At 36.1% G+C, this 288358-nt stretch overlaps 1 protein-coding gene across 1 annotated transcript; it reads right to left on the minus strand.

The window, feature by feature from the left end:
• Positions 1-14465: 14465 nt before the first annotated feature.
• TUSC3 (tumor suppressor candidate 3) lies at positions 14466-232942 on the minus strand. Its single transcript, XM_022571105.2, has 10 exons — positions 232630-232942; positions 173322-173491; positions 156933-157050; positions 152380-152520; positions 148318-148458; positions 128023-128112; positions 71813-71876; positions 60663-60737; positions 56818-56908; positions 14466-43770 (listed from the first exon to the last, which is right to left on the minus strand). Exons 1-10 carry the CDS (start codon positions 232765-232767, stop codon positions 43755-43757), a joined length of 1044 nt encoding a protein of 347 aa, XP_022426813.2. The 5' UTR covers positions 232768-232942; the 3' UTR covers positions 14466-43754.
• Between the last annotated feature and the right edge of the window lie 55416 nt (positions 232943-288358).

The following is a 288358-nucleotide window of genomic DNA, read 5'->3' on the forward strand; positions in this document are numbered from 1 at the left end:
AACAGGAGAAAAGACAGCCTGAATGGGTAGACACAGAAGCTGGGGGCCTAGGGAATATCTCTTGTGATAGCTTCTAATTCCTCAGTGAGATAAGCAGCAGGGGCCTCAGCAGAGAGTAAGAAAAGGACGTATCGGGGATTTGAAGACACAGTAGGTATAAAATGGAATAGGGAAAGGTCATACGATTGCAGTAATGTCAAGGGCCCCATAGAGGGCTGTGATCATGAATTTCAAATGAGATGCCTACGCATGGTCATGTCTTGCTCCAGGCTAAATTCAGCTGTAGGTACAGATGTGAAGTAATCTAGTCATCGTTCTTACCTCAACTTCAATGTTACTTCCTCAGAGAAGTCTCTCTTCCCCACTCGATATTGTCCACTCAGTGATGTCAGCCTATTTGAATTTTCTGCATAGCATGTGCCCCTGTGTCTTTTTCTTGTTGATTTAGTTGCCTGGATGTTACCTATTTCTCATAGGAAAATGTGAAAGCAGACACATTTTCTTCCTCATTCACTGCCAAGTATTAAACATTACTTGGTATATATTGTGTTCAATAAATATTGAATAAACGGTCACTTGCTATAAAGGCGTGCGTGTGTGTGCATTAGAGGTTGGCTAATAGCAGACCCACTTGTTTTCTGAATCATAAGTCCAAGCTGGAACGTAGACATCTAGTCCATGAACCACAACTCTCCCCATCCAAACACGATTGATAACACAAATGGAAAACCTCTATAGCTTTCAAGAAAGGAAAGTCTTGGACAGCACAGTTCAGTATTTAATATTTTCATTCAGTAGGTGAGTTTTCATACTAGAAAACAAGAGGCTATGAAGGTTGGCCACATAGGTGATGCCATAGAACCAGATTTGTTGTTTAAAGTAGTTTATAGAGTGGTAGAGCAGTGTGGATGGATCTTACCGTGAAGGTAAGAAAAAAACATAGCTAAAGAAGACCCATGACTTTGTCAAGAGGTCAAACTAGTAAATTTTTTAGACTGTGAATGGTGGGGCTTAAATGAACTTCCTTGATTTATTACCTTCATTTTTTTTTTTTGGTATGTGTAGGACAAGAGGAAAGGGAATGGTGGTGTATTTCAGCATTAGCAATGGTGTGAAAGTTATTGGGAGAAAATTAGGCCTAATGTAAAGGGGAAAAAATTTCTAACAGAGCTGGTCAACAGCGGAACGGTATTTCTCAAAATACTGGGCTTCCCGGTCCTGTTATCCAAACACGAACCAGATGAGGTGATCTTATCCAGGTTTACAGTTCAATCCTTGCCAGGTATTCAGGTGGGCAGATCTGTGTATATATATTAATGTAAAAACAACTCAAAAAGTATGTTCTACCACTTTATACATAAATGACAGGATTACCACTGCTCACCATTACATATAATCATACATTTAAAGGCAAATTTGTGTGTGTGTATGTACATGTGTGTAACAAAGAAAGGGCTAGTTACCCAGTTCGCATGTTTTTATCATTAAATTAGCATCTATACTAGCAAATGGACAAAGAAAAGGGCAGATGGATTTGGTGAAGGTAGTTCTTCTGGTGATTCTCATAAAGTACTGGGTTGGGGGAAGGTTGTGGATCTTTCTTCTAAGATAAAAGCACTGTTCTTTGCATCCCCGCTTCCATCACCTTGATTTTAGTTCATATTTTTGCCTTGAGTATTGTAGCTTCCTCCATGCCTGCCCCAACCTAATCGATTCTCCACATGGTAGTTAAAGAGCTGTTTCTAAAATACACATCTAACTGTGCTACTCCCCTGCTTAAGAACCTCCAGTGATGTTCCAACAGACTCGGTATCAAGTCCTTCCGAAAGGCTTTCAGGCTCCCTCATGATATGAGCACTACAGATGTCTCCACTCATATCCCTGGTCCCTCCTCTTCTCACCCATGAGATCTCCTCTATGTTCAACTAATTTCATATCCTCAAGTATACCTTGATTCTCCTCAGGTTTGGGTTTCTTCCAGGAGTTCTCATTTATGTGCCTTGCCTGGAAAACTCCCACCATCCTTCAGGAATCACAAGGCATTTCACCAGCACCTCTGCCCTTCTACATGTTGGGTGTCCTTCTCGTGTACTCACGTAGGCCTATAATTTTCTTTTTCATTGCCATCTGCTTTTCTTTTTCCTTGTCATTTTTAAGCTCATCGAGAGCAGGGACTGTATTTGTCACGTTCCTTATTGTAGCCTCGATGTCTGTCTAGCATAGGCTCATGGTAAATGTGCAGTGTACCTTTGTTGAATGAATGCATTTTTGCTCATTGTAATAGATTTGAAATTGATTGTTTTAATTATATATCTAATATATGATACTGTCACAGGTGATCTTTATTTTCGTTTTGTTAGGATGATTTGCATTTTCAGAATGTTTTTAATTCATAAAATTTCATGGCTTCATTATGTTAATGGCCTTAATTAGGCATCTGCATGAGGTTCTCTATCAGCAAACTTGTGAGCTGTCTCTTAAGACTGGCTGATAAATCAAATGAGTCTACAATTAAAAGGCAAACATAACATTACCGAAGTGGATAGGTTTAGACAATAGGAAACACTGTGCGTGGAAGTGGTATTTTCTGTTCCTTCCTTGTGCAGAGATCTAAGGCTTGGCTGTTCTTGGTCATATGATCATATAGGGTACCAGGTCCATTTTACAGTGTGTTAAATACTGCAGACAACCACTGAGACACAGGTACTTTCCTCCTCTGAGCCAGTGACACGAGGCACCTCAGTGGAATCCATGGTGGCAGGTATGAGTGACACAGAAAACACAAAGAGGTTTTTTGCTGAACACTCGGGGAAGATGGAGGTGATGCTATTCTTAGTTCCGGGAGTGCTTGAATGACACCAATTCTGTTTCCTTGAAATGGCAGGAGCTTTATTAGACAAGCATATGTGAAGCTAAGCCTGAGGGTAGGAATTCCTGGCAGCTGAGGAAAAGAGGAGGCTTGGTTTGCCAATGCCATCTACTTAATTTTCCTAATAATCTAACACCTTCCAGTGAGACTCATCTCGTCTCCCCAAGTAGCTGAAAATTGTAGAAACACCCAACAACAACTTCTTTCAGGCCTCTCACTTTCTTGTAGGAGACTGACTTTCTAACTTACCTATTTGCTTTAAAATGAGGATGCCTATCTCTCAGCGTTTCCTGGGTGCCTACAGCATTCTTGGCACACTCTGAAATCAATTTAATTAAACAACAGGCATCTGAGAGAAATGAACCTTTGACCTGCTAGAAACGTCAGTGAAGATTACTATCCGTTTCCAGATAGGCGGCCTGGGTAAGAGCTGATTTGCTTTTAACCAGCTTTAAAATTTAACTCCTAGGTAAGCATTTGCCTCCCCACAAGAGTGGAAGGAGGCCTGATGTAAAGTCATCATGATTTAGGTTAGGGTCTAGTTTATTTGGATTTAGTGGAATTAGTTTAGACTAAGTTCTTTCAAATCAGAATTTTCTCCCACGTATTCTCGGCTGGTTTTCAAAGGTCCCTGCAGCCATGGCCTGTTCAAGCCCTGATCATCCCGTGAAGGCAGGTACTGGGTAGGGCAGAAGGGGACAGGTCAGACGGTTCAGGGGAGTTTAGAAGCGTTCTCCTGGAACGTACGTACCCCTCCTGAGTTACGCTTTATAAAAGAGAGAAAAGGAACATTCGCGGAACAGTGATTTACCTGTTGTGACTATATAACTCCATTCATCTCTCTGAATGGTAAATGGTGACCTTCCTTAACAAATGCTAGGGCTTATGAGTAAAATTCAACCTTAATTCAACCAAGCATTAATTCTTGGAAGAATGAGAAGGAATTATATGAACTGTGTTTTTAGTATTAAACCTGGGAAGTGGGTTCTATTTTCAGACACTCTCAGTCCGGGATAAAGGGGAATGACCAGTCTAGTGAGCGACACTTTTTGGTCAGATTGATTTTTGTTGTGTGTTAAGATCCAATACAGGAAGCAGCTCTTACGAGGTGAAAGCGTCAAATTCTAATATTTTGGAAATACATATTACAGGAGAAAGAGGGGATTGGTTATAGTGAGAAAACTACACAGCAGCCACTGATACTGGCCTCCTCATTCTAAGAAGGGTTTTCATTGGCAGCAGAAAATCCTTTAATGTATTTTCTCGACAGTTTTACAAGACTTTGACCCCAATACAACAGCAAATATAATCAATGACAAATATATAATCTGGCAGGATTTCACACAGACCAAATCACCATCTACTTTGTCCATTGCCTTTCATATTTCTTGCCTAGCTTCATTGTCAAGGATTGGTTCTAATCCATTATTGACCAGTGCATTGATGTTTCATTATTCTATAATTAGTGTGTATGATGCTGATAATGAAAACAACTTGCTTATCTTACTTTTAAAACCATGTTGAAAAAATATCTCAGAATTTAACATTACCTGAATTAATAATTTCTAAGGTAATTTATTTTTCTGAGACATAGCTGATAGCCTGATTTTACCTCAGGAAAATAATAAATTAAGCCACAGAAGGATGAAATAAAAATTACATGAGATCTGAAATATCTGGAGAATGCCAAAGTTCTAAATCTTGAGATGCAGTGTGGTGGGGTGACTGGATAAAAAGACAAGCAAAACATAAGAATGCAGCAAATAACAAGAGACCAAAATCCATTAAGCTTCGTGACTCCCCTTACACCTTCTCTGAATTCCATACCATATCATTCTACCCTAGTCTAATCTCTAACTGGTTTCTAGTATATTTTGAGTGTATTTATATGTGTTTGTGTGTGTGAAGGCTAGTCTGTTCATGATATATCATGCTTTTTTCTCTATTTATAAATCAACAAAAGAAAGAAGTTTTTACTCTTGGAAATCCTTGTGATGAAACAGGAATCACCTATTTTCTTATCATCCTTCTGAATATCTTCCATCCATTTTTAACTTCTACATTCTATTATCTTTCATCTTAAAGACCTTAAAATATTTTTCCCTAAAAGTGGTCCGCACAGGGACATAGTATGCCTTTAAGATAAATGTTTCCAATTCATAAACATTTTGGGGGTAACATTTAGTAACTTACTCTTTCATTAAGATAGTGTCATAAGGTCTGAGTAAGTTTTGTTTCCAAAGATAGTTCACTTTTATCAGGGCCTACATTGGCTCTTGATAAAACCTGGCTCAAAAATATGATATGCATGAAGAAACATTTCAGACACGGTATGAAAACAGATGTTTTCAATTTAGGATATAAATGAGACATTATAAATAGTATGAGAATAACTTGAAGTACCAGATAAATGTGCTGGGTAAATACCAGCCAGGAGTTTTAAAATAGAACAGTATCATTTTTCCGAAAAAGTTTCAGGAGTCCAGCAGAGCTAGACTGTGTGCTGTCCTCTCATCCCATTTAATAATGCATTAAAAATTTTTGGAAGCTTATTCTGAATCATACGAGAAAGCAAGTTTAGAGCTAGAAGGGACCTTCACTATTACCCAATGAAATCTTCCCTTTTACAGATTAGATCAATGGCTTCTCAGATGTCTATCTGATTTTTTTTCCAAGGTCACATGTGTCTGGTTACGATAGAAATATGATTTAAGTTTTTTAACCTCTAGTCTAGAGTTGAATTGGTGGTGGTGGATTTTTTTATTATTACTATTCTAAAAGACACTGTCCAGTAAATCACACTTAGCATTTTGGAATTATCTTTATAGGTTCTTTTTGCATAGATGCTTTGTTATTTCTGTTTACTTGGTTGTAATAATTATGCACATATAATTTTTTATTTTAATCCTTTTTCATCTAAGCAGAGTTTTTGAACGTACTTCACACCTTTGTATCTTTATGAGGTTTTCTCTTTTTTTAATGAAAATCTATTTCTATAAGCATTGTAAAAGTAATATGAATGTGCATTGAAAAAAATCAGGTAGGATACCCACCAAACTATCAACAAGGGCTACCTAATGAAGGGGAGTAGTAAGCAGGAGAGGATTTCACTCCTCACTACAAGTTGCTCTGCGTTGACGGGACTCTACATGAGAATTTAGTACATTTGCAAAGAGAAAGATAGCTAGGTAAACACATAAAAATTATTCTCCTTATAACAATTTCAGCCAATTCAAAAATGGACGCAACTAACCATTATCAACTACCTGGTAGGTATACACCTTCCCAAACCTTTGAAAAATATATTTAGGTGGAATACTTCAGTTATTACTTTAGAGTAGCAAAAGAATTTGGCAAAAACCCATTCAGACAATGAATAGTATTAAAAAATGTAAAATTTCTCTTACTCTCCTTCCCCTCTCAACCTTCACCCTGTGTCCCAAGTATCATTCCCATTAAAATCCTTTAATCATTGCCTGTTGAATTTTTTTTTTTTCCTGATTACCACCATGTTTCTAAACGAGTTTATTTTCTAGTTATTGATTGGTCATCTTGAGGTAGTATCAAGAGAAAAGCTCCCCCACTTCTGAACTGTCTCTGCTCTTGTTAATCTAGTAAGATCCTGACAACTTTCTGTCTTGCTGAAATCAATTTTTAAACATTTCTCTGCTGTCGGTGATGTCATTTCTGGTTATCAAGCCTGTTTCAGATTTATTTTTTTCTGCGTGTAACGAAGCGTCGGGTCTTTTGAGAGGTGCGGAAGACACGTGCTTAATCCACCATCACAAGCTGGAGTACAATATTCATTTTTTAAACCATAACCATTTTATCGTACAAAAAGCTTATTAGTGCTGGTGGGCAATGTAATTACAGAAATAATTAATACAGAAATAATTATGTGTTAATTAAAATACGTATACTAATTTTTTAAAAGCTCAGGAGTATGTAAAGAATTAACACTCAATTACCACTGAAATTAGATTGTAATTCATGTAGTAACATTAAATATTTTAGCTACTGGTTTTGGAAATTAGATCTTTACTAGATTAACACAGCATTATCCCTTTTTTGGAATGGTATAAAATAGTGCTAATTTGGTGTGAGGTAGTAAAATGAAGAGAATTCAAGGAACGTTGAGGGTTTGGGGTCCCTCCCCCCGCCCCATGGGCAGATGGTGGTGGTGATAGTTGTTATTGTTGTCTTTAGAAAATCCAAATTTACCCTCTAAAAATAATGTTCCTTAGTTGTTTCATGTTCTCTCCTTAGAAGGTAGAAACTATGCTCTTTGTAATGTTAATCACAACAAACATTAACTAAAATTGAAATATTGTAACTCTTTACATTTTTCTATGGAAATAGTACTAGATAAGTTTATTAGTCAGTATTTTCTTTCATCTTGGTTATGCCACTTGAGAACGCAGCTTTCTTTGACAGTAGGATAAAAATGAGTATAATTAAAGGGAAATTCCATAAAATGGTAATTTTAATTAAACGCTTCTGCTTGTGTAATATTTGGGGTAGAGGAATGGTTGAAGTTTACAGTAAAAATGCCAAGCAGCATTAGTGTCATAAGCAAAATTCTATATTTGAATTAGAAAAACTCCTTATAAAAATTCAGATCCTCATATTTTAGTATCAACTTTTCACCTGTTCTTTTATTCTAATACTAGAATGCCAAAAAAGATGTAGACAATAAAACTGAACAACCTGAATTCTAGGAGTTCTAACTAATTTAGTCATTAAATGTTGAAGTACCTACTGTATGCCAGGCACATGAGATTTACTGGGTATATACTACAATGAGAAGTAAAAGTATCTGTAGAGAGAGTTAGGGATGAACAGTAGTGTATAGATTAGGGAGCCATTTATCAGGGACTAGGTGACTGACTGGATGTGGCCGCCCCGTCTGCTTTTATACCTGGCAAGTGGTGATATTTAGTGAGATATAATCACAAGGGCTCACAGATTAATATATATTTTTTAAATATTTCAAGGTATTTTGTATACTTAATATATACAATATTTATATTAACACATATCCTTTTATTTAGAAGAGTATCATGTGTCAGGATGTTTACTTTCTTGTTAAGCCATGGAGATTATTTTGGGTTTTACATTGAATTTTTGCCGTATACTAATTTTGAAGTCAATAATTTAGGTGCCTTTTAGAAACAGCATCTGCTAGATCTATTGAAGCACCTTAAAACAGAGGAATTACTACTCTGTAGATCAGTGAACTATAACAGAACTTTGTTCAAAGAGTTTCTGTAATAAAATGTCTTACTCAGTTGCAGCAACAAACCCAGGATCTAAAAGTCACTGTGTCTTTATTTCTTATCCTTCATAGTCATGGCTTTGTTTCTTTCCAAACACATGATCTCTTCCTTGACTGCACTCTCACATTTATTCTATTTGTCTCTCTGAGGCATTGTTAAAATTCGCTTTGGGTATGTTGCCTTGCACTCAGATGACAGTTGAAGACTGTGTGAATGGGATGCAGGAGAACACCATCTTTTCCTTTCAGTAAAACTCAGTGTCATCGGGTCTTCACCAGAGTACTGCTTGCTTTAGCTCTATGTGCCTGTGGCCTTTGACACTTGGCTCTTTTAGTCCCCAATACACCTGAGCCAAAATAATTCAAGGGCTGATTTTGAGAGACTGTGGTCTAAAAAGTAGTTCTATAAAAATTGGTATTTTGTGGTATGATTGAAGTAATCCTTTTACCATTAAATAGTATTGTGACCTTGAGCATCTTAAAAAAAAAACTAAGTAAAAAACATATCATAAAGAGAACAAAAAATCCTAATTCCATTACTCTGTGACAATTATTTAACATTTTCATCTATTTTCTTTTGCATATGTGCATATGGACAACTCTCGTTAAATCCTTTAAAGAAATTCTTAAATATTAATCGAAGCAAATGCTCTATTATCCTTTATATTAAAAATAATTATAATTTTAGTTGGAATTAGGAATAACTAACTTCTCTATATTGCCTACTCTTCCTAGCCAGGAACAAGGGCTCTCCATTTATTCTCCTATAATTTCTCCTTATAAAGGACCCACATAATTCTGTTTAGGATCAATTCCAAGTGTTCTTTTAAATTTTAATTTGGCATGGATAAGTTTCTTTTACTGAAGTATGGTTGATGTACAATATTATGTAAGTTACAGGTATACAATTTAGTGATTCACAATTTTTAAAGTTTATACTCCATTTATAGGTATTATAAAATATTGGCTATTTACCCAGTATATCCTTGCAGGTTACTTTTTTTTGCATTTTTGAATTTTATTTTATTTTTTTATACAGCAGGTTCTTATTAGTCATCAGTTTTATACACATCAGTGTATACATGTCAATCCCAGTCTCCCAATTCATCACACACACACACCCCCCAGCGGCTTTCCACCCTTGGTGTCCATATGTTTGTTCTCTACATCTGTCTCTATTTGTGCCCTGCAACCTGGTTCATCTGTACCATTTTTCTAGGTTCCACATACATGCGTTAATATACGATATTTGTTTTTCTCTTTCTGACTTACTTCCCTCTGTATGAGAGTCTCTAGATCCATCCATGTCTCAACAAATGACCGAATTTCATTCCTTTTTATGGCTGAGTAATACTCCATTGCATATAGGCACCACATCTTCTTTATCCATTCATCTGTCAATGGACATTTACGTTGCTTCCATGACCTGGCTATTGTAAATAGTGCTGCAATGAACATTGGGGTGCGTGTGTCTTTTTGAATTATGGTTTTCTCAGGGTATATGCCCAGTAGTGGAATTGCTGGGTTATGTGGTAGTATTTTTAGTTTTTTAAGGAACCTCCATACTGTTCTCCATAGTGGCTGTATCAATTTACATTCCCACCAACAGTGCAAGAGGGTTCCCTTTTCTCCACACCCTCTCCAGCATTTGTTGTTTGTAGATGATGTTCTGATGATGCCCATTCTAACTGGTGTGAGGTGATACCTCATTGTAGTTTTGACTTGCAGTTCTCTAATAATTAGTGATGTTGAGCAGCTTTTCATGCGCTTCTTGGCCATCTGTATGTCTTTTGTGGAGAAATGTCTATTTAGGTCTTCTGCCCATTTTTGGATTGGGTTGTTTGTTTTTTTAATATTGAGCTGCATGAGCTGTTTATATATTTTGGAGATTAATCCTTTGTCCGTTGATTGGTTTGCGAATATTTTCTCCAATTCTGAGGGTTGTCTTTTCGTCTTGTTTGAGGTTTCCGTTGCTTTGCAAAAGCTTTTAAGTTTCATTAGGTCCCACTTGTTTATTTTTGTTTTTATTTCCGTTACTCTAGGAGGTGGATCAAAAAATACCTTGCTGTGATTTCTGTCAAAGAGTGTTCTTCCTATGTTTCCTCTAAGAGTTTTATAGTGTCCAGTTTTACATTTTGGTCTCTAGTCCATTTTGAGTTTATTTTCAGTATAGTGTTAGGGAGTGTTCTAATTTCATTCTTTTACATGTAGCTGTCCAGTTTTCCCAGCACCACTTATTGAAGAGACTGTCTTTTCTCCATTGTATAACCTTGCCTCTTTTGCCATAGATTAGTTGACCATAGGTGTGTGGGTTTATCTCTGGGCTTTCTATTCTACTCCATTGATCTATATTTCTGTTTTTGTGCCAGTACCATATTGTCTTGATGACTGTAGCTTTGTAGTACAGTCTGAAGTCAGGGAGTCTGATTCCTCTAGCACCATTTTTGTCCCTCAAGACTGCTTTGGCTCTTCAGGGTCTTTTGTGTCTCCATACAGATTTTAAGATTTTGTTCTAGTTCTGTAAAAAAATGCCATTGGTAACTTGATAGGTATTGCATTGAATCTGTAGATTGCTTTGGGTAGTATAGTCATTTTCACAATATTGATTCTTCCAATCCAAGACTATGGTATATCTCTCCATCTGTTGGTATCATCTTTAATTTCTTTCATCAGTGTCTTATAGTTTTCTGCATACAGGTCTTTTGTCTCCCTAAGTAGGTTTAATCCTAGGTATTTTATTCTTTTTGTTGCAGTGGTAAATGGAAGTGTTTCCTTAATTTCTCTTTCAGATTTTTCATCATTAGTGTATAGGAATGCAAGAGATTTCTGTGCATTAATTTTGAATCCTGCAACTTTAGCGAGTTCATTGATTAGCTCTAGTAGTTTTCTGGTAGCATCTTTAGGATTCTCTGTAAACAGTGACAGTTTTACTTTTTCTTTTCCAATTTGTATTCCTTTTATTTCTTTTTATTCTCTTATTTCCATTGCTACGACTTCCAAAACTATGTTGAATAATAGTGGTGAGAGTGGACATCCTTGTCTTCTTCCTGACGTTAGAGGAAATGCTTTCAATTTTTCACTGTTGAAAATGATATTCTCTGTGGGTTTGTTGATATGGCCTTTATTATGTTGAGGTAGGTTCCCTTTATGCCCACTTTCTGGAGAGTTTTTATCCTAAATGTGTGTTGAATTTTCTCAAAAGCTTTTTCTGCATCTCTTGAGATGATCATATGGTTTTTATTCTTCAGTTTGTTAATATGGTGTATCACACTGATTGATTTGCATATATTGAAGAATCCTTGCATCCCTGGGATAGATTCCACTTGATCGTGGTGTATGATCCTTTTAATGTGTTGTTGGATTCTGTGTGCTAGTATTTTGTTGAGGATTTTTGCATCTATATTCATCAGTGATATTGGTCTGTAATTTTCTTTTTTGTAGTATCTTTGTCTGGTTTTGGTATCAGGGTGATGGTGTCCTTATAGAATGAGTTTGGGAGTGTTCCTTCCTCTGCAATTTTTTGGAAGAGTTTGAGAAGGATGAGTGTTAGCTCTTCTCTAAATGTTTGATAGAATTCACCTGTGAAGCCATCTGGTCCTGGGCTTTTGTTTGTTGGAAGATTTTTAATCACAGTTTCAATTTCATTACTTGTGATTGGTCTGTTCATATTTTCTATTTCTTCCTGGTTCAGTCTTGGAAGGTTATACCTTTCTAAGAATTTGTCCATTTCTTCCAGGTTGTCCATTTTATTGGCATAGAGTTGCTTGTAGTAGTCTCTTAGGATGCTTTGTATTTCTGTGGTGTCTGTTGTAACTTCTCCTTTTTTGTTCCTAATTTTATTGATTTGAGTCCTCTCCCTGTTTTTCTTGATGATGAGTCTGGCTAATGGTTTATCAATTTTGTTTATCTTCTTGAAGAACCAGCTTTGTTTTATTGATCTGTGCTATCGTTTTCTATGTTTGTATTTCATTTATTTCTGCTCTGATCTTTATGATTTCTTCTACTGACTTTGGGTTTTGTTTGTTCTTCTTTCTCTCATTCCTTTAGGTGTAAGGTTAGATTGTTTATTTGAGATTTTTCTTGTTTCTTGAGGTAGGCTTGTATTGCTATAAACTTCCCTCTTAAAACTGCTTTTGCTGCATCCCATAGGTTTTGGATCATCGTGTTTTTGTTGTCATTTGTCTCTAGGTATTTTTTATATTTTATTTTTTAAAATTTATTTATTTTTGGCTGTGGTGGGTCTTCCTTGCTGCACATGGGCTTTCTCTAGTTGCGGTGAGTGGGGGCTACTCTTCGTTTTGGTGCGTGGGCTTCTCATTGCTGTGGCTTCTCTTGTTCTGGAGCATGGGCTCTCCGTGCGTGGGCTTCAGTAGGTGTGGCACGTGGGCTCAGAAGTTGTGGCTCACAGGCTGTAGAGCACAGGCTCTGTAGTTGTGGCGCATGGGCTTAGTTGCTCTTTAGCTTGTGGGATCTTCCTGGACCAGGGATCGAACCCGTGTCCCCTGCATTGGAAGGCAGATTCTTAACCACTGTGCCACCAGGGAAGTCCTCTAGGTATTTTTAAATTTCCTCTTCGGTTTCTTCAGTGATCTCTTGGATATTTAGTAACATATTGTTTAGCCTCCATGTGTTTGTGTTTTTTACGTTTTTTTCCCCTGTAATTTCTAATTTCATAGCGTTTTGGTCAGAAAAGATGCCTGATAGGATTTCTGTTTTCTTAACTTTACCAAGGCTTGATTTGTGACCCAAGATGTGATCTGTCCTGGAGAATGTTCCATGCGCACTTGAGGAGAAAGTGTAATCTGCTGTTTTTGGATGCAGTGTCCTCTAAATATCAATTAAATCTATCTGGTCTATTGTGTCATTTAAAGCTTGTGTTTTCTTATTAATTTTCTGTTTGGATGATCTGTCCATTGGTGTAAATGAGTTGTTAAAGTCCCCCACTATTATTGTGTTACTGTCGATTTCCTCTTTTAGAGCCATTAGCAGTTGCCTTATGTATTGAGGTGCTCCTATGTTGGGTGTGTATATATTTATAATTGTTATATCTTCTTCTTGGATTGATCCTTTGATCATTATATATTGTCCTTCCTTGTCTCTTATAACATTCTTTATTTCAAAGTCTATTTTGTCTGATGTGAGTATTGCTACTCCAGCTTTCTTTTGATTTCCATTTGCATGGAATATCTTTTTCCATCCCCTCACTTTCAGTCTGTATGTCTCCCTAGGTCTGAAGTGGGTCTCTTGTAAACAGCATACATATGGGTCTTGTTTTTGTATCCATTCAGCGAGCCTGTGTCTTTTGGTTGGAGAATTTAAACCATTCACAGTTGAGGTAATTATTGATATGTATGTTCCTATTACTATTTTCTTAATTGTTATGGTTTTGTTTTTGTAGGTCCTTTTCTTTTCTTGTGTTTCCCACTTAGAGAAGTTCCTTTTGCATTTGTTGTAGAGCTGGTTTGGTGGTGCTGAATTCTCTTAGCTTTTGCTTGTGTGTAAAGGTTTTAATTTCTCCATTGAATCTGAATGAGATATTTGCCAGGTAGAGTAATCTTGGTTGTAGATTCTTCCCTTTCATCACTTTAAATATATCATGCCACTCCCTTCTGGTTTGCAGAGTTTCTGCCGAAAGATCAACTGTTAACCTTATGGGAGTTCCCTTGTATGTTATTTGTCATTTTTCCCTTGCTGCTTTCAGTAATTTTTCTTTGTCTTTAATTTTTGCCAATTTGATTACTATGTGCCTCGGCATGTTTCTCCTTGGATTTATCCTGCCTGGGACCCTCTGTGCTTCCTGCACTTGGATGGCTATTTCCTTTCCCATGTTAGGGACTTTTTTGTCTATAATCTCTTAAAATATTTTCTCAGGTCCTTTCTCTCTCTTCTTCTTCTTCTGAGACCCCTATAATGTGAATGTTGTTGCATTTAATATTGTCCCAGAGGTCTCTTAGGCTGTCTTCATTGCTTTTCATGTCTTTTTCTGTATTCTGTTCTGTGGCAGTGAATTCCACCATTCTGTCTTCCAGGTCACTTATCCGTTCTTCTGCCTCAGTTATTCTGCTATTGATTCCTTCCAGTGTATTTTTCATTTCAGTTATTGTATTGTTCATCTCTGTTTGTTCTTTAATTCTTCTAGATCTTTGTTAAACATTTCTTGCATCTTCTCGATCTTTGCCTCCATTCTTTTCCTCAGGTCCTGGATCATGTTCACTATCATTATTCTGAATTCTTTTTCTGAAAGGTTGCCCATCTCTACTTCATTTAGTTGTTTTTCTGTGATTTTATCTTGTTCCTTCATCTGGTATATAGCCCTCTGCCTTTTCATCTTGTGTGTTTTTCTGTCAATGTGGTTTTTGTTCCACAGGCTGCAGGATTTTAGTTCTTCTTGCTTCTGCTGTGTGCCCTCTGGTGGATGAGGGTATCTAAGAGGCGTGTGCAAGTTTCCTGATGGGAGGGACTGGTGGTGGGAAGAGCTGGCTGTTGCTCTGGTGGGCATAGCTCCATAAAATTTTAATCCGCTTGTCTGCTGATGGGTGGGGCTGCGTTCCTTCCCTATTGGTTGTTTGGCCTGAGGCGACCCAACACTGGAGCCTATGGGCTCTTTGGTGGGGCTAATGGTGGACTCTGGGAGGGCTCACGCCAAGGAGTATCTCCCAGAACTTCTGCTGCCAGTGTCCTTGTCCTCATAGTGAGCCACAGCTGCCCCCCCCCCCGCCTCTGCAGGAGACGTCCAACACTAGCAGGTGGGTCTGGTTCAGTCTCCTGTGGGGTCACTGCTTCTTCCCCTGGGTCCCAATGTGTGCACTACTTTGTGTGTGCCCTCCAGTAGTGGAGTCTCTATTTCCCCCAGTTCTGTCGGAATCCTGCAGTCAAATCCCACTAGCCTTCAAAATCTGATTCTCTAGGAATTCCTCCTCCCATTGCCAGACCCCCAGGTTGGGAAGCCTGACTTGGGGCTCAGAACCTTCACTCCATTGGGTGGACTTCTGTGGTATAAGTGTTCTCCAGTTTGTGAGTCACCCACCCAGCAGTTATGGGAATTGATTTCATTGTGATTCCATGCCTCCTACTGTCTCATTGTGGCTTCTCCTTTGTCTTTGGATGTGGGGTATCCAAAAAATCATTGCCAAGACCTATGTCAAGCAATTTTTTCCCCCCACTGTTTGCATCTAGGAGTTTTTGTAATCATGTTTTATGATTAAGCCTCTGATGTATTTTGAGTTAAATTTGTGGGTGATGTAAGCTAAGGGTCCACTTTCATTCTTTTGCATGTGTTTACAAGTTGTTCCAGCACTTGTTGAAGAGACTGTACTTTTCCTATTGGATGTTCTTGGATCCCTTGTCAAATATTATTTGAATCTAAGTTCTGGGCTGTCTTCTGTTCCATTGTTCTATGTGTCTGTTTTTATGCCACTACCATACTGTCTTAATTGCTGTAGTTTTGTAGTATAGTTTGAAATCAGGAAGTATGATGCCTCCAGCTTTGTTCTTCTTTGTCAGGATTGCTTTGTCTTTTCAGGGTCTTTTGTGGTTACATACAAATCTTAGGATTGCTTTTTCTATTTCTGTGAAGAATGCCATTGGAATTTTGATTGAACGTAATCCCTATCTATGGATGGCTTTGCATAATGTGAACATGTAACAATATTAAATCTTCCAGTCCATGAACACAAAATGTCTTTTAATTTGTGTGTATCTTCTTCATTTTTTTCAGCAGAGCCTTGTAGTTTTTGTTAGTATACAGATTTGTCACTTACTTTGTTAAATTTATTCCTGGGCAGTTTATTATTTTGATGCTGTTGTGAAATGTGATAGTTTTCTTTATTTCCTTTTCAGGTGTGTTGATAGCATATAGAAATACAAATAATTTCTGCAGGTTGATATTTATATCCCGCAGTTTTACTGAATTGTTGATTTAGTTCCAATAGTTTTTGGTTGAGTCTTTGAGATTTTCTATATAAATAAATCATATCATTTGCCAACAAAGATAATTTTACTTCTTCCTTTTTGATGTGGATGTCTTTTCTTTTTCTTGCCTGATAGCTCTGGCTCAGACTTCCAGTACTATGTTGAATAAGAGTGATAAGAGTGTACATCCTTATCTTTTTCCTGATCTTAGAGGAAAAGCTTTCAATTTTTCACCATTAAGTATAATGTTAGCTGTGGGTTTATTTTATATGGAGTTTATATGTTCAGGTATGTTCTCTCTATATCTCATTTGTAGAGGGTTTTTATAACAAAAAATGTAGTTTGTGAAATGCTCTTTCTGTATCTATTGAAATGATTTATGTGATATTTGTCTTAGTGTAGTGTATCACAATTAATAATTTGCATATTTTGAACTATCCTTGCATCTCAGAGATGAAACTCACTTGATGATGGTGTATGATCCTTTTAATGTACTGTTGAATTCAGTTTACTCATTTTTTATTGAGAATTTTTGCCTATATATCCATCAGGGATGTTAGTCTGTAATTTTTTTTTCTCATAGTTTCCTTATATGGTTTTCATATGAGAGTAATACTGGTCTCATAAAATGACTTTTGAATTCTTCCCTCCTCTTCAGTTTTTTGGAGGAGTGGGAGAAGAATTGGCATTAATTATTTTAAAGCTTGGTAGAATTCATCCATGAAACCATTTGGTCCTGGTGTTTTCTCTCTTGGGAGTTTTTTTTTTTTACTTCTTTGATTTCTTTGACCCACTGGTTGTAAGTAACATGTTTAATCTTCACACTTTTGCGTTTTTCTTCCCATTTTTTTCTTGTGAGTTATTTGCACTTTCATACTTATTGTGGTTGAAGAAGATGCTTGATATGATTTTATTCTTCTTGAATTTGTTGAGACTTGTTTGGTAACCTAGCTTGTGATCTGTTCTGGAGAATGTACTGTGTAAACTTGAAGAATGTATTCTGATGCTTTTGGATGACGTGTACTGTATATGTCTATTAAGTCAGTCTGATCTAATGAGTCATTTAAATCTGATAACTTATTTTCTGTTTGGATGATCTATCCATTGGTATAAGTGAGGTGTTAATGTTTCCTACTATTGTAGTGCTTTCAGTTTCTCATTTTAAGTCCATTAATATTTGCTTCATTTTTCTTGGTGGTCTTCTGTTGGATAAATATACATTTATAGATATGATATCTTCTTGCTGAATTGATCGCTTCATAATTATGTAATACCTTCTTTCCCCTTTATGATTATGTAATGCTGTCTTTGTCTTTTGTTAAAGAATCTGTTTTAAAGTTTATTTTGTCTGACATGAATATTACTACCTTAGCTTTATTTTTATTTGCATGGCGTATCTTTTCCCATCTCTTCACTTTCAGTCTGTGTGTGTCTTTATCTCTGAAGTGAATCTCTTGTAGGCAGCATATAGATGGGTTTTGCTTTTTATCCATTTAGCCACCCTATGGCTTTTGATTTGAGTATTTAGTTGATTTACATTTAAAGTGATTATTGATGGGTATGTAGCTTTTGGCCATTTTGTTACTTGTTTTCTGTTTTTTTTCAGTTCTTCTCTGTTCTTTCAGTCTCTTTCCTTGTGATTTGAGTTTTCTTTAGTGTTATAGTTGGGTTTCTTTCTTTTTGTTTATTGTATTTCTATTATAGGTTTTGGCTTGGTTACAATGAGGGGTGTGTATATATGTATTATGTACATACATATAATCTACCTGTTTGAAACAGTTATTTAAGTTCAAACACATTCTAAAAGCGCTACATTTTTTACTAACTTCCTCACACACCCATTTTGTTTGTGTCATATTTTACATCTTTATTTGTATCCCTTAACTGTTGACTGTAGTTCTAGTTGATATTTACAATTTTCATTTTTTAACCTGTGTACCAGCTTAAGTGATTGATCCACTGTCTTTACTATATATTTACCTTTACCAGTGAGATTTTTTCCTTCACCTGTTAAAGCCTTTTCCTTTTCACTTAAAGAACACCCTTTAACATTTCTTGTAAGGCCAGTTTGATGGTGATGAACTCTTTTAGTTCTTCTTTGTCTGGGAAATTCAATATCTCCTTCAATTCTGAATGATAACTTTGCCAGTAGTGTATACTTGGTTGTGGGTTTTTCCTTTGAGCACTTTAAATATATAACGTCACTGTCTCTGGTTTGTAAAATTTCTGCTGAAAAATCAGCTGCTGGCCTTATGGGTGTTCCCTTATATGTGACTCTTTGTGTTTTGCTGTCTTTAAAATTCTCTCTTTATCTTTCACTTTTGCCATTTTAACTATGATATGTCTTATCATAGATCTCTTTGGGTTCATCTTGTTTGGGACTCTGGCTTCCTGGACTTGGTATATTTTCTTCGGTTAGGGAAAGTTTAACCATTATCTCATCAAATATGTTTTCTGCCCTTTCCTCTCTTCTCCTTCTGGGACCCCTATAATGCAAACATTAGTACACTTGATGTTATCCCACAGATCATTTAAACTATCATTAAAGAGAAAAACAAACCTTTACTTTTGCTATTCTGATGGAGTGATTTCCACTATTTTATCTTCCAGTTTGCGAATGTGTTCTTCTGTATCACCTAATCTGCTATTAATGCTTTCTAGTGTATTTCTCGTTTCACTTACTCTATTATTCATCTATGACTGGTTCTTTCTTATATTTTCAAGTTCTTTGTTAGAGTTCTCCCTGTGTTCCTCTATTCTTTTTCTAAGCTCAATGAGTATTTTTATGACAATTTTTTGAATTATTTTATCAAGCAAATTACTTACCTCTATTTCATTGGGTTTTTTTCCTGAGGTTTTATCTTGTTTATTTTGTTTGTAACATATACCTCTGACTTCTCATTTTGTTTGACATTTTCCTTTGTCTCTATTAAATTAAGCAAAGCAGTTACCTATCCCACTCTTGAACGCATGTCTTTGTGTGGGAGCATCCTTATATAGTCTCCATGTGCCCAGTAGCTTTGGTGAGAGAGCTGGATCTAAAGTGAGCATGGGCTGCATCTTTCCCCAGGGTGTGCTGGTGGCCACCACCTTGGTCAAGTGTAGGCTGGATCCACAGGGGCTAGAGCCAGAACCTGTTGCCAGTCAGAGCTTCTCCTTTGATATGATGGTGATCATTGCCCTATTGAGGGTAGTGACAAGGCAACAATCAGGAACAAGCAGCAGCTTCTCCCCAGTGCAAAAGCAGTCTTCACCTTGTCCTGAGTGAACTCCTCTTCTCCCTGGCACAATGGTAGTTACTGCCTTGGCCAAGGCCCAGAGCCAGGGCCCAAGGAGCTGGAGCCAGAACCCAGTGCAGGTTGGGGGTGCACTGGGGTAGTCCTGGCAGGCCAACCAGAGAACCAGGCAGTTTTTAATCTGCTACCTCTGTGCTAAAACTGGGAGCAAGCAAGTCTGTGTGTGTACTCAAGAGCAGAATCTCAGTTTCCTGCAATCCTCCTGTAAGTCTCACTGGTTTTCAAACCAACCAAGGAGGCTTGTCTCTCCAGTGCTGGACCTCAGGGCTGGGGTGCCCAACGTGGAGCTTGAACCCCTTGGTCTTTAGGGAGGATCCCTGAGGCTGTGATATTCTCCTCTTCTTCCAGATCACCCACTGGGGATGTGGGTCTCAACTATATTACTTTTGCTCTCCTACCAGACTCCGTGTGGTTCTCTCTTTATAACCTTGGTTGTAGAAGAGCTGTTCTGCTAGTCTTTATGTTGATTTTAATGAGACTCAATATATGTATAGTTGTAGTTTTGATGTTTGTTGAGGGAGGTGAGCTCAGCGTCTTCCTACTCTACCATCTTTATCCCACCCCTCTTAATGAGTTTTAAGAGTTTTTCATGTATTCTAGGTACAGGTCCTTTATCAGATACATGCTTTGCAAAGACTTTTTTTCTGGTCTATGACTTATGTTTTCACTCTCTAAAGTATCTTTTGAAGAGTAGACATTATTTTTCTGTTTTATTTTTATTAATACTAAGAAAAATCTTTATTTTTTTATTGAATTATAGTTGATTTACAATGTTTTAGTTTCTGGTATACAGTGGAGTGATTCAGTTATATACTATATATCTATATCTACACATATATATTCTTTTTCAGATTCTTTTCCATTATAGGTTATTAAGATATTGAATATAGTTCCCTGTGCTATACAGTAGGACCTTGTTGTTTTATCTGTTTTATACATAGCAGTGTGTATCTGCTAATTCCAAACTCCTAATTTATTCCTCCCCCTCCTTTCCCCTTTGGTAACCATAAGTTTGTTTTCTATGTCTGTGAGTCTGTTTGTGTTTTGTAAGTAAGTTCATTTGTATCATATTTTAGATTCCACACATAAGTGAAATCATATGATATTTGTCTTTGTCTGACTTACTTCACTAGGTCCATCCATGTTGCTGAAAATGGCATTATTTCATTCGTTTTTATGGCTGAATAGTATTTTATTGTGTTGATGGACGTTTAGGTTGCTAGCATGTCTTGGCTCTTGCATATACTGCTGCTATGAAAGTTGGGGCACATGTAATTTTTGAATTAGTTTTCTCTGGATATATGTCCAGGAGTGGGATTGCTAGATCATATGATAGTTCTATTTTTAGTTTTTTGAAGAACCTCCATACCATTCTCCATAGTGGCTACACCAATTTACATTGCCACCAACAGTGTAGGAGGGTTCCCTTTTCTCCACACCTTCTCCAGCATTTATTGTTTGTGGACATTTTAATGATGGCCGTTCTGACTGTGTGAGGTGATACCTCTTTGTAGTTTTGATTTGCATATCTCTGATAATTAACGATGTTGAGCATCTTTTCATGTACCTATTGGCCATCCATATGTTTTCTTTGGAGAAATGTCAGTGTAGGTTTTCTGCCCACTTTTTTGATTGGGTGGTTTGTTTTTTCGTTATTGAGTTGTATGAAGTCTTTGTATATTTTGGAAATTAAGTCTTTGTCAGTTGCATTGTTTGCAAATATTTTATGCCAGTCTGTAAATTCTTTTCATTTTGTTTATGATTTCCTAGACATTAATTTTAAATGAAGTCCAAGTTATTAATTTGGTTTTTTACAGATCATACTTAGTGCAATATCTATGAAATTGTTGTTTGACCCAAAATTACAAAGATTTTTTCCTAAAAGAGTTATATTTTAGGTTTTAAATTTAGGCCTGTGATCCACTTTAAGTTAACTTTGATCCATACTTCACACCTTACATATAAATTAATTTTTAGACGTATGGATATCCAGTTGTTCAACATTTGCTGAGACTATCCTTTCTCCACTCTGTTGCCTTTGCAATTTTGTCAAACATCAGCTGTCCATATCTGTGGCCCTAATTATAGACTCCATTCTGTTCTGTTGATACATATCTTTGTCCAAATGTGTCACTATTTTGATTACTGTAGTTTTATATTAAGTGTTAGAATCAATATCATTCTTTTTTTTTCTTAAAGTTGTTTTGGCTATTTTAGGTCCTTTGCATTTTTATACCAATTTTGTAATTAGCTCGTCAATTTCTACCAAAAAAATAGCCTCCTGGAATTCTGATTCAGATTGCATTGAATTTATAGATATCTGGGGAGAAATGACATCTTAACAATATTGAGTCTTCCAATCTGTGAATGCAGTGTATCTCTTTAGATTTTCTTTAATTTCTCTCAGCAACATTTTAGGGTTTTTAGTGTAAAAATCTTGAATTCCTTTCACAAGATATATTCATAAGTATTTCATGTTTTGATAGTATTGTAAATGGCCTTCTGCCTCATTTCTGATGTCTTTTTTAAATTATATGTAGAAGTACAACTGATTTTGGTATATCGGTCTTGCATTCTATGACTCTGTTAAGCTCATTAGTTCTAATAACTTTTTTGCGGTAAATTTTCTGGATTTCTACCTAGGCAATTATATGACCTTTGGAGATAGTTTCATTTAATCCTTTCTAATCTGAATGCCTTTTTATTTCATTTTCTCACCTAATGGTATTGGTTAAGACCTCTCTCTAGTGTATTATTGAAGATAAATGGTGGGAAAGACCATTCTTGTTTGTTTCTGATCTTACCAGGAAAGCATTAAAACTTTAACTGTAAGTATGACATTGACTGTATGGTTTCCATAGATACTCTTGACCAGGTTGAGGAGGTTCTCTTCAGCCTAGTTTGGTGAGAGTTCTAATCAGAAGTAGGTGTGATTTTTTTTTCCCTAGTGATCTTGAATTTACAGATGTTAAAACATACAATGATTTTTTTTAAATAATTTTTTTTAAGATTTTTTTTGATGTGGACCATTTTTATAAAGTCTTTATTGAATTTGTTACAATATTGCTTCTGTATTGTTTTGTTCTTTTGGCCACAGGGCATGTGGGATCTTAGCTCCCTGACCAGGGATCGAACCCACACCTCCTGCACTGGAAGGTGAAGTTTCAACCACTGGACTGCCAGGCAAGTCCCATATACAATGACTTTTATGTCTTTCAAAAATCATTATCTTCTTTTAAAATATTGAATTTAAAAAATAAGGTTTTTTAATACCATTTTATCTAACCCTGGGAGTTGAGCACTTTTTACCACTCCTCCTCTTCTTAGTCATTACCAATGTGAGTTGTAGGGATAATGTATTAAGATTGTGATAATTAAAATTTTAATGTACTTACTGAAATTTTAAATGTATTAAGGATTTTTAAAAATCAATTGGTTTACTTATTTACAACAATGTTCACACAACTTTTTACATTTCACTGGTATCAATATTTATTGATCTCTTGTTCCTTTTTGTTCAAGTTCTTATATTTGATTAATCATATGGTTGAATAAAGAATATTTTTTGAGTAATTTTTCCATGAAAATAATAGGCAATACATTTTGCCCTCACAGAGAAATTAAAACTGTCATACAATTAGATAGGCATAGAATTTAGGGTAACTACATGTTCCTTAAAACTCTAGAGTGATACTAGTTCAATTTCATCTCAATGTTATCAGGTCTTAAAATTCTTTGCAGTTATCTGTTCATTTTAATTAGTTTTCTTTTCAGACTATAGAATTCCACCCCCCATGTTTGTCTTAAAATTAGTGATTTCTTGAGGATATATCTTGGGATTAATTTCTTCTATTAGCTTATTCTGTAACATGTTAAATCATTTAGCCTTCAAACTCAGATTATTTATTTAAAGTCCTTTTTTTTTTTGGCTGCATTGGGTCTTTGCTGTATGTGGGCTTTCTCTAGTTGTGGTGAGCAGGGGCTGCTCTTTGCGGTGTGTGGGCTGTAGGCGCGCGGGCTTCAGTAATTGTGGCACATGGGCTTAGTAGTTGTGGTTTGCAGGCTCTAGAGTGCAGGCTCAGTAGTTGTGGCACACGGGCTTAGTTGCTCCATGGCATGTGGGATCTTCCCGGACCAGGGCTCAAACCCGTGTCCCCTGCATTGGCAGGCAGACTCTTAACCACTGCGCCACCAGGGAAGGCCCAGCTTATTTATTCAGTACAGGAAAGCTTTCTTCTATGATATATTTGATTACTACTTCAATTTCAGTTATGATAATCTTCCTTAAGAGCGTCTATTATTTTTTGACTGAATATTCATTTCTTTTTATGTCTTTGCTCACTGTTTTAGTGTCTTCATTCACCTTGGGAACTCTTACAGTCTCAAATTTTTCTCTACCACACTGAGTTAATTTCCTACAGATTTGCCTCTATTAATCTCTTTAATTTAGTTTATAATTGTTTTTTTCAATTTTTTTCCTACATAGTCTCACCACTGCCATCTCCTTTTGATCCTATACTCTATCTTAATCATGTCCCCTTTCATCTTAGTTTACACTGCTATGGACATGATCCTTTTTGTTGTCTGCATCTTATTGAAAATACAAATCAGCTTTCATTTTTCTATTTTTATTCAATTTACTAGTGAACATATTGGACAGTATAGCATCAAAATTCAATTAATAAATTGACTAAGTTGAAATTTGTGCAGCTCTTTAGACAAATTACTTGAGTATGTCAAGGATCTAGCTAGTGTCAGAGTGTAATCTACAACAATATCATGAAAGTTTTTACTACCACTCTTAAATTCCAGAAGATCCATCGGCATGTCACTGAAATAATGAATCCCCTATTCAAGAATCTGCACCACTACTTCCATTCTTTATGCCTCTAATCTGTCTAGGGGATGCTGAGATTCCAGGTTCAGAGTAGTTTATACCTGCTGGTGTACAAAGAAGAGTGGCAAAAGGCCAAGATTGATGGAAATATATGGAAGGCAAAGATACTTCTTCTATCTCTTGAAACTCTTCCAGAAATGTTCCTTCCCAACACCTGAGAGAAATTCTTGGACCCATAGAGACTATGAATTCCAAAGCAAAGATGGTGCTCACTAGACACTCACATTCAAGTATAAACAGGAATAGGAGACAAAAGACAGAGCATTCTAACAATTTTTAGCATCTGGAAAGCAAACTTTATTAAGGAAAATTGATTGCACATGGATTAGAAAAGACTGGAAGGGAATTTAATAATTAGAAAGAAATGATGTATTCTCCCTTGCCGTTGAGAACAAGGGTAAATGAAATTGGCTTAGAGAATAAAATGTCTTGTTTAAATATTACAACATACTTTTTTATGTGTGGCTTTTATTACATCTTTCAAATATAAAAGTGACTCTTCTGAATATCTTTAAAAATAGATGATAGTTGTGTGTGTTTGGAATTGCTTATCTAAAGGTGAGTAATAATACTTTATATAAACTACTACTCCCAATGTTTCAATATGGCCTTTTCACTTTTTTGTGATAGTATACTTCTTAATGGACGGTTTTTCCTTGTAAATTTGATGTAATAGTTCTTTCTGTGTAACAGAAGCTATTCTTAGGCTCCATATTATTAAATTTCTACTGATTTAATAATAGAAATCAAGGTTCTTTATTGGCAGTACATTTTCTAATTACAGGGTTTTGCTAGGGTTGCTACCCTATTCTTCTCCATCCTTTTCACACTCCAAGGATATAGCCTTTATCCAAGGTCCTGGTTTCTCACGCTGGAGACATATGCGTTTTTTCCTTGATCCCATGGATCATGGTATTTCTTTATGGAAAATCGCAAATAGTATATACCATTACTCTTTTTCTACAAGTATTATGGAAAAAAGATAATACTAAGGGTGGACTACTCCTAGTAACTTCCCAGGATGCACATGAGCATAACTGAAACGGAATATCCCAACCCCAGCCCTAATCCTGAAACATTATTAAAGTTAGCTTTTTGGAGAGGTAATATTCTAGAGCCCTGGGGGTTTAAGATTCAAATAGAAGTAATGTAAACTCAGAAAAACAAAACTTTTAAATGCCTCATTCTGTATTCATTGTTTGATATCTAACAACCCAAAGCAGAATAACATGCATAAGAAGTTTCTTGCTGGGCTTCCCTGGGGGCACAGAGGTTGAGAGTCCACCTGCTGATGCAGGGGACACGGGTTCGTGCCCTGGTGCGGGAAGATCCCACATGCCACGGAGCGGCTGGGCCCGTGAGCCATGGCCGCGGAGCCTGTGCTCCACAACAGTGAGAGGCCTGCGTACCGCCAAAATAAAATTTCTTGCTATAACTTGCATTCCCAGATAATCACCTTTCTGAGGCCACTTATAGCCCCCTTTCTATAAGATGAAGGTATATTTTGGGAAAAGTACTTTTGGAAATACACACATCTCTTATTTAGTATAAAAATCTAGGTAAATAATGATTTTTTAGGTGAATGGCATAAGGTACGTTTTATACTGTGCTCAGTGTGGTAACGATAAATGTTCGTAGCAGAATAAAAGAGAAAAGATGGTTGAACTTATAAAATCTTTGTTCATAGTTTTCTTCTTTGAGTCAGACCTGCATTTAGTCCCTTGGTGTAGTAGATAATTAGTCAGTAACATCTAATACAATATTAGAGCCCAAATATTTCTGCCTTATCTTTTTGTCTGTTATTCCCACAACCCTAAAAAGACACCATTGAGGAAGATGGTTTGCTACTGGCAACACTTTCTCTTTCTCACTTAAGGTTGTTACCTTAGTGCTAATTATAGTTTCCAGAATGAATACAGTAAACCGACTTGTTATGGAAATCAGTAGCTTTGGTACCTGAGCAGTGACTCTTAACTGGGTGGGAGCAAGAGTTTTGTTAGCCACATGTTTTTGCCTGATTGTATTGGGCTCTGAATCTCCGAAGTGAGCACACATTGGGATTGGTGGGTGAAGGAGAAGGAAATGGTGTTCTTCAGATGCTCTTTTTGTTTGAGATTTAAGCACAGACTCCTTGCTGATCATTTCTAATCTGGTCCATCTACACTGAAGTTAGGTGAATTCCTTCAAGAAACTGACAAAACTGTACATCAGTAGCTTTACTTTTTCAGAACTTTCATGAATTTACACTTCCTGTGTCCCTATATATGTGTGTGTGTGATACTTTAAAAGGGAATTTCAGAGAGAAGAAAAGAGGATGAATTGGGAACAGTTAGCCAGTAGGCATCACAGCCCATCAATCTTGGAGCATTTATTTTCCTCTGTGCTGTAGGCAACTATCAATACAGAATCTGTAGTTATACTTGCCTTATCAACTATAAGAAGCTGTAAGCCTCAAATAAGATAATATATGTGCAAAAATTTCAAAGAGTTAGAGGTGCCATATAAAAAGTTAGTATTATTTATTTATTTATTATAAATGTATTTATTTATTTTTGGCTGTGTTAAGTCTTCATTGCTGCACACGGGCTTTTTCTAGTTGCAGCGAGTGGGGGTTACTCTTCATTGTGGTGCGTGGGCTTCTCATTACGGTGGCTTCTCCTGTTGCAGAGCACAGGCTCTAGGTGCGTGGGCTTCAGTAGTTGCAGCATGTGGGCTCAGTAGTTGTGGCCCACGGCCTTATTTGCTCCAAGGCATGTGGGATCTTCACGGACCAGGGCTCGAACCCGTGTCCCCTGTATTGGCAGGCAGATTCTTAGCCACCATGCCACCAGGGAAGTCCCCAAAGTTAGTATTACTTATATACTTTGAATCTGCTCGAGTTGTGGGACTCTGTGTTTCCTCCTTGATCCACTAACATCTAGCACAGCACAAGACTGAATTTAGATATTCAAGCTTATATTTAAGCAGCATACGTAGAGATGTAAGATCTTCTACCCATTAATTTTTGTGCCCTGTCACCAAGATAGGATAAAATTAAATCTCCCTTCATAAGTAATGAGGATTGAAGTAAAGGGAATAGGGGCTGTGGGAAAGCCATAGAGGCAAGTTATGCCTTTTTTCATGTTGGGAACAGCTTGGTAACCCCTCTCATCCCCCAATAAGGGTGTGATGGTAATCCTGTTACCTTGATTTTTTTCACATAATAAAGGTTTAATCTCACAGAGAGTTATAGAATTCTTTTGGAAGACGTCACTTTAAATGATTATAATATCCAAAGAAGGCCTTAAAATAATGTATTTTGCAATGGTAGCGTGTAAGACCATTAAGAAGAAATATTTAAATGATAATATAGCTCATTGCCAATTAGAGACAATAGGAATGTGGCAAAAAGTACTACTAATAGGCCCCCGAAGAATGTTAAAAATGGATTTGAATATCTAGCACAGTGACACTAAATGTTAAAATTTCTTAAACACCAAATACTGATAATACAGAGAAGGTTAAGAAGCTGCATTGAACCTTGCAAATATGAATACATGGGCAAATAACAAATCTAAATCCATGCGTTTTGAGTTAGGACTGAAATTTGAAAACAGTATATTAACACATCAAGTATTGCATAGATGCTTCAGAAATAGTATTCCCTAAGTACCAAGCAACAGCCTTCTCTCCCAGAGGAATGGCAAGCCACGTGCTCACTTTCAGGAATTCGTCCTTTCATAAAGAAATCTAAAAACATGTGCTAAATATAGAAGTGCCTTCTTCCTTAGGGGTCATAGAAAAAAGTGTAGCTACATGATCATAGGTGAAAATGAGGCACCAGAAATTAAAAAGCTTTATGAGAACTTTCAAAAGCTTCTCTTTATGAGAATGAATTTTTTTCATAATCAGCTGAAAAGATGCTGATATAAAAGCAATCACCAGTGAAGATATTCTTCAAGGCTACTGTCCCTTGCATAGTGATACACTAAATGTGTTGTACAATACAGAAACTACCAGGCATTTGAAAAGCAGTGAATTAGACAGGCACATCTTTTCTATATCTAAAAATGGTATAGTAGAATTTCAGAAGAATTAAAGAAAAAGAATTGAAAAACAATCTCACACCCCTCCCCACCATTTAACTTGATTTCCTTTTTCTAACATTGGTTTGATTATCTTGTTTTCTGCCCATTTTTCTCATGTTTTCCACACTGATCAACCTCTTTACCCCTATACAAAGGCACAATACAACAGGGAAACAAAGGCACATTCAGAAGCAATGCCTCTTTTGTATAAAAGAATTTTGCCTTTTTACCATTAAGGATATTTTATTTATATATACATATGTGTATATTTGTAAATCTACCTTTTTGGTCATTATGTACCTAATTTAGACTCTGAAAGTCCAGGTGATGGGACCATGTCTTCTTGAATAGCACTGGTTTTAGGTTGCCAAAAAAAATTCTTTTTAAATAGTTACATGTGTAATTTCTTTGTGGTGGTAAGAAAAAAACCCATAAAATTTACCATTTTAACCATTTTAATGAGTATATCCAGTGTATTAATTACATCACAATGTTGTTCAACAATCACCACTATCTAGTTCCAGAGTATTTGTCACCCCAAAAGAAAACCCTAAACCCATTATGTAGTCATGCCCCATGTTTCTCCTGCCCCCTGGCTTCTGGCTACCACTAATCTGCTCTCTATCTCTATAGATTTTTCTATTGTTGGCATTTCGTATAAATGGAATTGGCTTTTTGTGTCTGGATCCTTTCACTTAACATAATGTTTTCAAGGTTCACATGTTTTAGCGTGTATCAGCAATTCATTCCTTTTTATGGCTGAGTAATGTTTCATTGCATGGATACACGCATTTTGTTTATTCGTTCATTAGCTAATGGCCATTTGGGTTGTTCCATCTGTTGACAATTATAAATAGTGCAGCTATGTAACTTCGTGTACATATTTTTGTTTGAACATCTGTTTTCAGTTCTTTGGGGTATATACTTAGGAGTGGAATTGCTGGGTCATATGGTAATTATATGTTTAATTCATTGAGAAACCATTAAATTGTTTCCAAAGCAGCTTATTCATTTGACATTCACACTAATAATGTGTGAATGTGCACTCCCACTTTTCCACATGCTTGCTAACACTTGTTCATTTTCTTTTTAAATTGCAGCCTTTCTGGTGGGTGTGAAATGGTATCTCATTTTGACTTTGATTTAGCATTTGCCAAATAACTAATGACATTGAGCATCTTTTCATGTGTTTGTTGGCTGGTTTTGTATCTTTGTCCTAATGTTTACTCAAGTCTTTGCCTATTGTATTAGATTCTTAGGGCTCTTGAAACAAAGTACCACAAACTGGATGGCAAAAAATGACAGAAATTCATGGCCTCCATGTTCTGGAGGTTAGAAGTCTAAAATGAAGGTGTTGGCAGGGCCATGTTTCCCCCAAAATCTTCAGGGGAATCTATCCTTGTCTCTTCGTAGCTTCTGGTGGTTTGCTGGCAATGCTTAGCATTCTTTGACTTGTAGCTGCATCCTGCCAATCCTCCATATAGGAATTCTCCCTTTGTCTGTCTTCACATAGTTGCCTTTGTCTAAGGACACCAGTCTTACTGTATTAGGGGTCCACCCTATTACAGTATGACTTCATATTAACAAATTACATCTGCAGAAACTCTATTTCCAAACCAGCCCTTCCAAGGTACTGTTCTTAGGACTTTCATTTATCTTTCTTGGGTGGAACACAGTTCAGCCCACAACATCCATTTTTATTTGGGACTTTATCTTTTTGTTATTGTAATGTTCTTTATTCTAGATATTAGATCCTTATTAGATTTGATATGCAGATGTTTTCTCCAATTCTGTGGATTGTGTCTTCACTCCCTTGAAAATGTCTTTTTTGCACAAAAGTTTTTAATTTTGCTGAAGTCCAATTTATTTTTCTTGCTTGTGTTTTTGGTGTCATATCCAAGAAACCATTGCCAAATCTAAGATCATGAAGATTTAATGCCTATGCTTTCTTCTAAGAGTTTCAAGTTTTAGCTCTTATATTTAGGTCTTTGATCCATTTTGAGTTAGTTTTTTGTAAATGGCATGAGGTAAGTGTCCAACTTCATTCTTTTGCTTGTGGGAATCCAGCTGTCCCATTATCACTTCTTGAAGAGACTATTCTTTCTTCATTGAAAGATTTTGGCACCCTTGTCAAAAGTTAAAAGAACAGAGACTAGAGTTATATTTTGGGGCTCTCAATTTTATTCTGTTCATCTGCATGTTTATCCTTATGCCAGTGCCTATTTGGGGGACCTTGTAGTTGTCAGTACCGATATTTCCATTACTGAAGCATTGAAGTATGTTTCAAAATTGGGACATGTGAGTCTTCCAACTTTGTTCCTCTTTTTCAACATTGTTTTGGCTATTGAGGGCCCCTTGCAATTCCATGTGAATTTTGGAATCAGCTTGCTTATTTTTGCAAAAAGGCCACTGGACTTTAATAGGGATTGTATTAAATCTGCAGATTGCTTTGGAGAATATTGCTGTCTTAACAATATTGTTTTCCAATATATGAGCACAGAATGTTTTTCCATTATTTAGGTCTTCTTTAATTTGTTGCAGTAAAGTTTTATATTTTTAGGTCCTTGATTAAAATTTATTCGAAAGTATCTTACTCTCCTTGATACTACCTTAAATGGAACTTTTATTAATTTCCATTTCAGATTGTTCATTGTTAATGTATAGAAATACAGCTGATTTTTGCATGTTGATCATGTATCCTGTAGCTCTGAAATCATTTACTTTTAAAACATTCTTTATACTTTTAATATATAAAGATCATGTCATCTGTTAATAGTTTTATGTCTTCATTTCAAATTTTGTTGTCTCATTTCTTTTTCTTGCTGAATTGTTCTGGCTAGAACATCTAGTACAGTGTTGAATAGAAGCGGTGAAAGGGGGTATTCTCATGTTCCTTAAGGGGAAAGCTTTAAGTCTTTAATTATTCAGTATGATGCTACTGTATATTTTTCACAAATGTCCTTTATCAAGCTGAAGAAGTTCTCTTCTAACTTGTAGTATGTTGAGACTTTTTAAGAATGAAAGTGTATTGAATTTTGCCAAATGATTTTTCTTCATCAACTAATAATACTGTGTAGCTTTCCTGCCTTCACTCTAGTAATGTAGTCTATTACACTGAATTTTTTTTATCAGTTAAACCACCTTTACATTGCTGGAATAAACCCCACTTGGTCATGCTGTATAAAACTTTTAATATGCTGTTGGATTAGATTTGCTAATATTTTGTTGAGGATTTCTGCATGCAGTCATAAGGGATACTGGTCTATAATTATATTATAGTGTCTTTTCCTGGTTTTAGTATCAGAGTAAATGCTGGCCACATAAAATTAATTAGGAAGTATTCCATTATCCATTTTTTGGGGAAGAGTTTAAGAAGGATTAGTGTTCATTCTTCTTCATTGGTGAATTCTACCAAATGTTTGAAGCCATCTGGTATTGCGTTTTTATTTATTGGGAGCTTTTTAAAAACTGATTTGATTTTCTTGTTATAGGTTTGTTCAGATTTTCTGTTACCTTCTTGATTCAGTTTTGGTAGTTATGTTTCTACAAATTTATCTATATCATTTAGGTTATCTAATTTGTAGTTGTACAGTTGTTTATAGTACTCTATAATTTCTGTAGGGTGTTAATGTTCCCAATTTCATTTCTGATTTTAGTAATTAGAATTTTTTTTTTTATACTTAGTCTGAAAAGGTCATCAAAATTGACAAACCTTTAGCTAAAGAATCAAGCTTTGGTTTCCTTGACTTTTTCAATTGTTTCTCTATTTTGTTTGTTTCTCCTCTAGATTTTTTTATTTCCTTCCTTCTCCTACATTTGGACTTAGATTGCTCTTCTTTCTCTAGTTCCTTAAGATGTAAAGTTATGATACTGATTTGAGATTTTAAAAAATATAGGCATTATCGCTATAAATATTCCTCTGAGTATCGTTTTCACTGCATCCCATAAGTTTTGGCGTAAAGTGTCTTTTTCTTCTTTTCAACTCCAGGTATTCTCTAATTTCCCTTGTAATATTTTTTTCCTTTGACCCATTGGTTGCTTAACAGTGTGCTGTTTAATTCCACATAGAGTTGACCCTTGAACAATGTAGGTTTGAACTGCACAAATCGACTTATACACAGATTTTTCCATAGTAAATAGTGAACAGTACTACATGGCCTGTGGTTGGTTGAATCCATGGATGTAGAGGAACCATAGATACAGAGAGCTAACTATAAGTTATATGCAGATTAACACTGCCTTGTTTAAGTGTCAACTGTACTTGTGAGTTTTCTAGTTTTCCTTCTATTACTGAATTTTTGTGGGTTTGTTTTTTTTAGTTTCATTCCATTGTGGTTGGAGAAGATACTTTGTATTATTTTGATATTTTAAAAGTTACTGAGACTTTCTAAAATAGTCTGTACTGGAGAATGTTAACATGTGAACTGGTGAAGAATGTGTATCATGCTGGTATTGGTGGAGTGTTGTATATATGTTAGAATTCACTGGCTTATAGCATTGTTTTTGTCCTCTATTTGCCTTTTTCTCTTTGGTCACCATTTGCATGGAATATCTCTTTCCACGTATTCATTTTAGTGTATTTGTGTCTTTGGATATAAAGTGAGTTTCTTATAGACAGTATATAGTTGGATATATTTTTTTAAATATTAAATACATTTTATGGACAAAGGTATACATGAATGAACATTTTTATGTCTCTCAAACCTTTCTGAATATATTGGGTTATATATATAAACTTGGTGCCTCTACGTAGAAGAATATTAGATATCAGTCTCAGAAAAGTACTTTTCTGCATGTACCATACCTTATTTTTTAAAAAAATAAGGTAACATTGGTTTGTAACATTATATAATGTACACAGGAAACATATATATCAACTTCTATATACACTGCACTGTGGTTACCACCAAAAGTTTAGTTTCCATCCATCACCATACAGTTGACCCCATTTCACCCTCCCTCACCCTGCTCCCTCTTTTCCTCTGGGAAGTATTAATCTGTTCTCTGTATCTATGTGTTTGTTTTGTTTATACATTTATTTTTTATATTCCACATATGAGTGAAATTGTATGGTATTTGCCTTACTCTGTTGGACTTATTTCACTTAGCATAATAGTCTCAAGCTCCATGTCATAAATGTCAAGATTTTATGCTTTTTATGGTTGATTAGTATTCTCTTGTATATAGGCATGTATATATGTGTGTATACACACACAAACACACACACACATACACATCTTTATCCATTCATCCATCAGTGGGTACTTGGATTGTGTCCATATCTTTCCATATTTTGGCTGTTGTAAATAATGCTGCAATGAACATAGAGGTGCATATATCTTTTCAAGTTAGTGGTTTTGTATCTTTGGATAAGTTGAATACCTCAGTTGAATACCTCAGTTGAATACAAAGTTGAATACCTCAATCATATAGTAGTTCTATTCTTTTTTGAGGGACCTCCATAATGTTTTCCATAGCAGCTGCACCAATTTACATTCCCACTAACATTATGTTTATGAGGGTTCCCTTTTCTCCACGTTCTTGCCAACACTTGTTATTTCTTGCGTTTTTGATAATAGCCACTCTGATGGGGGTGTGGTCATATCTCATTGTGGTTCTGATTTGCATTTTCCTAAAAATTAGTGCTGAACATCTTTTCATGTGACTGTTAGCCATCTGTGTCTTTGGAAAAATGTTTATTCAGATCTTCTGCCCATTTTTTGGATTGAATTGTTTGTTTTTGTTATGAGTTCTTTATATATTTGGAATATTAACTCCTTATCAGATATGACTTGCAAATATCTTCTCTCATTTGGTAGATCTTTTAATTTTGTTGATGATTTCCTTTACTGTGCAGAAGTTTTTAATTTGATGTAGTCCATTTATTTATTTTTGCTTTTGCTTCCCTTGCCTGAGGAGACATATCCAGAAAGATATTGCTGAGACCTAAGTCAAAGAGCATACTGCCTATGTTTTCTTCTAGGAATTTTATATGGTTTTAGGTCTTATATTCACCTTTAATCCATTTTGAGTTAATTTTTGTGTATGGTACAAAAAATGTATTTTCCTTCTTTTTCATGTGGCTGTCCAGTTTTTCAACACCATTTATTGAAGAGGTAATCCTTTCTACACTGTATGTTCTTTGTTCCTCTGTTGTAAATTAATTGTCCTGCTGTATGTCTGGGCTTATTTCTGAGCTCTCAATTCTGTTCCATTGATCTTTATGTCTGTTGTTTTTTTTTTTGCTAATACCATGCTGTGTTGATTGCTATAGCTTTGTAGTATAATTTGCAATCAGGGAGTGTGATATCTCCAGCTTTCTTTTTTCTCAGAATTCCTTTAGCTATTCAAGTTCTTTTGTGGTTCCATACAAATTTTAGGATTTTTTGTTTTAAATCTGTAAAAAAACTGTCATTGGGATTTTGATAGCAATTTCACAGAATTTGTAGATTGCTTCAGGTAATATGGTCATTTTAGTAATGTTAATTCTTCCAATCCATGAACACAAGATATTTTCCTGCTTCTTTGTGTCTTCAGTTTCTTTCAACAGTGTCTTAGAGTTTTTAGTGGACAGGTCTTTTAGCACCTTTGTCCAATTTATTTTATTCTTTTTTGCTGTGACTGTAAATTGGATTGTTTTCTTAGTTTCTCTTCCAGTGAGTTCATTTTAGTGTATAGAAGAGCAACATCTTTTTGTATATTGAATTTTATACCCTGAAACTTTGTATCCTTTTATTATTTTTATTGGTTTTTTGGTGGAGTCTTTATGGTTTTCTATATATAAGATCATGTCATCTTTAGTGACAATTATACTACTTTCTTTCCAATTTCAATGTTTATTTCTCTGTCTTGCCTAATTGGCCTGGCTAGTACTTCCAATACTATGTTGAGTAAGAGGGCAAGAGTGGGCATCCTTGTCTTGTCCCTGATCTTAGAGGGAGAGCTTTCAGTTTTTCACTGTTGAGTGTGATAGCTGTGGGTTTGTCATACATGGCCTTTATTATGTTTAGGTATTCTTCTATACCTGTTGTGAGTCTTTTAACCATGAATAAGTGTTGAATCTTGTCAAAAGCTTTTTCTGCATTACTGAGATGATCATACGGTTTTGTTTCATTTTGTGGTATATCATGTTGGTTGATTTGCAAATGTTGAACCATTCTTACATCACTGGAATAAATCCCACTTGATCATGGTGTATGATCTTTAAAATTTATTGTTGTGTTTTGTTTGCTAATTTCTTTTGAGTATTTTTGCATCGGTGTTGATGTCTGTGTTGTCCTTGTTTGGTTTTGGTACAAGGTAATGTTGGCCTTGTAAGATGAGTAGGAAGCATTCCCTCCTTTTCAATTTTTTGAAAACATTTGAGAAGGATAGGTAGTAAATCTTCTTTGAATGTTTGCTAGAATTCACCTGTGAAGCTGTCTGATCTTGGACTTTAATGTTTGGGGAGGTTTTTGATTACTCTTTCAATCTTGTTACTAGTATTGGTCTAGTCAGGTTTTCTATTCCTTCTTGATTTAGTTTTGGAAGTTTGTATGATTCTAAGAATTTATCCATTTCTTCCAGGTTGTCCAATTTGTTGGTGTATAGTTCATAGTATTCCTCATAATCTTTCATGTTACTTTTTTATCCACTATAATTTCTCCTCTACCATTTCTGATTTTTATTTATCTGAGCCTTCTCTCATTTTTTTCTTAGTGAGTCTAGCTAAAACTTTGTCAATTTTATCTTTTCAAAGAACCAGCACTTAGTTTCACTGATCTTTTATATTATATGTTTAGGCTCTGTTTCATTCTTTTCTGCTCTGATCTTTATTTCCTTCTTTTAGTAACTCTGGGCTTTTTGTTGTTGTTGTTCTTTTTCTAGTTCCTTTATGTGTAAGGTTAGATTGTTGAGATCTTCTTGTTTCATGAGGTATGTCTGTATAGCTATAAACTTCCCTCTTAGTGCCACTTATGCTGTATCTCATAGATTTTGGTACCACATTTTCATTTTCACTTGTCTTCCAGTACTTTTTAAATTCTGCTTTGATTTCTTTGAGCCCATAGTTGTTCAGTAGCATATTGTTCAGTTTCCACAGATTTGTGATTTTTTCCCAGCTTTCTTTACGCAGTTGATTTCTAGTTTTATTGGAAAAGATGCTTGATATAATTTCAATCATATTAAATTTATTGAGACTTGTTTTGTGTCTCAACATATGGTCTATCCTTGAATGTTCCATGTGCACTTGAGAAGAATGTGTTCTACTGCAGAATGGACAGAATGTTGTGTATAAGTCTATTAAGTCAATCTGGTCTAATGTATCATTTAAGGCCACTGTTTCCTTCTTGACTTTCTGTCTGTATCATCTGTCCATTGATTTAAGTAGGGTGTCAAATTCCCCTACTATTATTTTGTTGCTGCCAAGGTCTCCTTTAAGACTGCTAATAATTGCTTTATATATTTTGATGCTCCTATGTTAGGTGCATATATGGTAATAAATGCTACATTTTCTTGATAAATTGTCCCTTTTATCATTATATAATGTCCATCTTTGTCTATTGTTACCTTTTTTGGCTTGAAGTCTATCTTGTCTGATATGAGTATGGCTACACCTGCTTTCTTTTGGCTGCTATTTGTTTGAAGGATCATCTTCCATCCTTTCACTTTGAGCCAATGTTTGTCTTTAGAGCTGAGATTATTCTCGTAGAGGCAGCTTATAGTTGGGTCTAATTTTTTTTTTAATCCATAAAGACACCCTGTGTCTTTTGATTGGCAAGTTCAACTCATGTACATTTAGGGTGATTACTGATAAATGAGGACTTAGTACTGTCATTTTACTTTTTATTTTATGGTTGCTCTAAAACTCCATTGTTTTTCATTGTGTTTCTGCCATTTTAGTTTGGTGGTTTTCTGTTTTTTGTCAGTTTCTTCTTTTTTAATACGTTGTGCCTCTGCTCTAAGTGTGTTTTGTGGTTATTAAGAGGTTTGTATAAAATGATAAACTAGTCCTTTGTCTGCTGATAGCATCTTCATTTGCCTATACGACTTCAGTCCTTTTCTTCCCCTTATGTTTTTGTTTCAAACGATCCCTTTTTATTTTGTGAGTTTGTTACCAAATTGAAGTAGCTATGGTTATTTTTATAGCTTTTTTCTTTAATTTTTATGCTATAATTGTTTAACAACCTGTCCTGATACAGAGTTTCAATTTTCAGAATCTGTCCATCCATGACTTTACTCAAAGTTTTATGTACTTTTGCCTTTTCATTTCAGGTAGAACTGCTTTCAATACTTCTTTATAGGGCAGGTCTAGTGGAGATTAACTCCTTCAGCTTTTGTTCATCTGGGAAATCCTCTATTTCCCCTTCACATCTGAAGGATAACTTTGCTGGACAGAGTATTATTGGCTGACGGGTTTTTCTTCTGATACTTCAAGTCTGTCATTCCATTCTCTCCTGGCCTGTAGAGTTTCTGCTGGGAAATCAGCTGATAGCCTAATGGGGATTCCTTCATAGGTTACTGTCTTTTTTTCTCGTGCTGTTTAAAAAATTTTTTCTATGCCATTGACTTTTGCCAGTTGTATTGTGTATCAGAGAAGGTCTTTTTTTGTGTTGAGATAATGAGGTGTTCTCTTAGCTTCATGGATTTTATATACAGTTACTTCCCAGGATTGGGAAGTTATCAGCAAATATTTCCTTAACTCTCTGTGCCCTTCTTCTCCCTCTCTTTTCCTTCTGGGATATCCATTATTCTCATTTTGTCTTTACTAATAGAGTCAAATAGTTTATACAAAACTTCAGTTTTTAAAAAAATACTCTCTTGTTCTACCTGAATCATTTCTGGAGTTCTTAGATCAGACCTTGCAAAAGAGAAAATTAGCACACTCAAATTTTCAATGCTTTCAAATATGTTCTTCATCTCATTTATTGAGTTCTTCAGCTCCAGAATTTATGATTGGTTCTTCTTTTTAGAGTTTCAATCTCTTTGGTAAAGTGTTCCTTCTGTTAATCTGATTCTTGAGCTTACTGAACTGCCTTTCTTACTTTTTTTGTAGCTTGTTTCTTCATGATAGCTATTTTAAATTCTCTCCGGTTGCAGTGTTCTGTGACTTGAAGTTTGGTTTCTGGAGATTTGTCATTTTATTTTTGTGACTGTTACCATGGTTTTTCATGGTGCTTGATGAGTTGTTCCTCTGCCGGCACATTTTGAAGTAGCAAATACCTTTCTTCTTTAGGTAAAGCTTGTCTTTTACTTTGATTCTAACAATTTAACACGTTGGTAGTTAGAGGCCTTTCTTTGTTTTCCAGTAGGTGGCCCTATAGCACAAGTTACTTGTTTCTTTTACCTGGTCTGCCTCTGGCTATATTTGAGAATCAGTACTTTTTACTTCATGGTGTCTGACAGGTCTCTTAGGTCTCATAGGCATTGCCCATTTTTCCTTCGTTCTTTTTGTTTTGTTTTTGTTCCTCAGACTGGATCATTTCAATTGATGTAGTTTCAAGTTCACTGATTCTTACATTTGTCTTTTCTGCTGTTGATTCCCTCTAATGAATTTTTCAATTCATTTATGGCATTTTTTAGCTTCAGAGTTTGTATTTGATTCCTTTTATAATTTCTATTTCTTTATTGATAGTCTCTATTTGAGACATTGTTTCAAATAGTTTCATTTAGTTGTTTATGGTTTTATTTACCTCTTTGAGTATATTAAAGACAGTTATAGTCTTTATCTAGTAAGTCCAATGTTTGTGCTTCCTCAGGGATAGTTTCTGCTAATTTTTTTCTTTCCTGTGAACAGACTATGTTTTCTTGTTGTATGCTTTTATTTTTTGAAACTGGTCATTCTTAATACTACAATATGGCAATTCTGGAAATTGAATTCTGCTCCCTCTTCAGAGTTTTTGTTGCTCATTGTGGGTTGTAGTTGTTTGGTGACTTTTCAAAATTGTTTTTGTAAAAACTTTATTCTTTATCATGTGTGGCCTATGAAGTTTCTATTTCATGAGCTTAGTGGTCAGATAGTGGTGTGACAGCTTTCCTTAAATGCCTAGAGACGAAAAGAAATAAAAGGAAACAAAAGAAAATACTATCCTGGTCTTTGCAGATGGACTCTGTGTTGTGGTGCCCCTTCAACACTTACCTAGGGTGTTTACAGTTCTGCTTTAGCCTTCACTTCCTGCTTGGGCTTGGGTGTAAAGATCAGCAAGAGGTAAAAGCTTAAGGTCTTTCCAGATTTTCTATGAGGATGCATCCTGCCCTGCGTTATTGGCAGGTCCTTTTAGATTCCTTAGAATATGTGGGTGCTTTTCAAAGCCCTTATTCCCCAAAGTATGTCACTCTCCAGTTTTCCTCCCAGGCATTCAGCTCTGTGTCTGTTGTCTGTTTGTCCCAGCTATTATCTTTTGCCCAGGCAGCAGCATGTTCATTTACCTTCAGAGTTTTAGAGAAACGCCCTCTGTGTGTATCCTTTTTGCTACCCTGAGTAACTTCTGAGTTGGGTGAAACAAAGGCAAGACCCTTGCATCAGTTCTCCCAGGACCCTCCAGACAGGTCGAAACAAACACTGTTCTTTGGGAACAAGGTCTGTTCTGTTTCCTTCAGAACCAGGCACCCACACTAGGAACACAGGCTGCCATTTTTAAGATGCTGACTGAGGAGGAGGGTGGAGGAAGAGTAAGATGAAATGCCATTAAGCTATCCTCCTGGGTTTCAGTTGTTGTTTTATGTTTGTTGTTTTAGCATTTATTTGGTTTCTGTAAGCCTTTAACTATTTCCCAGACTTTGAACAAAACTGATTTCTATCAGTTTTTGCCAGTTTTTTTAGTGTTTCTATGGAGGGGGTAGGTCCCTAGGGTTCTTCATTCTGCCATTTTTGTTGACATATATGCGTATTTTTAATGGAAGTAATGCACCAACATTTGGGTGAATGTGACATGATTTTCCTATTATAGTCTGAATATGTGATCTTTATTAAAACTTTGTGTACTTACACTCTAGTTAAGATATAAACATTTGCATATATTTCAGAAATATAAGTAGATAAAGAGTATGGAAAATTAAAAAAATGACAGATGCTCATGAATTATCTAAGGAAATTTAGGGGCTTATATGTACATACTTATACCCTTTGAGTGTAACTAGCTACTATGCTCATCCTTTCCCACTATTAGAAAAACTACTATTAGATTATTGGTCAGACCCAGTATAGCTTACTGCTGGTGTATGAAAAGCATCTTGTTTTAATGTTTTAAACTTAATGTTCCTCAGAGTCCACGGAGTTCATTAAGTTTCTGAGAGGCCACTCAGATGTTTTGTCCCTAGATGCTACAGCTAATGTGTTTGCCCCTGTCACCAGTCCTTCTTAAAACATGATGTTTAACGTCTTTGGTATGTCATGCCTTATTTAGAATAACCACTCCCTTCATGTACCATTAAAGAGGTTCTCATGATAGCAAGAAAGGGAATACTTGGCAAGCTCTTTGGTTACAAGATCTCATCTCCCCAAATTACCATGCTTGCTGAATTTTAACTGACAAGGATATTACTTCATGTGCTAAAAAAAAAAAAAAAAAAATTACAGTAAACACACAACACTATTGGGCTTACTCTTATGAATATCTAATGCAAGGAAGAGTGTGCTAAGGAAAATGGAACACTTTATTCATCAGATGTTATTATAGATGAAATTTTTATATTAAGATTTAAATGGATTTTTACACCTTTAGATGGAATTTTATATTAAGATTTTTCTCTCCAACTGAGTAGGAAAGTTAATTCCTCTTATTCTAACTGGAGATCGTTAAGCATATAATACATTTTTTTTTTTGTGGTACACGGGCCTCTCACTGTTGTGGCCTCTCCCGTTGCAGAGCACAGGCTCCGGACGCACAGGCTCAGCAGCCATGGCTCACAGGCCTAGCCGTTCCGCGGCATGTGGGATCTTCCTGGACCGGGGCACAAACCCGTGTCCACTGCATCGGCAGGCGGACTCTCAACCACTGCGCCACCAGGGAAGCCCCCATATAATACATTTTTAAGGGAGTCTTGCATGCAGTGAATCTAGCTGAAGTGACATTGGAGGATATAACAGCACATACAAATTAATTTTTCAATTTAAAATATTTGGGAAAGGTAAAGATAATGTATTTTGTATGTGATTTTCCACATGCTACATTCTGAAAGCAAACTACATTTGAGCCACTCTCTGTAGCACTTTCCAGTAACAACTTATTTTAAGGCAGATTTTTCCCTTTCCCTAAAGTAATAATTGTCTATAGAGAAGCCACATCTTTTTAAACTGAAATTCTGAAAAAAAATTGTTTTCATAGTTGGCATATTTTTAATATTTGGAGAAAATTACGGAATATAGGCTAGAATTTTTTTTTTTTTTTACTAATCTGAGATAGGGAAGTTTTCCTTACCTCAGTCACAGTGTCTGAGAACTCTCTGTGGTCATGATTAAACATTATTAGGCTTTATACAGAGAGATTAGATGTTTGTTGTTAATAAGAATTTTGAGCTTGAAGGGGACAAACATAAGTAACTGTAATTAATAAACATTTACTCGACGTAAAACTTGGCCTCAAGCTCCAATTTTGATGTTTGAACTGAATAAACTTTAGAAAACAGAAAAGTACTAAATGGATTAAGATTTATAGGTCAAATGCTACCTAGATGTAGACATTAAACAAATTATTATGATCACTTACGGCTTTTCCATAAATGCCACTGCAATACTGAATTTATCAATCTGTGAACAGGAACTAGGGGAATGAATGTGATTTTTAATAATAGATTTTGGGAATATGTAATAATGTTAACATAGTGCAGAATTTCATAATTTTTGCTGAATATAATTGTGTTTTGAAAACATACCTTTCTTCCTGCTAGCACACATACTGCCCTGGGATTTAACTTCATATACCCTTGCAGGCTTTTATATTTCCCATTCTTTGCTGAAGTTCATAGATACAAAATGGGTAGGGTCACTGGATATATACGTGGGTCCTGGTTTGAGACTACATAGGTGGAACTCTCAACTAACAAAGTTCACCATGGTTATTACTAAGCTCTTAATGAAAATTAGATAACAAAGCCTAAAAAAAAAGTTTATTGAGCTGACTAAATAACTGTGTTTCTAAATCCCTCTTTAGGAAGCACCACAGAAAATAGAAATTCAGGTTTGAGAGTTTGAAAGCCCAGTTACAAGCTCTGTTTTTTCTTTGTGGCTTTCAACTTCCAGTACTTAAATAAGTCAGATAAAATTTACATTTCCTGTCTAAATTCCTGTCTAATTTACAGGGTTGATGTGAAGAAAAAAAATACCGTAACATATGGGAAAGTGCTTTATAAACTAAAATGCAATATACAAACATAATAATGGTTACACTCCTATATTTGATTTTCAAGAAAGCATCATTGAGTCCCTCATATTAGGATAACTAATCTATATCTAGGTCTGGGAATAAGGTTTTGATGGCATGCTTCTTCCATATAACACAAGGGCAAAATGTCCATAGTGGGTTAGTTTTGTGGTTGTAAGTCTGGATTCTTGGGTGACACTTCTAAAGTTGGAGAAGAATTAATTCCTAGTTGTGGTGTGTTGCTTTCGTTGCCTGATGCCTTGAGGCATGTTGATTTAGTCATGTTGGCTTTACATTTTTATTCTGGGAAGGACCTCCATGCCCCAGGGTAGGTATCTGAGTAGTATTCATCCAGCTCCCTGTCCTACTTCCTTTACCTAATTATGATGAATAAGAACAAAACGCGGGCTTCCCTGGTGGCGCAGTGGTTGGGAGTCCGCCTGCCGATGCAGGGGACGCGGGTTCGTGCCCCGGTCCGGGGGGATCCCACGTGCCGTGGAGCAGCTGGGCCCGAGAGCCATGGCCGCTGAGCCTGCGCGTCCGGAGCCTGTGCTCCGCAACGGGAGATGCCACGGCACTGAGAGGCCCACGTACTGCAAACAAAACAAAACAAAAAACAAAACAAAAAAGAACAAAACGCTATTTGTAACCATACATGTCCTTTATACTGAAACTGCAGAAAGTATAATTTTTCAGTACATGACATATTTTCATGCATACATCTATGTCTGTGCAATCCCAAGAATTAAGATACATTTCGTAGTTTTCCTTTACTAACATTGTGGTTTTCTTTCCTAGTGAGTGAACAGTTTAAAAGCATGAATTCATAACTGCATTGTCATTTATTTCAACCTCTTGCATACAGTGAATATAATGTGCTGGAAAAACACTTCGATGATGCCTTTGTTCTTTCCATATTAAATTTAACCATCCATGTCTATGAATTAAGTTTACTAGGAAAACTCACGTTTAAAAAAACTGTACAGGAAACAGCTGGATTATCACAATCAGCAAGGAAATGAACTCAAGAATTTGAACTAGTATGTCAGGAACACTTTGTCTTCATGGTAAACATTCCTTTATGCAAATCCCACTCGGCTTCATTTAATTAAAAAGCTGAAAAAGAAAGAAAATTCTGGGCTGAAAATAAAGAAAACACCAAGTGCTTTTTATCCCATTCTAAATTAGTACATGTAAATATAAAATAAAAATGTCACAGTTACATTATTTCACCTCATTCTAATTTTTATATCAGGGCAATTTCTCTGAACTAGTTCCTGTAATGGGATCAGGCTTGTGGTAAGAATAGGTCAGGGGTGGAAGCAGTTGTTCATAAGAACTTGAACTTGTGGTGTTTAAGTTTGAGTAACTTCTTCTTTTTTTTTAAATAGTTGATTAACAATGTGTTAGTTTCAGGTGTACAGCAAGGTGGTTCAATTACATATACAGCTATCTCTTCTTTTTCAAATTCTTTTCCCATTTAGGTTATTACAGAATATTGAGCAGAGTTCCCTGTGCTATACAGTAGATCCTTGTTGGTTATCTATTTTAAATATAGCAGTGTGTACATGTCAGTCCTAATCTCCCAATGGGTAACTTCTGTGAGCCGTGCTCATTGTTAGCTAGACCATTGGTTAAATCGGCATTTAAACTGACAACGTAGGGGAACAAAAGGGAATGGATTGAAACACATATTTGGAGTGGGCCGTTTCAACGTCCTAAACAAAATATTTTTTTCTGGTTATTTAATTTATAATGCATTTCTTAAAATAACTAAAGACTTTTGAGGATTTTATAGTTTCATTATATTGAACAGCCAAAAAAGAATATATTACAAATCATAATAAAAATATCATCAGATTCTGATGAAACAACACAAGTATGTATTTCTGTATGTACATATAGAAACACAAGTAAAAAGTAACTATTTTTCCTTTCTTAACTTCCCTAAGCAAAACTTTAACCTATGAAAAGAAATTTATTTAAGTTTGTAAAATCGTGAGTCAATTTAAATAACATTCTTCAAGCTTTTGTTGGTTATTTGTACCTTTCTGCTAACAGGTAGCAACTTTTTCTTCTAAAGTCTTGACAACACAACTTTAGGACAACCAGAGATAAACCAATTCTTAACTAAATATTAAAAAAATACATTAATGGTTACTATAGTTGAAAAGCCATGTAGTTGGGAAAAAGTTCAAACTAGTAAGTTTAATACTTGAACATTTAAATTATAATATCCTAGGCATACGTTACTTCATCTTTCTGAACCTCGGTTTCCTCATTAGTGAAAAGAACGGTTGTTTTGGATGATTTCTAAAGTTCTTTCCAGTGCTAATATTTTATAATCCTGGTGATACTATATGCTAAAATTAAATATATGTATTATAAAACATTACATGAAACATTTAAACATATTTTAAATATATGTTATCTATAATGGTTTACATTATATAATAAAGTAATTATGCAATACAAACTAAACTTTTTATTACTCTGTATCTGTTTCTGAGGAATTACTAAATTACAAGACAGAAATCATTGTGCTGATATCTAGGTGCAACTAGACATTGCTTCTAGTTTTTGAGATAACAAGTTATGACTTAAGTACTGCAAGGGTAACCAATGCCATGAAGAGTCAGAAGTAAAATTCCTCAGAACATTAAGATACAGATGCTATTCAGTCCACATAATCCTTAACAACACTGATGGCAAAGCAGGTATATATGTCATGTGTAGATGAACACTTCGGATTTCTCTGTCCTCAATTAAAAGACTGCCCTGAAGATAAAGCTGACTGAAGAATAAGGGTTAATGAAAAAAGAAAACCTGATCACAAAATATTTAAAACTATAAGTTGAAAAACTTATAACTTAAAAGAAACCTGAGAATTTATAGTTTCCTTTTTTTTTGTGAAAAATAGTCCGCACATTTCCAGCGATGGAATACTAAAGATCACCTTTTAGCACTGCTAAAAGTATTACCATCATAAAAGCAAGAATAGTAATATGACCTTTATGGTCATTTTATACTTGCTAAGTTTCTGGTGCTGGAAAGGTTAAAAAGGTTCTACAACTTTTTATATGTTGCTACATTCACAGGGTAAAAGGAACTTTGTATTTTCTTAATATTGAAATAGACTGAGAATCCTTAGTTACCAAGGTATCTGTTTACGCCAGGGTGTTTTCCAAACTGAAATATTTTTAGAAAACTGTTAAAGTAATCTTTTTTTATATATTATTATGAAATGAGAAATATATATTTAATTTTGAACTAATCATTCTATTAATTGTACTAAAATAAAAGTTTAATCTAGCAGAGTACTACCTAATTTATATTTAAAATAATCTTTTTCATAAAGAGTTATAAGCATTTGTTCAAGACACTGGAAATAGCTGAGGCACAAAAGTGTCAAATATTTTGTTAAAATGTTTCTTAGAAAAGTATGAACTATTATTCTCCAGGTAATCATTCAATAGTTCATGTTTGGTTTTATTTTTTTATTATATAAATGTCCAAGTTGTATTCCAGTATGAATGTTTTATACTGATTTCATCACTCAAGAAATAAGTTCCCTCATTTCTATGTATCAGGGTCTGACATACTTTTTGCTCTTCTCACATTTACCTGTCTAATGTTGATGTATCATCTAATGGTTCTCATAGATTCATGCTTCTAATACTGTTTGGATATTAACTTTCCTAATAAGGCTTATTATAAAACATACAATCCTTTTGTATCATACTTAAAAACGGTTGAATGCTAAAAACTGAATATATTCCTCTTATTTGGAATGTATTTTTTCAGTGTTGCAGTCTGTTTCCTCAGAGGGAGAAGCTGCCTTGGGTACCACAATCAACTTCTGTCTGGACTTCTGTCCACCTGCTGTCATGAATGAATCTCATGACAATTCATGGTAGTCTATACATGGTAGTCTATACAGTCTATAACACTGACTACCGTGGCTGGCTTATTCTCAAGTGAATACATGCCTGGTCAACCCTAACTCAGGTAGCAGTATAAGATGGATGCTACTTGGCAAGGGTATTGACCTGTACCCAGGAAGAACAGGTAGAGGCCAGGACCAGCAAATATGCCCCAGAAGCTCCCCTTCTCCTAGGCTAAAGGGATGCAAATATTCCCTTCTAGTGTGTAACTTTATTATTACTTAAAGTACATCAGGGATGCCGAGGGGCCTTGTATATACAAAGTCAAAGCATTTCTCCCTTTAAATCTGGCTCTCTGCTAATGCTCCCTCACAAGAGCAAATATTCAGGATTTAGATAAAAATGCAGTCCCTGACTTGCTGGGGAGTGATATTCCAAAAGTTCATAAACAAGCTTATTATTTGAAATCAAGTTTTTCTAGAGAAAGATTATTTAAAGTAGTAACTATTTCCTCAAATTCAGGGCCCCCAGAAGTCAGCTTCAGTCAGTATTCAACAGCACTTACTGATCATCTACTGTGTAGAAGAATATTATGAATAGAAGGGTGTTGCAAGAAAAGGAATGATTGAAAGTCATGGCCGTTACGTTTCTTCTCTAGAGGAGAGAGACCTGGATACAATAAAGTATAACACAGTGACGCACTTGATAAGATGGCAAAGAACAATTTAAACAAGCAAACAAAGGAAAAAACTGGGAACAAGTGAAATGAAGGGATAACAACCTAAGCGAAAGGAGCTGATGGAGGAAAGGCAAATTATGAGAACAGATTCCATGTGCGCCTTACGGCTAAACCAGGAGTCAGCACACTGTGAATAAACCATGCGGGCCGTAGGTCTCTCTCGGAACAACTAAACTAAGCTGCTCTAGGGCAAAAGCAGCCTAAGACGAGGCATAAACAAATGAATCTGGCTGTGTGCCAATAAAACTCTATTCATGGACACTGAACTTTGAATTTTATATAATTGTCACATCACAATATTCCCTTTTTTCCAGTGATTTAAACCTTTCTTAGTTTACATGGCACACAAAAATTGGCAGTGGGCTAGATTTGGCCCAAAGGCAGTAGTTGCTAACCCTGCTCTAAACCACAAGGTACAGTGAAGACTGTGCTGTAAGATGAAACAGGTGGAGCCAAACTTTAATATAACCCTTCCCTACATTCAAAATGTATACAAGTCAAACTGCTGACATCCCAACTTGAGTGCTGGGATTATAAAAAATTTTATTCAGTTTCTTGATATTTTCTAGAAGGAACATGTATTAACTTTTCCTTCTTTCTGGTTAGCCATCAATGGATTTTGATGAAGCAGCAGCATAATCTGTGCATATCTTAAAAGATTCTGCATTATTCTCGAGTAAGTGATGGCTTATCGATGATACGACTAAACACGGAGATAAATTAGGAGGCTGGGTGATATTCTGAAAAAGATACTAGGTATATAAATTAAGACAGCAGCAGTGGGAATAGCAAGTGTTGGAGACCAAACCGACTCCAAGGTTTCTATCTTGTATGATTGAGAATAACAGTGTTGTAGGGAAAATGGGCAGGGCAGGAGACACAGGTTTGGAGCAGAGAAGAGCTTGGCTTTGGGGTTGAGGGTGAGGTGTTAATGTGGTATTAAGGTCTGTTTCTAGATCTCAGGAGAAAGATCAGGATTTAACATGTATATTGGGGAGTGAGAAGTAATCTAAAAGGAAAAAGGAAGGTCCAAGCGTGCTATGTTACAAAATCCAGGGCATAGCCTGTCCAAGAGGAGCTAGTTAACTAAAGTCCTAGAAAGGTTACGCGGGTTGCAGAATGAGAAGACATATCTGGATTTGGTTATTGGGTGGCTACTGGAGACCCATATGACATGTAATATGTAATATTTGTTCCTTTTCTCTTCCTGTGAAATATCTGAACAGGCACCAAATAGTGGTTTGCATTTTGTTTTGACTTCTCTTAATTAATTTATCTGTTCCCCAGTGTTTTAAAAAACCAGAATGTATGCGGTGATCTTGAATGAATGAATTCTGTCCAGCTGGGAGCAGGTTAAGTTCTCTACCAAGATCTTCAGCTGGACAGAATTTTCTTGTCTAATGTTCTCACTTCCTGTTCTCAAACTGGGAAAGAAGTCAGACCTCATGGTTACGTAATGGCACTTGGTCGCACAGAAATCACTTGTGTGGATAAGGGGCAGCTGCTCTGATTTCATCTTGGAGCCAAAGAAGTGAGCTCACTCCTGTTCCCCTGGCCTTGTAGCTAGTAGAACTTAATGAGTCACTGTTCTCAGGATTTTCTAACCTTTATATTCACAAGTGTTCTAAGGGGATGCGAGGGAGAAGTAGTTATGGCTGTCAGCCAGGCCTCTTCAGCCAAAAGCCCTGGGGCTCTCTTCTTTGTAACAGAAAATTACCAAATCCAGAAAAGTCTTCAGGTCTGAAGTACACGATCTAAAATAAAGCCCTAAAGAAATTCAGGACTTTATTAGGAGTTGGGAAAGGGATCTTTGGGAATGGAAACCTTTCTATTGATATACCTACAGTTACACCCGGTGAGAGCTGTCAAGTTGAACGACTGCTGAGGCCTCTTCTCTACAGCCTACACAGCGGGGCACTTTGGAAGAGTGTGGATAACATTGTTATTATAACTAGGTGTGGTCAGAGACGTGGATGCTAGGTCTGGGGGGAAAAGACCAATAAAGCTAGTATGTGGAGTAAGGTGGGGGGACACGTGAACAACAGAACTTCTAGATCACAGGAGCTTCCTACTCTTTCCCTCCTTTCGGGGGTTGCTGAGTGGTGGAGTTTCTGCCGGTGTAAGAAAGTTGTGTTTGCACAATGGAAATAACCCTCTAGAGCTTCCTTTGCTGTGTGTGTCTCTGCTCAGACCATGTGTTCTGAGGTTTGAGGGACTGCAGTGCGAAATCAAAAAACCTGGACTCTGAGTGTTCTATAAAAATCGCTTTGGATTTATATGCAGGTTCCTGGTATCTATTTCTGCAATATCAAATATTGATTAAAAAATCAGTCCGTGTTTAGAAGACTTGTATTTTCTTATTCTGGATATTAAAGCTTATATTGTTTGTTAGTGGAAAAGGCATTTGACTATACTTTTCCTCAGCAGAATTAAACATATTTCTGTCAACTGTTCTGCTTTCCTCCCTCAAGTAATAAAACAGAAGTAGCCAAATCGAATTAAATTTTGTTTGAAGTGGTGGGCATACGCATGCATACGAATATTATTGTTTAAAAAAACATACTGTGTTTGTCAGTGGTTAAGTCCATGGGTCAAAGTCTATTGCTGGAAAACTTCATCTGAGGGCTTGTCCCTGTAGCAGCTAAGCACAGCAGCGTAAGGCTGGGACACGAGCTCTCATAGTTCTAAGTTATCTTGCATTTGTAAAACAATAGTTGGCCACAACTTGTCTTACTTATGAGATAAATATTATGGTTGTTATCCAAAAGATGAGGAAAACTGAGGCTCAGAGAAGATGAAAACACTTGCCTGCGGTTACAGTTTTAAAGTGCCATGGTCCAAATCACATCTTCTCACTCAAAGTCCAGATCACTTTCCAATACACCACAGTGAAATACAACAATATGGAGAAAATAGTCCTTAAGATTCGATTTCCATTTGTACAATAGTATTACAAAGATTTAGCACTGTATTCTTTATGTAGATAAGATAGGACACACACAGAAGTGCCGCTATAGCACTCCAGCTCTTCTCTGAACCACCTCTAAGTCTTTGGTCCTTTACGTCATTCTTCAAAGCTGGAACTCAGCATCAGAAAGGCAATCCCAGTGAAATTCTTATCAATGATACATATTGTGGATTGATCACCACACCATTTCTGTGTTTTATTTTTGTACGGCTCAAGATTGTGTTTTATATTTTCCCTACAAATGAAAGATCTACATCTAAGTAAGATGTAGAAAGGAAAGTGATATTGTTACATAGTGTACGTCCTGGGATTTTTTGCCTTGCTGTGCTTGTTCACTAGCATACTTTTCTCAAAATTCATTAGGAATATCTTTCATGTCTACCTATTATTCTGTACTTTCCCTTACTGAATGTCAATCCTTTTTTTGGTTATTCATCATCTCTCAAAGTAACCAAAGCCATCATGAATTATAAGTATCTTGTTAAGACAATGGAGTAGTTTCTATGTCCATTGTAAGCTTAATTAATACACATTTTTATATTTACTTTTGATGCCAGCCAGCTCAGGATCATTTTGAGGTTGCAATAAGTATCTTTAGAGCCCAGGTGTCTGGAATAATGTTTACACACTCCACACACCCCTCTGGGTGTGTGGAACAACCTGACAACTCCATGGCGTATCATGTGATGTGAATTCCACCTTCTGGAGTTGTGCACTATGGCAAACCAATACTCTCCTCTCCATTATGTTTCTATCTTAATGGTTCCTGTTGCAGTTAGGTAAGGAATAAATACAAAATGTTTTTGAATAAACATATTCAATTAACAAGTATATGATGAGCACCTACTATGTGCACAACACTTTGGAGATATAAAAAAGGCATTTCCAAGGACCTTCTCTAAAATACCTTACGATACTCTAGAATGAAAAGAACTGCAACACACAAAAGTTACATATGAATACTTAATGAAAAATGAAATGTGGTAAGGTGCTACTGAATAACCAAGTGCTGAAATGGCTAGTACAGGCAAGAGGTAGGTTAAGTAATTACTTCTGAGAACCCACTACCTTTCAGGCACTACAAATTGATTATATAATTTATCCGCTCAAAATTCTCAGATAGGTATTAATTATTATGCCAAGTTTACAGATGAAGAAACAAACTTAACAAAGCTGTTATCCAGCCCCATAAAAACACTACTTTTAGAGGTGATGAAAAATGAGACTCAAAAGTTAAGTAACTCCAAGTCCCAAAGTTCGTGAAGAGAGAATGGAAGATTCAAACTTGGATCCGCGTGACTGCAGAGCCAGAGTTCTTATAACATACAAAATTATATACTGAATTTGAACTCAGATCTTGTGATTCTAAACATTATTTTTCCATTATACCATACCTCTCAAAGACAACCAAAGATTCGTAAACAGGAAACAAAATGATAGAATTACTAGAGAATGTTTCATGCTGTTTTCCTACTAAAACAGACTTGATATGTCAAATAGTTTTATAGAAATTTTTTGAAGAAAACTTTGAATCAGTGTGTCAGTGGAAAACAGTGGGAAAGTAATTACCCATAATGGAAGACTCTCATGTATGACCACTAGCATTTTACTCTTCTTAGAAAATGGAATAAGCCCTAAAGTTAACCTTTATTTAATACACAAGATGAATTCAGTGCTATCACTGGAATAAAATTCCTTCTTTTTCTGAACTATGGCTCAGATGGTAATTACATCAAATTCTTAATAATCTTTGATATTTCACTGATAATTTCAAGGGTTTCGAGAGACCAATTAAGTTCATCAAAAGGTTCAGGGAAAATCTGTTCTTCATCAACTGAATCATGCAAATAAAAAACAACAGTTGCCAATCCCAAACTCCCTAACAACAACAACAAAAAGACAAAAAATAATTGTAAATCACTATATTGTACACCTGTAACTTACATTGTACATCAACTACACATCAAAAAGAAAGGGAAAAAAAAACTCAAAACAACAACAAAAAACCCCAAAACAACAGTTGCTTAATCTTTAGCGTAAAAAAATCCTGCTTAGGAAAAATTAAATATAAATGTGTAAAATCTTTATATCAGAACTAATGAGAATAATTAGCATCAAAGAGTTATTGAGTAATTAATACTATGTGCCATTTACTAAGTACCAGGCAATGTGCTAAGTGATTTACATCATATAATCTTTACAAATGTCAACGTATGTAAACATTTCCCATTTACAAATGAGAAAACCAAGGTTTAGAAAAGTTACTTAACTTTCCCAAAGTCACTGAGCTAGTAACAGGTAGATCAGGGATTTAAATGAGGGAAGTTTGCTTATTGAAACTTAAAGATGATCTGGGAGAATTTAGTGATGGCATGAAACATGTTGATACTGTGGGGAAAAAACCCTTAAGACTAAAATGTGGGGAAGATTTAAGGAAATAGAGTAAACATGTAACAGACTTTTATCCCTTTCAGCAAGTATATAGACCAAAAACAAAAAAAAAAATAGCAGTGTGAAGTACTCAGAAAATAGGAAGCGCATGAATGTTTAAGGTTTTGTGAGGTTTAAAATTAAAATAAAAATGAAAAGCAAAAAGATCATTCCTTATAGAAGAAATTAAAGGTTGTATATCAGACAATTCAAAATTGTGAGGAAATAAAAAATTAGTTTTAAAATAATTCTGGACATAGTTCTGTGCATCAGAGGCATTTCTTGGTACAAAAGTTATAATTCACAAACCTAAAACACAGATACCAAAGGCTGGGGCATTACACCCAGGAGAGTACTTTGGCATTGGAGCCAAAGCCCCTGGCTAAAGGTGTTTTTCAGTTAGTAGATGGTGTTATGTTTAAATATGCATTTTCAGTAAAGGACATCTCTTGTCTTATCCAAAGTACTGGTATCATCTAAAGTAGGCAGAAGTGGGAGGTTTTTCCATTCTTTTTGAAGAAAACTGTTTATTTGTCCTGGCAGCTCATCTCAAAGTCAAGGAAATGGTCTTGGTTGAGAAAGTTATTATTATTATTTTTTTTGCAAGCCTACTTCAATGTATGTCTGGCACAAAGGATTGGATTGATTTAGCTCTTGGTCACCAGGGTTTATGATTCATTATACTAGGCACTAGCTCTCATTGAAGATGGGCATCCACAATGTCTTTTCAGAAGTACCCAGGCCAAGACATACCTCTGGAATATGGAATACCTTTCCTCTTGCTATAACGATGGTGTCGAGTATCTCATTTTCTCATTCCCTACAAACTACTTTTATCCGATAGGAGCAAGATTTGGTTTGTTTTTTTATTTATCAAATACTATAATGCTGGTGCCACAGACACGTGCTTCTGGGAATGCAAAGTGCTCCTTCAGAATGTGGTACTATGTTCATAACTGACCAAGCCTCTCCCATAGGATAATTCAGTGGGAAATCGTCTCTTTTTCTTTTTTTATTAACATGTCATCTTTCAACTATTCCCAGAATTATTTCTCTTGTCCTTTCTTTCATTTATTCCCTCTCTCACTCTGGCTTTTGCTATCACCTTTGCTTTCTCTCCAGTGAACTAGTTGGACAGAAACTGTTTTCACTATACTGCCAGGTTTTTAGAACTTAGCTGAGGATTTATCCAAATCTCTGGTGTATATACTCTCTCCAGTCCTTTTGGCAACACTTGCTCTTGATGTTAATCATCTATTTATTATCATAATCATTCGCAAGAGAACTGATAAAATTTCTGAGAAAAAACCTTATTCTGAAGGAAAATGATGCAGTGGATTAAAAACAAACCCCAAAGCAATACCTACCATTACTAAAGTAACTCTGGCATATATGCACGTGTTAGACTAATAAGAGAATAAATCTTTTCAGATGCAAAGTTGGTATTTTTTCTCATAATGCTCCCCTCTACCATATTTTGTTAGCTCAGAGGGATGCTGTAAATGTAATGAAGGGAACACATATAACCTATTCTATCAACCTGACAAGGCAAGAGAATTTGATGATGAATGATTGGAGAGCTATGAAGTAGGAGGGCTAGAAGGATTTATGGAAGCTTGATGAACAATGCATCACTATATCCATGGAAAAGGTAGAATGCAGGAAAGCAGATACAAACAGAAGTTCTTAAGAGGCTGAAGAGAAATATTAGAAAGCTTTGAAGGGATATGGGAAGAGATGAATAAACTAAGAGAATGATTTAAAGTGGGCCGTGGAAGAGCTGGAACAGCGCAGCAAACAGTGGAGTCTGCAACAGTGGAGGCCAAAGCCAGGATCCTGCCTTCACGTCTCTGTAATGACATGTCACAGTCTTTCAGTGCACTGGGTTTCCCAGGCTTTTTTGCTGAGCTCTGTTCTGAGTCTGTTTCTTGGCAGCTCCTCTTAGGGGTTTTCATCTAAACTATGTCAAATTTCATATTCACAAACCACTCTTGGGCGTGATTTCCATCTGACTCCTTACATCTCCACTTCCAGCCCCGTGAGGCCAGCTAACGGCAAGCCCAGTCCTTGTTTAGCCTGGTGGGCCCTTGGAAAGGGAGTGTGACTGTGACACAATAAGAATGGTTGATGCCACACTCATAAAGAAATAAGCATATACTCTGGTTCAGAAATGCTCACTATGAATATCTAGGGTGAGGCCTGGAATATGTATTTTGAAAAGCTTCCCAGGTGATTTACATGTCCACTCCTGGTAAAGAATCAGAGGATTAGAGATTTATACTACTAAATGACAATTACTTTTTGGGAAAAAAGGACAAACTTAAACTCTTCATATCATAACAAAATAGTTCTGTCAAATGTAACATTATTCTATGGAACGAGAAAAACAACTTTACTTGTTCTAACATAGCAATATAATGACTAGGAAAATATAGATAGGGGATGATATTCTTGTTAGATTTTGATGCTCTGATGTATAAGGAAAGCTGGAATTTGCTCTTTACCTTCCCCTATTTTCTGACCGTCAACTAAATAGGTTTTAAGAATCGCACAACATTCCTTACTATACTTCACCTTTTATTAAAGTAGACACCTTTTATGGACACTGTAAATGCTGTAGGCTGAAATGAGTTAATTTAACTGTTTTTGACACCCTGAATAAAAACTTAAGAAAAATAGAAATACTCTTCTACAAATTCCATCAACAGAAAACATGCAAGTCAAACTAAGACTCCAGTCATACAGAACCGTGATTCTCAACCGTAGGGCAGGGGGGAAAAAGAACATAAACTTCATCTTTCCTGGGCGTTACTTAATCTGAGATTTGATTAGTCTGACTTCACATTTTCAAAACCAAAATTAGATAGCCAATGTCAAGAATAAAATCAAGAAACTGGAGGCTTTAATTGCCTTTCTTATTACTCTTCTTGCCCTCAGAACTAATGTTTTTTAAAAATTCACTTACGCTGCAGGCAGGATTAAAGGTAGATGGCCTCACAGCTCAGATCTGATACTCACATTTCTTCCACTCCTTTAGTACATTTATTTTTAATGGGTGTGAGAAGAAGAGATTGGAAATGTGCCTCTGTCTGTATGAGAAAACAGAGAGGTAGGGCTGAAGCGTCTTACTCTTCATTGTAAGCCCATAATCAGATCTCTGTCACGGGAATAGTTCTGTGCCCCAGAAAAAGCTATACATTGCTGCCATCACCTATGTAGAAACATCCTCTTAATATAATTGCTCAGTTCACATGCAAAAGGGATGTAAGGTATGAGATTTTATTTTCTATCAATATATCATTAGTTCTACTATCTCAACAGAAAAGAGTTTTCAAAATCTGAGAAATACAGAACCTTTACTTATTAATTAGAGAGAAGGAAGGGTTATTAGAAGGACTCCCCAGAGAAAGAGAAAGTGGAATATTTATTCCTCTGAGAGAAGCTGAGGGAGGAATGTGGTCAAGAAATGAATCTGCCTAATTCATGACCTGGACAACTCTAATCTGGCACATCAGCTGTATTTTGCTTTAGTGAAAAGTATAGTTTGGTTATAATAACACCATTTTGGAATGAATTTTCAACATCTTTTCATCCCCAATTATGAAAATATGTTGGTAAAAATCTTAGGAGATATTCATTATATAACTTCCAGTGACCAGACATTATTTTATCATTTAATTTTCCCTTTCAAGTTTGCTTTTATTGGAAAAAAAGCTAAAACTTTGCAGAATTCAAAAGATGCAATTTACTGGACACTGAATGGTAGCTTTTATGAGAAAAAAATTTTGCAAATGAAGTAAAAATCATGATGGACAGGCAAACCAAGACAAGAAGAAATTTTGATAAATTCCACAAAATTTAAAACATTTTGTTATCTGTTTATGTACATATGTAATATGCATATAACATGTATCTCTAAAATAAAACTATGCTATGCTAGGCAGCAGGAACCATGCCTTATATCTCCTTCATATGGTCTATGCAGAACACATGGCAGGTGCTCAAAAACTTGCTTAACAGAGTTTAAAGTCACTTGGCAAATAAGTTAGCTACTTTATATTAATCCTTAAATATAACCAATGAAATTCTATTTATTCTATTAGTTAAAAATGAAAACAGTCACATTAGTATAATGATATTACCTGTAAGGGTAGCCGTGGTACTTGGAACGAAATATTGAAAGTAGAAAACTGAAGAAGAAGACCACCAGGCCTAATCCCACTAGACAAATGACTAGAAAGAGACAGAAAACTCCATTGGTCTAGACACACACAACCCAAATGTTTATATTTTTTAAATGCATTCAGTTAATCACAGTATACTTACATGTAACAGTTCATGGCACACACAGGTACAACAAACCAGATAATCATTATTTTCCACATTCTTCTCAATGAAAATGTACTATTTGGGGTATGAAAACAACAAAAGTGATCTAAGTCTTCTGGTGGTTTTCTTCTCTTACAGAATTCCTACAAGTACTAAAATGCCCCCAGAGGGATCAAAACAAAACACAACAAAACATGTGATAAACCGCAAACAAGATTATCAGCCCCTGCATTGTGAAGTACTGGCTATATTAGCAGAGACATTTGCATTATTAGGATGTGCAATATAATTTTATTTTCAGATGCCATGGAATGTTTACAGAGAAATGTAATTTTAGGTTATTGGCTAGATTATTGCCTCAGTAAAAGCCTGTTCCTTACAAATAACAGTTCGTCCCAGCGCACTGAAGGCTAGGAACAAAAGCTTGGGGAGTGAGAAAATGCGAACTCTGTGACAGTCAAAGCAGGAGGGAATCCCCCTACTGTCTGTTTGTTTTACAAAGGAACACACGGTGTATTTTACAGAAGAATGTGCTTAGGCTGTGGTCTAGGTTTTCAGTGTCACTTTGTCTAAGGCAAGTTGACAACAGGGAAATTTCTTTTCCTTTCTGTTATGGTTAGGAAGATTTTACTCTAAAGTAGATGACTAATCAAATATATATAATATACATAATAAAAATGTATGCAAATACATATATTGGATTTTAATTAAATAAGATACATTGCTATTAGTAAAATAAACAAAACATAAATGCTTAAAAATCTGAGCCAATTAAATGCAGGTATGTTTAGAATAAAAGAAAACAGGTATATTTAGAGAAATAGAAATTTATTTAAATCTGTTCTGTAAATAAGTAGAAATTAGTTCTCTTAATAAGAAATAGCTAACCGTTTCTTAAGAATAAAACATTTGTGCGATACTTGTATCCTTTCGTTAGTTTCAGGGAATTCTTTAAAAACACTGAAATATCTAATATAATTAATTATAAAAGAAAGGGGAAGACAAAAGAGATTAAACACACTAAGACAGACGGAAACAAGGAAGATTAAACGGTTCTATATGCTGCTATAGTGATGAAATACGATTTTTAAATTATTCTAGCATATAAATTAGACCAGGTTTAATTACAATCCTGGAAATCAGGGAGTAGATAAGGTATGGCATTGTTGAAACATGGTCTAGAAATCTGTCAGTTTTCTTTCAACTCTGTAGGATACCATTCTCTCAGTTTTGAGAACAAATTGCGAAAAGTCCTAAGTGCTTAATAGCATTGAGCTGCAGCCTCTGTGGCATTTCATTTCAGGTAACACTCATGAAGGTGAACTTCAAATGAATATTGGCAGAAAGCAAAGCAAAAACAGTTGCTGAATACCGCAGAAATGAAAAACACCTTTTTTTCCTTAGATTGTGGAATGTCCAAGTATGACAGACACTAGCCACTAGACATAGCAACTGTGCTTACAATAATCTTAGTAAACCCAGAATTAATGACATGATGCTTTACTTTCTACTTCCTACATTTGGCATTACCAAATACTTCTTCCTTTCCTCTGTCTTTTTCTCCAGAAGCTGAGTAAAACACTTTTTCACTCCCTTTGCCGCTTTCGGTAGCCTCATCTGATTGTGTTTGATGGGAAATAAGCCTCAAAACGTGATCAAGTAAGACAGGGTATATTACTTGATTCTATGCAGTGGAACAAAATGATGCTACTCAAGTACTCGCACGTGGGGGAGAGGACCCGAGACAGGAGTCAGTAATGACCCAACAAACCACTGCAGCCCATACGAGATAACATACTTGTGAGAAGAAAATGCTGTGACGACACAGACGCATTCTGACCTGGGCAATAATAATCACAGTACTTGTATTATATCAAAAATAAAAATCAGGGCTTCCCTGGTGGCGCAGTGGTTGAGAGTCCGCCTGCCAATGCAGGGAACGCGGGCTCGTGCTCCGGTCTGGGAAGATCCCACATGCCGCGGAGCGGCTGGGCCCGTGAGCCATGGCCGCTGAGCCTGCGCGTCCGGAGCCTGTGCTCCGCAACGGGAGAGGCCACAACAGTGAGAGGCCCGTGTACCGCAAAAAAAAAAAAAAATAAAAAAAATAAAAATCACACTGGAGTCAAAAGGGATAATTTAAAAAATATATTTCCCATTCTCCACCCCTTCTGTCTGTCTCTCGCCCCCCCACGCACACACACGCACACACACACACTCTCACACACACACACACAGACACACAAATAAACTGGCAGTGGGTGGGGGCTGGAGTGATTATTTATATATGTATAATTATAGACCTGCAATTAAAAAATTACATATTTCTTACTATTTTAATATGAAGGATACATGATAAATATATAAACACATAAGAATTTGTCCTTATAAATATTACTTGCCAGTCCCAAGAACGTCACATTCTTTATTCAAAACATAAATCATAAAATGATGTTCTGAGCAATGATTAACTAAAGAAAGTAATGCGTTCATCGCTTGTGTAGTTTCTTTCTAACAGTGTATAGATGGCATCATGGGAAAACAGAGGGTAGACTAAAGTGTCTGTTACATCCAAAACATTTCAACACTTAAGATACCTAAGAATTATATTTAGAAATCACTATGACTGATTTACATACATGTCACCATAACTAAAATTCCCATAAAAAATAAGTCTGGATTTTATTTTAAACTTCTTAATAAATAATGAGTCTTTTCCAGATGCCTGTGTTCCTCACACATACAATCTGGGTTTTAAAAAGGGTTCAGAAATGCAAAGCATATTGAGAAAAATCTTAATTATAGGTTTCTGGAAGCATAACCGTAAGCTCACATGGGGACTTTATATTAATTAAAGAAAGATCTGTGGCGGGAAATACTGAATGTAAGGCTGTCTGTCCTTTCCTAACCTCTGCTCCTCAGGGCAGAAGATTTTTCCCATGTGTTTTTTCCCTTTTCCTGACAAAAATATGTTACTTTATAAACATGTATTCTTTTTCTACAACTCCCTTCGAGGAACAGTTCTGTCAAAGGATAAAATGTAGTCACCTTGTTAAGACATAGTGCTGGAACTTGGTAGAGTTGTAAATCTTGGAATAAAAATGGAAAAGGCAAAGACACTGGAAAACATGGTATCACGAAATGCCCTCTTTCTAAATGTTGCTAAAAGGAGGTTTTGGAGGTAATCGGAAGTATAGTATTTCAGGGTACAAGACCTATGCAAAAACTTCTCTCTCTGAGTCAGTTCTTGAATGCATACCTGATTCTTGTGGCACAGGGAAACATATCATTAGCCAGTAAAACCTCTGAAGACTCTGCCCACAGAATTTTCCACCTCTTCCTGTAGGGTGGACATGACTACAGAGACTACAGCTTCAGCAGAGATGCGTCAGAGCACCCCAACCAAGGGTGAATAAGAGCTCTTCTTTATATCCATTTCCACAGAAAATCACCCAGTCCCATTTTGGAAGAAATGTATTTTTAAGTATTTGCCACACACACATCCAAGAAACAGAAAAAAGTAAGGAACACCACAACTGTCTTCAACCCAGACCATTTCTTTGGAAGTTCATTTACAAAGGACTTTTATCTATTTCCCATTTGATTTAAATGAAGCTTAAGACTAAAACAAACTTAGAAAAATACCAACACAGAGACTTACTCCGTCTTTTTCCAACATCGCCTTTGGATGTTGCCGCTTCATTTAGAAGAACCATCCCCATGGTGATAGCAGCATCTATAGTAGTTGTCAAGGAAACAGTAGAAATAGATGCAAATAAAATCTATTAATTTTTCTGGATCTGAACACAATGTGTTCTGTCCCAGAATGATTAAATTACAAACGCACACAGAGGTAAATGCAATTTATTCTCTTTATATAACATAAGATTACTGCTCTTTGTGTATTTAAATATGCCTTAATTTTTAGACTGTATAACCTGAAACTTTGAGATTTTAAAGGTCTAATTCTAAATGCCCTTAAATTCCAGAACTTTCATAGTGCATATGAATTATAAACTCTCAAAACCAATGATATTTCACATTATACATAAAGGTATACACCAGTTACAATTAGAATGACAATTTATTGGCAATCATAGAAAATTAGAATATATTCAGCATGGGTCCAACCAACCAACCTCTGTTGGACGCATAATGCATCCAAGAGAAAAAGCCACTACCAGCCCCATGCAATACCATCTCCCTGCCCGACACACATGTATACCACTAAACTTTTAGGAAATCCACAATAACACAGTTTGAAAACCTCTGAAATTTAGATAATTACTAAGTTCTTTGTGTTTCAATCATGTCGTCATGGCCTGAAAGGACAAGGTAACAGAATGAATGTTTTGCACTAGCAGTATGTTAGTTTGTGGACTTTAAGGATTCATTATTCTTAAGGTGTTTTGGACAATTTACTGATATAAACTCCCTCGAGTCCAGAGTCATAGGAGGTTGTCAATAATGATCGAAAAATTAAAAGCTTGTACCACTCAAACGGCTGATACACAGGGAATTTCGACTGCCTAACTTAGTTCTCTGGAGCAGACTGATAGGACTGATGTAGATCCTTAATAAGGAATTAAATTAGGGTTCTCCTTTCATCTTTTTTTGCCAACACCCTTTTATATTCATGTAAAATGCTAATCTATACATTTATGTACATATTTGATCTACTGAAAATTCATAGAGTTCTGGATTATTTTAACTATCACAGAAACATTTTTTATAAATATTCAAAATATAAATGACACTTAAAAATGATTTTATATAGATAATATAAACGAAACAAATATTTCTTTTATGACACCATCTGCTCAGTAGCTTCCAGAATTCCTTTATAAAACTGGGGAAAATCACACTATTTTTATTTCTGGGGAAAACAAGTTTTAAAAATTAAATGCTTTAAAATTTTAATGAGAGTAAAGCCATATATTCAATATTCTCAGGGTAAAACAATACATGAACACCCATGTGTACATAATATATGTGTGTGTGTATTATTAGTACACATAGACATAAATATGCACTTAGCGAGATTTTATTAAGCAAATTATATTTTATTGGATATTAACTATGGTCACTCAAGTGTAACATATCCCTGTTAATATATCTTCATATGTGTTATTTTTACTACTGTCTCTCTGTAAATTGCTGCATTATTATGATGTAAACTATGTGACCTACATGCTGCTCATCTGATTGCTTTTGAACTTCGCACAAATTCAAACAATGTTGTTACAAAAGTGTAAGATTTTCATAAGAGTGTACCACGTTATTGCCTCATCTTACTGATGGGCATTTGTTTCCAAATGTTTGCTATTTCAAATACTCCTACAAAGACTGTCTTTTTACATGTACACGTGTAATATTTTTCTAGGGTCTACACCTAGAGGTAGAGTTTTTCAGAGGCTGATATGTGTATTTTCAAATTTACTAGGTATGATCATATTCTGTAAAACAAGTAGTGTTAAGAGTTTCCATTTTTCTTAACGTTGCCGAAGAAACGTTATGTTGGTATTGCTGAACTATTGATTTTATCAAATTGTTGAGTGGGGATCTGTATCAATAGTGAGTCTGAGTATCTTTTGATATGTTAATTCTTTTCTGTTTAATCTTTTGTATAGTGCTTATTTGTCCATTTTTCTATAAGCATACTTGCCTTTTCTTATTAACTTAGAAAATGCTTCACTTTTTTCTGGATATGAATTGATTGAAGTGTTGCATATAGATTCTTCTACTTGTCTTCTAAATTTTTTAGTTATGCAGAAGGTTTGCGTTTTAGTATGGTCAAAATTATTATTCTTTTATGAGCTTTGGTTATTGTTTCTTGCTTATGAAATTAATTCCTACCCCTAAGTCTTAGAAATATTCTCTATCTTTTCTTAATTGAAATATACAATATTATGTTAGTTTCAGGTATACAACATAGTGTCTGGACATTTAAATACACTAGGAAATGACTGCCACCAGTAAATCTAGTAACTATCCCCTCCGTACAAAATTACTACAATATTATCAACCATACTCCTTATGTTGTGTATTACATCCCCATGACTGTTTTTAAAACTGTAAGCTTGTACCTCCTAATCTCCTTCACCTGTTTTGCCCAACCCATCACCCACCTGCCCTCTGGCAACCACCCTGTTCTCTGTATCTATGAGTCTGTTTTTGATTTGTTCTGTTTTGTTCATTTGTTTTTTAGATTCCGCATACAAATGAGATCATAAGGTATTTGTCTTTCTCTGACTTATTTCACTTAGTGTGATACTCTTCAGATCCATCCATGTTGTTGCAAATGGCAAGATTTCTTTTTATTTAATGGTTGAGTAATATGTCATTGTGTATATATACATATATATATGCACATATATATATGGTGTGTGTGTATACACACACATACACACACACACCATATCTTCTTTATCCATTCATCCATTGATGGTCACTTTGGTTGCTTCCATGTCTTGCTTATTGTAAATAATGCTACAATGAACACAGGTGCATATATATTTCAGAATTAGTGTTTTTGTTTTCTTCAGGTAAATAAAATATCCAGAAGTAAAATTGCTGAATCATATGCTGGTTCTATTTTTAATTTTTTTGAGGCACTTCCATACTGTTTTCCATAGTGGCTGTGCCAAATTAGATTCCCACCAACAGTGCACAAGGGTTCTGTTTTCTCCACATCCTCGCCAACACTTATTTATTAACTTCTTGATGATAGCCATTCTGATGGGTGTGAGGTGGTATCTTATTGTGGATTTTATTTGCGGTTTCTTGATGATTAGCGATGTAGAGCATCTTTTCATGTGTCTGTTGGCCATCATATGTCTTCCTTAGAAAAGAGGAAGTCCTCTTCAAGTCCTCTGCCCATTTTTTAATTAGGTTGTTTGCTTTTTGATACTGAGTTGTATGAGTTCTTTGTTTATTATGATATTAACCCCTTATTGGATATGTGATTTGTAAATATCTTCTCCCATTCAGTAGGCTACCTTTTCATTTTGTTGATGGTTTTTTTCAATGTGCAAAAGATTTTTAGTTTGATGTAGTCCCACTTGTTTGCTTTTGTTTCCCTTGCCTGAGGAGACAGATCCAAAAAATTAACACTAAGACCTATGTCAAAGAGCATACTCCCTATGTTTTCTTCTAGGAGTATTATAGTTTCAGGTTTTTAATCCATTTTGAATCTATTTTTGTATATTGTGTGAAAAAGTGGTCCAGTTTCATTTTTAGCATGTAGCTGTCCAGTTTTCCCAACACCATTTATTAAAGGGGTAGTCTTTTCCCCATTGTATATTCTTGCCTCCTTTGTAGATTAACTGACCATAAGTGCACAGGTTTATTTCTGGGCTCTCTGTTCCACTGATCTATGTGTCCGTTTTTGTGCTCATACCATACTGTTTTTATGATATTACCATAGCTTTTTAATATAGTTTGAAATCAGGGAGCATGATACCTCCAGCTTTGTCATTCTTTCTCAAGGTCGCTTTGGCTAATCAGGGTCTTTTGCAGTTCCATGCAAATTTTAGGATTATTTGTTCTAGTTCTGTGAAAAAATGCCATTAGTATTTTGAAAGGAATTGCACTGAATCTGTAGATTGCCTTAGATAGTATGGACTTTCTAATACATCGTTAAAGTCAGTCAGGTAATGCCATTCTTCTCCTCAGAGCACTCTAATAGCTTTCCATCTCACTCTGAGTAAGATCTAAAGACCTCAAAATGACACCAAGGCTGTACCTGATTTATATCCTGACCCACTTCCTATACTTCTCTGCCCTTGATTGCGCTGACTTATGCCCTTGGTATTCCGCCAACAAGAGGAACCCCTCTGCCTCAGGATCTTTGCAACTGCTACCCCACTGCTTGAATACTCTTTCCCCCCAATGTCCATGTAACTCACTCCCTCACTTCCTTTAGGTTTTTGCTCCAATGACATCAGAGAAGCCTCCCTTGAACTCTGTACTTTTTCCTGCTTTGTTTTTCTCTATTAACATTGTTTTTTAAAGAAATTTTAGATTCCGTATCTTTTTTATTTACTTATTGTCTCTGTCCTGTCACTACATATGTTAGCCCCCAAAGGGTAGGAACTTTGTTTTGTTCACTATCTTACCCAGTACCAACTACTCTTTGAACTACTCTTTGATGTAGATACTGGAAGATCATTATTATCCTCGGTTTACAAATAAGGAAACTGAAGCCACCAGAGAGGTCCAAATAACTTGTGCAAAGCCACAAAGCTAGTGTCTAAAAGTTGGAAACCAAAAGAACATAGAAGGAATTAAGTAAGGATGATGAGAGGGTTAGATGAAAATAATGAGGGAGAAGCAAAGGAACAAAATAGCTAAATCTATTTTAACATAATGTGTAAGCATAAAATTTTATGTCAAGTGAAAATGTTCAAAAACAATATAATCTCATCTCCTTAAAAATAAATAAGAGAAATGCAGGGAAAGAAAGATAATAAAAAGTTGAAAGCAACTGTCTTGGGGTAATGAGGTTGTTGTGGGTTTTTGTTTTCTACTATTCATATTCTACATAGCAGTAGTTTGCAAACTTTTTATCTAAAGGGCCAGAAAGTAAATATTTTGGACTATGCAAGCTGTATGGTGTATTGTTACTACTCAATTCTGCTATTGTAGTGCAAAGTAATCACAGACGATACACAAATGAAAAGGTGTGGCTGTGTTCCAATAAAACTTTATTTATAAAAATAGTAGACAGGGGCTTCCCTGGTGGCGCAGTAGTTGAGAGTCCGCCTGCCAATGCAGGGGACACGGGTTCGTGCCCCGGTCCGGGAAGATCCCACATGCCGCGGAGCGGCTAGGCCCGTGAGCCATGGCTGCTGAGCCTGTGCGTCCGGAGCCTGTTCTCCGTATCGGGAGAGGCCACAACAGTGAGAGGCCTCCGTACCGCAAAGAAAAAAAAAAAAAAAAGACAGGCTGGATTTGGCCCTTGCTGGTCCTAGTTTGCCAACCCTTGCTATAGAGGATCTAAAAGACCATGCCAAAGATACTATAAACTATTATGTCTGAGAGGAAGTTAGCTTTGCTCTTATGTGAAAATAAAGAAATGAAAAACTTAGTAAACCCTTGTGTTATGATCTTGAAGTAGGAATTTTAAAGCAAAGGGATTACTAGATACAGGTGTTATGTACAACTCCAAGATAAAATATTTTATTAGAAAGCAGCAGGGTCAGGAACCAAGTGTGAGTCTGTACTCAGAATGTTTCCCGCAAAAGTGAGTTTTCTAGGCTTTAACAAGGAATGAGCTGTGAACCTACTTTAAACTTGATGGCTGTAATTAAGATACATGAATTAAACTAAAATGGCTTTAAACTTGCCAACCCCTCCTCTTTTATTTAAAGATACTTTTAAACTTAAGGACTTTGAGTATTGAGAATTATTTAGCTTAAATTCTACTGTATCACTGAAAACAGTTTTGGCTAAAAGAGAGCCTACATAATACTTATCATTTCGGGGAAAAAATCACATTGGTAATATAAACATTCTTAGATAAAGGACTGATTTATAGACAGAGGAATAAGCTTGAAGATTATCTGTCAGAGTTAATGTGTAGGTCTTCCTTCATTGGGTGGAAGGCTGAATGACTAACGAAAGGTCCTACAAATCTCTAAGAGATTCTGTGTCTGACTCTGGAATAACAGATGCTTTTCTGTCATTAAACTGATGGGTGTAACCATTTGACTATGCTTATAAAGAGTCTCAACATTAAAAGAGAATAAAAGAGATGTAAATATACACTAGATAAATTATAATGTTCCTGAGACTTTTTCTATTGCTCTGAGATTGTTAATGCCTATGCCTACACACACACACACACACACACACACACACACACACACACGCCCTTGTTCTACTTCATGTATTACTGTGCACATTTGCATTGATTAATATCATAGCAATATACACTCAACTACTGTGTACTCCCCAGTTTCTCTCTTTATCCTGTCAATCACCTTCTTACCACGAAAAAAGTCAAAATATTGATATGATCCTACATAAAACAGAAGTTGCTGTTTGTGTAAATTATATACAAAACCCAGAGGCAATGAGCGTCCTACTGAACTGGTGACACATACATTTGCATTACATTATAATCCAATCTCAATTGCACATGATGTTGGGTTTACTGTTGCTCCTAGGAAGAGAATCAGGATTGTCAATTTAAAGATAAATGCAAACAAATGCTGAAAAAAGTCAGCACATCATAGAAGACTTGGTCTTCTATCTAAATCTAAAATATCAACTTGCATCCGTCACTAATTTTCTTCTACAGTATGTTTCTCCTTGGATATAACACATTAAAATAAAAGAAATATTTGCTATCATAGATTGAAAACAAATCAGAGTAAAATCATACTCTTTCATAATAAATGGAAAACAAATATTTTTCTCATAGGAAAAGCAAATATGAACCATGTAAGAATACATGTTTTTAAATATTTTAAAACTGTTATTATTGCTAGTAAAACCTTTGCCTTTTATTTCAGAACTTTTACTTCTAATTGACACTAATCTCATGTCATCTTCTTGAGATTACAGAACTTAGAGGATATGCAGAATTAAGGGACAGGTCAGAATTTGTATACTTGACAGTAAAGCCAATCCTGGAACTCATTCATGTGTCTTGTTTCACCTAGCACATATGACGTATCTTGGTGATTGAAATTTCTTAGCAAGGTACGGGAAGATATTCATTATCCAGCCAACTAACCTTTCATCAATCTGCCCTTCACAGTTTGAGAATACTCTCTCATTTTATGTTTTTGTACCTGTTGCACCTTCCACTGGAATATTCTCGCTCACTCATTCTCCACGTGGGGAGAAACCCTTTTTCTGCTGTATCAAAACCCAGCTGAAAAGTCCGTTCAACTTCTGCAGGCATCAAGTTGCTCCTTCCAAGCACTGATTATAGGATCTGGCATACCAGATTAAAATTATTTCTCTATCAGTCTACCTTCTTGCAAACAGCAAATACCTTATATTTTCATTACATAACTAAATTAAAAATTAAAAAAATATTTTACTTGGAAAAATATAAAGGATTATATGAGTTAGTCTTAGTTCGTATATTCCTTATTAAAACGTCATAACATTTTTTTATTCCTTTTTAAAATAGTTTTCTCTCAAAGACTACTTAGGACTGTTCTCCCCCCCCCCATAAGGTACTGAAATAAAACACTACTAAAAGGGAGAAAAATCTTACTTTTACTAAATGTGAATCAGTAACCTATGATAGCAAATGAATCCATCTGTTGTTTCTTAGGTTTCTTTTCAATAAAATTTTGTATATAGCAATTGCATCTAATGATCTCGCTTACTAAATTAGGAAGAGAAAACCAAAAGGCATAAATGTTCTCTAAACAAAAAGCAACCACCTGGAATTTACCTTTTTTGTTGTTGTTGTTTAAAGAGAAAAAATATACATGCAAATTACAAAAAAATTACATGATAAGTTTAAACAATATCGGTAGACTCTGCCAAAGAAAAGTAAAATCATAAAGTATATATAAAAAAAGAAATTATTAGATACTGGCTTCTACTAAACTTTTACTGATAATTTTAATGAGTCCACTATTTTGAAAGACATTTTCTCTTTTCATAGATATCTGTAAATAAAAATAACAGGAGCGATAAGGCAACAAATAGTTACTAGTAGCAGAAAGAAAATAGGGGCTTTTAATTCTGTGTATTACTGTTAAAGCAATTATACTCCAATAAGGATGTTAAAAAAAAAATCTACATCGAAGACTTCATAATGTTTGTGAAATTTCTTTGCATCCTAAATCTCAGCTTGATGTCAGTGAGCCAGGAAATGAAACTTTGGGGAATTCCTGCCATACAATGAAATGATGGTCTCAACACACCTTTTCATTCCTTTTGCTAGGTACTCCTGATGTATTTATAGGCTGTTTGGAATAAAGTATACTGCTAAAATGCCACATCATGGATTGAAATCAGATAGAAAAGAAAAAAAAAAGTCCATATAAATAAGAACCAAAAAGTTACCTCCAGTACATATTCCCCCTTTTCTGGAGGTTCTCTTCTGTGGTTTCAGTTACCCACAGTCCGAAAACATCATATGGAGAATTCCAAAATAATTCGTAAGTTTTAAATTGAGATTTAAATGTCATTCTGAGTAGCATGATGCAATCTCACACCTTCCTGCCCTGTCCCACCCGGATGTCAATCATCCCTTTGTCCAGAGTATCCACGCTGCATTCACTACCCATTCGTCACTTAGTAGCCATCTTGTTACCAGATAAACTGTCGTGGGATCACAGTGCTTGTGTTCAAGTGACCCTTTTTACTTAATAATGGCCTCAAAGCACAAGAGTAGTGATGCTGGCAGTTTGGATATTCTCTTACTGTGCCTGATGTATAAATTAACCTTTATCATAGGTATGTATGTATAGGAAAAAATATAGTATATGTAGGGTTCGGTACTATCCACAGTTTCAGGCATCCACTGGGGGTGGTCTTGGAACGTATTTCCTATGGACTTGTGGGGGGATTACTGTACTGTGTTTTAACACAAATGTGTTTTACTTCATAAATTAACTTATATAATTAAAAGATAAATTAAGAGCAAATATGGCATTACCCTTAATTTTTTTAATAAGGATGAGATGTTCCTAGAAATGTATTTGCAAATATTTTATTTTCTCACCTAAATTCCCTCTAAATGTGCAGAAAGTATTAATCTCTTATCCTATGAAAGCTGGAAAAGAGAAACCACGTAGTTAACTTATCAAGATCACAAAATTTGAGAATGGAATTGGAAATACCTACATTTAAGTAAACAATCTGAGACAGACTAGAGCAAAAAATACTCATCATAGTATCTTCTTAATTGTGAAGCCACAAAGCACATAGGTAATTAAGTAAATGCAAGGAATGGGTTACAGATATGCACAGTTCCATGAAATGCACTCAAGTATGAGAAGCCAAGGATGAAAGGAATAAAAATGTTGAGAACTGATACAGAGGAAGAAGATGGTCGATGTTGTTTGGTGAGTTTCAAAAAGATAGTGTTTAGTTCCCCTCTAATAGAAAATGGAGTCTTAAAATCTCATTTAAAGCTTCATTTCCAAGGTCAGATCTTCCAAATGTATCATTTTACTATCTTGTTAATTACACATGATTAATGGGCTCAGTGAATCACACTCCAGAAAAATTAATCCATTATGTTCCCAGTATAACCTTCAGAGTTCTGATAAATACCATAGGACTATGTTTTTGTTTTGTTTGTTTTGTTTCTGGTCATCTACGCCTTTGCCAAATGTTAAAACAATCAACCAGTAAATGTTTATGTATGGTATCTATGACCAGCAAAGTTTTGAGTGAGAAAGATGGGAAAAAATACAACAGGAAAAACCAAAGCCTTTAGTGAGTGCTAGATGGTTTCTTTGTGCTAGCTATCTCATATTCCACAGAGAAGTGCCGTGTGGTTAGTTTACTAAACCTGGTTTTACAAATGAGGAAGTTTGTGAGTTTCTTGAGAATTGGGAGTGCTTTTAAGACCCTCCCACTCCTTTCCTCCACTATAATTAATACAAGTCTCAGTGTATCCTGGCACCTGATGCACTGTCCAGAACATATTATGCAAGTAAAAGAGAACTAAAGGTGGCATATACATATTTGCTAGGTGGATTAAAGAGTGCACTGTTATAGCACAACAAAGTAATAAAATACAAAGCTTTAATGCTATTAAAAGATAGTCTTTTCCACCCAGAATAAAATTTAAAACTTCAAGATGTCATGACTGACACTTATTCATGAAATCCTATAAATAATAATACAATAATATATATAAAACCTGTACAACCGGTAGACTATTAAAAACAAAACAAAACAATTCTAATCCTAGTTCTTCCTCCAACCTAAGGCAAGTCCATTAAATCTTGTGGGTTTTAGTTTTCCTAGCTATAAAATAAAGTTTTGGCCTAGGTGAGTCCTAAGAATCCTTAAAGGTTTAAATAGTTATGGTTACATCAAATACTGGAAAATTTGGTCTAGACTGCTTCATTTGAATATGAATCTCAGTAACCAGGAGAGTAATCAAATTTTATAAATGACACTATAAGGCACACTCTAAATCCCGATAATGACTCAACACTTTCAACACTAAATTTAACATACAAATATTTCCACAGGACTCACACAAATGTCAGCGTTCCCCCAAAGTACAGTCTTTTGCCCCAAAAGTAACCTTACTTCATTCTAGTAATATTTAGTTTTTAGACATGAACCTTACCTCTTTCCTATCCTGCTATCTTCTTTACCCTTCTACCTCTAAACCATAAATTGTACTGTTATCTGATTCATAACATTTAGTCTGCCATGTTCCAAAAAGATGTCGAATTATCCTAAATCTCCCTCTTCTCACTTACTATAATATTTAAGGGAACCAGTACTAAGATAATTTTTTTATCCTGCTTTTTATATCATAGGACACTTTTTTCTCCCCATTAAGATCCTAAAGGGGAAAACCATACAAACGTCACAAAAAACTCTAGCCAGAGATAATCAATGCAGAGCAAAAGCTATTCTTCATAATTCAGTAGTCAGTTAAAAAAAAAGAGAGAAAATTAGTCTGTTAATGATTCAGAATTTAAAAAATTACAATGCAAGAAAAAATAATCAGCATAGGAATTAGAAAATTAGTCAAATGGTAAAGTTTAAAATTTAATGTCTTGAAAGTCTTGATATTAGAAAAAAATCAATTTGATAGCATGCAGCTTTGCTTTGTCCTTTTCAGTCCATCTGTGTTTTAAAGGATACTTAGTAGCAGAATAATGTGTGACTCTGCCACGAATTGAGCCTGGCTGCTCCCATGGATGTAGCTCTATAAAACAAGACAAAGAAGCGAAAATTACAATCCGGGCAAAAGCAGATGTTGGGTAGATTTTTTTCTTTGTATTGTATGTTTTATGCCTTGAAGATAAACAATGGATGAATCTATAAATTAAGCCTTTATTTATAGTTTTTGAATAAAATAATTATTAGTTATTTTTGAATACAGTAATTATAGTTAACTAGAAATAACAGATGAAAATGTTGCTGGCTGATGTAACTGTAAACTGTAGGAAGCAACCTAACATCAGAAGTAAACTTAATATAATTTGTTAAAAGGTTTTACCACAAACACATATGCACAATGTAATGATTCTTCCAGAGTTACTGTAAAATGTACTTAATATAAGCATAAGGTACAAATTAGAGCAACTAAGTCTAATGACTCTCCATCCTTCAAAGTAAGTAGAAAATGACCTATCAAAAGTTATATGACTCTTTTCCACATTATCAAAGTTTTAAAAATAAGGAGATAGCTTTATCAATGCATTCATTTTATTAGAGAATTTCAACTGATTTTTTTCAAAATATAATTACTATAATCGTTTAACCCCATTGAGAAATGTACAGTGTCCTATACCTAGTAAGAACTCTATTAGTTGATACCAGTCAGTTATAGAAATTTGACAAAAATCTCCATCCAGGGTATTTTGCTGATTCCCACAGTATTTCTGCTTTAATGGAAAGAGTATTTAACTAGGAGTCAGAAAGTTATTCCATCTTGTCCTCAACCCTGGGCATGTCACCAAATCTCTCAGATATTCAATATCCCCTCATCCAGAAAACTAGGAACTGGATTAGATGATTCCTACGATCTTGTGGAAGCATATACAGTCTTGTGTATATTGTCATCAATTCTGTCTTGGTATTTCCGTGCAAAGGCTACTCTTGATACTCTGATCTAAACTGTCTTTGTTTCCATCTCTAATTTCTTAGTCATTTGTAGTGCAGCTGCCCCATCCAAAGTTGTGTCTGGATATATTTTTAAATCACAGCTTCAAGCAAACTGACTAAAAAATAGCCGTTTCTGGTTTATTCACATTATAGCTTCTGAGGAATCCTATTATGTGTGTTTTCTTTTTATTCTATTAAATATTTACCAATCAATGACAGTAGTGTAGCAAGACAAATAAAATACTATAAGCCATGTGCTTGACACTACTTCATCTGATTAGAAACTAAGATCTTCAGAACTAAGAAATGAAGGTTTTATTATTCTAATAACTGTAACAGCATAGATAATAACAAATACAACCATACCAAGTGCTAATAACAACTACCATTTATCAAGCACTCATTGTGTTTAACACAAGCTCTACATGCAATATCATTTAATTCTAATAACTGTAACAAAGTAGGTATGCTTTGGCATAAGTTCCTTACAAGAAAAAAAAAAAGTGCTCACACCAATCCCAGAGAGATGTGATTCTGAATTCTGATCACTGAAAAAAATGTAACTTATTTAAAAAGAAGCATTTATGACACCAAGAAAATGGCAAATGAAGACTAAGGTTTGATAATGCCTGCTGTCACCCAAATGACAGTTTCAGTTCAAGGTCAAATCCACAAAAGCACTTTTGGTCCCTTCTTTCATTTTTAAAGTACATGATTACAGAATGAACCAAGAGCTTGTCAACAGCTAAAGGAAATGCTGTTGTGATTATAATTTACCATCTACATGAATTCTTTCTGTCCAGTCTTTTCATGCAGTTTGACTCAAATTAGTTATGAAATTTTATTTGCTCATTTTCTTTCCCCCTTCTTGCATACGTCATGAAAAATTACCTGTGTGAATCCTTTCAGCTTTTTTCAGTCCCTTATTTACTATCTCCCAGTACAAGAAGAGCAGACACTTGAAATTTAAGAAAATATTTAAGTGATAATCTCTCACTCGGCTAGCATATGACTCTCATTCTTTGCAACAGAAGTACTGCAATAGCAAAAAGAAGAAAACATGATGATTTATTATCAACATAAAATCAGAATGTAGGATGAAAATCCTGTATTTTCTTTGGCAACACTTCCAAGAAGTCAAAAGAGTTCCCTCATTGCTCTTAAATAAACTTATGTCTTTAAGTTTAAGTAATTAATTCTCATCCCTCCCACACACACACAAAAAAACACTTCTAAATAACAAATGGGTTAAAGAAGAAATCTCAAGAGACATTTAAAAATATTTCGACTAAATGAAAATGAAAAACAACTTATCAAAATTGTGGAATGTAATGAAAACAGTGCTTGGGGGATATTCATAGCATTGAATGCATATATTAGAAAAGAAGAAAGAGCTGAAATCAGTAATCTAAGTTTCCACCCATAGAATGTACACCAGCAAGAGTGAACTCTAAGGTAAACTATACACTTTGTGTGCTTATGATGTGTCAGTGTAGGTTTGTCCTTGGTAAAAAAACAAACAAACAAACAAAAAAAACAAAACCATTTTGGTGAGTGATATTGATAATGGGAGAGACTATAAATGTGTGAGGTCAGGGGATATATAAGCAATCTCAGTACCTTCCTCTCAATTTTGTTGTAAACCTAAAACTGATCTTAAAAACATAAAGTCTTTTTAAAAAGAAAGAAAAAAAAGTTAATCTTGCCTATTTAAGATTTGCCAGTAGAAGAGCCACTGCTTTCCTGATCAAAGCCTATAGACAATGAGGGATCCGTTTTCTATATATGATAGAATCAATCCTTTTTTTTTTTAACCATGTAACTCTAAATAAAGAAGATACTATTTTAAGATATATTAGTTAGTAGGAATGCAGTAATGACACCCTAGGCCTGAGTCTCCTTGGTATGCCCAGGTACCCAGAACTAAAATGAAATCATCTTTATTATTTCCTTCTCAGTTTCTTTCTGAGAATACTAACATCCAGGAAGAGATTCTTTTGAACTATTAAGACATACTATCTTATTTATTTAGTGTTAAATTTAATAGAAGTACTTAAAGGCATTCTGTGATCTTCCCACTGTATGACACTATAATCTTGCTTAAGATGGAACCAATTACTTGAGTCTTATAGTAAAAACAAAGTGTGAGAGCAGGCAGGTAGGCAGATGGGCAGGCAGGTGGGCTTCTGCTGGCAAATGGAAGTATCCGGGTCACCTGCTGGTGCACAAAACGAGTGGAAATCCCGAGGTACTTAGCACTCTGACATCCTAATAAAAGAGTTCTCCATTTCTTGACAGTTACATATTCCTAGCCCTTTCCTTAGGGGTCCTCTTTTTATTCATCAAACTACATAAACTTCTCTGAGGTAGCACTAGTTCTTGCTAGGCTGCTACACCAAATGGCAGATGTGATATAGATCATACAATAGCTAGGCGAAGTCCTCCTGGATTTACCTAAGAGATATAAATAGGTATTATCTATATCCTGGTGGCCAAGAATGCCACTGTGTTTGATTTCCCCAGGCTAGGAAGGGTATGATTGGTCTTAATCAAACCCTTCTCTACAAAAAGTTGTCAGCCCTGCTAGTACAGTGAAGAAATGGCTGTCTTTATGAGCTTGACCTGAATTACAGTGCCAATAAGACTGGTAGTTCACATATTGTAAAGGGGGGAGGGGAGGGGGAGAAAAAGTAACGAAACAGAACACCAAGAACAAAAAGCTCCAATCGACACTAAGGAAATCCTCAGCAGAATATGCTGAAATAGTTCATTATAATTGGCCCTCCCTAGAAGGTCAGCCAATGAGAACACAGAGTGCAGAGCTGGAAGACTGCAGATACTACAAAACAACCCTAAGCCCCAGACACTAGTAAGACAGCTACTGGGGATAAACTATGTTTGGAGAAGCACCTTTTCTTTTTGAACAAAACTGATAATATGACTGATGAGAGAGCTTCTCATATTCACTGTGCTTTCAAAATGTTGAGAGGTAAAAAATGTGACAATGCAGTAAGACTAAGTTTCTTCCAAGTGTACGGCAAAAACTTAAAAGGCCCTATGACTCAGCTTCTAAGCAATTTTAGTAATTAATATTTTCCTGAGAACACATTTCTAGCCTTATTATAGATTTTCTTTTATTCACTAATGAAAGAAAATTTGAAATGCACAGTATAATTACTCATAGAATTTTTTTGGTAACTAAAGTAGTAAGTTCAAAATGAAAAGTTATGTTATATTCTTCATTTAAAATCCAACAGAACAGCTTTTGATGTGAGATGAACTGAATATGTAAATCTACAATGCAAAAGTTTTGGTAACTCTGTCATATCAGATATATATGAAAAGTATAATTTAAAAAAAATATGTGGGCTTTTTTCCTTTTTATCTTTGGGAAAAAAATCAACCATCAAGGAACATTACTATTCTCATGTCATTATTGTAAATGTAATCTAAAATTCAAGAACAATAACAAAACAACTAATGTAGCTTAAAATTTACATGATTCTGTGTTAAAAATAAAATCACTCATTTCATATCACTGAATATTTTGCATCATCTGTGATTGGTGTAAGAAATGCATCAGGAACAGAGTTTCTCTTTTGCCCTATTCTAGCTTTGCAAATAAATGTTTTTCCCCAGGAAAGCCATTTAACCTCTCTTTAATTCATTTCCCTGGTACAGATCATTTTTTGTTACTTATGGGGCTACTAGGTGATAAAAAGATGGTATTATCAAGAAAAATCTATAAAATGCATTTAAACAAAAAATAAACAAGAAAAGGACCACTGTCTTTTGAAGCATAGTCTCTTATATTTTTCCTCTTTTTTGGCTTATCTGTGAAAATGGACATTCACATTTTCACTCTTAGTGCTCCATGATAATCTTTGATAATCCTATATATGGAAGCATCTTCACATGGATGAAAGTACCCTGGGTGGCTAGGCAATTTTTCCTTAATTATGAATCTTTTAGCATATCTATTAGATCATCCTTTGATCACTGTTTGTACTTGGTACTTTTTCCTGTCACTGCCTCACTGATTGAAACATGAGTAAAACACTGCTCAGTCTGGGTCCCAGTCATGCTGGACTACCTGCTATGACAGTTTTTCTAGTCCAATTCTTCGGATAGCTTTAGTCCTTGAAACTTCTCTTATATTGTCTTAAGAATGATACTCGCTCTAAAGTTCACCTAATGCCAACTGCTTTAAAAGTCCAGTGTCATCCATTTTCTCCGAATGTCCAGGATCACTGCATTCTGATGAGCAAGCCTGGAAAATCTCTGCCTCTATGTCTTTGACATCAGAGACTTTATCTTGACATTTGATGTGAAATATAGCACAATGGTATGATAAATGAAACCTGTCTAAAAAATGAAAATGATGCTGATAAGGATTCAGAGATTAGATCCATATAACACTGTTGACAGTACCACGGCTCTGCAGGCCTTGAGATTGGCTTTAACTAATGATGGATGCAACTGGTTGAGCCTGCTCATCTGGCAAATGAGACATCAAATTCTTGGTGTGATTCCCTATTTCTTTAAGCTTAATATTTCAAGGCTTCAGAGTAATGGCATTCATCTGTATATTTAATCATTGTATACTAACAATGTGAATCCAGGTATATGAGAAGTATTTTGCATGTAGAGGCTAATATACAACTTCTGGTTCTTCCATAAAAACTTTATAGCACCAAACACAGCGATCATCTTCAACAGAAGTACCACAGTGATGGTTGGGAACTCTGGCTAGAAACCAGGCTGCTAGCGGTGTGAGATGGGGCGTGTTACTTAACCGACCTGTGGTTCAGTTTCCGTATCAGTAAAGCAAGGATGCTATAATAATTTAAAGCTTTAGAAAAGTATGACATGAAGTAAGCCTTCATTAAGTGTTGGCTGTTGTTATATTTATTTATTCAACTGGTATTTATTGAATGTCTAATATGTGATAGGTACGTTTTTAGGCACTTGAGATAAGAGTGAACAGAGCAAATATCCCTGGCCTCATGGGGTTTACAGTCTAGTGTTTGTGCACACGTGTGTGTTGGGGAGAGAGCCAGAGAAAGACAAAAAAACAACATAAGTACATAATACACATATGTATATATAAATAATATAAAATTAATTGTATACAGTATTAGTGATAGTGATTTTGAGGGAAGCACAACACACACCAGGCAAAGGGAAATCATGGCTGGCGCAAAGGCCTTAAGGTAGAAATGTGTTCAGGGACCAGAAAGGTCAGTGTATTGGTGAGGCCTTAGATTTTACTCTGAGTCACATGGGAAGCCTTAATAGGTAAGTTTTGAGCAGAAGAGTAACGTGAGCTATGCTGAGAATAGAGTATAATGGAGCAAGGATAAAAGCAAAGAGATGAGATGGAGGTTACTACAGTAATCCAGACAGAAGATGCTGGTAGTGTAAAGCAGGTTGATGGTAGGTGATAACAAGTGATCTGACCCTGGATATATTTTGAAGGAAGAACAACAGCATTTCTTGTTTGCTGTGTGTTCTTACGCAAAAGGAGATCAAAACTTTATAACAGATATAATGTATAGTAAAAATTTAGTTATTTCAAAGTTCAAATTCATAGTAAATATATATATTCCAGTATTTATACTAATATATAGAACATTTACATTCAATTGGTAATACATGAATCTAAAACAAAATCTAGGTATTCATGGGTTTATTAAAATAAAGGGGTCATTAAAAATGGTAACATGTACTTTAATTAGTAAGGACTCTATAATTGAAATACAGAAAAGTTACATTATTTGTCCATGACGTTCTATTCTCTTTTCACATTTTCTCCTTTGGATGATTCATACTCTTAAATTCAATAGCTCTTTTGTATGAAAGACTCCTTCTCAGACAGGTCTATAGTGTCACATTTTATGGAGTAACTACTAATTGGATATATCTACTTGAATATCCCACTTGAATGTCCTAACACTCTAAAACCAAAATTTTTTCAAACAAATGTCAGTATTCTCCACACAAAATAAATTATCTTTGCCAGACTTGCTAGACTTCTATGCTCCTGTCAATAATGCAACCATTCTTCTAATGACCAAGTTTCAACTTTAGCATTTATGTCTGCATCAATCATAGAGCCAGTGAACACTTCCTATTCTACATTTGCCATTTTTCTGTTACCTTGACACAACTGATTGTGTCTGAATGTTTATTATATCATGCTTGGATTACAGATGCTCTAATCTTTACACTCCAATCTCTCACTTCTAGCTAAATCTTCAAAAATCACCACTTTCATCAGTCTACTGCCCACAAAGCTTTGAAAATTTAAAATTGCTTAGAGGCCAAAGCCCTTGGCAATTAAGTCAAACACTTTTGAATCAACCAATTAAGAAATCAAGCCAGCAACTGTCTACTCAGTACTTAAAAGAGATACTGTATTCCATAAAATGAGAAAACAAGTAAATATAAAATGTGGTGTTTTTGCTCAAAAGGAAACACAGTAACATTTGCATAAAGAGATCTCTAACCATATAGATAAAATGAGGGCAGTGTACTTAAAACACTCTAGAATTAGTAGACCAAGATTTGAGTCTGGGCTTGAGTTGCCTCCTTTGTAAATGGGGATAATAATAGAATCTTTCTTACTGAGGACTGCTATAGGATTGAACAGATCAGAAGTTAATAAAATTAGCTACTAAATTACATGGTATTTAGTAAGGACTATAATTTTGGCTATCAGTTTAGCTATGTGTTCAGTGAATTCTAGAGAAATATAAAAGGTGAAAATTACTGTAGGGTGAAATGGAAGGAAAAGACTCCAAAGATGGTTAACTGTAAACAGGGTATTTCGATGGAGATTATGTTGAGGTAAATTAGGAACACTGGGAGAGGATTTTAATCAGGTAGACTGTGACAAGGAAATTAACAGAGGATGGGAAGGAGTTTAATCTTACTGGGAAGGGGTATGGAGGTAGACATGATTGGGATGCCACATTAAGTCCATTTATTCTCACACTATATCTATTAAAAAAGATTACACCTCAGTGAAAAAAAAAATTATGGCCCCCAAACATCTTATCCTCATTTTCACCTCTATATGGGTTCTTAAGGCTGTTCCATTTTTTTTTTTCCCTGACCCATATCAAGAAATGATCTTTATTCTTACTGGATAACCAAAATTCAGCGTGATTTAATGCCAACTCAAATTCTACCTCTTGTAATAAAATTTAATAATTAATTAATAAACAGCTAATGCTCGTAAACTATTATAATACTTACTGTCTATAACATTTAATCTGTATCTTAATCACATATGGATTTAGAATGTTAGGATTCTGGACTTAAAACTCACATGAATAACACTGTATCAGGAAAAAGGATATATCATTTATAGAATACAGAATATTTATTTTTAAAAAAGAGAACAGGCTTCAAACACTTGCTTCTACATATTTTAAAGCAATTTAAATACAAAACGTATTTAAACCCTAAAGTGAAATGTAAAATGATTTTAGAACTCTGTATATGTAGTGTAATTCAGGAATTTTTAAAAAATCTAGAGCATCTATTAATAACTCCATATTTTTTAACATCTTAGATGAAGCTAACATATGAAGTTAAATTCCTCAAAATAGCATAAAGAACAGTTAAACTCTGGACATTTTATATATAAATCTTAGAGAAACAGTGATGTTTTAAACAGCTATGTAGCATGAATGTTATTTAAAATTAATAAAATCAGAGTTTACTCTTTTCAGATTGAGACTGAGCTCATTAAATAATGATTTTATTTTTAGTAAGCAGTTTTTTGCCAATAAAATTTTTAACAAGTAAATATTGATATTTGGTGGCTATCAGTATGTACTATAAGCATATAATTTAAAAAATCATATTTCTCCAGATATTTCAAAAGTGTATTCCATCATTAGTAATTAATGTATTACAAATGTACTTGTGTATTAGTATTACAAGGGAGTATTTGTATACACTTAATGAATTTTTTACATATAAATTGGTTTTGTTGTATATAATTCCATTTTAAAAACATTGGCTTTTTCTTTATAGATTTTAAAAATCTTACATGAGAGCTTGCAAATATCAAAATGTGAACTTACCTTCACATATTGAGAGTTTGTGACACTATAAATATATACATTATGTAAAGACTAAAGCTTCTTCTAACTGTGCTTTCTCTCTTTTTTTTAAAACTGGCTAATTCATAAGAAATTCTTCAGATTTGTTCTTAATCAGAAATACACAATAGGGGGAAAAAGGCACTCACAAATTTTGTATTTGGATATTTAAGGCCAGTCAAAACTCATCTTATAGATTTAAGACTTTTGCACTTTTCTGTCAATTCTAAAGAGGTATATTTTCAAAGAAACATTATCTGGAAAAAACAAGCAGAAACAAATGAGAGTCTTTCCATCGTATCTGTAATAAAATTCTTCCATGAGTTTTTCACTTATAATCAGGAAGTACTTTTTTTCAAAAACAGCCAGCACTGCTGGGAGAAATTTGAAATGACTTTTTACAAACACAAATTATACACACACACACACACACACACACACATATATATTTTTTTTTGTACAAGTGGACATGTGTGGAAAAGCTTAGAAAAGCAACTGGAAAGATCTGCACAAAATTGTAAACCACTGTTAACTGTGGAACAAATTTTACAAGTTGAGAGAGGAGTATTAAAAAAGGAGGCTTACATATTTTCTTTTACATAGTTCTGTATTATTTGAATCTTTTACAACGTTTACAAAAATATTTGTGGATTATTTGGGGAACAATATGTTCTTTTAAAGAAAGGCAACATTTTTACTCTTGTCATCAAGTAGTTTATAATATTCTAGAACAGTAAGAATTGCTTGCAAATGCTGTGGACGTGTCCATCTGATTTAACAATGTGGAAAGCCCTGGTGAACTTGGTGTGATTTTGAGGGGAGTGATGGGTGTACAGGAGCCAGACAGAAGGATGCTGGGAGTGACCAGAAACGAAGTGAGTTCATGGGCACAGACAACCTAAGAGAATAGAAGAAACTGAATTCAATGATACTAATTTCAAGTTTGAGAGCTTGGTTTTGGGAAACGTTACAAGTTTTGATGAGGTTTCAAGTAAATAGTTCCCAAATGAGCAGTTTAAGTGGAATGAATAGGTAGGTTATAGATTTAAAGAGAAAAAAATGATCATATGAGGCCAGTGTGCTAAAAGAATCGACAGCGTGGGTGTTCTGAACAAAGGGACTGAAAAAAAAAATTATCATGTCTGAAGGCAGAAGAATGAATTAGATAACCTCTGAAGTCTTTTAAGACCCTCTAATCTTACTTTTCAATGAAGTTACTACGTGGTTGTCTTCTATATTGTAAAAAGTATTTTCCAAAAAGAATATCAATGACACAAAGAATATTCAATCCTAAGAAATAAAAATATAACATCATTTACATAAGTGCTACAAACCAACTTACTGGGATTTTTTTCCTCTTGAAAATATTAAAAAAAATCAAGGGCTGCACAGTTCTAATTTATCCTACTTAATTGGAATTAATATATCATCTGGTGGCTATTGCAATGTTTTTTTTTTTAACAAATCAAAACAACACGTATTCATAAAGTTAGTTTCTTATTTATGGTTTCCTTTCAGTTCCTAAAAATATAGTGAAAACCTGACTATCAAACTGGGGGGAGAAGGAAGGTATAAATTTAAAAACAAATTCTCAAATAGAATAACTCTGTCAAGTAAAATTTCAAAAGCAGAAAACCTACTCAGTAAAAGATAAAATATATTGGCAATTAGCATCATCTTCAGGGATATAAACAATCAAGGTACTATTGTCCACTTAAAGATATTTTCTTGAACAAACTAAACAAAACTCAGTCAAAACTGTTTACAGTTTTAATCTGCTTAGTAAACCAGGTCTGCACCATACAGTAGTGTACTTATCTAAAGATAATGTTAAATGATCACAAACTCTAAAATTGAGTCCTTTTTTTAGTGAAGTATAGTTGACTTACAATACTGTGTTAGTTTCAGGTATACAGCATAATGATTCAGGGTTTTTGCAGATTATATTCCATTATAGGTTATTAAAAGATATTGGGTATAATTCCTTGTGCTATACAGTAAATCCTTGTTGCTTATCTATTTTATGTAGTTTGTATATATGAATTCCATATATATTGAGCCCTTAATTAATGCTTAAAGCAATTAAAAATATATGTACCTTTCTTTTCTTTAAAATGTAGTAAGCTATTTTATAAGATAACCTTTTCGTTCAGAAAAAAATAAATTATCAATGGCAAAATGCTTTGAAATTTTTATCCTTTCAATCTTCCAAATAAGGTTTGAGAAAAAAAAAAGCAGAATCTTCTATGCCTAGTGGACTAATTCTGGAACCCTACAATAGAAGGGGGAGACTCCCAAAATATGATCTTAGGGCTTAAGGAGTTCAACACCGAGGAGAAACTTACAAGAATTCTTCAGAAGAAAATTTTTATGAATTTTTATTATGAAGGGGATAGCTGGTACGGAGGGAAGATGACAAGAAAACAAAGGGAGGGAGAAGAAAAAGGAGGAAGTACCTTGGGGAATAATGCTTGTTACATCTGCATGACCAGGAGCAGGCCTGGACTGAGGCAGAAGTTCTGAAACTTCCTGTACATAAAACACAGGAAACCCTTGACGGGTGGATTGAGGTGGATTAACTAGTGAATAAGTGGAACAGCTTCTGGAGTGCAGGCTACACTATATTTCCTGATCTGGTGCTGGTTATGTAGGTGTGTTCTCTTCATGAAAATTAAGCCACACACTTATGATCTGTGCACTTCCTTAAATTTATGTAATGTTTCTATTTAAAAAATCTCAGATGAACAAATAAGTAAATAAATTGGGAATCTTGCTACAAGGTACATTTCTGGATACCATTTTCTGGAATCTGCATTTTAACAAGTACCCTGGGGGTCTATGCAGCCATTCCAGCACATAACTGGAAAAACAATAGCTGAGAGGTTCAAAAGTAATTTCTTCATCCTCTCAGCAACTGCTTTCTCCAGCCACAGGCATTTCTGGGTATTCAACAAACCTGCTGATTTGAAACCCTTCTACTCTAGTTGGCCAGGAAGCAGCTGGATTACTGACTATAGACTTGAGGTCAGAACTCATTTCCATCCTTACTCTTTACTTATCTAGGCTTAAGATGCACCTGGCCCTGTACTAGATACCACAAAAATGAGAAAATCATAGTTTCTGCCTTCAAGAAGTTTATAATCTAGTTTAAATAACTATACATTACCTAACATACAAAACAAGCAAAAAATTAAGTGGCATAAGTAGCAGCAAACAAAGCACTATAAAAGTAAGAGGAAGGATGGAGAAGCAAACAAGTCCTCTTGGAAGATGGCATCAAAACTAGATAAAACCTAAAGTAAAATGTCCACAGACAAGAGAAAAAAGAGGAAATGCTCCTGAAAGGGCAGGTGGGGAGCACTATGGTAAGGACAGCGTGGACTGGATATGGGCTACTGGGAAGAAAGTAGTTAAAGTTGAGGCTAGAAATGCAGGCAGTCCCTACCTTTAGAGGGGTCTTGGATAAAATGCAGAAATAACTATGCCTAATTTTAATTTCATAGGAATAAGAAGGTCACAGAGGACTTTTGAACAGGAAGGAGACGTGATTGTAAGTCACTTCAGGAAGCTGAATCCGCAAGCCAGATTTAACGTACCGCAACAAGATGAAGGTAAATCAACATGCTGTATCACGGTGACTGTAAATCAAGGCTACACAGAGAGATCTAGGTTCTCTTTCTGCTCTACTTGATCAAGCCACTTAACCTCTCTGAGTCAGTTTCCACTTGTAATTAGGGGATAATAGTGACTACTTCATATAAGGGTACTGTATACACTGAAGGAGGTAACATGTAAAGTTCCTAACATTAGAGGTAGTTCGTCATTGTGGTCCTCGTCGTCATCCACTTTTTCACATCACTCAAGTTTTTCCTGTGCTCTTAGATATGGTATTTTTAGATGGCTCACATGAGTTTGCCTGGAGCTAAATTCTGATGAGGAAAATAAAGGGTAAGGTGGAAGGGGGTAAAGTGAAGAAGGTATAAAAATACATGCAAGAAGTTCAGTATGCCAAAGAACTAAGATATATGTGAAATAGCCAAAAATACAACTTTTCTAGTAGTACTTGTTCTCATACTTGGATTTGGGTAAAAGCTTCCAGATTGGCTTGGATCCCTCTAATAAAATAACAGCACTGTACATGGCTGTCAAGATAATACAACTAAAAGAAAACGTGTTTTCCCTCCCCCCGCCCCCCCCCCCCAGTGGTAACCAATCTGCCTACCTGATGTTCCAAGACAGCTTATGTTGGTTTTACATATCCTAGATTTTTACGTATGCCTTTCCAAATTTAACACAGTCTAGTATTTGGTTGCCCTCTCTTTTCTAGTCAGGCTATCCATCCTCTTTTGAACCAACTTAAATATGACTTACCAAATCTAAATTCAGTACCACTTTCTTTTTTTAAAAATTTTTATTTATTTATTTATACAGCAGGTTCTTATTAGTCATCTATTTTATACATATTAGTGTATATATGTCAATCCCAATCTCCCAATTCATCCCCCCCCGTATCACTTTCTAAATGAGGCTTCTTATAGCACTCAACATGACATAGATCCTTTTCTAATCTTAAACTCTATAGTATGTTTAAGTCAGAATTACTAAGTTTATACCTGATTATATGTTGATTTGAATTATTTTCTGCTTCACTTTTATTAGTCTCATGACTCCAAATGTCTGGTAAAGTTCTTGAAACAGGACCATGGTTGTGCATATTTATCTCCAAAATACCTAGGATAATGTTAGAAAGTGTTCCTAAAAAACTGCTGATTGGGACTTCCCTGGAGGTCCAGTGGTTGGGACTTCGCCTTCCAGTGCAGGGGTTTGGGTTTGATCCCTGGTCAGGGGGCTGGGAGCCCACATGCCTCCAGGCCAGGAAACCAAAACAGAGAGCAGAAGCAATGTTGTAACAAATTCAATAAAGACTTTAAAAATGGTCCACATCCAAAAAAAAAAAAAAAAGTTAAAAAAACCTGATTGACTGCTCAATGAAATTCTCCACCTAAAAATTTAATGTTATATCTTTCCTCCCGCATGAACATTCTTAGTTATGTCATAGGCTATCAACTTGCCTCCCAAGCCAATCTCAAAATCACCCCAGTCCTGTCTTCTTAATTCTACTCATTTTACCAGGTATAAAGTTCTGTCATTACCAGTCTAGAGTCACTACCACACTTTTTGTTCAGGAACCCACCATCTGTTACCTCAGTCTTCAAACTAGTCTTCCAGCCAACAGTTTTACATATCACTTGCCCAAAAAATACAAATCTACCCCTGGCCACTCAAAGACTTACAGGTTTCTAGCAGCCAAATGCCTACAGAAGACTGTCTAAACATCTTAGTGTAGCACACAAGGCTTTTCCAAATCTGTACCAAATCAAATTTCTTAGAATCACCTGAACAGTACTCAAAATTCACTCCATTTACTCTAAATTGATTACCCTGAGCCACCTAATAACTTTTCATGCCTCTGTGCCTTCAGGCATTTTATTATTGTACTTTGCCCACTGTAGTGGGTTGAATAGTGTCCCCACACAATTCGTGGCCACCCAGAAACTCACCACATGACCTTATTTGGAAATAGTGTCCTTGAAGATGTAATTGGCTAGGACTGGGATCGCACTGGATTAGGGTGGGCCCTAAATCCAAAAAGAGTATCCTTGTAAGAGACAGAGAAACAGAAGGAGGTGATGTGAAGGTGAAGACAGAGATTGAAGTGATGCCTCCACAAGTCATGGAAGGCCAAGACTTGCCAGGAATCACCAGAAGCAAGGAGTGGCATGGGATGGTTTATCTCTCAGAAACTCCAGAAGGGAACCAACTTTGCCAATATCTTGGTTGCAGACTTTTGGTCTCCTTAACTGTGAGAGAACAAATTTCTGTTGTTTTAAGCTACCCAGTTTGTTGTACTTTGTTATGGCAGTTCTAGAAAATGAATTCACTCAGTTATCCACTTGTTGAAATCCTACTTTAAACTTAAAAGATCTGGGCTCTTTCATTTCTCTCTCCTCATCTCCTATAGATTCATCCAAGCAGTACGCTGTTGCTCCATCTTTGCTCCCACAGAAATATATTGAAGCTTATGTCTGTCACTGAGTTGCATGGCTGTTGTCTATTTACGTCATTTCCCCTGTGGCTCTGGGAGCATATCGAGATTGATTTCCAGTATTTAGTGGTGCTTGACATAATAGAAACTTTATGCTAACTTTAGCAACTTTATAGGTTGCTAAAAGTATAGGTTTTAAGAAGTAACGTAAGCCCTACAACTTACAAATTTTATATTGTATTCAATACTGTCATTACAATGCTTATTACAGAAGTTCAGGGTAGAAAAAGCCTAACACCTTAAACCTAATTTCAGATTTTTTAACATGTAAATATAAAGCTTTTGAGAATAGCTTGGCAAAAGCATTTTTCAGCTGTATATGCATTTACATTAACCTATTATCTAGGTTCAGTTACTCTGTGCACACACTGTGAAAGTAGCTGAATCTCAGAAAATAACACCATCCTATATAAAATTAGGTTAGTCTGACAGACTTTTAGTGTAATAGTAAACAGTGGTGCTAAAGCTTTCAGAGACATAACCTGAAAACAAAATTAGTATGCAGAAAAAATATGGAGTCTAAAATTCACGAAATATACTTCTCTTATAGTTCACAAATGAGGAATTATAATTCATACGATTCAATGATCAGGACTAGCGTTTTTCTAGTTATCACTGTTTAACGTTTGGACGGCTGAATCAATTTCGTGACTTCATCTACGGTTTAATTTCCCAAATTTAAAAGCACAAAAGAGTGGAATAAAGAGTAGAATAAAGATGACGACAATATATGTTTCTCTAGAAGTACTTTAGTTTCATGAAATGTTGAAATGGCTGTACAGTGCAAGGGTGTTCAGAAGATGTTCATGAACAGATTTTTGCACAATCAAGGGTTCAATGTGGTTTGTGTTGCATCCACGCAAAAGGCGTAATTATTTTACTGCCAAGTTATGAAATATTTATCATTGTATTAACATCTATCATATTGCAAACCACATTTTATAATATAAGCAATGTAAAATTGCTTACACTGTAGAAACAATGGTAATAGTGATATCTTTTCTCCACTCCTGCAAACACAATTGCAGAACGGAAGCTTCTTCTACTGACATTTAAAACGCTTTTTAAGTATTCACATGATTCTGATATCTGTTTGATAAGTACAATGTCATGAAGAAAGTTTGAAGAATAATTTCTTTATAAGCTTACTTGGGAACTAGTATTTTATTACCTAATTAAATGTTTTTGTTAGAATATATATCATGAGGAATCTTTGTTCCATTTCCTGAGGAAAAAGCACCCCAAAATAGAATGCTGTTCATAAGAAATAACATTTTCTTCTTTTCATTTGCTTCCTTAACTGATCTATTGATAAAATAAATGCAAAGAATAATACACTAAGTTCTAAAACGAAAATAAGCAGCAGATATACAATTATGCATCAAAAGATACCATAAATATATGGTATAAGGTATATACAGGGTATCTTTTTAAAATTTTTATTTTATACTGGAGTATAGTTCATTAACAATGTTGTGTTTCAGGTGTACAGCAAAGTGATTCAATTACACATATATATGTATCTATTCTTTCACATTTTTTTCCCATTTAGGTTATTACAGAATATTGAGCAAAATTTCCTATGTTATACAGTAGGTCCTGGTTGGTTATCTATTTTAAATATAGTAGTGTGTATATGTCAATCTCAAACTCCCAATTTATCCCTCCCCATCACCTTTCCCCTTTGGTAACTGTTAACTTTTTTTTCCGAAGTCTGAGAGTCTGTTTCTGTTTTGAAAATAAGTTCATTTGTGTCTTTTTTTTTTTTTTTTAGATTCCACACATAAGCCATATCATGCTATTTGTCTTTCTCTGTCTGACTTGAAGTTCACTTAGTATGATAATCCCCTGGTCCATCCATGTTGCTGCAAATGGCATTATTTCATTCTTTTTAATGGCTGAGTAATATTCCACAGTATATATGTACCACATCTTCTTTATCCATTCCTGTCTATGGACATTTAGCGTGCTTCCATTTCTTGGCTATTGTAAACAGTGCTGCAGTGAACACTGGGGTTCATGTATCCTTTCAAACCATGGTTTTCTCCAGATATATGCCCAGGAGTAGGATTTCTGAACCATATGGTAGCTCTACTTTTAGTCTTTTAAGGAACCTCCATACTGTTCTTCATAGTGGTTGTACCAATTTACATTCCCACCAACAGTGTAGGAGGATTCCCTTTTCTCCACACGCTCTCCAGTATTTATTGTTTGTAGACATTTTGATGATGCGATTCTGACTGGTGTGGTAATATCTCATTGTAGTTTTGATCTGCATTTCTCTAGTAATTAGCAACGTTGAGCATCTTTTCCATGTGCCTTTTGGCCATCTGTATGTCTTCTTTGTAGGAATCTCTGTTTAGGTCTTCTGCCCATTTTTGAATTTTTTTTTTTTTTTTTTTTTGGAGATTAATCCCTAGTTGGTCACATCATTTGCAAATATTTGCTCCCATTCTGTGGGGTTGTCTTTTCATTTTGTTTATGGTTTCCTTTGCTGTGCAAAAGCTTTTAAGTTTAATTAGGTCCCATTTATTTATTTTTGTTTTTATTTCCATTATTCTGGGACATGGATTGAAAAAGATATTGGTGTGATTTATGTCAAAGAGTGTTCTTCCTATGTTTTCCTCTAAGAGTTTTATAGTATCAGGTCTTACATTCAGGTCTTTAATCCATTTTGAGTTTACTGTTGTGTATGGTGTTAAAGAATGTAGTTTCATTTTTTTACATGTAGCTGTCCAGTTTTCCCAGCACCATTTACTGAAGAGACTGTCTTTTCTCCATTGTATAGTCTTGCCTCCTTTGTCATAGATTAATTGACCATAGATGCATGGGTTTATTTCTGGGCTTTCTATCCTTTTCCACTGATCTATATTTCTGTTTTTGTGCCAGTACCATACTGTTTTGATGAATGTAGCTTTGTAGTATGCTCTGAACTCAGGGAGTCTGATTCCTCCAACTCCGTTTTTCTTTTTTAATATTCCTTTGGCTATTCAGGGTCTTTTCTGTTTCCATTCAAATTTTAAGATTCTTTTGTTCTAGATCTGCAAAACATTGCCATTGGTAATTTGATAGGGATTGCACTGAATCTGTAGATTGCCTTGGGTAGTACAGTCATTTTGACAGTATTGATTCTTCTGATCCAAGAACATGGTATATTGTGCCATCTGTTTGCATCATCTTTGATTTCTTTCATTAGTGTCTTATAGATTTTGGAGTACAGGTCTTTTGCCTCCCTAGGTAGGTTTATTCCTAGGTATTTTATTCTTTTTGATATGATGGTAAATGGGATTGTTTCCTTAATTTCTCTTTCTGATCTTTTGTTGTTAGTGTATAGAAATGCAACAGATTTTGGTGTATTAATTTTGTATTCTGAAACTTTACTGAATTCATTGATGAGTTCTGGTAGTTTTCTGGTAGCATCTATATTTTCTGTGTGTAGTATCATGTCATCTGCAGTGACAGTTTAACTTCTTTTCCAGTTTGGATTCCTTTTATTTCTTTTTCTTCTCTGATTGCTGTAGCTAGGACTTCCAAAACTATGTTGAATAAAAGTGGCTAGAGTGGACATCCTTGTCTTGTTCCTGATCTTAGAGGAAATGCTTTCGGTTTTTCACCACTGAGAATGATGTTTGCTGTGGGTCTGTCATATATGGTCTTTATTATGTTGAAGTATGTTCCCTCTATGCCCACTTTCTGGAGAGTTTTCATAAATTGGTGTTGAATTTTGTCAAAAGCTTTTTCTGCATCTATTGAGATGATCATATGGTTTTTATTCTTTAATTTGTTAATATGGTGTATCACATTAATTGATTTGCGTATACTGAAGAATCCTTGCATCCCTGGGATAAATCCCACTTGATCATGGTGTATGATCCTTTTAATGTGTTGTTGGATTCTGTTTGCTGGTATTTTGTTGAGGACTTTTGCATCTATGTTCATCAGTGATATTGGTCTGTAATTTTCTTTTTTTGTGATATCTTTGTCTGGTTTTGGTATGAGGGTGATGGTGGCCTCACAGAATGAGCTTGGGAGTATTCCTTCCTCTGCAACTTTTTGGAAGAGTTTGAGAAGGATGGGTGTTAGCTCTTCTCTAAAAGTTGGATAGAATTCACCTGTGAAGCCATCTGGTCCTGGACTTCTGTCTACTGGAAGATTTTTAATTGCAGTTTCAATGTCATTACTTGTGATTGGTCTGTATATTTTCTATTTCTCCCTGGTTCAGTCTTGGAAGGTTGTACCTTTCTTAGAATTTGTGCATTTCTTCCAGGTTGTCCATTTTATTAGCATATAGTTGCTTGTAATAGTCTCATGATCCTTTATATTCCTATGGTGTCAGTTCTAACTTCTCCTTTATCATTTCTAATTTTATTGATTTTAGCCCTCTCCCTTTTCTTGATGAGTCTGGCTAAAGGTTTATCAATTTTGTTTATCTTTAAAAAAAAAAAACAGCTTTAGTTTCATTGGTCTTTTCTATTGTTTTCTTTGTCTCTTTCATTTATTTCTGCTCTGATCCTTATGATTTCTTTCCTTCTACTAACTGGATTTTCTTTGTTCTTTCTCTAGTTGCTTTAAGTGTAAGGTTAGGTTGTTTGCTTGAGATTTTTCTTATTTCCTGAGGTAAGATTGTATTGCTGTAAGTTTCCCTCTTAGAACTGCTTTTGCTGCTTCCCATAGGTTTTGGATCATTTTCATTTCTCTCTAGGTATTTTTTGATTTCCTCTTTGATTTCTTCAGTGATCCATTGGTTGTTTAGTAGAATACTGTTTAGCCTCCATGTGTGTGTTTTTTATAGTTTTTTTTCTTGCAGTTGACTTCTAATCTCATAGCACTGGGGTCAGAAAAAAAGCCTGATATGATTTCAATTTCCATACATTTACTGAGGCTTGCTTTGTGGTCCAGCATGTGATCAATCCTGGAGAATGTTCCATGTGCACTTGAAAAGAATGTGTATTCTGCTTCTTTTGGATGGAATACTCTATAAATGTCAAATAAGTCCACAGGAGACCCTCCAATAGAAGCAGGTAGTTCTGGCCCAAGCTCTTATGAGGTCACTGCTTTTTCCCTTGGGTCCTGGTGCACACAGGATGTTGTGTGTGCTCTCCAAGAGTGGAGTTTCTGTTTCCCTCAGCCCTGTGAAATTCCTTCAATCAAACCCCACTGGACTTCAAAGCCAGATTCTCTGGGGGCTCCTCCTCCCATTGTCAGACCCCCCAGGCTGGGCAGCCTGATGTGGGGCTCAGAACTTTCACTCCAGTGGGAGACTGTCTGTGATATAATTATCTTCCAGTTTGTGAGTCACCCACCTGGTGGGTATCAGACTTGATTTTATTGCGATTGCGTCCCTCCTACTGTCTCGTTGTGACTTCTTTGTCTTTAGATGTAGGATATATTTTTAGTAGGTTCCAGCATTTTTTGTCAATGGTTGTTTAGCAGTTAGTTGTGATTTTGGTGGGGTTTTTTGTAAGAAGAGGTGAGTTCATGTCCTTCTACTCCGCCATCTTGTCTTTATCAGCTATGTGGTATCTTTTAATAGTCATCCCTGCTGTCCTGAAAATTCAGAGGCACACTGTGTACTCCTATGCTCAGTCAGGGGAATTGAGACAATAGGCGGGTAATGCTCCTGTCTCTAGATGAGAATCCAGTTCAATTAGGTACAAAAGATAACTATTTCTGTTAGACTCAGTACTGAAATCTGGGAGAGATTCAACCATGTACAATATGAGCATCTGAAAAAAGTGTACTTAATTGTCATCTAAAATTTAAGTTAACGACATTTAAGAAAACAGATAGTAGGCAATGGAATGCCTTGAATTTCATCTCTATTGAGTCACAGCACGGAGATTCAAGCTTTATGAGTAAGAAAGGGCATATGGAGTTTTACCTCATTATTAATAAGATGTGGAACATGACAGAGGGGATGACAGCAATAAGAGAAGCTATCATATCTAAGAAATATGACTGACTGAACATGACCCACCTGCCATCACCACTGGAGTGAAGCAATACTACACAGAAGAGGCATGAAGACCTTGTTTTTCCTAATCTATCACACGGTCATGCTCAAGGAGGTTAGAGTGCAGTCTTCTGAGAAGGATTTATCAGAACAAGCTATCAACACTTGAAGGCAGTTTGGCAGTTCTATGATATTACCCCAAGAAACGGTTACATGAAGACTTTATTCAAAGTTTATGTAAATTAATATATATGGCAGTAGTGTTAGGTGATCAAATCTAATGTAACAAATATTCATCTTGATTTCTAAAACTAGTTTCACAAAAATGAATAAATTCTGGATTACTTTTCTACAACCATTTAAGACGACTTCTTGCTTAAATATTAATGTTTAGAATATTTAAACATTTATAGTTTGCTTTTGTTCAAAGTAAATCTTTTGTTTTTTAAAACATATTCACCACTATGAAGCTCTACTCACCATAAAAGCCAAAGAAAATATTCCAGCAATATTGCTTTTTATCATCAAAATACTGTCTCTGCCCTCCTTCTTTGGAATAATTATTTTGATGATTATGGCTCTAATCCCTGCCTCTAAGAAGTAATGCATGATTCTGAGAAAGTCATGCAACCAGGGCATTTTAAATGATCTCTGGAGGGATGGGTCATGAAAATATAAAGATGTAAATAATACACTAATGAAATAAAGCCATAAACTATGAGCTGCCAACTTGCTATGTGGCTTTGGGCAGATTATTTAATGTCTTTGGTTCCCAGATTCTTACCTAAAATTTAAATGACTGGAGTAAGGATCCTTCCCATTACAGAATTCTATGGTAAAAGAGTTAAATCACATAGGAACAAACAATGTTCATTCTCTCTATTCCTAAGCATCATAAATCTGCAAAAGAAAAAGAGAAGGATGGAGGATGAGAGGAAAAGGGACAGATTGGGATAGAGGGTGAGTGCGGTAAGAAAAAGGAAGGAGCAAAGGGGAAGAGGAAGGAAAGGAAAGGAAATGTCCTCTAGCTGGCATTCACGCCTACCTTGGTACTGTTCTTAGAGTGTTTCTGAACGAAGCCACACCATTTGTGACGGCGAAATTCTGATTGTTAGTGTCCTACACACTGCAGAACATTTTGCTTCTCTGATCCCTAGTCACTGTGAAACCAAAAATACCACCCGATACTTCCAAAGTGCACTTCTGTGTGGGGAAGGAGGACACATTTCTGCATGTGTCTTGTGGAGGACCAATATTAGAATCCACTTTATTAGTAGCCCTAAAGTGAATGAAAACCAAGAACCGGTAAAGCTGCATGGCTGTCTTTTCAAAAAGAGTGATTCTTTTAAAATATCAGTTCATCTCACTCCTCTGCTTAATATCCTCCAGTGGCTTCCACCCCAGTTAGATGGAAGTCCAAAGTCCTCGCCATGGCTCACATATCCCTACAAGGGTACGTACAAGGTCTGCGAGCCAACCCACACCACCAGCCCTACCCCTGCTGTCACGCCAACCTCAGCCATCATGCTCTCTTTCACTCTCATCACTATAACTGCACTGGCTTCCTCGCTAGTCCAGAGAAATGTTAAACATGTTTCCACCCCAGGGCCTTTATATTTGCCGTTCCTCCTTCCGGGTATTAGTATAAATCACTTTCTCACTTCCTTCAGGTCTCTGCTTAAATGAACCCTTTTCAGACAGGCCTTCTCAGAACGTTATGTAAAAAAGCATTCCCCCACCCTCCTATTGCTTGGCTTTATTTTTCTCAAACGGCTTATTACCACCTGACACATTTGCTTTTTACTCTCTGTTTCCCCCAGCTAAGTGGGAAGCTTTTAGAGGTCAGGAGCTTCATCTGTTTTGTTCGCCCCTTAACTGTGATGAGTAGCCAAGATCACTTAGCAGCCTGACTAGAACAGTATTAGTAGACACTCTTTAAACTTCTGTTGAATGAATAAACAAGTGAACAAATGAGGCTGCCAAAAACTTATTTTCAGTATCACTAATATAAAATACACAATGTTAAAAACAAGACTGAAACTTCAAACTCTCCAAGTCAAGTGCAACCCACAGTATGCGAAATTTGAAGAAATTCCCATTTAAAATAGATCAGAAAAAGAATGAGTAGTGTAGGGTAGTTGGAATACATTATTTATTTTAACCTCTATTTCCATTGTACTATATCCTGTAATTAATTAGGCTCCAGTCACATATCTCTTTAAAGTTTACAGCTATACTAGTGACCCCTGCTATTTCTTCTACAAAGTCCTTGAATTCAAAAAGAGTTTAGAAAGATGCTTCCTTCCCTAATAACAGCAAGCCAAGCAAGGAGAATGACATTTTGCCATCATTTGGGGAAGCAACAAGCAAGAATCTCAGCAGTTCCACCCAGTACTAGGGTCGGAATGGAGCAAAAATAACAACAGCATCAGTGCTCCTGCCTTTGCACAGCTGTTTTCAAAGAAGGACTAGCAGAGTCAGATGTGTGGTATCTCTCCCTGCCTAAGAGTTAATCACCGAAGAACAGAGATTTCTTTAAAAATATAAGAAAACCAAATACCGTCTATTCGTTTGGGCTTCTACTGACAATGCTTTCTAATCTCTCTTTCTCAAACCACTGACTCTTTGAGGGGGCATTCCTTCAGAAATACAACTAGATTTTCTCTTTCAACTTGCAGAAGCATGGTTTCTTCTTACACCAACTCATTACAAAAACATACATTCACTTTTAGATGGTACAGATCTGAAGCAAAGAGTAGCTATTCTCTTTTCAGTTAGTAACTAGGGACAGTGTACTTCCAAGTATCATGCACATAAACAGGTAGTTTCAACTCATCTCTCTGGAAACCCATGACCTGTCATCCTCAACTGTCCCTAGTAATGGTGAAACCAAATGAGCCATGAGTTTAAGTGTGATGAAGCTGTTAGAAAGCTCTGAGAAAGTTAGTTTTGTTTTTGTTGTTGTTCTTTAAGTATGTAAGTCTGGTACCCAGAAATAAATACTTCTCCTCCTCCCTGTTCAGAACATATCTAAAGAATAATATGCAAACTTGAACACTGCAGTTAAGAGCAGCACTGACAAACGAGAGTAAAACAGAGGACGGTAATTAGGACAGTGAGGACTTACAATCTGCCCCATGGTAACAGCTGAAGGAACTGGGAATAGGTTGCCTAGAAAAGAGTCCAGAATGATAATCCACCTCACATTTGTTCAGCTGATATATAGAACTTAGAAGGCACTTATTCTATGAGATTTCAGCAGGTGGGGCGGTGAGTACTAGTATTAGGCATTTCAAAGGAGCAGTCTTCAAACCAATATAAGAAATACCTTCCCAACAAATAAAGCTAAAATTGGCTGTCTCATGAGAAAGCTAAGTTCCCTCTCATCTAAATTGTTTAAAATGAGGCTCAAAAACTATGATTTAATATGGATCTTATAAAAGGGATTCTTACTCAGAGGATCCTGGCCTTGATAAACTTCTAGAATCCCTTCCATCTATAATATCTATAAAAAGTCTGAAAATTAAATGCCAAACTGAAAAGTCTACAAAAAAAAAAAGCCCCACCAGCCCCTGAAAACAAAATCTCTTTATTTTTACTCCAAATATACCATATTGATTCCTTATCTAATGGTTCTTCCGGTCTCATCACATCACTGTTACTGTGGTTGCAGCCTTAATAACTTGAAATTCATCAGCAAACTTTTAACTTATCCCTGAGAACTGAGACCATCTGCGTCAACATGACTTAGTAGTTTGTTCAAAGAAATCTTCGCCTGGCAAAGATAAGACTATAGATCAAAAAAACAACCTCACTGTTTGCTTCAGGTAGTTCTTACAGATCAATTTATCAGAGACAATAGTCTGCACACCTGAACGAACAGATTAAAGATTTTCACCTCTAATTAATGCACAGAAATCTCTTGCATTCCTATACACTAATGATGAAAAATCTGAAAGAGAAATTAAGAAAACACTCCCATTTACCATTGCAACAAAAAGAATAAAATACCTAGGAATAAACCTACCTAAGGAGACGAAAGACCTGTATTCAGAAAACTATAAGACACTGATGAAGGAAATTAAAGATGATACAAACAGATGAAGGGGATATACCATGTTCTTGGATTGGAAGAATCAACACCATGAAAATGACTATACTACCCAAAGCAATCTACAGATTCAATGCAATCCCTATCAAACTACCAATGGCATTTTTCACAGAACTAGAACAAAAAATTTCACAATTTGTATGGAAACACAAAAGACCCCGAATAGCCAAAGCAATCCTGAGAAAGAAAAACGGAGCTGGGGGAATCAGGCTCCCTGACTTTAGACTATACTACAAAGCTACAGTAATAAAGACAGTATGGAACTGGCACAAAAACAGAAATATACATCAGTGGAACAGGATAGAAAGCCCAGAGATAAACCCATGCACGTATGATCTCCTTATCTTTGATAAAGGAAGCAAGAATATACAATGGAAAAAAGACAGCCTCTTCAATAAGTGGTGCTGGGAAAACTGGACAGCTACATGTAAAAGAATGAAATTAGAACACTTCCTAACACCATACACAAAAATAAATTCCAAATGGATTAAAGACCTAAATGTAAGGCCAGGCACTATAAAACTCTTAGAGGAAAACATAGGCAGAACACTCTATGGCATAAATCACAGCAAGATCCTTTTTGACCCATCTCCTAGAGAAATGGAAATAAAAACAAAAACAAATGGGAGCTAATGAAACTTAAAAGCTTTTGCATAGCAAAGGAAACCATAAACAAGAGAAAAAGACAACCCTTAGAATGGGATAAAATATTTGCAAATGAAGCAACTGACAAAGGATTAACCTCCAAAATTTACAAGCAGCTCATGCAGCTCAATATCCAAAAACCAAATAATCAAATCCAAAAATGGGCAGAAGACCTAAATAGACATTTCTCCAAAGAAGATATACAGATTGCCAACAAACACATGAAAGAATGCTCAACATCACTAATCATTAGAGAAACGCAAATCAAAACTACAATGAGGTATCACCTCACACGGGTCAGAATGGCCATCATCAAAAAACCTACAAACAATAAATGCTGGAGGGGGGGGACCTTGAAGATGGCGGAAGAGTAAGACGCGGAGATCGCCTTCCTCCCCACGGATACACCAGAAATACATCTACACGTGGAACAACTCCTACAGAACACCTACTGAAGGCTGGCAGAAGACCTCAGACCTCCCAAAAGGCAAGAAACTCCCCACGTACCTGGGTAGGGCAAAAGAAAAAAAGAAAAAACAGAGACAAAAGAATAAGGACGGCACCTGCGCCAGTGGGAGGGAGCTGTGAAGGAGGAAAAGTTTCCACACACTAGGAAGCCCCTCCGCGGGCGGAGACTGCGGGAGGCGGAGGGGGGGGCTTTGGGACCGAGGAGTAGTGCACAGCGACGGGTGCGGAGGGCAAAGCGGGGAGATTCCCTCACAGAGGATCGGTGCCGACCGGCACTCACCAGCCCGAGAGGCTTGTCTGCTCACCCGCCGGGGCGGGCGGGGCTGCGAGCTGAAGCTCGGGTTTCGGTTTTGGACGGAGCGCAGGGAGAGGACTGGGGTTGGCGGCTTGAACATAGCCTGAAGGGGTTAGTGCACCACGACTAGCCGGGAGGGAGTTCGGGGAAAAGCCTGCACCTGCCGAAGAGGCAAGAGACTTTTTCTTCCCTCTTTGTTTCCTGGTGCGCGAGGAGAGGGGTTTAAGAGCGCTGCTTAAAGGAACTCCAGAGACGGGCGCGAGCCGCGGCTAAAAGCGCGAACCCCAGAGACGGGCGCGAGCCGCGGCAAAAAGCGCGAACCCCAGAGACGGGCGCGAGCCGTGGCTAAAAGCGCGGACCCCAGAGACGGGCGCGAGCCGCGGCAAAAAGCGCGAACCCCAGAGACGGGCGCGAGCCGCGGCTGAAAGCGCGGACCCCAGAGACGGGCGGGAGACGTTAAGGCTGCTGCTGCCGCCACCAAGGGGCCTGTGTGCGAGCACAGGTCACTCTCCACACCCCTCTTCTGCGGAGCCTGTGCAGCCCGCCACTGCCAGGTTCCCGGGAACCAGGGACAACTTCCCCGGGAGAACGCACGGCGGGCCTCAGGCTGGTGCAACGTCACGCCGGCCTCTGCCGCAACGTCACGCCGCCTCTGACGCCGCAGGCCCGCCCCGCACGCAGTGCCCCTCCTTCCCCCCCCCACCCCCGGCCTGAGTGAGCCTGAGCCCCCGAATCAACGGCTCCTTTAACCCCGTCCTGTCTGAGCAAAAAACAGACGCCCTCCAGCGACCTACACGCAGAGGCAGGGCCAAATCCAAAGCTGAGCTCCTGTGAGCTGTGAGAACAAAGAAGAGAAAGGGAAATCTTTCCCAGCAGCCTCAGAAGCAGAGGATTAAAGCTCCACAATCAACTTGATATACCCTGCATCTGTGGAATACCTGAATAGACAAGGAATGATCCCAAATTGAAGAGGTGGAATTTAGGAGCGAGATCTATGATTTTTTTCCCTTCTCCTCTTTTTGTGAATGTGTACGTGTATGCTTATGTGTGACATCTTGTCTGTATACTCTTGCTTCCACCATTTGTCCTAGGGCTCTATCCGTCCATGGTTTTTAAAAAAAAAAAATTTTTTTTTCTCAATAATTAATTTTAATTGTAACAACTTTATTATACTTTACCGTCGTTCCTTCTTTCTTTCTTTCTTTCCGTCCTTCCCTCCTTTAGACAACGAATCACCCCAAATTGAGGAGGTGGTCTCTGAGAGCAAGATTTATGATTTTTCCCCCTTTACCTCTTTTTGTGAAGGTGTATGTGTATGCTTCTGTATAAGATTTTCTCTGTATAGCTTTGCTTCCAACATTTGTCCTAAGGTTCTATCCGTCCCTCTTTTTTTTTTTTTTTTTCTAAATATTTTTTAATTCAATAACTATATTATACTTTATTTTATTTTTACTGTATCTTCTTTCTTTCTGTCTTTTTTCCTTCTTTCCCTCCTTCCTTCCTTCCTTCCTTCCTCCCTCCCTCCCTCCTTTCTTTCCTTCTTTGCTTCTTTCTTCCTTCCTTCCTTTCCTCCTTTCCTTCTTTCTTTCCTCATACTTCTACTAATTCTCTCTACTTTTTCTCCCTTTTATTCTGAGCCGTGTGGATGAAAGGCTCTTGGTGCTCCAGCCAGGAGTCAGGGCTCTGCCTCTGAGGTAGGAGAGCCAACTTCAGGACACTGGTCAACAAGAGACCTCCCAGCTCCACATAATATTAAACGGTGGAAATCTCCCAGTGACCTCCATCTTAACACCAGCACCCAGCTTCACTCAACGACCAGCAAGCCACAGTGCTAGACAACCTATGCCAAACAACTAGCAAAACAGGAACACAACCCCACCCATTAGCAGAGAGGCTGCCTAAAATCATAATAAGGCCACAGACACCCCAAAACACACCACCAGACGTGAACCTGCCCACTAGAGAGACAAGATCCAGCCTCATCCACCACAACACAGGCACTAGTCCCCTCCACCAGGAAGCCTACACAACCCACTGAAACAACCTTAGCCACTGGAGACAGACATCAAAAACAACGGGAACTACGAACGTGCAGCCTGCAAAAAGGAGACCCCAAACACAGTAAGATAAGCAAAATGAGAAGACAGAAAAACACACAGCAGATGAAGGAGCAAGATAAAAATGCACCAGACCTAACAAATGAAGAGGAAATAGGCAGTCTACCTGAAAAAGAATTCAGAATAATGATAGTAAGGATGATCCGAAATCTTGGAAGTAGAATGGACAAAATGCAAGAAGCAGTTAACAAGGACCTAGAAGAAATAAAGATGAAACAAGCAATGATGAACAACGCAATAAATGAAATTAAAAGTACTCTAGATGGGATCAATAACAGAATAACTGAGGCAGAAGAACGGATAAGTGACCTGGAAGATAAAATAGTGGAAATAACTACTGCAGAGCAGAATAAAGAAAAAAGAATGAAAAGAACTGAGGACAGTCTCAGAGACCTCTGGGACAACATTAAACGCACCAACATTCGAATTATAGGGGTTCCAGAAGAAGAAGAGAAAAAGAAAGGGACTGAGAAAATATTTGAAGAGATTATAGTTGAAAACTTCCCTAATATGGGAAAGGAAATAGTTAATCAAGTCCAGGAAGCACAGAGAGTCCCATACAGGATAAATACAAGGAGAAATACGCCAAGACACATATTAATCAAACTGTCAAAAATTAAATACAAAGAAAGCATATTAAAAGCAGCAAGGGAAAAACAGCAAATAACACACAAGGGAATCCCCATAAGGTTAACAGCTGATCTCTCAGCAGAAACCCTACAAGCCAGAAGGGAGTGGCAGGACATACTGAAAGTGATGAAGGAGAAAAACCTGCAACCAAGGCTACTCTACCCAGCAAGGATCTCATTCAGATTTGATGGAGAAATTAAAACCTTTACAGACAAGCAAAAGCTGAGAGAGTTTAGCACCACCAAACCAGCTTTACAGCAAATGCTAAAGGAACTTCTCTAGACAAGGAACACAAGAGAAGGAAAAGACCTATAATAACGAACCCAAAACAATATAGAAAATGGGAATAGGAACATACATATCGATAATTACCTTAAATGTAAATGGACTAAATGCTCCCACCAAAAGACACAGATTGGCTGAATGGATACAAAAACAAGACCCTTATATATGCTGTCTACAAGAGACCCACTTCAGACCTAGAGACACATACAGACTGAAAATAAGGGGATGGAAAAAGATATTCCATGCAAATGGAAACCAAAAGAAAGCTGGAGTAGCAATTCTCATATCAGACAAAATAGACTTTAAAATAAGGACTATTACAAGAGACAAAGAAGGACACTACATAATGATAAAGGGATCGATCCAAGAAGAAGATATAACAATTGTAAATATTTATGCACCCAACATAGGAGCACCTCAATACATAAGGCAAATACTAACAGCCATAAAAGGGGAGATTGACAGTAACACATTCATAGTAGGGGACTTTAACACCCCACTTTCACCCATGGACAGATCATCCAAAATGAAAATAAATAAGGAAACACAAGCTTTAAATGATACATTAAACAAGATGGACTTAATTGATATTTATAGGACACTCCATCCAAAAACAACAGAATACACATTTTTCTCAAGCGCTCATGGAACATTCTCCAGGATAGACCATATCTTGGGTCACAAATCAAGCCTTGGTAAATTTAAGAAAATTGAAATTGTATCAAGTATCTTTTCTGACCACAACGCCATGAGACTAGATATCAATTACAGGAAAAGATCTGTAAAAAATACAAACACATGGAAGCTAAACAATACACTACTTAATAATGAAGTGATCACTGAAGAAATCAAAGAGGAAATAAAAAAATACCTAGAAACAAATGACAATGGAGACACAACGACCCAAAACCTATGGGATGCAGCAAAAGCAGTTCTAAGGGGGAAGTTTATAGCAATACAAGCCCACCTTAAGAAGCAGGAAACATCTCGAATAAACAACCTAACCTTGCACCTCAAGCAATTAGAGAAAGAAGAACAAAAAAACCCCAAAGCTAGCAGAAGGAAAGAAATCATAAAAATCAGATCAGAAATAAATGAAAAAGAAATGAAGGAAACGATAGCAAAGATCAATAAAACTAAAAGCTGGTTCTTTGAGAAGATAAACAAAATAGATAAACCACTAGCCAGACTCATCAAGAAAAAAAGGGAGAAGACTCAAATCAATAGAATTAGAAATGAAAAAGGAGAAGTAACAACTGACACTGCAGAAATAAAAAAAATCATAAGAGATTACTACAAGCAACTCTATGCCAATAAAATGGACAATCTGGAAGAAATGGACAAATTCTTAGAAATGCACAACCTGCCAAGACTGAATCAGGAAGAAATAGAAAATATGAACAGACCAATCACAAGCACTGAAATTGAAACTGTCATTAAAAATCTTCCAACAAACAAAAGCCCAGGACCAGATGGCTTCACAGGTGAATTCTATCAAACGTTTAGAGAAGAGCTAACACCTATCCTTCTCAAACTCTTCCAAAATATAGCAGAGGGAGGAACACTCCCAAATTCCTTCTACGAGGCCACCATCACCTTGATACCAAAACCAGACAAGGATGTCACAAAGAAAGAAAACTACAGGCCAATATCACTGATGAACATAGATGCAAAAATCCTCAACAAAATACTAGCAAACAGAATCCAACAGCACATTAAAAGGATCATACACCATGATCAAGTGGGGTTTATTCCAGGAATGCAAGGATTCTTCAATATACGCAAATCTATCAATGTGATAAACCATATTAACAAATTGAAAGAGAAAAACCATATGATCATCTCAATAGATGCAGAGAAAGCTTTTGACAAAATTCAACACCCATTTATGCTAAAAACCCTGCAGAAAGTAGGCATAGAGGGAACTTTCCTCAACATAATAAAGGCCATATATGACAAGCCCACAGCAAACATCATCCTCAATGGTGAAAAACTGAAAGCATTTCCACTAAGATCAGGAACAAGACAAGGTTGCCCACTCTCACCACTCTTATTCAACATAGTTTTGGAAGTTTTAGCCACAGCAATCAGAGAAGAAAAGGAAATAAAAGGAATCCAAATTGGAAAAGAAGAAGTAAAGCTGTCACTGTTTGCAGATGACATGATACTATACATAGAGAATCCTAAAGATGCTACCAGAAAACTACTAGAGCTAATCAATGAATTTGGTAAAGTAGCAGGATACAAAGTTAATGCACAGAAATCTCTGGCATTCCTATATACTAATGATGAAAAATCTGAAAGTGAAATCAAGAAAACACTCCCATTTACCATTGCAACAAAAAGAATAAAATATCTAGGAATAAACCTACCTAAGGAGACGAAAGACCTGTATGCAGAAAATTATAAGACACTGATGAAAGAAATTAAAGATGATACAAATAGATGGAGAGATATACCATGTTCTTGGATGGGAAGAATCAACATTGTGAAAATGACTCTACTACCCAAAGCAATCTACAGATTCAATGCAATCCCTATCAAACTACCACTGGCATTTTTCACAGAACTAGAACAAAAAATTTCACAATTTGTATGGAAACACAAAAGACCCCGAATAGCCAAAGCAATCTTGAGAACGAAAAAAGGAGCTGGAGGAATCAGGCTCCCTGACTTCAGACTATACTACAAAGCTACAGTAATCAAGACAGTATGGTACTGGCACAAAAACAGAAATATAGATCAATGGAACAGGATAGAAAGCCCAGCGATAAACCCACGCACATATGGACACCTTATCTTTGATAAAGGTGGCAGGAAGGTACAGTGGAGAAAGGACAGCCTCTTCAATAAATGGTGCTGGGAAAACTGGACAGGTACATGTAAAAGTATGAGATTAGATCACTCCCTAACACCATACACAAAAATAAGCTCAAAATGGATTAAAGACCTAAATGTAAGGCCAGAAACTATCAAACTCTTAGAGGAAAACATAGGCAGAACACTCTATGACATAAATCACAGCAAGATCCTTTCTGACCCACCTCCTAGAGTAATGGAAATAAAAACAAAAATAAACAAATGGGACCTAATGAAACTTCAAAGCTTTTGCACAGCAAAGGAAACCATAATCAAGACCAAAAGACAACCCTCAGAATGGGAGAAAATATTTGCAAATGAAGCAACTGACAAAGGTTTAATCTCCAAAATTTACAAGCAGCTCATGCAGCTCAATAACAAAAAAACAAACAACCCAATCCAAAAATGGGCAGAAGACCTAAATAGACATTTCTCCAAAGAAGATATACAGAATGCCAACAAACACATGAAAGAATGCTCAACATCATTAATCATTAGAGAAATGCAAATCAAAACTACAATGAGATATCATCTCACACCAGTCAGAATGGCCATCATCAAAAAATCTAGAAACAATAAATGCTGGAGAGGGTGTGGAGAAAAGGGAACACTCTTGCACTGCTGGTGGGAATGTGAATTGGTTCAGCCACTATGGAGAACAGTATGGAGGTTCCTTAAAAAACTACAAATAGAATTACCATATGACCCAGCAATCCCACTACTGGGCATATACCCTGAGGAAACCAAAACTCAAAAAGAGTCATGTACCAAAATGTTCATTGCAGCTCTATTTACAATAGCCCGGAGATGGAAACAACCTAAGCGCCCATCATCGGAGGAATGGATAAAGAAGATGTGGCACATATATACAATGGAATATTACTCAGCCATAAAAAGAAACGAAATTGAGCTATTTGTAATGAGGTGGATAGACCTAGAGTCTGTCATACAGAGTGAAGTAAGTCAGAAAGAAAAAGACAAATACCGTATGCTAACGCATATATATGGAATTTAAGGGGAAAAAAAAATGTCATGAAGAACCTAGGGGTAAGACAGGAATAAAGACGCAGACCTACTGGAGAACGGACTTCAGGATATGGGGAGGGGGAAGGGTGAGCTTTGACAGGGTGAGAGAGAGTCATGGACATATACACACTAACAAACGTAGTAAGGTAGATAGCTAGGGGGAAGCAGCCGCAAGGCACAGGGATATTAGCTCGGTGCTTTGTGACAGCCTGGAGGGGTGGGATAGGGAGAGTGGGAGGGAGGGAGACGCAAGAGGGAAGACATATGGGAACATATGTATATGTATAACTGATTCACTTTGTTATAAAGCAGAAACTAACACACAATTGTAAAGCAATTATACCCCAATAAAGGTGTTTAAAAAAAAAAAAAAAAAATAAATGCTGGAGAGGGTGTGGAGGAAAGGGAACCCTCTTGCACTGTTGGTGGGAATGTAAATTGATACAGCCACTATGGAAAACAGTATGGAGGTTCCTTAAAAAACTAAAAATAGAACTACCATACGACCCAGCAATCCCACTCCTGGGCATATACCCTGAGAAAACCGTAATTCAAAAAGAGTCATGTACCACAATGTTCACTGCAGCACTATTTACAATAGCCAGGACATGGAAGCAACCTAAGTGTCCATCGACAGATGAATGGATAAAGAAGATGTGGCACCTATATACAGTGGAATATTACTCAGCCATAAAAAGAAATGAAATTGAGTTATTTGTAGTGAAGTGGGTGGACCTAGAGTCTGTCATACAGAGTGAAGTGAGTCAGAGAAAAACACTGTGTGCTAGCATATATATATGGAATGTAAAAAAAAAAGGTTCTGAAGAACCTAGGGGCAGGACAGGAATAAAGACGCAGATATAGAGGAAAGACTTGAGGACATGGGGAGGGGGAAGGGTAAGCTGGGACGAACTGAGAGCATAGCATTGACATATATACACTACCGAATGTAAAACAGATAGCTAGTGGGAAGTAGCCGCATAGCACAGGGAGATCAGCTCGGTGCTTTGTGACCACCTAGAGGGGTGGGATAGGGAGAGTGGGAGTGAGACGTAAGAGGGAGGGGATATGGGGATATATGTATATGTAGAGCTGATTCACTTTGTTATACAGCAGAAACAGAACATTGTAAAGCAATTATAATCCAATAAAGATGTTAAAAAATTTAAAAAAAAGACTTTCACCTCTAGGTGTCCAGGTAACCTATTCTGTAAACATTTTGGTTAATTCAAATCAGCCACCTGCCTGGAAAAGCCCACCCTAAACCATTTGAGTTCATATCGCAAGATCCTATAAATAGCCTACTTCTATTTCCTACTTCTGAGATACTGCAAAGGGATTCTTACTGTAGCAAGTTCTAATACATTTAGCTTTGCTTTATTTAAACGGTTGTCTGATGACACTGTGGGGGGTTATACATCTCCACGCACCAACCACCCCTTCACCCCCAAAACACCTACTGTACAACTAACTTCCTTCTTAAAACATTACTTTTTAAAAAACTATTTATTTATTTAGGCTGCGTTGGGTCTTTGTTGCTGTGTGCAGGCTTTCTCTAGTTGCATTGAGCGGGGGTCTACTCTTAAGTTACAGTGCACGGGCTTCTCATTGCGGTGGCTTCTCTTGTTGCAGAGCACAGGCTCTAGGTGCACAGGCTTCAGTAGTTGCCGCACGCGGGCTCAGTAGTTGTGGCTCACAGGCTCTAGAGAGCAGGCTCAGTAGTTGTGGCACACGGGCTTAGTTGCTCTGCGGCATGTGGGATCTTCCCGGACCAGGGCTCGAACCCGTGTCCCCTGCACTGGCAGGCGGATTCTTAACCACTGTGCCACCAGGGAAGTCCCTAAAACATTACTTTTAATATATTGTTCTATGGCTTAAAAATTTTAATAGTAAAACTATATATACACACACACACACACACAGACACTCATAAATCATCTTCAAACTCAAAAACACTGTTAAGTAAAACTATATATATTACAGATATATACTCTGTAATTTTTTTCTTAAATTTTTAAGCACAGGCAAATTAATCTATGGCAATGGAAATCAGAACAGTGGCATCCTATGAGGGAGTGGGGTCTAAATGGAAGCAGGCCTGAAGAAACCCATGGGGGGGACACCAATAGTCTATATTTTGATTGTTACAGGAATCTATACATGTATGAAAGCTTATCAAGTTGTACATTTAAGATCTGTATATTACCTTGTACACTTTACTTCCATAAAAAATTTGTAAAAGTCAATTTTAAAACCTGTGGTTATGGACAAGATGGAATGGACGTATTTCTCCTCATTCCTCGTGCTAACTACTGCCCCAAACCCTGGATGTTATTTATATATAAAACAAACATAAGAAGACTCTGAAAGGTAGGGAGAAGAACACATACAGGCTAGGGACCTCAGGAACCAAAGAACAATACAAGTTCCTTGGGGTTTCTGTGTACTTCTTACGTCCTGGAGTGGATGATACTGGAGAAGCCGGGAAGCCAGAAACATTAATGGCCCAGACAGAAAAGCCTGCTCTTTCTAGCCAAAAAAAAAAAAAAAAAAAAACAGGAAAGGGGCAGCCTCACACTGCAAAATCATTTAGACAGACATTCTCACGCCATGTCACACCACTCTTTCTGCACATCCTCCCATGATTTCCTACTGCTCTTATGATTAAGAACAAATTACCACAAGGCTTTTAAGGTCCTCCATGATACAGCATCAAGGTATCTTTATAGTCTCAGTTCTCAACATTCACAGACACTAATCACATCAAATTACTTTCTCTTCTCTGAATAAGGCATATGGCCTTTGTTCACTCTGTCCTATCTTGAATATATTTTCCACTTGCCCTTTAACTGACAGAATTTTATTTTTCCTACAGTACTCAGCCTGAGGGGAAAGGTCTGTCATTCCTTCTTACTCTCTGCTCACATATCACTTTGCCTTTATCATGATTATAGCTCTTGTCACACTGTATACAAAATGGACTCTATGTTTTCCTGCATCCTTGACTAAACTGTGAAACTCGAGAATGCAAGAATTAAGCCCAGAATATTGTTACAGTGCCAGAGCAACAGAGAGTGAAAAGCACACAGCAGTTATTTGTTGAACTGAACTGAAATGACTGAAATGTAAACATTTCTGTGGTATCGCATGATAGCTTCAACTTTTTCTGGCTCAGTGCCACTGGTTTCCTAGACTTCGAGTTTACTTGGATCTGAGTGGATTTGGATATTTAAAATACCATCACCTAGGCTTACTGCTGTCACTGCAATCTTGTCCTTTTTTTTTGATCTCAGGAACATGCAAAGGACAAGGTATTCGATTTCTACTACTGATAATGGATTCTATTAAATTGCACACTATAAGTAGATTGTGATGTAGAATACCCTTTATGCTGACCCAAATCCTGCTTATAAAGAATGTACTGGGATGATCTTTTACATGGGCTCTGTTGTTTGTGTAACTCTTGCTTCTATGCTATTTGTTGCAAGGACAGCCACTTGGTAAAGAAAAAACAAAAACCAAACACCTATTTTATAAGTTCTATTTCCCCTCTAAGTGCTTTATAAAACACAGAATTAGCTTTTCCTACTGCGTTAGTTACTGCCTAATACAAAGTCTATAGTCTGAAAACCGCACTAAATCTAACAAGCTACAAAGTATTCCAATGATGTGTCACACTAGTCCAAGAGACGGAAAAAAGCCATGCATTATCACTATCTAAAATTCATTAGAAAATCCAACCATAATTAATAAGGAAGTAAGTTTCATTCTGAATTTAATCTTCTTTCTGGAGTAAGTAGCACTTTAAGTATTTTCTCTGCAGTATTTTTTCCAGCTTTACTGAGATATTAATTGACATATAACACTGTATAAGTTTTAAGATGTTCAACCTGTTGATTTGATACACTTATATTGCAAAATGACTAACACTATAGCATTAGCTAATAACTCCATCACATCACATAATTACCATTGCTTCTCTGTGGTGAAAACATTTAAGATCTACTTTCTTCGCAGTATTTAATTATATAATACGGTATTGTTAACTACGTTCATTTCACTCTGCTGTAAATGATATCCCCAGGATATAAGATGTTCTTATAAGGTAGACATATAAGATACATACCTTATAACTGAAAGTTTATAACCTTTGACCAATATCTCCGTATTTCTCCCACCTTCAACCCCTGGTAACCACCACTCCACTCTGTTTCTCTAGGTTTGGCTTTTTTAGACTCCACATATGTTATACCATACTGTATCTGTCTTTATCTGTCTGGCTTTCTGCACTAAGCATTGTACCCTCAAGGTTAATTCAAGTTTGCAAAAGTGGCAGGATGTTCTCACGGTGGAATGCTATTCCATTTTATATATATACATGTATATATATATCACATTTTACTTATCCATTCATCCACTGACATACATGCAGGTTGTTTCCCTATCTAGGCTTTTGCAGATGTATACCCAGAAGTGACGTTGTTGGATCCTACGGTAGTTCTGTTTTTCATTTTTTGAGGAAACCCCATACTGTTTTCCATAGTGGCTGCACCAATTTACATCCCCACCGAAAATACACAAGGATGCCTTTTTCTCCACATACCTCGCCGACAACTTACCACTTTTATTTCTGATGATAGCTATTCTGACAGGTGTGAGGTAATATCTCATCGTGGTTTTGATTTGCATTCCCCTGATGAGCAGTCATACTGAGCCATCTGTTCACGTACCTTTAGGTCATTTGCATGCCTTCTTTGGAAAAATGTCTATTCAGTTCCTCTGCTCATTTTTTAATCAGGTTGTTTATGTTTTTGCTGTTAAGTTGTATGAATTCTTTATACATTTTGGATAGCAACCCCTTATTGGATATAGAATGTGCAAATATTTTTCCCATTCTGTAGGTTGTCTTTCCATTTTGTTGATGATTTCTTTTGCTGTACAGAAACTCTTTAGTTTGATGTAGTCCTACTTACTCTGCTTTTGTTTCTTGTGATTTTGGTATTACATCCAGAAAATCATTGCAAAGATCCTTGTCAAGGATCTTTTCCCCAGTGTTTATTCTAGGAGTTTCATGGTTTCAGGCCTTAGGTTTAAGTCTTTAATCTGCTTCAAGTTAATTTTTGTGAGTGGTGTAAGAAAGGGGTCCAATTTCATTGTTTTGCCTGTGCTTATCTAGTTTTTCCAACAGCATTTATTGAAGAGAATATCTGTTCCCCCCTGAGTATCCTTGGGTCCTTTGTCAAATGTTAGCTGACCATATTTGCAAGGTTTTATTTATGGGCTCTCAAATTCTATTGATCTATGTGTCTATTTTTATGCTAGTATCATACTGGCATAAAATTACTATAGCTCTGTAGTATAGTGTGAAATCAGGAAGTGTGACGTCTCCTGTTTTGTTTTCCTTTCTCAGAATTGCTTTGGCTATTCAGGGTCTTTCACAGTTCCACATAAATTTTAGGATTTTTCTATTTTGTGAAAAATGCCATTGGAATTTTAAAAGGTATTGCATTGACTCTATAGATGGCTTTGGATAGTATGGACATTATAATATTAATTCTTCTAGTCCGTGGCTATGGAATACCTTTCTATTTATCATGCTTTCTTCAATTTCTTTCATCAGCATCTTCAGTTTTCAGTATACAGTGTATATATATCTTTCATTTCTTTGGTTAAATTTATTCACAAATTTTTTTGATAGTATTGTTAATAGGATTGTTTTTTTTCTTTCTTATTTTATTGTGAATATATAGAAATGCAACTGGTTTTTATATGTTGATTTTCTATCCTGCAGTTATACTGAATTTGTTGATTAGTTATAACAGTTTTTTGGCAGAGTCATTAGTATTTTCTATACATTTTCTGTACATTTTCATACCATTGGCGAAGAGTTTTACTTCCTCCTTTCTGATTTGGATGCTTTTATATTTCCCTTTCTTGACTGATTACTCTGGCTAGGCCTTCCAGTACTACACTGAACAGGAGTGATGAGAGTGGGCACCCTCGTCTTGCTCCTGATCTTAGAGAAGAAGCTTTGAATATCTCACTGTTGAGTGTGATATTGGTTATTAGTCATATGTGACCTTTTCCAGGTTTTTTCCTGTTATTGATTAATAGTTTCACAGCACTGTAGTCAGAAAAGATACTTGGTATGATTTCAATATTCTTAAATTTGCAAAGACTAGTTTTGTGACGTACCATACGGTCTCTCCTGGAGAATGTTCCATGTGTGCTTGACAAGAATGTGTATTCTGCTGTTGGAGGGAATGTTCTATATATGTCTGTTAGGTCCATTTGGTCTAATGTATGGCTCATGCCCAATGTTCCCTTCTTGATTTTCTGTCTGGATGATCTATCCACTGTTGAAAGTGGGGTACTGAAGTCCCCTACTATTACTGTACTTTTGTGTACTTCTTCCTTCAGATCTGTTTACTAATATACTTCTTCAAATATTAGTAAACTTAACGATCCCCTTATCATTATATTGATATAAAGACCTTCTTGTCTCTTGTTACTGTTTTTGGCTTAAAGTCTATTTTGTCTGATATAACTACCCCTGTTCTCTTTTGCCTTCTAATTTCATGCTATACCTTTTATCCATCCCTTCATGCTTAGCCTGTGTCCTTAAAGCTAAAGTGCATCTTTTGTAGGCTGCACATAGTTGGTGTTTTATTTTAACCATGCAGCCACTCGATGCTTTTTGATTATTCAATACATTTATATTAAAAATAATTATTGATAGTAAGGACTCACTAATGTCATCTTCCTGTTTTCTGGCTGTTTTGTTGTTTCTTTGTTCTTTTCTTTGTCTTGCTGCCTTCCTTTGTGAATTGATGATTTTCCATATCATATGCTTTGATTCCCTTCTCTTTATCTTTTATAAATCTACTGTAGGTTTTTGCTTTCTGGTTACCATGAGGCTTATATAAAACATTATATATATATAAGTGTTTTACACTGGTGACAATTTTACTTTGATCACATACAAAAACTCTAATCTTTTACTCCCCCTTTTGTTTTTGATGTCACATTTACATCTTTTTATATTATTTATACATTAACAAATTGTTAAAGCTATAGCTTTTTTTTTTCTGGTACACGGGCCTCTCACTGTTGTGGCCTCTCCCGTTGTGGAGCACAGGCTCCGGACGCGCAGGCTCAGCGGCCATGGCTCACAGGCCCAGCTGCTCCGTGGCATGTGGGATCCTCCCGGACCGGGGCACAAACCCGTGTCCCCTGCATCGGCAGGCGGACTCAACCACTGCGCCACCAGGGAAGCCTGTTATGGCTATTTTTTTTTTTTTCGGTACATGGGCCTCTCACTGTTGTGGCCTTTCCCGTTGCGGGGCACAGGCTCTGGACATGCAGGCTCAGCGGCCATGGCTCACGGGCGCAGCCGCTCCGCGGCATGTGGGATCTTCGCGGACCGGGGCACGAACCCGTGTCCCCTGCATCGGCAAGCGGACTCTCAACCACTGCGCCACCAGGAAAGCCCTATAGCTATTTTAATACTCTTGTCCTTTAACCTTTATACTAAAGTATCTAACACATCACCATATTACAGTGTTATTCTGAATCTGACTATACGTTTACTTTTACCAATATGTTGTACATTTTCATACGTTTCATGTTACTTTTGGCGAAGCTTGATGAACTCCTCTCAGTATTTCTGTAAGGTAGGTCTAGGGATGATCAATGCCCTGAATTGTTTATTAGGAAAAGTCTTTATCTTGCCTTCATTTATGAAAAACAACTTTGGGTGAAGTATTCTTGTTTGGCAGTTTCTTCTGCACTTTGAATGTGTCACTCCTTTCTCTCCTGGACTGCAAGGTCTTTGGTGAAATCTCTGATAGTCTTCTGGGGCTTACCATGTATAAGAAAAATTTTTTCTTACTACTTTTAAAATTCTTTGTCTCCGATTTCAGATAGTTTTGTTACAGTGCATCTTAGAGAAGATCTTTTAAATTGAAATTTTGAGTTTACCTATTAGCTGTAGAACTTGGAAGTCTGAATATCTCCCTATATTTGGGAAGTTCTAAGCCATTCTTTCTTTTTTTTTTTTTTTTTGGCCACGCTGCGTGGCTTGTGAGAGCTTAGTTCCCCAACCAGGGAACCTGAACCTGGACCCTCAGCAGTGAAAGCATGCAGTCGTTACCACTGGACTGCCAGGGAATTCCCTATTATTTCTTTAAATAAGCTTTCTATCCCTTTCTTCTCCTTCTGGGACTTCAGTGATGCATACATCATTTCTCTTCATGGTGTTATGTCAGTCCCATAAGTTCTTTATTCCTTTTCATTCTTTTTTCTTTTTGTTCCTCTGACTTGATAATGAAAATTGATGTGTCTTCTAGCTCACTGATTCTTGTTTGGTCAAGTCTACATTTGAAGCTCTCTACTGAATTCTTCAGCATTGTATTCTTCAGCTCCAACCTTTCTGTTTGGTTCTACTTAATGTTTTCTATCTCATTGTTGAACTTCTCGTTTTGTCCTTGTATCATTTTCCTGGTATTGTTAAATTATTTACCTGTGTTCTCGTATAGCTCTTTGAGCATCTTTAGAGCAATTATTCTGAATTATTTGTTGGCAATTCCTGGATCTCTATTTCTCTGGGGCCAGTTACAAGAGGTTTACTGTATTCTTTGGTGGGGCCATGTTTCCCTGATTCTTTGTGATCCCTGTAGACTTGCATAGGTGTCTAAGTATTTTAAGAAGCAGTCACCCTTTCAGGCTTTATGAACTAACTTTGATAAGGGAAGCTTCTCACCTGTGGGTGGGGCATAATAAAGCATGCTGTCATCCTGGGTCTAGTGGTCCAGACCACCAGGCGCAGGGCATGTGGTGGCACCAGGTATGCATGTGTGTGCGCACATGTGTGTGTGTGTGTCTGTGGTGGGACTCAGGCATAATACCGCTTCTGCTCAGGTTGCCGGACATGGCGCGGGGTTAGCAGGGAATCTAGACTTGCATCTTGCATGACAGAGCCCTGAACTAACAGCCACCATGGCTCCCAGGTTCCTGTGAAGGTGGGGAGGGACTCAGACGTCTGGTGTCTTACACTTGTGCAGAGGCAGAGGACTGTGATGGCTGCTGGTGCAGTTCTGGAGCTACAGCAGGGGTGGGGAGGAACTCAGGTGGCTCGTGTCAGCAAACATAAATACCTGTGGAGTGAAAGATGGCAAAACTTGCTGGGAGTCCCTGGTGGCTGTGCTGGCCATTGGCTTCATCAGTGGCAAAAGCTGCTGAGTCTGTCCTCAGAGCAGGCCTCTGCGAAATGCAATTATGAGCACTGCATATGTGCTAATAATAGTCCCTGCTTGTCCTCCTTGATCCTAGTTGGCTCTGTAAGTCTCAGCTTTGTTGGTGTGGGTGGTGTGAAGCTGAAGTTGCAGAAGGCCCCAAAAGGATGAAGAAGCTGTTTGCTCACCCCACTCTTCCTTTTTAGGCACGGGGAATGCTTTCTAGCTAGGAAGTTCCTTCCTGGTGCTGAACAATGCCAGCATGGGGGTGGGATGATGCAGGCAAAACAAAGCTGTTTTCCTTCTCTTATCATGAGATTATTTGCAGGGGTTTTGTTCCACTGTGTGGCTAAAACTTCCTAAGTGGACTTTCTAGGTTTTTATTTGTGGATAGCAGTCCAATAATTGATTTTTATGAGACGCATGGGGGACTGGGAGCCTAGGATCTCCTATGTTGCTATTAGCGCTTTTAAGTCATTAATTATCTCAGATCATATTACCCCTATTAATGCTAGATTTTATGATAGACTTTGATTACTGACAGCTGGAGACTTAAACACCAAGCAACTTGGATTTTTTTTAATAGCGTTAATGAAATAGAAAAAAACGGGAGCTATTAAGGTTTGAAACTTTTCAGAACCGTGGTGAATGTAGGAAGTGTTTGGAAAAATATACAAAGAAAAAACTTTCTCTAAGATGAGGATGTCTTGGGACTTCCCTGGCCTTCCAATGGTTAAGACTTCACCTTCCAATGCAGGGGGTGTGGGTTCGATCCCTGGTCGGGGAGCTAAGATCCCACATGCCTTGTGGCCAAAAAACCAAAAACATAAAACAGAAGCAATACTGTAACAAATTCAATAAAGACTTTAAAAATGGTCCACATCAAAAAAAAAACAACTTTAAAATGAGAATGTCTTTACTAATGACTTAATAATCAGTAATGAAGTGTAGATAACTCAGGAGTTATTATAGTTAAATGATTGCTAGTTATATTTACAGTGTCTTTTAATAAACCTGTTAGTTTTTAAAAATACGTTGAAGATGATCCATTCTTTCAGAACTTAATATATTAACCAATAAGCTAATTTATTGGTTATTACAGGAATAATGGTTTCTAGTCAACAAAACTAAAATATAAACACTATAAGAATATCATGAAGACATAACACGACAACAGATTTTTGTGAGATTTGATGTAGGACACAGTAATTTTGTTTCTTGGCAGAAATAAAATGTGGCTTTTCAGAGTAATTGCTTCTTTGGGAGAGAATTAAAGCATCTTTGCATTATTAACACAGCAGCTCTGCTAGTACATCCATTATAAAACTCATTTTAGGCATGAGGCTTATTTAGAATATTATAAATTCAACAGTTTTTTTTTTAACATTACACTCAGAGATAAAAGAAAAGATTAGAAGTTATAGTAGAGGCAAGCAATATTTAAAAATTGTTTTAAAACATTTTATGGTATAGATTTTGTATTTCAATACACAGTTCGGGATAAACCCAAATCAGACAAGTCCAAACTTTTCAAATACATTAAACTTTAGTAAGGTAAGAAATAAACAATTACAACCTGTGTAAGTAAATTATTAATAGACTATTAGATATAATTGTATAGCTAGAAATAATTTTGTAAGTAGTCATTTCTATACTGTATATGGTCAATGGTCTCCTAGTTAGTGAGCAGAACAAAATTAATTTAAAGCACTTATTTTCTCCGATTAACCTAAGAACAAGAAAATAAAAAACAAAAACTTTGACACTTTATAAATAGCTAGGAGAACACACACAGCATTATTAGCCCAAATACAGAATAAAATGTACATAATTGATCAGGTTTGATCATTTTGTGTGTATGTTCTTTGGCTCGTTTATTCATTAATTCAACAAGTCTGTATAAGTCTTATAAAGAGAATTACACAGAGAATTATACAGATAAGTAATATTCTCATTCTGTGGCCAAGGTAATTTCATTTTATTAGTGGAGATGATTATGCAAAAACTATATAAGACTGAGAAAAATGAATACGACAAAGAACTACCACGGCCATTCAGAATTGGAGAACTTTATATTCATCCAGGAGCATAAAGAAATGACTTCATGCAAAAAAGCAGCCCTTTTTTGGATGAGAGAGGAAGAGGGTTTTACAAGTACAGAAAAGGAGGAATGTCATCCCACAATTATAATACTTACAATAAAAGGAAATGTATTATGTGTACATTGTTAACAAGAATTAACAGAAAATAAAATACCTGACTCATTTTTCTACCTGAGTCCTATTCTAATACATCCTTTAGGCTATTTTTATTATTTAGCTAAAATGACACCAAAAGTTTAATAATATTTAGGGGGAGGGAAGAAATGAGTAAGAGAGAATGTACGGAAAGGGAGAGAGAACGACATCTACTGTTCAAAATATTCAGCATGACTCCTCCAAGATAATGGGACATTTCTCCAATGCAGACCTATTGTTTCTTCCCCTTGAGGTTATTAATTATTCATAAACTATAGCATAATTTGGTCTATAGCATGAGCAAATCACACTGGCATTTTTTTTTAATATAAGAGGGACACAGTATATTTGATTCTCTGTTTTGATAAATATATGTGACACATATGATGTGGTGTTTAAGGCTTTATGGGGAAAAAAGGTTACTTAAGTATACGGCAGCCCTAAAACTTATTTTAATGTAACCTAATACGTAAATTTTACACAAATTTTCTCATGGCTCCTAATCTTTATATCTAAAGGTGATGTGATAATATGAATATTGAAATAATTTTTGAATGCTAATTTCATCCAAGTTTATAAAAAATTTATTTAAATCATTGATTAGCATTTTAAAGAATCAAAACATAATGATGTTGGAAAATACGCAATGAATAAATATTCTGAGTTACTGAAATTTACATGGTCTTATTTTGAAGTTGTGGAGATATACCTCTAAAATGCTTTTTTTAAATTAGAATGTATATGCTTATTATGTTTAATATAATTGACTCAATTTTATTCATAGTATGAGAATAATTTCCTTGGTTTATAATGACCATAGGGGTCTATTTAGTCCATTATTCTTTGCAATGTACTCAATAATTTACCAAAATTGGAAAAAAGTTATTTGCTAACTGGTTTGTATTATTTATCCCTTTCTCTGTGGGCAGGTCAATTCTTCGTGCCTTTGCTTTTTTACTATTTTCTCTGAAATCACATTTACTCTGGATTCTCAGAATGTTTAACTGTATTAGATTAAATTTGACATCGTAAAACACATTCTCATTTTGTAGTATTATAATCCCTTTGGGTATGTGCTTCAAGGTTTTAATTACAAAGTACAAACAAAGCTCAGGAGGGAAGCCGCTGTTTTTCAGACATAGTTAACATTTTTGAAAGGCTGAAAATATAACTTGAGTTCCTATTTGCAAAGAAAGATTTATTCATCTATTCAGCTTTATTTTTATTTAATATCTGCCATGTGTGAAATGTTTTGATAGGTGGGAAGGATACAAATTACATGGTCCTTCTTAATTAATTGCCAGGGTTGTTAGTAGCTAAACAGTTGAAAGGAAGTAAAGGAGCAGTTTGGGTTGGCTTCAGAATTGGTAAAGGTCAGTGAGTTTAGGATCAAGAGTGCATACTGTGATGATGAAAGTCAAAACCACGTCTGGAGAGGGCAGAGAGAAGCAGCAACAGATGCTAGAGATAAAGGCAAAGAGTCTTACCAGTGGCCAACTAGACACAAAAAATTTAAAAATCAAAAAGAATAAAAAGATAAGGCAAAGCTTGCCAAGAGAGAAGACGCAAGGCCATAGCAACTAGAGCAACCGTGGTACTGAGGCAAACTTTTAAAACAGTTCAGTTTCTAATACCACACAATGCAATAATAAGCAGAGTTTTAATGACCAAGACTTTGGGCAAACCCAGATCATACTGCATCTCTCTACTAGTCTATCAGCTCCATGATATAGCTGTACTACTAGGGCAGATACAGTACCTGGTATTGAATGGGCTCTCAACAAACATTTATTGGATGGAAAAATAAAGGAATGAATAAATGAAAAGGCAGACTCTCAATTCCAAACTCTACCATAAAATTTTTGCATACCTTTACCAATTATTATTCTCTTTCTGTTTTTTTTTTTGTTTAAAATTTTTTGTTATATGTTGACATTCTCTTTGCTGGTGGTATGAAGATTATAATAAAACTCCTGAATATCCTAAATAAAATAATTGTATTTAGTTTAAATAAGCCTATACAATTTTCCACTTAGGACTAAAATATGTCCCGCAAAGAGCTAGTATATGCAAAATCCCTGAGGCATAAGAGTGTACAGCACTGGAGAAAGTGTAAGACTATTATGGCTACCTGAGACAAGTGCTACATTAACGATAAATTCTCGATTAAGCAGCATGCATTTTTGCAACAAAATGCTTTTGCATGTGCATGTAGAACACAGCTCTTAGCTACATTCACAACTGAAGTATAATGCAGTGAAAATTTTTGGATTATATATGGTAAACCCATAGCAACTCTCAGGCAGCAGCTAAAAGCCAAATCTTAAAAAAGAGGACAATATATTTATTTAGTTGGGAGTTATAATCTAAGCACAAGTTTATTTAACTGAATGCATCTCATTCAAGATGTTTTTTTTTAATGACAGAAAATGTCTTTATGTCCCATGTAATCATACAGTTATATAGATTCCCTTTAGCTACACAATAATGACTGTTTTTGTGATGACTTTCACGCCGTGAAGTAGACCATTAGTACTTGACTTGTGCCATTACACAGCAACTTAACAGTAACAAACAAACTTGCAAATCAGCAGAGTAACATACTGCCTGCACTATTAATTTTCTTTATATTGTCTATATTCATTTACATTTAAGTTCAGTGTGGTGAAACTTACTCTGGTAACATCTGTAGATCCTTGTAGGCATGTGTTATTTCACAATTAATATGTGAAAATGTGAACAGTCACTGATATTACAAATATATATAAATTTTTAAAGCTAATAGCTAAGTAAAGACCCAACAACATACTCCACAGTCTTTTAAGCTTGTCTGATCCAATTAGCTCAGTTCAGAGAGAAAATTGAACTACTGAAGCTAGAATCAGAAGTTCAGAGCTAACACAGGCCCACTATATATCAATTCTGTTGATGGCCACAAACTATCCACTACTCAAACCAGTGTTGATCCTAAGGTGAATGAGGAGTGGGGATGGATAGCTGAGAGGACTGGAATGTATACCCCTTCCCGAAAATACAATTCAAAACACAGGCCCCGTTGACAGAGCATCAGTAACAAACCTTCTATAAAGGAGCAAATAATCTGTTCACCTATATAAGAATTGTTAAAATGTACAACAGGATAAAACAATTTCTGACAGATATTCTTAAATAAATATGTTTTTATAATTTTCCCTACAGGATTATCTACAACACAAATATGATATTGACTTAAAAAATTATTCACAATTGGTGAGACATTTTGACTACTTGTTGCTATTGTTTTCAGAGCGTGGTATCTTAACACCATTTGAAAAGTATGTTTCTTCATGATTTTTTTCCTCTGTTTTGGAATCTACTGACAGACAAAGAATAAACTCTTAGCATATTATGAGAAGCTGTAGTAGACACATCTACGAGGGCACTGCCCGTGCACCAGCCTGAAATCCACCAGTGCAGGGAAAGTAACGCCTTCCCCAGAGAAATAGCACTCCACGAATGACAGATGAGAGCTGGTATATAAATATCAATACCTTAGTTTCCCTCACCACTGGGGTGGGAAAATCCCTGTATGTGTTCCACACCAGCTCCCAGAGATCCCCAAGCAGTATTAAGCTTCAGTGGCCCACAGCGCTCATGGGCTGGATACGGCATCTTTTTTGACTGCCTTCCCTTCCTGAACTCAGTTTCCCGTTCCTTTCTCACATATGCGTCACCTCCAGCATGAGCTACTTTCATCTGAATTGTTGTCTCTGGGTCTGTTCTGGGAGGGACCCAGACTAAGACAGGAGTGTTTTCAACTTTTAAAAGCGCTTATACATCTATGATTATATTTTATCATCTCACAAACTACAAGGTAAGAAAAGCAGTATCAGTCCCTGTTTTCTTATATTAAATGAGTCTAAGTAACTTCCACCCCTAGCGACACAACTGCTAAGAGGCAGAGCTTGGGAAGAACTCAAGCCCGTTCTCTTCCCATCTGTTTCTCTGCCTGTATACTTCAGGACAAGGCATAAACATGACTCCGTGGGCCTAAGAGTCATTTTTACTCTCTCTTATGTAAACATCTCTTTGTAAGCATATATAAAATGTCCAAGATTAAATAGCGTTTACTAAGATAAAGCAAACAATTATACCCAAAACATTTTCACATCAGTTATATTTAGTGATGGTGTTCCATATATACAATCCTCCCAAACATTAAACCACAGGTCAGTGTGATCCGAAGCACTCACTGGTTGCTTCAATTAAAAAAAATTTTTTTTTAAGAAAGTCATCCTTTGGGTATAAATGCTAGATGGGATGGCCTTCTTGGCTACAAAATATATAAGAAAACAAAATTATATTTAAGATTCTCTGGGGCTTCTCATTTTCAACTCTGATGTTTGAGCCTCGTGCTTCCTTGCTGTGAGCAGTGTCCTCTGCACTGCAGGATGCTTAGCGGCATCCCTGGCTCCACCACTAGTTGCCAGTCGAGGGCAGCTGCCCCCACCGTTGTGACAACCAAAACGGTATCCAGAAACTACCAAATGTCCTCTGGGGGTGCCGGGAGGAGGGGGGCGGGGAGCCACATTCATCCCTCTTGGTATGATACGCGTTTCACAGCCCAAACATCCCTTCACTACTCCATGAGACAGCCAGTCTATAAGGGCAGTAAGGGTTAATGTGGTGTGGGGACAGAAACCACTTATACCTACCTTGAAATTTTACAAATGAGGAAAAGTTGAAGTCCTGGTAACATTTATCTAACGTTATAGGGTTCCAAAGTTAGCACGAGTGGAAGAAGTTAACAATGGGTGTGAAGCTTATGCTTCTGAAACATGACTTAATGCTGTTTGACAGAAAGAACCATGGCTTTTCATGTTTGGGGCCAACAAAGGAATCTGTTATCAGCTTGTCTTTCCCACTAGTAGCTCAATATAGCCCTGACAGCATGAGGCAGAACATGAAACCTCTGGTAAGATGAGAGGACGACATGGGAAGTAAAACAATGTTTCTGGGGAATAAGTAGAATAAATGTAAGCATACTGATGGCAACTTAAACAGAACTCTGAGGAAGTTCACAAGCACAAAGAAACTATATGCCAATGTCCACTGCAATAAATTCAGATGTTAACAGAAGTTCTCCCATGCTTTGGGATTTGGGTTTAGTTAGCTCTACTTTGTAATTCTGTTTTTGGCTTTGCATTTTGATGAATCCCTATCAGTATTTAACAAGAAGGAAGGCAGAGGTGTATCATACCACCATCTTAACCCTGAAAAATCTCTCTTCACTTCTGTTTCACTGTCACCTTTTTATAGCATCATCTTAGGAATGTACATAGACCCATCCCCTTTGTTAAACTGTGAGTATGTAGGTTTAAATCTATGGTATTTGCTTGATGCAAGAAAGGCTAGTCAATTCTCAGTGGCCTTTTAATCTCTCTGTTTATATTTTGAATGACTAGCCTAGCTTTTAATGTTCTGCATCTCATACTTCTCATAACTTTACAGCTTAATGCAACAACATTCTCTGTAATCTATTACCTATAGGGAGACAGTTTACTTAACTACATGGTGTGTTCTTTCTCCTTGACATGAAACTACAAGGGGTTGCATTTATTGATACCTATTTTTTATAATTTTCTAAATTTCCATAGTGAGCATTTATTAATTTTATGATCAGAAAGTAAACTTTAAATCAAAAGTTGAAAGAGGAAGTCAAAGTATCATATTTTAAAGAATAATGAGAGGAACCAGATAATAGAAAAATACAGCCTGGAAGCTAATGCCACATTCTAGGATTACACCTGGCCACGTATATCTTTAAGCCTCTAGGGTCTTATTAGGTCTTAGTCACTTTATTTAAAAGGACTATGTTTGTCAAGGTTATGGAGGTTTCATGACATTTCACCCATATTTAATTTAATTAGTCAATCTCCCTGCAGAAAATAGTAGGTATCATTTCAGATTCATAGATTGCTCAGGGCCCTCAGACTCAGAATTTCTGTCAAAAATTTGAAATAGATGTTAGCATCAAGATCCAAACATTAACCACTGTTACTAACAACATTTATGTCTAAACTTTAAATATGTATTTTAAATATTTAGTCTAATTATTATCAACTTAGTCTTCGAATGACTCTCGATCATGTTACAAGATCCACCATTCTAATTCTGGCTTCTACTACTTGGACTATTATTTTTCCTCATTTGTAAAATACCTGCTCTCTGACCTCACAGTATTATGCTTAAAAGGTATAAAACTAGATGTTACAACGCCAAATCCATTAAAAACTCCCATATACAGGAAAAACAGCAAATTAGGCAATTTAAAAAGTTTGACACAAAAGAACTCACCACCATCCAGAATTCTATTTAGAAACCAACTTCAGAAAAACCGGGGGGTGGGGGGGGGCGGGGGAACAACCCAACTATTTCTGGAAACCATACAGACCTTCATAGTACAATTTTAAAGTATTTACAAAGTTAAGTTCACTTTAACATTGAAATACTTCTTCATAAACAATTTTAATACAAATTTCTTAAATCATCTAACATAAATCAAACAGTTGAAGCCAAACATATTTTAAAAATTAATTTAGAAAAAATGAACAAAAATTAGAATTCATTTAGCTGATATTTATGTGTAATAGCTACCTAAAAATGTCTTTAAAATGTAAATGGTTATTCAATTATGTTACAAATATGAAAACCGCAGTAAACTTACTGTTTCATATACCTTACTCCACTAAATGTGCATTGGTCGTAAGAATTAATGCCAAATATAAAAGTCCTTTATAAATATTCATAAGATACTCACTTTGTCATTTTATTCCATACCACTGAAAGAGATAAATAGCCTAATTATAGTTATTCTCAAAAACACAAATCCTACATGGTAATTTCTTTTTAGAAATACAGGTTAAAATATGAAGAAATTACCAAAGAAGGATAGTGCTGATTTTCAAGTTATATCTTGAAATTTAAACACATCTATTATAAAGAAAACCATTCACTATTATTATTCTAATGGACAGTCATTGTTTAAAGTATAATTCTGTACCAGTAACCACTTGATTTTATAAAGCAAAGTTAATCTTCTATTTTGTTCCAGTAATATGAAAACACATTATTATGCAAATCAATTCATTAAAACAAAAACAATTTTCTGTTTCAGTGTATGTTGACATTATGCATATTAAAAAGCAGGAAGGGAAGTTTTGCTAAAATACGTTAAAATGCAAAACAAGAAAAGAGCTATATACTAACTGGCAACATTCTCCTGTCCCTTTAACCTGCTTTTGTGTATACTGCTTAGTAAGTAACATCTTAGTAATTAACAGATCAGTCCAAAACCATATCCACATCTCTGGCCAAGAGCGCACTCAAGCAATTGATTGTGCAGCAAGAAGCTCCTAGATTTCCAAGACTTTCGTGATTTTTTTCCTTCAATCCTAATACTTTATTCAAATATAAGAAAAAATGTTTTTATAAAATATGAGGGTGAAGAGTTTGGGACAAAATTCATTTCGTGAAGAGTTTGGGACAAAATTCATTTCTTTAAACAACCTGGTTATAGGTTTCAGTCTCATCATTTCTGTAACTTTTGATTAAGGTGCTGAAAAGCTAAAATACGTACCCTGAAAACTAGATGCACGTATGAAGGAAAAGTTTTTTTCTTTTAAAAGTATAGAAAATTCTGTTTTCTTAATGTGTTCCTCTGGGCCATCACAGTACCTTTTTCCTAAGGGCCATGCCAATCTCTACTTACAAAATAGTAATACAACAATGTGGAGGGGGCAAACAAAACATTTTCTAAATCAATAGAGAAAATTTCTTTCCAATCTAATCTAAACATTAAATTAAGTGTTCCTGTCACATTAAGGTTACTAACTGGTTTATACGGAATTAACAGTGACATGTTGATCCTTTTATCATTCAGACTAGTGACAAAAAATAAATGGAAAGAATTAAGATAATACAATTCAAGAAACCAAAATCTCCTAGTGTGAGTCTTTATAATCATTTAATAGAACATTCATTGAGGAACAGCTGTATGTAAGTGTAAAGATGAAAAATAGCTTAAAAGAAACTCCCTATGTTAAGAATTTGACTAATACATAAAATATTAAAAAAATATTATTATAAAGGAATGCAGAGATACATAAATGGGCTAACTACATATTTATAAATGTGTAAAGGGAAGAAGAATTTCTAACGTAATTAAGGAATGCATTTCAGAGGGTTGGCAAATTAGGTGGTATTTGAAGGATGGGCATGATTTGATAGAAATTCCAGGAATGGAAGCAGCAAAATAAAGCATATATTTAGGGGACAAGGGACAGTACAAATACACTAACACTGAGTTTCTCTGCAAAGGAGTAGAGGTCTTAGGCTGGAAAGGAAAATTACAATGGGCAAGTAATGGACAGTCACTTAGGATTTCCAATTTAACTGATAACTCTGGTCCACACATATTAATATTATCAATATAGTCAAAGTATGCTTTAGGAATATTCACCTAGTGGCCTAAAATACTCACTTGTGAAGTCTAGTGCCTAGCATATATTCAGTGAGCAATAGATGGCATCCACGTTGTCACTGTTACTGTAGTCAGTGCAAATTTTTTTGGCGCTTACTCCAGTAAACGACGTGTGAGGGGGTTAGAGTCTCATGATTTAGCCAAGTAATGGCTGAAATGGTAAGAAGATTACAGTGAGAATGAAGAGTGACAGAATACAACACTTTAAAATATGCCACTTTGGCCTAAGAATTATTTTAAGCTGAAGGCACTGAGAAGAAGCAGATACTAGAAAAGTTCTCTGCCTTCTCCAATCTGCCTAAAAGCAGGACATAAATTCACAACGGTGTCCCTCCTCCTTTCTCTACCAGCAAGGACATAGGTAGAGACAATCTACAGGTGGAGACAATCCTTGGAGACAACTTTAGATCCTTATCAATGGAGAAGGCAACCGCAAACTTAAATCTGCACACTACACCTCACTTTTGCTTATCTTACTTTTCCTGGTCACTTCCACAACTGGCTTTCCCTCAATACCTTTCTTTCTGTCTGTAACTGAAGATGGCACTTAAGCCTGAGCTCTAAGCCACCTCTGAGAGTTATTCATTTTTCCCTATCTCCCATGTATACATGAGGTACACATGTTAACCACTTTGTTTGTTTTTCTCTCGTCATTCTGTCTTTTGTTACAGGGGCCTCAGCCAAAGACTCAGAACAGTAGAGGGAAAATTATATTTTCTTCCCCTACATAAGCTAAAACATTTCACAAGAATGTTGATGAATTTTTCATATACTTTAACAAATGTATTTAAGCAAATAATAAAAAGCAATGCTTAATATGTTTATTTGCCTAAGAAATGTTATAAGAATATTAAAAGGCAGTAATAAAAATTTTATCAATTTCCAAAATTTACACTTTTAAGTATCATTAACACAATAGTGATCAAATCTTTGTATCAGGCCCTCTTTATGAAATAGGAACATATCAGGGACCAAAGTGGATAAAAAGCCATGCTGTCAAGTGCTTATACCCTACTGGGGTCCTGGCAAAAGACAAACAAAAGTAACACAAAATAAGTAAATTATATAACGTGTTATAAGTGCTATGGAGAAGAAATTTAAAAAGGAAAGGAAGACAGTGAGTATGGGTATTGGGGAAGAGGATGAGAGAAAAGGACTACACTTTTAAATAGGATGGTCAGGAAGACTTGAAGATAAGGGGACAATTTATTGCTTGATAATTACTTCCAATTATTTTTTCTGTAAAATTAATTTTGAATATTAGACATTCAAATCACTTTTCTAATTAGTGACAGATTTAAAAAATACAGAGTACACATAACAAAAGACATGTCTGATTTACTATAGCATCTGATTATCCAGAGTCTAACTTTGACTCCATATTCTTGACACCTATAGAAGAAATCTGAAAATGTTGACAAAAATATGAGACCAAAATGGTTATTATATAGTATCAGTGACTGTAACTAGCAACTAGCCCTTAAAATCTAATTGAGCCACCAGGGTACATACAGTAAGTAAAGTGAACTATACCCCTATATTACAGTTCCACAAAGAAGTTCAAAGAAAGCCACAAACAATTTAGGAAGAAGAAATAACTTGTTAGCTTTTTTAATATTAAAGATATTTGAAGTACTGTAAGCAATGAAGAACAAACCTCATAAGCTTACATTATACATTTATATTTATAGAGAAATTATAACATGATTGGCCATGGGATAACTTTATTCCGTTCAGAGCCACAATATTCAGAAATTAAGAATTTATTACCATTTTAGGTGTGATTCTGGCACTGTGGTTATGATTTTTTAAGAAGCCTCATCTTTTAGAGGTACCTACTGAAATACTTATGTTTGAAATGAAATGATATTGGGCAGTTATTTCAAAAGAATCCAACAGCGGTAAAGAGAACTGGATGGGAGAATAGATGAAACAAGATTGGCTATGAACTGGTAATTAAGTTTGGTGATGAGTGCACGAGGGGTGTCATTATATTCTTCCCTCAAAATCTGTATAAAGAAAAAGCTAGAGAAAAAAGGCACATTTTAAAACAGTAATCTTCACCAACCTAATACTAAGCCTCAAAGACAGTATTCTGCCAAGTTGATCTATGACAATATTTCCCACCCACCAAAAGGAAAGGGAAGGCAGCAAAACAGTAGCAGTTACTAATGTAAATTTTGCTACTGATTTAACTACACACCAATTTCACTTTCAATTTTCTGGCAAACAGTTCCTGACATCCTAATACAATGGCTTCAGGGTTCTTAATGATCTTCTGAGCTAAATTAAATTTATCATTGCTGGGACACTCGCTACAGACTGTTCCTATTTCCTCTTTTGGCATTACATATTATTGCCATAGCAGTCTGCAAAGTTGAAAAAATAATTTATGTGTATATATTTGATAAGTAGGTACACTGAATTTTTTTTAATCCACGCTAAAGCAGTCCTCACCCTAAAAAAAAATATATATGTGCATGTTGTGTGTATGTACATGGTGAAGGTAGTAAATGAGAAGAGAAAGAACATATATTTCAATTTACAAATAGAATCCTTTCTTACTAAATGCTAAACAGAATTTCGGATTCCTATGTAAACAGGATTAAAGTTCATAATACTGATGCACAGAACATGCACTTACCACCTGTCCATTGTGCGGGTTTTTATGAGCATATGGTGGTCCACGGATATGATTCCACATCTGGCCAGAAGTCATAGCAAAGACTATACACTGAAAAAACAGGGTACAATATTATAACATGGAAACTGAAAAATAAGAGAATACTGCATTCTTTAAAAAAAAATGCTCATGAAACTATCTTTCAAATATCATGTAACAGCTCATCCATTAAAATCATTTTCATTTACTAACTATGGGACTTTCGGTAAGTTACTTTTCTTCTGCTTCTCAGATTTGATATCTATAAACTGGGGATACCAACTACGCTGATGACATACATTAATGGGTAAATAAATAAAGTGGGTAACATATGTAAAGCATCTGGCATGGTGACTGATAATCTGATATGTCCTAACTAGAGCTAGTCAAAAGTACAGGTAAAACATGATGTTTTAGATATAGCCAGGAATAATTCACAGAAGCCATATTCCTGCTAGATCTAGCAAAAAAGGCTGCATTTGGAAAACTAATCTTAAAGATCCAAGACATTACAGAGATGGTGGGGGAGGAAACAGTATGAACCAGAGGTCACAGTCAATCACTATAACTTATATGTAAGCATGTTTTGTTTAAATCATACATGCTTAAATTTACAAACATGGACATCTTTAGACTGAAATATGTCTTCAGGTTAAAACACTTCCTACTGTCTCAGAACTTGCCCAGCTCACTCTTTATTTGAACTGCCCACCTCTGGTAGGTAGCTATATCAACAAAGATTCAAGGTCAGAATGAGCAATGTGTGACTGGGGATCTAAACATACAAGATTTGCACAATTTTTAAAGGAGAAACGAGGATACAAAAGGGGAAAAGTAGGATGAGGCAAATTAATGGAGGATTTTTAAACCCAGAGAATAAATCTGAACTCTGTTTCATAACTTCTTGGGAACCACAATATTTCAAAAGAAAATAAAAATGATATAACAGGATTATAGAGATTAATCTGAATCCTTTCCACACTTTCTTGAGAATAACTCTGAAATAAACTGAAACTTCTTAAAAGTCAGATTTGACTTGTACATAGTCTTTGCATAGATTGAGGTATTTCCGGAAAGTCAAGATTTTACAAAATATTTGCACTTTAAACTTAGAAGGGACATTAGAATTTAGGCCCGAAGTGAAAAAGAGAATGATGCACCACCTAAAAAGTCATTTAAAAATGTGAAACTGTTATGTGAGAAAAATAAATTGTATATCTAATTTATAGGAGTATCATGTCAGTGATTTAGAGAATATATTAAAGTTGATTATTCTGTAGATAGATTATAATATAGTAGTGTGAAAGGCAGAGTATATTTTAAAATCCAGGGAAAGATATATCTAGTGAATAAACACATTTATAGTATAAGCAAGTGACATTTTTGTTTTTAGTAGATGCTCAGTAATACTAGATTTCTATCATTTTGGGGACCTAACCCTCATAGTCACTAAATCAGCACTGAAACTGTATGTATTTCTGGTTTTACTTTTACCTGTCTGCCTATTCCTTCTCTGCCTTCTACTGCTGCACTTGATATTGCTATTTCCAACTATGGTGGAAAAATAATGCATGATCAAGTCTGTATTTTAGAAGGACGGTACTAGTCACAGTATGGAGAATAGACTGGAGAAAAGTATAACTTGAGGCAGAGAAATCAGTTTGGAGGCTGATGCATAAAAACGCTTGAGAGACTATAGTGGCCAATTCCATGGTAGTGACAGAATTGAGAGATCTGGACAAACAGGAGAAATATTTAAGAGATGGAATCAATAGACTTTGGTGAATGATTGATCTGATAGAAAATAGTCAAAATTAACCTCTGGGTTTCTGATTTGAGCAACAGTGTGTAGTTAGTGGTGACACCCAATGAGATACAGAATAAGGCAGAAGCATGTTAAGGGTGAAAGGGAAGAAGGTAACAAAGATTTGGAGCTCCCTCTGTTTTAATTATTATTTTTTTACAGTAGGTCCTTGTTTGTTATCTGTTTTAAAAATAGCAGTGTGTACATGTCAATCCCAAATTCCCAATCTATCCCCCCCACTCTTCCCCCCTGGTAACCATAAGTTTTTTTTGAAGTCTGCGAGTCGGTTTCTGTTTTGAAAATAAGTTCATTTGTGTCATTTTTTTTTAACATTCTGCACATAAGCAATACTATATGATATTTGTCTTTATCTGTCTGACTTACTTAGTATGATAATCTCCAGGTCCACCCATGTTGCTGCAAATGGCATTATTTCATTCTTTTTAATGGCTGAGTGATATTCCACTGTATATATGTACCACATCTTCTTTATCCATTCCTATGTTGATGGACATTTAAGTTGCTTCCACATCTTGGCTATTGTAAACAGTGATGCAATGAACATTGGGTGCATGTATCCTTTTGAACCATGTTTTTCTCTAGATATATGTCCAGCAGTGGGATTACTGGGTCACATGGTAGCTCTATTTTTAGTTTTTTAAGGAACCTCCCTACTGTTCTCCATAGTGGCTGTACCAATTTACATTCCCACCAGCAGTGCAAGAGGGTTCCCTTTTCTCCACACCCTCTCCAGCATTTATTGTTTGTAGACTTTTTGATGATGGCCATTCTTACTGCTGTGAGGTGATATCTCACTGTAGTTTTGATTTGCATTTCTCTAATGATTAGTGATGTTGAGCAGTTTTTCATGTGCCTCTTGGCCATCTGTATGTCTTCTTTGGAGAAATGTCTATTTAGGTCTTCTGCCCATTTTTTGATTGGGTTGTTTGCTTTTTGGATATTGAGTCACGTGAGCTGTTTGTAAATTTTGGAGACTAATCCCTTTTTGGTTGCATCGTTTGTGAATATTTACTCCCATTCTGTGGGTTGTCTTTTCGTTTTGTGGTTTCTTTGCTATGCAAAAGCTTTTGAGTTTAATTAGCTCCCATTTTTTATTTTTGTTTTTATTTCCATTACTCTAGGAGGTGGATCCAAAAAGATATTGCTGCAATTGATGTTGAAGAGTGTTCTGCCTATGGTTTCCTCTTATAGTATCCAGTCTTACATTTAGGTCTTTAATCCATTTTGAGATTTTTTTTGTGTATGGTGTTAAAGAATGTTCTAGTTTCATTTTTTACATGTAGCTGTCTGGTTTTCCCAGCACCATTTATTGAAGAGACTGTCTTTTCTCATTGTATAGTCTTGCCTCCTTGTTGTAGATTAACTGGCCATAGGTACATGGGTTTATTTCTGGGCTTTCTATCCTGTTCCACTGATCTATATTTCTGTTTTGTGCCAGTACCATACTGTTTTGATGACTGTAGCTTTGTAGTATAGTCTGAAGTCAGGAAGCCTGATTCCTCCAGCTCCGATTTTCTTTCTCAAGATTGCTTTGGCTATCAGGGTCTTTTGTGTCTCCATACAAATTTTAAGATTTTTTTTTTTTTTTATCTAGTTCTGTGAAAAATGCCTTTGGTAATTGGATAGGGATTGCATCAAATCTGCAGATTGCCTTGGGGAGTTCATTTTTAAATGGGTTAACTCTAATGTACTTTCAAAACATCCATTTCAAAACATCTTTGGAGAGTGAGATGTCTAAGAGACATTTACATATATATCTAATGACAGAGGTGTAGGGAAGAAAAACTACAGATCTGGGAATTGTCAGCACACAGTTGTTCACTGAAGTCATGGGAATGGATAAAATTGCTCAAGAAGAGTAAATAGGGTGAGAAAAATAGAAGGCCTAGAGGGCTAGAACACTGATGAATACTTGTAAGTTCATAAACTCATAGACAGGAGCCTGCAAAGGAACCTGGGACACAGAAGTAGGAAGAAAATGAAGGTAGGAGATATAGTGTTGAAGGTAGGAGATATAGTGTAACAGAAGCCAAGGATAGAATTTTGAAAAAGAAGAACGTGGTGGTCAAAAATGGTCAAACGCTGGGGAATGATCAAATACAAAACAACCTGAAAAGACTTATTTTTTCTTGACTATTCATTTGAGACACTGAAATACTTAAAAACTATAACAGTTAAAAAGAAGTTAAAAGACAGTAGTATCTATCGAATGACCTGCAACGCTCTTAAGATCCACCACTGGTATGTTTAACGTACTTTGCCCAGCAGTATATCATAGTAGTTAAGGATGGAGGCTCTTAAATTAGAACACTTGAGTTTCAGATCTGTCTTGAGCACTTGGAGAAGTTCATCATTCTGGGCCTATAACATTAGGAGTATATTAGCATCAACCTTTTTAAGCTATGGAGGTTTAGTAAGTTATTATTATCCCAATGCCCTCCACAACCTGGTCCCACATTCCTAAATAGCACCGTGCCCCACACTCCTTAACTGGCTCTCTATGCTTCATTCAGGTCACTCTTCTTGCTCCACCCCCTCCATCCAGGAAGCAGTGCCTACGTTTACATCTTGTTAATGCCGTACCTGCCTAGGACTCCTACCTAACCAACCTCTCTACACTTGGGGTCTATGTATGGTTCTCTCTGAAGCCATTCCAGTTTAATTTACTCATTTGACAATTATTAACTGAGCATACCAAGTATTTACTGGATACTAGGAATATAGCAATGAATAAGATAAAGATAGTCCCTGCCCTTCAGTGAAAATCCTAAATAAGTGACATGTGCTCTGAGTCATAAGAAATATGTAGGTATTTCTCATTCATTCATTCAACATTTATATACTGAGAACCCACTATATATTCAAGAACTGTTTCAGAAGCCAAGAATAAAACAATGAACAAAAATATAAGGGGGGAAACTCCCCTCTTGGAGCTTACATTCTATAGGGAGAAAACAGACAGTAAAAAATTAAATCATATGAGAGACAATGATAAATGAACTGAGGAAAAGTAAAGCAGTGAAGGTGGAAAGAATTCATGAAAGAAGGGGTTGCAATACTAATGAGTGGTTGGGAGGGGCCTCTCCAAGGCAGTGGCATTTTCAGCAGAGATCTGATGATGTCTAAAAGCCATGTAAATACTTGGGGAAAGAGGAAAGAGCCAGTGAACCAGGCTCTACTGAAGGACAATGTCTGGCATCTTTTAGAAAGAGTAAAGAAGCCAAGACGACTGAAGGACAGTTGATGAGGAGAAATGGATAAATGGATATGGTTGGTGAAGTAGTACAGGGCCAGATCCCAGAGCCTCCTGGGTTGGAATTTTGAAAATTAACCGTATGGTGGGTAAAGATGGAAGCTGGGATATAGTTAAAAGGCTACTGCAATAAGTGGATTAAGAAATAATTAGAGCTCAAACAAGGGTGGTAGGTATGGTGAGAAATCCTTGGAATCTGGACATATTTGGAAGGAAGAGTCAACAGGATTTTCTGAAAGATTAGATGTGGGGTATGGCAGGGAAGAAGTGGTAAAGGAAGACTATGAGGTTTTTGACTTGAACATGAGAAGTCAAATGCTATGGGAGAATTAGGTCTGGGGCCTGAGATGGGGAGTCTGTCCTGTACCTGTTCATTTGGAGACACCCAGTAGACTTCCAGGTAGAGGTGCAGCATGAGCTAGATGGATTTATCAGTCTGGAGTTTACAGGGAAGATCTGGCCCCAAGATAAAATTTAGGACTCAATAATAGTTAGACAGTATTTAACCTTTAAAGCTGGACACCAATTAAGTAAATATAAATAGAGATGACCAAGATCTGAACCCCCTGTTAACACCAAAATAAGTGCAGAAGATAAAAAATGAATGAGCAAAGATGATTAAGAAGTAGCAGTCAAAGAAGTAAGGAAAATCACGAGTGTGGCCTCCTGGAAGACAAGTGATTCTGGATGAAGACATCAGTTCTGTAGATACAGAGAGAGCAGTAATATGAAGACCCAGAACTAAAAATTGAATTTATCTCCCTGGAAAATATTTGTGCCCTTGACTAGAGCATTTTCAATGGAACAGTGAGGCAAAAGCCTTATGAAAAAATAAGGAAACAATGTAGACAACTGTTTCAAGGAGTTTTGCTCTAAGAGGGATCAGGTAAATAGAACAATATCTGGAAGGGAAAATGGTGTCACGTCCCTTTAGGATGAATAAGGAGATGTTTGCACTGCTAACGAGAATGATTCAGTAATAAAAGAAAAAATTAGGATGACAAAGAAAGAGGGGAGAATTGTTGGAAAACTGTCATTGAATACATGAGATGTGATAAGATCTAGTACACAAGTGGGGGTGTTACTCTTAGATAAGAGCAGAAAAGGTTCAAGTAATACAGCAGTACACAGACTCCAAGGGGCTGTGCATAGAATGCAGTGGCAGAAGGAGATCTGGGTACTTAAATGGGATAAAAGCAAATCTTCATTTTCACTATCTTCTAATATACCATTTCCTTCAACTATGAATGTAGTTGACAGATCACAATAGTTTTAGCAGCACCTGTGATTTTCGTTAGTGAGGGAAATGCAAATATCTTCATACTATAACATTTTCATATAACAGTAACTATCTCAAAATATTGTTTATATTCAGACTACTTGAAAACTATGGTAGTTATTAGATCCACATGAGGTCTGGTGATTTAATGCATTAATAGGAAATATATATATTCCAATATTATAAATTTTACTTACACATAAGAGAAAATGCTCAAATTTTAAAATGAGATGTTAAAATTAAATAGCAATAGCTACACTATCTATGGTTTGTTACAGAAGTTTTAAAAAATTCATCTTAATACATGATTTATTCAAAATTCCAAGAAATGGTTCAATAAAAGAAAAGCTGGCTTAAACATGGTGTTTAAACATGAGTCATTTCAAGTAGTGACAGACGTATTTACAGTATTTATTTATAATTACAGAGCTGTGGCACTTCTCACAACATACTAAACAAACATAAACTTCTAAAATGCAAAACGGCCCAGATTTATAGAAACTCTTTTTCTAAGTAAGTATAATTGATATTTCCTGTTTTGATTTTAACAACTGAAATGTCCAGTACTTCACTGCTCTCATTAGTTTGGAAATTTAAATTTTTGTAATTAACTTAACTAGAATTTTATTTATCTATTTACTAAAATATTCATGCAGAAAAGGACATGATTCATAAGGGTACATACAGTTCAATGAACTTTACATGAGCATACCCTTGTAACCAACACTGAGATCAGGAAGTGGAATACTGTTAGAAAAACAGGTGTCCACTGATGCCTCTTCCTAATCATTACCTGCATAACCCTCCAAAGGGGTAAGGATATTTTTTTGAAAATGCTGCATCACAGAGTATGTGTATACCAGGCTTTTGTGGACTAACCAAACATTTCTCAGAACTTTCAACCAAATTTACACTCCAACTAGCAGTGTTTCAGAGTTCTGGTCCATTCACATCCATACCAACAACTGGCATTATCTCTGCATGTGTGTGTGTGTATGTTCATCTTGGCTATCCTGGTAGAGGTGTGGCAGGCCATACTATAGTTTTTTGTTGTTGTTGTTGTTGGCTGCACTGGATCTTCGTTGCTGTGCATGGGCTTTCTCTAGTTGTAGCGAGCAGGGGCTCCTCGTTGTGGTGTGTGGCTTCTCACTGCGGTGGCCTCTTGTTGCAGAGCACGAGCTCTCTAGGCATGCGGGCTTCAGTAGTTGCAGCTCGCAGGCTCTAGAGCACAAGCTTAGTAGTTGTGGCGCACGGGCTTAGTTGCTCTGTGGCATGTGGGATCTTCCCAGACCAGGGCTTGAATCCGTGTCCCCTGCAATAGGCAGGCGGATTCTTAACCACTGTGCCACCAGGGAAGCCCTATACTGCAGTTTTATTTCAGAATATCCAGATGATTAACAAAGTTGAATATGTTTTCATATGTTTACTGAAATTTGAACGTTTTGGTAAAGTACCCAGCAAGTCTTTACTCCTCTTCAAAATTTGATTATCTGACTTTTGCTTATTGTTTTCTAAAAGTTCTTTATATATATAAAATAAGTAAGTATACACATAGCAAATAATCTTTACCAAGCTTGTGACTTGCCTTCCTTTTCATTTTCTTAATGGTATCTTTTGGCAAACAGAAGTTCTTAATTCACTGAAGTTCAATTTACCAGTTATTTCTTCCATTATGGTCTGTTTCAAGAAATCTTTGCCAATCCAGCAATCATAAAGATAAATACCTATGTTTTCTTCTAAAAGTGTTAATGTTTATGTTTCACACTGAGATGCACAACACACTGAGATTCACAATTCACCTTTTATTTTATCTGAGCTGTAACTGACATACATTATATTAGTTTCAGGTGTACAACATAATGGTTTGATATCTGTATATATGGGGAAATGATGACCACAGTAAGTCTAGTTTAACATCTGTCATCATACATATTTATAGACTATCTTTCTTGTGATGAGAACATTTAAGATCTATTCTCTTAACAACTTTGAAATATGCAGTACAGTACTGACTATAGTTGCCATGTTGTACATTACATCCCCAATAGTCATTTACTTTATAACTGAAGTTTGTACCTTTTGACACCCTGTGCCCATTTCACTTACTTGCACCACGCACCCCCTCTTCTCTGGTTTTGTTGGGGTTTTTTTTGGGGGGGGGTTGCTCTTTTTGTTTTTGTCTTAGATTCCACATGTAAGCCTTTCTTCACTTGGTATTGGGTTGGCCAAAAAATTCGTTTGATTTTAAGTACACATTCTTCAGTTTCACCAAGAACTTTACTGAACAACGTATTCACTAACAGAACGAACTTTCTGGCCAACCCAATATAATAATGCCTTCAAGGTCCACTTATGTTGTCACAAATGGCAAGATTTAATTTTTTAATGGTTGAATAATATTCATTGTATTTACCACAATGTCTTTATCCATTCATTGATGGACACTTAGACTGTTTCCATATCTTGGCTATTGTAAATAATGCTGCAATGAACATGGAGGTACATATATATTAGTTTTTTTGTTTTCTTCTGATAAATATCTAGAAGAATTGCTAGATCATATAGTAGTTCTACTTTAATTTTTTAAGGAACCTCCATATGCTATTCCACAGTGGCTATACCAATTTACATTCTCACCAGTAGTGCATGAGGGTTCCCTTTTCTCCACATCTTCTCCAACACTTGTTATTTCTTGACATTTTAATAATAGCTATTCTTACAGGTGTGAAGTGACATTTCATGGTGGTTTTTATTTGCATTTCTCTGATGATCAGTAATACTGAGGATCTTTTCACATGTACCTGCACCATCTGTAACTCTTTAGAAAAATGTCTATTCAGATCCTCTGCCTATTTTTTAATTGACTTGTTTGTTGTTTTTACTACTGAGTTGTATGAGTTCTTTATATATCCTGGATATCAACCCCTTATCAAATACATGATTTGCAAATAGTTTCTTCCATTCAGGTTGCCTTTTCATTTTGTCGACCTTTGCTATGCAGAAGCTTTTTAGTTTGATGTAGTCCCACTTGTTTATTTTTGCTTGTTTTGCCTTGGTTTTTGATGTCAAATACAAAAACTTGTCACCAAGAACAACATCAAAGAGCTTACCACCTAGGTTTTCTCCTGGGAGTTTTATCGTTTCAGGTCTTACATTCAACTCTTTTATCCATTTTGAGTTAATTTCTGTGTACAGGGTAAGGGTAGGGGTCAAGTTTTATTCCTTTGCATGTGGCTGTCCAGTTTTCCCAATACCATTTATTGAAGAGACTGTCCTTCCCCAATGTATATTCTTGGCTACTTTGTCATAAATTAATTGACCACATATGTGTGTGTTTATTTCAGGGCTCTCTATTCTGTTCCATTGATCTGTATGTCCATTTTTATTCCAACACCATTATATTTTGATTACTACAGCTTTGTAATAAAGTTTGAAATCAGGGAGCATGATGCCTCCAACTTTGTTTTTAAGATTGATTTTGCTATTCAGGGTCTTTTATGGATCCATACAAACTTTAGGATTTCTTCTATTTCTGTGAATTTTGATAGGGATGGCACTGAATTTGTACATTGCTTTGGGTAGTATAATATTTGGTAGTTATGGCACTGAATTTGTACATTGCTTTGGGTAGTATAATATTTGGTAGTTAATGTTAACAATACTAGTTCTTCCAGTCCATGAGCATGATATAACTTTCCATTTATTTGTATCATCTTCAATTTCTTTCATCAATATCTTAATAGGTTTTGGTGTACAGTTCTCTCAACTCCTTGGTTAAACTTATTCCTAGGTATTTTATTCTTTTTGATGAATTGTAAATGGAATTGGTTTTTTAATTTCTCTTTCTGATAGTTTGATATTAGTATATGGAAATGCCACATAGTTCTATATATTAGTATATGGAAATGCCACATAGTTCTATATATTGATTTTTTTTAGCCTGCAACTTTATTGAATTCATTTACTAATTGTAGTAGTTTTTTGGTGGAGTCTTCAGGGTTTTCTATATACAGTATTATGTTATCTGAAAATAGTGATGGTTTTACTTCTTCCTTTCTGATTTGGATGTCCTTTATTTCTTTTTCTTGCTTAATTGCTCTGACTAGGACTTTGAATATGTCAAATAAAAGTGGTGAGAGTGGACATCCTTGCTTTCTTCCTGATCTTGAGGAAAAGCATTCAGCTTTTCACCACTGAGTACCATGTCAGCTGTGGGCTTGTCATGTAGGGCCTTTATTATGTTCCCTCTATTGAGAAATCTTATGATAAATGGAGTATAGAAGCTAGGTGGTCACTCCATGTACTGGATCTTCACATTGAGGCTTACTGGTGACTTTATAATAAGCAAAAAACTCAGACAACCACATTCAAATGCAAAAAAAAAAAAGGCAGGTCCATCTATCTATGAGTAATTTTAAAATGTTCTTCGAGTTTAGTGAGAACATTATCTATCCTCCTGAAGGAAAAATTAAGAAAAATATACCCTAAGAAGATATTAATTCATTATATTGTTGCCATACTCCTGACCCAAACAAAAATACACAGAAATAACGGACATACCTATCTTCAAGTGGGCAAATGATTCAATTGCCTGATGGGAAAAACTTTTTATTCAAACAAATATTATCGTACCTTTATTACATATCATAAAGTACATAATTTTATTCAAGAAAAATTTGAAAGAAAAAGGAGCTTATTCCACTCTATTTGAAGTCAGAGCTGCCCTGACTTCAGAGCACTCACAAAACAATACATTTCTACTGATACACCATAATGTATAGACACCAAAGAACCTTTCAGGAATTGTGAAAATTGTGTAATAATATATATTAGTTTTTCATAAAACTAACCTAATTAAACTGATATAATTTCTTTGAGACAGAAGAAACATTAAGGTATGTGAATCATCCTATAATGCAGAGCATCAGTGTTAAAAGGCAGAAAACAGCTTCTATCCTACTGAGATTTACTGTAATAATAAGGTTTGGGTTATTAGACCTTTTAAATGATGTTTTATCTTTCATGGTTTTACTCGCAGATTCTTAGGATGTTTTTCTTTGTGTTTTTAATGAATGTAACTACTCCTCACACTCATATTTCTGGTTTGAAATGACAGCCATCTCTGAAGAGCATTAGCCTTCCATGAAGCTCTGCATTTAAGGGCTACAAAACATAACATTTTAACTCATTTTGATATTCCTAGTCAACATTTCTTCCTGAAGACCATAAACTATATATCTATCCTACACTCCCTGAAGTTATGTACTGGTGTAGTTCAATACTTTACTCAACCATTCTGCTTTAAACTCACCATGAAGCACGTACTGTGTATGCTTATTGTCCACCATCCTCCATCTTTAGGGGGTGGAGGAAGTTTGGAAAGCCAAGTTAAACCAAAACAGAACCAATGTATATTCAGCTCCATAAGCAATCATCAGTACCTATTAAATAGTAGTTAACAAGCACTTTTCCCCTTAGGAAGCATGAGACCAGGAAGTACTTACAAATACTCCTTTACCTATTTTTTTTTTTTTAAACTCAAAAACAGGAAGCTCCAATATCTATGTATGTTTCAACATTTCCATATGTTACCTCCCCTGTGCAATTGCAAGCTTTGTCTCTATCCTACGCCCTAAAGCACTATGAATAGCCTTCTCTCCCCAGTATACACTTCATTCTTAATCCTGTGAGTCATAAACAATAATATGAATATGATAATGAAAAAGAAAAAAATTACCAGCCACAGAATACAGTCTAAGTAATCCCAGAAGTACTTCTGCACAGGTTCAGTGGTAAGACACAACTGCTAATTGTAGGTAGACTTGTTCTTTACTAAGAAGTGAGCATGTGGCTAGAAATTCTCTACCGAATTGTTTTTCCTTTTGCATATAAATTTTTTCATTACAGAAGTGGTCTGCTATTGTATAGTTCATTACTATTTTTATTTTAGGAGCTTTCATTTTACTGTGCAATCCAAGGCTTTCATCAGAGTTTCTACAAATCAGATGACAAGACTTTGCCAAAAATTATTTTAAAATATATTCTCATTTCCAAAGGAAAATGGGATATTGGTTGCTTTTAATAGACAGATGTTTAAGAATCTGAATAAATGGTTCAGCATTTTGGATAGCCTCTTAACTTTGTAAGGATATCCCAAGAATAGGATTTAAAAAAAGACTGGAATTGAACAAATCCAGTTTTTCTTTATAAACAAACAAAAATCAAGTTTGGGGTGGTAATGGTGACTATCAGACAGAAAATGGTAAAGGAGATTCAAATTATTTATCTGACCTCATTGTTTAAGTGACTTGAATTGTTTAAGTGACTTGAATAGTTTCATAAGCCATGAGCAGATAAAGCAGATAAGAAAAAAAACCCACAAATGAACATTTTATATCCAGAGTAGTTTTCAAATGTATTGTTTGAAAACATGTCTGTTCTCTGCATCCTGTTACTGACTTCTGAAAGGCTGCCACTGGGGAGCAGATATACCTGCCCAGATTTCCTTCTCAAGTATGTGTTTGTGAATGTTAGAATATCTTCTGTTATGCCAAGCACATTAGCTTTCAAGGATTCAAAGAAGAAAAACAAATCTGCATGATGTAGCAGAGGTGCAAGAAAATTGATTGTTGGAGTACTAACAACATTTATGCATCACATAAATGTTCTTAGGCATTTATTTACAGTCCTAATGGCTCACTGCATGCCCAGATTTAGAGAACCCAGCACTGTGAAAAGAATACAGAACTTGAAGTCAGACACACACACAGAATCAAATCCCAGTTAACCATTTTCTAGCTGTGTGAGCTTCTGCAAATTGAGTTTACTGAATCTTAGTTTCCTTGTTTGAGGATAATACAAATTCCTTTTCATAGTTATTATAGGGAATAAGCATATAAAACATACCCCAAAAGAAGGAAGCGATGCAGTAAACGGTAATGCCTGTTATTACTAACTTTCAACAATAATTCTGGGGCTCTTCTCAAGGAGAGAGAATAATAAAGGCATGCTAACGTCATCTGAGTCCACTTCAGCCACAGGATTACATCTTAAGTAGACAGTTTTTTAGTAGACTGAAACAGTGACAAAATTTGGTATATTGATGTTGAAATACTAAAGGAGTTTTAACTTTCCAACAACACTTTGAAAGAAGTGCTGTATTTTTACCAAGAAACTGGGTAGTTTTACTAAATGAAGCAACCTGAGCAAAACCGAAAACGCTTTGAAACTTAATGACTATGGTGACTAAGATCATCCATAGTATCCAGTTATACTAAACAGAGTATAAACTAATTAATCTCTTTTAACTCAATTATCAAAAAGTGAGAAAATATTAAGACACTTTCCTTGAAAACTCTTATCTTCCTTACTCTAAAAGATCCAAACTTCAAATTTGTACTTCTCTATCTACCACCAGGCCACAGAGGTTCTCTGTGAATTTCTAGACTCTAGCTAGTATTGCAGATGATGGGTGCTGTAAGGGGATTTGCTTGGGCTGCTTATTAGTCTATCCTATCACATCCAACTCAGTCATAAGCACCACTGATTCTTGGTTGAGAAGAAAAATGGAAGGATGAAAGGCTATTGCAAGAAGGCAAAAGGAACAAACTGACGCTTAGCATATACATTTGTATGCATATATATTAAAGTTTCCTCTTTTGTTACTTTTATTTTTAAGTACCATTACTTTTCTTCTTCCTATTGGGAAAGAGACTATATTTTCAATTATCTATTGAAATTGTTTACTAATGACTTTTGGGGACTGACTTTGAATTCAGAAAACTGTTCAACTCTAGTATTAATTTCATTATTGGTTCTCCATAAATTGTGATGAAATTTCCATATGGACAATCATACCATAGGGAAATCATATCTTAGGTAAATCTCTTTTTTTACACTTTTTTGTTCCCTGTATTTCTTTTTCTGTTCTTAGGCTTTGACTAAGACCACTAGTAAAAAAGACCACTAGTAAAATGATGAAAAGCAGGTGATTGTAGGCATCATTTTAAGTTATCACTACTAAAATATTGGCTAGAGATTTTAAGATACCCTTAACCTAATTAAGAAAGTTCACTTTCTTAATTCATCATGAATTAGCTAAATTTGGTTGGTAACACATTTTCAAAAAACTTTTTGCTTCTATGTTCATAAGCAGCATTTGCCATATACCATGGCATACCCTGAAGGTGGTGAAAGTAAGCCTTTGTGACAGCTACTGGCACGTGCAGAAAGCCAGTCAACTCTGCAGGACAAACTAGAGCATTCAGCAACACCCTAGGCAAAGTGAGCAAATGGGAGGCTATCAGCACCCAACCTAGCTTTACAAGATTGAGAGAAAGGATACAATCTTGAGTATGCCCACAAGACGGAACAGGCTTATCCACAGAAAAGATCCGAGAAAGCCTCAGAGTCCCTAACGTGACTGAAGAAAGGAATTTCTCTCCCAAAGCCACCTAATTTTGGAAGAGGTACACTTCTTCAAATATGAAGAAAGCAATGCAAGACTTCAATTTCAAGGAACATGACACCATCAAAGGAGTACAATTTTCCAGTGACCAACTAATAAAGAATTCAAAATAGTTGTTTTAAGGAAGCTCAGTCAATGAGCTACAAGAAAACACACAAAGATAATTCCATAAAATCAGGAAAATGATACATGAACAAAATGAGAAGTTTAACAGAGAGATAGGAATCAAATAGAAATTTGATTTCTATTTAAAAGAACCAAATAGAAATTTGGGAGCTGAAGAATATAACAAATAAAATGAAAAAATGCCATAGAGAATATCAACATCAGATTGGATCAAGTGGAAGAAAGAATCTGTAAAGATCACTTGAAATTATCCAGTCAGGGGGAACAGAGAAAAGAGTGACAAAAACCTACATAAACTATGGGATATCTCTAAAAGGAAATATCTGTGCATTACTGGAGTCCCAGGGGAAAAGAAGAAAGGGGCAGAAAGTTTAGGAAATAATGCCTGAGGAAAAGAACCCCCAAAACAGAAATCTGAATTTTCACAATTAGGAAACAAATACAACTGTCACTGAACAATATATTTTTAAAAATACGTATACATATGGATAATTTACATAAAATATGGATAATTTACATAAAGGTCTTTATAAACATAGGAAAAAGTCAAAGGATTGCTTTGCTTATTAGAGGTTATCCCTAGGGAATGTCCCTTCCTGATGTAATTAAAATTGAGGGGAAAAAAAAGATAGTTTTTAACAGCAGTAACTTATTTTCAAAACTACTCTCTCTAAGCATATTTGCTAAACACAATCACGTGAAAAATCGTGCCCTAATTTATTTTCTCCACTTTGCAAAATACTGTTCTCCCAGCATAGTACCACCAAATTTCAACCCTAAATCATCTTCTCCATGATACACCCCCTTAAGACTATCAGTGTATTTCTCAGCAGAAACCTTGCAAGCCAGGAGACAGTGGAAAGAAGCATTAAAAATGCTACAAGAAAAAGAAAATGCCCACCAAGAGAACTTTACCTGGCAAAGTTGTCCTTCAGGGATGAAGGATAGATAAAAACTTTCCCAGACAAACAAAAGGTAAGAAGTTCATCACCAATCGATTTGCCTTACAAGAAATACTGAAAAACATTCTTCATGCTAAACACACTGGTAAAGGCAAGTATATAGTCAAATTCAGAATACTCTAAAACTGTAATATGGTACTAGAAAACAGTTAATAAGATAACATTAGTAAGTCCTTATCTATCAAAAGTTACTTTAAATATAAATGGATTAATTTATCCAAACAAAAGGCACAGAGTGAACAAATGGATAAAAAAGAAAGACATAACTATATGCTGCCCTCAAGAATCTCACTTCAGCTTCAAGGAGACAAATACTTTCAAAAAAGGGGATGGAAAAAGATATTTCACACAAGTGGAAACCAAAAGAAAAAACAGAGTAGCTATGCACTCATCAAACAAAATAGACATGAAGGAAAAAATGATTGCAAGTGACAAGGTAAATGAATAAAATGAAAGAGGAGACATTAAACTCAAACTACAGAAATACAAAGGATTATAAGAGACTACTATGAACAACTGTATGCCAACAAATTGGATAACCTAGAAGAAACAGATAAATCCTTGAAACACAAACCTATCAAGACTGAATCATGAAGAAATAGAAAATTTGAACAGACCTATAACAAGTAAGGAGATTGAATCAATAATTAATGACCTCCTAACAAAGAAAAGCCCAAGACCAGATGGTTTCCCTGGAAAATACTACCACATATTTAAAGAAGAATTAATACCAATCCTTTTCAAACTCTTCCAAAAAATTAAAGAGGGAACACTCCCCAACTCATTGTATGAGGCCAGTATTACACCAATACGAAAAGATAAAGCTACAGATCAATATCCCTGCTGAATATACATGAAAAATTCTCAACAAAATACAGTAAACCAAATTCAACAGCACAGTAAAAGAATCATACACCATTAAAAATTAGGATTTATCCCTGGGATGTAAAGACGATTCAACATCTGCAAATCAATCAATGAGATACATCAATTAACAAAATGAATAAAACTCACATGATCATTGATGTTGATACAGAAAAACCATTTGACAAAATTCCACATCCTTTCATGATAAAAACTCAATAAATTGGGTATAGAAAGAATGTACAACAACATGATAAAAGCCAGATACAATAAGCTCCCAACTAATATCATGTTCAACTGTGATAGGCTGGAAGCTTTCCCTCTAAGATCAGGAACAAGAAAGGGTGTCCTATCATCAATCTTATTCAACATAGTACTAAAGTACTATCTAGAGCAATTAGGCAAGAAAAAGCAATAGTGGATATTCAAATCAGAAAAGAAGTGAAACTGTGTTTGCAGATGATATGATCTTCCTAAAGACTGCACCAAAAAAGGGTTTGAACTAATCACTGATTTCTTCATTAAAGTTGCAGGATTCAAAATCAACATACAAGGACTTCCCTGGTGGTGCAGTGGTTAAGAATCTGCCTGCCAATGCAGGGGACACAGGTTTGAGCCCTGGTCCAGGGAGATCCCACATGCCGTGGAGCAACTAAGCCCCTGTGCCACTGCTGGGCCCGTGTGCCATGACTACCGAAGCCCATGCGCCTAGAGCCCATGCTCCACAACAGAGAAGCCACTGCAATGAGAAGCCTGCGCACCGCAACAAGGATTAGCGAAGAAAGCCCACACACAGCAATGAAGACCCAACACAGCCAAATAACAAAACAAAATCAGCATACAGAACTCAGTTGCATTTCTACACTAATAATAAATTATCCAAAAAAGAAATTTAAAAATCCCATTTACAACAGCATCAAAAACAGTTAAATTCTATTCCTAAGCATTTTATTAAGGAGGTGAAAGATCTGTACATGACATTCATGAAAGAAATTAAAGAAAACAAATGGGAAGTATCTTGTGTCCAACTATAGATATCCCACTACCTAGATTGGAAGAATTAATATTGTTAATATGTCCACACTACCCAAAGCCATCTATAGATTCAATGCAATCACTATCAAAATTCCAATGGCATTTTTCACAGAAATAGAAAAAACAATACAAAAATTCATATGGAACCACAAAATGATCCCAGATAGCCAAAGCAATCCTAAGAAAAAAAGAAAGTGGGAAGCATCACATTTCCTGAAATCAAACTATATAACATAGCTACAGTAATCAAAACAGTAGGGTACCACCATAAAAATCACATAAACCAATGGAATAGAATTGAGAGCTCACAAATAACTAATGTATATGCCATCAATAAATATTTGACAAGAAAGCAAAGAATGTACATCATGGAAAGGGAAAGGACAGTCCCCTCAATAAACAGTGCTGGGAAAAGTGAATATTCACATACAAAATAATGTGAATAACTACTTCCTATCTTATACCACTCACAAAAATCAACTCAAAATGGATTCAAGATTTAAATATAAGACCTGAAACTGTAAAACTCCTAGAAGAAATATAGGGAAAAAGCTCCCTGACATTAGTCTTCACAGCAGTATTTTGAATATGACACCAAAAGCTTTTCATTTTGTTGATGAGCTTTATAGATTCCCTTTACTGCTACTTGAGCCAGAACCACAGATATCTTCTAGATATCTTTGCTCCACATGGCTCACTTTCAACTTTCAAGCTGAACTGAGTTTAAGTCAAGAAAAACCAAAATAGTAAACAAAAAATTATCAACCCTCAACATCTTCTAATTAGATGTCATTTTGAAAGCTGATGTTCTTACCTGATCTACCTGCTGACACTTTTTAAAAACATCAAATACTTGGGCCTTGCATTCTCTCCAGGTTTTATAGTTATATCACCAGGAGGAAAAGGTTGGCATATGTATAATGCCATCTTACCTATAAACAGAGTGTCATTTTTTAAAACCATGATTTCTGTCTTATAACTGAGTAGCAATAATCCTTTACATATTCTGTGTGACAGCACATAGTCTGCTATTGCATTTTGGTCCAAACTGACAATATCTATCCTTTGAGGTACTAAATCTGTTTATATTTAAAGTACATAAGTATATTGATCTATGACTGATATGATGGTATTTAGGTCTGTCATTTTCTAAATTGTACTGGGTTTCTTGTGTTTTACTCCTCTGTTCCTCCTTTCATTCCTCCTTTGTGTTATATATTTTTAGTATTCCATTTTAATCACTATCTTAGCTTTCCAGCTAATCTCTTTGTATTATGTTTTCAATTGTTCCTCTGAGGGTTACAATATGTATCTTAAACTCATCCTAGTCAAGTTAAAGTTGATACTGAACAACATCAGGTAAAATATAGGAACTTTTCAACAACATAGCTCAATTTATCCTTTAACATGCTACTGTCATGCACACACAACAAACCCACCAATCCATCAATGCAGTGTTATATTTTGCTTTAAACAGTCATATGTCTTTAAAATATAAAAAGCAAAGAGAAAAATATTAACCCACTATAATTAGGAAAGCTCCATTTTCTAGTAAGAATTTAAGTCTGTTTGCATAATATAGATATTACGCTACCATTTATATTATTTTACACCAATATTTTTAATTAGTATAACTATTAAATATCAGATATATCACTGAATATATTTTATTTATATACTGTTCACATTTCCATTTTATTAGCTAATTATTTTTTTTAAATTTAGCACAATCATAAAGGGAAGAAAAATCCTTTTAGTACAAACTGAAATAGGATCACGTTCACCTGGATTCTCCTAATAGTATCCTAACCAGGTTTCCTGATCCCAGACATACCCTTCAATTGATTGCCCACTGCTACCAAAGTGATCATTCTAAAACATAAATGATGTCACACACTCTAGGAAGCCTGTGATGACCTTCGTCACTCAAGATTAGGTGACCTTCCTATGATATTTTGTGCTTACCTCCATCACAGCATGTGTAACATTACACTGTATTTGTCTTCTGATTAGCTTGTATCCCCACGATGAATTACGTACAGGTAGGGTCTATGTCTTACCTTTATACCTCCAGTACCTAATAAACATCAGGAACATAGCAGAGACACAAGAAAAGAGGTGCTGGATAAAAACAACGGAATGAGTACATTTCCAATTGCTTCAGTTTGTAAGAGTCTCCAAACTACTAATTCTTAGTATATTTCTAAATGTATTCAACATACATTCATTTGGCACTTGTAATATGCCAAGTACACAGGGAAAGACATTACATTTTAAAAGTGAAATGTAGAAGGAAGATAGCACAGTCTAGACTAACTGAACTTAAATTATATCACCTTCAGTCCTAAAAAGTTAATTCCTCTCATCCAGACTTGATTTCCATTATAGTAATAATCTGGCTCATTTTGTTAATATTATACAACTTATACCATTACACAAAGAAATGGGGTAAATGTGTTAACATACCAGAGATACCATGGCCCAACCAGTCTTGTTATAGATGAACTCCAAGTTGTTCCTTCTTAAATACAGCAAACCACCCACAAGTGACACTAACAAGGCCAAAGCAATGGTGCCAGAGTAGTTGGGTGGTCTGAAGACACGAATCTGCAAGAATACAATGAAAGAAAGTTAAAGAAAAATATTAATCTTTTTCGCTGAACCATATTCTAGTCCTTCCAGTCTTTTAACACAAATAATTCAGAAAGGTGTCACCTTACTTTTCATACCTGGAAATAACATTCCTTTTGCTCTTTATGAGTCAAAAAATACATGCCTTAAAACATCATGGCTATGTAACACGACTTGCTTTTAAGGTGCTTTTAGGTGAATACAGTTAAATATATGCAAAACCTACTTATATTCATCCCAGAGCTGTTCTGGTTCACCCATGGAACATGGAATCATCTGGTAAAAAGTAGAGGTGAGATGGGGGGTATATAATACTTGTATTATTTCAAATTGGAACTTTTTAAAAGGTTTTTTTTAATAGCTTTATTGAGCTATAATCCATATACCATACAATCCACCCTTTGAAAGTGCACGATCCAATTTTTTTTTTTAGCATATTCACAGGTATGTGCAACCATCACCACTTCAAAAGGAAATCCCATACCCTTTAGCATTCACTCCCTTATTCCTCTCACCCTCCAACCTTAAGCAACCACTAATAAATCTACTGTCTGTCTCTATACATTTCCCTATTCTGGAATTTCATATAGTATGTAGTCTTTTGTAACTGGCTTCTTTCACTTAGCATCATCTTTTCAAGGCTCATCCTTGTTGGAAAATGTGCCACTGCTTCATTCCGTTTTATGGCTGAATATTCCATTGTATGGATATCACATTCTGTTTATCCATTAATCACTTAATCAGTTGATGGGTATTTGGGTTGTTTCCACCTTGTGGCTATTATGAATAATGCTGCTATAAACACTCTTGTACCCGTTCTTGTGTAGGTGTATGTTTTCATTTCTCTCAGGTATATACCTAGGAGTGGGATTGCTGGGTCACATAGAAACTCTATGTTTAATGGTTTGAGGAATTGTCAAACTGTTTACCAAAGTGGCTGCACTATTTTGCATTCCCACCAGTGGTGTATGTGGGTTCGTATTTCTCCACTTACTTGCCAATGCTTATGACATCATTTCTGCCAATGCTTATGACATCATTTCTTGATTCTAGCCACCCTAGTGGGTGTGAAGTGGTATCTCACTGTGGGTTTGATTTGCATTTTGCTGATAACTAATGATGTTGAGCATCTTTTTTGTACTTACTGGCCACTTGTATACTTTCCTTGAAGAAATGTCTATTCACATCCTTTGTCCACTTTTTAATTGGGTGGCCTTTTTATCGGTTATTAAGAGTCCTACATATATACTAGATACAAGTCCCTTATAAGAAAAATGATTTGCAAACACTTCTCCCATTCTTGGGTTGTCTTCTCAGTTTTTGATGGTGACTATCAAAGCACACAGACTACTTTTTTTAAAGTAGCTGTAACTGAAAATCATAAACACAATTTCACAGATCTTGGTTCCAGTAACATTCCCCATGAGAGGAAACCAAGGCTCCTAGGAGAGATGGCTAACTGAGCACTGGGTAGAATAGATGTGTAGATACAAGATGATCCTGAGACATATTATGTCAGAAAGTAAGAAAGTGTTTAAAAGAAAATGATGGAGACATGTTACAAGGACAGGGAAGCCAGCATGAAGGGACACCCACTAGTCAAATCTAGAACAATTTTGGCACCAAAACATTTAGGCACAGTAATAACTTACAAACCACTGGAGGAAAAAAAAAAGCAATTCATGAGTCTGTACCAATGAATGAGTAAGTGATAAAGAGGGGAGGACTCTTGCTTACAGTAGAATGCTATGAGCCAACTAGAAATATGGACAAAGTGCTAGAACTGGAACATCATCATTTTGCAACCATCATGATAAAATCTGGATCAGGCAAGGTTCATCAATGGATGCTAAATATTGACAAAATTTTGATGAGGAGTAAGATATTTGCATGATCTTAAGGTGTCTCCACATAGATAGCTTACTAATTAGAAAGTGGCGGGGGGAGAATAGTAATTACATAGTGGAGAAATGAAAGACACCATGATAAGATGTTCAAAATTAACATCACCAGTGAGGGACAGAGGGCATCATGGGCTATACATGTAGTTAGAACAAAACATGACCTCTGTGGTATTGTGGTCAAGAATGCATTAGCAGAATCCAGTCAAAAAAAAAAAAACATCAGGCAAATCAAATAAGGATCATTCAGTTCAAAAAGTGCGAGAGGATTATATTCTTCAAGATGTCAAAGTTTTAGATAAGTTATGGAAATGTTCCAGGTTAAACAAGGCTAAAGGACAAGTAAATGTAATACCTAACTCTAGACTGGATCTTGTACTGAAGGTGGGAAAATATTATTAAAGGATAGTATTAGGTCAACTGACAAAGCTAGAATATATACCATAGCTCAAATAGAAATATTATACCAATGTAAATCTGTGAAGGTGATAACCGTACCATCTTCATGTATTTCTTAGGAGATGCAATTCACCTTAAAATGGTTCAGAAAAAGACTGTGTGTGGGTGTGTAAGTATGTGTGGAGAGACAGGGTGAGGGAGAGGTAAGAGGATAAGAATGGCAAAGCAAAAGTTGTAAAAAGTCAACACTATGTGAATCCTGATAAAGGGTATACACTGGAACTATTTATACTATTTTCATCTGTGGAACTTTTTAATTTGAAATTATTTATAAATAGATCCACATTTGTAAAAAAATATATATCTACTAACAATGCGTAAGTATGATAACAGGTTAGAATCATTTCTGATTAAAATTTAGTATTTCTTATAAAGAATTAATAGTACTTTTCCATATTACCTTTAATATTTTGTACCAAATAAATGATACATTGTAGAGCTGAATATCTGCCAAAACATTTCCAAAAAACTGATGAGTTAGGAAGTAAGTTTAGCCACTGAAATATCATTAATACCTATATTATTTTATTTACGATGACGGTAGTATAATATGAGAGACGTCTTTCTCAACTGAGAATAAATGTGTTTACACCCTATGGTAAAAAATCAATGCTTCTGAATTACTTCTAAGGTAAATATAATTTTAAAGTAGCTGGTTATAATTGTTCACTGTAGAACATTCTGGTGACATTAAGCGCTCCACACAGACATGAACTATCATCAACATTTTTGTTCATTTACTTGCTGAATAAACTGTCTATACATCTACACTCATATTTATGCTTTACTGAGTCATACTATAAATACTATCTTTCTAACCTACTTTTTCACTTGTTATACCTTAAGCTTCTTTCTACATCAGATATTCTTGCAAACCACTGTCTAGACTCTGGCACATTTAATTAGTCTCTTATTTTTACACATTTGATTTCTTTACGATTTTTTCCATTAAAATGAACATTTAAAATTTTTTTCCTATGGTTAAGAATTTAAATCATTCCTGATTATATCCTTAAGTTAAATTCCTTAAAGTGGAGTTATTAAGTTAAATTCCATAAAATAAAGACATGACACATACCATTAGAATAGTTACACCAATTTATAGTCCCAAGCACAGTATATGTCAGTGGCATTTTCTCACATGGCTCATGAAAAAGTGGGTATTATCCCATTTTTATTTGCTCAAAGGATAGTTAAAAATTATACATCTGGCTTTTTAATTAGAATTTCTTTGATTACTAAGACCGCTGAGCAACAGTCAGTATATTTTTTAGACTGTGAAATTACTTTGTGCCTAACTTACGTATTCTTTAATGGTTCCCTGATATTTTAAGAGCCATTATTTTAAAAACCATTTAAATTCACCTAACTCAAAGTTTAACTTACAGCTATCAGATGCAGTTTTCTTGAAGCAAGGAGAAATGTTCCATAGAGAAATTGAAAAAAACAAAAAAAAAATCCTGTGGCCTTATTACAATGTTCTACCAAACCACACTAATTAGCCTGTTATTAAAACTGGTAGGAAATATGAACATACATGAACATCAGTTCTGTCAGCAATCCACTTTGCTAGTTGCTCAGCTGCAAATCCAATTCTTTGAAGGTCAAAAGTATCAGCTCTCTTGGGTCTGCCTTTTGGAGGAAAATGCATAAATGTAGGAGCAGAGTTCATGTTGAGCTGTAAAACACGAGATAAAACATACTAAATACAATATCCCACCAATCTTCATATATCCTTCATCTGACATTTTATGGGGTTTTTTCCTGCATGAATTCTGGAAAGATAGTGTTTATTATGAAAATCCAAGTGGCTTTCCAGAGCTTAACTACTGTTTTCTTTCCAGAGCTTAACTACTGTTTTTAGTCATCTTACTATATTGTTGAATAGAAAAGAACTTAGGGATTAGGCCAAGCTTGCCGAACCTTCACATTTAACATACATCATTCACGTTCTCAGTTGCATCATCTATTTCATCGGCCATTTCCATCTTTATTTTCTAGAATTCTACAACTAAAGAATGAAATGATTCAAAGTGCAAAATCGAAACGCTGTAATTTGGTGGTACATGGACTGTTTTCACTTCTTAAGCAGTTATTAAAGAAAAAGGACCGGCATTTGATGAAAGATATAAATATATCATGTAATTAATTTCAAGTATATTGACTTCTTTGTTAAAACTTTAAAGACTTTTGTTCAACTCCTCCATTATTTCAACTGTCTCAAAATGGTTATATCTCATAACTATTTTCTAAAGGCAAGCTCCATTTGAAAAGTATACTGAATAAAACACTACTCTAGTATAAACAATATCATATCTAAAAACAAATATGAGGTTAATTTGCATTGAGGAGTAAACTGCAAAACATACATACAGATTAAACCCTTGCTGCCCAAGAATTATGAAAAATGTTTCAAATAAAAGGCAAAGAGATTTTTGGCCCTGACTTCCAATATATAGTTCAGAATTCCCCAATAATGAGAATGAAAAGCAAATTGAAGTAACAACAAACATCAGATCATGCTTGCTGTCATCAAGGTAAAGATACAGCAGTACCAGCTGTGGGCCTGCATGTTACGGACATTTAGCAATTTTTATTAAATTGAACAGAACACAGTCACCAATTCCTCTCTTCCCTGTGATATCTCCCCCTCCACATTTTGTTCATGTGTTTCCTGACAGATGCACAAGAGATAGCTACAGCCAATATGTAAATGTAAGATTCAAGGGAGAGGAAGTCCCTGCATTAGAACAATCAGAAACTCCACGCTAGGACACTTCACATCCTAGAATTTTAGAGTTAAAAAAATACAATTCAAAGCTTTCACCTTAATTAAAATGTACAAATTCCCAAGGCTACACAAAGCAGGGTACAACACACTCCTGACTGCTAGTGCAGAGCACCTTCTAACACATCATTAACTTGTTGGCCTGCTGTCAGACACTTTAGCCTCAGCCATCACACGGGAATCACATATAATTTACTTTCCAAACAAGTCTCCAACAAGCCAGAGATTGTCAAATTTCTTCACTTGTTCTTAATATCATATCCAGACGACACCACAGCGACAGTGCTTTAAAACATCAGTTTAGAGAGAGTACTTCAACAAAATGCGATTCAGTACTTAGCAAGAAAGAAAACATACGCATTAAGAACCTTTTAGTAGTTCCCAAGTAAAACAAAATATACACTTCGCTATTTTTGTAGATTATAATTCCCCATAAAAATCATTAGCAGCTATAACTTTTATGCAATGCTGCATTTTAAAATGAAAACTCTTATTGCTAAGCCAGGGGCTAGGTTTTGGAAAAACAAAGCAGTGCTGTGTTTGGAATTCTGCTGATTCAAAATTAACCTGAGGAAATTTTTCAATTAAAAACAATCTTGACTTTACTCTTTTTTCTTTCTTAATAAATTTATTTATTTATTTATTTATTTAGGCTGTGTTGGGTCCTCATTTCTGTGCGAGGGCTTTCTCTAGTTGCGGCGAGCAGGGGCCACTCTTCATCGCGGTGCGCAGGCCTCTCACTGTTGCAGCCTCTCTTGTTGCAGAGCACAGGCTCCAGATGCGCAGGCTCAGTAGCTGTGGCTCATGGGCCCAGTTGCTCCGTGGCATGTGGGATCCTCCCAGACCAGGGCTCAAACCCGTGTCCCCTGCATTAGCAGGCAGACTCTCAACCACTGCGCCACCAGGGAAGCCCTTGACTTCAACTCTTACATCTATGCCAAAGTTTAAAAAAATGTTTAAAGCATATAAAAGAACTCAACAATTATATCTAACAGTATATCTATATGTTTATATACTGGCAGCCTATATAGTCAGTACCTAGCACAAAGGAAGGATTACTTTGTCCCATAATTTTGTTTAGTTTTCTTTAATTCGAATTAGCTACCAACATTTTAAAGATAGAGAAATTTCATATAAAAATTCATTATTTGGGTCTCTACTTGAAAAACAGATCTAGCTCCACTAGCATGCATTTCTTCACTAGAGAGAGAGCTGAGCTGCATCTCCCTCACTGGGTCGGCTGGTCCTGTCCAGTCCACTGTAGCCCCACCCATGCCAGTGAAACCAACGGTCAGCTGCATGGCATTCTGCTGATTTTATTTCTTACAGCAGTTAGGAAAAAAGTGAAATTTGAGTGTTTCCATTAAATATTTATTTTTTAAAAAAAGACCAAGAAAGATTTTGTTCTAATAAAGATAGGAGGGAACATATTTAATTATTCAAGTGAAGAACTAATGTTTTTAATATACTAAGTATGTACATAAACAAAGATCCCATAATGAAACTAAACTCATGTAACTGGTTTCCCTCATTCAGCTTCCACGCCTGGCCAGGGTAGATGTTTGGGCTTGAAGCCTCTGCTCTAGCAATCAGACTGGACCTGGGTGACTGTTTTCTAAGATGGCAGAGAGGATTCATGTATATACTGAGTGAACATATATATTCATGTATATACCAAATGCTATATATATAGCACTACCATCTGATGATCTCTAAGGCCAAGTCTCCTGAGATTCTACACAGACGTATAAATTACATGAAAAAATATTTGGATGTTATAGTACTGTAATTTACCTTTACGAGGTTATTTGAAATTACACATTTATGTTTATGTGTTTTTCTTTATTTTTATATTATTAGCTCCCTAGTCTATAAGCTCCTTATGGGGAAGAACTATGTATGTTTTTCTCACCAATTCAATAATACTTCCTGAATAGACGGACAAAAGGCAACATGCCCAAAAGGTAAAATAAATTTGTAAGAAAAAATAAATGAAGAATACTAATAGGAAAGCCCAAGAGTAAAGGGTATTGAAGGCAAAAGGAGAGAATTTATTCTATTCAACTAGAAACTGTCAAAGAAGAATGAATTATCAATCTGGAAGCAAGTAAGCAGAAACACTCACTAATGGACGATTTACAATTAGCTTGAGTCTTTACAGAACTACATACTTTTTCATGACGTGGTAAAGAACTGCACCAGAGTGTCACATGTGAGAAAAATAAAATAGACCAAGATACCCAAACTAATCAATGCTGGGTATGGCACTAAGTTTTACATTTGAAAGGCATGATCAAGTAGTGATAAATACAAGAAATTAATAACTGCAGGGTAACAGCAGGGATCAAGAAGCCAGACAGCTGAGCTCAAATTCTATCACCATTTTATTTTATTATCTCCATATACTAACTCTGTAACCTTGCACAAGTGATGTTAACCTCTCCATACCTTAATTTCCTCATCTATGAAATAGAGATAAAAACAACATATTTCGGGCTTCCCTGGTGGCGCAGTGGTTGAGGGTCCGCCTGCCGATGCAGGGGACACGGGTTCGTGCCCCGGTCCGGGAAGATCCCACATGCCACGGAGTGGCTGGGCCCGTGAGCCATGGCTGCTGAGCCTGTGCGTCCAGAGCCTGTGCTCCACAACGGGAGAGGCCACAACAGTGAGAGGCCCGCGTACCGCAAAACAACAAAACAAAAAACAAAAAAACATATTTCTCTTTGGATTGTTATGACGCTAAATGAAAGAAAACACATGAAGTACTTAGAAGAGTCCTTGGACTTATAAGGACTCAATGTTAGCGATGATGATGTAATCGCGACAAATTCCAATAGGACTGGTATCCTTATAGGAAGCAGGACGTGAGTCCCATTGGGTGAGGGTCCCATCCTTATGACCTCATATAACTTTAATTACCCCCTTAAAGGCCTTATATCCCCCCAAAGCAGCATAAAGGTTAAGTAAAACTTACACTGAATCTTATATAAAATTTCACAAATTTATGCAAAATACCACCCAAACCACATACAATATATCAAAATAAGGCTAATGCATGTAAACTGCCACTGTATGCTGAAAAAACATACTTCCTCTATAATGGAAAAGTCAAAATGTGTTGATTCACTAATGGCAAAAACTACGTACTGATAAAGGTAACATTGACTGTAATTATTGTAATCATATCACATAATTAATAACTACTCATTGCATGAACTGAATTGTATTTTTATCTGGCAAACAGAGATGCGGCAATCTTAACTAACTCTATTAAATATGTTATTAAAATAAGACTCTTTTACCTGCTGAAAAACATCTGTTCCCTCATCGTAGTCCACCATACTGAAGAAGAGTTTGTTACAAAAAGCAGAGGAATAGCGCCACGAGTTAGCCAGTATTTGATATTCTTCGTTAGCTTGCCTGATAAGGATAATGGGACAGAGTAGAAACATTATCAGTATTGGAACATTAACAAAGCTATTAATAAAACAGGTAATTCTGGGACAAGAGTTGGTCTGTTTTAGTATGAACTGCAAGCTAAGAGTAGATTTTATAGTTTAAACGGAGGTAAAAAAAATAGAATATTCCATGACGTAAAAATTATACAGAATTCAAACTTTATCATTCGTGAATAAAGGGTTACTGCATCACAGCCACACTGATTCCTTTACTTACTGCTATGTTTGCTATTACACTACATAAGGGCAGAGTGGAGGAGTTCTAATAGAAAGCGTGTGGGCAAAAAAGCCCATCCTGACCCTTTAAATAAGAAGCCCGACAACTCTTATTACAGGGGATAAAATCATTTTGTGCCGTCTCCTATACATATAACTTAAATCTTCTGATGATTTTTAGTAACAGGCATAGAGCAATTTTTAAGAATTTTGGAATTCACTTTAATGGAGAAATAAAAATCATGGATATATGTTTTAAAACTGTAAATACAGTTGTACTGCACCTTTATATATTCCATCTATCTAAAAATGCATTTACATTCACACCTAAAAGTAAGCAAAAATTTGAGTAGCTAAACCAAATGCCACAAACAAGCTCTTCTCTAAGAGCATATTTACTCCTATTTTGAATTTGTTTCTATTGGACATTTTGTTGATATGCCAGGTACTAAAGCTCTATATTTAGGTGAAGGCAGGGAGTGGAAATAAAGAAACGGTGTTGCTAGAAGGATGTAGGTATAGTCATGGAAAAAGAAGCAACAGTGATTGCTAAAACTTTAATTTTAAAAAGAGGGGAGGGGGCTTCTTCCATACGGTTGACTATTCACAGGAGATCTGGGGAGTCTCTCCCAAAAGAAGTATAGATATAAAAAGGTATAACCCCACAGTCACAAAGAGACTCGGAGTGGAGTCAGCAGCAGATAAACGAGTTCAAGAACTATCTGGAAAACATAAGGCTAGTGGAAAAGTTTTGATGGAGGAAGTTACAATCCCAGAGAAGACTGCAGTACAAGGAGAAGCTAGGAGAAATACTGGATTAGAAGCAGCAGAGATGCTGGCTCTGAGATTTCATCTTGCTAACGAGCTAGCCTATTACTGTTTCATGGATGCTGGCAGAAGCCATGAGACTCCTGGGTTAGAGGCCTTATGGACTTTATTCTTCGTGTTTGTTTGCATCAGTTCCCCATGCCCCCAAGTTCATGGGGTAGCACAAAAGGCCCTTCCTGAATACCTGCACACACAGTTCACTGTGTTACAGGACAGCCATGCTGAGTTTGGAGGACTTACTGTTTTTATAGCACATGATGATAAACCCCATGCTTTGTTCAGTGAAACAAATAATGTCACTCCTTAAGGCTTGTCACCGCACACACAACCCTTGGCATTCTTGGCATGCCCAGCAAGAACATGCAGGATCATCAAAGCCCATGGCAGGATGATCATACTGTTGCTTTTGCCAACAGTATTCACAAAAAAATAACAATGCCATATAAAAAAAAAAAAAAAAGAGCAAGGAAAGTAAAAGAGCGAGCACTTATAAATAGAAAATATGATTTCTCAAATGAAACACCAATATTAGTAGATAGAGTTAAATAAAATTCAAAGAACAAAATGGACACAGGTGGACAATATTGGTGGGAGGAAGGAGAGAGGTACCTAGGCATATAATCCAATAAGCCCAATCTTCACATAGAAGGAGCCCCAAAAAGAGAAGAGACAAAGGAAATTTTCTGGAAACACAGTACAATTAAAGGAGACTAGGTATTCAAATTAAAATTACTTCCCAGGTTCTGAATAAGAGGAATAAGAAAAGACCAACATATTGTGATATTTTACAACACTAGAGGCTGGCAGATAACAGAATAATGCCTTCAGAGTTTTGAGGGCGTGTTATTTTCAATCTAGAATTGTATATCAAGCCAAACGATTAAGTTTGAAATAAACACGTTTGAAAAAATGTAAGTCATATGAAATTACCTTAGGCTATAATTGACAGAAATGGTAAAAATGAGAGTGTGATAGAAGAACTGTAAGGAAGGTAAAAGGGCAACTAGAAATATGATGCAGTAGGCAAGGTGGAAGATGTGTAAGAAAGCTGTGATCCAACTACGAAGCTATGAAATACAAATCAGGACAGGAATTTACTTGGACTTCAAGATGAAGAGAACCGATTGTAAGCAACTATTACAATTAGAAAGAGTGGCACGATGCCCAGACTATCATTAAGGCACGTGTGGTCCTGCGACAGGAAAAGCAACAACAAAATGAATCTAAAAGGCAAGGTCCAAAGAAGAAGAAAATTAAAATGTATCATAATCTTGATTGCTAGGTGATGGGTAAAGGCAGTCATTTTGAACATTTTCTTTTGCGTCAGGGAGGGGGTCATAAACAACAGCACTGTGGAAAAGGAACCATAATAAAAACCTACTACTTTGCAATTGATGCTATTTCTGTAGAAACAATAAGTCAACCTACAGACAGAGCACAGATGTAATGATGGTTACAGTACAGAATGTAAGAGCTATCAACTATGACAATACAGGATTGGTAGGTAAAAGGGAGGAAGAAGGTGTACTTGCTAATCTTCGACTTAGGGAATCAAGAGATATCACTTACACTTATGAACAAGAAATAGAAGAGTGCTACTTACTGTTTAATAAAAACTATAAAAATGGTAAGGGGTGAGATGAGTTAAATCCTCACCTATTAGAGCCAGAAATGTAAAGATCAGGTCTACTGCATGAAATATATAAGACTAACACTTAGAGGTATGAAAAAAACACCAGAAGAAAAAAACACAAAGGAATAACAGTGATTGCCTGTGGCTAAGTCTGCAAATAAGTGAGTGCAAGGGCTAGGGACATTCTAGGCCCTTTTTTATTAACAAGGAGCACATAACAGTGCTATGATTAAAATATATTTAAGTGGGCTAAATATGAACAAGGCTATAATCTGAGCTCACTTAGCATAAAGACCTTAAGGGCACGTTTTAAGACAGCACAGTACAAAAACCGACCACTGTAAAGATCAGCCTGAGACTGCACTGTGCTCCCTAGGCAGAAAATTATATTGTATACATTCTGAATCTGTTCAAATGAAATAATTACAAACTTTCAAAACTTTGGTGGTTAAATAAGATTTAACCTGAGCACCTAATAGCAAGAAGTGAGCTAATCTCCAAGGTCTCTGCTTTCATGGAGTTGACGTTTTAGTGAGGAGACATATAATAAACAACCAAATAAACAAATGAAAATCATTAAAAGGTAAGATATACACTGAGAAAAAAAATTACATGGAATTGTATTACAGAAAACAATGGAGGATCTACTCAGATGACGCGGTCATAAAAGGTTTCTCAGATGAAGCGACACTAATGCTCAAATCCCAAGGGTGAGAAAAAGCCATCGCTGAAAAGAGCTGGAGAACGGACATTTCGGAGAGCAGGAACAGCAAGCACGAGGGCTGGGAAGGGAAAGACTTCAAGGTACTGGAGAGATGAAGCTGTGATGTAAATGGGAACATACTCTCTGTCTCCTGGAGGGATACACGCGGATTACATGGTTCACACCCTCCCCTCATCTATTTAAAACAGTGCCTCACGGCTCCTCTTCGAACCCTAAATAAAAGCAGTTAGGACCAATATGAGCCCTAAAATCTGAGTTGATTTTTGTCATATGGAATATAATGTTACATCATTGATTTTCAAAGAAAAAATGTACAGTAGTGTCACACGGTGAATTGGCACTGATGATTAAGTAGATCTGAACATCTCTGTACTAATGAACCTTAAGAGACCGGTGCGGCCTTAAAAAAAATCGTTAAAACGATAGCATAACAATTAAGAAAGCAGTTTATTTTTACACAAAAGGACATCTTACACAAAAGCACATTTTAACTTTTAAAATGAAACTTAGGGAAATGGCACATCTGCAAAAACTGGCATTCTTATGATAATGATGCTCTGAGAAATGAAAATGCTTCATTTTGAAAAATACACAGGAAAAATACTATCAAATTTTAGTATTCAACATCTGAGTATAGTATCTTATGGAATGACATAAGACTGGGATAATCTTGAACTTTTTTCCCTTATAATGTTATAACCTACCCCAGACCTATTAGAATCTACTAAGTATACATTCATTCACTCATTAATTCACTCCACAAATATATATTAGTGCCAACAATGTGTCAGGTAATGAAGGACTGAATAATAAGTTCAAGGGCCCTGACTTCAAGGAGAATACACTCTAGTGAGAAACTGATGCCTCACACAAGTATACACAAAATGTCAGATAGCTGGAAATACTCTGAAGAAAATAAAGCGAGAAAATGTGATAAGTCGTATTGAGGGGTCAAAGAGGATGAATTCATTTTGCCTTCAAACTCTGTTTTCTACACCATCCACTTCCTCAGTTTAATTTCCTAGTAATCAACTGTGGGTTCTATCCTCTGTTCCAAAGTCCTAAAGAGTTCCCCACTGCCTATATAACGAAGACCATGGGCAGAAGAGAAAACAAGAGCCTCTATCCCCTGGCCACAATTTACATCTACAGTCTGTATCCACAGGAACATACCACATGCTCAAAGGGTCTCTCCGTTTTGTGACACCCTGTGTTCATTCTTTAAGCTTTAAATCATTAAATCCTCTGCTTCAAATGTCCTCCCTTCTTTCAAAAGCTTGCTCAAAAATGCCCCTCCCTCAGAAGCCACTTCAATTCTCTATAATACTTCGGGCAACTGTCAGAAATGGAAATTCTCAGCTGCCGTGCAGCGCTGTTTATTTTATGCATATACTGTTCTGCTTATGCGTACTATGTTTATGCAGTGATTGTCCAGAATAGGTATTTAATAAAGGTTTGATGATGAATAATATACTTTCCTAAAGAGTCAATATATTACATATACCCTAAAACTAAATAATACTAACTTAGAGATTTTGAATTCTGGACAGTCTGACTAAAAGCCCACTTAGTCAGATTTATGTCACAGGTTAATGTCTCTTTTAAGGCCAATTTGCTTCACGGTATCGGTGGTCTTAGGAAGAAAAAAAGAAACACCTTAAATCTTTGTACCATCACAAATATATGCTATTTGTCAAAGGAATAGTGGTCTTGATTTGAAAGATTATAAGGACTAAATCATCTCCTAACATCATGTTCCTAAATCAATTTCATATGAAATATAAAATCTAGATCTTAATCATCAGTGATGTTTATTCAGCGTTTTAACATATGCTACAATAATAAAAAAGTATACCTCACAGTCTCCGCCTTTAAGAAGCTTGTCAGAGAACAGAATAGACACACACTAACACACAAGTAAGATACATATATTGAAAAAAGAATGCAGATTGTAGCTGCTATACAGCATATAGAAGAGAATGGGATCACAGTGGATTGAGCAGCTGGACAAAGTGTGAATGTGAAAATATTCAGAAAAGAATGGAAGGACTAAAATTATAATAATCAAGGAAGGACAGGAAGAGAATATGAAGGCAACAGAAGCAGTATAAACAAAGACTACCCAGTCTGAAATGTATATTATGTAGTCAAATAACAGAACTAAGTTTCATGTTAGAAAATAAGGAAAGAATAGACTGGAAGCTCTCTTCCAGGAGAAAGATAAATACGATCTTGACTTTATTCTGTAAATAGTGAACTACTACAAGTGTTTTGAAAGAAGTAGATTATGCAAAATACTAATTAAGAAAGCTGTATCTGGCAACAGTGTGCATAATGTATTAGAGGAGGAGAAAATAAATGTTTGTAAACCACTCAGAACATTACTATACTGGTCTAGTTGGGAAAATATATGCGGCTATTAAAATACTATATAAATGAAGATATGACCTATTTCTTCCATATTCTCCTTTAGAATCTAGAGCACCAAAGCAACAAGCAAAATTTTCTACACATCTTGCTTCTAGTTAGGAATCTATCTGTTGGCATAAAGAATTCCAGGGGAGCTAAGCAAATTACATTTTTTCAACACAAATACAATACTCAGAGAAAATTTACTACTGACAAGGTAAATGGGGGCTTTCTTCTGTTGAAGGTAATTTAGTAGCAATAGGACTAGAGACCAGATCTGTTTGTCACTAGAAATAATTCAATAAGCCTGAGAAAAACATATTTCAATGTTGATGATATCTATTTAGGGTAAAAAAGATTGGTAGAAGGAATATGCCCCAATAACATAAACCCTGTTCTCTAAACTTAACTCCATTATCTCTTATCTCTCCATATTCCAACTTCTTCAAGCTTAACAGGGGATAGAAGAAGCCTAACTAATGACAAAGAAAGTGACTGGCTTCTTGCATATGTTTGTGTCAGCTTAGACCAATGAGCAAAGGTGTCATTAATGCTTATTAGAACCCTTCAGACTTCACTGCCATCTGAAATTGAAAGCCGAAAACCACAAATGCTCCTAGCACTTAAATAAGCACATTTCCAACACTGTTAGCTAAAAAAGTACTTTCTGTTTTAATAGTTCATAGGAACATTAGAGACGTAACTTTATGAATGGGAGGAACACTGTAAATTTTCCTAATCTATTAACATGCAGCCTGAAGAGGGCAGTCAAGTTGCAGCAAAGCATCCAGGAGGGCCTAAGCAGTAACTGCAGGGCACAGTTCTGGGAAAACTCTTCTATTAAATCTTCTCAATTTTTTATTATGGAAACAAGAAAAAAATCAATCCAAATGCTATAGCAGTTTATAATCCTTTTTAAAGGGTTATGCAAAATTAAAAAGGATTATTAACTCATCCATAGTTGTATATATTTAATATAGCTCCCATGATGAATGTAGTTTTTATCTTTTATGCCCTTGAAGGGATTTTTTAAGAAATATGGTTTCTCTTTTTTTTTTTTCCGGTACGCGGGCCTCTCACTGTTGTGGCCTCTCCCGCCGCAGAGCACAGGCTCCGGACGCGCAGGCCCAGCGGCCATGGCTCACGGGCCCAGCCGCTCCGCGGCATGTGGGATCCTCCCGGACCGGGGCACGAACCCACGTCCCCTGCATCGGCGGGCGGACTCTCAAACACTGCGCCACCAGGGAAGCCCTATAGTTTCTCTTTTTAATGTTAATCAAACTTCCTATAAAATAAGATTCATATTAAAATCTCTATGTATGCCTTTTATTTATATTTTTATGATAAATTATATATAGATATAACTATATATTGCATGGATATTCCAAAGTGTATCTTCATAAAACCTCAAATTATTCAAGCTCTATAGATAGTGATATATAGAGAGAGATCTGGTGTGAGTGGAACCATCCATTACTTACGGTTCTGATACCCTGAAGAGAAAAAAACTGGTAAACAACACCCTGCACAAAGATTTCAGCAGTGATTTCTCTCTGGTTGTGCTACAAATATTCAGGACCCTACTGAATATACTGAAATATATTAAATAGACCCAATGCCTCTGAAGAGCTGAAGAATCCACAGTTAACTACCACTTTGTAACTGGCTCTGTATAATTCACTACTTGCCAGATAAAGATATTGTGTCCATTACGCCTATGTTTTCTGAGCATCTATTTTTTTCTTTGGAAAACAATTCTAACGTGAACATGCGATTCCAACGCATATATTACAGCAAAAATGTATTACAGCAAAAATGTATAAGAGATATTAAACTGTATATAACATGCATAGTAGCAACTCAGTTTATGAGTCAGCAGAATTTTTGTTCTCTTAAGAAAAATGGTAATACTAACATACAAAAAAGCTTAACAGGTTGTATGCTAAGAAAACTGACACATAGCTAAAAGAAGAAAGGAACTGTGCAGAAATTAGGAAATCTAGTTCATGATTTGTTTTCAGAGATCATACTGGTGGGGTGTAATTTTAAACTATTTTATATGCACTGAAAGGGAGAGCAAATGAGCAAATACACCAGTATTGCTGGGATCCAGGTTTTCATTTTGGAGAAAGGAGATAAAACTATGGAATAGGGAAAATAGAGGAAAAACCCTACAGTGTTAGCTTGGAATAGGAGATATCTAGTTAAAGTCATAATTTATATATGTATGTATGTATGTGGTGTAGGTACACACATACACACATCCTAGCTCTATCTACTAAAAAAAGCTGCAAGCAATGATACTGTCCCAGCCGCAAACAGTATAACTTGCCCAGTTCTTGCTTTCTAAATATCATTTCCTACCAAAAAACTGATTCACTTTGTTATAAAGCAGAAACTAACACACCATTGTAAAGCAATTATACCCCAATAAAGATGTAAAAAAAAAAAATGCTTCTTGCAGTTCCATGACAGGGAAAATATATAAAGTAGGCTTGGAATATTTTGTTGAGCCAGAAAGCAAAGACTAACAGAGGCATGTAAATGACACAGGAGTTGGTTTCCACTGATCAAATTTAGGGCAACTTGAACACTGAAGAATAATCACAGAAACAGATTAGTAAATAAAAAAAAGAATCTTTGCATTGAGATACTCAGAAGGGCAGATGGAGGAAAGAAAAGCTCTCATTTATAAAAGAATACTAACTAATTAATGTTAAAGCAATGACAGAATGTTTAAAAATCACTCCTTCACAATCATCAATGTAATATCAAATTCAGGCAGAGATGATCAATGGATGTTACAATCACTGGGTAAAAAAGTGCCAAGAAACAGGATAGTCACATTATCTCAAAGTGTCCCCCCTCTTAACCCATTCACCTTCCAAACACTTCCAAACCCAAACACTTACTACAAGGGAAAGATATACTTGTACAACAGAAAGATGTAATGATCACCGCCTCTATCGAGTGATCGATCTCATCACTGGTGTTTGAAAGAACTAAAATTATGTGCCTCCTGATAGGATGCAATAAGAAGTACACAAATAACTGCTATAGTACTTTTAAAAGAAGCAGATTATGTCATTGAATTAATGCCATTTCACTTAAAAGTAATAATGGTATTCTGATTAGGTAAGAATGTCTTATTAAAATATGCAAACTGAAATATTTAGCAGTGATATTTCATGATGTCCACAAGTTAAAAGTATATTTGCTGGTATGTGACTCATTTTTTACTTAAAAGACTGTGAACAAAGAAGAACAAAGAGCATCTCTCATCACCCACCTCCACAGGGGTTAAGTCGCAACCATTGCAGTCACCCACAGACAGTGTACCAAGAGGAGATCAGGATGAAAAACAGGTGAGGCGCCCTGTGCTTTGGATAAACAGGCCCTTAGATAGTTAGACACATATCTCAGGAAGAATTTCAATGACCCGAGCGAGATTCTTGCATCTTCCCAGACATAGCAAAGCACTAAATCATTAACATACACCTGTTCTTTGGAATTATCAGTGATCTTTTACCAAGATGTGTGTCATTGCTTTTACCAAGACTGCATGTTATTTCCAAGCCAAAAAAATTTGTAAACTGGCCCCTCCCCTACCTCTTCAGAGCAGTTTCCTCAGGACTAACTGAGTGGCTGTCTCCCAGGCTATATATCGTCCCCAGTAAGACCCTGAATAAAATGTAAACTCACAACTCTTATGTGTCTTTCTTTAAGGCAATGAGCATAATCAAATGTGGCAAAATGTAATAATTAGTGAAATCTTGGTAAAGTGTAGACTGGTGTCTTTGTACTACTGTTTCAATTTTCTGTAGGTTTGAAATTATAAGATGGGTGACTAAATCTGGACTTTATATACAAATAATATAGAAAATGGAGCTCAGAGAATGCTACAGTGTCACATAGATAATGAAAGTTCACTGAAAACATCCATTTATTCATTGTAAAAGAGTTGGGATTATCCAATCTGAGGAAGACACACCTAGGAGGAAATTTAATACAGTGAACTTAAATCACATCCCTTCGACCTAAAAAAATAATTAAACTAGACAGCGTTCAGCAATAACCCTAAAACATCATTTATATTAAACTGGTCATGGATTTAGTCAAGTCTGAAACAGTCCTCACGTATTAGCCAAGCCAGGCAAAGAATGTGTGAATGGCATGAGAGTTTGCCAGTCTTTGACAAAGAAGTGGAATACTTTGTCCAGGTAGCCAGACATATTAGAAAAACTTAAGAATTAAGGCCATAGAGAAATATTATCCAAGGACTAAAGGAAATGATAAGGGTTGTAATCCCAAAACCATTTAGAAAGCACTTACCAGTGCATTAAGAGATGGACACGGTAATTTTATCTACAAACGATTCTCACATTATGTGCTCACTTTAGAATTGAATCTCCTAAGAGATATGACTTCACTGTAATGAAACAAAAGGCTGATGAGCTCTTCCACATGGTCTTGGCCAGCTATCTCCAACTCACCAGCCCTTGCTATGAAATGCTAATCTGAACGAAAGCTTTTCATGATCTAATGAGTTTAAGGAGTGCTGGCTGATGGATCCCTGCACTAAAAGATTAATAATCTTAGTTGGGAATGCAAAATGCAAATTACAGTTCACAGGGTAGAAACAATAATGAATATGTACACTTAAGGAAAGCATTAAACTTACTAGCTCTGGAGTCACAAATCCCAACCCTGACAGGTATTAGCTCTGTGACTTTGGGTAAATTATATAACCTCTCAGCTTTGATGTTGTCATCTAAAACATGGATTTTTCTCAGTCCTACCTTTTAGAGTAGTGAGAATGACATGAGATATTATATATATAAATGACCTAACACAGGACTGCCCAAATAGTTTACACATAATAAACAATCATTTTATTTAGTTAGAGAAGAAAAGATGTTAGCCAGTTAATATCTAATATATCAATGTAATAATTTATTCTCCCTCCTCTTTAAAATACCTTTGTAATTACTAATCATTTTTTCATTTATTTGAAGTCCAACAATATATTAACTTCCAATACATTACCAAGCTTTGACTGTATGTGCACCCTGCTTGACTCTACATGTACTTTTTGATTTTCCTTCATCTGGATGTTTTTTCTTACATCTATTGAATGACAGTAATAACCTTAGAAGAGGTTATATTGTTCTTAGAATTTTTAGCGAATTCTGGTAGAGATAAGTAACTTTGTGGTAGAATACATCTAAAAGATTTAGCAATTATGGGGAATATTCCTTACAGTACAATTAGATAAAGGAAGTTTGGAGTTAACACTTACGGGAGGTGAGAATTATACTGAGTAGTCTTAATTTAACAACTTTATTTGGCCAAGGAGTTTGATGTGTGCACTGAGGAAGGTGAGAATTGAATTCTGAGATTTGTGAAGAAACTGGCTTTGTGAAAGAAGAGCAGAATGATTTGCTAAGAGGGCTTACAAGGAAGCCAATAGCTCATTCATCAGCCATTCAGCAAAGAAAAGCAACTGGAGAATCCTTAAGTGTGTCAGCTCTAGAAGAAAATTTCACTTTTTCTTAAAGAAAAGAAAAAAGCAGAAAAAGTCTCACAAAGGAAAGCACTAATCTTTTAAACTTATAGCTACGAACATTTCAATGACTCTACAGAATTATAAAAAAATTACAGCAGTATTATAGAAATGGTCCCAAATTACACTGACACAGAAGGACCCAGGAGAATTCAAGTTTTTAAACAAAAATGACTGCTGATGATAGAGTGCCTTTCTCAATGAATCTACAACTCCCTCTGAGGCACTTAATTTATAATACAGAATATAATTTGAACACTTTTTCTTGAAAATTTTTCTTGAAACTCCTCTTTACCTTTCCATCTTGGCTGTCCCCTTGAGATCTCTTTCATTCACTCTGCTCATATGGGTCACATTCGGTACTCTCTTGGCTCAATGACAGTAGATCTCAGACCACTTTTCAATCACAATTATTTAACAGATCCTCCTTTTAAATTTATATTACTCTATAATGTAAATCTATCAACCTCATCCAATAAACTCCAAGACATCCCTCTTTCAGCTCACTTAATATTTTTCCTCTCCAGTTCCATTAAAATCCTGAGTTATTTTGACATACATGTTTATAATCTAGATGTGAGCCCAGCCTTATCATTCCTAAAGCTTCTCTATTATATCCACAATCATCTACATTATACTTCAGCAATTTACTCATTTATTTAATCAACCCTTTACAACTTCCTAATTTTCAACCCCGTCCTCCTTTCACACAAAACCTCTCCTTCAATCTTGTGAAAATCTAGCTTAATTGTATCACACCTAGTTTATCAGCTGTCCCCTGGCTTCTTTGACCCCCTAACCAATTTTTAACCCCCAGTTACACATTTCAGATATACTCTCACTAGCATTCTCAGAATATGTGCCAATTAATCCACTTCGTAGAATAGAGCAAACAGGTTAATCCCTATGGAGGGTGTTCTTGCTCCTAAATTGCTGAGTATTGGGGAAGAAATCATTTAATTCTAGAGATTCTTCACTAAAAATCTGAGTATTCTAGTTTCATAAAGGATCCTTGTCAATGCTATATGGTCATCCAAATAACTAATAAGTCTTCATCCATTCCCATTGTTCCTCAACGAAATTAAATTTTAAAAAGCTGTGAATCATGAACCTGCTTCTTAGCTTCCCTGTCTCTATACTGGCTGCACACTAGAATTACCTAGAGCATGTTTTTTAAAATGTCACTGTGTTGACCTCCCCCCCAACAAAGAAAACCAATTAAACCAGAATGTCTAGGTATGGGAAGCACATATCTGCTCTACACTTTTTATTTGCCTCTAAACGTTCATGGGCTCTTCCTTTCTCCTCTAACAACTTCACCATCATCTTGATCCATGAATTAACTTTTCCTAATAACTTCAATCTTTTTTTCTTGTAAATCTAAAACTACTCTAAAATTTAAAAGTTTATTACAAAAAAGGCTGTAATAAACAAGTAAATAAAGGTTATTTTGAGCTAAGCATCATTAAAAAATTGAGAGTCCATATTTAACCATTTAACAACATAATGCATTAAGTAAACTATTACTTAAAGGATATACCATTTAACAGTATGCTGTGGTTTATGTTATCAAAATATATACAATTATATGTAACTGTAAAATAAATACTTGGATAATAAAGTCTAGGTTACAGTTGCAAAAAATATAATTATTAAATAGATTTCTTCATAACAGTGGTGAATACAGGAAATCAATATATTCAACTTTTAGAAGCAAAGAAATGATCTCCCTAAAATATATAAGGTATTGTAGGATGCCAGAGGACAGTATATTTTTGTGGAATCTGAACTGTTACACCAAATGCCAACTAAGATGGTATTTTTGCCTCAGAAGGGCTTTTCAGCACCCCTTAGATAAACATAAACATACCCTGTCCTTAATGCTAACCTAATTCTGACAAATGTTAATGTCCACTTAAGTACTGGTCCTCAAATTGATAGAAGGTGAACTCAGAATCATCTGAAATGGTGTTTTTCAAAATATTTTGCTTTTCATCTTTTCTACCCACTTTGAGCTATGTCCCAACGTATACTCATTATTAGACTGTGATAAAATCTTTCATGAAAATTTCAAAATACTGAAATTACCTTTCTGCAAGCTAGTCTGAGAGAAATTGGTTTATTTTTTTCATTGGCCCATGTTACTAATAATTTTGGTTTCCACTAAAGTTCAAAATGGTTTAGAAATCTGAAGTCTACAGATGATTATACAATGTGAAGAGTCTGAATGTGGAGCTACAAGTGTTTGTTCTTGAAAAGAGAAAGTGTTCAGCCAAGAAGAAACAGAAAACCTGAATTGTCCTTAACAATTGAGGAAATGGAATACGTAGTTTAAAATCTCCAGGTCAAGAAGATTTCACTGGAGAATTCTATCAAACATTTAAAGAAGAATTAACATAATTTCTAAAACTGTGTAATTTCACAGATCACTTCCAGAAAATAAATGAGATGGGAACATTTCCCAATACATTTTATGAGGTATCAGCGTGATACCAAAATTGGACAAAGACAGTATAAATAATGAAAAATATAGATCAATATCTGACATGAACTTAGATATAAAATACTTCAACAAAATATTAGCAAATAGAATTCAGCAATACATAAAAAGAATATAATACAATCAAATGGGATTTATTCCAAAATGCAAAGCTGATTCAGCGATTGAAAATCCATCAATGTAATCTACCATATCAACAACCTAAAGAAGAAAGAACCTATCAATTGACTCCCCCAAATCTGACAAAATGCAACACCCATTCATGACAAAAGGGCTCAGTAAACTAGTTGCTCAACCTGATAGAGAACATCTACAAAACTCTTACACCTAGTATCATACTTAGTGATGAAAGACTGAATCCTTTCTCCCAAAGATCAAATCAACAGTAAAACATAAAACTATAAAACTTTCTGAAAAACACAGAAGAGAAGGGCTTCCCTAGTGGTGCAGTGGTTGAGAGTCCGCCTGCCGACGCAGGGGACACAGGTTCGTGCCCTGGTCCGGGAAGATCCCACATGCCGCAGAGCGGCTGGGCCTGTGAGCCATGCGCGTCCGGAGCCTGTGCTCCGCAATGGGAGAGGCCACAACAGTGAGAGGCCCGCATATCGCAAAAAAAAAACCCAAAAAACAAAAAACAAAACAACAACAACAATAAAAAACACAGAAGAGAAAAAAATAGAACTTTGTGATCTAGGGCTAGGCAAAGAGTTCAATTTGACAACAAAAGTAAGATCAGTAAAAGGGGAAACTGATAAACTGGACTCACTAAATTAAAATCTGCAAAAGACCTTGTTATGAGAATGAAAACGCAAACCATAGACTAGGAGAAAATATTTAAAAACCACATATCTGACAAAGGACTAGTATCTACAATATATAAAGAACTCTCAAAATTCAGTAAAAAAAAATTCAATTAGAAATAGGCAAAAGACATGAAAGATATTTCACTAAAGAGGTGATACACAGATGACAAAAAAGCAAACGAAAAGATGTTCAACACCATTACACTAGGGAAATGCAAAATAAAACCACAAATTAAAATTATATACCCACGGAATGGCTAAAATAAAACAATGACAACACTGATGCTGGTGAGGATATGGAAAAACTAGGTCCTTCACACAGAAATGGTGGGACTGTAAAATGATACAGCCACTCCAGAAAACATTTTAGCAGTTTCTGATAAAGCTAAACATGCAACTACCATTGCAATTCAGCCACCGGACTCTCTGGCCATTTATCTCAGAGAAGTGAAAACTTAAGTTCACACAAAGCCTGTACAAGAATGTTCATAACAGTTGTATTTTTAATAGCCAAAAACTGGAAACAATTCAGGTGTCTTTTAACAGATGGATGGTTAAACAAACTGCAGTACATCCATACCATAGGATATTACTCAGTAATGAAAAGAATGAAGTACTGACAAATACAACAACTTGGATGGATTTTGAAGGAGTTATGATAAGTAAAAAAAAGCCAAAGCCAAAAGGACATATACTATATGATTCCACTTACATAACAGTCTTTAAATTATGAAATTACAGACATAGAGAATAAATTCAGGAGGTGGGGAGATGGGGTGGGTATGGCTAGAAAGGGCAACAGGAGGGATTCTTACTGTGATGGAACTGTTCTGTATCAATACCAATATCCTGTTTGTGAAACTGTGCTACAGTTTTACAAGATGTTAGCATTGGTGGGGGGGGGTGTCACTGAGTAAAAGGTATATAGGATTTCTCTGTATCATTTTCTAGAATTGCATGTGAAACTACAATTATCTCAAACAAGCACTGTTGTATATATATTATATTTATATTTGTCCAAAACTTTCTTTGGTATGTTCCCACTGAAAATTATTTCATTCACTTCAAATCATATCATAGGAAGAAATTTCTATATCATAGGAAGAAATTTCTCATCATTAGAGGTACTGAAAAGTAAACAGACTTCCTTGAGTACGGCCTCTTGATTAAACTATTTGATCAGAGTATGTTTAAGGGGGCTACTTCATTGCCCCTTCATTGCCCTTCATTGCCCCTAATATATATGTAGGTGACCTACAAGGCAATATTTGAACCAAATTCTATAACATATGTACCTTTATACAGGACATAAAGATAAAAAAATCTGTTTTATGATTACATGTGGATTGGTTAAGTAAATATTTTATACAATATAAAAATATTAGCCTATCAAAGTCATTTCCTAGAAAACAATGACTTTGAGCTTACATTTAAATGCACTTATAGTTGATTACAACATTGAACAAATGTTTAATTCTATTATATACTTTTATCTTAGCTCTAACAAACATATAATCATACAATAATAGTTTTTAATTTTTTAAATGCATACATTACCTGCACACAGAACACTGCCGCTGAGGTTGAAGAGCAGTGAACATAACAATCATAGAATAGTTTCGAGGTGGTGTCTTTATAAATTTTCGGAATTTGTCACCATTCATTCGGAAGATTGAGCGCCTGGAGCTCCATTCCATCAACTGTTCTACTTTCTCAGCTAAAAGATTCTGCAATAAACATAGGAATTTAAATTTACACAGGGTTAAAATTCTTCAGTTTGTACTTCAAGTAAAAAGAATTACATGGGATTATATTTTACCTAAAATTCATTTCTGCTAAAAGTTCTTGTTTTGGTGAACACAGTCATTGTTAACTGACCATATATGCATAAAATATTTCATCTATTTTTCCTAACAATTGTAAAAGTTTATAAAAATAGACATCAAAAGTAAAATAGACTTTCACTTCCAGAAAGATGGAATAGATATGCTTTTCCCTAACCCCCCACTAAAGACAGCTAAAAACTCTGGTCATATGAAAGACAAGCATAAGAAGGCTCTGAAAAGTGGGAAGAAGAAGGAAGGCTGGCTGGTGACCCCAAAATGAAGAGACCGTGGTGGTGAGTACCCTGAGTTTTGTTTCAGCCTCACCCATCCCAGACTGGTAGCCAGAGACATTGGCAATCCAAGAACACCAATGGACACAAACAAATAAAAACCCCAAGAAAAGCCTGCTCTCTTTACCCAAAGGACAAAAAAGGGAGACCTAGTAAGACAAAAACTAACTGCTCTGGTCTAGCCAAACACCACAGACGAAACACTGCCCTTCCACCACCTCCCTCGCTAGCAAGGGTGGAATGGGGAGCCTCAACCCAACTCTCAATTTCCCTCCAAGCATCAACATGCAAACAGCTTGGAGGGATCTCACAAAGACGAAACTGAGCGAAAGACACGTATGCACAAAAGAGCACTGCGTGATTCTACTTATAGTAAGATCAAAAACAGGAAAAAAATCTATTGTGCTAAAAGTCAGGATAGTGGCTTACTGCAGCAGGAACTGGGATGGTGGGAGGCGTAGTGAGGCGAGACGGTACCATGGAGCTGGGGGCTAGGAAGATTCTCTTCCAGGGTGGGGTGACAGTGAAAGTAACACTCTAGCCTCTGTACAGAACGCTCTTAATCTTTAGATTGTCCATTTTACCTGAAAAAGTCTGAGAAGTAAAAAACTCTACAGGGTTGTATTCCTATAAGAAATTTGTTAGCGTTGGAAAATCAAGAAAGAATGAGTGGTCGGAAGAGAAGGGCTTCAACTGTGCCATTTAAGAAGGACTAAGGACCTAGGCACAGACGAAATCTTAATTGATGAGACGTATGACACCTGAGCACACCAAGCACAGTCTAAGAGTCCTGTACGAAAAGAAAAAGGGCTGCGCTCTGGTCACTACACACGAAAGCTTGGCCAAGACACTTCACCTCTCAGAACCTAGGGACTCATCGATTAACGTCTGACCTTCCAATACATACCTAGATGATTTACTGAGAGATGATAGATAAAAACCTTTGTAAATTATAAAGTACTATAAAATACAAGGCAGTATTGGTAGAAGTATTGTTTTCACTATTGTTAGATAACAAAGGGTGATTTTACCACTATAATCCTATATGTAGTCTACAATTCTTTTCCTGTCAAATTTCCTACATATTCTGAATATACATCAAAACACATGAGAACCACAGTTTTAATTCTGGCTATTACTGGAGAACTTGTGAAGAACATTATATTCAGATTAAATATTAGATGACAAAAAATAAGAAATAAATGGTCTAGGAAGGTAGGTTTTTAGGGCATCATGGTTGATTCAAACTTTCAAGAGCATTTGTTGTAAAGAAGGTTAAGTTAATTCTCAAAGGAAAATGTTACACGGTGATGGAGTAGAAATATTCAGTAAGGAACAGAAATCTGATTAATGTGAATTCATGCTTTTAAAATCTACTAAGAAAGAATCACAGGTTGAGCTACAGTCCACAAATAGGGTTTATTCTATGTTGCATTTCTCTGTGACAGGCATGTGATTTTCTTTAAGGAGAAGGTTGGGTGCATCTGTTCCTTCAAAGTATTTCCTTTTTCAGGGCCATTTGTACCCCTCTTTGTTGGGAATTTTTCTTCATGCTACAGTTTCCCTTACCCAAGACTACCTTTAAGACTTCCCCACCTTCTCTGTCTGTGTGTCCCTTTTGGTCTCTTGAAGAGAGTGATGCTCATGAGTCTCTCTTCCCACTGGAGAATAAAACCTGAAACAAAATCATGCCCAAGGGAATTCTGTGTAGTGAAGGGAGCATGGAAACATCCATAATATGGAACATAGCGAAACCTTTAAAAATTGAAAAGGCACCGTATGTTCATTTTAAAAATAGAACTTAATGGCTCAAGTTTAAATGATGATTCTGTATTTGCATGCAGTGTGACTTGACCAAATAATTTCTCTGAATCTCATCTTCATCTATAAAATTGAAATAATATCTCACAAATTGGTAAAATTAAATGAGTTAATGTATGGAAAACTCCTAGCACAGCATCCAGAAAAGTACAGGCACTCAAATTCTGTTCCCTTCTCCTCGGGTTAATTTCTATCAGCAACCTCAATCAGGTTGCTAAAAGAATAACTACAGAGGGAGTGTTTTTTTTAATCTTATTAGTACTTTAATCTCAAGAGTTACCAAATGTTCTCTGAGTACTTAGTACATAGCAAACATTGTGCTAAATTTCTAAACATGCATTGTGGATTACTAAATACATGACCAGCACTATGCTAAGTTTATGGAAAATGAAAGTACAACAGATCCTACTCTCAAGGCTTTACAGCAAATAAGCTCTAGCTTTAAAAAATATACGTTGCTTATATTGATGTGTTACGGCTGTGGCTCTGCTGTTAAATGGCTTAGTGACAACTCAGGAAAGGATGGCACACAAGATCTTATTTCTGTGAACACTAACTGACTGGTAGCAGCTAATTTAAATTCAGTACAAAGCACAGTTTTGAAATCCACACTGATACTATCAGTAAAGAGGGTGTGAGCCGTTGAGTTTTGTCTGCTGCTGGCACAAGGCTGGGAAATAGAGACACAGATGCCATACATCTACCATTTCTAAAAGGAAAAAGAAATCTAAAATTTAGAATCTTCAAGGAAGAAACCCTGTCTTTACCTGTTACCTTGTAAAAATCATGGGCCAGCAGGTCCCACATATTAATGAAGGTAAGATACTCAGTCACACTAACTATAGGTGCCCAGCCCTCTATTTTTATCTTAATGTTTTTATAAAAACTGAATTGTAAGGCAATTCACTATTAATAAACTGGCATAATCGACATATGCCAGTCCCCAACATATGACATTACTCAATTTTTTCTCAATTCATGTTTTTTTAACCAATTCATAACAAAAATATAAAGAAATGGTACATTTCACTAAACAACATGTAGTGAAATTGTTCATTCCAAAGTGAAGCTTAAACAGGAAAAAAAAAATCTCACTAATGCTTTTATACCCATATTTTTTTCCAGCATTTTATCCCTAGGTAAATTTTAATGATGACCAGATGCACCAAAACAAAGATATGTATGTGGTCTCTTGTCTTAAAAAAACATCTGCCAGAGGGATAGCTATTCGTGTGTCTGTTCTAGTCACCTACGTAGTATTTACACCTACCTAGTATTTGTTCAGGTGCCATATACACTACTATGTATAATATAGATAGCTAATGAAAACCTGCTGTACGGCACAGGGAACTATAAAAAAAGAAAAAGACAAGTATTAGGATATAATGTACAACATAATATAATTAACACTGCTGTATGTTCTATATGTAAATTATTAAGAGAGTAAATCCTAAGAGTTCTCATCACAAGGAAAAAAACTTTTTTTTCTTTTATCTTGTATCTATACGTGATGATGGATGTTCACTAGATTTACTGTGGTAATCATTTCATGACGCACATAAGTCAAATCATGCTGTGCACCTTAAACTTATACAGTGCCATGTGTAAATTATATCTCAATAAAAACGGAAGGAAAAAATAGCCACACTAACTTGCTTACAATAATTCACAGGACATAAATTTGGAATGAGAATAAGAAGTACATGTTGAAGGTATCTCTTAGTGACACACAGAAACTTCATGACCCTTCTGTCCTTCCTTGTATTTTATAGAAAGTCTCTGAGAGGAAAAGAGAGCTGTACTTTTCACAACTTGAATATCCAAGAGGTTCAATCAAAGCCCACTGACAAGGCAAAGAGAAGCAGCCAGATGCATATTTTTGCATTTGGGAGGAAAGTTAGCTTCAATTTCTACAATTATTTGATCCCCAAAATCCTTACTCATTTTCTTAATATCATGCCATTCTTCTCAGATTTGAATAAAATATAAGGGGCAATGAATGCTTCCAGAAATCAAAATATCAGAGATTATACCACCCCATGTATTGATAATTACAAAGTGTTCACTAAAGATCACCAACAGCCTTAAGGGCACTCAGCCTTAAGACCTCAATGAGCTACACAATAAATAGGACAAATACACCATTTTTATCAAAAATAAAAAATGCATACAGTACACATGCCATAAAGAGAGCAAAGATTCAAACAAAGGGTTAGTTAAGAACTTGGCAAATCATCGTACCTCTGCAGGAAATGTAATCTACACTCTACAGGAAAACCTCAACTATCATTACTTCAAAGGTGAAAAAGTGAGAGATTCAAAAATACATTAATCATACTGAGAGTTCCTTGATGTATTTAATATCAAGCTCTTTAAAAGTAAAGAAAGAAATACTGGAAAACCCCAGACCAATTCTTCCTCAGTGTAGCTCCTAAAGAGAACCTGGCTGTGTAACTACAGAAAAGGGAACCCAGCCGGCTACCTAAGGCCAATACCAGCGCAGCTACAAGTTTATATGGGGGAGAGTGTTACATAAGTTTTTAAGTCCAACATGTTAAAGGCAGTATCTAATTCAATTCAGAGCTGAATGAGAAATGTAGAAATAAAGTTATTGGTGAAAATATTTTTTCAAACGTTCATGCTTTTGTAGAAAGGATAGAACTTCAATTGATGGTGCTACAATATTCAATTAAGTGAACTTTTTCTAGAGACTCAGTAAAAATATTTCCAGTGACACTCTTTTAAAAGTAGTGACTTTATTAACCTGAACTCTCCCCAGAAAATTTCCCTAGGAAAAGATCCACATTTCCATGATTTTGTATCCTTCAAAGCATCCTGAGAATGGCTAGCTCCTGATTGGCCCTGAAGCTCCCTCTACATACACTGTGTATCTACTGAATGGAATCTGTAAAATTTTTAAGCTATAAACTAAGAATCTATAATTTATTATTCCTATTCAAATGTAACTTTAAAAAAAAGGATTTCTAACTTCAGTTTATCATAGATTCTTTGCTCTACTTTTTCACTGCTTCGAAAGTGCAGAGCATTATAAAAGAAGCAACTGTTTCCTGAACTTGCATATTTATAGTATATATAATTGACATAACCATAAGAACTTAAAAATTACTGTGGTCAAATTTAAAATTAATAATTCAAGAATTTAATATCAATTTTAATTATTCTAGGATTTCCTAATTCACAAAAATAGAAGTAGTGCATTTACATAAACACATGAATATGAATTCTACAATGAAAAATATCAAAATGTTTTGTTCCATGAAAAACTTATCCCATGGCAGTAATAAATTTTAAGATTCCTAATGTTAAATGCCATTATACCTTAATTTTATTAGAGAAAACACACAGAGACTATCACACGGTGTTTTGAAATATTTTGTATTTGATACTAGTAGTAATAACAACACTAGATTAATGAATGTATGGAATTATATAAATTCAGGTATACTAGGAAATACATCTCATCCCCAAAAAGTAAGGCCCTACACAAAAACATTGACACAAAATAATAAATTATTATCAGTGTGATGTAATCACACCTTAAAAAATAATTCCAAAGGAAAAAATCTGAACATAGTTATGTGATTAACATCAATAAAAATAAAAAAGCCAGGAAATAAAGAGCATATTAAAACAATGAAATATTAGGGACTAGAATAATATATATGTGGTCTGTAACTAGTGAAAAAATTCTATTATAACATTAAGTGGAAAGACAGAAGGCAAAGTTTATACTAACTATAACTAAATAACTACTATCTACAGATAAATAAATCAAAGTCATGTAAATAGTCAAAAACTGTCTTTTTTAGAATTGGGAGTTATTCTGTTTTATTTTTTGCTATAAAGTGAACACAGTTTGCTTTTTGGTTTTTTTTTGGTTTGGGAGGAGGTTTTCTTAAATTCACGTGGGTTGTCTTTGTGACTTTTTCACTGTAAAACTGCTGAAGTACAATACTCTCCTGTCAAGAGACAACATCATTAGAAATGGGGACCATGATGTTTTCACTTGAAGGATCAAAATATGAAGTCATTTTAACATGGCACAATCATGACAAGGGCTAAATGAGCATCCCATTTTTATTCCACTATTGCATTAGTTTCTGAGACCTTCTTTCCTGAACTCCTTCATATCCTCCTGTTAGACATTTATTCTTGTATAAATATCCCACTGTAAAACAGGTACCAGATACAAAGAATAAGAGTAGCTGTATGAGCAGAGAAGAAAATCAACTTGAGGCTGTATATAGCCATCGGGCCTTACTGCCTCGAGAGCAAAGATCCAGGCAGGATGGTCACTACCAGCATCAACAAGTATAGCAGATACCCTATTATAATAATGCATTATATCATAAAATAATCTGCTCTGTTCTAGAAGTGGTTGTATACAACTCTTCACTATTAAGAGCAACATACTATGTGTTACAGCTGAAGAAAAGTTTTATTATAAGAATAAGGAAAAATAAAAACATTATTCCATAAATTGCAAAATGAAGAGACGAATTTTTTCAGCAGGTTTATTCTTGAGTCATATAAATTTTTGATAGTAAAATTTGTGATGGTAAAATTATTAAATCCAAATAAAATTAAATAGAATCCAACAGAAAGCAAGCCAAGAGGAAATCAAAGCTTCTAATGTACTTTAAAGCTTTCCAATACCTTTTTTATTAACCTAAGTAGAATTTCGTCTACCAAATTACTTACAAATGGCAGGAGCAAGCCAAGTTTTTGGATAGAACAAAAGATCGGGTTTGGTTATTTCATATAAACAGTATACTATCAAAATTATCACAGCTACCTACTAACCGAAGTCTGTATTATCAGCAAAGACCCCAAAACTGGGGGCATTAAAACCTCCAAAGAAACTAATTACATGGGGCTTTACGTAGAAAACACTGAGTAGTATTAGAAACGATATTCTAACCTCACACCATGCCTCGCTTTCCAGATAAGGGATACCTCTACTATTGTTCCATTTATCCCTATTATTATAGGGATAATAAAAGAACAATAGCATATTGAAATATATTATTTATTAAAAGTATAAAAATAATGTAAGGTAACAAAGCAAGTAAAAAAATTAATGAATTCAGTACAAATTAGACCCAGTCACAGAGGTGGGGGGACTACTTGAGGATAAAATCCAACCAAGAGATACATCAAAATAAAGAACTCAGGAAAGAAGAAGCTATGGATAAAATCCAACCAGAGGTGACTCAAAATGAAGAACTCAGGAAATAAACTATGGTAAAAGACTAAATGTTGACTATAGTGTTTAATTTACTAAATACAAATACACTTAAGTATAAAACTAAGAATAATAAACAACTCCAGCAGCTATTGTTATAGAGAGTCTGATCATCTTCATTTGCCTAGGAGCACCCAAGCTGTACTCGCTGTCCCTGTGTAATCATGAATAGTACCTCCTTTCTCTCTCACAAATATCCTTGTCTGGATAAGTTATATGGTTGCTCAAGATTTATAACACTTGCATTACGTTCCAAAATTAAAGTAATTTATCAAATATTTGGAGACAGGAAAGGGAATTTGGGAAGGAATGTAAGAGTACAAAGTTTCTACATCTTCTATAACACATAGTTAATCAATACAGACTTTAAAACACAGTAGTATTTAAAATAGTAGTTAATCTACGCATGTAGAAGCAAAGAAGGATACTTACTTCTGCAACTTACTTTAAAAAGATGGATGATAAATGATAGGATTGGACACATGATAAAGCAAGCACAGTAAAATGCTGATTGTAAAATCTGGGTGGTGGGTATTTTTGAGTATTCACTGTAAAATTCTTTCAACTTTTATAAAGGTTTAAAAATACTCATAATGTTGGAGGAAAATGAAATTCATCCAACATTAATGACAGTTGTTTTTAGGTGGTTAAATTGTTTTGTGAAATTTTTTTGCTCTCATCTGTGAACATTTCTATTTTGCCTTTTGTTACAGGGTATTATTTTACACATGTCATTTTATAACCACAATGCTAGTTTTTTAAATAGTTGCCTATTATCAGCTACTTATCAGTTTCTACCACTAAAGTATTAAAATAAACCCCAGAACTTAAAGCCCAGAACTGTGTCTCATTCATCGTGTCCCCCGTGCCCAGCCTGGTGCCTGCCTCATAGACAAATACTTGTATAACTTAAGTAATGGAACAATTTACTGGAAATGCAGAAACAGAATTAACATAGCTCTCTCATGGCTAACATAGTTGTTGGTCCAGACACTCTTTCTCCATCCCCTTGTGGCAGGAGAATTACTCTTTTAAAAACATTTGCTATTATAATCAGAGACAGCAACCCAAGATGAAAGCTGATCACTAAGACTTGGAAGTGGTATGTACACAAGGTCCCATATGTTTAGTGGTAATATTCATTTGGTAAAAATACTATAAAAACATTCTGTTTCCACTTCGCATAAGAATATGTTATATTAAAAACACCACTGTAAAATATTAAGGTAAACAATATGGACATACACTGGTACAATCTTTCATGGTCACACTAATAATACATACAAAATTTTAATGTATGTATGTACCATTCAGTACAGCAATACATTTTCTAGGGATTTATGTTAAAGAAAGAATCAGACAAGGCACACGTGTTTATTCAAAAGGATACTCACTGCAGCACTGTTTATAATTGCAAATATTTGGAAATAATGTGTGGCCATAAAAAGGAGATTGGTTAGATCATAATATGGTATGAAATGGAACATATTATAGTCATTAACAAGATGAGACAAACTTACTAAAAGGATAGTCACAACTTACCTTTAAGTAAATCCAAAAGGATTACTTACCACAACACTACGTAAAGAACTATTTCATATTTTAAAAATAAACGTGTGCTATTCACTCATTAACTTATTTTACATATATGCTAAATATCTTAAAGGATATATAGTGAATTGATAATGGTTTATTTCTAGAGGTGAAGATTACAGGGGTATATTTATTCTACTTTATTAGTTTCTATGTTATTTGAAATGCTTACCTGTATTACTTTATAAACAATAAAACAACAGTTATTGCCAATTGGAAAGAGACAGTGAAAGAGATATCCAAAAAAGAATAGTTAAAAGACAAGAAATTCTGATTTCTCTAGGAAGAAATGTGCAACACAGCCAGGGACTGCCTCGGTTACCCTGTGCATCTTTGCAGTTCCTTACTAACCTTCCTATCTATGGACTGAGTCCATGCTCTTGGAAGCTCTGTTCACTTCACTTCAATCTAATCCTTACTTTTTGGTCAGGTTGGTATTTGAGAAAATGAAGACGTTTCATTATATTCTAACTTGTGCAGTTACCATTACATTCATCCTTATTGACGAACACCTTAGTTCATTTCAGTGAAAATGGCCTGGAGTATTTATCAAAAGTTCTTCTTCAATAACCAGGATTTTATGTATCTCTTTACTAAGAAAGTGAAGAAAGCAATCCCAGATATTTCACATCTAATTTAGTGAACCATTAGAGAGAAGAGATACAAGAAACCAATATAAGCCCAACAAATAAAACCATTTTCCTGGGTCTAGAAAGATAAAATTTTGAGCTTTTCTGGTGATAAACATGCCAGAAATGGACAAATTCAGGGCTATTAAGTTATTGCAGAGTAACACAGTCCTAACCACATTAACTGAGTTTCCATTCTGCTACCATAAACATCAACTGCTATTTAAAGGCTTACTTTTACAATCTAAATAGAAAAGCAAAAACCAAACAAATACTTGCATTAGTCACAAAATATCAATAGTACAATTATGTACAGGAATAAGCTATATGCACCTGAAGCAAATGAAAGAAGTTAATCCCCTTTCAACTAATCTGTCTCTGTACCACTTTTTGTTATTACAATGTTTATTTATACACTATAATAAAATATTTCATCATAATCATTATTTTAAAATGTTTGAGAACTGTTTTAATTCTGAAAAGTACAAAGAATAACAAAGCAAACACCTATGCACCCGCAATCTGTAACTGATTATTACTGAGTAAGTTTGAGATTTTTTTTTAACATAAACATTTAAAACATTGCAGGTATATCTGAACTCTTTATCCCATCTTATTCTCCTCTCTCCCATTTAGGCAAAAGTATTATTTCTTTTAAACCTATCTTTATTATCTACAGAGACACACACAAAAACAGGTACATGAAATCATCAGCAATATGCGATATAGTTTTATATGTTTTTTAAATTAGCATAATATTTTCTAATTTCATACTGAAACTTTTAAGTCGAAGTTTTGTTTTAAAAACCTATGCCTGTTGACCCATACAGGTGTAATCTATTTATTTCCATTGCTGGAGAGCATTTATAAGAAGTCTAACCATTTATAAGATTTTTAAAAATTCTTATCAACAATGAACACCGTTCATGGTTTATAAACGCTCTCTGCAAGAGTTCTTAAACTGGGTCTCCACTGCTTCCATGATTAGAATTCAGGGAAACCATGAACTTGGAAAGGACGGAAAACATATCTTCATTTTCACAAATCTCTAACTAAAATTTACGATTTCAATTATAAATAGAGACAACAAACACCACAGAATTAACAGTATCTGTGACTTTGTAACCAATAAAAATCAGGAATGTTTTCCTCTTTCATTCTGCTTGTTGCTGATAGCTCTAGATATTGTTTATACTCCTCAGTACTTTGAACTCAGTTATAAGACCTGTCATTAGATTCTTGTTATAAAATGACTTCACAAAAAACCAAACATTATTGAATCACATTTATATTTTGATAACAGTATTTCAGTGAGGTTATTATCTTTTGTATGTCTATGTATTTTATTCATTTAAAAATTATCCTGCAAAGAAGTGCATAGACTTTACCAGACTGTCAAATTCACCCACAGCACATAAAAAAGTTAGTAACCAATCGTAAGGCATTGCCAAATGGCTTATCCAAACTAATTATGCCAATTTAGACTCCCACCGACAATGTATAAGTTCCTATTTTCCCACATCTTTATCAACGCTACAGCTGTCAGACTTCTAAAAATTTCTTCCAGGCTGGTAAGTAACAAATAGCATCTCAATATTCTTGTAGTTTTCATATCCCTCATGATCAATGATATTATATGCATTTTAATATTTTAATATGTTTACTAACCACTCAGGTTTCCTCTACGAACTGCCTGTGTGTGTGTATTGTTGCAAAGATGAGGCAATTTGCAGGAGACCACAGTGACAGCTACTTGTGCTGACTGACTGCAAACTCTACACTGCGTATCAGAGACGCTGCATCACCTCCTCATTCCACCACGGGAAACTGCCTTTAATAAGCTCAACAATACTTTTAACAAGTGAGTGTAAAATGTGAAGCTGTAAAAACTACAATCCATTTGACAAATTGTGGGGAGATAAAACCTAGTAAATATTTTTCATTATATCTGTATTAAAGTTCATTTAATGGAGATTTTTTCCAGAGAAATCAAATTTTATCATGTATTCCACACAGACTCCACAGGAAATAAGTCATCCTGTGTAAACAGCAGGCAACAAAACAATAAAATTACTAGTAAATGAAGTCCCATATAATCCAAGTTGTTATGTAAAAGTAAATACTGATACTGCATTTCAGTTAATTCTGGAAACTAAAAAACAAACCACAATAAAAATAACCTGTCACTGAATAAATCTTACAAAGTATATGCAAGCAAAGCAAATATATTCATAAAAACTGGTATGAAGCAAGCCACAAAATGCAATTCCTATAAGGTTACAGGTAGTCACAGTGCATGTAGAAAAACAAATTTTTCAGAGAGAAAAACTGGCCCAAAGCATACATCAATGTAATAAATTGAAAGAATTCCAACATTATGTTCACACGTGTATTAAAATCAAATGTTTCAGTTAGTATAATGTGTATCACAGTTGAAAAAATATAAATGAATCCTAAAAGAAATTCACACTTTAATGACTGGAACTAGAAATATTAGTATGTTTTTATCTTCAAATCTAGAAAAATCATTCCCAAGGTCTCAAAAGCCATCATTCCTTCAGAAATGCAGGCATTCTCTTCATCAGGAGCCTTAACTCCATTAGAACCATCACCACTACCTTCAAAATACCACTCTGCACCCCTCTACTTCCTTCATAAAGTCTCCTCAGACTTAGCTTGAAGCTAACATTAAAGCAATGCCCCCCACTGCTACAGAACCACAGGTTTTATAAGTGGACAACAATAAATTTAAAGAGAAAGTATTGAATTTAAATCTAAATTGTTACAGAAGCAACCCAAGTTCTAGTTCTGATAAGTTGTGCGCCCTGTGGCTTATTTTTTAAAAAAACAAAAAATTCTCCATAGAATGGGACCTCAGCCTCACTCTAAAGTGTTGGGTTACCAGGCTCCACCACTAGGGGGGAGTATCACCACTATGGGCTTTCTTGCTCAACGGGCTAGCATCTCTCCCCAGATCCCTTCAATCTACTAACCTCTTTAAGCACTTAGACCTTCCACCCCCACTATGAGTATACATTGGTCAGAGAATAGTTTGGGGAAACATTTGTGTGTTTTTTTTTGGGGGGGGATGGGGGGTAATACATTTTATACACTTACAAATATAGACAGCCACTATAATTAATGAATAAATACAAATACTGCTTATTAAAATAGTCCTCTGAAATAGATTAAGACCTCATCCTCATAAGAATATTTCAGTTAATGAACCCACTTTAGGCCTGCTACCCATGGATACCATGGGAACAAATCCACTAATGACCTCCTGCAAAGTTAACCTATAATTTCGAATTCTGTAGTGTTACAGACCTGTAATTTTAATTACTTCTCTTGATTTCAGTAAACCTGTTTTTCCTGCTGAAATGGGGAAAAAAAAGGTATTTCCACTAAACACATAAGGTATTTAACACAGTGCCACACACATAAACTCTCAATATGAATAATTATTAAGAAATTCAGATTAGTCATTTCTATTGTTGTGAAGCAATTTCACACTGATATTCCATTTATCTAATCTACCAGGGACACAATTCCTTTATTAGCAAGTTCAACAATGCTAACAAACACAAAAAAATTTCAGAATCTGTAATATATAGCAGGTAGCTGAACCCTCATTGAGAAGGTTCAAGAATGTGATTTCAGTTCTCAAATAGCAAACCAATATCCCATACCTCATATCTCACAACTGTTGCTGAGTCACCTCCTCAAATATTCATGTATGTTTTTATCCCTCTCTCCTAACTGCCCATCCAATTCGTTTTAAAATAATCCATTAAGATAAAACAAACAGAAATAAAATTATACCTTCTATATGTCTAACAAACTTAAGAGTAAGAAAAATGATAAAAATTAAGGAAAACAAATTTATACACAAAATAAACTATAAGAATCATTATCCACCTCTAATTGTCCTTAAAGTTAATTATTAATAACATTCTTTTTATATTCTCTAAGGCTACCTAAATCCTAATCAAACTTGCTTATCCTTAAATACAAGGATTTTTTCCCCAATTCCATCATTCAGCATTTTTCTTAAATACTATTACTACAGCAATATTATTTTCTTTTACTTTCATTGCAGATGTCAGTGTTCCCCTCCCGCATTGCCAGTTAAACGTTCTTCCATGGACTAACTATAGTTTTCTCTTTTTTTTAATTTAATTTTTATTTCATTTTAAAGTATAGTTGATTTTTTAAATTTTTATTTATTTATTTATTTAACATCTTTATTGGAGTATAATTGCTTTACAATGGTGTGTTAGTTTCTGCTATATAACAAAGTGAATCAGCTATACACACACATATGTCCCCATATCTCCTCCCTCTTGCGTCTCCCTCCCACCCTCCCTATCCCACCCCTCTAGGTGGTCACAAAGCACTGAGCTGATCTCCCTGTGCTATGTGGCTGCTTCCCACTAGCTATCTATTCTACATTTGGTAGTGTATATATGTCCATGCCACTCTCTCACTTTGTCCCAGCTTAACTATAGTTTTCTAATATCAAATATATTTAGACAACAAGTTAGAATTTTATAGCTCAAATGCTTAACAAAACAATTTTTAAAACAAACACATTTGCAAGATGTATACATCCTGCATAGATGTGTGAAATCTTGTCCTACCGTGCTAAAATTATACATCTTTAAGAGGAAAGTCGGGACAGGGGACACAGGTTTGAGCCCTGGTCCGGGAAGATCCCACATGCCGCCGAGCAAGTAAGCCGGTGCGCCACAACTATTGAGCCCGCATGCTGCAACTACTGAAGCCTGCGCACCTAGAGCCCGTGCTCCACAACAAGAGAAGCCACTGCAATGAGAAGCCCGTGCACCGCAACAAAGACCCAACGCAGCCAAAAAAAAAACCAAAAAAACAAAAAAACCCGACTTCCCTGGTGACATAGTGGTTAAGAATCCGCCTGCCAATGCAGGGGACACGGGTTCAAGCCCTGGTCCAGGAAGATCCCACAAAAAGAAAAAAAAGTCATAACAAAAAGAAAAAAAAAGTCATAAAAAAATTGGAAAATACTGATTATTTCATCTAACATGATGAGATGCCCTAAATCCTACAGCATAGATTAAATATCAAATCAACAGTATAATCTTGAATTATATTTGTGTACTGGTTAAAAGTATTTTACTTGAAATTAAATGACTTTGAAAACCCTGCAAAGCTATTTCAAAATATGGAAATAAAAGAGGATGGAAAATCTACTTCAGTACTTTTACTTATGGTCCAACGTGCAATGGAACAAAATGTTAGTCTTGATTAACTATAAAATAGGGCAAAATTTATAACAGAATATCACATCTCTAGGTTGTAATAAACGTAAAGGTCATCTAACTCAATCAAAATTTCAGTAAAAAAAGGAATATTATCATGAACCTGAAACACATACAAGCAAGAAAAGCCAAAAGAAAAACTTTTTAATTAGTATTTGGAGGGTTGGGGGGAGGGGATGAGGTTTTGATTACAATAACAAGAATTACATAAAGTCTCAATTTATATTATACTCTCTGAATCCCCTCTTCAACCAGAAACTCTTGAAGTTTGGAAATAGCTAGATGCTCACAGCAATTAATTATCTTAAACGGAGAAAAACCAACAACCCTATATGAAAACTACTTCGAAACTATCAACGATGGGCCACAGCGTTTCATGCTCACATGTGTGTGTGTGTGTACATATATACATACATAAATGTTGATCAATAAACATTATTGAAATTATATATTATTACTGAAAAACAATGTTCAGTATCAACTAAAGGTTTTCCCCCCTATTACCAAATTAAAATGTCAATTGCTTTAAAAATCTAGGTCATACTTATTTCTGACAAATGATAAAGTATGAAATAGATGGCAAGAAGTTAGGATTTAGACATAAACTTTCAATACATGTCCTTAATTCCAATGTCAGATATCCGGTCTTCATTTTCCAAGAACACATTCATGAAAGTTTTTCTAACTGCTATCAGTGTAATTTCAATGTTCAATTTTATAAGGCTTGATCATCTAAAGAAATAATTAGCAGACAATTTTATTTAACTCAGAATTCACTGTGCTAAAGAGAATAAAGAAAAAAAGAAACATGAATTTATCCAGTAATATCAAGCATAGTGACGAACTGAAACTAGTCAGGAACCCAGCACCTAATTGGCTCAAGAACAGTACAGAGTTTACCTTCAAAAAAGTTATCCAGATTATACACAGACAAACCAAATGATATTGGTTCAGATCTCTTAGGCTCCAAGGGCCCCTGAGCCCCCGATATCAGTACAGACAACTCCTGGGCTGGATGAGAGAGACTTAAATTACCACCACTAAAATCTGCAGCAAATCTCTATTATTGAGTTAGCTCCTCTTCCCACTGTCATAATTCTGACCTTGAGCAAGGTGCTACCTCAACTCCGTATGTCACTTTTCATTATGTTTCGCACCTCTTCCTACTGTGCTACCCCTGGTGATATTCTCAGGCAACAATTCTTTCTTCTGCTGAACTGAACCGAACTGATGCAGTTTCTCCTAGCCTTCCACAACTAATTATTTACTTTCAACTGCTGCTAACTGAGCAAGCTTTTAACTGGACTATCAGCCTTGTCGCCTACTGCACAGTCTCCATCACAACCTGTAGGCCAATTCACTATGTTAAATTTAAAACTATCTTCTATTACTTGAAGTGATAATTGAGTATAATTAGAAGATATTTATTTCATGAAACATTCAGGGACAGGAGAAAAAGGTTTATGAATAATAAAACTATGTTCAATCCCAATCATAAAACTATATCCACTCATTTGAAGTAATGTAAATCCTCCCAATGCCCACACCCTATATCGCACTTTCAAAATCTCTTTACAAGTCAATGAAATTTGGGATTTTATAGGGGAAATAGAACTATAACTGATGTATGAAGATATTAGCATAACAGAATACATAAAATTAAGGTTACAATTTATAGGGCATATTAATTGAAGTGTCAATACTTTTTTAGCAAAACTCTTAAAAACATGGTATATTATTATTCTTTCTGTAAGCAATTATGCAAATAAAATCAACTTCTAAAAAGGCATCTATTTTAGAAACTTCATCTCATTATTACAGATAGATTATATGCTCCCAATTAGAACATGTGACTATAAAATGGAAAGGAATACTTAGGTATTTAAATGCCTTTTGTAAACTCCTTCTGAGAAAAGAAATGTTATATTACCATAGGTGAGAGATTAGAAAACTGTAGAACTAAGTCTAGAGAGTACTATCATCCTAGAGCTACTTTACACAGAACTTAAATTCTAAAGATCCTGAGGAATATATTAAAGATATACACTTGAAGCCTTTAATATCCAATTGGTCAAATTACAGTCATTCACTAAAATCACTAACTCTTTAAAGCATACCTTGAACTTATAACTGTCATTTTAATTCTTACAGCAAAGATAGGTAAAGTACAACTTGTAAGGATAAAAGAATTTAAGTCTACTTTGATTTCCATACACATACTAGAAAAGACCTCTACTTATTTTTAATAACTTTAGGGAAATATAAAGCTAAAATGAGTACTACACTGTATTGCACTCAGCTTAAAAATGACCAGCTGCCTTAAAAGTTTTCTCTTATCAACCTCACCATGCTTTTCAAAAAGCAATAACAAATGGAATACTTCCATCTCTGGCCAAGATAAGCCAACAGGGACTGTATTTACCCACCTACCTGAAACAAATCAAAGGCAAACACATATATGAAACAACAGTTTCTAAGACACTGGACATCAAGAAATAAGACAGTGATACTTATGGGACAGGAAGCAAACAAGGTGAGCCCTATGACTATTCTACCACACTGCCTTGAAAGAGATCCAAGGCTGAGGCACATAGGTGGAGCTCAGGTGACTCCCTGACTTACGGAGAAGGAGCTGCAAGTGCAGGTAACCAAGGCAGCTAGAATCGCAGACTAGAGTGCTAAAGAGAGCTGCAAAGAGAGAACCCTGGAGATCTACAGGTGCCCCCCCCCCCGGCTAAGTATTCAGCTGAGGGCTGATCAAAACTTGCATGTGAGGAAATTACCTGGAAAAAAGATCTATCTGAAAGGATAATGAAAACAGTATGCCGCACTCACAAGGGCCCAGAATAGTGCCTATTCCCACCAACCACAGCGAGAAGCTCCTAATTCACAAGGCACTGGGTGGGGTCACAGAGGGTCTTGTCTTAGTAGTGAGGAATAATTATCCCTAAACTGAATGTGCTGTTCTGGTATTGCCTAATAAAACTTATAATCAAGATCCATAAGGATCAAAAACACTTGCATCCCAGAACAAAGCTCAATGATACTGATAGGAATACCAAAAAAACAGCAACCAATAAGGTAAAATTTTAAATGTCTAGAATCCAATCAAATATTTCTAGGCATGCAAAAAAGCAGGAAAATACATTCTATAATTGGGAGAGAAATTAATCAAAACTGACCCAGAACTGACACAGATGTTAAAATTAGCACAAAAGCACATTACACTGTATTCAACATGCTCAAAATGTTAGACGTGAAAGACCCAAACTGAACTTCTAGAGATGAAAACTACAATATCTGAGATGCAAAATACAACGGGTGGGATTAATGGCAGATTACACATGCAGAAGAACATTACTGAACTTAAAGATGAAACAATAAAACTATCTAAAATGAAACAGAGAAAAGAAAATAACAAAGATTACACAGAAAATCAGTGAGATGTGGGGCAACTTTAAGTGGCCCAATAACTGTATAATAATAGTTTTAAGGATAAAAATATTTTTGAAGAAATAAATGGCTGAAATTTCCCAAGATTTGATGAAATCATGCATTCTAAGAAGTGCAAGATCACGTATGCACATATAAGAAGTGCAACGAATCCCAAACACAAGAAACCAAGAAAATTACACCAAAGCACAGGACAAATTTCTCAAAACCAGTATCAGAGAGAAAATCCTAAAAATAGCCAGAGAAAAAGAAAGGCACACTAGATACAGAGGCACAAAGATAAGGATGACAGCAGATTTCTGTTTGGAAATAATGCCAGTGAGAAAACAGCAGAGTGACATCTCTAAAGTACTGACACAATATATATAATCATCCAAAATGTTTCTTATATATAGATCTTATAATAAATCCCAAAGTCTTTGTGCCAAATTTCCCAAATCAGGAAATTTTATGGCTCTAAAATGAAGCTCACTATTAAAAAAATGTTTTCAGGTTTGTTGCCCTTCATCCCTCAAACTTATCTTTAACATGTTAGTCAATAGACACACATCAACTCTGATTCTGAAGTAAATACCATTAGCACAAAAATAGCATGTTAACATTCATACCTTTCAAGAATAACGTATCACTAAAGTGTGACCCGGCATACCAGCATAGCTATTTAGGGCTTTGATTTCTTGAGTTTCTCTTACCTGAGTACATGAAAGGACTGAAAATAAACAAATGCCTTGATTTTGGGGAATTTAAAAAGGGCTTTCTCATGTCGGGAAACCTGGATTCAGAACATTATATTAAAATATATGTACATGTAACCAATGATTATTGTATTTTCATAAGTCACTTTAACAAAAGTTCTTCAGCGAGTGCCTTCAATGGATACAATACTATACTATGCCAAATTCTGGAAGTTAAAAAATTAGATACAGTTTCTGGCCTCAAGAATCATACAAGTTGGGGTGAAAAAAACATACATGTACAAAACATCTCATAACATAGTACTATTAGCACATGACAAAGTTAGTGATATTGAATAATGAAAAGAAGAAGATCAATATTGGCTATAGTAGTAAGAGACAACTTCACAGAGTAGTTTAATGCTTTCACTACGTCTTCAGAATTGGTAACATTTTGACTAATGGAGAAGAAAAGAAAAAGAGACAGTCATTAAAAGGCAAGGATGAGAACAGAAAAGGAGGGAGTAAATAATGATAACCAGTAGTGCACAGGGCATAAAGAATAAAAGGATGAAAAGGATCTTGGGTACAGAAAGAAGAAAACCAATGAAAAGCAACAGAGTGACTTCAATACAATGGTGGAAACTGAGGAAAGACTGCAAGAAGTTAGGAAGGTATGGATAGTAGAGCTATGGTAAAAAAAAAAAAATATATATATATATATCTAACCATTGGAATTGTAACTGTATTATTAAATTAACCTTTGGGAACAACATGTGGCAAATCATAACTCAAGTGGTTTTTGGTTTTAAACAAATAATGAAACTCAAAGAGCAGATGATAATGTATACATAACTATTAATAACTGTAGAAAATATGTCTATGGAAGTATACAATAATGCTCTGACCATGCTACTGGCCTGGTGAAAATGTAGTTTACAGCATTTTAATAAGTGATAAACATTGTTTAAAAGCACATTAATACATAATGAAGAGTTTCTGTTAATATTATCTATAGGCTAATAAATCCCCAAATGTCCATATCTCCGAGTCTGACCTTTCCTCAAACTCCAAACTCATAAATATTGAGACATATTAAAAGTTGAGCTTATTTCAGCAAAACTCAATTTGTTTTTCTCATATTGAGTTGTATGAGCTGTCTATATACTTTGGATATTAACCCCTTAAAGGTCACACCATTTGAAAATATTTTCTCTCATTTCAGAAGGTTATCTTTTCATTTTGTCGATGGTTTCCTTTGCTATACAAACGCTTTAAATTAAGTCTCATATGTTTATTTTTGCTTCTGTTTCCTTGCTACAATTTATGTTGAAGAGTGTTCTATGTTTTCTTTTAGGAGTTTTACGGTTTCTGGTCTTACATTTAGGTCTTTAATCCATATTGAGTTTATTTTTTTTAATTTGGTATGAGAAAACGTTCTCATTTCATTCTCTCATATGTAGCTGTCCAGTTTTCCCATCACCACGAAAAGCAACTTTCTAAAACCTCACTGTCAGTTAATGGCAAAGCCATTTTTCAAGCTCAGGCTTCTTAAACAAAATCCAAGATTCTGTCCTGCCTCTATCATTGCCACCATAAAAATAACAAATTCTTCTTCAGCCAAATCAAATTTTATTAAAAATGTTTAATTTCAGTTCTCTCAGAATACACATGCAACTAATTCAAAGGGCAAAATTTACTACTCTTTTTAATTTGATATCAGGATAAACACTAATAACGGTGGGGGGAAAAAATCTCAAGCTTCTTCATTTGATGAATCAATAATAAGACGTATCTTCGCAGAGGAGAAAGCAACAGAATAATCTAGAAGTATTTTGGAAGTGGTGAGGGTATGTAACTTTTCATACCCCTAATTTACTACCAAAAGACATACAGAAATCAGCCACATATAGTCAAGGAGTAGAGGTCCCCAAAAGAGTGAGTGTGGGACTGTTTCCCATATCAGTATCACCATAACAGCTGAAGAAGCAAAATATCAAAATCTAAAGAAAACAGCTGTGAAAAATAACAAAGAAAACTACCATTGGGGTGAAGGAAAACTGACAAAATTTTTTAAACTACCACCTGGAAGGTAGGTAGCTCTCATTTTCTATCCCATCTAGTACACATAGTTCATATACTAAATTAGTAATTACATAACAAAGTTCTCAAGATTTAGAGAACCACATCTACAAGAACCTGAACTGATAAGTAATAAAACATTTTTGTATAAATTGAAAAGAAAATCCAGGATGACTAATTTTAAAATTCAAATATCCATGAATGTCATCTATCATCTACTTTATGATGACACAATAATATGTGGCTGCCTAAGTATTAAGTCAGAGGCTTTTAACAGAACATTAATAGACTGGGGTCTAATCCAGACTTTAAACGCTAATCAGAAATTAGAGATACATTGCAAAGTGAAAGCTATCCCACCAACAAGAGCAAGTTTACCTTAACGAAGGTTTAAGTTTATTAGTTCTTTCCTATTCCTTACTAGAGACAGTGAGATTTTATACTCATTTGCTTCAACATGGAAGTTTCCCCCCAGCTTTTCCACAAGAGGCTCCAGAATCAGAAGAATCTGAATCATTCCTCGGCTCAACCATGAACTAACAGTGGAACAGTAACTACATTACTTAAGTTCTCTAAGGCTATTTGCCTCATTTGTAAGATGATAATAATGATGATGGTGATAAGTGACCTAACAAGAGGCAAATACTCACATCTGTATTTTTTCTTTTGAGCTAAATTCAAATTTACACGTATTGTCCAAGTGATCTAAGGCTGCGAGCTTGGCATTATACACAGAATCTGAATAGGACCTAATAAATATAGGTTGTAATAACATTAAGCTTACTGAACCAGCATACTACTTATGAATCTCAATGAAACAGCAGGCTTATTTTCTATCTCATGGTAAATGTAATATTAATTTAAAATTTAATTTTTAATTACCCACTTTAATCTTATGTTAAATTAACTCTGCTCCATACTACACTCTTCCCTCCTAAACTTCATCCTATATTTCTAATTGATCAGTCTACTAAAATCAGCCCACATTCCCATCATGTCCTATTCTATTCTCTCAAGTTCTTCTCAAACTTTAAGATGCATAAGGTGCTCAGGATCTTGTTAAAATGCAGATTCTGAAAATGTCTGGAATGTGAGCCTCAGATGCTACAGTTAAGCTCCCAGGTGAAGCTGATGTTGCTAATCCATGCGGCACACTTTATTTATTTATTTTTTTACATCATTCTTGGAGTATAATTGCTTTACAATGGTGTGTTAGTTTCTGCCCCATAACAAAGTGAATCAGTTATACATATACATATATTCCCATCTCTTCCCTCTTGCGTCTCCCTCCCTCCCACCCTCCCTATCCCACCCCTCCAGGCGGTCACAAAGCACAGAGCTGATCTCCCTGTGTTATGCGGCTGCTTCCCACTAGCTATCTATTTTACGTTTGGTAGTGTATATATGTCCATGCCACTCTCTCGCTTTGTCACAGCTTACCCTTCCCCCTCCCCGTATCCTCAAGTAATTCTCTAGTAGGTCTGTGTATTTATTCCTATCAAAAAATCTAGAAACAATAAATGCTGGAGAGGGTGTGGAGAAAAGGGAACACTCTTGCACTGCTGGTGGGAATGTGAATTGGTACAGCCACTATGGAGAACAGTATGGAGGTTCCTTAAAAAACTACAAATAGAACTACCATATGACCCAGCAATCCCACTACTGGGCATATACCCTGAGAAAACCATAATTCAAAAAGAGTCATGTACCAAAATATTCATTGCAGCTCTATTTACAATAGCCCGGAGATGGAAACAACCTAAGTGTCCATCATCGGATGAATGGATAAAGAAGATGTGGCATGTATATACAATGGAATATTACTCAGCCATAAAAAGAAACGAAATTGAGCTATTTGTAGTGAGGTGGATGGACCTAGAGTCTGTCATACAGAGTGAAGTAAGTCAGAAAGAGAAAGACAAATACCGTATGCTAACACATATATATGGAATTTAAGAAAAAAAATGTCATGAAGAACCATGTGGCACACTTTAAAAGCAAGGGTCAAAATACTTGCAGCCACCGAATAATCACCTGGGTTCCAGGAATCTAATCATCCCAGGACCTTGACTAATCCTTTAGCCCCCTACCACCCCGCCCTCACATCTTCATCTTGTTTTACTGGCTCCTTCTGGTGTTCTCCCTACAGACAAGTTCCAGCCTCTCCCATTTAAAATAACAACAACAAAACTCCTCACTCCTTAACCCACAACATTCAATCCCCATACTTACACTTAAAGTTCCCAGCAAACTAAAGATGAACGAGCAAATCTGATGGACACTCTTCTGGCTTTACCTTATCTGAACATAGTATCTAGCACCATCAATCATTCCCTCCTTCAGATGTTTTTCCTAGTTTGAGACACCCCACGCTCCTAGCTCTCCTCATGCCTCCCCCTCACTACTTCTCAGTCTTCTTCACCACTGGTTCCCACCCCCCAACCCCAGAATGCCGCTTCCTCTGGCCACCTGCTTTCTTCATTCTATATGAATTCATCTGGGTGATTCCATCTACGTTCATGGCTTTAACTATCAGCTTAAACATTTATAACACCTATTATGGATCCTAAGTCTAGACACTGCTCTCCTCAACCTTAAATGAAATTGCCAAGGACCTAAACTGCCATGTGTCTAAAGTTGAACCCATGTGGATCCTAACAGTTCCCACACCTGTATTCTTAATACCAGTGAATTCACCAGTTGCCTAAGCCAGAAACACAGAATTCATTACACAGTCCCCATTCTCCTTCATTCCTTATATCCTGGTAGCCATTCCACCTCCTAAAATGTTTGACTCTTATATCCTTCTCTCCATTCCTTTTACCATAACACCAGCAGCCTTTCATTATCTTTTCCAAACTGATATTTTCATAACCTTGATTGGCCTTTGTTCCAAAAGTCTTATATTTAAAACATCTCCAACCCCAAATCCTTCCTCCACTAATGTGTGTTATCTTTCTAAAGGTAGATATGTAGTGTCTCACATATCTGTATATTATCCTTCAATGTCTCCACATCTCCTACAATACAAATTTCAACTGCTTTGAATAACATTTCAGACCCTTAAAGCCTTGGTTTCCATTCATACTTGTCCAGCCTCACCTATGTTAATCCCAACAGAACTCTTAACTCTGCACATGCAAAAGGTCCCACCATTTGAAATTCCCTGAATTCATTATATTTTCAGATCGTACCTTTGTGAATCCTGTTCTCACCACCTGGGATTCTCCATTCACCTCCCGTCTCACACACACACACACACACACACACACACACACACATACACACTCTCTCTCTCACTCACTCACTCCATATCCAACCTGCAGCCTTCATCAACTTGTCTAGCTCCTCCTTATGAGTCAAGACTAAATTCAATTACCATGCAGAGACACGGACTTATTCTTACGAGGTCATAAAGTGAATCTACCTAGCACTTACCATATTGTTTTTGTTAGTTTTTATATATGTTTCCCTCACTAGTCTCTGAATGGGAGGTACCTTTAGATTCCCCCTCAACCTGTAAACTCCTGTAAGAGTGCTAGTACACATTTAATGAATGATCAATAAATTAAAACAAATAAAAGAATTATAATATAATTTTATATGTAATTGGAATCTTTTCCCACTTTTACAATATAAAAAGAAAACACACCCTTATTGTTGATCAGTTTGCCTTTAAGTCAATGCTTTTCTGAGATTAACAATTTTACAACTATTCACTAATACATCAATATATTTGTCCTCTACTCAAATTAACTATAATATGTTCATGAGGTTCACAATTAAAAATATGTTAAAGAAATATTAAATAAGGTTAGCATCAATTAAGCATCTAAGTATATTTAATTCCCACAAAAATACTAGTTATGCCACAGTGTCTGATCACACTTCCCATGAAGAGCTGTTTTTAACATTTCCTTACAAAATATTGCCATTAGTAGAGCACAATCTAGTTACATCATTTGTTTTAAGATTTAATTCAGCTCACCTGCTTACTAAGGTAATACTCCCCTTCCTTCATCCCATTCCTGATTTTCCCCCTAAAACTGTATCCTCATTTAAGAGGAGTCTCTCCTCAATTAAGAGGGGTTTTTTTTAATTTTATTTTTGGTTTGGAACATATAAATGGTTCGTACTTCACGTACATACTTTTTAAAGAACTGTCCAAGAAAGATAACAAAAAAAAAATCCATTGTTTTGAAAATCCATTACCATTCCCCTTCACTAAAGAATATAACTGGCATTGGAGTAGATGTAATTTAATTAAAACTCCCACACAATAAGGCATATACAGTATCCTGACAGTTGATCACCACAGGTGGACACTTTGAGTAAAAATTAGATTGTCAATATTGTAAATCAACTATACTTCAATAAAATAAATAAAAAATTAAGCCAAGATTTTAAACAGAGAGAGATGTTACAGAGAAATTCTAAAGCATATTCAGAAAAAAAAAAATTTGCTCTTCAACTTCCCAGGATGGTATGGTCACAGGAAAAGGGAAACCACATCAGCAGTGACTCTCCTCCTGCCAGATATGGTCATTGCTGTTAACCTACTCAATTGACATTACTTAATGATTCCTGACTAGGAAGTCATAAAACCCGTTTTAAGGATGTGAGGAAGCACAGCCCAGGATGTATCTTAATACAGTATCATCATCAGGCTTTGTTTCATTCGTAGTTGTTTGCAATTGGTATACGGAATAATCTTTTTTGGGGGGGGGTAATTTTTTTGAATTTTATTACTGTAAGAATACTTGACATGAGATCTCCCCTCTTCACAAATTGTAATTCTATTACTGTTGACTACAGGCACAATGTTGTACAGCAGATCTCTAGAGCTTATTCATCTTGCTTAACTGAAACTTTTTGCCCATTGATTAGTGACTCCCCATTCTCCCTCTCTCCCCAGTGCCAGACAACTATCATTTCACTCTTTGATTCTATGAATTTGACAATTTTAGATACTTCATATAAGAGGAATCATGGAGTAATTGTCTTTCGGTGACCAGAATTTCATTTAGCATATCCTCAAGGTTCATCCATGTTGTTATATACTCCTTTTTTCAGGCTGACTGTATACACCACACTTTCTTTATCCATTCATCTGTTAATGGACATTCAGGCTGACTCTACACCTTGTGTTTGGGAATAGTGCTGCAGTGAACATGGGAGTGCAGAGATCTCTTTTGAGATTATGATTTCAATTGTTCTGAAAAATCCCAAAAGTGAGATTGCTGGATCATATGGCAGTTATATTCTTAATTATTTGAGGAACCTCCATACTGTTTTTCATAGTGTCTGCACCATTTTGCATTCTCATCAACAATATGCATTTCTATATACTAACAACAAACCATCTGAAAAGGAAATTAGGAAACCAATCCCATTTACAATAACACCAAAAAGAATAAAATACTTACAAATAAACTTATCTAAGGAGGTGGAAGACTTGCATAATGGAAACTACAAAACACTGAAGAAAGAAATTAAAGAAGACACAAAAGGAAAGATACCTCTTATTCACAGACTGGAAGACAATATTGTTAAAATGTCCGTACTACCCAAAGTGATGTATGGATTCAATGCAATCCCTACCAAAATCCCAAATGGCATTTTTTGATAGAAATAGAAAAAACAATTCTACAATGTAAATGGAGCCACAGAAAACCAGAGTCAAATCAATCCTGAGAAAGTAATCTTGATTGTCTTTCAAATATTATTTGCATAATATATTCAGTAATCTTGATTGTCTTTCAAATGTTATTACACTGAATTTCAAGAACAGTTAAAATCTTCAACATATCAACTGTGTATGCTTTAAACTCAAGAAATATTATGTGAAAAAAAGGGCAACTGTAAGAGGGTACAGATTATGGATGTTACTTTCCTATTTTTAATTTTTTAATATTGTTATGCCATTTATTAATAAACAATTAAAATAATTTTAATACGTACTACTAATTTCAGTTGAGCCATTTTAGTGGGCCATACAACTGCCAAAGACCTGACCTCCCTTACCTGGGAGAAAATTCACCTTGGCGCTCCAGGTATACATGGAACAGTGAGAGAGGAGGAGAGGAGGGCACGTCAATCTAGACTAGCAAATCAATCCTGGTATTCAGTGGAGAGAAAGCTTTCACAGCTGTATAAACCATAGCTTAGCTAGTTTGGTTTCAGTATATCCCACACTATATCAAAGCTGAATTTTGATATTATGTTAACGATAGTTTGAAAACCACGGGAATTACAGAATGAGTAGAACCTAAAATCAAGGAGAAAAAAAAAAGGTCAGATTCATCACCAACTAGCTTATGGCATTATTTAGTCACTTAGCCTTCCATGAGTTAATTTTACCATCTGTCAGATGCATAAAATATTTCTAAATTCTTTCTAGAATCAAGATTTCCAGAATGGCTGTGAAAGGAGCTTGGCAGACTCTCTTCCTCGGCAAAAAAGAAGGAAACTGGTGAAAATTATCAAAAACAATCATTTAAAGTCTCTGGAAATTGACCTAAGGGCATGCAAAATATTGAAAAGCATCTATTCAAGATAATCTACTGAATCCTGGTAAGAACAGCAGAGTTTGTGGCATCTGAGCCAGCCATGCTCCCATTCCCATCCCAGCTACGTGATGCAAAAGATCTGTTCCGGGCAGATGAGTCTGAGAAGAAAAAGGAAGAGGCCCCTTTCCCTTGCCCAGCCCTGTTCACAGGGCATGAGGTGAAGGTTCTACACTAGGAGGGAAAAACTGGGAAGACCAGTGACTACCTTCCCCTACTAATTCCTACTCATGGGTAGAGGGGTTACTCAGGGAGAAACAGGCTCCATCTCCCCAAGCCCAGCTCCAAGACAACAAAACAGAGGCCCAATCCGGAAGAGAAGTCAGATGTGAGAACTGCCAGCTCTGCAGCACAGCCTGAGGTATTATGTAAGACGACAGAGATGACGTTGACAAGCAATTAGAGAAAAATAATACACTGGTCAGAAATTTAACAGAGGGATTCAAGGAAAGAGGCAGCCAAAACAAAGCCCTGCAAAGATTATACTCACCTTTTAACCATCTGGAAAGCTGCATGTATACAGGCAGACCTCAGAAATATTGTGCATTTGGTTCCAGACCATCGCAATAAAGTATCACAATAAAGGGAGTCGCACAAATTTTCTGGTTTCCCAGTGCACAGAAAATTTATGTTTACACTATACTGTAGTCTATTTAGTGTGCAGCAGCATTATATCTAAAAAAACAATGCACATACCTTAATTTTAAAATATGTTATTGCTAAATAACGCTAACCATCATCTGAGCTTTTAGCAGGTCATAATCTTTTTGCTAGCAGGTTTGAAATATTACAAGAGTTACCAAAATGTGACACAGAGACACAAAAAAAGCAAATGCTGATGGAAAAATCGCTGATAGACCTATTTGACGCAGCATTGCCACAATGTCATTTAATGGCTCATTGTCAGTTAATGGCTCAATAAAACGAGGAAGGTATGCCTGTACAGTATACTGCACATGCTCAGGAACCATTAGAAAAAGAACTTGCCAGCTGCTAGCCCCTGGCTAAATGCAAAGAAGACATGAAAACTCCCTTAACTTTGAAAACATTCCTCAAACCACACACAGATCCACTGGCAAAGGATGGAAGACTTACTGGGTCTGGACTCTTAATCACAACCTCTAACCAATCACTGGCAATTCCTAGATAGCCAAGCTTAAATCTAAAAACAAGGAGGAAAAAAGCTAAGCATTAAAATCAGAGGTTGAATACTGCAGGGGAAAGAGACTCCACAGAATTAATCCAGGCAAGCCACTAAATAAATAAGCAAAAAAAAATTAAAAGAACAAGAATAAGCTAGGGGACATGGGGGGTAGTCAGAATCCAGAACTGCTAAAATATCTAGTTTTCAATAAGAAGAAATACAGAGAAACAGAAAAGTGTGACCCTTGCACAACAGAAAAAAAAAAGCAGGTGAGAGAAAAACCACCTCTGAGTGGGAACAAAGGTGTCAAGGTAACTATATAAGTATGTTCAAAGCACTAAAAAAACACGTTTGAAGAATTAAAGAAAAAGAGGATGACAATAACTCATCAAATAAAGAATAAAGAAACAAACTCTAAAACAGAACCAAATGAACATCAGAGTTCAGAGCATGTTTTCTACCTCCAAAAATCTAAGCAGGAGCAAACTGTCCTGACATGATTAACATCAAACAAAACAGTACTTTATTAACTCCAGGATCCACTGTGTAAGATGGCAAATTTGCTTTTTAAAAGCATCTAAACTAAAATATACCACTTAATGTTGTCCTTAAGAAATAACATCATTCAGGCTATTTGCATTAGACATGCTTGGGACAGCCCTCGTTTATTCCTGTTGCCATGGGTAACTACTGTGAGCATCTCCTTTCATTCCCAAACAAGTTCCAATTCTGATGCTCACTTATATGGTCACCTAGCTATAGGTACCTTTACAAGTTATTTATAGCATCTTTAACTTTACTCTGTTTAATCTTTCATTATTTAATTGCCATTTAAAATGTTAATATGAATTTTTAGAAACTTAAGATAGAGTTGTAGATATTTAAAGTGGTCAAAATGCTCTTCCTTATAGCATGAAGATATATCCTCAACCAATTTGGGTACTCAGATAACAAAACAGAAATGTGTTAGGATAACAACAAAAAAAGAATTTATAAAAATTGGTTTAAGTCTCATTCTTCAGGAAAAAGAGGGTATTTAATTTAGCTCCATTTTCACACCCTTATAGAAAAAGCAGTGGATTCCTAATTACCTAGCAAAAGGAAGCTGGTCCATCAACAAATGAACTTATACTTTAGTCTTCCACAGTTAAGCAAGCAAGAGTTCTGCACATATCATTCAAAGACTCTAATGGTTGCTTTAATGGCAACTTTTGTGCTAAGTAGGTTCAAATAAATAAAGAACCAAAGTATAATCATAATTTTTAAATTTCAACAGGGAAAAGAAAAACTACACTCAGTCTCAAAATCTGAAATTTGTAATCTTATTCAGTTGCTATTATATCCATTTATAAGTAATATCCATTTAAATATATAAATCATAAATTTGTGATTCACTTTTATAACCCTTTCTTAGGTTTTAAATTCATTTTAACCTTGGGTGTAAAAGTATATTTAAAAAGTCTAAAATATGTATCATTTCCACCAAAAATTATGTATTTGTAAAAGAAGTACATCTCAAAGGAATTTTTGAAATAAAATATCTATTATTCCCTTATTTAATGAAACAATATATGCACACACACATTAGATATTTAACTTCTTAATATTTCAATTGCCATGAAAAGATTATTGCCATTAAGAAGATAACAAGTTTAAATAAACGCTGCAAAATAAAATCAAATTATTCCAGTTCAGTAGTTTTTTAATACCACATTGGCCACTTACTAGGAAGACTTAGTCCTTTTAAAAAGTGTTAAGAATCAAATACAAAAAAAGAATGTTAAAAATTCCTGTTATTTCCTAATATAGAGTATACGTTTGTATACAAAAGATATGTATATATATATATATATACAGACAAAAATTATTCAGCTGATTCAATCTGTCCCATAAAATTTAAAAAGACATTTAAAAGTGCATTTAAAAAGACAATGTAGTATATTTTAAAAATCACTAATTGCTTTTGATGAGTAAGCTTACAGTAAATATAAAAATTTTCTAAACAATAAATTTTTTTAAATGTTTAATAAAAACTAAATATTCTGTAGGAAAAAAAAACTCCCAAAAGTTAAACTATCTTTTCTACCTCAAAATAACCTTAAAATATAATAACACTAGGAAAGTTAGTTCCAGAGCAAGAAACAATCCTTACAACTAGAAGTACAGACCTTTCTCAACTTATTATGGGGTATGTCCCCAAAAAAACCCATCCTAAAATGAAAATATTATAAGTCGAAAATGCACTTAATACACGCAACCTACCAAACATCATAGCTTAGCCTTGCCTACCCTAAATGTGCTCAGAACACTTACATTAGCCTACAGTAGGACAAAATTACCTAACACAAAGCCTATTTTACAATGAAGTATTGAATATTCCACATAATTTATTGAATAGGGTACTGAAAGTGAAAAACAGAATGTTTGTACGGGTACAGAATGGTTGTAAGTATATCAGTTGTTTACCCTGGAGATCACAAGTGGCTGCCTGAGAGCTGAGGCTCAAGGCCACTGCCCAGCATCACGAGAGAGTATCCTACCACGTAACATGAGACCAGGAAAAGATCAAAATTCAGAGTCCGGTTTCTACCTAGTGCGTACTGCTATTCCACCATTGTAAAGCCAAAAAATCGGAAGTCAAGCCACTGAAAGTCGGGGGCTGTATGAAATTAGACATGCTTATTAGGTTCTAACTGGCTGATCTGTCTGTTTGCAAGTAATTTACACCTAGATGAAAACCCATTTGGACAGAAAGTATAACATCTAGCTTAAAATAATATTTGATTGATCTACTTCTCTATGGTGGTTGCAAAGGACTGAATATTTGTGCCCCCTGCCCCCAAACTCACACGTTGAAATTCTTATGCCCAATGCCATAGTATTAGGAGGCAGAGCCTTTGGGAAGTAATTAGGTCATGAGGGTGGAGCCCTCAGGAACTGGCTTAGTGTCTTTACATAAGGGACCTCAGAGAGCTCTCTTACCCTCTTTCTGCCATGGGAAATACAATGACAAGTCAGCTATCTGCAACCCAGGAGAGGGCTCTCACCAGGACCCCAACTATTCTGGCACCTATTCAGACTTCCAGCTTCCAGAACTGTGAGAATTAAATTTCTATTGCTTATAATCCACCTAGTCTATGCTACTTTGTTACAGCACCCCAAAACGACTAATGCAGTGGTATAAATCCGCCAAATTCTCAAGAGGAATGAGACAACGTTAGTCACAAAACGAGCTCCAGCTCTTATGGAAAAAACTGTGAATAAAAACTCTAAAGTAAGCTCTGTGAAGCAGAGTTACCAGAAGAATTATCCACATATAAATTACTCTTGAGGCAGCGAAATGCTGCATTAAATCACATCTATTATCCAGGCCCACCTTAACCTACCTGCTAAGTGTAGGAAAGAACCTCCAGTTTTAAGAAAGGGCCTGAGCAAGAGAGACAATCTGATGAACACTAACTACCCTAGGGAAGAAATGAGAACAGGATGAGAATGAAACACAGAAGAAAAGAAGTCAAGTACTAGAGAAAGAACAACGCCTCTTGACGATTTTACAACCTATGCAATTTTCCCATGCTCAACAAATTTATTTATAATCATAATTGTACACTTTTGGTAGCAACAGTGGGAATGCAGGAGGTTAAATCTCTGTAAACCTTGACAGTGGGGGTGGAGTGTGCACAAGAGCTATCAAGTGAGTGCACAAAAAACTAACAAGTGACTAGGAAGCGGTTAACAGCTAGAATGCCAGTGAGGCTCTCTTCACAGGATAATGCTGAACTTCCTAAGTCCACCTATGCCAGATAAATGAGTCCAAAAAAAAAAAAAAAAAAAAAGGACTGGAAAAACTTCCAGTAACAAAATATCACCCCAAAATGGCAATGGAAATAGCTAAAATTACCTAAGAATTGGTTTAGCCAGCTTCTTCATTCTCTACCTTGTACTGTGAAGATATGTGGGGCTTTTTTTTTTTAATCCCTTATATTTAGAATTTCCAAGAAGTTGCAAGATGGCATGCACTTGGGAGAAAGATCTCCAATTTCTGCGTATCCTGTCCTGCGACAGCTTTTCTTCTAGACTATCTTTTCAATAACATTTGTAAAACAAATAGCCTGGGAAGCTAGAGACAGAGTTTCCCTCTGGGTCAGAGGAGAGATTTGCTTCCTAACCAGAATAATAAAGATATTTCTCCTACAGAGCAAAGGCTGGACAGGTTTGCTAGCTCCCCCATTAAAAGACAGAAGTTTCCTAAACTCAGGGTTCCTCAACTGTGACACAGCCCCAATGAGTACACAGCATCCACCAGGGCCTACCTCTGCATCACCCCATGGGATGTAAGGGGACGGACAGCCCATTCAAACCTGAAGGTCATACTGTCTGCTGTGTCTGGAGTAATAAACTACCTAAATCCATTTGAGCTCCCTGTCTCCTTCCAGAAGAATCTATGGAAGTGTGTGGCAAGCAGCTGTGGCAACCTAGCAGCTGTCACTACACTGTTCTCTAGAAACCATTTAATCGCTTGACATACACAAGCCCTGCATGGCTGAAGCTGTCATAATTTTGGACACGGCTGCTATGGAAGGCAGTACAGCTTGCATTCTCTTGGTTCTCAAACAGAATAACCCTAAGCACCCCAGGGGTGACTCGATAGTATGCCAAGAAAAACATGATACACCATCCTAAAGCAGTAGTTATATTCAACTGAGAGTACAAAAAAGAGACAATTACATTTTTTAAATAAAAAAATTAATAGATAATGGAATAGAAAGCAAAGTCGGCAGAATGCTTTAATATAAAACATAAGATCACAAAGACAATCTGAAAAATCAGGTGGCTTCACGCTGTACCTATAGATCCCCAAAGGAACGCATCCATTCTTCTGCCTCAGTATGAGGAGCACAGATAGAGTCATAGTTAATTAAAAGGAACAGCTTGGAAGTCAATTCCGAATTTCAATATTGGCACAACTGCTAGCTACATTACTCAGGGCAAATGACTTAAACTCTATTAAGCTCATCTGTAAAATAAAATTGTATTAGGTTGTTGTGGTGCTTAAATGAGGTAATACATATAAAAAACACTCAGAACATGGCATATAGTGGGTATTTAATAAACGGTAGTTGTTATTGCTTTATTATAAATTATGTTGAAACATACCAACAAAATGTAAGTACTAGTGTCTGTTTTAAGTAAATCTAAACAATTACATGTTTTTAAAATAATTTTCAAATTTCTTCTTCAAGCTCAAAACTACTAGTAGCTGCTGCTCAATGAAAAGTTTGAGATTTCTTCAGATTAATAAAGGAGGGAGAAAAAAAACATAAGGCTGTATTTGAATTGATGTAGTTTCATATATTGTAAGTATAGGTGACAGACTGCAAACAAAAGAGTACAATATGTTAACCAATTTCCGAAAAGCATCATTATGAAGATGAGTGAACATTCAATAGATGTGTTTCAGGACTCAATATGTGTGTGTGTGTCTGTGTAAAATATTGTTTTAACACTAGGAAAAGACTAAAACATGTGTTACCATGCTTTGTGAAATAAATAAATTACAGGGAAGACATATAATGTGCAAAATCAGAGTTTCACCATACTAAGAAAATTACCAAGACTTCAGTGTTATTGACAAGCTATAAACAATAAATGAGTAATGATAATGTGGGTACATTTTTATATCTATGGGCCTTTTCGAGAAAAATTTTCCACCAGTATTTTGTATATACAATCTAAAGTTCATTATTTACAAATACATGGATGCAAATAACCTCTATTTTTAATGAAAATCAGTTGCTTAACTGATGAAAAGGCAGAACTAGTAAAATTTTAAATCTGAGTTTAAAAATTAGAGAAATAAGCAGCACTAAAGCAACCAGATCAATGCACAAAATCCTTGTGCAGCACAAAACAGATAATGAATCATACACAGGAGTGTAAACAGTGTTTAAATACAGAGAGAAAGAGAACTTTTTGATCAAAATTCCTATAAAATAATTCCAATCAATCGATGAAAACATTAACTGTGTATCCACTTTAAAACCCTATCCCACTTGTGAGGTGACACATGTCATAGCTAGCCCAGGGACAGTCCCAGTCTACTCCTGTTATCTCACCAAAATTATTAATTGCACCTTTTTTCACAAGTATCCTGGTTTGGACAATAAATTATATGATTACCCTACTTCTAAATACCTGGCTCTTTCTGGCCATAAGCTATTACCTTTGCCCTGGTGCAGATGTCAGGATAATTACACAGATATTCTGAGACAGGTAAACTCAACTTTGTGAGTATGTATAATGTTGTTTCATTATCATTATGCTATAATTTGTTATCTCAAATTCATAGGGTGAAATTTCCTGATTCTCACCTCAGTTAGTCTTATTAAGGAGTATATATTTTGTATGAAAATAAATTGCCCATACATTTTCCAATAGGTACCAAGAAAGACTATATAAATGAAGGTAAGAAATTAGTGACTGAAAGAATTAAGTTGCTTACCTATCATATAGTACTTGTGCAAAATACAGAGGCATCTAGGACAAAAATATTTCAACAATTGTAATGGTGCAAATACACTTCTGTTTCACTTATTCTTAATCATATATAATAGCAATAAAAGAAATTAAGAAATTAAATTTGTATTCCTAGTTCTCAATATTTGCTCATCCAATACATAAGTAACCATACAGTACTCTTCAAAAATGATTTACCAAAAAATTGTGGAGTCTACAGAGTAGACATACAGATTGCCAACAAACACATGAAAAGATGCTCAACATCACTAATCATCAGAGAACTGCAACTCAAAACCACAATGAGGTATCACCTCACACGGGTCAGAATGGGCATCATCAAAAAATCTACAAACAATAAATGCTGGAGAGGGTGTGGAGAAAAGGGGACCTTCCTACACTGTTGGTAGAAATGTAAATTGGTACAGCCCCTATGGAGAACAGTACGGGGGTTCCTCAAAGAACTAAAAATAGAACTACCATATGACCCAGCAATCCCACTACTGGGCATATACCCTGAGAAAACCACAATTCAAAAAGAGTCATGTACCAAAATGTTCATTGCAGCTCTACTTACAATAGCCAGGACATGGAAACAACCTAAGTGTCCATCGACAAATGACTGGATCAAGACGATGTGGCACATATATACAATGGAATATTACTCAGCCATAAAAAGAAACGAAATTGAGTTATCTGTAGTGAGGTGGATGGACCTAGAGTCTGTCATACCGAGTGCAGTAAGTTAGAAAGAGACAAACAAACACCGTATGTTAACACATATATATGGAATCCAAAGAAAAAAATGGTTGTGATGAACCTAGGGGCAGGACAGGAATAAAGATGCAGATGTAGAGGAAAGACTTGAGAACACAGAGTGGGAAGGGGAGGGATGAAGTGAGAGAGTAGCATTGACATATATACACTACCAAATGTAAAATAGGTAGCTAGTGGGAAGCAGCTGCATAGCACAGGGAGATCAGCTCGGTGCTTTGCAAAGACCTAGAGGGGTGGGATGGGGTGTAGGGGTAGGATAGAAAGGGTAGGAGGGAGGCTCAAGAGGGAGGGGATATGGGGATATATGTATACTTATAGCTGATTCTCTTTGCTGTACAGCAGAAACTAACACAACATTGTAAAGCAATTATACTCCAATAAAGATGTTAAAAAGAAAACTGTGGAGTCTAAAGCAGGTCTACTTGGATATATTTACTAAACAAATAGTTACGTCTTTCTGAAAGACTAAAGAAAGTAGTCAACCAGAGTGCTTTACCAGAAAACCATGAGGTTAAAGCCTGGAACGGAATATAAGAAAAAAGTAAAGGATAAGGTAATCTCCATTTACTGAAAACTGGGAAAAAAATATAAAAATACATGACAAAAGTTTACCCAAATTCAGAAATTGGAATTTATTCATATATTTTAAAATCTGTATCATCTTCTTAATGAAAGCTGAAATTATACATGGCTTTAATATTTACCAAAATGACTTTTATTAAAAATGACATAAACCTAATTCAATCTAGCTTGGACAAAAAGGGACTGTATAAGTACATATAACAAGGAAGGATGGAGATAAATCTGGTTTCAGGAATGACTACATCCAAGAACTTGACCATGTTGTCGGTACTCCCTCCAGCCACAGGAGGGCAACAATTTTTATATGGTATGTTTATTTCTGTATTGGTGGCATCTAGAACAAAGACCAGCACTGAGTTAGCGTTCAAATATTTAGTGAATCTGTGAAAATCTCTTTGTTTATCTGCTTAGCTTCTGTATATTAGCATTTTTCATGCCAGCAGTGATAGGCAACCTAAAATCCCATCCTTCCAATTTCATACACAATCAGCAAGGCAAGCTACCAGTGCCATTTAGAAAATCTCAGTAAATGACTCTAGGTCACTCGCCCAAGCCTGTGGCAAATACAACAAGTGGCGTGAGTGGTATGACCATCATGGCCTGGTAATATATTCACCCCTGTGGCCCTTAAAGAGGGGACTGTTAAGATGAAAACAAAGAGGAGGGAAAGGAGGGACAGCCTACAGAGGACAAAAATAATAGGCACCACACCTTCTTTACTATGTCCTTTCTTACCAGCAACCCAAAGACAAGCAAGCCCTTCATCTCAGCAATTTCACAGCAGTTTTCTGTTCTATGTATGACACAGGAGCTCCTCCTTACCTAAGTATTCAATATGTGCACACAAAAAATACAAAGTTGCACAGAGAGGCAAAAAAGATCTACGGTATATTCACTAATGAACCATCCGTTTACAAAAGTAATGCCTATGCAGACATCCATCCTCATTTCACCCGAGCACCTATCCCAACACACGATGTCACACTATTTTGTTGGTCATTATTACAATTGACTGCAATCTTATAAATGTCAAAAGATTTCATCAAGTTGATTTTTAAAACTTATGCAGAACTACTCAAATTATATGCAAAACCGCTGACAAATGAGTATCTGTCAGAATTATAATGAGTAACATATGAAAAGAGAAGACCAACTAGGAGGATGACATTAGGTACTTCAAAAGAGAATGATATGAATATCAAAGAACTGAGAGGCACCCCTGAGAAAAGTGGTAAACCTGAAAATACTTTTATGAAAATGACTTCCAGAATCATACTCCAAAAGTCAAGCATTAACTGAAGATGTCTGACTATGCTATCATATAATTTTATTGAGAAAACTCACACCAAAAATTATGAGCACTTATTCATTCCTTGTTCATTCTAATAAATCATGACTACTTTCAATTAAAAGCTAAATTTTAAGCATATGATCAATTGAATAAATTTTTATAATTTTAATTTTAGATAATTTCCCTTCTTTAAAATACTGTTCATCATTTTAACTAGATTAATAAGCTGGCCTCTTTTCAATTACTATTTAATTTCAGTTAAGAGAGACCTTGTGTACCTAATGCTTGCCACTACTTAGAGTGTTAAACAAATACTTAAGTAAGTACCTGATCTGAGCAAGATACCAGACTAAGTTCTATGGGAGATTTGAAGATGAGTAATATAAAGGACAGTATGCTAATATTTGAGAGAAGAATTTTAAAATGTGCTGTGATAGCACTAGGAGAGTGATCAGTGGTGGCTAACTAAAAAAACAATAAGTTAGGAAATATTCTTTTTAATTGAAAAAATATTAAATTTAGTGCTCTTTTGAAAATAAAGCTTCCCCTACTGCCCTGAAGTACTCTTCAATTCTTTCATTAAAAGGAATGATAAGATGTGAAAGCTGAAAGGCATATCTGATCTAGCTCAACTCTAATTTTTTAACTAACAAAAGTACTGTGACCCAGAAAGTCAGAGTGGCTTAACCAAAAGGACAGGGTCAAGAGTTAAAAGAACTATGACTAGGGACTTCTGTGGTGGCGCAGTGGTTAAGAATCCGCCTGCCAATGCAGGGGACACGGGTTTGACTCCTGGTCCTGGAAGATCCCACATGCCGTGAAGCAACTAAGTTCATGCACCACGACTACTGAGCCTGTGCTCTAGAGCCCGTGACCCACAACTACTGAGCCCACGTGCCACAACTACTGCGCCTGCACTCTAGAGCCCCAAGCCACAACTACTGAGCCTGTGTGACACAAATACTGAAGCCCACACGTCCAGAGCCCGTTCTCCGCAGCGAGAAGCCACCACAATGAGAAGCCTGTGCACCACAACAAAGAGAAGCCCCCACTCGCCACAACTAGAGAAAGCCTGTGCACAGCAACGAAGACCCAATGCAGCCAAAAATAAATAAATAAATAAATAAATCTATTAAAAAAGAAAAAAAAGACGCTTAGAATGCCATTGAGAAGTGCAGGAGAAACTAAGGTAAGAAAAGCAGCTACCAACAATCTCAGAGCATGGGATTCTCAAGAGCTCACCTGGAGCTCTTGGATTTATTTCTTGAAGGCTTCCACCAAGTTTCTTCATCTGTAACAGCTAAGTGAGTAGTTGCGATGGGCTAAACAGTATGCTCCCCTCCAATCCCTGCAAGATGTTCACATCCTAATTCCCAGAAATTCAGAGCATGTGACCTTACATGGTAAAAGGAACTGTGCAGATGTGATTAAGTAAAGAATCTTGAGATGAACAACAAGGTCCCACAGTATAGCACAGGGAACTATATTCAATATCCTGAGATAAATCATAACAGAAAAGACTATAAAAAAGAATATATATACATATATATTCAATATGTATAAGTGAATCACTGCTCTACAGCAGAAATTAACACATTGCAAATCAACTATACTTGAAATAAAAAAAGAATCTTGAAATGGGGAGATTATCCTACATTAGCCGAGTGGGCCCATTATAATCATTAGGGTTATAAAAGAGGGAGGCAAGAGGATCAGTCAATATAAGATGTAAGGATACATGCAAGAGGTTGGAGTGATACAAGTAAGAATCAGAAAGAATTCAAGCAGCCTTTATAAGCTGAAAAACACAAGGAAATCGATTCTCCCCTCAGAGTTTCCAGAAGGAACACAATTCTTATTACCACACCTTGACTTTAGCCCAGTGAGACTGACTTCAGACTTCCAATCTCCAGAACTGTATCTGTATTGTTGTAAGCCAGTAAGTTTGTGATAATTTGTTACAGTAACAAGAGTAAGCGAACACAGAGGTGTCCAGGACATTCCTGGCTGATGCTGCAAACATCTGCCCATGAATCTGCCTCAACTACTTCTAAAGAACAGTGGCCTCTCTCCCTTTCTACCTTTCAATTCGCAGAGGCAAAGTAACACAGACCCTCACAGGGAAGCTTGTGATACAATCCTGATGACTCTTCCAAACAGGGTAGTGGACGATCAGCACAAGCCAACCAGCAATCTTTAAGGCCAGGCTAGAGATGACAGACATCACTTCCATTCACATTCCATTCACCATGACTTCATCACATGGCCCTAAGTAAATGTAGAGGAGGCTGGGAAATGTAGTCTAGCTTGTGTCTATGAAGAAGAAAGAACTGACATGGTAAACAGCTCTGGCACAACAAACAATTTAGAAAAAATGTAATAAAATCTGATAAAAATATGAAAGCCACAGCAGGAAAGCAAGATGAGAAGTAGCTCTCTAAAAGCTGTTGACAACTATGCTTAGGTATAGGCACAAACACAAGTCACTATTAAAAAGATATATGTATCTCTCAAAACAGTATAGGATAATACCATATAAACTGTCAATTTTATTAAGGCATTATCTTGATATTCTACACTATTCTGACTCAGTAATAAGAAAGTAGACAATGGATTCCATAGTATTACTTTTTTATAATACCAGTCTGTTAGCAGCTGAATGAAGGTAAGGTGCTAGCATGAGTATTTCAAATGAGACAAGAAATCACTTTTATTTTATGTTTTAGCGGATAGTTAAATCGAAACATGACTATCCCAATTTAGGTATCTTCCCAATATTCTCTATAATATTAATAAGTGCAATTTATAAATGCAGGGTCCCTTGCTATGAGGCTAACAAAGATATATAAAGTAACAGCCATAAAAGTGGAAAAAACATCTGAACTTAATAATTTTTCTATTTTGAAATCCTGAGTAAATATCTGAGAGAGGAACAGTGATTTATCCTATAATGGGGTGAGTGGGAGGGAAACATTTCTATAAAGCAGTTAATGGAAGAAAATTTATTTTAAAAATATATTCCACTAAACAATTAAGTTTTAGGCAGATTGAAAATTTCTTTTTAATTTTAATTGTAAGTTTCCCATGTGAAAAAGAAAATGTCTATTACTCTTTGAACTTATTTATCAGTTTAACTGGTGTCCTGAGGCTGCAAGATGAGCGAGCTGTTTAAAGTAATTCTCATCATTTCCAACTACTTATTTTTGTGAATAACCATTTTCTCCTTACTATGCAATTTCAGAACTATGAGCTTTAAAAATCACTGAGGATGGTTTCACTCCATCCTCAGAGGTTCAGCTTGTTCTTATTCTTCCCACCGTACAGCATCCTCCCTTCCCAATTGCTCTTGGACCACAAACTCCAGCAGCAAACGTGCAGACAATATCCTTACTTCACCAGCCTCCACCATTACATAAAGTCGGATTTCTGTAACAAATCCAGATATGGATACATGCACATACATACATGCATGCTCATCTTCTTGAGCTCCTGCTTTTCTGATTGAACTCTGATACTTCCATTTTATTATCAATTCAATTTTATCACTTCAACTTTACAGCCTTACCAGAAGTCTTATATTAAATAATGTTGTCCGATACACTATCATAACTGTTTATGTTGATTTTATAAGCCACCAATTAAGAATATGGAAAAATCTAAAAGTGCAAGCTCACCTACTTTACTAGGTAGAATTCTAAAAAAATCCCCAGAGACCCATAACCCTTATATAATTCCCTCCTCATAAGTATGGACAAGACTTGTGAACGTGACAGAACAGCACTTCTATAAGTATGTTACCTTATACGGCAAAGATGTGCAAACGTAGTCAGTTAACTTTTAGTTACTCACAAGGGAGATTATACTGAGTGGGCCAGACCAAATTAGATGAGCATTTCCAAAGTAAGTGAAGAGTCAGAGACATGAGCCTACTGGCCTGGAAGAAAGCAAACAGCCATGTTTTAAACTGACCATGGAGAGAGCCACACGGCTAGGACCTGAGGGCGGCCTTAAAGAGCCGAGAGAATACAGCCAGCAAGAAAATACACAACTGGGTCCTTAAAACTGCCAGGAACTGAATTCTGCCAACAACCTGAGTAAGCTAAGAAGAGGATCTAGAGCTCCAGATGAGAACGCAGCCTAGCCATACCCGAACTTCAGCCACACCTGTGAGCCCCTAACAGAGAACCCAGATTTCTGACCTGTAGAAACTATGAGATTTTAAAAAATGAGTTATTTTTAGTCACTAAATTTGCAATAATTTGCTATGCATTAATAGAAAACTAATACATTCACAAACCACCTTTGTATTTATAATAACAGTGCCTCTGTGTTTTCTGAGTAAAATTACCTATTCTAGCTATTTAAAATGGGTAATTCTAGGCAAATTACCTAATACCTCTTCTAGCTATTTAAGACTGTATTCACTGTTCTAGACCTCCCCGCCCTACCAGCTTATCCCTCCTTCTTAGTTTACCTTCCATTTCACAGAGAAAACATCCATCTCTGCCAACAAAAGAACAAATGTGCCTGCAACTGCACCCGCTTCTTTTATCCATTTCTCCCATTGAAAGGTAAGAGACGTCAATACTCCTTGGAACAAACCAAAGAGCTTAAATTACAGAGCACTAACAGCTCCAGATCTCAGTATTTAAAAAAATAATGGGGGATTTCTCCAACTTATGGGTTGGCAGGGAGACTCTGCGCACCCTATTCACTAGAGGACCCAGGCTGATACAGCACCCACCACATCAAACATTCCCAGTCACTGCGCCAGAGGGAAAAAGACAATGGCAAGGCATGTAATGACCCTCGGAGCTTCTGCCTAGAACTGACATGTGACACATCTGCTCACAACTCATGGGCCAAAGTCAGTCTTGGGGCCATGCCTGCGTTCACAAGAGTAGGAAAGTGCAATCCCGTCACAGGCATGGAAGAAAACCCAAAACTACCTGTGAACAGCGCTGAGAACTACCACCACATTCGTGTATGAAGCTAATTCCACCTGCTGGTCTCCGCTTCCCACTCCTTGCTCCCATCCTCTCAGCCACCTGGCTCTACTTCAGTTATCTTCCCTCTCCATGTCAACCTCTTCTCCAGCTACCACTCACTTAACTCGCCACCCATTCACAGCAAAAGTGCTTCATGAGAAGAGTTGGCTGTGTCTACTTCCTCACGACCCACTCATTCACTAACCCACTCACTCCCTTCTAGTTTCCACCCTAGCACTACAGTTAAACTGCTCCGCCTAAATCCAAAGGACTCTTTACAGTTTTTGTTTAGCCTGTCACCATTCGTCTCTGTTGACCTCTGTCTTGTTGAAACATTCCTCTCCTGTGACATCCACAATCTGCTGGGTTTCTTCCTAGTTCTCCAGCAGCGCAGTCTTGGTCTCTTTTGCAAACTTGCCTTCTGAAGGACAGTGAAATACTGCCATCCCTGAGGGTCTGCATTTGCTCTTCCTTTTCACTCTGTATACTCTGGCGTGGGGATTTTGAACCACCACCAAAAACTCAATTCCCATTGATGCTAATGATTTCCAAATCCATTTCATCTTCAGCCCAGATCATAGGTCCGTATCCAGACATTCCACTGCCTCTCAAACACCTGTTTAGATTTCACATGGGCATCGCGCACATCCTTAAAAGTGAACATGTTATCTTCCTTCCAAAATCTCTTCCTTCTCCTGTTTCCCGTTTCAGTAAATAGAATTTCCCTTTTACCAAGAAATGTATCGTTATTCTTACTTCCTTTTCCCTCATCCCACACACAATCAACCACCAAGAACTGCCTCATCTGGCTCCCAGAACTCAAAACTCCAGTGATCATTCTGCATTCTCACTGCCACAACCTTCGACAAGTCATCACTGCCTCTCACATCCAGTTCTGCTGTAGCCTCTTGAGCAGACTGCTGCCCTTCCTCCAACTTCGCATCCCCACCTAAGCTAGTTTCCACAGCAGGCCCAGAGCAACCCTCCTAGTTATAAACCTCATCCTCACCTCCAAGATAAAACCCTTCAGTTCCTCCCACGAACTTCAAGGTCAAGTCTAGACTCTAACATGGCTTGCAAGGTCCTTTGGGATTTGACTCTGGCTTCCATTCCAGCCTCAACCCTGCCACTCCCCCACCCTGTGCATTCTAAGCTGAGCCATGTCGAACTACTTTGAGTTTCCTGAATTTGTTGTGTTTTTTCATACTTCTTGACCTTTACTAGTACTATTTCTTCTTCTTAGAATACTTCTCCCTTCATTAAGCCATCTCCTATGTGTATCTTCAGTTTTCAGCTGACCCCAATGTGCTAACATAACACCACGGCACCCAACAGTTCCCAGTTTATGCATTTCTCACACCATACTATAATTGCCTATTTTCCTGTCTGAATCTCCTACAGGACTATGAGCTATAGGATACATCAGGACAGTGGCTGTCTTGTTCACCACTTTACCTCCAAAATCCAGTATGGTGTCTGACATGTAGTATTCATCAACAAATATTTGTTGGAAAAAAGGAATGGTAGATCACATTTTAGAGAAATGTCAGTGACATGGCCCTTTATTCAGTAAGGTGCTGTATTTTAGGAAGATGACACTCAAATACACTTATTTTCTACCATTTATTTCAATACTATTATTTCTATTTAAAACAATCAAAATGGACGTAATATGAAAAACATTTCCAACGTATTTAAGAAACCAATAAGCGACAAACAATCATAAAACATAAAAGACTCATCTACTTTGGGCTTCTGTTATGATTATGATGACACAGACAAGTAAGACTAGGAACTTCGCACACTAAAGAAGTTTAGATTTTAGTAACAAATCAGGAAAACAATACAGAAAGGTCCCTGGGATCATCTACTTACCACGACAGGATGGAATCCTGTGAAAATACATAAACCAAAGGACTGCAATCTGTGTAGAAAATGCCATAGGGCTAACCTAACCTAATTTTACATTAGTAGCTTTACAAAGAAAAGAGATACGAAGAAAAGGAAAACAACACCCTATTTCCCTCACCAATTCCTTTTTTAGATAATGAAATAGGTTCCTTTTATTCTGCTAATATGTATCTTGAACACTAGAGGCCAGTGCTAATGATTGTACTCAAATTACTACTTTTCTAAGTTTTCTTATCTATATGAATTACTGCAGATATAGCACCTATGCTGTATTCTGAATACCACAGCAATGTACAAAAATAGCTTATTGTTTTAATTTGTGGCTTTGTAGATTACATATTTGAAACAGGCAAATATAAGGCAAGTATAAATCTAATTGCTATCTGATAGGCAAATAAAAAGAACTGAAATAGCTCTGCCACAATTAGTTTTGGTTATCCTCTGTGGATCATATAACTCAAATTGTTGAAAACTAGTATTAGTTAAGCTTCTTTACAATAAGGACATTGTAATCAAATAAGAGCAGAAATATTACTAAGATTCAACCTCTAAGACATAAAATTACCTTTGATATATAAAGAAACTACCATAAATCATTCTATTACCATATTTCATATAATCATACCATCTAGAAAGGATCTAAGCAAACGTTTAATCCAATAGTTTTTAACATTTTAAAAATCTAATATACGTTACAGATGCTCATGCCAGAAAAATCCATTTATGCCATAAATGAAAAACGTTTATAATTTCAGACAGCCAATGGGAAACTTTCCCTATTTTCCCCAGATTCAGACATCATGATCTTGTTCAATGTTCTCATTTTACAGTTGAACGAACTGATGCTTCAAAAGGTTAAGTGCCTTGCCCAAGAGCCCAGAGTTTATATCAAAGAAACTGGAACCCACGTATCATTTTTCACAACTAACTTTCATAAAACCCTTAACATTTTGTAAAGTTCACATTTTATTTCATTTCGTCTTCAAAACAACCCTATGCGAGGAATTATCTCTAGTTTATAAAGAAGGAAATTGTGGTCCAAATAGATAATTTGTAAAGATAAACAATGGGGCTAGAATTCACATTACCTGCTTTTCTCATTCTAATTCCATTCTATAAGACTACCAAACAGTAAAATAAGAAAAAAGACAATGAGAAAGCAAATCACCAAGCCAAATTATACAGAGTGTCACAGGCTTCATTAAACGCCAAAGAAAAGTGACAACTGAAATCAATAGCAAAGGGCTTCCCTGGTGGCGCAGTGGTTAAGAATCTGCCTGCCAGTGCAGGGGACAAGGGTTCAAGCCCTGGTCCGGGAAGATCCTACATGCCGCGGAGCAACTAAGCCCGCACACCACAGCTACTAGCGGAGCCTGTGCTCTAGAGCCCACATGCCTACAGCCTGTGCTCTGCAACAAAAGAAGCCACTGCAATGAGAAGCCCACGCACCACAAAGAAGATCCAGGGCAGCCAAAAATAAATAAATAAAACAAATAAATTTTAAAAAAATAAAAAATAGGGCTTCCCTGGTGGCACAGTGGTTGAGAGTTCACCTACCTATGCAGGGCACACAGGTTCGTGCCCCGGTCCAGGAAGATCCCACACGCCGCGGAGCGGCTAGGCCCGTGAGCCATGGCTGCTGAGCCTGCGCTCTGCAACGGGAGAGGCCACAACAGTGAGAGGCCCGAGTACCGCAAAAATAAATAAATAAAATAAAATGAAATCAATAGCAAAAAAAATAGTAGAGGTGATAGTGGTGTTCTAATAATCTATGCTATCCATCATTCTGGTAGAAAGCCATGTAAGGGTCAAGCCACAAACGTCAAGGGTGGTGAGCTTTTGAAAAAAAGAAATAGGAGCGATGTCAGCAACATGTCAGCATAAGTCAGCCCTCATTTTTATCCTTCCCTCCCCTCAACAACAAAGATACAGCATCCATCCGAAAGCAAAAGTACCTCTGTACGAGTCGTGGGATCCAGAAACCCAAACTGAACTGACTGGTGAAGTACTATATCTGTCAAAGCAAAAGTGCAAAGTCTGGAAAAGGAAACCACTTACTCAAATGTGCAGATACCAATGTAGGGAATCAAGGATCACGAAAAATCAGGTAAATATGACATCACCAAAGGAAACTAATAAAGCTCTAATAATGGATACTAAAAAAATGCTGATCTATGAACTGTCAGACAACCCTCTTAAAGAAGTTTAGTGACCTACAAGAACATGCAGACAACTAAATGAAATTAGGAACACAATGCATCAACAAAACAAGAAGTAGAATAAACAGAAATTTTTTTAAAAAACCCAAACAGAAATCCTAAAGTACAAAAATATAATAACTGATCAGAAGAATTCGATAGAGAGTTTCAAAACCAGACTCAACAATGGAAAAGAAAGAATCAGTGACCTGGAAGATAGGACAATTGAAATTATCCAGTCAGAAAAACAAAAAGAAAAAAGAATGAAAAAGAGTGAAGAAAGCCTATAGGAATTATGGGACACAATGAAAGGAACAATGTTTGCACTATGGGAATTCCAGAAGGAGAAGAGAAAGAAAAAAGACAAAAAGTATAGTTAATGCAATAATAGCTGAAAACTTCACAAACCTGGGGAGAGAAATAGACCTCTAGTTCCAAGAGGTCCAAAGGACTGCAAATAGGTTAACCCCAAACAGGGCTGCACTGAGCACCTGTCAAATGCTGTAAGAAGTCAAATAGGAAAAGTAACCATGATCAAATGGTTACTGCCAAATCTTTAATCATCTGAAGAAAGGAACGATGACATTTTCTCAAGAGCCAATTTAGTAGCAGAATCTGTCACATAGGAAAATTAAGTATTCATGAAAAATTATGCATATCAAATGCCTTTAAAAGTTTCTTTTGTAATGCCAAATCAACTTATGCTACTCATGAAAATTCACTTTGGAAACATAAAACAAACCACAGAACATCCTGCAGTCATTCACCAATATCAGCACCAAAGCTAACGTTCAATAAGAACTTACTATGTTCCAGGCACTATGCTAAGTATACTTTAGAGGATTATCTCATGTAAGGCTCACAACTCTATAGTAGGGACTAACAAACTATCTCCACTTTACAGATAATTTAGAGAGATTAAGTATCTCAACCAAAGTAACTTTACCAAGCATTTACCAGGTACAAGGCACTATGCTTGAATATGGAAATACAGGTACAAAAATAAACCCACAACCCTTCTCCTCAAAGGGCTTGTAGAACAACAGTAACGACAGACAATAGGCAATAATTCACTTAAGTGCCATAAAGAATAAGCACAGACATCTATCTATCTGAGCCGGGGAAGGGGTACCCTGCTTAAGTTAACACTAGAAGGAAGCATGTAACAGTGGTGAGATAGAAAACAGGAGAGTCAGACAAAGGCTCACTCAGGAAAAGCACTCAAGAGCATGCAAAGAACACTGGATTGCATCCTAGAGCCATGTAAAGAGCACCCCCAAGACAGCACTGGCTAGGAAGTCCCAGGGGACGTCTTCAGCTGGGGTGAAGGAAGGGATGTTGAAGAAAGTCACGACTGAGTAAACGTTGGAAACTAAGTGAATGTGCCCGGATTTCTGGCTCTGGCAAAGAGATGTATGACAAGGCTTTCCTTAGCATTAGGGACGGTAGGAAGCACTATTTGGGGAAGACAGGTGGAACAGAAACTTACATACTTTCGTCATCCATGTAGGTTACAGAGTTCTGACTCTTGTGACTTAGGCTTCTCTTAGACTAATTTCATTTATTTAAACAGCTTCATAAAGAAACAGATGGCCTAATTTTATAAATTATGTTCTCAAAGGGGTCAAGTCTAAGCAGTATTAATAGGTTTGTTTTAGAGCTGCCAAACCAGTAATCATTTTGAAGTTTACAAAACAAGTACCCATGAAGAAGTTCAGAAAAGATCAGCCATGAAAAGACAGAGGAAATGATAGTACACTTAAAGTAATAAACAGGGGAGGGGCAGAGACAAGACAGCATTACTGAGCACGGGGATGCAGAAATAGCAACTCTGGAGGCAGGAAAACTCCCTCCTAGTCCCAGCTTTGTTATTTAGCCTGAAATCTGACTTTCCTGCTCTATCATTCTATAACGCAGTGTTTAAACACCACACACACACGACATTTGCTTTATGGTTTGGAATAGGCGCCAACATCAAAGCCTGTGACTCATGCTGCTCTCCATAGGAAGCTATGCTGAATGAGTGCCATGATGATGGTGTTACACCTTGACTCAGCCACTCTTTCTCCCCATAAAGGCTCCAAGAGGAAAAATGCACAGGAAACAAGAGCAAGACACAGCAAAGCCACTCCACAAAGCATTGCACAAAGCCTGATCTTTGAGGAAGGTCCCAGTTTTTCTTTTGCTTAATCTTAACTCAGATGTTAACTAAAAGAACATTATTAAAACATGATCATTTTAAAAATAAAATTAAGTATCTTCCTGAATTTTATTTCGCATGTCTTTACAATGAAACTACGTATCAATCTATTACCTACACAAAAGCAAAAGGAATAAGTATTTCTTAAAAACATTCAAACAGAAAAAAGCATACAGCAAATATATCTTGGACATACTTACTCTCTTCCACTCTGTTCTTGGGCTAATAGTTTTTAAAGCACATAATAAATTTATGCCCAATTTCTTTCCTACAACATTTTGGACATAACTTTTGAATAGAGAATTTCAATTCATACAATAAAAACAAAGTTATTTTAATAAGAGGAACATGAAAATGCACTTCAATGACACCGAAACATACACAAACTTCTAATACTGACAACTGATATTCAGAGACTGGGGACAGCTATACATACTTAAATGGTCCTCCACTAATATTTAATAACTAATTCACAAAGAGGGCCCGGTTACTAAAACATAATGTAGAAAGAGTTCTTTGGGGTAAGGCTGTAAACTGACAAGTTGTACAGTCACGGGTAAAACCCTTAATCCAAGAGGACCTTCCTCAGTAGAGCGCTTTCAAATACAAAAAATCAGAAATTCAACTTGAAATGTCTTAAACAATAAGAAAGCTTATTAACTCATATAACAAGGAGTCCGGAGTTGAAGCATTTACAAGGCTAGTTAAGTCATGCCATCAAGTACCCATGTTCTTCCCAATTTTCTACTCTGCCAGCATAAACTTACTGGTTTTGCCCTCAGGTTTGTACGTTTTGTGATTACAAGATGGGTTCAACAATGCATCACATTCTCATACACATATCCAAAGACAGGAAGAAAGAATTACCCCACTTTGGGTCCTTTATGAAGAAGGAGGAAACTTCCAAAAGCCCCACATAATTGTATCATGTGATCACTCCTAAACCAATAATTTGCAGGGTACTGGATAATCATGATAATCTTTGACTAATAAAAATGATTGCTTGGGGCTTGGGATAGTCCCAATTGCTCCTACTACTTAAATAAAACCAAGGTATACTGTTAACAAAGACAAAGGTAAGGCAAACAAAACTCTGTCACAATCACCAAGATACTGTGATGATTATAAACAATTCAGGTGAAATGCCTGGCATTCTATCTTCTATCAACTCTCCTGTTATGTTTTTTTTTCATTTCCTGAAATAAGCCTTATTTCCAACTCCCAAGTTTGTTAATAAGTTCACTAAATTACAGGACAGTATCTCATTAAATTTAATATGAATAGTAAACAGATCTTACAATTTGTAATCAATCTTGTACCTTAAGTTTTACCACAAAAATCATATGAACTAACTTTCCAATGGTTTGCTTTGTTTCTAAGCAGAGAAGACACTGAACCACAATATTTCTCCAAAAGTTGAGTCAAATCATATTGACAGCAATATTAAGCCATCTCTAAAAATACACATCTAAAATAAACAGTTCCATTTAATAAAATCAGTACCACAATTTATCTAACCTATACTCAAGTGCCCCTTTTCATTAAAGATGGTTGAGTTCTCATAGTAACATACAGGGGAAAGAAAATTTCCTTTTCACTTCCAAACATCAAACTAGTTAGGTATCTTGATATGAGCAACCAAAAATGTAATAACAATAAATGCTAGTAAAGACTTCCTTTTATTCTTAACTTTTTTCAACTCATTATGGCTTCAGGATGCTATACTTCTAAGTTAGGACTTTTATCACAGATTGTGATACACTCTGTAACATAAGTTCACTGTTGACACTGACCTTTTTCCTTCTGACATTAAACAGAGAGACAATCAGGCAAGCAGGCAGAGAGATAGACAGATATCAATTACTATGAAAAAAAATACTGTCTATTTTTCTGAATAATATATTTGAAATTTTACTATTCAAACTAAATATTTATGTTTTACATATCTACGTATAATAGAGGAATCATATTTTTGCAAGATGCTCTCCTTAAATCTATGTATGACTCTGCAAGAAATTATGTGAAGTCAGCCTCTCTGTGTACAACGTGCAAAACATAAGAGCTACAAAGATATAGTATTATATATGGCAAGTGATTACTTAAAAAAAAAACGAGGTTAAAATTTGTTCCCCATAAAACAGCACTGTTGACAGCAATGAGAAAACAGATGGGCCAGATGGGCAGAGGAAAGGATTGAGAGTTCCCTTTTAGGTATGCTCAATTTTTTTTCTTTTTTGAATTTTATTTTATTTATTTTTTTATACAGCAGGTTCTTAGGCTCAATTTGAGAAGCTGCAGAAATCTTGCCAACGGATAGAATAAAAACTGGATAGAGACTGACGTAAATACTACCTATTTGGTCCACACACATTCATGCACACAGTGTTACATTTGTTCATGATCTAGCAGGAAAAGAGTTACTCCTATACTTAGCCAAAGGTAAATCTATCTTGGTGAAATTAGCATGATGCTCCAGGTGGGAGTCTTATGGAAAGAAGCAATCATCACATGGTCTAATACACCAAACAAACCTGGAGACTACTAAGGCAGTCACAGGCATACTGATCACACTCACATCCAAACTCACTGACTATTTAAGGCTAAAGAGAATACGCACAAGTAAATGCAGCCCAAAACAGTTAACAAATAGCTGATGAATCTGTGGCTCAAGTTTCATGTTTCTGCCCTTTCCCTTTCTCTGTGTCTTCCACGTAGAAGAGAACACATATAGAAGGGGCTGAACATGCTGGTGTTTTGTGTATGTGGAGGAAAATATCCTGAAGTGTTCCCTTTTGACCCAGGTTAGATCCCTTGTGTAGGCAGACGGTTCATCACGGTTTCTACAAAACTTGCAAGGACAAGTACTGACTGACTTTGTTCTAGGCTATCTGCTCAAGGATGTTTGTGTAGCACACAGCTCTGCTAGACACTGTCCCTTCTAGAACGAAGATCAGGTTTGTTTACTTCCCAATTTAATAAAGATAGTGACTCCCTCTAAGGCTGAAGTCAAATATGTTTACTGCCCATCATGAAAGATTTGGGTTCCATAAGCTCAAGGTCCTCTCCTGCTCTGAAATTCACTACATTCGCAGGTGTCAGCTAGCCTGCATCACCAGCACAAACGCTGATACTCTGGCAATTCTATTACTGTAATAACCTGTCCGCCTGTGACCCAGGAATCCCATGCCTTCTGCCATTATCCATGAAACTGCGGCAGGCTAAGCCTCAAAGTTATTGACAAGCAGTTTTGGCCATTTTAAGTAAGACCTGTCATTCCCAATTACTCTTCAAGGAGTTACTGTACACAAAAATCTAACTTAGCTGACACAGCTGCCTGACATCAGCATGACAGGTGTATGTGTATACATATCAAAGTATAATCACTATGCGTTTCTTTAAGTTGTGCTCATATGTTTACAAGCTATTTCTTCCACCTAAGTTCTCTGCTTAAAGGTAAAATCAAAATCCATCTCTTACCTCCATCCTCTCCCTATCATTTGCTAAGACACTAAAGTCTCTATTTCAAGGCTGTGCCACTAAAGAGTAACTGGATATATACATCTCAGTGTAAAGTGTGCTTATAGAAGTTATCTCAGAGGCAACTAATAACACTATTTCTCTCTTAAAATATATCTATGAGCTGCTACCTAAATGTTGTAGCCTATTCGCTAATCATTTTCTTTGCAGAAAGTATAAATTATTGTATTATAGTTGTCCTTCGGTATCCAAGGGGGATTGCTTCCAGGACCCCAGCAGATACCAAAATCTGAAACTGCTCGAGTCCCTCATGCTACAAAATAGTGTGGTACAGTCGGCCCTCTCTGTCTGCAGGTACAAGACCCCTGGATTTGAAGGGCTGACGGTAGCTGCTTTTGATGATGGTAAAGTCATTAAGTCCACTGGAAATCATTACAGAATTTGAGCTTTTGTTCTACTATAAGAGGTCATTAGAGATTAAAAGAATTCTAAATGAAGCTGATTAACTGATAAGTGTTAACAATATAAGAAATAGAGAAACTGTCAAAATAATGGAAACCCATGATGCATCAGAAATGCAAATGATATATTACTAAGAAGCTAAAGTCTCCCACAAATCTGTATCACTTAACATGAGGATTCAAAAATCACTCAACATGACTTTATTCAATGTAATTAAGGAAACTGACCATAAAAATCTCCCGTCTATTTTCTGTGCCTATTTAACTATTTCTCTTGACTATATTCTTAAATAAAGAATATGACAAAATTATTTTTTGATGAATGAAAATGTCTTCATTTAGAAACAGATATATACCTATATATGTAGACACACACACACAAATCCATGAATACTACCAATTCTTCCATGAGGTAAAATCTCCTCTTGGGAAGTTCTCAAGCAATGTTAGAGTTTGGAATTCTCAGTGTTTCATAATAAAATAAGTAATGAACATTTTATTCCATAAACTATACAATTTACAATTATTATAAAGTCAGTTTATTTAGCAAAAAAATTAATTTGAAAAATTTTTTTATCACATTTTAGGATCTCATTATCATGTCTTTCATTTGAATGAAGAATACATAATAGCAGCTACCAAATTACTGATCATTTGTTATGCTCTAGGCATTGCACTAAACACTTTAAATACAGTCTTATTTAATCCCAATGACAACACTGAGATGTAAGTATTACACCTGTATTTTTAATTTTTTTCTTTTTTTTCCGGTACGCGGGCCTCTCACTGTTGTGACCTCTCCCGTTGCGGAGCACAGGCTCCGGACGCGCAGGCTCAGCGGCCATAGCTCACGGGCCCAGCCGCTCCGCAGCATGTGGGATCTTCCCAGACTGGGGCACAAACCCGCGTCCCCTGCATCGTCAGACGGACTCTCAACCACTGCGCCACCAGGGAAGCCCTATACCTGTATTTTTAAACAAAACTAAAATTCAGGAAGTTAAGTGGTTTGATGTCAATTAGATAGGATATGAATTGTAACTGGACCATCAGTTCTATTCAAAAATCTATGGTGGTAACTATTACTGTCATAAATGTTACTTCCTTAAAAGCAACTAACGTCCAATTCCTGATTCCAGGTTCAACTTTAGATTTCCGTTTGGGTTCCCCAGAACAAAAGAAGACACAATCCATGCCAAGTCAACTATTCCAGTACTTATGTTTGTAATATTTATTATAGTAAATTAAGTTCCAGCTATTATATTTTCTGGCTCAATTGTGTCAAATCTTATACTGGGCAACAGGTTCTAAACTAAGCAAAAAAAAAAAAAAAAAGCAGCAGCAGCCACATATGGTCAAAACAACTCTGGAATATCCCTAGAAAAGTAACACACTTGTGACCAATATTTCCAAGAAAGAATGTTTTTCTTCCGGTATTGGAAGAGATCATACATAGTTCTTTTGTTTGTTTTTTTAAAGAAGATGTTGGGGGTAGGAGTTTATTAATTAGTTTATTTATTTTTGCTGTGTTGGGTCTTAGTTTCTGTGCGAGGGCTTTCTCTAGTTGTGGCAAGCGGGGGCCACTCTTCATCGTGGTGCGCGCGCCTCTATCGCGGCCTCTCTTATCGCGGAGCACAGGCTCCAGACGCACAGGCTCAGTAGTTGTGGCTCACGGGCCTAGTTGCTCCGCGGCATGTGGGATCCTCCCAGAACCCGTGTCCCCTGCGTTAGCAGGCAGATTCTCAACCACTGTGCCACCAGGGAAGCTCGAGATCACAGCTTTTGAACTGAGTACCAGATACTGAACTAGACTGCATTTCAGAGACATAAAGTATTAAACATATTTAATTATTAAATTACTTAATAAATATGTTTAATAACATATTAATGATAATAAATGTTAACTGACATTTATTAATTAACAATTAATTTGTTAATAATATGTTAATTGATAAATTAATTAAGTATTAAACATATTTAACATAAAGTAAAGTATTAAAATTCTACTATATGTTATTTTGCTCTTTTCCTTAAATAAAATATGTGTATTCTACAATATCACCATGTAGTATCATTAGGCTCTCCTATTTAACAGAAATAAAAGTTTTGGAAGACATCCTTTTTAAATCCGCAACAATTTTCTCCTTAATTTTGCATTTTTAAAATAACCTTTATAAAAAATATTTAATGGAAATAGATGTTATCACAATTTATAATTACACTAAATTAACAAATGTCACATGTTAAAGTAGTCTTACAATTGAAGATGCTAAGACGCTTTGAAGATGTACACTTTTTAGACTTCTTTTTGGGGCTTTTTTTTTTTCCTCCCAACTGAAAGTTACCATGGTTACAATGATCTCTCTAGGAGATAAATCATCAGAATTTGCATGGAGTTCCTCATTGTTTTTAATGCCCTCTGCTCTGGTAAACTACACACACAAAAAAACTACTTTTCAAATCTTCTCCCTTTCTCAAGAAAAACTATGCCCACAGCAAACATCATTCTCAATGGTGAAAAACTGAAAGCATTTCCTCTAAGATGAGAAAGAAGACAAGGATGTCCACTCTCGCCACTATTATTCAACATAGTTTTGGAAGTCTTAGCCATGGAAATCAGAGAAGAAAAAGAAAAAAAAGGAATACATATTGTAAAAGAATAAGTAAAACTGTCACTCTTTGCAGATGACATGATACTATACATAGAGAATCCTAAAGATGCCACCAGAAAACTACTGGAGCTAATCAACGAATCTGGTAAAGTTACAGGAGACAAAATTAATGCACAGAAATTTCTTACATTCCTATACACTAACAACAAAAGATCAGAAAGAGAAATTAAGGAAACAATCCCATTCACCATTGCAACAAAAAGAATAAAATACCTAGGAATAAACCTACCTAAGGAGGTAAAAGACCTGTACTCAGAAAACTATAAGACACTGATGAAAGAAATCAAAGATGACACAAACAGATGGAGAGATATACCATGTCCTTGTATTGGAAGAATCAATATTGTGAAAATGACTATACTACCCAAAGCAATCTACAGATTCAATACAATCCCTATCAAATTACCAATGGCATTTTTTACAGAACTAGAACAAAAAATCTTAAAATTTGTATGGAGACACAAAAGACCCCGAATAGCCAAAGCAATCTTGACGGGAAAAAATGGAGCTGGAGGAATCAGACTCCCTGACTTCAGACTACACTACAAAGCTACAGTAATCAAGACAATATGGTACTGGCACAAAAACAGAAATACAGATCAATGGAACAGGATAGAAAGCCCAGAGATAAACCCACGCACCTATGGTCATCTAATCTATGACAAAAGAGGTAAGGATATACAATGGAGAAAAGACAGTCTCTTCAATAAATGGTGCTGGGAAAACTGGAGAGCTACATGTAAAAGAATGAAATTAGAACACTCCCTAACACCATACATAAAAATAACCTCAAAATGTATTAAAGACCTAAATGTAAGACCAGACACTATAAAACTCTTAGAGGAAAACATAGGAAGAACACTCCTCAACATAAATCACAGCAAGATCTTTTCTGACCCACCTCCTAGAGTAATGGAAATAAAAACAAAAATAAACAAATGGGACCTTATGAAACTTAAAAGCTTTTGCACAGCAAAGGAAACTATAAACAAGATGAAAAGACAACCATCAGAATGGGAGAAAATATTTGCAAATGAATCAATGAACAAAGGATTAACCTCCAAAATATATAAACAGCTCATGCACCTCAATTTTAAAAAAACAACCCAATCCAAAAATGGGCAGAAGACCTAAATAGATATTTCTCCAAAGAAGATATACAGATGGCCAAGAGGCACATGAAAAGCTGATCAGTATCACTAATTATTAGAGAAATGCACATCAAAACTACAATAAGGTATCACCTCACACTGGTCAGAATGGCCATCATCAGAAAATCTACAAACAACAAATGTTGGAGAGGGTATGGAGAAAAGGGCACCCTCTTGCACTGTTGGTGGGAATGCAAATCGATACAGCCACTACGGAGAACAGTCTGGAGGTTCCTTAAAAAACTAAAAACAGAATTACCATATGACCAAGCAATCCCACTACTGGGCATATACCCACAGAAAACCATAATTCAAAAAGACACACGCACCCCAGTGTTCACTGCAGCACTATTTACAATAGCCAGGTCACAGAAGCAACCTAAATGCCCACTGACAGACAATTGGATAAAGAAGATGTGGTACATATATACAATGGAATATTACTCAGCCATAAAAAGGAACGAAATTGGGTCATTTGTAGAGACGTGGATGGACCTAGAGACTGTCATACAGAGTTAAGTCAGAAAGAGAAAAACAAATATCGTATATTAACTCATATATGTGGAACCTAGAAAAACGGTACAGATGAACCAGTTTGCAGGGCAGAAACTGAGACACAGATGTAGAGAACAAACGTATGGACACCAAGGGGGGAAAGCGGCGAGGGGTGGGGATGGTGGTGGGATGAATTGGGAGCTTGGGATTGACATGTATACACTGATGTGTATAAAATTGATGACTAATAAGGACCTGCTGTATAAAAATAAATAAAATTAAATTTAAAAATATAAAAATAAATTTTAAATATGTTGGCAAGGTTCTAAGATAAAAAAAATTTTTAAAAGAGAAAAACTATGAAATCTAAGAAATGTATATAAATACCAAATGCTAGGCAAAAAAATCGTTATATTTGTAAATACAGTCTTAATTTAACAGTGGTTCTTCACCAAACCTCTTACTATAACACCACTAATTTCACTAAGGCCTATTTTTATGTTAAAGTAAAAAAAAGTTAAAATAAAAAAGTTGAAGGCAAAATACTGAGTTCAGAGTTGTTTCAGGCAAGGAGTAAAGAGAAATAGAATCAGAGTTACTTGTGTGTGAGGCTCTTTTTTCACTCTTTCCACCCAGCTGTCAAGAAAGTTGCGGTAATATTTGAAACCAATATTTGAGCCACGTGTATGTAAATAAAACTTCACCAGGAAAAACTACTTGCAATTAATATGGAGAGACACTCTCACTAAAATGACGTACAATTAGAAACCTTACATTTCCAAAATATTTTTTTTCTAATCCCACTAGATCAACCATCCAAGGTAGAGATGGATAACTGAAATTCACAAATAACTCTACAACTACTTTAAATACGGTCAGTTACTTCAATCCGCGTGCTCATCAGAGTTACTATAGGACTAAGATTGAAATCAGGTTATCTGAATTTCACAAATAAATTTGCGCAACCTAAATGTGAGGTTGTTCGCACAATTATACCTTGAGTTTAATATAAAGAAAAATATACAGCTTTAAAAATGTATATAAAATACAGAATAACTTTAAACACGGTCTCAATATGCTGTTGCCTCCTGAAACGGATGACGAAGGGAGCAGGGTAATGAACACAAGGGACAACTCGTTCCTATAGGTTTGAAATACTCCTAAACGGTATTTTCACATCCAACACACTCTTTTTTACTGACTCGACGGCCCCGAAACTCTGCCTTCAAGTAAGGGTCAAAAACGCTCCGTGTCTTAAAGGTGTGAGGTGCTAGGCGCACAAAAGACGATGCTTCGTTGTTTTTTGAGAAAGCACTGGGCAACCCCACTTTTGAAACTGTGGAGCCCAAAGGACTTGCGCAAAGACCTCCCAACCGCTCCCCAAAACAGCCATCGCCCACACCTGGCGGCCCGGCTGCCTAGCAACGCGGGAAGGCTGCCTATGAACGCGGCCCGCCTGCCCGGACCCGTCCTGACCCTCCCGGGAATGCCCAGAGGATTCATTCTACCTCCTTTTTCTTCTGTCCTCCACCGAGCTGGATGCAGAGAAGCAGCAGGAGGAGGAGAAAGGGAAAGCTCCCGGTGGGCAGATACCGCGGTCGCCGCCCCGCCTGCCTCCGGCGTGAAGGAGCGCCCCTGGCACCCATCGCCGCAGGGACGTGTCTCCTCCACGCTCGGTAACCGTGTGCGCCCAGCTCCTACCGGCGCCCTACACCTGCCAGGCCAGCCGCCGGGAGCCCCCTGACCGTCCCCGCGTGGATGCCTGCGGCCTTGCCAGGGAGCCGGGAAGCACCAGAGGACGCGGAGGAGGTAACTGACGGAGCATCCGGTTCACTGGAAGAGGAGACCTGGAAAAGCCCGGGATGGGGCAGGAAGTGGGCGTGGCGAGGGAGCCGGAGCTTCCGTGCACGCCGCGCTGCGCTCTCAGCCGGACTCCATCCGGAGACCCCGGCAGCGGAGGGCGCGGTTTTCCACCTCGCCGATCTGAACCGTAGGCTGTCCTGCCACTGAAACCAACACCGGGTCTCGGGAATATGCGAGAGTCCTGTTTATCCAACACTTTACCTGGAACCAGAGACAGACATAATTGCCTTCTTCGATGATGGAGAAGAGCTTTGAGGAATTAGTAAGGATCTGGCCCTTCTAGCTAATGGCAATCTGATCCCATTGGGACATTTTTACTCAACAGTACAAAGAACTGAGTGATATTGTGATAATAGACATCTTCAATGCCTAATTATTGTGAACATAGTTTCTTAGCACTTAACATAAACAAAAATCTAAAATAAGAAGAAAGTGATGCCGAATATTCTCATTCTAGAAATAATTCTTATCCACAGATGCATAAACTAATTTTTAAAAACTTTAATTATTTCTACAAGTAATGTTTTCCCAATACAGTTTTGCTTTTCCTGTTTATTACTGTTTTCTCAAATTCATAACACGTTATTTTGATTTGATCAATGCGGTACTACTAATAACGATAACTCAGTGCAAAACATAAATTTTAATATAGCCTCATGGTCACAGAAGTTTGTTTATATCAAATTTCAATTTATACACTCTTTGTCTGCATAGAAGAATGACTCTGAAGCATAAAAAGATCAATAAAAGACTTCCAAGCATAAAAAAGTATATATAGGATAAAATTCTATCAGATTATACTGCCTGTGGGAGAGTAAATTGGTTTAACCACCTTGAAAAACTGTTTGGCAGTACGTGCTAAAGCTAAATACACCTACCCAAGACCCAAAAGTTCCACATAAACATACAGTCAGCACGTGATATGTACCAATTTGTATAGCAGCTTTATTCATAAAAGCCCCAAGCTGGGAAAAGACCAAATATCCATCACAGTAAAATAGAGAAATAATTTGTGATATAGTAACACTACATATCAATAAAAACAAACTAATGACACTTATACATAATATGAATGAATTTTACAGCATAAAGATCCAGACACAAAATATATTGGGATTTGTAGAAATAAACAAAGATCAACTAAATGAGAACAGGCAAAGGCCATTTATTCAGAGCTTGCAATAACAAGTGAGTCAGCTGCCATCACCTGAGTTTGGGCAAAGACTCAAAGGTAGGCAGAAAAGTAGGAAACATTAGTAGTAGAAAAAGGGGAAGGCTTCAGGTGTGCTATGACTGGAGGCTGTGGACATGGGGGAAGCTGTAGGTGGGCTAAGCAGAAGGGGGCACCTATGTGGCTCTCTAGGGGTACATATTTAGCTTTCTCTAGTTGGTCTTAAGCTGGACGCAGGGACAAAAATTAGGGAAGCTGTCAGTTATTAATCAAACCCTGGGCATTCAGGATCAATTATTACAGAAGTTATTATTTGGTTTCCTAGATTGTTATTAAAGCTAGCAATCTGACTTCCTACTAGTCCAACTTACAGCAGCCTGGCTTATTGGGTTATGATAGATAAGGGGTTGGTTTCCTGGGTAGGCTGCTGCAGGTTGTGGATCCAAGCTCTATTTTTATATATGATCTGGCCGTTGTTGGTTATTATATTTATTATCCCAGATTAGAAGTCAGAACAGTGGTAGAGGACCCAAGAGAGAACCCTGGGGTGCTAAAAATATTTTACAACCTATTTCTTGATCTGAATGCTGGCTATTAGATGAGTGTATATTCTTCGTAAAAATGTATTGAGCGAGAAACTTATGATGTATTTATGTGTATTATATTTCAATACAAAATTTACTTTTTAATAAAGAATTTTATGAAAAGCACATATTTAAAATCCTTGGAGGCAACAGAATGGAAATACAAGTTCAGGAGGGTACAAATGTAATGTAAAATATTCAACCGTTAAAAAGAAGAGCTCCTTCTTGTTTGTTAGTTTTGTAATGGATAATGACGGCCATCATTTCCATACTTTGGGAATATTTAAAAGAATGCTGTGACTTATTTTTTAAATGTCAGTATTTATAACTTGTTGGAAATTTTATTCTTTGCAGCTATTTAAACTTATGATGAGAATTTTTAGATATTTGCTTTAAAATGCACAAAAGAGTATCTAGTCTTCCATACTCTTTTAGAGGGATGTTATCAAAGCATTTTGAAGACCATATTTGTCCTGTTTCTGGCACAGAGCTCCGTGGAATTTCCTAAGTGATGAGAGTGATAAAAGTGTCTTTTGTAACACTGATCAGGTGAGATTTGGAAAGCACCTAAGGATGGTGCTAGTTACCTGGAGAACTAACGAGGTGATGAAAGGGTTGAAGCTTTCAGTCTCAACACCTGACCTCTGGGGAGGGGAGAGCAGAAGCTGGAGGTTGAATCAATTGCAGATGGTCAATGATTTAATCAATCATGCCTATGTAATGAAGGCTTGAGTTCAGAGAGCTTCTGAGTTGGTGAACAGGTGGAGATCTCGGGGCGGGGGGCGGGGGGCGGGGCGGAGAATGATGCACTGGGAGATAGCATGGAAGCTCTGCACCATTTATCTCATACATTTCTCTAGGCATGTCTTCTATGTGGCTGGTCCTGAGTTACATCCTTTTATAACAAACCAATAGCCTAATAAGTAAAATGTTTCCCTGATTCTCTGAGCCATTCTAGCAAATTAATAGAACCCAGGTCATTGGAACTTCCAATTTATGACTATCAGTCAGAAGCACAGGTGTTAACCTGGGTTTGTGTCTGGAGTCTAAGGAGGGGTGGGGGGGGTGAGGAGAGAGAAAGGGAGGTGTGCAGTCTTGTAGGGCTGAGGACTTAACTTGTGAGATCTGAGGCTATCTCCTATCTCTGGGGTAAATAGTGCCAAAATTTAGTTCAACTGTAGGACACCCAGGTGGTGTTTGAGAATTCCTGGTGCTATGGAAAAATCCTGCCACACATTGGAATTGGGTGCAGAATGTTTTCAGTGATCAGTGTTGCTTTATCTTTCTTACTTAGAAATACCCAGCACCCAAAGATTATTTTCTAAGTAGCTTAATCATATGTCTAAGTCTGCTGTTAATGCTACTCTCTGATTATGGAAATGTGCTATATTTGCACTGTCTAATATGGTAGCCACTGGCCGTATGTGACTACTGAGCACTTGAACTGTGGTTAGTGCAACTGAGGGACTGAATGTTTAATTTATTTAATTTTAAGCAATTTAAATTTCAGTAGCTACAGTGGCTATTATAATAGTCACTACTGTCCTGAATAGTCCAAGGTCTTGAAGTTCGTTAAGAACCTGGAATATAATCTTAGTTAATACATTAAGTCCTCATGATTGGCAACATTGTAAGAATTTCATAAAATTAAACATTTAAAAAGATGTCCACTGTTTTCATTATGTATATATACATATATGTATACACACACATATATGTTTTCATATATTTTAATTAAAGAATAATTACTTAAATCATAAATCATTTTAGGGAATTTAAACTGTGTGAAATTTAACCCTGATTTGTATAAATCTAAATATTGTGCTAATATTATTTTTATATGGTAAACTAAATCTAACAGACTCTTTAAATAATGCCAAAAGTTATTTCACATATTAGAACTAATATCTCTTTTTTAAGCTCATAATTATAGTAATGAAGGCTAGTAAGTGCACACTGAAGCCTCTACAATTTTTAAAACAAATGTAACACAATAATGTTTTCCTTTTTTTTAAACAACTTTTAGTGTTTGCACTAGATATCCCCAAAGTGCATGTATACAAGAAATATGATTTTTCTAATCTGTTACTCTTTAAGATTTCCCAAGCACAGGAAAAAGAGAGGGAGAATAACAGAAATAGAAAAATAAGAAGTGAGAAGAAGCCAACTTCCAACAAATATTAAATTATCACTGAAAAGAGCTAATTGTCTCCTCATTTGCAAGGAGAGGAGACAAAGTTTAGATGCAGGAAAACACATTTTGGCATATATACACAAAAGAGAGAAAGAGTGTTTGACAATTTTATCAAGCCATTCAGTTTAAAAGCCAGGGATTATTGTACCCTGAAGAAATGAAATGAAAGAGTAGTCTTCTACATTGAATAAAATAATCTCTTTGTTGTAGTCAAGACAATCTCCCCATGAGAGTTTCTTCCTCTTTTGTTCCAAGGGAGCTTTCAAATGAACATCTTGCTAATGTCAAAAGTTCCCCCAGCAGTCATTGCAGTTTCACATCGTCTCTGGGAAATTTCACCAGTCAGAGAGTAAGTCTAGCTTATATTTAGAGAACATAAAGGAAAGAGGGGTTTGGCTTGAAAGAGTTGCAGAGTTAGATCAAGATGGCCCCATGAGAACTCCAGTGGTCAGTAACGTTGGTGTTTGTGCAAACTTGTATCTCTAAAACTTGCCCTGATCAGGAGCCAGAAAACCGCCCCCGACTCTGGGGATGAAACTACATAAATTATTTCTCTCAGGACTGAGGGAAAACTCCTTACAAGTTTTTGAAATGGTGACCTAATGCATTTTTACTCAAAGAACATTAGTCTGTTGACACCTTCTGAACTCCTTTTTCAGCACTGGCTGAAAGATGGACTTATCAGGTCTATGTCCATCCCCTCCTTACAGACTTTTCTTCTTACAGAATAAACAAGCAGACCATAGAAGTGAATATGACAAGGCCAGAAAACAATTCACTGAGAAACAACATAAATCTGATCATATGACCAAAAAAGTCCCAAGAGAACTTGTTCTTAAGTAAACAAAAAACCCAATGCTGAAGAATCACAATGAAATAATAATCAGAGCTTAGTTCAGAGTGAAATTAACCTCCCATAAGTGGCCAGGGTGACACCTTGAACACTTGAGCAGGTAGAGATTTCGAAGGGGCCCAGTGTGTACCTTATTTCTGAGTCTAGAGTCCTGGTCCAAACAGTGAGGGTCTCGGCCCAAACTTAGTGGAACCTGAGTGTCTGTTAATATCCTCCAGCCAAAGAACACACCTGAAGTGGAACTAAGTTGAGTTTATTGGCTCATTGCAAACAAAGGAGATAGCTCATCATGAGGAACTGGGGGAATCTCAGTAAGACTGTTAGAAGAAACTGCTGTAGGATTTAGGCTTGTTTTTAAAATTTTTGGAAGGATTTTTAAAATATGGTTCTGCACTGGATTAGGAACTGTCAGAAACAGGGGCAAGTCCATGATGGTGTCTTAATCATTTCTGTCTAGAAGGTTAGAGGAACAAAGTAGAGCTAAAGATAAAATTGATCAGAAAAGGATGAGTCACTTACATCAGCTGAGATAGGGAACGTTTGGTCATTTTTGTGGTTTGTAATGTGCTCTTCTTTTTGTCTATGTTCTGACAAGATTATAATGGGACTCATTTTTGTCTTTCTCTGTCACAGTCACAGAGTGGCCTTGTGCAAGGTTGGTGTGTTCTGTGAAGTTTTTTATAATTCAATAGAGGGAAACTAAGACCTGTTAGAACCAGAGGAATCCAAGCTGACTGGAGCCAGGAGCTAATTTGTTCTTCTCATCTTGAGCAAAATTATCTTAATTGCCTAATCAAAAAATCTATAGGATTCTTGTGAGGCTAAATTAAACAATACATATAAGGGAATTATTACAAAGCTCAGAATATATAAATTCTTAATAAATATTTGCTAGTGTCATGATTATCTTTTACCATTACATTGAAAATATGTTTCCCTCCTGCTGAATAGTAAATACTCTGAGGACAAGGACTGTGTTTAATTTATCTTTGTACTCGCTGCACCAATTACAGTGGAGTCCCTGGGAGCATGGGCACTGGGGCTAGACTCCTTTCTCTTCTTCTTAACTAGCTGTGTGATCTTAGGCAGATTACATCACCTCTCTGTGTCTCAGCTTCTTTATTTGTAACATGAGGATAAGAATAAGACAATGAAGAAGAAAGAAGTGCATGCATGCCAATAATTTAGAACAGTACCTAAAACTTTGTAAATTCTAAAACATTGTAAATTCTATGTTATCTCCCACTGTGGACCTAGGTGCTCAATAAATATTTAACTGAATCCAGACATGAACTCTACTCTACTAGATACTATAGGCACAGTCCTTGCCTAAGAAACATGGCTAGCATAGCACAGGGAGATCAGCTTGGTGCTTTGTGACCACCTAGAGGGGTGGGATAGGGAGGGTGGGAGGGAGGGAGATGCAAGAGGAAAGAGATATGGGAACATATGTATATGTATAACTGATTCACTTTGCTATAAAGCAGAAACTAACACACCAATGTAAAGCAATTATACTCCAATAAAGATGTAAAAAAAAAAAAGAAACATGGCTAGATATCCAGCAGGTTTCCACTGGAGAGAGGAGCTGATCAGTGTGGTGTCAAAGCATCCCTCTAGCTGCTGTGTGGAGGATAGACTACCAGGGCGCAAGAATGTGAACAGAGACTTCAGCCCCATATTCCTAACACTGTCTGTGATGCAATACAGGAGAATAAAAACCTTTTCCCCCAGATCTGTTATACAGATGCCGCTATGTTACACAGAGGACAGTGTAAAGAGAAAACACTTAGAACTCCAAGAAACACAGTTTGAAAACCAGTTTGGAAACATTAGGCATTAATATTTAATCCTAGCAGCCTTTTCTCATTTTCCTAAACATACTCATTTGTTAGATAGTATATCTAAGTAATTTTAGTATTTTTCAAACACTTGGCTATTTAAAACAAGTTTTCTATGCTGAGTGTTTCTTAGAAATATTCTAGAATAAAAATATTTTTTTATGTTATGATAAATTATACTCAATTATTTTTAAACTCTATCTTAGTAACTGAAATCTTGAAGTACTATGTCTACATAATCAACAGGAATTAGATTATTTTTATAGGTATTGTTAAACCTCAACCTAGTGCTACTTCGCATAGCATTAAAATATTCCCTTTTATTCATATAATTTAGTAGCATTTATAAAAATCCTTTGCATATGATCGTTTCATTGTTGTTAGATTTCCGCCCTAGAATATCTATCAAATTCAATATAAATTCATATTTAAAACACAGTATTAAGGAATAGTCGAGTACAAGATCCACCAAATGGAATTATAGTACTAAAGAGCATGCACCTGTACAGTTACATTTTAGAACCTAATGTTTCTGTTTGGGATGTTTCCAGAAACATCCCTCAGCACATGATTTAATTATGTTGAATGTCTGGTTATCTCGAGCAGCATTTCACTTATTTGTTCAGCATGTTTCATGTATCAGGAGGGGCCAGTGGAGCATATGGTAGGGTAAAGAAATATAATTTCAAAGTACTGTGCATTGGTTAGTAATTGGGGGGCCACTGTGAGGACCAATGGGGAGGGCATCACTTTCTTAAATTCTTATAAATCAGATGCCCTGAGGTCAAAGTCCAAAATCTGGCTGTTTTTTTGGCAGAATGCTTCTAGAGTATTCTAGACTCACTAAGACAATGCAATTCATCTTAATGAAATTATATACAAGGAAGATAGGGATATGGACAAATGATTGAAGCTATTGAATTCATGCAATCTGTAGCAATTTTCTTTTAAAGAGAAAAGAATCCAAGAGGGTCACAGGAGTGCGTGGAGAGTATCTCAGAGATTATGAAATAATTGAAGAAGTGCTCTACAGAGCCAGGAAAACATTGGAAAGGAATCTATGAAGCCAGGTGAGCAGAAGAGATAATTTCACTCTCCTTATTATGGCAAACATATTGTCTGAGCTTGGGCAGATGTGAGTTTGCTGCTGAATACTTAACAGGATTATTTTGATTTGTAGTTTTCATGGTTTAAAAATGCTGTTATTTGTTAGGATACAAGTGGCCAAGTTAACTTATTTTTACCCCTTTTCAATTATCTCTTCTTTTGAATTATATATAAAAGGTTAAATTGAACTTTAAAATGTAATGAGTAAACTATATACTGAAGTTTCAGGTACATGGTTTTCTTCCTAATTTATTTCCTAAACTCACCAAATAAGGCACGTTATATGCCAATATTCATATGCCAATAATTTTATTTCGCTGAACAAATGTTCATTTTTAACCCTGTCATTTTTCAAGGAAAGAAATAACGGGTAGCTTTTATTTTAAAACACCACGAATGCTGAGCTAAATATATATTTTTTCATATTGGCAAAATTAAGTATTTAGCTGAAATTATAATCAGTCATTAAGTTTTATTTGTAGAATATTATGACACATTCAGTTGATTTCCTGCAAGAGTTCATCATCTATTCTAGGGGCTAAATTAGTTATTAAGAAATATGTCAAAGGATATTTCCTGGACTAAAACCAGGACTAATCAAAAAGCTCAAAATGTAAATACCCCAATTTATTAGTTAATGGGGTTTAATCCACACTGGTTTTATTACTAAAAGTCATTTTACTCATTAAAATTATATGTAAATGAATATAGGGTAGGATGAGGGGAATGAATATGGAGCTTTTAAAGAAGGAGACAAAAAGCATTGTAACGCAGGGATTTATTTTGTGCAATGATATTGAAGCTGTAGCTCAGGAGCAAGCCGCAGGGACATTCATGCTTCGCACACAAAGGGGCTGATAATACGTGAACTAACAATTTTAAATCAACAAGAAATATATTTTCTTGATTATGAAGTAAAACAGACCAATAGTTGATATCAATGTGGAAATTACAGTAAACTTTCAGTGACCTCGCATGATTAAAATGGAGAATCATCAGTTATTCAAAATAATTTTTTTTAATTTATTTATTATTTAGTTTTGGCCGTGTTGGGTCTTCGTTCCTGCGCGCGGGCTTTCTCTGCTTGCGGCGAGCGGGGGCTACTCTTCGTTGCAGAGCACGGGCTCTAGGCGCGCGGGCTTCAGTAGTTGCAGCACGCAGCCTCAGTAGTTGTGGCTCGTGGGCTCTAGAGCACAGGCTCAGTAGTTGTGGCACACGGGCTTAGTTGCTCCGCGACATGTGGGATCTTCCCGGACCAGGGCTCGAAGCCGTGTTCCCTGCATTGGCAGGTAGATTCTTGACCAGTGCGCCACCAGGGAAGTCCCTCAAATTAATTTTTAAATGTTTCACACACTTTGCTTATGAATTCGCACAGGTAAAATTTCCAATATGATGAAAAATAGACTTAATATGTAAGTTGTATCAAACATCATTTAGTAGTTATGATCCAGAAGCATCTTCAACATCAAATGGTGGATTTATCATCATTATCAATATTTTATCTTTCCTTCCAATCCCTGCCGTGTGCTCTGTTTTCCTTAATGCTACTCCATTCTCACCTATCACTCAGGCTTCAGACCCTGAAACTCTAGCACTGGCCCTTATCATTTTATACAGGGACCCCTAAGATTACATTTTGACCAGTTTCCCTCCATGTAGAATCTAATATACCACCAAAATGAATTTCCCCCAAGCAAAATTATATGTGTCACCCTTCTACTTGGAAACCTTCATTGGCTCCCTAAAGCCAATATGATTAAATTTACATTCCCCTAGTCCTGTGTTCTAGCCTTTGTCTTTCCTGTCTCTTGCTACTTTTCTCATTACTTTGCTACCATTTGCTTTCCCCTTAGAGCCAAACACATCTAATTCCTCTACCCCCGCCCACTCCATGGTTTGCACCTCCGTCTTTCGCTCCCCGACTTTGGGGGCCCTTTCTATTCTACAAAGCTCAAATTCCCCTTTATCATTTAAGACCCAATGCAAGTTCCTATTTCCCCAAAAAGCCTTCACAGAATCTTCTAGTCCACCTTGAACTCACTTTCTGAATTCTCTGCCTAGTCCTATCATTGGACAATTATTGATGCACTGCAGCAGTTCTCAGACTTTTTGAACTCAGGGTAACTTTACCCTCTTGAAAATGATTGCAGAACCAAAGAGCTTTTGATTATGTGGGCTGTATTGATCAATGTTTGCCATGTTCTAAATTAAAGCTGAGAAAAAATTTAAACAATTTATTTAACAATAAAAGTAAGTCAATCGCTTGTTAACATAAAATAACGTTTTTATTTTAAAAAGCAGTAGTGAAAAGGGTGACATTGTTTTACATTTTTGCCAATCTTACTGTCTGGCTTAATAAAAGAGAGCTGTATTCTCATATTGATTCTACATTTAATCTGTTGTGATATCACAAATCACATATATGATGTGATATCATATAACTTCTAGAAAACTCCACTGCACACTCATGAGAGAATGATAGTGAAAAGAGTTTCGTATGGAATGACAGGGTCAGAGTAAAGGGACAGTAGGTGATTAAAGAGTTAATCCTGCTAGGGAATTGTAAGTAGAGAAAAAAGTGTGGGAGACCCCTGTAAGTTAATTATCACACAAGAAAGCAGGTTTGCTTGCCCACAAAACCAAGTAGGCTTGCTTAGCAACAAAGCCATGCATAGAAGCATGTGACATGCCCCAAAACAATAAAGCAATGGTGGCATGAGAACCACATCCTGCCCAGTGAGCCCAGTAAGTTAATGATTCCCAGGACACGGTCCTCCGTGCACACTAAAAACAAAAATATGAGGAAGAGGTGACATTATAGTGAAACCTGAGATGATTTACCATATTTTAGTATATGTTACCGCCTTTTTGCCCATTTCCATTGCACCAATCACAGTCCCAGTTTGACCACGTAGGGACAAGAAATCTCCCCCACCCGACACAGAGGAGGAACTGATGATGGATGCGTGACCTCTACTCAAGAATGAGGAAGAAGGTGGTCTTCTCCCCCTCCCCACTTTTCCTTTCATTATGTGATTCCTTTAAGTGATTAAAACTGTAGCCCACTAAGTTCTCAGGGCAGCACTCCCTTGCCCACCCAGTTGTACCTCTCACAAGCAGCCTATACTAATAAACTGTTTGCTTACCTGTCACTCTGCCTCTCTGAATTCTTTCTGTGCCAAGACAGAAGAACCTACACTCTGCTAAGTCCCAAGATGCATTCTGTCGGTTTCAGAATTAAGCATAAGTTTGGGTATATAAAAATGAGTCCTTCATTAGGTCTGTCTATGTCTATATCTACTTGCAAAAAAGTAAAAGAAAAAGAGAAGTCATATATGGTCACAATTATTTAGACACAGATTACCCGCTTTGTGGCTTTAAATCTCAAATAAACTTCCTTCCAATACTAATGCTGGGTATAACTTCCACAAAGTCTATTCTTAATTTAAGGATAAAAAGTTTAATATAAGTTGAAGCAAAAGCCACTGATTTTACATCAATATAAGACATTATTTTTGTTATAAGTCCATAATATATTCCAAATTCAAAGGTAAATGATCTTAAAAATTAAGTCACAACTTACTCCTTTCCATTACATATGGTAACTGAGAATTAAGTCTATTAATTATCCCACAGTGTTCACTATTATTATGGCTGGATGGTTATAAATTTGTTGAAAGGGATTATTTATAGTAAATAGGCTTACTATTATTTTAAATGCTAATTAACTCCTATTTAATATTTCTACTTTCAAGAGCATAATACTAAGTATGTGGTATGATCACAGCAGTTAACATAGGCAAAGAAAACAGTTTTTTATTGAAGTGTTAGGATTATGGGTTAGTTTACTAGAAAATACACTTAAAAAAAACAGCTTTTTAAAGTCAATTATCTGAGAAGCAAAATATTTGAGAAGCTGGAAATACATTTACTATTTAATTGACAATTATTTAACATGCTACTCTAGGGAACATGGCACATTGATAGGTGATCTTAAATTTAAAATAAATCAAATAAGTCTTGTCTCTCAGAGAGCTTACATATTTTTTGGAAGACAGAGCAAGCACTCATGAAAGTTATGTAAGGAATAAGTAATAATACAAGTGATACTGCCAAATGTATATCGTGTAGTGGGAAATGGTAAATGTGAGCCCATGCCTTTATTATAGGACACTCAGACACCTCTGTGTGCCACTCCATTTCCTCACACCCTCCCCCGCTCAGCCACGCATTTAGTGATTACTTACTCCAGGTTTACACAGATGCACTGGGAAATGCTTCAACTCAGACTGTCTCACATAATTCTCACTTCCTGACTCAGGGTTTGCCTGATACTGTGGTAGAGATACCCACAGATGCAGGGGGATTAGTAGCATGGCGTAACCCTTGACAACTAGGAGATGAGAGACAATGGAGAGATGGTTCCCTATTACATCAACCTGGCAGGTAGTTCTGAGGCTTTCATAAAAGTCATAAGGATTGAGGATTGAGCACCAGTCTCCCAGGTGATGCATCTTTGTATTACTTTTCACCCTTTCCCTTTTCACTTCCACTGTCCCTCTCTCCTGCTACTTGAAATAATTTCCCAGATAAACTGTCTGTACATAAGCCCTGAAATAGGGCATTTGTGTAGATGAGTTTGAGGATCTTAAGCCGTCAGAAGAACCCTTGAGTTTGGCAGACGTCATCCTCTTGCTAAAGGAAAGCGGCTTTCCGTTACCTGGAAACATCGCAAAAACCCTGCCTGAAGCCAGAGCTTCACAAGATGATGCTTTCTTCCTCACTGCCTCCAGCCCTATATCCTGGATCAGAGCTAAGCATAACTGGAATAGGAAATAGCCCCTGCTTTGGGAGGAAATAGCTTGCACACCAAAAGTATTCACCATCTGGTTAGTAGGTAGCCAGGAATAAGTGGAACGCATGTGAGAGTGGAGCTTGAGCATGTTGGCCCAAAGTAACTAGAAGAACACTCTTAATAGTGGAGTATTTACTAATTTAAGAGCATTTACCCATGACTTGGGGTGCAATGTCCCAATAAAGCCACTTGGAACTGGTCCAAAACCTGGTGAAATGTTTCTTTGAAGCTTGGGCACAACAATGGTCTATAGTAAACGAGGTGGGGATTCCAGAAATGCCTTAGCAAGGTATTGCAGAAGGAGTCAGAGGCTAGGGAGGTGGGAATAGAGAACACATTTCTCATTTCCTGCCCCAGTGGCATGGGTTACCTGCAAGACCAGGTAGTCACTCAGCCACACACAACTTGAAAGTTCAGGGAAATTAAAGCCCTGGATTAGCCTTGGCCAATGAGGAAGGGGACCAATGAGAAAGAGTAAAGGGGACATCATTTTTGAGACACATCTGTAAAGTACCTCAGAAGGTCCAGTGGGATGATGTGCCAGTCTCCAAGAGATAGGGTCCACTGGAGAACACATTCTTTGTAAAGAATTTCTCTCTTTCCTGTTTCATTCCCACTGCCCCTTACTCATTTCCTGCGATTAATTCCCAAATAAATTACCTGCACATAGCCTTTGCTTCAGGTTCTGCTTTGGCAATCGCTTTCATCATCTTATTGTAAATACTGGTTTACTTTTTTTCTCTCCCAACAAGACTATAAGAACAGGAATTTTCATTTATTCATTTCTACATCTACTAGGCCTAGCACATAGTAAAACCTTACCGTAATTTAAAAAAATACATGACAGCATTTGTGGAAGATTGCCTGTGAGTAGAAGCAATAGCAGGTTGCAGGCTAGAATTAAATAGGTAGAGAGTAATATGAATGCATGAGCAAAATTATGGAGTGATAAACCCATGAATCTTCTCTATTATTTCTATATCTCTGTATTTCCAGGTACATGCAATAAAAATTGTGTTTGTTATCATATAACACAGCGGTTTCATTCAATACAGAGGAAGGGGTGTTTCATGACATCCTATAGGACTCTTTTGATTTTATAGAAATATACATTGATACCATTTAAATAACAAGTAGCTGTAGGTAGCTAATTTTTTTTTTTTTTTTTAGAATTGTACCAGGCACCGGACCAAGTGGTTCACATGAATTATCTCATTGACAAATGAGGAAATGAAGGCTTTCAGAGGTTTAATATCTTACTCAAGGTCACAATGTTGCAAGTAAAATCCAGTTTTACTGTAGCATCAATCTCAGTCTTCATGATGTTAAAGATATTTAAACATGTCTATCTACTTACAAAATCAGAAATCCTTATTGTCAGAGACCATGCTTCATTCTTTTTTTCTCTCTCAGTGTTGCCATGATGCCTCTCAAAAAGAGAGTGTTTGTTGAATTTGAATTCATCTAAAATTCGATTAACAAAGATATCATGTGATTAAAGAAAAATTAGGAGATGAAAGGATAGCGGGATGAAGAGGCTAACTGCATCATAAAAATCTCAGAATCTATGTGAATCCAGTTAGGTATACAGGAGGCATAGAATATCCTAATTCTTTTATCCTTAAGTATCTCCAGGTTTTCCTTTTAAATATATTGAGAGCTATACTGGCTATAACCACATACCAAGATTCCATATTGAACAGGGTAGTCAACAAACTAGAGAATTTTTATACATAAAAATATTTTAAAATAGAGCCAAGCTTCCACTTGCCTTTGATGGTAGATGTTGACCCTTCTACAACTATAAGATCACTGAGTCTATTGTAGCTTCAGGGCTCTGTAATTTATGAGTAATAAACTAGTTGAAAGCCTATATAGCTACAACACAAGAAAGAACTATGAAAAATGCTGACTATATAAAATATCCTCCTAGGATTAATACCAAAAGATATTAATGTCTTTACAGTCTTCAGTAAGTTTCAATTAGGGTTTTAGCTCCAAAAAAGTTTTTAAAACTATCCTAAAATTAGCCAAATGAGAGAATGAAATGCAATCATTATTCTCGCGCTCATGACTCCTACCTACATCATGCTTCAGCAGTTTAATTAAAAGATGGCCAATAAATCTTATGTCAGCAGATGTGTGTATGAGAGTGAGGAGGAAGCCAAGTCAATGAGCCAAAATACAGGACGACACAACATTGTCATAACAGTGTTTTGCTGTATAAGCAAATGCTCTTTTGTGACTTATTTGCATAAGAGATTTCATTTACTGATTCAATTTTAGGATAGTCTTAGAGTGTCATGAGCATATTTTCAAATAGAGAAGAGAGGACAATATAATTTAGATTGATTCTTTTTTAAATTGAATTATTTCTTCATATTTAGATGCAAATTTGAGCATAAAACTTGTGTTTAGCTTTATGAAAAGATGAGGAATTATTAGCATTGCTCACTTTTTTCTTTCTTTAAAAATTGTATTGAAGTATAGTTGATTTACAATGTTGTGTTAATTTTTTCTGTACAGCAAAGTGACTCAGTTATACATATTTTTCATATTCTTTTCTATTATGGTTTGTCACAGGATATGAAAATAGTTCCCTGTGCTATACAGTAGGACCTTGTTTTTATCCATCCTATATATAATAGTTTGCCTCTCTTAATCCCAACTCCCATTCCTTCCATCCCAGCATGGCTAATTTTAAATACTCTTTTAAGTAATTACTAAAAGAACCCCTGAGTAAACCTTGAGTGACATAAAGATGTTTTAGCCCTTTATTTTTCTCTCAAAACTCAAATTTACTGCCATGACTAGTAACCACTCCTACACATATTTGGTTTATTTAATGTCTCTTTACAATATTGGGGAAAAAAAGAAAAGGACGTAAATATTATAAAAACTGAGGGTATCTTTTGATAAGAAGTGACTTGATGATACATTAATCCAATTCAATTAAAGAAATTCTTCTATTGAATATTTAATACATATTGTGTGTGTATATATATATTATCTCTATATTAGATATATTATTATATCTATATGTTAATATGTTTTATCTATATAGTAACATTATATTAAAATATTATTATATAAATAGATATATTAATGTATTATATGCATGTATATATCTTTCCTCCATTAAGAGAACAAAGAAAGATTTGAAAAGGGTTTGATAAGATTTTTTATATTTCTCTTTATTTTCTCTGTATTTTTCTACTTTTTTCTCAATATCACATACTATAAGGATAAAACCATAACATGTATAATTTGAGATTATAGTAAATAATCTGACAGCAGAAAATTAAGAGCATATTTTATTGCATAAAAGACTTTCTTTCAAATGGTAAAAGGTAATAATTATAAAAATACTAACCAAATCATAAAGCTAGAAAAGATTTCAAGAGATAAGCACAAGCAATATGCTAAGTGAAAGAAGCCAGAGATAAAAGGCCACACATTGTATGATTCCATGTATATGATTCCATGTATATCAAACCTAGAGAATGGGTAAATATATCGAGGCTGAAAATAGATTCATGGTTATCAGAAGGGAGGGTGGGGAATAACTGCTAATGCACAGAGATTTTTTTTTTAATTTTGCGGTTATGAAAATGTTTTGGAATAGATAGTGGTGATGGTAACAAAACTTTATGAACATAGTAATAACCACTAAATTATACACACTTTTAAAAGGGTAAATTTTATTGCATGTGAATTATGTATCAACTAGAAATAAAAATAAAATTTTAAATGGAGCCAAAAGACAGGACATCTACTGTTTTATTTCAAGATGACACACATCTTGGTGGAGATCTTTTAGTTATGTCCCAGGGGAAAAAAAACAAACAAGCACAAGATTTGGAAATATATAATTGAAGGTGAAATATTTAAGATACGTCTGATGTTTAACAATTGTTTACTGTGATGTTTGGCAACTGTGTAACATGCACCGTATAAAATGAAATATGAAGAAAGTCTCCCTTTGAGGTATATATTGTTGAATTTGATCATTTTGCCAGAAAGTACAATCATCCAATAGCTGTGTACAAAACTTAAATGTGAATATTGTGGCTTTTTCTTGCCTCATAATAAATATTAGGATGTTCTCACAGCCCTTTATAGTGTAAGTTGTTATTCACCTTCACCCTAATAGGTGTGTGTGTCTATATATCTCCTCGTGTCTGACTTTGAGTATGTGTGCATGCGTGGTACATAGTAGCACAGGTAGGAATCGGGTGGAGGTCAGTTTGATGAGGGACACATAACACTGTACTGGTAAGGAGATCTGAGTAATTTTAGCTTTGGGAATAACTTTTTAATGACCTTACACAAATCAATATACTTCTTTGTTTTTAGTTTCTTCATTTCTAAAATAAAAGGATTGGGTTAAGAGAAATTATGACAAATAGGTATAATCTCAAGTGACAATTCTGAGCTACTGGTAGAGGCTCCCTGGAGTTCTTTGTTCAGAAGGAAGTCCAGGCTTCCAAGGAAAGTGGGAGTTTTGATTAATGACAGGCCACAGCTGAAAGGGAACAAGGGCATCTAAGCACTGATACCACGAACTAGATGATCTTTAAAGATCTTCATATTTCTAAAGTTCAATCACATTTTATTAAGATCTTTTCCCAGTTGCGATACAATTCAAATAACCATATTAAAAGAAGCATACAATTAATCAGCTCACTCCCTAAAATTAAACTTAAATGATATAAACATTCTAACATTATATACTACTGTTAAAACCATAGACTCATTTGGAAATATATTCTTTGTAATGGATAACCCACATTTTTATATTTTGCCTGATTGTCTATTACTCATCCTTTTTATTCTTCAACAAACAATGAGGGAATAGTGAGTGACCTTTTATATTTCATAGAATTAATTGTCTAAATATAGCCTGTCTAAATCAGAAGCATTATTGCCCTCTGGTTAATGGTAGTGTGACTGTGAGAGCAAACACTTCACATAATGAATGGCAGAACAGAGAGTTTCATAGAGAAACCAAATTCTTTCAGCTCCAATTTATAAAGCTACCCACTTTAATTAAGAAAAGTAATCTGCATGGTAATAGAAATGCAAACCATTCTGGGCGGGAAATCACCTGCTATAGTACCAAGAAGCTATGTATGTATCAAGAGAAATACGTAGAGCCCAAGTGTAACGTATTGTAAATGAATAATGCCATGAAGTAATCAAAGTGAGAGGCACGTCTGCAACAAAGGAAGCTAGTAAACAAAATGAAATTGTCAGTAATTAAGGTCAGGTGAGAACATTGGAAACATTTTAACCACTTGCTTTAAAAAGTTGAAATAGATCATGAATTCTGTATATTGGTTGGCAATACATTCGTCTGTAATTGTTTTAATGCCCGCTCTATGCTGAATATATCAAGGACAGAGTATAGGGAATATATCAAGGACAGAGTATAGGAAATATATATGAATTCTAAAATCAATGAAGGAATTTGAGGCTGAGAGAGTGTAAGTCAACACGCAAGTAAGCGGCTGAGTCATAATTCTGAAGCCAGATCCACCTGATTCTGGAGCCTGATTCCAAAGGAATCATGAATACCACCCTATGTGATTACTTTCATATGTCTTTATAAAATAAATAAGATAAAGTGGCTTTTGAAAATATTATTATTAACATCAAATAAACATAAGTGTAACAATAGTTTAATAGGACCTCCTTTGTGGCGCAGTGGTTAAGAATCTGCCTGCCAACGCAGGGCACATGGGTTCGAGCCCTGGTCCGGGAAGACCCCACATGCCAAAGATCAACTAAGCCCATGTGCCACAACACTGAGCCTGCACGCCACAACTACTGAAGCCTGTGCGCCTAGAGCCCATGCTCCGCAATGAGAAGCCTCCACAATGAGAAGTCCGTGCACCACAACGACAAGTAACCCTGCTCCCCGCAACGAAGACCCAACACAGCCAAAAATTTAAAAAATGTAAATAGATAAATAAATTTATATAAAAAAGAGAATTCTTTAAAAAATAGTTTAATAAACAAATATAGGAAGCCATTCCATACCAAGAACCAAACACAGCGATTGGGTCCCTTGTTTCAGATTAGATATTGTCTTCATATTTTTAAATAATAGTGTATAATTCTCAATTTATCTCCAACAAATTAAATAGTACCTTTTGATTCTCCCCATGAAAGACAAAGAAAATGGAAATTTTACTTCCAACCACCAACTCCTCATCTCCCCACCTATGGCCATTTTTAAAATGATTTTTTTTAATCCATTACTATCAAGTTATTGTTTATCTATTATGTAGTTTTCCTTTCATGAATTACAACAATTATACTACATTTGTAGCTACCAAGTTATTTATATTTAATCTATGTTTCTTTGGATCTACTTCTCTTAATCAATTTTTATGTATTACGACACTCATTTGTGAGTTTCTAATTTTTACTTAATATTTGGGTGACTGTATTAAATTTTTAAGTAATATTTTCAGTTAGGTTCATGAGTATGATAGTTCACAATGTCCTGAATATTTAGGATTATTAGGAATCATCTCTGGGCAAACACTTCTTAGGTCATGTGCTAGGGTTCTCCAGAGAAACAGAACCAAGCATACACATATATGCAATATACGTATAGAGATTTGTGTGTGTGTGTGTATGTGTGTGTGTGTGCATGCACACATAGAGAGAGGGGGAGATTTATTTTAAGGAATTGGCTCATGTGATTGTGGAGGCTTAGTGAACCCAAAATCTCATGGAGGAGGCTGGCAGCTGGACACTCAGGGAACAGTTGATGTGTGAGTCCAAAGGCAGTCCACTGGTGGAATTCCTTCTTGTTCAGGGGAAATGTCTTTGTTCTATTAATGCTTTCAACTGATTGGATTAAGCCTACCCCCTATTATGGAGCATAATCTACTTTACTCAAAGTCCATTGATTTAAATGTTAATTTCATCCAAAAGACACCTTCATGGAAACGTCTAGAATAATGTTTGACCAAATATCTGTGCACTGTGGGCCAGCCAAATTGGCACACAAAATGAACCATCACATTTTTTTTTCTTCTACTGTGTTGACCCTTTGATTCTCTCCTCTTCTTTCTCCTCCTCCTAATTCTTCTCCTTTTTCTTCATCTTCTTCATTCTCCCTGAGTGAGCTACTAGCGTTAATAGGGACAGAGTAAAGTGACAATGTAGGTGATTAAATTGTTAATCCCACTAGGGGATTGTAAATAGAGAAAAAAGTATGGGAGACCCCTGTAAGTTAATTATCACGCAAGAAAGCAGGTTTGCTTGCCCACAAAACCAAGCAGGCTTGCTTAGCAACAAAACCATGCAACAGAAGCATGAGACATGCCCCAAAACAATAAAACAATGGTAGCATGAGACCCATATCCTGCCCAGTGAGCCCAGTAAATTAATGATTCCTAGGACATGGTCCTCCGTGCACACTGAAAACAAAAATATAAGGAAGAAGTGACATTATACTGAAACCTGAGATGATTTACCATATTTTAGTATATGTTACCGCCTTTTTGCCCATTTCGATTGCGCCATGACAGTCCCAGTCTGACCACGTAGGGACAAGAAATCTCCCCCACCCGACACAGAGGAGGAACTGATGATGGATGCGTGACCTCTACTCAAGAATGAGGAAGAAGGTGGTCTTCTCCCCCTCCCCACTTTTCCTTTGATTATCAAACTGTAGGCCACTAAGTTCTGGGCACAGCACTCCCCCCTTGTCCACTGGCTTTTAAGCCTCACAAGCATCCTATTCTAATAAATCACTTCTTATCTATCATCTTGCCTCTGGCTGAATTCTTTCTCCTCTGAGATATAAAGAAATGAAGTTCCTTGGAGCTCCCCTTAATGCATTTCTGTGGTTTCAGTTTCTTTTTTCTGAATTCTTGCAAGGTTCCTTTTTTATACTTACATTATAAAACCCCCTTGACTGTGGTCTGGCGGATCTTATTAATTTTTAATTTATTTTCCTTTTCTTAGACATTGAAACTTTTCAACCCCTACATTTAGGCTTTCTTTTCACTGGACCTTTTTTTCATAATATTTTAATTTTTTTTTCTGTTCCATTTTTCTGTTTTCTTCTGCACATAGCAAGTTGCCATTGTCTATTTACTTGTGATATTATGATTTATAAGAAATATATATTTCATTATTCTAATGACCAAAATATAATTTCTCACATATATTTGGTCTTTATTCACAGTTCTTGGCTCACAGCTCCTAAAACCCTTGGAATTTCCTAAATGTTTGAGAGTAATAAAGGTGTCTTTTGTGTAAATGAAGTGACTTCTGGAAAGCACCTACAGAAGGGGGCTGGTTGCCAGGAGAACCAATCATGTGATTAGAAGGTTAGAACTTTCTGCCCCACCACATGACCTCTGGGGAGGGGAAAGAGGAGGGGCTGGAGGGTGAATCAGTTGCCAGTGGTCAATAATTTAATCAATCATGCCTATGTAATGAAGCCTCCGTAAAACCCCAGAAGGACAGGGTTCAGAGAGTTTCTGGGTGGGTGAACACATGGAGGTGCTGGAGAGTGGCACCTGGAGAGGCCATGGAAGCTCTGTGCCCTTTCCCTATACCCCACTGTATTCATCTTTTCTGCCTGGCTCTTCCTGAGTTATATCCTTTTATAATAAACCAGTAATCTAGTAAGTAAAATATTTTCTTGAGTTCTATAAGCCTCTCTCATGGTCTACCCATACTGCTTAACCTCTTCCTTCTGAGAAAGGACTCTTCATAGAACCCCCTGGTTGCTATCTTCTGCAACGCCAACCGAAATGTATGGTACATGCTTGTCAAGAACTGTGAAGGGTCTGGGATTTTTACAGTACTTGCAAGTTAATAATTAGCTTACCACAGTTTCATGGATGCCGGCAAAGGACACAGACTCCTGGGTTAGAGACAAAGGACTTTATTATTTATGGCACAGTGGGCAGCATGAGCTTAGTGTTTGAATAGTTTCTTCTTGTCCTGCAAGTCTCACAAGGGCAAAACACAGGTCGTCCCAGGTGGCTACTATACACACAGCTGAGCTCAAGAAACCACCAATCTATTAATAGGCTGAGAGCAAATCTGCATGAACTTTGCCTCAGAGGGAGAAATTAATTATCTTTATTATTTTGGTGAAGAAGCAACTAGACCCTCAATCCTGATGGCAGACACCATGTCTACCTTCCAAAGTCTAAAACGTAGATGTCAATTCTTCTTGCTCAGAAGAGGAAGAAAAACAAGCAATCCATGAAAAATTGTCTCCCCAAAATCTTGACCTCATTGTTCAATTTGTTTCACATTTTAGGGTCTTAATTAATTGTGACCTCCCCCCATTTTTGTTCTTTGTTTGTTTGTTTTGGTACATTTTAATACTGAAAGTTACACAAGTGTCATTCTAATCCCTGGAGGATGGGAGCTTCCTGATGATGAACCTGGTGAAAGACGCAGAAGTTCCTGATGACTAGGAACTCTATTTTATCTTTCAGAATGGTGATCTAATCTCATTACAGAAGAGCTATCGAGTAGTGAGAGGTCAACACTTTTCTCAGCACTGACAGGACCCCTCCACTGTATAATGGTGAAGAGTTACAGGCAAGAATGTATCCCTTTAGGGACCAAAGATGACCTACATAGATGATCATACCATCTACCTACTCTAAAGTGAGCCCCATCAGTCCCTGCTTTCTGTAACTACCTTGTTTTGCTGTAATCTGTCCTTCAGCCCTCATAAATCCAGAATTTAAAGCGGGAGTGTGGATGTTATCTCTTCCTAAATCAATAACTTGCCTGCCATGCAGCACTAATCTGAGATGTGCAAACATTTTTTGGTAAACAGTGTAGAGCCATTAGAGATTCGGGCATGCTCCTAGTGACACAGAAGGATGATTCAACTATAAGCAGATATAGGATTGATTGGAATATGAGAGATGATGAATTGAGAAATATTTTTATAACTTTGAATATGATATAAAAATTAACAACCTTATGTTTTCTTATATTGTTTGCCTCAAATAGAAAAAAAATTCATTTTATTTTCAAAAACAGTGATACACGCACTTATTAAAAAATTAATACCAAAAGCACTTTGTTAAAATAATGCAATTGCTTGCACCCAATGTCTCTCAGCCAATTTTGGCCTCTCAGAAGCAACGATATTCAACTCTTTCAGCTACTTCTTTGGGGATTCTTGAAGTAAAATTGAAATAAATAAAATGAGTATTTTTAAAGCATAAAATCTGCAAGATTTTACATGTGTACACACTCATGAAACCATCACCATAATCAAGATAATGACCACATTAATCACCCACAAAACATTACTCATGCCCCTTTATAATCTCTTCCTTCTGTTCTATCCCTTTCTCTCTTATATTGATATCTCTGAGGTTTTAACTTGAACTTCACCAATGATTAATGATGGTGAACATCTTTTTCTGCCCTTAATTGAAGTACATCCACCATCTTTCATGAGGATCTGTTCAAATCTTTTGCCTGTTTTTTTTTGTTTGTTTGTTTTTTTGCGGTATGCGGGCCTCTCACTGTTGTGGCCTCTCCCGTTGCGGAGCACAGGCTCCGGACGCGCAGGCTCAGCAGCCATGGCTCACGGGCCCAGCCGCTCCGCGGCATGTGGGATCTTCCCGGATCGGGGCACGAACCCGTGTCCCCTGCATCGGCAGGTGGACTCTCAACCACTGCGCCACCAGGGAAGCCCTTTTGCCTGTTTTTTATTGGGCTTTTTTTTTTTTTCTATTATAGAATTTGGAGAGTCATTTACATATTTTGGGAACAGTTCCTTTGTCATATCCCAATCCATGGCTTATCTTTTAATTTTGTTAAGAGTGTCTTGCAAAGAAAAAAGTTCTTAATTTTGATGAAACCCATTTTAGTAATTTTTTATGAATCAAACTTTTGGTGTTATATCTAAAAAACTGTTGCCTTACCCAAGGTCCAAAAGATTTTCTCCATTGTTTTCTTCTAGAAGTTTTATAGTTTTAAAATTTAGGACTATGATCTATTTTGAGTTAATTTTTGTATATAGTATGAGATATTAATTGAAGTTTATTTTTTGCTTGTCAGGTCTAATTTTTCCATCACCATTCGTTAAACAGAATTTCCTTTTTTAATTAAATTGCCTTTGTACTTATGCCAAAAATCAGTTGACCATACATTTGTGGGTCTATTTCTGGAATCCCTCTCCTGTTTCATTGATTTATTTCTCTGTCTTTTCACAAACATCTCACAGTCTCAATTATTGTAGCTTTATAATCAGTTTTTTCCTTTTATTTATTTTTATTTTATTTTAAAAATAAATTTATTTATTTATTTTATTTTTGGCTGCTTTGGGTCTTTGTTGCTGCATGCAGGCTTTCTCTAGTTGCAGCAAGCAGGGGCTACTCTTTTCTGTGGTGTGCAGGCTTCTCACTGTGGTGGCTTCTCTTGTTGCGGAGCATGGGCTCTAGGTGTGTGGGCTTCAGTAGTTGTGGCTTGCAGGCTTTAGAGCACAGGCTCAGTAGTTGTGGTTCATGGGCTTAGTTGCTCCACGGCATGTGGGATCTTCCCAGACCAGGGCTCGAACCCGTGTCCCCTGCATTGGCAAGCAGATTCTTAACCACTGTGCCACCAGGGAGTTCCCTATTTATTTTTTAAACTGAAGTATAGTTGATTTACAATACTATATTAGTTTCAGGTATACAGCATATTAAGTCAGTATTTTTGCAGATTATACTCCATTTCAAGTTATTATAAGACATAATCAGGGATTTCCCTGGTGGTCCAGTGGGTAAGACTCCATGCTCCCAATGCAGAGGGCCTGGGTTCAAACCCTGGTCGGGGAACTAGATCCTGCATGCATGCCGCCACTAAGAGTTCGCATGCTGCAACTAAAGATCCTGCATGCTGCAACTAAGACCCAGTGCACCCTAAATAAATAAATAAAAGATATAATCGTTTTTTTAAGTTACATAGTGAAAAATCTTTCAACCTTGTCCCCGTTTATTAAAGTTGATCTTCCAGGTTCTTTGCATTTCCATATGAACTTTAAACTCAACTTGTCAATTTCTACAAAGTGCTAGAATCTTGATTGAGATTGCATTAAATCTATAGAAAAATTTAGGAACAATTTCTTTAAGTACTCTCAGCACTGTCTTGTAGTTTTCAAAGTGTAAGTCTTGCACTTTTTTGTCATATTTATTTATAAGTTTTCATATTCTTGATATTATTATAATTTGTGGCATTGTTCTTTTTTGTTTTTTGTGTTTTTTTTTGCGGTACGCGGGCCTCTCACCACTGCGGCCTCTCCCGTTGCGGAGCACAGGCTCCGGACACGCAGGCCCAGCGGCCATGGCCCACGGGCCCAGCCGCTCTGCGGCATACGGGATCCTCCCAGACTGGGGCACGAACCCGCGTCCCCCGCATCGGCAGGCGGACTCCCAACTACTGCGCCACCAGGGAAGCCCGTGGCATTGCTTTTTAAATTTCAGTTTCTAACTGTTCGTTGCTAATGTATAGAAATAGAACTCATTTTTTTATATTGACTTTCATTTCTACAACCACGCTAAACACACTTATTAGTTCTAGTAGCTATTCTGTATATTTCATCACTTTTTCTACATACATAATTATATCATCTTCCAATAATGACAATTTACTTTTTCCTTTTCAATTTGGACGCCTATTGTTTTTCATTCTTGCTTTATTGCACTGGATAGATGACCTTCCAGTACTATGTTGGTAATAGTGGACATTCTTGTCTTCTTCCTGAACTTAGGGGAAAGCATTCAGGCTTTCATTAAGTTTGATATTAGCTGTAAGTTTTTTGTGGATGCGCTTTATCAGGTAGAGGAAGTTCTATTCCTAGATTGCTGAATACTTTCTCAGGAATTGACGTTAATTTTTAAAAAATATTTTTCTGCATCTATGGAGAATATTAAGGGTTTTCTTTTTTAGTTTGTTAATAAGGTGATTTGCATTTATTGACTTTTCACAAACATGAAAACAATTTTGCATTCTAGGAATGAACTTCCCCCCATTTACATAATGATGCATAATCCTTTTTACACACAATGTCAAATTAAATTTGCTAAGATTTTATTTGGAATCTTTGCGGCCATAGTCATGAGGGATATTGGTCCTTGGTTTTATTTTCTTACAGTATCTTTGGTTATGTGATCACGGTAATACTGACTTCATAGAATAAGTTGGGAAGGATTCCCTCCTCTTCAATTTTCTGGAAGAGTTAGTGTAAAATTTGTGTCATCTTTTCTTCAAAAATTTGATAAAATTTACAAGTAGAGCCATCTGGGTCTGGAGTTTCCTCTTCAGGAAGATTTTAAACTACAAATTCTTTTTTTAAAAAAAGATATAGAATTATTAGGTTATTTAGTTCTTCTTGAGTGAGTGTTGGTAGTTATCATTCAAGTAAGTTGTCATTTCATATTAGTTGTTGAAATTATTGATGTACATTTGTATGTAGTATTCCCCCATCATCACTTAAATACCCGTAATTTCTGTAATGATGTTACCGGTCTTCTTCCTGGTATTGGTAATTTGTATCTTTTGTTTTCCTGATCAGTCTTTTAGAAGTTTATCAATTCTATTGATCTTCACAAAGAACCAGCTTTCAGTTCCTTTGATTTTTTTTCTTTTCTTATTTTTTTCTGTTTTCTATTACTTTGGTTTCTGCTTTGATCTCTGATATCTCCTTACTGCTTACTTTGGTTTAATTCTTTTCATTTCTAGATTTTTTAAGGTTTGAAGCTGAAGGCTTTGAAGTCTTTTTTTTTTTTTCAGTTATAGGTGTTGAAGGCCAAAAATATCTCGCTAAGTACTGCATTAGCAGCAGCCCACGCTTTTGATATGTTGTATTTTCATTTCATTCAGCTCAAAATAGTTTTTAATTTCCATTTTAATTTCTTTTTTGACCTACACATTATTTAGAAATATGTTATTTGGCTTCCAAATAATGGGGGATATTCCAGATATATTTCTGTTATTCATTTCTAATTCAATTCCATTTTGATAGAGAACGTACTTGGTATGAATGGGATCCTTTGAAATCTATTGAGCCATGATATACATTCAGAATATACTATCTTGTAAATGTTCCATGTACACTTGAAAAAGTATGTGTATTCTCTTTTAAACTTATTTTTGTTTATAAACTTAATCAGTTCAGTTGTTTTCCCAGGGAAAAGCAAAACAAAATCTGAGTTATAATGCCCTAGTAAATAAATTTAGTCAAGTAGAAATTTACCGTACAAGTTTCCTGAAGATGATCACCACTGTTGAAACTTTACTAAATAGGACTCCATTCCAACTAACTTGGAAACTTTCAGACATGGAGCTTCTCTTTGCCTTGAGGTTTGATTTAAATCTGACTATTGAATTAAACTGGAAACTAGATATTTAAGAAGACAGAGGATGAATCAAATCTTGTTACTCCAAAGCACATATAAAATAAAAAGATTAGGACTTCCCTGGTGGTGCAGTGGTTAAGAATCCACCTGCCAATGCAGGGGACGGGTTTGAACCCTGGTCAGGGAAGATCCCATATGCCACGGAGCAACGAAGCCGGTGCACCATAACTACTGAGCCTGTGCTCTAGAGCCTGCAAGCCACAACTACTGAGCCCACGTGCCACAACTACTGAAGCCTGTGCACCTAGAGCCCGTGCTCTGCAACAAGAGAAGCCACCACAATGAGAAGTTCACGCACCACAACGAAGAGTAGCCCCTGCTCGCTGCAACTAGAGAAAGCCTGCGTCCAGCAACAAAGACCCAATGCAGCCAAAAATAACTAAATAACTAAATTGATTAAAAAAAGATTAATTTTATTACTATAGACATGTTTGAACTGTCAACACTTTCTCGAATCTCCTGTTTAGCATTACATAAACAGAAAATAACTTGTTAAAACATATATACATATGCATGTTTTGATCAACTAAAGCACAAGAAGATAGTCCCTTTGTGTATTCACATCCATCTCATTTCTAAATGATTATGTCAGTTAATTTACAGGGATGGAATGTGAACTTCAGATGATTTGCATTTTAAAGATGAGATGAACCCCAGAGATATTAAAAATCACAAATCCAAAGTTAGGACTACAAGTTTGTTCTGATAATACCAAATCTGATGTTTTTGCACTGTTATATCACAATTTCAAATTTCACAGAGCATTAGATTAAAAAGAAAAGGAACCTGACATAGGGTGTTGCTGCTTATTTATTGACAAGTAAGTACATTAAAAAAGAAAACAAAAGTGGTCACTAATGTTCTCCAATATCCACGCTTCTCTTTCATTGGAAAAGAAACTTGATTTTTATCAGACCAAAGGATTTCACTCTTACCTGGGCCCTCAGTGTTCCTCAACTATTCTTTTCTCTTTCCCCATTGGCGTCTTCTCCAATTCTCAAGGCAGTTTATCCACATCGTTCACAGCTTTCCCTAGCTGTCCCTCTCATTCTGAGCCAATGCTCTTATCTTGAATTACAACTCTATCAATCAAGACTTGTGCAACCTAGGGTAATTACATAATTTCTTAAATTTTCAAATTCCTATTTGGTAGAATGGAGTCAGTAACAGTACCAACCCTGTTGGGAGGAATTAATTAAGGTAACACATTTAAAGCTCTATATTTATTTAATATAAAATGGGAAAAAGACAGTCTCTTCAAGTGGTGCTGGGAAAGTTGGACAGCTGCATGTAAATCAATGAAGTTAGAACACACCTTCACACTATGCACAAAAATAAACTCAAAATGGCTTAAAGACTTGAGACAATAAGAGACAAGACACCATAAAACTCCTAGAAGAGATCATAGGCAAAACATTCTCTGACATAAATTCTACCAATGTTTTCTTAGGTCAGTCTCCCAAGGCAATAGAAATAAAAACAAAAATAAACAGGACCTAATCAAACTTAAAAGCTTTTGCACAGCAAAGGAAACTATAAACAAGATGAAAATTCAACCTATGGAATGGAAGAAACTATTTGCAAATGATGCGACTGACAAGGGCTTAATTTCCAAAATATATGAACTCATACAACTCAACAGCAAACAAACAAAAAAACCCAATAGAAAATGGACAGAAGACCTAAATAGACATTTCTAAAAAGAAGACGTACAAATGGCCAATAGGCACATGAAAAGATTCTCAACATCACTAATTATTAGACAAATGAAAATCAAAACTACAATGAGGTACCACTTCACACCGGTCATAATGGCCATCATTAAAAAGTCTACAAATAACAAATGCTGGAGAGGTTGTGGAGAAAAGGGAACCCTTCTACACAGTTGGTGAAGTGTCAGTGGTACAGCCACTATGGAAAACAGTATGGAGTTTCCTCAGAAAACTAAAAATAGGATTGCTATATGATCCAGCAATCCCACTCATGGGCATATATCTGGACAAAACTATAATGCAAAAAGATACATGCATTCGTATGTTCACTGCAGCACTATTCACAATAGTCAAGGCATGGAAACAACATAAATGTCCACTGAGAGATGAATGGATAAAGAAGATGTGGTACATATGTACAACAGAATACTACTCAGCCATAAAAAAGAATGAAATAATGCCATTTGCAGCAACATGGATGGACCTAGAGATTATCATACTAAGTGAAGTAAGTCAGAAAGAGAAAGACAAATACCATATGATACCACTTATATGTGGAATCTAAACTATGCCACAAATGAACCTATCTATGAAATAGAAACAGACTCACAGACATAGAGAATAGACTTGTAGTTACCAAGGTGGGTAGGTGGGGGAGGGATGGCCTGGGAGTTTGGGGTTAGTAGATGCAAATTATTACATATAGAATGGATGGGCAACAAGGTCCTACTGTATAGCACAGGGAACTATATTCAGTATCTTGGGATAAACTATAATGGAAAAGAATATATAAAAGAATGTACATATGTGTATAACTGATTCACTTTGCTGTACAGTAGAAATTAACACAACATTGTAAAGCAATTATACTCCAATAAAGATGTTGAAAAATAAAATAAAATAAAAAATAAGAAGGAAAAAAAGAATGTAAGTCTAGATTCCTAAACTACCTTAATGTTTTGCCTTTGGACTACACATTTGTCTACAATCTCACTTAATCCCATTTAACCATTTTGTCAGTTTTCTAAAGAAGAGGCCTCCATCTCTAGTTTTAGCTAATCTGACCTTCTGCTTTTTCAATCGTATGCCCTCCTTCCCTCTTTGAGATCTTGTCAATCATCCATCACTTTTCTTCCCCACAGATTCCTTCACTTCAGTTAATGGAATATCCTCAAATCTGTCCCACAAAGAACGAATGCTCAGAGCAAGTTTCAGCTCATCCTATATTACTGTGGCTCACATACTACCTCTTCTGTTAAGATTTGTTCACCTCCCTCTGTTCTGTCTGGCTTTACCTCTTTGTTAGGCAATTCCTCTCCTTTATTCCCTTTGCATGTTTATCACTTAACTGTAATTCTTTCTACTTCCTCCCCATCTCCCGCCCAGTATTAACTCCAAGAAGGCAAAGACTTAATAGTTGAACCTTCAGCAGCTGTCAGATTCTCAGTACTTAGTGCTTGTGAAATAATTCTTGAATTAGAATATGAGAGGTTATAGAAATCATCCTCATGTACATCTATTTTCTTTGTCTTGTCTTTGTTCTTATAGATTCCTTTGACTTCAAAAGAGCATTATTTAACTTTTGAAAAATTTGATAAAACTGAGAAAGGGCAAAAACTCTTAATTTTCTGTAACTATAAAAAGAGCTGGAATCTAAAAGACACATGGAAGATGGATGTTTTCCCATTTTTTTTCCAGATCACCATCTGTCTGATTTTCAACAAATATTCCACTTTAAGAGAATTTTGGTAAGGCATGAACTATAAAGGGATCAGAGTTATGTATATGGAAGATATCTGAAAAAACAACCACCAATAGACACTTCTTCCTCCCAATTAAAAAGGACCCTGAGGCCAGGGAATTAAAATATGCAATAGGAGAAATCATGTTTAAAATGGTAAACTAAAGCTTACCTTATTATTCTTTCTGTCCGCGTAATGAATGCAGATGCCAATTCTTCTATAGTTTAAGCAATTTGCTACGTGTTCCAGCATGATATGGGAGTTACTCTCTTTTTTGCCCTCTCTTCACTCAAGGCATTTTTACAATTTTTGGTGCAGACTCTCTCACCTAGAAGCTATTGCAAACACTAGTAGAGCAGCTTGCTGTGGACAGGGATCATGGGTTGGTAAATTGATTCTTTAATTGTTTTTAACCTCTTCACTGTGTCCTATTGTTTGTGTGACCAGATTAGGCAAGAATATGTTCCTTAGGATTTTACAGAGATCTGTAATCAAGTGCTAGAAAGGAATGTTCTGCTTCAACCACTGGAAGCCTATATCGAATCCTTTCATGTGCTTACTATCAATCCTTGCTTCCTTTGAGGGTTTAAAGCAAAAAAAAAAAAAAAAAAGTAACTTTACAAACATAAAGTAGTGTAAATTAGTGTTCCCAATTTGGCATAAGATTCATCAGTTAAAAATAGAGATTTTCTGGCCCCCCTTTCAGACCTACTAAGTCAGATTCCCCATAGGAGAGGCCTGAGTACCTGTATTTTTACTTGATGAGTCTTAGGACAGAGAAGTTTGCGAAATTCTGTGGTAAAGGAAGCCACGGAACGGGAAGGAACAACTAGTGTGGCAATGGAACAGGCAATCAGGAAACGGTCTGTTGTTCACTGCTGAAGACTTTACCAACAGGAATAATAATGTTGCTAAGATTATGCACCAGCAATTAACACTCAAATTGACTGATAAAGAAATAGACATGGTACATTAAGTACAGACCTAAAAATATGTCAGAAAATGACTAGACTTGGCACAATGCCATAATAACAGAAAAACCCCCTGGATATCAGATTATCAGAATAACATCCTGATTCCTTCTTTCCTCCTTTCCTCCCTCTCTCCCTCCCTTCTTTCCTTCCTTCCTTCCTCTTCCCTCTCTTTCTTTTGAACTGACAGTGCACTTTCACTTACTGACATAGATGTCTTCTTTAGAAGAAATATTCCTAAAATATTTTATCACAGAAAAGTAGCTGTGGCAAAGGACATGAATCATATAAGGAAACAGTTGCAAAGTAAAGCCAGTTCTCATGTTGATAACTGAGATGATTTATTCCAGCTGATGGATATTTTGTAGGCTTGGTGGATGGAAGGCAATCTGTCCTATTTTCATTATGTGGGAGCCAGATTTCCTGACTCTTACCATATGGCAATAAGATTTTTATTATTTTGTTTAATGTTTAATGCATATTGAAATAGTATTGTTTAGGAAGCCTCTACCCCTTTTGAAATGGAAAACACATGAATTACAGAAAAGAAAAAAACAAACTTCAAAAATGTCGCTCAAAAATATTACCTTAAATAGAAGAATTTGGTTTGGCAACAGCAGACATAGTCCCAAAGAAAGAACACTAACAATATGGTGTGATAGGAATGTATTTCCTTTTGAATAATTTAATAAACTGGTGTTAATAATAATGATGATAACTAATACTAATAATAACTTATCCTTGCTGAGGGCTTATACCTACATTGTCTCAGGCATTATGCTAAGTAATTTACATGGATTAATTTACTTCTCACAAAACCTCTATGAATTGGGAATTCTAATGATCTCCACTATTTTACAGTCAAGGAAGCTGAGGCTTACAAACTTAGAAAGCTGGCTAGTAGTAGAGCCAGCATTTGAACCCAGGCCTACATTATTAACCAGTACTCTGTAGAATTAAAGATTTGCCTTTGCTGGAAGCATTGCGTGCCTGACTGAAATCTAGTCTGAAGTGAGCAGTGGATGGGGAGATAAACTGTGTGTTCTTTTCTACAGAACTTCTTTTTATATCCATACCTCTTGGGTCTTATAACCCAGGCACATGAGGTTCTTAGTTATAAAGTGAAAGTTTAATATCTAATCCCCAAAAGAGATTGGTACAGAATCGGTCAATAAGTACTATAATTATATGTTAAAGTCAGATTAATATAATTTCCAAAAATGATGAGCTAGTAAACTGACATATTATTTCCTATTTTTGCTCTAACAAATTATCACAATTTTGGTATCTTAGAACAATACAAATCCATCATTTCATAGTTTCAGGAAGTCAGGAGTCTACTGGGCTAAAATCAAATTGTCAGTATGGCTGGTTCCTCCTGGAGGCTCTAGGGGAGAATGCTTCCTTTTCTGGCTTCTAGAGGAAGATGCCTTCCTCCATCTTCAAAGCCAGCAGGATAGCATATTGAAATCTCTTTCTCTCTCAGACCTCTGATTCCACCAACACATCTCCCCTTCTCACTTTGGTCCTCCTGCCTCCCCCTTGTAAGGACCCTGTGATCATGTTGAGCCCATCAGGATCATTCAGAGTAATCTCCCATCTTAAGAGCCTCAGCTTAATCACATCAGCAAAGTCTCTTTCCCATGTAAGGTAACAGTTCACAGGTTCTGGAATTTAGGATACAGCATCTTTAGAGGGCATTATTCAGCCTACCACAACAGGATTGATAAATTCAAAGACATTGTGTGTATATTTTATTTATCCTACAGAATTTTATTGGAGAAAAAGACTAATTTCTACTGATGGAGAAATCGAGGTCAAGAAAGAATAAGAGAGTGTTGAAAAATAGCTTAGGCTCTTCAAGTTTCTTTTAAAACCTTAAATTAGAAGAGAAAATGGAAATTACGTGACAGCATGTTTGCACACGAGCCAAGTGAAAATAAAAATAAGAGGCTGGCCTAGATAAGCAGGTGTGCAAAAATATACTCCCATTTCTTTTTCCATCCTAGATGCTTTTACTGATGAAACTTTTACAGTGATAAGATCATGCACCGACAATTCTTGTCTTTCGCAGAATCACTCAAAAACGGCAAATTTTATGCATGCAGTCCAATTTGCTGAAGCGTATGAATCCCTAGATTTAAAACTCACTCTGAGGGTACAGCACAGTAAATTTAAAAGACCCATGTCAAGGCATATTAGAGTAAAATTACAGACAGTAGGGCATAAAAGGAAGATCCTAGAAATATCCAGAAAGAAAAATGGCTCTCATGCAAGAATCAATCTCAGAAGGGTACCAAATTTCGCTAACACTGGAAGTCAATGGAGAAATACCTTCAAAATTCTGACGTTTCTAAACCCAGCTAAATTATCAACCAGATGAAAAACAGAATGAAGACACCTTAAAAAATACAAGAACTAAAAATAGTATCTAACTTGCACTCTCTTTGGGAAGGTACTGAAAGATGTGCTTCTGCAAAATGTAGGATAAAGAAGAGATAGAAAAAAAACATAGGATCCAGGAAATGGTGATCCAGTAAAGGCACTCTAATAAAAGGAGGTTCCAATCAGGTTCCAGAGGGTGGAATTCTGGAAAGAGATCGCAGTGCTGAGAAGGGTGAGATAAATTACAGATTATATGATGTATTTGAGTTGGAAATATATTGCTTAGGTATTTGGCAAATTAGTTGGGGCATTTGGGGGAAAACAGGAATGTATATATAAAACTAAGCAAGTGAAGAAATAATGGATATATAGACTCCAGCCAAAAAAAAGTACAAAGGAAGACACAAGCATAGTTTACTATTTGGCTTAAATGTGAACATTGTTTACATTGTCAAAATAATCTAAACTCTGCAGCTTTAACTAAAAATTGTGATGTAACTATATTGAGAGCATGGATGTTGAAAAGATATAAGAAATGATGGCAGAAAGGAGTTCAATCCTCATAATAACATGAAACCAATAGACGATGACTAAAATTGAAATATCAAGAAATAGAATTATGAGCATAATTGTTTGGAAATATGGAGGTAAATACCAGAAGGAATAGACTAAAAGTGATAAGAGGTACTTCTACAGATCAATACTGGAGGAAGGTGGGGACAGGTAGGATAAGAGTCTGCTGTTATTAAATATGTTTTCAAATACAATTTGCTTTTTAACTTTATACCAGAATAACTTTGACAGAAAGGAAAACTTTAAAAGAGCACTGGAAACAAATTAGTAAAGCAACCAGCATCCTATTAGGTATACAGTAAGCACTCAATAAGTATTCTCCGTCATTCTTATTGTTGCCCTTTTCTGGAGGGAGAAGACAGGAGTAGGAGGAGAGGTGAGTGCCTTGCAGACTCATTGACACTTTGGGTGCCTATGGGAGTCTTCCATCTGGTTGAGGACGACTGCCACGCTCAACCTGGCTTCGTCCTCCCTGCTCCCAAATAGTGTACCAACTTGAAAGGGTGAAAAGAAAATCTACCACCATTCCAGATTCAATATACATTTACTAAGCAGCTACTGTTTTCAAGGCACTAGTGATTCAAAGATGAATATGACACCATCCTGCTTTCCAATAACTGAAGACCTACTGAGCATTATAAAGGTGGCAAGTTTTGCTAATTGCTGAAGTGAAATATAAGCAAAGTGCCACGTGTGAACCAAAGAGAGAACAACTGGTCAAGATTTGCCTTCAAAGGTGGATTCATGGAGGAGGAGGTACATATTTTATTTAGGTCTTGAGAGTATCTTCATGGATTTCATTCAGAAATGGAGAAAAGGTACGGCCAAGAACACAAGTTAAGCAGAGCCTCTAAAGGGAAAAAAATGTGAGAGAAGCCTCATAGTTTTTTGTATGAAGGCACAGAGAGATTTCAACAGTTCTATATCTGATTTGGTGATGATAACATGGCTGTATCTCGATCTGACAAAACTCATTTAATTGCACACTTTAATCTTTGCATTGTATTGTATAGAGAGTATACCTCAATAAGGAAAATATATTAAAAAATAAAAATGTTAAAAAATTTCAGACGTGAAAAGAGAGACAGAAAGAGAGAGAAAGGAGAAAAGAAGAAGGAGGCTGTTTTGACATTGGAGAGATTGACACTGAATCCAGAAAGAAAGCATCAAGATGAAAGCAGCAGTGGAACGTATTGGTGGTATAATTGATAAGAAGAGATCTGAAACTGAGATGGGGCAGAGGTTAGGGAAGAGGAGAGACAGTAATTGGGCAGCAACAATGAACAAACAAGGAAAACACCTAGCTGACCTCCAGACCCAGTTTCCAAAGGTCTGTGGGAAAAAATAAAGAGGCACCTGGATCGGCTGAGGTTTAATTAGGTAAGCAGAAACACTATGAATGATGTGGAAATGAAAGAATTTATTATATGGCTTAGACCTTACACGTTGGTAAGAATGGGAAAAGAAGTCTATGGAAGTCTATGTTTGCAGCTGGGATGGCTAAAAGTCGCTGTAGGTGAGCGGGGCCAACAACTGGGAGAAAAACCTTGAAGGGAGGAAAACAAGTAGAAGTGGAGGGTCACCAGAACCTGTATATTTTTCACTATTTCCAACGTTGACAATGCAGGTGACCTGCAGAAGATGGGAAAACCCAAAACACTGGTTATTTCCAACGCTCCACCTAATCTACACCTGCACTTGTGCAACTAATCGAGGTTTCAAAAAGACAAAACCATGCTGAGTGATTTAACTTCAAATTCATGGCTAGGAGCCTCAGGAATATTCCTTGACCACCATACTGTAGTTTTCTGGTCTATGCACTCTCCTAGAATACTATTTCATACCTACTCTTCTCTACTCAAATCTCCAACATTTTCTTATTTTCATTTTCAACTTTTGCTCTTACTTCCTACTTCACTGAGAAAATTGAAGCGATCAGAAGAAAACTTCCACAAACTCAACACCACATCTATTTATGTATTGTCTCTATTCTTATGATCTCTTCCCTCTGGAAGCTGTAATCTTAAGGTTGAAACCCATACTTTCAAATAAATCTCACCCTGTTTCTCTACTCAAATGCACCATCCAGTAATTTTGCATCCCCTTTCCCAGATTACCAATTTTTCCTTCTTTAATAGGTAATTTTTTATCAGCATAAAAACGTACTTTTGTCCTTTCCACCTTAAAAAAAACAAAAAGAGAAAACCTGTTGCAACTACACTTCCCTTTTAGCTACTATCCCATCTACTGGAGCAAAACATTTCAAAAGACAATAACTATAGACCTGTATTTGTTGCCTCTAAATCCTCTCCTCTCATTCTCTCTAGAACTTAACTGCGATTAGGCTTTAAATCCCATCACTCCAACAACTTGCTCTTGTCAAGGTCTCAGTCATTGGAAGACCATTCCTTATGGATCTACAGCGTTTCTGTAAGTTTTGTGAGAAGAGGCCCTGACTCTCTTTTCTAAAATATCTTTTGAGGATGTTTGTGTAGTGAACAACCTTGGATGATAGAAATAGTGTCTTTCTCTGGGACAAAAGTCAAGCAGGATTACTACTCGTTATAAAAGTTTTGGATACCCTCGTTTAGGGATTTTTCTGCTCTGGTGTAACCCACTGCCTGTGTACTCATTACCTGGCCCTCTTTACATCATCCAGTGGAAATTAGGGCTTGAGGACAAAGGACAAACACTGACACTCTGATTCATTTCTCCATCAAGTCTCTGCTCAAACTTAAACTTCTTAGAGACTTTTACAATGAATATCTCATTAATTTGAAAATAGCATCATCACACTTTTTTTTGTTTGTTTTTTTTTTTTTTGCGGTACGCGGGCCTCTCACTGTTGTGGCCTCTCCCGTTGTGGAGCAACAGGCTCCGGACGCGGAGGCTCAGCAGCCATGGCTCACGGGCGCAGCCGCTCCGCGGCATGTGGGATCTTCCCGGATCGGGGCACGAACCCGTGTCCCCTGCATCGGCAGGTGGACTCTCAACCACTGCGCCACCAGGGAAGCCCATCATCACACTTTTTAATCCCCCTTACCTTGCTCATTCCCCACCCCCAAGCACTTATCACATTTTCCACATTATATCATTTACTTATTTATTATGTTTATTGATCATCGTCTGCCTCCCTCATCTTCCTGGGGACAGAGATCTTTTTCTCTTTTGTTCACTGATATATTCCTAGTGTCTAAAACAGGGTCTGGCACATAGTAGATGCTCAATAACTATGTTAAAACAATGAGTAAATTCACATTTATTCTTGCTAGATTTCTACTCCCAGCTTCTTTTAATTCTGCTGTGAAAATTTTCTATGCACACAAGTCAAGGTTTTGAAAATTCATTCAAAACAAAATAGTAATTCTTAAAATTTAACGTAAGACACAAACATTGAAAAGAGATTGTCAAATGAATTTTCCAGCATTGTTTTTATTTTTCTCTGATTAAATTTTACACATTTGATAGAACTTGATGTAACTGCATGGTCATGAATAGAAATTTCTACTTCCCCTCTGTTCCACTCTTTAATGAATATCCTGCCTGCTAAACTACATCTAAGAATTTGCTTCACAGGGAATCCAAACTGACAAGTGATACTTGATGCCAGGAATGTTCTGAGAAAGCAGGTGCTAAAATGGGGTTTGGAGCTGCATCGCTCACTGGCTGCTGGCAAAGAGGACCCTAGAGCTGGTAGAAGGTAGAAAACAGATAGCCCCCCACACTAATTGTTAAAACTTTTACCAGTAGTGAATTGGTATAGTATGCAAATGGAAGGACTGAATTAGCTGGTGTAATGTATCATGAGTTTGAGGTTTATGGGAGAAATAATAAGTTTAAAGAAAGTAAGATGCTAAAATGGCCCAGCCCTCCCTATTCAAATGAGCCACTCCTTTTGGCTTCAAGGTAATGAGGCTTCTTCCATGCAAGATAACGTGTTCCGTCTTCAGGATCTGTTCCTATTCCCTACTTGGTCACTGGGTCAATAGCTAGGCTTAACTCACAAAACAGCTCAGCTGGGGATGTGCTGAGAATGATAAGTGAGGAAAATGATTCTATATCTAAGGACACACAAGGCCTTGCTAGAAACATGCCAACAAAAGCCAAGAAAGTATGTGTTGGCTTGAACTCAGGGTATTTGATCAAGTGGGCCAGTGCAGGGCTTCCCTGGTGGCGCAGTGGTTGAGAGTCCGCCTGCCAATGCAGGGGACACAGGTTTGTGCCCCGGTCCGGGAAGATCCCACATGCCGCTGAGTGGCTGGGCCCGTGAGCCATGGCCGCTGAGCCTGCGCGTCCGGAGCCTGTGCTCCGCAACGGGAGAGGCCACAACAGTGATAGGCCCATGTACCTCAAAAAAAAAAAAAGAGGACCAGTGCATAAGGTTGGATAAAGGAAAGGTTATTAATTTGAGATCACTCTCCCAGAATACTGGATTTAACACTCTGGTAATGACCCTAGGAGATGGTGCAAATTTGCTAATAGGATGGCTCCTAGAAGCATGGGGTAATCAATGGCCTGGGCTAAGTGAGGATGAAGTGCCAGACATTGCTTTGGCAGAGAATAGGAAATGTGTTTACGGGCTCAGGGAAGTGGGCTGGCTATGTAAAGCCAAGAGGTGTACCAGGTGATTATGCGCCATAGGAAGACCCAGAGGGTACGCCATTTACCAAAGCTATAAGGAATGCTGCTGATAGTGGCGTCAGCATCGCTGGGGTTAGTGGTGGTGGTTCTCTGTAGGGCAAGGCTGGTGATAAGAGAGGGTATTAGGGAACTAGCATCACTAATAGCAACAGGACCATTGCTAGTGGACGACAGGCTTGGAGCAGTGGAGGAAACCTGGTAGGGTTACCTGTTGGAAATCAGGTGGATGAAATTTTCATATTTAATTGCAAAGTAGGAGAAGCAGAAGTTCACAAATTTAATAGAGCATGAAGACCCTAGGGACAAAATAAGTGAGAAGTAAACAAAGATACATTCAATCTGTAACAGCAAAAGAAACTAAAGGTGGATGATTATGAGTTCAAGGGCAATTTCTCCAATGTAAAGCTCTAATGTTCTTCCCAGTTTCTCTACTGAGCCAGTTTTTGGATCTGGAGCCCACTGATGAAAGAAAAAGCTGCTTTCCCTGGAATAATGACCCTGAAAGATTATAGCAAGTATACTTGGTAAAGGTTCCCATCCTTACCCAATAGGGACCAATTTCTTGGGTAGAATTGTATAGTAGAGACTGGGGAATACACAAATATATCAAGGGCTACGATATACAGAATCTAAGTTTTCACTAACACCTGGAGAATGAAAGCGTCATCACAGAATCCTGCTAGAAATGGGGCATGTATGGGACAGGGGACCAGCTCCCATCCAGGCGTTCATCAAAGTCACCTCATTAGAACAAAAGACACTGCTATCACTCAGCAAATTCCAAGGGATTTAGGAGCTCTGTGTTAGAAACTGGGTCCAAAGACCAAATGTTAGAACAAAAGACGCTCTTAATGCTTTTATCACTTAGGAAATTACAAGAATTTTAGGAGGTCTGTGCCAGGAACTGGGAACAGAGACCAATACATATATTTTCTATTATCTCACAGTTCTACTCACCTTTCTCTTCTAAGTTTCCCTCTAGAAGAGTGGTCTATTGGATTCTTGGAGGACCTTTTCACAGAATGTATATGAATTGTGACTCCCAAGTAGCACAAGGAAAGGGCTGTAGCTGACACTGTGATGTTCTGCCCAGATCCCTCTTCAATGAAGTACTTGTTACTCTAGCTGCTAAAAAAGCTGCTGGGAAGCCCTTGGCAGCCAGACCTCTTCTGAAATTGCCTTGACCCCAGAAAGCCTCCTTGTCCAAGATCACAACACTTCCTGATTAACCCACACCCAATGACAGACCTCAGACTGACCGTGGCTACTCTGAAAAGGACCTTCTAGCCCGAGAATCCCCCATGGGGTTAGCTGAGGCTGACATTTGTCCCACATCAGAATTCAACTTATCTCTCTGTTCATTTTTTCTTCTTCTTCTCCCTTCCACAGATACCCCTTAATAAATATCCTACATGCTAAACACCATCTCAGAGTCTGCTTCCCCCCAAAAGTTAATCTGTAACAGATATCTTAAGTATCCATTGATTAAAAAATGATAAAACTATATAAATTCAGTAACCGTTTGAATAAATTTGTTTTCTTAATCATACATATATGAAAATAGTAGTACATATATGCTTGTGTACATTCCTTATTCTGCCTGTGGCAGGAATATGAGTTTGAGAACTGCTTGTAATAATTCTTTAGTCCAGTAGAGATATACTGCCCATAGGTTGGAAATTGGAATAGAGGTGTCTCATTGTTCCATAGGTACCTTTCATCTACGGTACATAATTTCATTACCTGTTAGATAGAACACTACTCCATGTCACTCATACAATTTAGACGGTAGACTCCAAATTAGACGATATGACATCCATATGACAACCATGAAGGGCTTTCAATTCAAAATTCATCGACTATATATGGCACAGGAAGACCACTTGAAGCAACACAGCCTAGTGGACACTGTGAGGACAGTAGCGGTGGCCGAGAGCAGGGCAGCTCGTGGAGCATCAGGCTGGTATGGGGGGCTATTCTTGAACAAAGATCCAAGTATGTTACGAGTCTAAAGGGAAGGACGTGCAAATAATACCATGTTGTGTAAAGAGCAGCTGGACTTGTAAATCAAAGGGCAAATTTTGTGGGCACAAATTACTGAAGAGGTTATGGCATAGTTATTGGCCTTTTCAGGGAAAATCATTAGTATAGTCCTTCAGCTATGGAGAAGGGCGATATTTAGACATTTTATATCTTGGTTTCCAAACTCAATCAAAATAATGGTTATAACTGGCTAATTGGGTAAGTAACTACTAGGAAGGAAAATTATAACTTTTATATTCTAGATGTAAAATTAAGGTTGATGTGTTGCACTCATCTTATTTATTTATTTATTTTTGCACTCATCTTTTTGATGTGATTGTTAGTTAGCCTTTAATATACAGTATTTTCTTTTCCTAACTGAATAGTTCAACTCCTAAGGGCAAGAACTACATTTTATATTTATTTAAAAATTTTATTAAACCTACCAGCACCAAGCATTCAATAAATATTTAGCGCTTCCTTTTTTTTAAAGTTGATATCTCAAAGTGGGACCCATAGAATGTAGTAAATTAGTACAGAATCTGGAGTCAGACCAAGGTAGAATTTTTAGCTCTTTGATTCACTGTGTGACTTTGGATACGTTATTTAACCTGTTTTATTAGTCTGTTAATAATAACTACCTTGCAGAACTTTTATGAGGATTAAAGATTATGTTTACCAAGCACCTAGCACTCTGTGTGGAACACAGCAAAGGTTCAATAAATGGTAGCCACTGTAATCGGTTCTCTCTTTTTTACAATGTATTATAGGACTTGGTGAAGAGAAGAAAAATCAACTCCATTATATTTGTACGCTTGTACATTTTGAATATTTTATATATATCCATGAGGATAAAACTTCTTGGATATCATAACTAATGATATATTTAAAAATTTACATAATTTATGTCTGAAGTAATCTGCAAATCACTACGTAAAATCTCCTACCCAATGCATTATCTATAATGTTCCTAGGACCACCCAGTTTCTGTTTAAACACTTCCAGAAATAGGGTTTCTACCACCTCAAGTCTTCAGTTTTGGGGCAGTTCTTAATATTAGAATACTTCATCTTTAGGGACTTCCCTGGTTAGTCCAGTGGCTAAGGCTCCTTCCAATGCAGGGGGCCCGGGTTCAATCCTGGTCAGGGAACTAGATCCCACATGCCACAGCTAAAGACCCCGCATGCCACAACAAATATCTCACGTGCCACAACTAAGACCCGGCGCAGCCAAATAAATAAATACATATTAAAAAAAAAAAAAAGAATGCTTCATCCTTAAGGTGAAAACAAATTAGGAAGCTGGCGATCTTCCTCCTACTGGCTTTAATCCTGTCTTCTGGAACTGTGTAGAGGAGACTTTATTGCATACAAGGTCTTCAAAGAACAAAATGGAAAGAATAGTAATATGGAGAAGCTAATGTTAACTGTCATATTCATATTATTAATATGAGGGGGAGGTCAATCAGGGAAGACGTCAAAGTGTGGGCATTTCTGAAGTTGCTGCTAACTCCTATTGTCCTTCATGTCATCACTCTGCCCAAATAGGATTCACACACCTATCCTTTGTGTTCTCACAGCCCCTGCACGTACAGACCGATGAGCCCCTAGATGGTGGCAAAGAGACTTCCATGTGGTGAGTACTCAACACATATTTTACAAATAAATGAATGAATAAGGTAGATTGGGGTAGAGGCATTTCAGGAAGCGGGAACCATGTGGAAAAACCTGGAAGTATGAGACTGCATAGTTATTTGAGGTAACTCTAGGTAGTTATATGCAGTTATCTGCACTAATGAATATTAAAGTTGTCAATATACAAAAAAAAAATCATTTAGAACGGTTAACACATGGGAACTGCTTAGAAGAGAGCCTTGCATGTTGGCCCTGTTTTCTTTAGGTCATGTCTCTGGGTTGATGGGTAGCAGCTAAATATGCCTCCAGTTCCCAGAGGATGCTTAGCCCTGGTTTCTCCACCCTCTGACTTGTGAGTCAGCTGGACAGGGTACAGCACAGAAAGGTTAGGGACTTGCTTCCTAAGGATAGTCAGCCATATTTAGCAGAGTGTGTGTAAGCAGAGAGAGAATTCAGTGTGGAAGAGGTCTGTAATTCTACCTCTTCACTAGAAATCTGGCCTTGTCTTCGGGTTTCCCAGAGACTCATTCTGATTTGTAATACAGATCTAGCTAATGAAATTCTGAGAAAAATATCTCCTGCATTGTATTGTTTTGGTGAATTTCTTTCATTTTGCTAAGTAATATGAAACGATGTACTTTCTTTGATAAATATCATCCTTATTGCAGAAAAGAGTGATTTACTTTTTATCAGATATAAAACAAATCAGCACCTCTCTCAGACAAAGGATGGACTGTTTTATAAGAGGAGGAAACCAGCATGCCTATTATGTATACTTGGGCTGTCCTGGGCTTACTGGCCCTCAGGTCCACTCCTTTCTCTTGCCCTGTAGGGCTGGCCTCTGCAGGCTGCATTTCCCAGGCTTCATGTCAGCAAGCCTGCAGCTGGGTGCAGCCAATGGGAGGCACTGCTGGAAATTGCAGGGTGATATTAAGGTTGCGGAGGGAGCAGTGAAGAAGGAGAGGAGAAAGGTGGAGTGTTTTTCCTCCTCTTTCTCCTCCCCCTGGGGCAGCTCTCTGGTGGGGGCCATATGCCTTCTCTGTGGTTCCAGCTCCCGGTGAAGTCCTGCCATGATTCTACCTTCATGTGGTTGTGATTCTGGCTCTTGCCCTTTGATAACGGTACCTCTTTTCTTTGTCTCTCCTGCCTAGGGGTGGTGATGGTTTCATGTTGGTCCTAATATCTGACGTTACTCACCATCACCTATTTGGCTTTCTAGTCCTCCATCATCCATGTAAAAAAGAAATCTCTGTAATAGACTCCTTCTGTTGTAAATACTTTTTGAGGGCTCTTTCTTTCTGATTAAAGCCTCATTGATACAATGTCTTAGTAAAGCAACACAAAAGAAGACATCTTTTCTTCTCACGGTGGCAGCACCAACAGAATGACAATATTTTATAATATATGATCATCTAATCATAATGGAATTAATCTTTACTACCTTATATGCCTGATTTTGGGAGAATAGAATAGGTTCTGATATAATGTATTTTGAATGGCTAGGAATCTTTAGAAACAATAATTGAAACTATGGGGGGGAGGAGTCTCAAAGTTAACATACTTATATTCCTACAAGAGGTTACCATAGTGACAGAAATATTTTAGAGATAAATGCATATATTCAAAGTTGATATTGAAGGAAAATTTTAAGTGACACAGGAAAAGGAAACTTCAATCAGGATGGGATACAAAGTCAAAGAAACATACAAATTGTCTACTTTAGATCTTCCCTTCCCAAATGTGTATCATTTTACAGATAATGAAACCAATGCTCAGAAAAATTGATTTTCTAGAGGCCACACTGCTTAGATTAGAGTTAGGAGTAGAATTCAAGTCACTTGAATTCTATACCACTTTTTAAAAAATTTTTATTTATTTAATTAATTTATTTTTGGCTGCGTTGGGTCTTCGTTGCTACATGCGGGTTTTCTCTAGTTGCGGCAAGCAGGGGCTACTCCTTGTTGCGGTGCGCGGACTTCTTATTGTGGTGACTTCTCTTGTTGAGGAGCATGGCTCTAGGCGCACGGGCTTCAGTAGTTGTGGCACATAGGCTCAGTAGTTGTGGCTCGTGGGCTCTAGAGCGCAGGCTCAGTAGTTGTGGTGCACGGGCTTAGTTGCTCCATGGCATGTGGGATCTTCCCAGACGAGAGATCGAACACGTGTCCCCTGCATTGGCAGGCGGATTCTTAACCACTGTGCAACCAGGGAAGTCCCAAGGTCACCTGAATTCTAGATGAGCGTGTTTTCAACAACTCCATACTGCCAATCTTCTTTTTAGTGGAAAATATCTTTGTAAGCATATTGACTAGTCTAATGACAAGAACAATAAACTAAGGCTAGATAAGAAATTAGGTAAAGTTTGCTTTGAAATTTAAGGGAATGGTGCCAAAAATATGTGATTATTGGAAATATCTAACATGGAAGATAGAATTTAGGAAAAATAATAGGATAACTTGGAAAATGTTTTGTATGTAAATGTAGGAAGATAGAATTACTTAGGGAAATAAGTGCTTTAGCTTATGAAAGAAGCAAGATATGAAACAAGCTGAGAGGATTAAAATACACAAATAAAACTAAATAGATGATTAAATCAGGAAACTATTCCTCAAATACAGTAGGCAATGAAGAAAAAAAAAAAGAGATAGAATTTTATTGCTCTGCCAGAGAAGAAGGGAAACTAATAACAGATAATGGTACTGAAGGTTTTCAATGTATACATTCCTGACACTTCAATTATTTAAAAATTAAAAAAAGTTAAAAATAAAATAAAACCCAACTATATGTTACTTTAAGAAAGCAATGACTGGGTGAATCGCATTCCAATTATATTCAAAAGATGTAAGGCATAACTTAGTAGGAAAATATATACAGTACTTGGATATATTCCTATTATTAAGAGGCATACTTAAGGAACTACATTGTTATTAACTTCAAATTTTGAAATAAAAAATACAGAATAAATTCCTGAAAATTAATAAAAGAAAAATAATGTGTTTATCTTAAATACTTATAGAATAGGAAGAGAGGATTATTCTTGGAAATTACAGAATAATCAATCTAAAAAATATTACAACCAAGCACAGGCAGTCTCACTTTGTATAGCCTGGATGTGCACAAATTTCAGTTACCACATTTTAGTTAAGTAACACCAGGCCCCTAGCAACACAGTTCAAGTTTCAGTTACCCTATATATTAACTATAAATAATTGCATAAAGGATAAAATTAGCTGATAGCTCTTCAGTCCACAAATCACCACATAAATAATAGATGTATATTATGATCAACGACCAATCACATCTCTTTTCTCAAAATCTGTGGCTAATTGATCACTGTGCATCTGTTATTCAGTTCCTGCCCAGACAGCAAAGTGTGTAGTTATGTTGCTTACTTGTTCCCCAATGATAAACCTATGTGACATTTTATGAAAATGGTAGTTGAAAGAGGGAATTAACCAATAAAGATGAAAGTGCAGCAAAGAAAACAAAAGTGATAACACTGGAAATGAGATTCACACTGAACAGTGGAATTATAATGGCTGGTAATGGTGATTTATAATTGCTGCCATTTGAAAGATTCTAGTTATTGAGCCAGAAGAACTTGGTGAAGGTGAAATTATAGACACAAAGGAGGAATGTGGTTGTGATAAAAGGGATAAAAGTGTCCTAGAGGAAGTGATGCTGGCAAAAAAACTTCACTTTCAAGGTTCTCTTGGAGATATTTTCTGACACTGAAAGTGCAAAAGATAAGTAAATTACCTGATCCAAACTTAGAATGGAGCATTATGATTCTTTAAGGCATAGACAACATGCTCACTCCAGTCATAAACTATACTGTGAGAAGAAAGCAAGTACGTTCAAATTACTCTTGATAAGTTTTTTGCACAGAAATAAAACACGTCTCAATTTTCTAATGTTTTAAATTAGAAATTTATACATTTATAAATGTTTAAATTTATATCTAATGTTTAAATTTATACATTATAAAATGTATAAAATACACACTTATTTTACTCTTTTTCACTTCCCTCTATATTTATAGCCAACAGTAAGAGTTCTTAATATTGACAAAATTTTTAATGGTCTTTGAACAATCATAAATTTTCCCATAGATTTTTAAGATTGCTTTGCATGGTTTCAGCTTGCACAGTCATCTTCATGACTCTGCATGACTTTGCAAAGCAAGAACTGCCTACATTAAGCAACTGGTTCGTATGTACCAAGAATAATATAGTATAATGCCTAATTATTTTTGTGAAGAACAAGGAGCTCAAGATTAATGTTGTATTTTATCTATCTCATTCCTACTATGGAATGAGAAAGGGACAGACATGTTAGATCTCATTTGACTGAACACTTAGACGTATCTCTCATAAATACTGTAACACTTATGGGGTTACTGAGTATTTACTGTGTGCCCTCTATTACACCAGAAAGTGTGGAGAAAACTAAAGAAGCTTTTACTTCAGTGGCTTCATAAAATAATCATAAATATAAATGAGCACAAATGAAGCAACTAGAGAACAATTAAGTGGTGAACTATGTTCATTTCTGATACAGAGTGATTGATGTGGTGTTATGCTTCCTGGGGAACTGGGCTCAGGGCAGAGTGGGGATTTGAGTTAAGATGTGAATCATGAGGTGGATTTGGAAAAGTGGAGACAATTATATTCTAAGAAGGAGATGCATTACATCAGCATAAGATCATAAGTGGTCGTTGTCTCTGTCTGTGTGCCTAGTATCCCTAGGGCACGGAATAGCAAAGGAGTTTGCTAGAATACACAACTAAATACTTGGGAGTCCACAGATGAAAGAGAGCATAGATCGTCTGGAGCCAAATGTGTTACCCTCTGTAGGTCAGTGCCCAGGTCAGAACAAGAGAAGAATCAGTGTGAGAAAATAGAGGGTGAATTTACCACATCCCAAGGACCACACAAAGTAGTTGTTGAATTCCAAAGGCTAGAAAAAGAGACAGGAATTCGAAGGATAGCAAAAACTCTAAGAATACTATTTTTGTACCTGACCTTATATTTACACTCCATCAGGAAATATATATTTCCTTTTAAGGAAGGCATCAATTCATAATTTCCAGTTGTATTTCACCCAGGACCTGAAGGTGGCAGCATTGCACTGGTGGGTTTAAATAAATGGGGGTAAGACAGATTAGAAGATTAGAAGGGGATAAGACAATTGTTGACAGAGTATGAGAAAAAGGGCCAGATAAATAATCATACTATGAAAAAGTGGATGGAATAACACTTAGTTTTCAAATGATAGCTCGTAGAAGACGATACATGATTGTCTAATTAACGGGAAGGGTGTCAGAGATAGTTTATCTAATATATTAGAGCAAAAAGGTCTGCACAGAGCTGCTTTATGTAATCATGAATAAGATTCTAGGAAATAAAAAGAAGTCAACTCCAAACAGTGAAAATCAGACTGGTCTTAGACTTTTTCACAGCAACATTCACTGCAAGAAGGAGATGAAGCAAAGTCTACTAATGAAAGAAAATCTGACTCTAAAATAGGCATAAATGTAGAAGGCAGATTTCCTTGAACATGAAGCTCTCAGGTAACAGATCAGGGACGAGCTCCCATTAAAAAAAAAACAAAAACAAAACTACATGATGGTAACACTCCCAGCCAACCAAGAGGATCCAGAAATGGAAAGCGTGTGGCAAAGAGCTGGTGGAGAACACTGAATCCACTTAAGTCAAAAGCAAACAAGCAATTTGAAAAGTTTGGGTTGTGTAACCAAATATAAATATTAAAAATTTCACTAAAGTAGACACAATGTAACATATGTGACAGGATAGTGGGAGAGAAAAGAAGGAGAACACATAGCCATGCTCATCATCTCATCTTTTACAGTGGAGAAACAGCATGTAGTTAGAAGTCACAACGGTTTCCTTTATTCTTAACTTCAGAGGATTTTTTTAAGGAAATAATAACTCATATCATTTTAAAATATGTATCTGAAAAATTAACTGTATTCAACTTTACTCCAGTTTTTCTTTTGTGAACTGTAATTAACAATAAAATTTAATAGAATTTAACTTCAAAAGAGTATATATGGTATTAACACATTTCTCCCTTCTCTCTTTTCTCTTGTTCAATATATATGAATAGAGATGGATCTTGTATGTTCTGCAAATGTTTAAGGTGGTTTTTAATCTGCGAGTGTTTGCAGTTTAAGATGATTTTTTCCTTGACATTTTTATATGATTTGAATTTCTGTGTTTTGTACTGGTACTATTTTAATTTATTAAGAGTCATTGTGTAAAGTAATATGTACTCAAGGTACAAACTTTGGAACCCAAAAGAAAGTTGAAAAAGGAGAAAAAAGTCACTCATCCTATTATTTAGAGAAATTGCAATTAAAATTGTGTTTCCTGGATTTTTCCAATTTTTTTCCTATTCCTAAGAATTTCAGTAGAAACAAATTTGTTATTATTTTGTGTATATTATGTATTACTCTACCACAGCATTAATTTCCCATGTCATTATAAACTCTTCATAAGCACCCCTTTAATGATTGTATAATATTTCATTGTGTATATATACCGTAATTTAGATTAAGTACATCTAATACAGTTGAAAGGGCAATTACACAAATAGCCTTGAATATGCTGTAGTGATTCAAACATACGATTAAAGGAACAGTGACTGGCATACTAATATTCAACTTCTTTCTGAATTATATTAATTTTTAACTATGAAATCACCAGTAGAAGCTATAACTTTTCTTTACATGTCTTGAAGAACAAGGTCTTGGAGAGTGACGTTGAATGCACAAGACTCCTGGATTTAAGATGAAACATATAATTCATAAAATTTTATATATCCATTTTATTAATCAATACAATAATTTAATTTCTTATTTTCAGAGCCAGTATAAACAAAACGAGGGATCAGGTACTCAATTTTTACCCTTAGGGTATAAAGAATCACAGAGGATTTAATAGGACATCAATGATGTACATATATACGAATCAAAATAAACTATATGCTACAAAAACAAATGATCCCCCGAATATTAGTGGCTTATATAAACAAAGATATATTTCTTGCTTACCATAGATATCCACAGAAGACAAACTTCAGATAAGCTCTACATTATCTTTACTCTAGGATCCAGACTGTTAAAGAAGCATTTATCTTTAATAGTGCCCAAGGGAAAAGAGATCATGTGAGCCACAAGGTAGCCTTTAAAAGTTCTGCTTATATTTCATTGGCCAGACCAAGGACCAAGAGGTAAAGAGGTAGCAACGTATAATGACAACCGTTCCATAGGGAAGGGTACTGGAGTGAGGGAAAGTAGATTATTTGGCAGAAGAGTAGTTTAGTCATGTTATGGACTAAATTGTATACTCCTCCCACCAAATTTATGTCTTGAAATCCTAACTGCAAGTACCTTAGAATGTGTCTGCCTGGAGACAGGGCCAAAGAAGTAATTAAGCTTAAATGAGGTTGAATGGATGGGCTCTCATCCAACTGATAGGTGTCTTTATGAGAAGAGGAGATTAGGACACACGGACAGACACGAGGGGTGTGTGTGCACAGAGGGACAACCGTGTGAAAAGGGAGCAGGTGGGTGGCCACCTGCAAGCCATGGAGAGAGAGCTCAGAAGAAGCTACCCACGCCAACCCCTTGATTTTGGACTCCTGGCCTGTGAGAAAATACATTTTTTGTTGTTTAAGCCACTCAGTCTGTTATGACAGCCCTAGCAAACCAAGGCATGTCAAGTATAACATATCTTCATGAAAGCTTCTGTGGGTATTTTACTGATCTGTGTAGCGTTATGGAGCCTAATTCGGAAATAGGCAAGAAGGAGAAAAATAAGAAAAAAAATAAAGCAGGAAAGCAAGGAGATGATTTAGCCATCACGTGATTTAGGACCTACAATTCTTTGACAATTTATATGAAAACACCATAGTGTATAACATACATTTCTCACTATACTTAGTTCTTGTAAACTGTCCAATGTGAAAAGTGAGATTGATTTTCGAAGTTAGTTAATTGATTGCAACTCGCTATTTGCAGAAGTAAACTATCTTTACAATAAGAATTTGATGTTAGTTGTAGGTTTTTTGAGTCTCCATCCCAGGAACCTTAAAAAAAGGTGAGCTTGTGGGTGTGGGTGGTATAACCTCATAGACAACTAAATGGAGGCTTTCTGGGCAACGGAATTGGAAAATTCCAATTTTTGAGCACAACACAGAATAAATTCCTTTGTAAATAACATTTTATGAATATAAGTGAGCCCTGTGTTAAACCTTAATCTCTGAGGATTTACTGGCTTTGGTGATATAGCTACTGTGCTCCATAGAGGGGAAAAAAATCACTTTAATCAATCAGTAAAAAGACCACAGTGTGTTAAAGTCAAAACACTCTGTAAACTTCTGAACTATTCAAAAAAGATAAGCTATAATAGAACATAAATGAATATAATACATTAAGAAATAAGACACATATTTTGGGTAACTAAATATATTTCCTAGGATTTACTGTAGGTTTTCAAATTATTATACTCTGCTCAGCGTTCACACTGAATTAGACATTACTAATTTTTTTTCTTTAAATGGATTCTTTTCTTACATAAGAATATAAAACCTATTTGAAAAATCACACAATTACATAGTCATTCCATGGGTACTGGCTGCACTTTGGTATGTTAAAAAAATTCACTTTATTCAGAATGAAATTTCTAAGTTGTAGCAAACAAGTATTGTAGGAATAATTTTAAAGATATTTTTGAAAGCTTGATGCACAGAAAGCCAAAAAATACCTCATTATGTTGTTAAAATTCTAGAAGTTCTACGCTATTGAGTTCTAAATGTTCATCAAACTGAATTATCCTTGTTAGAACAATCTCATTAGAAAGGAATATATTCCAGAATCACTTAAACCTATCAGGGAAGAGAATTAATACAACTATATCACCTAGACTTTCAGAGTGCATACATCCTGTTAATGATAATTATATTTATGAAATGCAAATTACTTACTTCCCTTTGCTCTGTGTATTTATGTTAATGTGCACAATTTAAACGAAGGCAAAAACACACAAGCTGATAATGTTCATGTAAAACGAAAATGATTAGTTTATTTAAAAAAAATAACTATTGTAATGGTGCATATCCCCCAATACTCTAAAGCTCCAATTTTCCAGTTTATTTATTTATACTTTTTCTTTCGACTCTATAAAAAAGAAAGTATCTGTACAGGGTTAAATAGTTTCTGGTCTCTAAGCTTATCTAGGGGAATGTAAGTATCACTTTTGGGATGTGGCTAAGAGGCTGAGAGATAAACAGAAAACTGACAGATGGGAAGAATAATATTGGTACTAATTAACTGAATCCGAAGATGATACAACCTAAAAATTATCTCAAATGCTGCCTTAACTAATAGGTAAGCACCATACAAGAGCACAGGGTAATAGTGCCCACCTCTGCGGACAGACTGATTTAGATTCTGCTCTTAGCTCTGTCCTTCATCAGTTCTATAACTTTAGGCAAGTTTCTTAACATCTCTAGACTCATCTATAAAAGGATCTAATAATCATATAAACCTCTCAGCGTTGTTGTGAAGATGACAGAGGATAATTTAAGCCCTCAGGGCTTAGCAGCAGTGCCTGGCAATATAATAATTGCTCAGTAAAATTAGCTATTATTATCATGTAGCAGCAAACCACATAAAAAGGGGACACATAAATGCAGTAGTTAGATATCAGTTGACAATTATCCAAACATTTAAGTAGCTAATAGCAAAATAAAGTAAATGAATCTCTGTAACAACACATGACACAGAAGAGAGGGGTGGCTTGAAGATAGAAGAATGCCTTCTTGAACAGAGTGAACAGAGTCTGGCAGTGATGCTCAGGGTTGGAGTGGGATGAAAATGGAATGTGGGTGTGTGAGTACAGGGGAAGAATACAGCAGGTGAGATTATGAAATAAACCCCAAGTTCTAAACTACCCAAAATTCCTAGTTATTTCACTTATATTTAAATGTATTCTCATTTCTTTGAACATTCAGTTTTAAGTTTTTTCTACTATGAAGAAACAAACATACATAGTTACTAGTTTAAAAATATCACCACAAACCCACAGCTGTAAATTGATGCATTATTTTTTTCCTGAATTTTCAATACAGAAGTCAAATTCCAGGATGCATGCAGCTTTTCTTATACCTGTTCCATTTGTTACTCCTAGTGAAACTCAATGACTTTGTCAATGAAATTAGGTAACTTTGCTCAGTAGAACTGCAGGTTTTTTCTTGTTCTGTGAACCTATTAACTCTAAACCAATGCTTTGAGTGACAATGCCAACAAGACTTCAACTTGAAGAACAATTTCAGATGAAGCAAGCTTTTTTCATATAACGTTTCATATTAAAGTGACGCATTATAAGAAGCCCCACTACTGGTTTTATGGATCCTGATCTGTATATCAAAACACCTGAGATATCAGTAGCCACCACAGGAAAGTTTGATTATTTTCAGAGATAACCTCAATGTTGAAATTATACCGTATACTGAAAATACCTATTCTCCAGATTGGTATAGAGAGTCATACAATTGCCGTCCAAATTACAACAGAAGTTTTCAAATTTGCAACCTGATTCTAAAGGCTATATGGTAGAGCCAAGTTATAATACTAGGCATAACAACCTCACACCTGTCAGAATGGCTATCATCAAAAAGACCACAGATAACGAATGTTGGAGAGGATGTAGAGAAAAGGGAATCCTCCTTCACTATTGGTGGGAATATAGTTTGGTACAGTCACTGTGAAAAACAGTATGGAAGCTTCTCAAAAAAACTAAAGATATAAGTACCATATGACCAAGCAATTCCACCCCTGGGTATATATCCAAAAAACCAAATACACTAATTTGAAAAGATATGTGCACCCCAATGTTCATAGCAGCATTATTTACCATAGACAAGATATAGAAGCAACCTAAGTGTCTATCAACAGATGAATGGATAAAGATGTGGTATATATATATACAACGGAATACTACTCAGCCATAAAAAAGAATGAAATTTTGCCCTTTGTAACGACATGGATGGCCTTGGAAGGTATTACGCTAAGTGAAATGTCAGACAAAGACAAATACTCTATGTTATTACCTATATATGGAATCTAAAAAATAAAACAAATGAAAGAATATAACAAAACAAATATACTCACAGATACAGAGAACAAACTAGAGGTTACCAGTGGGAGGAGGTGAGAGGGGAGGGGCAGGACAGGTTACGGGGTTAGGTTAAGGGGTTAAGGACAGGTTAAGGGGCAGGACAGGAGGGGTTAAGAAATACAAACTACTATGTATGAAATATATAAGCTACAAGGATATAATGTATAGCTCAGGGAATATAGTCGCTATTTTATAATAACTATATATGGAATATAATCTTTAAAAATTGTGAATCACGATGTCGTACATCTGAAACTTATATAATACAGTACATCAACTATACCTCAATTTAAAAAAAGAATAGTCATAATACTCTTGAATAAGAAGATAAAACCAGAGGAATTTCCCAGGGAGACATCAAGGCATATGATAAAGCTGTACTAACTCAGATAATGAGACCTTGCCTCATATTGATCAGTATATTAGAGCTCGTCTAAATAGGCTCGTACATATAAAGACATTTTCAATATCATGGAGTGGATGCCACAAATCACTAGGATAAAATAGAAGACCTGAACAACCCGTACTACACGAAAAAAAGAAAAATCAATTGGATTTCTACTTCAATTCAGATAGGGTGCTACCAAACACCAAACAAACCTTTAAAAAAATGATGTGGCAGAACTTCATTGGTGCTTTCTCTAACAGTAGCTAATCGTTTGGCCAATTATAGTATATTTCAGACATTCAGGGAGGGCCCGTGTGACCCAATTCATTGGCTAAAACTTAAAATAACATTATTTGCACCCTGTGTAAATACCAATATTCCTGGTAAGGGTAACATTTTAATCCACTGAGTAACATTTATATCAATCATAGTGGGAGTGAAGTATATGAAAGTGGGTTTTTATTGAGATAGGAGCAACAAAGACATCAAATAACCACATACTTTCTTGAAGGTCACTAAGAAATCAGTCCATTTTGTTTATAGCTCTGTCTTTTCCAGAAGACTTTTAAACAAATCTGCCTATTAAGACAGTATTACTTTTTGGTTTCTTCCTTTGCAAGTTTAAACTATGTGGGCTTAGTTTTTTTTCATCCCTGACTGATAAATATGTTCAGGCAAATATTTCTGAAAACCAACTGTATAGATTAGTTCTTAGTAAGTCTAGGAAGTTGTGTTATTGATGCTATACCCAAGAAAAGGCTCAGTAATTTTTTGTCTCTTGAAATCTTTTTCTGTATTTGAAGAATTTATAGAATTAAAACATTATTTCTCACATCAACCTGAGACTCAAATGATGTAATTTATTCAAGTTCACATCTCTCATGAGGCTCACAGCTGAGATTAGAATCCAGGTCTGCCTGATTCCAAAGTTGGTATTTTTTCTACCATGTTTATCATTCATACACAGAAGGAATAAAATAGTGAAACAGAGTCATGCAGTTGATATAAATAACATTAATGTGAAAATGTGGTAAATTATTTCAGATTTTGCTTTAGGTATAGATCCAGAGTTCATGAATAATTTCAGAT

The sequence above is a fragment of the Delphinapterus leucas genome, chromosome 21 (assembly GCF_059928025.1).
Source record: "Delphinapterus leucas isolate spDelLeu-1000000601 "Yukka" chromosome 21, BTC_Dleu_Yukka2, whole genome shotgun sequence".
NCBI classification, from domain to species: Eukaryota; Metazoa; Chordata; class Mammalia; order Artiodactyla; family Monodontidae; genus Delphinapterus; species Delphinapterus leucas.

What these genes read in the sequence shown, in the direction of transcription:
- TUSC3 (XM_022571105.2), bottom strand. Translation starts at nt 232,767, where the DNA reads ATGGGTGCCAGGGGCGCTCCTTCACGCCGGAGGCAGGCGGGGCGGCGA. An exon ending in GAGGACAGAAGAAAAAGGAG is followed by an intron (nt 173,492 to 232,629) that starts GTAGAATGAATC and finishes TGTTTATTGCAG; the next exon opens with AATCTTTTAGCTGAGAAAGT. An exon ending in ACCCGCACAATGGACAGGTG is followed by an intron (nt 71,877 to 128,022) that starts GTAAGTGCATGT and finishes CTTGTTTTATAG; the next exon opens with AGCTACATCCATGGGAGCAG.